At 37.7% G+C, this 288,358-nt stretch overlaps 4 protein-coding genes and 1 pseudogene across 4 annotated transcripts; 2 read left to right on the plus strand and 3 right to left on the minus strand.

Annotated features, from left to right (window-relative positions):
• Nucleotides 1-432: 432 nt before the first annotated feature.
• Nucleotides 433-20,948, minus strand: LOC140233959 (flavin-containing monooxygenase 5-like). The gene is made up of 9 exons (XM_072314047.1): nucleotides 20,834-20,948; nucleotides 17,867-18,130; nucleotides 16,079-16,279; nucleotides 15,161-15,216; nucleotides 10,694-10,924; nucleotides 9,205-9,370; nucleotides 8,542-8,786; nucleotides 6,940-7,214; nucleotides 433-529 (listed from the first exon to the last, which is right to left on the minus strand). The coding sequence occupies exons 1-9, from the start codon at nucleotides 20,946-20,948 to the stop codon at nucleotides 433-435; spliced, it is 1,650 nt and encodes a 549-aa protein (XP_072170148.1).
• Nucleotides 20,949-46,001: 25,053 nt separating this feature from the next.
• Nucleotides 46,002-68,470, plus strand: LOC140234031 (uncharacterized). The gene is made up of 8 exons (XM_072314112.1): nucleotides 46,002-46,077; nucleotides 48,471-48,611; nucleotides 49,719-49,951; nucleotides 50,524-50,590; nucleotides 51,327-51,578; nucleotides 65,412-65,514; nucleotides 66,749-66,876; nucleotides 68,247-68,470. Exons 1-8 carry the CDS (start codon nucleotides 46,002-46,004, stop codon nucleotides 68,468-68,470), a joined length of 1,224 nt encoding a protein of 407 aa, XP_072170213.1.
• Nucleotides 61,770-62,879, plus strand: LOC140234387 (heparan sulfate glucosamine 3-O-sulfotransferase 1-like). The gene has a single exon (XM_072314437.1). It carries the CDS (start codon nucleotides 61,770-61,772, stop codon nucleotides 62,877-62,879), a length of 1,110 nt encoding a protein of 369 aa, XP_072170538.1.
• A 6,137-nt stretch (nucleotides 68,471-74,607) lies between the features above and the next one.
• Nucleotides 74,608-217,906, minus strand: LOC140233960 (uncharacterized). Its single transcript, XM_072314048.1, has 71 exons — nucleotides 217,350-217,906; nucleotides 216,634-216,783; nucleotides 200,000-200,189; nucleotides 199,309-199,469; nucleotides 190,782-190,868; nucleotides 179,395-179,527; nucleotides 173,290-173,441; nucleotides 172,267-172,345; nucleotides 167,554-167,629; nucleotides 166,433-166,503; nucleotides 165,539-165,552; nucleotides 164,303-164,438; nucleotides 163,108-163,385; nucleotides 158,886-159,101; nucleotides 157,094-157,271; nucleotides 156,117-156,188; nucleotides 154,632-154,724; nucleotides 152,383-152,466; nucleotides 150,708-150,862; nucleotides 149,986-150,066; nucleotides 149,063-149,198; nucleotides 147,675-147,826; nucleotides 146,835-146,992; nucleotides 146,179-146,252; nucleotides 144,241-144,401; nucleotides 136,012-136,225; nucleotides 135,258-135,573; nucleotides 134,729-134,796; nucleotides 133,589-133,852; nucleotides 132,613-132,876; nucleotides 131,797-131,928; nucleotides 130,935-131,081; nucleotides 128,042-128,333; nucleotides 126,721-126,889; nucleotides 125,985-126,117; nucleotides 124,693-125,142; nucleotides 123,730-123,965; nucleotides 123,013-123,145; nucleotides 122,072-122,530; nucleotides 121,006-121,386; nucleotides 119,388-120,071; nucleotides 118,218-118,502; nucleotides 116,136-117,362; nucleotides 115,697-115,717; nucleotides 113,988-114,260; nucleotides 113,011-113,229; nucleotides 112,150-112,245; nucleotides 108,189-108,506; nucleotides 103,890-104,318; nucleotides 101,595-102,683; nucleotides 98,541-98,681; nucleotides 97,887-98,063; nucleotides 97,001-97,021; nucleotides 96,348-96,517; nucleotides 95,470-95,689; nucleotides 94,580-94,734; nucleotides 93,433-93,511; nucleotides 91,480-91,614; nucleotides 90,838-90,894; nucleotides 89,576-89,733; nucleotides 88,468-88,554; nucleotides 87,435-87,573; nucleotides 86,105-86,256; nucleotides 84,304-84,511; nucleotides 83,427-83,680; nucleotides 82,539-82,628; nucleotides 79,680-79,875; nucleotides 78,972-79,123; nucleotides 78,608-78,686; nucleotides 76,462-76,549; nucleotides 74,608-75,477 (listed from the first exon to the last, which is right to left on the minus strand). Exons 1-71 carry the CDS (start codon nucleotides 217,869-217,871, stop codon nucleotides 75,258-75,260), a joined length of 14,886 nt encoding a protein of 4,961 aa, XP_072170149.1. The 5' UTR covers nucleotides 217,872-217,906; the 3' UTR covers nucleotides 74,608-75,257.
• Nucleotides 217,907-254,316: 36,410 nt separating this feature from the next.
• Nucleotides 254,317-273,365, minus strand: LOC140233961 (uncharacterized; annotated as a pseudogene).
• Between the last annotated feature and the right edge of the window lie 14,993 nt (nucleotides 273,366-288,358).

Raw genomic sequence — 288,358 nt, forward strand, 5'->3', positions numbered from 1 at the left:
TCCAAGATGTATCCATCCAGTACCGACCACTATAAGTGAGACCGTTTATCACCTTCCAGGCGCTGCTCGGGGAGATTTTTACCCCACAGTCGCTGAGGCCCTGTCCTGTCGAGTAATTAAGCTGATCAAAGTCACAGGAGAACAACGCTTGAAAAGGGGAAAAAAAGGAAAGAAAGAAACAGGGATTAAATGCAACGAGTAAACAAATCCGAACAGAAAAAAAAACATTCAATTTTTATAAGAAACTTGTTATCTGTCTAAAGGAAAGAGTTCGGTAACGACAACACTGGGAGATTTAGACGAATCTACAATTGAAATGTTCCTCTTTTTTTGAAAATGTTAAGGAGGGGGGAAGAAGGAAGAGAAGGGAACAGAAAGAGAGGTGCTCGGCGGAATGGACTGGTCCTATACGGAAAGACAATAAGAATGACATCATGACAACTCGATACCTGTTTCAGCTACACCTGCGTGATAGTATGTCGTCTGCACCAAGACATAGAGGGCCACATTGAACTCCATGATGGACTCTCTGTCAAGTAGTTGTGGTTGATCAATCATTAACAGAGGAAAAACGTCCCCCAAAAGCTATCCAGACAGAAAGCTCAAATCACCAAAGACGGCAGGTCTGGACTTCAGCCGTGAATGTGCCAATCAAAGGCAGACTAACTTTCTGAAGGTTCAACTGGACTGAGTTCGCGGGCTCTATATCCCTCTTTGTCTCTTCAGAAATCCGTTTGGTTGAAAAAAAAAAAGTCGGAGGAACAATCGACGATGAGCGAAAGTGAGATTAAATTCTCCCTGTCTTCAAGTACATGCCATTATATTATACATCCTACAATGACTTCGATTCTTGGCCAGGCGTGCACACTCAAGGAAAATACTTGTGTACAAGTATGTCTTATGTGTCTTTCATCAATTTCTACACAGGACAGTGGGTATCCAAGTAGTTACTGGCTATACATTAGTTTAGGAAAATAGTGGTGATAGATCACTCTAGACGAGTTCCTGTAACTGTGATCACAATCCTAACCATCATTATTGGTAAAGTTCATCATCATTGTTATTTCTTTGATTGGCATCTCTCTAATCTTTCTTTAATCATCATCATCATAAGGTCTCCTTCATCAGGGTAACCCCTGCAGTGTTGTGACTGTTCTAGCAGAGGGTCCTGCCATTGTCATTACCCTAGCGTTTCCAGGTACCCATTACACCTGGGTCGAGAGGGACATCGTGGGTAAAAAAAAACAAAAAAAAAACATCTTATACAAGGACGTAAACACAGAGCGGGATTCGAACTCGGGTTCTCTGATTAGGGGGTCGAAAGTCTTATCCACTATGCCATAGCACCCCCATTATGTGACATCTTCACTATTCAATCACCATCCATTCAAAAATGGCATCTATGACCACATGAAGAGGAACTAATAGATCCAACCGAGATGTCGCAATGGTTGGGTCTAATGGGTGCAATGAGAGAGATATCTGCATTTCCTTTAGTATAAATTGTCAAATTCGAAGTAAATAACAAAAACAGACAAAAGGACCGGTAAGTCACAAATGTGTGAATAAGGGTGAGATTAGAGCCTTTAGCAAAGACTAGATTTTTTTTGTTGTTGTTGAAAAGACGACATGCGAATACCATGGGCAATGTTATCATCATTAACGTCGTTCAAGGAATCCTCTGCATATAAGAATATGAATGTAACGTCTAAGAGCCGATGTCATCGTAATGTTGCACTCGAACCATCACTCCTTACAGAATTTTGGGTTTAGTTTGGCATCCTTTGTATGGAAACATACGCACATCACGTACACCCACATACACACAAACAGGCACACACACACCTCCACGCACATTACACACATAAATAAGCAAACAACACTATAACCTATATTTTTGTTCAAGAGACAGAGATGATTATTGAATGTTAATATATATATATATATACTTGATATAATGAATACCCGAAGTATTCGAATATTTAATGGTGACGTCTGATTCAACAAGAACACACGTTCCACATAAACCCATTGTATATCATTCAAATAACTTGATCACAAACATGCTTTTCCATCTTCCCCTTATTTATTATCCAAAGTACATTCAAGAGGCAGATAAAACAACCCAAAAAAAACAACAACAAACAAACAAACAAACAAACACTCAGTGGTGTCATTATCAACTTCTCCTGAAACTTTCATCATAATTAACGGTTCGAGTTATTTTGCAAACAGACATAGCCAACTAACCCAGACAAGTCAACGCCGACAAACGCATAACTTCCTCGGCGGAAGTAATAATGTTCACGATAAGTTTATTTTTATACACACTCAAGACTGCCGAATGTATCTTCATTGTACGTAAACTTTAGACAATTGTGATGCAAATTTCTACTTACAGTTTCTGCGACCTATCTGATGGTTTCGAAAGCTGCTTTGCGTTTGTTTATATTGCTCTCTTCCATTTTTTCTTTTAGCAGCTTTCCCTCCCCGGGTTTTTTTTTTTTTTTTTTTTTTTTTGTTCATGTGGTTCAGGCAATAATCTTAAACGGGGAGATAGGGGAGATAGTAATTATGATAATTGTCATTATTCCTTGTAATGCATTTAGTTAGTCCCCACAAGGGTTCCCCAATAATCTTGCTAAATACTGTATGTCTCCCATACTGATATACAAAGTCTATCTCTATCTCTATTCCTCTATTTCTCTCTTTCTCTCTCTCTCTCTCTCTGTCTGGCTTGAATGTTTTTATCCCCTCTTATAATTTGATCCGTCTTGTTTATATGATAGCTCTTCAAAGCTCAAACGTCAAAGTTCAAATTCATTTTCATTTCCATTAAATACACAGATAAAATTATATAAAATGTATAAGCAGAACATATTTTTAATAATTGAAAAAAACCCCTTAAATTAACAAAATTCCTATGTGTGATAATGAGTAACCAAATGAAGAAAAGATAATTGTATTTTTTTATTTTTGAATAATAATAGTACAAATTAAGTAAGGATTGGAATGGAAATGGAGGATCCTACTAAAAAACAAAGCTTGTACGATATAATATGGGACCCTCACAAAAATACTTAAGAGAACGAATAATGAATTATTGAAACTACTAACAGATATCACACAAATCAAAGAAATCAATGTCAACTGACATGAGATCAAATCAGATCAAAGAAAAAAAAAGAGAATAGGAAACTACAACACGTGCCATCGTGGACACAAGCAGACGGGATTCCATGATGTAAGAGTAATGATAAAATACAACCTGGATTGAATATATCGCAAAGAATCATGTGCATATACCAGTAAGAATGCAGAAAGGTGGACTTAAAAGAAGGAGAGAATAGACACAGTGGTATATACGGTACAATTACAGGAACATCTGAAGAGATTATATTTCTCTAAAAAAAAAAGATTTATATGTAATTGTTTGATGTTTAAAGAAATTTGATTTTGATTTATATGATGAAACGAACCTAATTCGGTTTTTGTATAAGATTTCAATAAAAATAATTTTTATTAAATCTTGAAAGATCTGATATCATATTGTTATGAAGTGAGTTCCAATACTTTGGCCGATCGTAAATGAAGGTATTCTGAGCCACTTAAGTTCTCAAAAATGGTAAATTGAAGTCATTCCATCCCTTGTTGGATAATTGTGAATGGACTGATTTCTTCTATACTTTATTTCAAATATATGTGGAAGATTATTTTTATCATAATTATACATAGATTGTCCTAAGTTGAACACATACAGATCTTCAATTTTTCAACATTTTATGTTAAAAAAATAACGGGTTAGTACAACGTAGGAGACAGAAATGCAGTATGACATGATACAGAGTGACTTCTTTCGTAATAGAAATAATTTGTCTAAGAGTGATTGATATATATTTTCTCACAGTATCAATCTACACTATAGCACCAGAGAAAGACAAAGTATATCGAGCACCGGAGGGGATGTAACCAGAGCAGATCGAGAGTGCACTTAAAGCATGAAATATCTGCTTGAGTAGTGTTGAGGTTGAAATGTATACTTCGAAAACAAGGTGCTTGCTTTTTACCCTTTCTCTTTTCGCCCTTTCTATTATTGGTCATAAGTGGTATTTTTAATGTGTCTCAGTTTCTAGTAATCTCACAATAGATATATTGAATCAACATGCATTCAGCAGTCAGTCACCTCACAAGTCTCACTAAAGTCTCATTAAAATCTCATAGTAAAGTTCATACCACTTCTATGTATTTTCACTTCACAACAAATCAGTGTATTTTGTAGACGATTAGAGTTCTTTTCTTCATATGGTTATGGCCATATTAGTGCCTCCACTTTTTAATTTTCGAATATCATCTCTACATAAATGACTGCTTCACAGAGGCTGCAACTGTGTAAGCATCATGACTTCATAATCAATGGTTCAATCAATTACTGTACTACATGCTCAAGTAAGCGTATAATACACGAACAATCGTATTTGTATTAAAGTAGGATTTACTTATCGTCAATATAGCAACATTAGATTCATGAACAGTAGATATTTCCATTGTACAAACCACACAAATAAACATATAACTTTTATCTCCGCCTATACCTTGAAACCCTATAAGTGCTATTTGCTCTCCTTTTTACATCTTCATTTATACTGACGGTCATATTTTCACATTTCTATTCACCTATAATTAGAAATAGCAGCATAAGTTCATGAATTATATTTCCATTGTATTAACTACAGAGATAAATGTCTCACTTTTATTTCTGCATATTATTATGCCTTTTCCTTATTTACATGTATCACATGGCATTATACGTTACTAGTATATTATTATACAAAAGATATACATTTCATTGCGTAGTTTTTATGTATTCCGCTACACTCGAATTCAAAAGTCATGTGAGACACCTTTAAAGAAAACCTTGTTGATACATTTCTATATCACTTACTAAGCAAACATAATTGATCCATTCATTTATTTTCTCCATTTCCAAAAGAAACATATAAATATTTTACAGAAATTGAATACATAAACTACGTTGCAATACATAGTAAAAAAAAATACAGAAAGTTTTAAAGGTTTGTACGGAAAAGCTGAAAATAGGGAGGAACGCTAAAAAACAGTGCTTGTAGGGTGCATCCCCCTCCACACACGTATAATACAACAAATTATATGACTGATATAGTGTTAAACATGAAAAAGGAAATACAAGAAAAGCCAAGATATGGAAACCTAAATAACTGGAAACAATCATCCTGGACAAATCCTTACACTAAGTCGCTGTCATGCAGGAAGAAAAAGGAAATTGTGTGTGTGTGCGTGTGTGTGTGTGAGAGAGAGAAAGAGAGGGAGAGAGGGGGAGAGAGAGGAAGGAAAGAGGGAGAGAGGGAGAGTTAGGAACATTAATAGGCATCCATTTTGTTGATATTATAAGAATAATCCCTATTGATGAAAAGAATTCTGAAATTTAAATATGGCAGGAAGTAGATGTAATATCATTTCAATGAAGAAAAAAAAAGCATGGAAATGCCATGTGGCATTATTACATGCAATCTATCGTCGGGGGTTTCACGAACCGACGCTATTTCGTTTTTGAGCGAAAATGCAATTCGGAGAAAATCGCGTTTAAAGATCTCACAAGATTTAGACAACGTTTTCAATGACTTTTCCTGTCTTGTGTGTGAAAATTTTGACAGGGTGATGAGAGTGGAAGTTGTTCTTCCTATCCATAGTGTAATTTTAGTGTGAATTCAAAAAATCTACGATATTTCTGTCTTCAAACTCACTGCGTCGGTTCGTAAACCCATCGTTTCTTGCGCGCACCATAGGTTATGTACTTAAGCGCGGGTCTCACGAACCGACGTTTACTAGTTGTATACGCCGGTTCGTGAGACCCGCGCTGTAGGGCCTTTCCCTTTGGATTTGGTATTCCGAACCGATGCAGCATTGTTTTTTCAAATATCGACAATTTCGGGTACTGTCGGTTTTTTCTTTGATATTTAGCTTGATATTATTTTTTTTTTCATCTGAAATTTTGTGATTTGGTAGAGTTTTGAATGCACTTTCATTTGGTACCAATATCTCAATTTTGAAAAATTTGACCAAAATCGAAATAGCGTCGGTTCGTGAAACCCCCGACGCTATATTGTGTTATGCCCAAGGCCATATTATGTACTTAAACAAGTATAATTACAGAAGAAATAACAATAAAAAATAACATGAAGTTGTTCTAAGTTTTGTGTTTTTGTTCCCTTCCTTCGGATTCAATACATCATGTTCAATGACAAGTGCCAGAAAAGATGTAATATCGATATGATCAAAAGAAAACAAGAAAGCAGCTAGAAATCTAAATTCATATGGGTTCCTTGATTTTCAACGTTTTAGGATAGCAGTATAATGAAAGAACAGGATTTCAGTGGTATTGATTATAATGGAACACAGTACATCACATACTCTCATGAATAGATTCAATACAAATTTTAAGTTTTATAATACATACTTATTCTTTGATTTTATTCCACTCAACCCAAGTGAAATTTTCATAATTTCAATAGTTCCAATAAATGAATTAAAATGAATTGAAATGAATTGAAATTGAATTGAAATTGAACAGAAAAGCGGCTGTCAACCTGACTTTATGATATCAAGATGAATTCAATTAACTTTACAAACGGAGTGATGGTAGTTACTGTATAACGATGGAACAAGAACACGTTCGTAACGACTTGTAATGCGATTGGCTGTTGCCAAGATTGTACCATTGACACCACAATATTTCAATGTTGTTTAACCTCTATCGCTGAGGAAAAGTCCCAGATATTATGGGTTAATCACTGCAATCAAACGTAATTCTTTAATGCTCTCCATTCCATTGAAACGAGATTTCAAAAGGAGATTGCACAGTACAGCCAAAATAGCAAACTGCACACGAACAAGAATCCCAACAACATTTGCGATGTAGGTTTGTCGGCATCCGGGCTTTTGTCATCGACGGATTTCGTGCGTGCCACGACCTTGGCGCGAGGTTCGTCGCGCGCTTGCAAAATGGCTGTGTGCGCACCAGACCATGCATTGGGTCCCACGAGTCGGTAGTACATGGGGTAGCAGGGGCCAAAAAGGTACTTGAACGGAAATCGGGGGTCGATTTTGAACAGATCGAGAAGGCGTGGTCGGCAGCCTACCTTTTCTGCCAGCATGTCCATGTACGGGATCGGGGGAAACTGCAGGTGAATCAAATCAGATAGAGAGAGACGATGAAATGAATAGAGAGACACTGAGAGAGAAGAAAAGAGAGAGATTGAAAGATAGATAGATAGATAGATAGATAGATGGGTGGATAGGTATATAGGTATATAGATAGATAGATAGATAGATAAGTATATAGATAGATATATAGGTATGATACACACATACATACATACATACATACATAGAGAGGAAGTGTGTGTACCAGCTCCTGAAGTGATATGAAGATTATTATGTAGGCGTACCCACGCAGAATGTCATGGAACTATGCAATACAAATGCATATTGACTTGTGTTGAGTCATGATACCCTCAACAGGACAGATAATGTGACCAAAGTTATAATTATATTGATATTAGCCATTGATTTTGTAATATTTTCAAACTATTTTTCTTTAGATTACTTGGATACTTGTTACTAATATGATTTACAACATACATTGCAGGGAAATATGCAAGTTATGCTCATTCTAAGGGAGGTTGATACATTCAAGTGTATTTTGTAAATGATTATTAGTGGTTGACAGAAGATGTCACTGACAGAATATTTTGCCAGGAAATGTTTTGTGGGCGTATCAAAGTAGTCTGGAGAAAAATAGTAGAAAACTTTATAAAAATTATGTATAGTACACATTTTAGACATTCTTTTGACCGCATAGATAAGTGGTGATCAGCAAGGGTATTTTGAACCAATACGAGCTAATATGCCTTTTCATTGCAGAGGTCCCTTTAACAATGTTTAAGACATAATGTTTAATTCGAGTGGAATATTCTTATGGGTAAAATCTGTGTACGGAAGCTCTCAATGAATTGTAGTGTATTTGCGCGATATGAGATGACTGCTATACAAGTGTATATGCACACACCTACATCGTGGGAGCATTTCAAGCGTTTTGTCAGATATTTTTATTGACAAAGTGTTATAAGCTACTAAAATCCTTGCATCTGCTTGGCTGAGAGGAAAATTTTGTTCGAAAAATTTGTCGGACAAAACGCTTCATGGAATGTCCCCACCCCCACATACTGCGAAATAATCCTCAACTCGCATAGCTGTATCACGTGACTGCTACATAAAGTGCTAAGTGCAAATTATGATAAAGTGGCGTACATTCAGTATGGTTGCTCGAGTCATCCCTACTTTGCAGACGTCAGAATCCATTCCATGCACACAGACAAATACACACACATACACACACATACACACACACACACACACACAACACACACACACACACACACCCATGTCCATCCATTCATGTGGTACTGAGTATTCAAATTATAAATATATCCCACTATAACTTACGAAGATTTTGTGCTTGCCAAAGAGCTTGAAGTACATCATTTTCCTCTTCGACACGTCCGCCAACATCTCCTCAGTCTTGGGTAGACTGATCAGCCCCTTGAAAACCCGGGTGGCCAGTCTTGCTTGCAACTCGTAGACCGGAGGCTGCGGCCCAAAGGCGATGACGTTGCCGATCAGGCCGATGGTGTGGTGGGCGAGACGAGGCGGAAAAATGTGCCAGTAAAGCTCCATGTTCTCATCGTCGTCTGCGTAGAGAGAGATAAAGGACGATCTTTCTCCTTTACATTATGTATATGAAGAGCTTGCTTCCAAAAGGCGCTAAATCCGTTCAGAATGATAGATCTACCATCTTTTGGAATATATATATATATATTATATATATATATATATATATATATATATATATATATATATATGTGCGTGTGTGTATTTGTGTGTGTATGTATTCATGATATAATCACCAACCTCGCCAAGGTCAAATCGAAAGGGAACAGGAAATATTCTTCGACCTACGCACTTGTAACTTAACATGTTGTAGCCATCCATTGTAGATATTTTTTTTTTCTTTGACAACGCCAATTGATCGACATGGTGGGAGGTTGACTTAGCCGAGATTGCAGTGAAATTTGACATAAACGAACTCAGATATATTTATAATCATACCATTAACGATGAATTTCTCCAAGAACGGGAATTTGACTTCAAACCCGGTTGCAAAGACAACAGCATCGACGTTGTCGACTTCGGAACCATCCGTGAAAACGACACCGGTCTCTGTAAACCGTGCCACGTTTGGTTTGGCCTTGAGAGCATCGCACCATATGCGAACCTGAAATTAGACACAGAAAAAGGGGAGATTCGTGCACATGAAACGGAAATGTACCAACCACGCCCACAGAAGGCTGCTCTGCGCATATTAGACGGTCGCCGATTCTATTCTACTGGCAGCACCAGACCTGCAGGGTTATTCAATAGGAAAAACACGTAATTCACGATATTGTCTCTTCCTTTGGAGGGGACTTGTCATCTTTTGTATCGTTAGCGTGTTTTAGCTGGCATTCAGTCCAGCTGACTTCCAATTATTGTGACTATGGCTCGATATTGAAAAAAAAATGTCACTGTATTATATAATATTTGACTGTTCACTAGAAGACCTTCTTAACAGGTATGGTTCAATCAGTGACCTTCGTCATACTTTTCTTTTACATGTATGTGTGTATTTCAACCCTCCGTTCAAGATCGTCTTAGAGCAAAAGCAGAAAACCAAACAAAAAAGTAAATTGCCCTGACATTTCTTTCTTGAATACAAGAGCCAGATGACCTTGCAATGACGTACGTGAGTTGCGGGTAGGATTTTCATTTTGATCATTATCATTATTATTACCCTTATTGTTTCTACTGATGAATGAAAACCGGCACGCCCATCGAAGCTTAAGAATGTCTTCGTGACAATTTGCTTTTTCGGCCGGTATCTGGCAAATAATGTGAGCTTTCTGCTGACACTGTGCCAAGTCTAATTTAAAAAAAAAAAAAAAAAAAAAAAGATTACATGGGAGGGCGGAGGGCTATTATTTTTTCAAAGAAATTATCATTTCTGTTTCTCATCTCCACAGTCTTTGTTAGCTGCCATACTACTCGCAAAACGATTCGTACTTTAGCCCCGCCCATTAAGGACCACATTTTGCACAAACAAGATGTCAATAGCAATGGTAAAGACAATATGACACATTCTTTATTTCATAAAAGTGCCGTTTCCTGTTGTAAGAGTTTGAGACATACGAGTGCAAGCGAGTTTGCTGGTTTCATTTGTCCATCTGAGAGAATGCCTGGGTGGCCAATAATTATATAGCTGCACTAACTGGTCTTCCTTGGGGCTCAGGTTGTACGCGAGGCCTGACCGCTTCACCGGGTCATGCACCCTGTACTTATGGATTAACGAACGAAGAGTTTTTTTTCTTCTTCTTCTTCTTTTTTTCGTGCGAGATGAGTAGTGACTCTATCACACTAGGGACCTCGGTTTTATATCTTATCCGAGGGATAGAATGGCAAATAGGGCGCCAAGATCAGCTGCGATCAGTAATGCGTAAAAAAAAAAAAAATAAAAGCATGAAAAAAAAAATAACACGGAAGAGCAAAAGCGGGTCAGCTTTACCCCTATCTCGTCGTTGATCATGACGTTTGTCGACTGGAAGAGCGGTCTCTCCGACTGCAGTCCGAGGCTCTTGAAGTTCAGTCTCTGTCGGAGCACTGTCCCAATGATCATTCGGCGGACACTCACAGGCAGCAGCCCCCAGACGCGGCGGGTCAGGAAGGCGTCGATCGGGGTGCTTCCTGGACCCTGGCGCGGAAATACCCATGTACCACCCCTCATAGCCAGGAATGTCTGCAAGGAGCGAGTGGATATAGACTGTTGGTGACTAGACACAAATACGCACTCATTTACAAACGGAAGTAAGCCTAACTTTGTCTCGCACCCAGACTTAAGCCCCGTTTTAACAGAGCCTTTCAAACTAAAGTTACCGCGATAACATCCGTGTGACGTCCGGAAAATCTCTCCTTTTTTTCTTCTTCTTTTTTTTTTCTTTTACCCAGCATGCCTGTCAAAACAATCCCCGCAAAATGTTGGACGTTGTCGCGGTAACAAATTCTGCCCTGGCCAGGCTACGGTAACTACCCCGACATTATACCCTGACATCACCACAACATTATCCCGACAACCTTTCTACTAGAAGGCACTAGCGCTAACATTCCTTTGATACACTAAACACGCATGTGCGACATTGCAGACAGAGAGAGATTGACACGTCACGCGCCTATCACTTGCATGGATCGTAGCCATGCACTGATCTCTATGTAGTTCAGATTGGTGATTGTAACCACGTTTTTGTTTGTTTGTTTGTTTGTTTGTTTTTGTTTATGATACAGACATGATTGCTTACCTATATACAGTAGATGCGCACAATCTAGCAAAATAGGTGGCGCTGGCCGGTGGGCGGGGTTGTCGCATCGTTGGACCAACCCTGACCCTCCCATCCCCCCGTCCCCCAAAACACACACACACACACCCCATCGCCGACTCATTTTGGTGTTTGTCTATTGAAATGGTACCCCTTGCCCGAGGCAAGGAATGTTGTTCTCCGGACGGTTGTCGCGACGTTGTCGTGGTAAGGTCCGTTAAAACAGGGCTCTGGAGAGCGTGGGCGACAAAATGGTAGGGAGTATCAGTTTTATTAATTTTGGTTTGGTAATACTCGGGGGTCCCGGACCTTTTTGTTTGGTTGGTTGGTTTTGTTGTTGTTTTTGTTTCTTTTCCAAGGTGAGGTTTCTGCAGGTCATTCTTGGTACCCTTATGAGCGCTCCCCCCCCCCCCTCCTGTTCCATGGAACCTATTTGTATCTTCCCTTTCCCAGACAGAGTAACAAATAGATGCTAATTAAGTACTAAGAAGGAAAGTCCAAAATACAAAATGATCCAGGAATTGATGGAACTCGTTTCGTCTATATAGATGTAGTTCATCGACTTTGCTGCTGTCGTATCCTTACCTCCATGTAGTTGACTTGCCAATCTTGCCTATTTAATTTGCGATTTTCGAATTGTTATGATATAAGCCTCCTTGGAGGTGTGTGTGTGTGTGTGTGTATGTGTGTGTTGTTATTGCTCCTGTTGTTGTTGTTGTAACAGCGAGCTTGTGTGTCACCATGTTCCGTCCTGGGCCAGTCGCTTTCAGAGATTTAACAACCTAACTTCTCTTCCTTAGGATGTGTATTGGCTTCATGAATTTAAATGACTCGTCTATTCATCTTCTCATTCTAAAAGTTATATCAGTGAGTTCGGACATCACTTTACTAAATCACTACCAAGCAGAATGTAACTGCCTAACTGCAGGTACAGATAGCTAAATACTTAACAGTGATCGGGGGGGGGGGGGCGCACCGGGCGCGCGCCCTCTTATTTTTTTCCTAAAACAAAAGAAATCAAAAGAAATAAAATGGATGAGGCGCGTTCGTCCCCGTCGAATTTCGTAAAGGCGCCCCCTCCTCCCACCCTAAAGGGAACCAAAATCCAAATAGCGATGTGGATTGAGTGAAAGCAGCAATATTAGTAGAACACATTAGTGAAAGTTTGAGGAAAATTGGACAATCGATGAAAAAGTTATGAATTTTTAAAGTTTTGGTGTTGGAACCGCTGGATGAGGAGACTACTAGAGGTTATTATGACGTATGAGTGGACAACCAAATAAAGAGAATATAAAGGGAATTCCACAAAAATTCATTTTTCATGAAAATTACAAATTCCATCAACTTGATACTGACATATGTTAAGGGTAGCAATTATTCCCCCTGCTTTCTAAAAGCGGTTAGTCAAGTGCTCATTCATAATGCTAGAAAAGTGAATTTTTGTGGAATTTTGTTTATATTTTCTTTATATTGTTGTCCACTCATACGTCATAACCTCTGGTAGTCTCCTCATCCAGCGGTTCCAACACCAAAACTTTAGATATTCAATTCAGTTTTTTTCAATTCAATTGCAATTTATTTTCATATTTCTCGATGAAAAAATACATCAAATATAACAAAATTAAATGAAGTACATGATATGAAGCTGGAGACATACATAAAATATTGCAAATATATAAAACATATAGTGGTCGATCTATGAGGTTTGGAATCTGTGAAAAAATGCTAAAGAAATATGAAGGAACCTACTTAAAAGCGAGCTTGTTGAGCGTAGGTCCCAATTAAAATCGAGTTAAAGATTAAGATGGGGAGCACGGATACATCAATGACCGAAACATAGAGAAAAAAAAAAGTACAATTATACAGTTATATAGCAAATTCTTCTCAAATGCAGATTTGGGGTCGGATAAGCCACATGCTGTAGGCTGATGAACCATTGTCGTTCTGGCAATAATAACAATATGACTCAATATATAATAACAATGATACGGTTTAGAAAGTATTAGAAATTTATACGTTGCGTGTATTAAGGAGGGAACACATGCATCTGCAAATTCCCCCCCCCCCAAAAAAAAAAGACATTCAACAACCAGTTACAAGGCAGGGAAAATTGAAATACCAGCTGTTACCTCGCCCAACTGTCTTAAAGAAGGAAGAATATACAATAGGTCATAAACACAGTGACAGAATTTGAGGGCACAAACAGCTGGTTTACCATGACAACTACTCTGGAGTACAGTACAGCTGGATAGTCCTGTACAGCACAAAACAGATTTCAATGAGCTGAATTAATGTAATTATTCAATAAATACTGTCTTAATTTGCATTTAAAGGATGATAGTGAAAAACAACCTGTGAGTTCAGAGGGGAGATCGTTCCAATATTTCGGTCCCGCATACATAATTGTTTTCATTGCGAAAATTGTTCGAGTACGTGGAAGGTGATAAGCGTCCCGTTGGCGGGTGGGATAATTGTGAACTGAGTAGTTTCTTTTGAACATGTGAAGAAAAACATCAGGAAGATCATTCGTGGAGTATTTATACATAAAAATACCTAGGTTGTAATCAAACGAGTCAGTTAATTTCAAAATTCTATTCTTGTGAAAAAAATTCATTAGTATGAGATAGATATCCGGCGTTATTGATAATTCTGATGGCGCGTTTTTGGAGAAGAAAAAGCGAATCAAGCAAAAATCTGGACGAATTTCCCCATGCGAGAATTCCATAGTTGAGGTAAGGGGAAATCATTCTTGAGTATATAATTTGTAATATATGTATGGGGACAAATATTTCAGCTTATTTAGAATTCCTATGTTTCTGGACAAAATTTTACTTAAATAATTAATATGGGTTTTCCAGGATAGATCACTATCAATGTAAAGTCCTGGAAACTTGATACTATCTACCTGGTTTAAATTGATGCCATTGATCTTAACATAATCAGAAACAGAGTGCAGAGAATTGCTGAACAGCATATAATGCGTCTTATCAATCCTTAATGACAACTTATTTGCGTAGATCCAGGACTGAACAAGTTTCAGTTCATTGTTTAACATTATGTATAAGCGTGTTAGAGTTATGATGTGAAAGAAATAAATTTGTGTCATCAGCAAAGCATATGAAAGAATCGTTTATGTACAAAATAAATAATAATGGGCCAAGTAGGGAACCCTAGGGGACACCACAAGAAGTTGTTTTCAAGAGACTCATGACCGTTTAAATAAACATATTGCTTTCTATTAGTAAGGTAGTCTTTAAACCAATCTAGAGCTGTCCCATGAATGCCGTAATGGCTTAACTTATAAAGCAAAATATCATGGTCTATCGTATCGAACGCTTTCGAGAAGTCGAGAAAAACACCAATGGTATGGGAAGCGTCGTCTAAGGCATTCATATTCATAACTTTTGCATCGATTGTTCAATTTTCCTCAAACTTTCACTAATGTGTTCTACTAATATTGCTGCTTTCACTCAATCCACATTGCTCTTTGGGTTTTGGTTCCAGACACACTCATACAATGGTCATTAATGCATCCCGGATGATAGAAGGCTGTCATGCGGAACTTCTCAATTCTCAATTGAGAAATATCGTGTGATGCTATACATGATGTTTGACCAGTATATCATTCAGCATCATCGATCATTTATATAATATATTCTTACCCTCTTTGCATATCTACTGACGTCAACAGCAACGTCACCAGCCGAATGGGAGCCCCCTTGTATGAGAAAACAAAACAAAACGAAAAAACAAGGAAATGAAAGAATAATTGTAATGTACAAAAGTCGGGACGGAAAGTTGTTAGACAAATTTGAAAACTTTTAGGGAATGAAGAAGTACTCATTTGTGGCTGGTGTCAACAGAGGGGGCTGTATCGCCCAGTGCAATTCTACCAGATTAGGTAGTAGGAGAGTGGATCATATTCACCGGTCGCTTATTTTTTGTCGCTCTGAATTCCGTACTCAGAGGATGACATTTTTGTTCAAAATATCACCAGATATTCACAGAGTCCAGACAATTTCAAATTTTGCAGACTTATGTAAATTATTCACTCCGATTTTTGGAAAATAGAATTGAATTCAACCCTTCTACAAAAAGTTATCTTTTAACGCGATGTAAAATCGCATTATTTTTCCGGACATGATGTTCGTAATGGAATAATGACGTCTTTCACATCTTATTCATGCATCAGAATCACAATTCATACCCACGACTCACCGCATACACTTTGTACCGAGCGGAAGACAAAAAAAAAATAATAATAAAAAAAAATCGGCATATGGCATATGAGGCTCAAATGTCGTATTTTACGGTAAAAGGTCTAACATGAACATTTCGAACAATGCGCGCCATAAAATCTTCTTCTGAATATGAGGTGAAATGTGAATTTCACTGCAATAAAATGATTTCCATGAAATCACTTTTACTATACTACAGGGTTTTAATGCTACTTCCACTTCTAAATTCTGAATTTAATGACCACCCTAAAGATAATGATGCTTCATAAATGTCGAACAAAAATATACAAAGAAAGAAAAAACAACAAGATGACCGGATATACTGTCACGAAGACGGCTTACCAATGACTACCACTGTCTTTCCGGCAAATTTCTGGCCATTCTTGAAATCGCCGCTGTGCTCGATCTCCCCACGGTAGTCTGAGAGTCCCGGAAAGTGTGGGATATGACAGTGTGTGTGCCTCCCCGAGCAGACTAGTACAGCGCTGAACACTTCATCCTGTGGGTCACTACCCACCCGTTGACTTGTAACTTTCCATTGGCCTGACGAGACACAAACATAATCATTCTATATTACACACATATATATATAGACACAAATATATTACATATTTAATTCATACGTATAAAAAATTATGTACCGTGTATACGCATATTTATATTAACTGTATATTTGTAGCTTCAAGTGTGAAAACCATTTTATTACAAATTGCTGGTATTGTATGGTGGGTACAAAGAGTTCAGCTAAGAGTGAGGTTGACCTATATGGTACAGCGGAAAGAGTAATAGATATTAAAATTGTTTATTATTCTTTCCGCTGAATAGAAAAAGAATACATAAACTTGTTGTTTTTATTGGTATGTTGTTGTTTTTTGATCTGTCATAGGAGGGCGATTTTTTTTTATTCATTTTAACAGACAATAAAGGACATGTGTCCTGTCCTAGTATCTATTTTATTACTTTTTAGTGGACGGTAATGTCAGGTGAAAGTCGTGATAGGTGAAAATTCTTGAACCTATCACAGCCTCCAAAAGAGTTATAGCGACCGCAGTGATTTGATTGACAGAAACTATTGCTACCAGCAGAGTTTTACTTCATGCCTATCAAAATGGCATGCCAACCTGAGCAAACGTATACAGTGATATTTCTATTATCATTCGGGGGATCAGTTCAAATATAAACATATCTATATCCCAGTGTACGATGCAGGGTAGATTTAGTGAAAAGAAAAAACCCAAAAACACAGATTCCATTCCTCACCTGAATTAAAACGATAGAAACTGTCCTCCTAGAAAAAAAAAAAAATCTGTATTGATTTGCGATTAACAGCCTATTATACAATCATTATTGTCTTTCTCATTGTTTGTACATCACTTACTGAATATTTATTTACATTCCAGTTTGTGATTTTCGTCAAAATTCATTTGTTTTCTTGAAATTATTCAAGACCTTTGTCCGCCATGTAACTCTTTCAGATTTGCCACAGAATTAAAAAAAAAAACAAGAAAACAAACGAACCAAATCATTTTGATGAAAAGTAGCACATTTCTGTCATGAGAAATGGTTTCATTCTCCAATCTAGCATTTGTTCAAGAGAAAAATATATAGTATCATTATATATACTTCAGCTGAAGCTCCATAAAGAGCAAAACTGCGCAGGTAAATCTATGATACTTAGTGGGCGTATTTAAATTTCAGTGCTTTTAAAGATTCTTGTCTGCACAGTCAATTACGATACTCTCTAAAGCAACAAACAAACCAAAAATGAGGAGGCCCTGTTTATGGGAATAGGAACGTAAATTCATTTTAAAGATTACGGGGTAAAGACATCTCTGAGGACAGTTACTATTTGTCTTGTGCCCCCACCCCCCCCCCCCCCCCCGAAAGAGATTTAAGTTTTTCTGGTGCTGACAAACAAAAAAGAAAAAAAAAAACATAACACTTTTCTGGTGCCACTTCCGTTGTTAATTGACTGAAAAGAAAGAAAAAAACAACAACAACCTAAACAAACAAGCAAAACAAAATAACTAACTAGCTAACTAACAAAGCCTCTGGGGTAAGAAAAAAATGTGGGGCACTATTAAAGAGGGAGGGGGCAGGCTCTGAGGAGGGTGATGTTGTTTGACTCACCAGTGACTTCGAAGTCAGCAGTCGGTTCCACACGGAGCACTGAAGTGTTCAGTCGGATGTGCGGCTCGAGCCCGAAATTCTTGGCGTACCGCTGGTAGTACGACCAAACATCTCTTCCCTGGAGATACGTAGATCGCTCTCCGTCGAATGGGAAATCGCTGAAACACATCATGTGTTTGCAGGAGTTGGTGAGTAGGCAGTCGTAGACAGTAGCCGCCGGCCGGGCCGCAGTGGAGGTCTCGTCTCTCATTACCCACACACCCCCTGCAATTGTTCAAAATCAATCAGAAATGAAGACTTTCACCACAAAGCGGGTTTAGCGATATTTTAAAACATTCTTAAAGGACAAGTTCACCTTCATAGACATGTGGGTTGAGTGAATGCAGCAATATTAGTAAAACACATCAGTGAAAGTTTGAGGAAAATCGGATAATCCGTTCAAAAGCTATGAATTTTTGAAGTTTCTGCTCAGTCATGGCGGGATGAGAAGACTGCTATAGCTTGTGATGTCACATGTTTACACCGACATACAGAAAGAATAAAGAAAATTCAACATATTTCCATTTTTCTTGCATAACAAAACAATACTCGACTTATCTCTTTCAGAAGGCAGGGGGAATAATATTACCCTTAACATATGTCAGTAACAAGTCGAAGAAGTGTGCACTTTATTCAAAAAGTGAAGTTTTGTGAAATTCTCTTTCTATTTTCCTTATATTGTTGTACGCATGTGACATCACACACTTGCGTTACATTGTTGCTAGCATTATAATACCTTTCGCAGCAAGATCTTGACATTCATTTATCTCTGCCAGGAATTTCAGAGAGGAAGAGAGAGAGCCAACTTGCCAGTGAGTAATGACAATTGCCAGGTTTAAAGGGATGGATAGTATAGTGTTGGTTGAGACCTAATTTCAGGTTTCTAACATTTTTTTTTTTTGTTGGTGAGATAATGAGAAATCTAAGAGCGTGTAATTCTACGAGGAATTCAACGTTTATTTGATGAAAATTGGTTTTGAAATGGGTGAGATATCCAACAAAGAGCAATTCTAATAAAGTGTTGGACCTACACTTTATTACGATCGCTTTGTTTTACTTTGTTTTTGGATGTTTCAGTCATTCCAAACCCGATTTTCATCAAATAAACTTTGAATTCCTCTTAAAGTGGTATGCTCTGTACTATTTCATAAGTGTTTTCTTGGTATCTCGCAAAAAGTTAAAAGCCCAATTCTCATCTCCGCCAATACTGTACCATCCCTTTAACAAAATACCATCAACTCCATTGCCGGGAAAACAAACAAACAAACAAACAAACGAAGAAACAAATGGTGTTCTTCTTTGCCCAATATGGATATCATCATATGTATTTTTGCCACTGTATAAATATGCCAATCTCATAGTATTCATGGTATTGGTTCATTTCATCAAATTCTGATACCTTACTGGCAATATTTGTTAATATTTCTTTTCCCATTTTCCTCATTTGAGGTACATGTACATTGTATGCCATTAAGCTTTACATGTTTACAATTGAAGAGTTTGTTTGCAAAAACCGATAAGTCCATTTTTGAAGATTTTGAAGTACGGTCTCTCTAATAAAGTACAAAATAATACCTTTTAAATGATACATTGGTCACTACATATAAAGGTACATTTTTGAAGTTATGGTCAAAAGAAGCAAAAGTTTTCTTATTATTCTCTTTATTTTTCTGGACCTTTAATCGCAAATATCTCCATTTGGCAAATATGGACTTATCGGTTTTTGCAAACAAACCCTTCAATTGCTCAAAATCGACATCGGGATGTACCAAATACGTGCAACATGATTATTTTGACCAAAAAAAGAAAAAAAAAAGAAAAGAGAACATGAAAGGCACATACCAACCGAAAGCTACGCATTCTTTTAAATCCATTAATAATACTGTAATAGTTATCATCATTTTTTCGACCAGGTAAAGAGCATAGGATGGGTATCACAAACATGACAAAGATGAAACCAGTATTAGATAAGAGTTAGCATTTCAAAGAAAAATTGTATTCAGTAGACAAGGATATACTACTAAACTGGAATTCATGTGGATTGAAAAGCAGGCAAATAAGATCCACAGTTCTAATTCTGAACATAAAAGAATAATTGATTGTCTGTGTTTATACATGAAATATATATATATATATATATATATATATATATATATATATATATATAAGTAACAAAACTGGAACAAAGTTCATGCTGTATCACCAACGGTTTATTTCTGCACAGAAATAAACCGTTGGTGATACAGCATGAACTTTGTTCCAGTTTGCTACTTATCTTTTTATCTTGCCAACACGTGGATTACCTAATCAACATAATCTATATATATATATATATATATATATATATATATATATATATATATATATATATATATATAGCACAATGGGCGTTCCTCCGGAATATAACATTATACTCCACGAGTCTGTTATACATCTTAACAGCGTGAAACAACAGTTTAAAGGGGGTGGCTATAGCAACGGATCAGTGGGAATCAGTGGGAATGCTGTGGGATGATTGTTTCAATCCTTGAGGGATTCATTTAAGGGTACATCATACATCTATTGTTGTGTGAAAATTATTTGCTTCAGAATCGTGTCATATTCAAGTAATGTGCGGTTTAATCGCCCCGTCACTGTGCAGGCATGCTAACCTGGAAACATTAAACTCCACAATACTTGAATATGAATATGATTGTTCCAATCCTTGTGGGATTCATTTAAGAGTACATTATATATCTATTGTTGTGTGAAAATTATTTGCTTCATAATGGTGTCATATTCAAGTGAATTCAAATGAATCCCACAAGGATTGGAAAAATCATCCCCCAGCATTCCCACTGATTCACACTGATCAGTTACTACCCATCCATTTTAACTAACATCACGGGTAAGAAATCAAAATCAAAATCGAAATGATACGACGCTCACCATATTGGTCCGACTGCTCGAAACATACTGGTTCCAGCCCTTCTTCCAGACACGTCTTGGTACTCACTAAACCGCTGACGCCACCACCAATGATGGCAACTCGTGTAACAGGCATGTTGAACCTCAAGAAAACCGTGCTGACTGACAAAATCGCATTGCCAAATCGCGGCTCATTGCCGTCTATTTAAAGGCTGGCGAGCAATAAGACGATCCCAACGGAATTTGCATATTTAAATTACAAGGAACCAATTAACCCGTGTTTCGGTAATATCTCATTTTGCGCGTGCGTTCTCGGCCCTATACGCCACGGTTTTTTTTTTTTTTTTTTTCAATATTCGTTGTAGGACCTACACGTCTACTATGTCTAAATGTATGATCGTATGCAATAATTGTTAGCCCAAGGTAAAGCACTGAAATGGTAATAAAAATCATGCTTCAAAGGACTATATTAAATGGGTTAGTCAAATAGGGCCTACCGGTTAGTGATTGGCTAAACACAGTCACGTGATGGAGGCACATTCGTTATATTCGGCCATGGCGCACATTTTTGTAATGTTCTCACATGGGAAAACATTTTCACGTAACAAATGACAAGGTGTAGGACTGCGCGCGCACAGTGAATTTGGCTCTGCAACACGCGAGCGAGCGATCGAGTGCGTTGTGCTGGTGGCATGACGTTGTAATCAATGTATTTGACGTATTTGACTAACCCATGTAATATAACAGATGATGAATTTTGTTGTACCAAACGTTCCACCCTCAGGGTTTGAAATGCTATTTCGGGAGGCCATTAGTCCCTTGACTTCGTCTCGGGACTTATAACCTCCCTCAATAGCATTTCAAACCCTTCGGGTGGAACATTCGGTATGTTCCCTCCCCCGCCAGTCACCATCTATATAATGCAGTTCAAACGCCTTGTTTACGCGTATTCATTCATAACACTCTGAATATCACTGAGGTCTTAAATGTGTGTTAAATTATTATGTTACAACAGTTTTGTCCTGTATTTCTCCAGGTTAATTGGATACGCCCACAAAAACGCAACAAGAGCACTTCCAAGCCAAGATTCTGTCAGTGATATCATATCTATATTATCAATCACCCGTAAAGTACTTGCCTAATTCACGCAAGGATTGAAATGCTACCTCCCCTAGACTGAGGATAACTTGCATGCTTTCCTGCAATGTCTTTTCTATGTCATACAAACGTGGAAACAGCCATTTTCTGACAAAAAGTATAGAAAATAGGTCGCATAAAAAGGAATATTCTTGAAGATATGATTAAGAAAATTCCTTGATTAATAGTTTCTTACAAATTTGGTTGATTTGCAGCATCTTTGATAGGAAATATCTCAAACTAACTCTCTTTGCAATCAAAGTCTTTAATTCTCTATTATAAAGCGTCACACTCCTCAAGAACGCTTGGAAATCACCGTCCTCCTATAATATCCTTCGCCCTTGACATCATTCTGTAGAATCCCAGCATGCGTGCATGTTGGACCATGTTCTGATATGTGTCCTGTTGTGTCAGCTCTTTTCCTGTAATATTGTTTACAGTCCTTCTGTCTCTTCATACGACATTCCTCGTTCTTTTTGTATGTTTGTTTTTCCCTTCTCTCGTATCCATTTTCATTCCTGCTTCCACGCACTGTCTGTACCTTTTTGCTGCGTATACCTGGTCCTGAAAAACAAAAAAAAAAACAAAAAAAAAAAAACAAAACAAAACAACTAGCCCTAAAAATGAGTATCTGAATATAAGAACGACCCATTTCTGGTGGTCACTGACCAGGGACGCTAACCTGGAAGCATTAAACTGCACATTACTTGAATATGAGACCATTCTGAAGCAAATCATTTTCACACAACAATAGATATACAATGAACTCTTAAATGAATCCCATAAGGATTGGAACAATCATCTCCCAGCATTTCCACTGATTCCCACTGATCAGTTACTAGCCTTCCCCTTTAACATTCACCTCGATTACGATTCAATTACTGCTCCCAAATTTCTCCGAAATAATGTAGCAAAGAAGGACAAAACGCCGTCAAAAGGAAACAAACAAAATGCAAAAGATGAACCTCTGAACCAGTACACTCCAAAGCATTTGCCATACTCGGAAAATAGCTTTATGAATACTGCACGTAATTAGCTTCTTTCTTTTTTTTTTCAGGTAGTTTATAGGAGATAGATTGTCTACCAGACATCAGGCATTTGAAAATTTATGTACATGCCTCTCCTAGTGTGTGGTTGTGGCAGTTGTGCGGGCCTGCAGGTGGACTAGGAAAGAAGGGAAGGGATTCCCCCTTAGCAAACACCAGTTGACGCCCGTAATTAACCCCAGTGACTCACCTTCACTGCTATCGAGCTACGACGCAAAGATTGAGACTGCACCTATACACTATGAAAATATAATTCATTATTAGAAATAATTAATACCAGTAAGTATTCTTCAAATTAGAAAAAAAAGAAGAAGTTGCTTTAAAGGTTTATTATAAACGACTGATACCATTTCCGTTTGGGGTCAATGGCACGCAAAATGTTTCCTTTTTCAGGAATGATAAAAGATATGACGGAGACTCATTCGTACTTGAAAAAAGAGAGGGAGAAGATCATTGAGAAGGTTGCAGTAAAAAAAAAAGTAATAATAATTCTTTGGAAAGTTCGTTGGAACGGTACTCTGTAAAACCAGGAAAAAGAAACAAAACAAAACAAAACAAAACAAAACGAAAAACACCGACACTCCCTGGTCATACAGCCCACGAGCTACACATTATACGTGAGCCCATGAGCTCGGCTTAAAGTAAGATAGACCCACAAGCTATATAGAGTCCATCAGCTCGACATTTGTCAAATAAGGCCAAGTTAGCTCGACACTTGGCAAATTAGGCCCACGAGTTGGACACTAGGCAAAGAAAAAGAAAGCCCATTGGCTGGACACCAGGTTAAAAGACCCACGTACTTTACACTAGGCAAATTAGGCGAATTAGTCGAACGCTCGACTAGATTCCTGCTGGAATGAACACAATGCCCCACAGTGTAAAACAAAATTTGAACACATTGTAACCAAGGTGTGAAAGCCCATTCTCTTCACATTGTTAAATTCGACCGTTTGATCAAGATTTTATAGGTCTTTGAATTACGGACACATTGGGAATCATCAATTCACAGTGTGAAACAGAACATTACTATGTAAACACTGTAAAAACCGCACCACAGTGTGAAATCTCCTCCACACTTTTAAATTTAAGAGTATCTAAATAGTAAACAAACTCTAGACACTGTGTTTTTTCCAGCAGGCTGAACAGCGCCATCTATACGATAAATACGTATTTCTTTAGAGTGTTGCAAGAATAAAATAAGGGGAAAAAATCATTGATTGGAGGGCAGTTTCGTCATGCTATGGACGGGAGAACGTTATGAATTAATAATTTTATTTTCCTATAATATTTTGCTTTTCATGAACCTTTTCCCCCCTCTTGTCACTCCCCCACCTTAAAAAAAAAAAGATGGACAATTGCAAATTGCAAATACATATATAATATATAATGATAATAATAATAATAATGATAGTAATAACAGTAATAATGATAATAATAATAATAATAATAATAATAATAATAATAATAATAATAATATAATAATAATAATAATAATAATAATAATAATAATAATAACAATAACACAGTGCTTATATAGCGTACATCACTACCATCCATCAATGGACCGCACGGAATGAAACGGCCACGTCCAATCCTAGTCAGGTTTGTTTCATACAGGACCAGGCAATTAGTCATCTCAAATCGCCGTCGATATTGAAAGGCTCTGGTGTCGTCATACAAGAACATCCGACGAAAGTGAACCGCGAACTCCTCGGCAATGTACAAAAATACCCGAAAGTGGAAACTGCTTGGACAAGCGATGGTCGAGAGTGATTGTGAAGGTCAAAGCGACAAACAATAGAACTATAAACAGAATGATTTGCAACGCATCTTTTCTTCCCTCTAAAGCTTTCATGATTTGTATCCATGTGCTGACTTCATGTCGATTTCCCCCTCCAAATACGTCTGCTGTCCTTTTTTATTATCATATACTCGATGTCCTTTTGTAATAATTTTCTGCTTTTTCACATTTAGATGGTTCTTTTGTAGATATTGTATTTGTTTTTACATTCATACAAGGCATGCCCGTAAAATTTCCATGTGTTGTTTGTAGAAAATCGGTAAAAAATAATCAAAACGCTATGAGATGTGTGTATTGCGATAACTTATTCAGCATAATACAGAATTGGAAATGATTATTATCGAAATTAAACAAAATAAGAGCAAACCCATTTTTGTTATCAATTGGTACCGCCCTCCTAATTCTAAAGCCGAGGTATTTAATGATTTTAAAATTGTTATTAATAATATTGATAATCTAAATGTGGATTATCTTTTACTTGGAGATCTGAATTGTGATGCATTGAGTGACAGAAAGTCATGGCAAACTACCAGATTATTTGATATAATGGATTCGTTTAATTGTACTCAGTTAATTTCGCAACATACAAGGGTAACTGCGACCTCCACTACTGCAGTAGATTTGATATTTACTAATTGTCCGGATAAATGCTCTTCTAGCGGAGTCATTGAAATATCACTGTCAGATCATTACATGATATATTGTATTATTGGTAAAACAACCAGTGACTCCCAAGACAACCATCGATATAAGATAAATCGAGATTTTAGACGTTTTAGCCCTGAAGCATTTATTAGTGATGTAGATGATATTTGTTGGAACTCTGTGTATGAATGTAATTGCCCTCAGGAAGCATATGACATTTTTATATCTTTGTTGATAGAAGTCATTGATAAGCATGCACCAGCGCACAAGCGGAGGGTAAGAACAAAAGAATTACCTTGGATGACGAAAGATATTCTAACTTCGATTCGCTCCCGGGATCGCCTTAAAGCTAAAGCCAAAAAGAGTAATTCTACGCATGACTGGGATATTTACAAAAGGGCACGCAATGATGTAACTGAGGACGTTCGGAAAGCTAAACGGGATTTTATAACCAAGAAGATTAACTCAGTTAAACACAGTTCCAAAAAATATGGAACTCGCTGAAGTATTTAACGCCAAATAAGAAAAATAGTCGGCCTATAAATAGCATTATGATTAATAATGTGCCTACTCACGGCAAAGAGCTGGCGAATGTTTTTAATGAGTTCTTCATAAACATAGGTACTCTCGATGCAGGAGTAGGCAGATGACATCATTTCCGGAACCCTGTCCCCTTTCCTTCCGATGTATATATATCATTGTAAATATAAAAATAAATGTAATTAGGTTTTTTGTAAATAATTTAAAGTAGTTTAGGTTTTTATAATTAATTCAAGGCATATCTGAATAATTATATTTTTTTTTTGAGCAAATTGCCCACCCGGCAGAGAGCTCCACAATCCAAAAGAACAACAACAACATAGGTACTAGTTTCAGAACGGAAGTCAAAAATCAAATGCAGCTGATCATTTTGGAAAAGTAACATCAAATGTTGCTTTTAATACCGTTTCAGTTATTGATGTTATGAAACTTTTGACCGCTCTGCCATGTGATAAGGCGACCGGACCCGATGGTGTACCAGCAAAAGTTATCCCTCCCATAGCACATATTATTGTGTCATCTCTTACTCATGTTATAAATCGTTTGTGCCGAAAGGGTGTGTTGGGTGGTGGCGCGTCGCGTTGACTGGAACCCCACCCTTCGTCCAAAGCCCCCCCCCCCCCCCCCCCCCCGGTTTTGCCGAAAGGGTGCGTTGGTACTTTTTCTCATGTAATATTAAAAGACGAGTTTTGAATTTATATTTAACCTTCAAACAACCATTTCAAAGAGGCTATCGTCCGGATCGGTTTACACTCTATTAGCACTTGGTCTACAGCCAGTTGGTCTAATAGACTGTTTAATATCAGTTGGTCTAATAACCAGTTGGTCTAGTCATCATTTCGTCAGCAATACCGATTCTCTTCTGTATTTGAAATTCAGTGTCACATGCCCTTATTAGGTGATCCGAGTATCCTCTCGGATCACCTTCTGTATCTGTACGGATTCTTTGTTGGTTCTTCTTCTTCTTCTTCTTCTTCTTTATTTCTGGACAAAATTTGTGTAGAGGTTAGCTCAGAAAGTCCTCTTCCTATCAATTTCAAAATTATACCATATATGTATCATGTCCCAAAGACGACAGATCTAATGTATAATAGTGATCAGTCGACCGTGACGTCACTGTGACGTCATTATATGAAAACACATTCTCAATCATATCTCACTAATGGAATAGAGTTTTTCAATGAAATTTACGTCACATATATTTCAAGTTATGCGCATTCTACTCATATTCTCAAAATTCATATTTTCTCTTAAAACGTGCGCGTACGCGCGCGTTGAAATATTTGTATCCTCAAATCGAGCTCAAAATTTTTCTGCACACGTTTCAGACCATTTGGAGCATTTTTTGAAAAATTGAAAAAATCGGACGGACGCGTACGCGCGCGCACATATACGCACGCACAGCTCATATGCAATGAAAATTTCCCGTTTTTTCACTTTGATCGGATGTCTGAAATGTCAAGGAATATTTCTACCAAGTTTCAAGTCAATCCCACTCAAAATGACGTCATACGGGCCCGTCAAAGTTGAAATTCCGCGCGCGCGTCAATGGCGATATACAGTACAACAATGCCAAAAAACCGCCAATTTTAAATCCGATTTTACTCGTCAGGATGGACGGTGACCCCCCATTTTCTTTACATATTCTGAAAGCTGATGAGTTGTACATGTCATTTCATGGGTTGGCAATGCTGGAAAAATGATGAAAAGATACCAAATTTCTTAATAAATCAAAACAAGTCAATTTTCAAAATGACGTCATCAAATTTCAAGTTTACTCGAGCGTATCTCACTTATCCTTAGTCAATTTCCACCCAGATTTCAGTATGCTGTAGCTTATTTAATACTCTATCAGTTATGTAATAACACAATTTTGATTGAAAGACAGCATGACCTCATAAAAATGAATTGAAAGTAACCTTGTCGAATTTGACCAGTTTACGTGTTATCTCTATGGGAGTGCAGTTTTTCTGGAAATGAAAATTGACATGACTGTCTTTTTCGAGCACTAGCTCACTTATGCTTCGGTGAATTTCTCCCAGATTTTAATATGTTGTAGCTGAGACCTTGGGCTATCGTTAATGTGCATTTTGTTTTTTCATACGATGTCGGGATCACGTCAATAAACGTGGTTGAAATTAAAGCTTATATTCGTTGTATTGAAATATTTCTTTCTTTCTGCAACTTTCTTTGCAATAACTCAAGAAAAACATACCCTATCAACACCATATTTTGTACATGCTTAGTTCATGTCACGTTCATTATTTCATAAAATAACAACTACTTGATCAGATGCCATCTTGGTTATGTAAAGTAGGGTCAAAGGTCATAAATGTTTCATCCTGTATCTTGGTGAATACATCTCCTATCTTTCCCATATTTTGCACACGTAAAGACCATGTGACAAGGATCATATCACAAAATAACCACTTTTTGCTCAGATGACATCTTGTCTTTGCAAAGTGGGGTCAAAGGTCATATGTACTTCTTTCTTTATCGTCATTATGACGTGTTATCTCTATGGGAGGGATTTTTTCTAGATGTGAAAATTGACATGATTGTCTTTATCGAGCACTAGCTCACTCACCCTTCGATGAATTTCTCCCAGATTTTAATATGTTGTAGCTGAGACTTTGCGCTATCGTAATGTGTCCTCCGTTTTTTCATACGACGACAAAAGCACGTCGAAAAACTCGGCTTAAGTAATCAAAGCTTAGCTTCATTAGGTGATCCGAGTATCCTCTCGGATCACCTTCTGTATCTGTACGGATTCTTTGTTGGTTCTTCTTCTTCTTCTTCTTCTTCTTTATTTCTGGACAAAATTTGTGTAGAGGTTAGCTCAGAAAGTCCTCTTCCTATCAATTTCAAAATTATACCATATATGTATCATGTCCCAAAGACGACAGATCTAATGTATAATAGTGATCAGTCGACCGTGACGTCACTGTGACGTCATTATATGAAAACACATTCTCAATCATATCTCACTAATGGAATAGAGTTTTTCAATGAAATTTACGTCACATATATTTCAAGTTATGCGCATTCTACTCATATTCTCAAAATTCATATTTTCTCTTAAAACGTGCGCGTACGCGCGCGTTGAAATATTTGTATCCTCAAATCGAGCTCAAAATTTTTCTGCACACGTTTCAGACCATTTGGAGCATTTTTTGAAAAATTGAAAAAATCGGACGGACGCGTACGCGCGCGCACATATACGCACGCACAGCTCATATGCAATGAAAATTTCCCGTTTTTTCACTTTGATCGGATGTCTGAAATGTCAAGGAATATTTCTACCAAGTTTCAAGTCAATCCCACTCAAAATGACGTCATACGGGCCCGTCAAAGTTGAAATTCCGCGCGCGCGTCAATGGCGATATACAGTACAACAATGCCAAAAAACCGCCAATTTTAAATCCGATTTTACTCGTCAGGATGGACGGTGACCCCCCATTTTCTTTACATATTCTGAAAGCTGATGAGTTGTACATGTCATTTCATGGGTTGGCAATGCTGGAAAAATGATGAAAAGATACCAAATTTCTTAATAAATCAAAACAAGTCAATTTTCAAAATGACGTCATCAAATTTCAAGTTTACTCGAGCGTATCTCACTTATCCTTAGTCAATTTCCACCCAGATTTCAGTATGCTGTAGCTTATTTAATACTCTATCAGTTTTAATCAATCCAAAATTTCGCTGGAGGAAGTCTTCACCTCGTAAAAATAGATTGAATGTAACCTTGTCAAATTTGATCCATTTGCGAGTTATCTCTATAGGAGTGCAGTTTTTCTTGAAATGAAAATCAACATGACTGTCTTTATCGAGCACTATCTAACTTATCTTACGGTGAATTTCTCCCAGATTTTAATGTGTTAGCTGAGACTTTGCGCTATCGGTAATGTGTCCTCCGTTTTTTTTTTCATACGACGTCGAAATCACGTCGTACCGAAAAACTTTGCTTAAATTAAAGCTTAGCTTCGATGTATTTTCATATTTCTTTCTTTTTGCACATTTCTTTGCAATAACACATGAAAGACATTCCCTAGTACCCCCATATTTTGAACATGTTTAGTTCATGTGACGTACATTATTTTATAAGGTCACAACTACTTGATCGAACACCATCTTGGGTAGGTAAATTAGGGTCAAAGGTCATAAATTTATCATCCTGTATCTTGGTGAATACATGTCCTATCTTTCCAATATTTCGCACACACAAAGACCACGGTACAAAGATCATTTCACAAAATATCCAGTTTTTTCTTAGATGCCATTTTAGCTGTGCAAAGTGGGGTCAATGGTCAAATATACTTCATTATGTATCTTCGTTATAGTGTATACCGACTTTGGTACCAAAGATGACAGACCTGACTCTCTTTTCTGAATGAGAATCCAAATATCACATGGCCAATGTCCATAACCACAGATGAAACCTTTACGGTCATGCCTATTGGGATCAGGACTCAAATCATTGATTTTTCGAAAAGAGTACTAGCTCACTTACCCTTCGGTGAATTTCTCCCAGATTTTAATATGTTGTAGCTGAGACTTTGCGCTATCGTACGTGTCCCCTTTGTTTTTCATACGGTGTCGGGATCACGTCCGAAAACGTGGTTAAAATTAAAGGTTATCTTCGATGTATTTTCATATTTTTTTCTTTCTCCAATTTTCTTTGCAATAACTCAAGAAGAATAGCCCCTATCACCCCCATATTTTGCACATGTTTAGTTCATGGTACGTACATTATTTCATAAAATAACAACTACTTGATCAGACACCGTCTTGACATGTAAATAAGGGTCAAAGATCATAAATGTTTCATCCTGTATTTTAGTCAATACATGTCCTATCTCTTCCCTATGTTGCACACGCAAAGACCACGTCACATCGATCATTTCACAAAGTAATCACTTTTTGTTCAGATGCCATCTTGGCTGTGCAAAGTGGGCTCAATGATCAAATATACTTCATTCTGTATCCTCGTTATAGTGTGAACGGAATTTGGTACCAAAGGTGGCAGACCTGACTCTCTTTTCTAAATGAGAATTAAAACATCACACGGTCAATGTCATTAAACACAGATGAAACCTGTGCGGTCATGCCTATTGCGATCAGGACTCGAATCATCGACTAAAAAAAAATCGGATCACCTAATTTGTCAGTGTTGACAAATTCCAAGTCTAGTGTTAAACTTCCCGTTGTCACAAAAAAGTTCTTTCTCCTCAAATGTTGTGTAGAGGTTAGCTCAGAAAGTCCTCATCCTATCAATGTCAAAATTGTACTATATATGTATCATGTCCCAAAGACGACAGATCTAATAAAATCATAGTGATCAGTCAACCGTGACGTTACTATGACGTCATTATATGAAAACACATTCTCATTCATATCTCATTAATGGAATGGAATTTTTCAATGAAATTCACGTCACATATATCTCAAGTCAAGCGCATTCTACTCATATTCTCAAAATTCATATTAACGCTTAAGACGCGCACGTACGCGCGCGTTGAAATATTTGTATGCTCCAATCGAGCTCAAAATTTTTTTGCATACGTTTCAGACCAATTGGGGCATTTTTTGAAAAATTGAAAAAATTGGACGGACGCGTACGCGCGCGCACATATACGCATGCACAGGTCATATGCAATAGAAATTTCCCGTTTTTTCACTTGGATCGGATGTCTGAAATGGCAAGGAATATTTCTACCAAGTTTCAAGTCGATTCGACTCAATATGACGTCATAAGGGTCCGTCAAAGTTGAAATTCCGCGCGCGCGTCAATGGCGATATACAGTGCAACTATGCCAAAAAACCGCCAATTTTAAATCCGATTTTACTCGTCAGGATGGACGGTGACCCCCCATTTTCTTTACATATTCTGAAAGTTGATGAGTTGTACATGTCATTTCATGGGGTGGCGATGCTGAAAAAATGATTAAAAGATATCAAATTTCTTGATAAAATAAAGAGAGTTAATTTTCAAAATGACGTCATCAAATTTCAAGGTCACTCGAGCGTATTTCACTAATCCTTTGCCAATTTTGACTCAAATTTCAGTATGTTGTAGCTTATTAAATGCTCTTTCCAAATTATATTTACAAAATTTTGATTAGATGACGGCATCACATTGTAAAAATGAATTCAGTGTAACGTTGTCAAATCTGGCCAGTTTACGTGTTATCTCTATGGGAGTGCAGTTTTTCTGGAAATGGAAATTGACATGACTATCTTTATCGAGCACTAGCTCACTTACCCTTTGGTGAATTTCTCCCAGATTTTAATATGTTGTAGCTGAGACTTTGGGCTATCGTAATGTGCCCTTTGTTTCTTCATACGGTTTCGGGATCACGTCAAAAAACTTGGTTGAAATTAAAGCTTATCTTCGATGTATTGAGATATTTCTTTCTTTCTGCAACTTTCTTTGCAATAACTCAAGAAAAACAGACCCAATCACCCCCATATTTTGCACCTGTTTAGATCATGTCACATACATTATTTCATAAAATAACAACTACTTGATTACACGCCATCTTGGGTATATAAATTAGGGTCAAAGCTCATAAATGTTTTATCCTGTATCTTGGTGAATACATGTCCTATCTTTCCCATATTTTGCACACGTAAAGACCATATTACAGGGATCATTTCACAAAATAACCACGTTTTGCTCAGATGCCATCTTGTCTGTGCAAAGTGGGGTCAAAGATCAAATATACTTTATTCTGTATCTTAGTGTATACGGAATTGTGTACCATAGATGGCAGGTCTGACTCCCTTTTCTAAATGAGAATCTAAACATCACACGGTCAATGTCCTTATTAACACAGATGAAACCTGTTTGGTCATACCTATTGGGATCGGGACTAAAATCATTGATTTCCGAAGAGATCGGATCACCTAATTTGTCAGTCTTGACAAATTCCAAGTCTAGTGTTAAACTTCCCGTTGTCACAAAAAGTTCTTTCTCCTCAAATGTTGTGTAGAGGTTAGCTCAGAAAGTCCTCATCCTATCAATGCCAAATCTATACCATATATGTATCATGTCCAAAAGACGACAAATCTAATAAAACCATAGTGATCAGTCGACCATGACGTCACTATGACGTCATTATATGAAAACACATTCTCACTAATATCTAATTAATGGAATGCAATTTTTCAATGAAATTTACGTCACGTAAAGCTCAAATCAAGCTGATTCTACTCATGTTCTCAAAATTCATCTGTACCCTTAAACCGTGCGCGTACGCGCGCGTTGAAATATTTGTATGCTCCAATCGAGCTCAAAATTTTTTTGCACACGTTTCAGACCATTTAGAGCATTTTTTGAAAAATTGAAAAAATCGGACGGACGCGTACGCGCGCGCACATACACACACGCACATCTCATATGCAATAGAAATTTCCCGTTTTTTCACACAGATCGGATGTCTGAAATGTCAAGGAATATTTCTACCAAATTTCAAGTAAATCCAACTCAATATGACGTCATACGGGCCCGTCAAAGTTGCAATTCCGCGCGCGCGTCAAAGGCGATATACAGTGCAACTATACCAAAAAAACCGCCAATTTCAAATCCGATTTTACTCGTCAGCATGGACGGTGACCCCCCATTTTCTTTACATATTCTGAAAGCTGATGAGTTGTACATGTCATTTCATGGGGTGGCGATGCTGAAAAAATGATTAAAAGATATGAAATTTCTTGATAAAATAAAAAGAGTAAATTTTCAAAATGACGTCATCATATTTCAAGGTCATTCGAGCGTATCTCACTTATCCTTTGCCAATTTTGACCCAAATTTCACTATGATGTAGCTTATTAAATGCTCTTTCATAAATATATTTACACAATTTTGATTAGATGACGGCATCATTTCGTAAAAATGAATTGAATGTAACCTTGTCAAATTTGGCCAGTTTACGTGTTATCTCTATGGGAGTACAGTTTTTCTGGAAATGAAGATTGATATGACTATCTTTATCGAGCACTAGCTCACTTACCCTTCGGTGAATTTTTCCCAGATTTTAATATGTTGTAGCTGAGACTTTGCGCTATCGTAAATGTGCCCTATGTTTCTTCATACGGTATCGGGATCACGTCAAAAGACTTGGTTGAAATTAAAGCTTATCTTCGATGTATTGAGATATTTCTTTCTTTCTGCAACTTTCTTTGCAATAACTCAAGAAAAACATGCCCAATCACCCCCATATTTTGCACATGTTTAGTTCATGTCACGTACATTATTTCATAAAATAACAACTACTTGATCAGACGCCATCTTGGGTATGTAAATTAATGTCAAAGGTCATAAATGGTTCATCCTGTATCTTGGTGAATACATGTCCTTTCTTTCCCATATTTTGCACACGTAAAGACCATATTACAGGGATCATTTCACAAAATAACCACTTTTTGCTCAGATGCTGTCTTGTCTGTGCAAAGTGGGGTCAAAGATCAAATATACTTCATTCTGTATCTTAGTGTTGTGTACCTTCGATAGCAGGTCTGACTCCCGTTTCAAAATGAAAATCCAAACATCACACGGCCAATGTCCCTATTCACACAGATGAAACCTGTTTCGTCATGCCTATTGGGATCGGGACTAAAATCATTGATTTCCGAAGAGATCGGATCACCTAATTTGTCAGTGTTGACAAATTCCAAGTCTAGTTAGGTGATCCGAGAATCCTCTCGGATCACCTTCTGTATCTGTACGGATTCTTTGTTGGTTCTTCTTCTTCTTCTTCTTCTTCTTCTTCTTTATTTCTGGACAAAATTTGTGTAGAGGTTAGCTCAGAAAGTCCTCTTCCTATCAATTTCAAAATTATACCATATATGTATCATGTCCCAAAGACGACAGATCTAATGTAAAATAGTGATCAGTCGACCGTGACGTCACTGTGACGTCATTATATGAAAACACATTCTCAATCATATCTCACTAATGGAATAGAGTTTTTCAATGAAATTTACGTCACATATATTTCAAGTTATGCGCATTCTACTCATATTCTCAAAATTCATATTTTCTCTTAAAACGTGCTAGTACGCGCGCGTTGAAATATTTGTATGCTCAAATCGAGCTCAATTTTTTTTTGCACACGTTTCAGACCATTTGCAGCATTTTTTGAAAAATTGAAAAAATTGGACGGACGCGTACGCGCGCGCACATATACGCACGTACAGCTCATATGCAGCAGAAATTTCCCGATTTTTTACATTTATCGGATGTCTGAAAAGTCAAGGAACATTTCTAGCAAGTTTCAAGTCAATCCGACTCAATATGACGTCATACGGGACTGTCAAAGTTGAAATTCCGCGCGCGCGTCAATGGCGATATACAGTACAACAATGCCCAAAAACCGCCAATTTTAAATCCGATTTTACTCGTCAGGATGGACGGTGACCCCCCATTTTCTTTACATATTCTGAAAGCTGATGAGTTGTACATGTCAGTTTATGGGTTGGCGATACTGAAAAAGTGATGAAAAGATATCAAATTTCTTAATAAAGTAAAAAAAGTAAATTTTCAAAATGACGTCATCAATTTTCAAGTTTACTTGGGCGTATCTCACTTATCCTCTGCCAATTTTCACTCAGATTTCAGTATGTTGTAGCTTATTAAATGTTCTTTCATTAATGTAATAACAACATTTTGATTGGATGGCGGCATCACCTCGTAAAAATGGATTAAAAGTAATCTTGTCAAATTTGACCAGTTTACGTGTTATCTCTATGGGAGAGCAGTTTTTCTGGCAGTGAAAATTGACATGACTATCTTTTTCGAGCATTAGCTCACTTATGCTTCGGTGAATTTTTCCCAGATTTTAGTATGTTGTAGCTGAGACTTTGGGCTATCGTAAGTGTGCCCTCCATTTTTTCATACGAGGCCGGCATCACGTCGAAAAACTTGGTTGAAAATGGCACGTGGCTTCGATGCAGCGTCATTTTGCTTAATACACAGGGCCTATGGAGCATGAAATAGGTCATTGCATAGCGCATCCGACTCGTAATCCTAAGGTCCCTGGTTCGAGCCTCACCCTTGCCAATATTTTTTTATTTTTTTTTCCAAACTCTTTTTTCTTCTTTTTCTTTATTTAATCTTAATCTCCCTTCCTAACTTTATCTTTTTCTGATTTTTTAATGCTTCTCCTTCAAATTTCTATAAAATAACATAATTTTTTCTTTATTTTTCTTTCTTTCTACTACATTCTGTGCAATAGATGAAGAACAACAATGGTTATCAATCCCATATTTTGCACATGTTTAGTTCATGTCACGTACATTATTTCATAAAATAACAACTTCTTGATCGGACACCATCTTGGGTATGTAAATTAGGGTCAAAGGTCATAAATGTTTCATCCTGTATCTTGGTGAATACATGTCCTATCTTTACCATATTTTACACACGTAAAGACCATGTTACAAGGATCATTTCACAAAATAACCACTTTTTGCTCAGATGCCATCTTGGCTGTGCAAAGTGGGGTCAAAGGTCATATGTACTTCTTCCTGTATCTTCGTTATGACGTGTTATCTGTATGGGAGGGAATTTTTCTAGATGTGAAAATTGACATGATTGTCTTTATCGACGACTAGCTCACTTACCCTTCGGTGAATTTCTTCCAGATTTTAGTATGTTGTAGCCAATTTAATACTCTTTAAGTTTTGTTCATCAAAATTTTAATCGGATGATGTCTTCACCTCGTGAAAATGGATATAATGTAACCTTGTCAAATTTAACCAGTTTACGTGTTATCTCTATGGGAGGGAATTTTTCTGGAAATGAAAATTGACATGACGGTCTTTATCGAGCACTAGCTCACTTACTCCTCGGTGAATTTCTCCCAGATTTCAATAGGTTGTAGCTGAGACTTTGGGCTATCGTCGGTATTCGCTCCATCTTTTCATACGACGCCGAGATCACGTCAAAAAACTTGGTTGAAATCAAACTTATCTTCGATGTATTGAGATATTTCTTTCTTTCTGCAACTTTCTTTGCAATAACTCTAGAAAAACAGCCCCTATCACCCCCATATTTTGCACATGTTTAGTTTATGTCACGTACATTATTTCATAAAATAACAACTACTTGATCAGACACCATCTTGGGTATGTAAATTAGGGTCAAAGGTCATAAATGTTTCAACCTGTATCTTGGTGAATACATGTCCTATCTTTCCAATATTTTGCACACGCAAAGACCATGTTACAAGAATCATTTCACAAAATAACCACTTTTTGCTCAGATGCCATCTTGGCTGTGCAAAGTTGGGTCAATGGTCAAATGTACTTCATTCTGTATCTTCGTTATAGTTTATACCAGGGAGGTACCTCCCTGGTTTATACCGAATTTGGTACCAAAGATGGTAGACCTGACTCTCTTTTGTAAATGAGAATCCAAATATCACACGGCCAATGTCTCTAAACACAGATGAAACCTATATGGTCATGCCTATTGCGATCAGGACTCGAATCATTGATTAAAAAAAAAAAAAAAAATCGGATCACCTAATTTGTCAGTCTTGACAAATTCCGAGTCTAGTTTTTTGTTTGTTTTTTTATGTCGTAATCTAAGGCCTTGTTGATAACTTTTTCTTTCCCTTTTCTTCTTTTGTGTCTGAAACAAGCTATCATGGTGCTTATACCTTGTTTCTTGCTCTTTGCATATTATGTGATGTATATCCTTGTCATACTGTATGTATAATGTTTGTATTTTTTACCTGTATGTGTGGACCCCTTTGGCTGACGAGGGTGTTCCACCCCATGAGTGGAAAATAAAAATTGAATGGAATTGAATTGACTACCGTAGTATTTCTATGCGCTTTAAGGGAGAGGGATGAAAATAGAAAGAGGATATGTAGTGTACAATGTATGTACCATAGATGCAAAACCAAACTCACTCATAATACTTTTTAAACAGAAATGTCTTGAGAGCAGTTTTAAACTTTAGCCCTGTGGGAGCTTCTTTTATATAACATGGAACAGCGTTCCACAGTGTGGGAGCAGCATGAGCAAAAGATCGCTTACCATAAAACTTTGTTGTGATAGCAGGACATTGGATAAGATTTTTCTGAGTTGATCTTAGATTACGAGAGGGAGCATACCTTACCAAAAACTTACTGAGGTATTCTGGTGCCATTGAGTGCCGGCACTGATAAGTCAGTAACAGTATCTTAAAAGCTATATGTGACTGAACAGGGAGCCAATGTAGCTGCTTCAAAATGGGGGTTATATGGGAATTCTTCTTTGTGCGGGTGATTAATCTTGCAGCTGCATTATGAATTGCCTGGAGTTTATGTAGCTGTGAATCTGAGATATTATACAACAAACTGTTACAGTATAGTCTAAATGACATATGACATATAATAAAAGCATGGACAAGCTTTTTAGTGGTCTTTGCATCCAAAAACTGACGAACTTTTCCAAGTTTATGATAATCGAAGGATGCCGATTTACATTTCTCTGAAACAAATTTATCCATAACCATATGCTGATCGAATATCACACCAAGGTTTTTGGCTGATGTACCAGGTACAATGGAAGTACTGTCAGTCTTTATCGTAGGAAGTTCCATTCTTCTGCGAAATCGAGATGTAAGGTGTAAGATCTCAGTTTTTTCATCATCCAGTTTGAGACCATTTTCGATTGACCATAGCTTTATCTCTTTGACACAACATTCTACTTGAGAGATTGCATCCTGCAGGTTACAAGGTTGAAATGAAATATATATCTGAGTGTCATCAGCATAACACACACACACACACACACACACACACACACATATATATATATATATATATATATATATATATATATATATATAATAATAATTATATATATATATATATATATATATATATATATATATATATATATATTATACAAAGTATAGTGCCTTCTTGGTTTAAACTCCAGTCCGTTACATTTTGCATTAGTACATCTGCAAGTGTATAAGTCCAAATCAGTGCGAGATAAATTTTGCATAGTTTTGAATAGATTGACGGTGTTTCAGTGACATTTCTTTCCACTTTCACTTATAAACACGCCACAAAATTAACACACTCAAGTTTGGTACAGAACTGGCAATGATTATACACTTATTACTGTTCTAAAGGAAAAAGAAGTACAATAGATAGAAAATGCTGGCTTTCAAGTAAACAAACGCAACCTACTGGATGCAATCCGTTTCATATGACAGATTCACAACAGTCCATAATATGCGCTTTGATACCATGTTTGATGCCGCCACTCAAAAGCATTTAAAGCAGTTGTCAAACTGGATCTACAGCAGAGAACATGATAGGCATGCAATGGATTCATGTCTCACTAATTGTATTCCTGATTACTTAGTTGGAAATGCAATAGATCAACTTGAACTTAAACGCTGCATAATGACCAGCCACTCTCTGAAAAGGGTATGTCCTTTTGATGGTAATTACCTTTCGCCGTCCATTTTCATAAAAGATGAGCGGTAGATAAAGAATAAGGGGATTCGGGAATAGAATTTGCGCAGATATTGAAAAAAAAAATCACTCGACTTTGAGGTAATGCCATAATGAAAATGACAACAGAAAGAATCCCACCAATTGCCAATTAATCTTTACAAAAGACGTAGACATGCCCGAAAAACGTAAATACAAGTATATTTATATGAACCTGTTATCTTCTATGAAACGAAAATCACCGGAGGCAATTGATTTGCGTAGTTTCCGCTCCCTCGCTGCAAGGACCAGTGCTTGGTATTTCATGCACGCACGTTGACCAGTACTTCAAGGTGGAGGCGAAATTGCCTCGGAAAGTTTTGGAGCTCGGGTTCAGCAACCGTACTGACACTTTTAGTGAAGTAACATGTGTTGAATCACCCCCCCCCCAAAAAAAAAAAGAAAAGAAAAGAAAAGAGAAAAACATTATTTCATGAAAGATCCAATGTTGTTGTTGTTGTTTTTTAATCCAATTACCGGCCATATTCACTGCAAAATTGAGACCGTCAAGTTGTGCGTTAAAACACTTCTTCGCTTTAAGGTACCAGCACTTGTTTGTTACTGGTACTCCTCCTTCTTCCATGAACTTGGTTGCCATTTAGATTTAAGAAAAAAAAATCTACTGGAATATTGACTTTTTTAAACAAGAAAGTGCCAGTTCATAACAATCTTTGCTGTTTTTTTCTTTCTTTCCTGGAGAAAACCAAGAGAACAATCCAAAAATAACAAAGAAAAACGTTTCGTCCCAAGCTGTTTAAGTACAAAGTCGCCATCATTTCCCTATAGAATACTAAGTAACGGACATGCACCTGAATTAACATAATGTAATATCTCACAAGTGACGTGTGATGACAAATGTTACTTGGTTTCTTTGCTCTTTTTTTTCTACATTATTGCCATCATCTCCCTGTGTCTTTCCTAATTATCATCACCACTGATTGTACGTGATACAACATTTCTTTCATTGAGCATTTCATTTCTTTCATTGTCAACTGATTGACAAATTGCCCTACATCGACGTAAATAAGCGTTTACGTCAATGTAGGGCAATTTGTCAATCAGTTGCAATGAAAACATCTCGACGGAAGAATTTCATGAATTTGAATAATTACGCAATTACCCACTACATATAATATACCATAAGGATTAGAACCAACACTTGCTGTCGGGCGAAAGCTCGGTGGTCTAGTGGAGATGACGCCTGTCCGGAGATCGGGACCCCATTTCATAAAAAGTGGATATGATAGCAACTCTTGCTGGAATGACAATTATCATGGCAACGACAAGAATCCAGCTTCCTGATTGGCTGTTGCTATGGGAAGTTGCCATTCTAGCACGAGTTGCTATCATATCAACTTTTATGAAATGGGGTCCAGGAGGCCGTAGGTTCGAATCCTGCTCGAGTATGTACGCCCATGATTTTTATCATGGCTACTGCTAAAACACTGATCAATTCAATGCTTTAATACGTCGATGTGAGGCAATTTGTCAATCAGTTGCAATGAAAACATCTTGATGGAAGAATTTCATGAATTTGAAAAACATTTTTTCCTCTTTCCCTCTCCTCCTCTCTCTCTCTCTCCTGTCTTTCCCTCTCTTTCCCTCTCTTTCCCTCTCTTTCTGTCTCTTTCTCTCTCTTTCTGTCTCTGTCTCTGTCTCTCCTTCCCCTCCCCATCTCTCTCGTTCTCTCTTGTTATGTTGAGCGTTACTCTCTTCTCCCTCTTTTCTTTTTTTTTCAAATGTTTATAGCTGTATATTGCATTCCCATTATAATGACCGTGGTATTACAACAAAGAAAAAATCCCAATTCATGAAATTCTTCCATAGAGATGTTTTCATTGCAACTGATTGACAAATTGCCCTACATCGACGTAAATAAGCACTGAATTGATCAGTGTTTTAGTAGTAGCCATGATAAAAAAATCATGGGCGTACATACTCGAGCAGGATTCGAACCTACGACTTCCTGATCACCGGACAGGCGTCATCTCCACTAGACCACCGAGCTAGTGGAGATTTACGTCGATGTAGGGCACTTTGTCAATCAGTTAAAAGAAAAAAAATCTGTTCCAAAGTCATTCCATGTACTTACCTCTATCTTCGGCTCTAAGACCAAAAAAAAAAAAAAAAAAAAAAAATGATAAAAAAAAAACTGCCTGTATCGAGGACTTCATGATAACGGGAGTCGCCTGTATTCAGGGGCGTGGGACACCCTGGCTACTTTTTCTTCTTCTTTTTGTTCTTTCCCTTCTTTCTTTCTTTCTTTCTTTCCTTTCCTTTTTAGGTGATCCGAGTATCCTCTCGGATCACCTTCTGTTTCTGTACGGATTCTTTCTTCTTCTTTTTCTTATTTCTCCCCAAAAGTTGTGCATCGATTAGCTCAGAAAGTCCTCTTTCTATCAATTTCAAACTTATACCATATATGTATCGTCTCCCAAAGACGGCAATCGAACTAAAATCAAAGTGATCAGTCGACCGTGACGTCACTATGACGTCATTATATGAAAACACATTTTCAATCATATCTCATTAATGGAATGGAATTTTTCAATGAAATTTACGTCACATATAGTTCAAGTCAAGCGCATTCTACTCATATTCTCAAAATTCATCTATACCTTAAAACGTGCGCGTACGCGCGCGTTGAAATATTTGTATGCTCAAATCGAGCTCAAATTTTTTTTGCACACGTTTCAGACCATTTAGAGCATTTTTTGAAAAATTGAAAAAATTTTACGAACGCGTACGCGCGCGCGCATATACGCACGCACAGCTCATATGCAATACAAATTTCCCGTTTTTTCACACTTATCGCCTGCCTGAAATGTCAGGGAATATGTCTACCAAGTTTCAAGTCAATCTGACTCAATATGACGTCATACGGGTTCGTCAAAGTTGAAATTCCGCGCGCGCGTCAATGGCGATATACAGTGCAACAATGCCAAAAAACCGCCAATTTTAAATCCGATTTTGCTCGTCAGGATGGACGGTGACCCCCCATTTTCTTTACATATTCTGAAAGCTGATGAGTTGTACATGTCATTTTATGGGTTGGCAATGCTGGGAAAATGATTAAAAGATATCAAATTTCTTAATAAAATAAAAAGAGTAAATTTTCAAAATGACGTCATCAAATTACAAGTTCACTCGAGCGTATCTCACTTATCCTTTGCCCATTTTCACCCAGATTTCAGTATGTTGTAGCTTACTAAATACTCTTTCATTAATATGATAACAACATTTTGATTAGATGACGGCATCACCTCGTAATATTGGATTGAAAGTAATCTTGTCAAATTTGACCAGTTTACGTGTTATCTCTATGGGAGTGCAGTTTTTCTGGAAATGAAAATTGACATGACTATCTTTTTCGAGCACTAGCTCACTTATGCTTCGATGAATTTCTCCCAGATTTTAATATGTTGTAGATGAGACTTTGGGCTATCGTAAGTGTGCTTTCATTTTTTTCATACGGTATCGGGATCACGTCCAAAAACTTGGTTGAAATCAAAGCCTATCTTCGATATACTTTCATATTTCTTTCTTTTTCCAACTTTCTTTGCAATAACTCAAGAAAAACATACTGTATCACCACCATATTTTGCACATGTTTAGTTCATGTCACGTACATTATTTCATAAAATAACAACTACTTCATCAGACGCCATCTTGGGTATGTAAATTAGGGTCAAAGGTCATAAATGTTTCATCCTGTATCTTGGTGAATACATGTTCTATCTTCCCCATATTTTGCACACGTAAAGACCGTGTTACAAGGATCATTTCACAAAATAACCACTCTTTGTTCAGATGCCATCTTGTCTGTGCAGATCGGGGCCAAAGGTCATATGTACTTCTTTCTTTATCTTCGTTATGACGTGTTATCTCTATGGGAGGGAATTTTTCTAGATGTGAAAATTGACATGATTGTCTTTATTGAGCACTAGCTCACTTACCCTTCGGTGAATTTCTCCAAGATTTTAATATGTTGTAGCTGAGACTTTGCGCTATCGTACGTGTTCCCATTGTTTTTCAAATGGTGTCGGGATCACGTCCAAAAACGTGGTTAAAATTAAAGGTTATCTTCGATGTATTTTCATATTTCTTTCTTTTTCCAATTTTCTTTGCAATAACACAAGAAAAATAGCCCCTATCAACCCCATATTTTGCACATGTTTAGTTAATGTTACGTACATTATTTCATAAAATAACAACTACTTGATCAGACACCATCTTGGGTATGTAAATTAGGGTCAAAGGTCATAAATGTTTCATCCTGTATGTTGGTGAATACATGTCTTATCTTTCCCATATTTTGCACACGCAAAGACCATGTTACAAGAATCATTTCACAAAATAATCACTTTTTGCTCAGATGCCATCTTGGGGGTGCAAAGTGGGGTCAAAGGTCAAACATACTTCATTCTGCATCTTTGATAGTGTATACGAAATTCGGTACCCAAGATGGCAGGTCTGACTCCCTTTTCAAAATGAGAATCCAAACATCACACGACCAATGTCCCTAATCTCAGGTGAAAACTCGAGTCATTGATTAAAAAAAAATCGGATCACCTAATTTGTCAGTCTTGACAAATTCCGAGTCTAGTTTTTTTTTTTTTTTTTTTTTTTTTTTGCTGTGCATAGATCAGAGCTGTTCACTATTTCTCATGGCGACCTATACTGCTGCCATAAGATGGTTATTCCTTTGTCATGTATTTACGACGCGCACCATTTCGCAATGAGCTAGTTTAAGCGTTTGTTGATTGAGTTCTAGTCATTTATCTCCTGGGCATGTATAGATACTGTCGATATTTAACTCTATTTTGCTACTTTACGTAGAAATAGCATGAATAGGAGAATGCGACAGTTATTTAGACGTGAAAATCGTCCGAAAATATAATCAATACCTGCACAACGGGGATCAATATTATATAAACTCCTACTCTGTAATTACAGCTTAATTGGCAATATTTACAATATTTGTAGATGAAACAAAAACCCAGCATTTAGTGCATCAAAATACATAGTTCTAAAATGTGAGTCAGGGATGGAAACAACAAATAATGTAAAAATGTTGATTAGTAAAATCAGTGTTAAATATTGTTAAATATACAAAATGTGAACATAGTTACTTTTTTTTTTATAGAATAAACCGTCTACAGTTATGGTTTATTGAAAAAAATAGTGATATTTCTTTTTAGGTTTTATTGCGAAATTTTCATAATCTTATGGTAGGATGTTTTGTGACACAACTGACCTACTATTGCATCAAAAGTGATAGCTCGAACATTTTTGAAATCACTACAAGTTCACCTTCATATACATCAGCTGTACATGTGGACTAAGAGAATGCAGCAATATCGGTAGAACACATCAGTGCAAGTTTGATGAAAATCGGACAAACCGTTCAAAAGTTATCAAGACTTGAAGTTTTCTCCAACTTTTTGTGATGTTCTTATCAACATTGCTGCATTTTCTAAGTTCGCATGTATGTTAAGGTGAACTTGTCCTTTAAGACGGAAAAATTCCAGGGAATTTGTCCATTTTGTTGCAAAGCAGACACTGAGAGAACACAACCCGCGTAAACATGCATCATAAGTCGTATGCATTCTGTGTGCCTTTGTTGTGTTCTTTTCGTGCCACCCCCCCCCCCCCCCATTCTAGTTCCCATTCACACTTTCATTTTCATCTCCACTTCTACAATATGTATACCTGACACGCTGGCTTCCTCCCAGGAAAAAGTGGATATTCTTCCTCCAACTTAAAGGACAAGTTCACCTTCATAAACATAAGGATTGAGAGAATGCAGCAATATTAGTAGAACACATCAGTGAAAGTTTGAGGAAAATTGGACAATCGATGCAAAAGTTATGAATTTTTAGAATTTTTGTGTTGGAACCGCTGAATGAGGAGACTACTAAGGCTCGTGATGTCATATGAGTACAACAGTATAAAGAAAATGTAAAGAAAATTCAACATATTTTCACTTTTTTTCGCATAATAAAAGAGCACCTGACTTGTCTCTTTCTAAAGGCAATGGGAATAATATCACCCATAACATATGTCAGTAATGAGTCGGGGGAATGTGTACTTTTTTCAAAAGATGAAATTTTGTGAAATTCTCTTTACATTTTCCTTATATTGTTGTACGCATGTGACATCATACACTGCAGTAGTCTTCTCATCCAGCGGTGACTGCACAAAAACTTCAAAAATTCATAACTTTTGAACTCAAACTTTCAATGATGTGTTCTACTAATATTGCTACATTCTCTCAATCCGTATTATAATGAAGGTGAACTTGTCCTTTAAAGTGGTGTCGGATTTCCACCACCGTTCTCATGATTCCCACTTCGTTGAGAAAACACGCCTGACTGGAGTCATTCTCATTTTGGCTCGCTTTTCGCTTTGGGCCTTGTAGGCAATGCCCCTGACGTTGGATTTTATACTGCAGTTCCAAACAAGCCTCCACATTTCATCTACGCATTAGGGGCTGCGAAATTTGCAGATCAGAAATCATGGACATGGTACGATTATACATCATTTTCTTTCAGACTGCTTGTTTCTTTGTTGTAAGTCAATCAACTGTCCCTGGTGAGTAGACATTGTCTTTCTGATTGTGGTTATTTCACATTGTGTTGCTGCATCATTTGATGAATGGAATTGAATTGAATTGAATTTTATTTGTTCACCATAAAAAAAAATCATGACAAAACACAGAGTAAAGACAGATCTGTGTAATACATAATATAATTATGATAAGCTGAAGGGAAACAGAATCTACTATGACGTGCTTTTTTGAAAGTTTTTGCTCCATTGTCAGAGAATAAATGAATGTGAGAGAAACAATGGAGAAATATTGAAGTCGATGTGAAACACGTTTGAAGGAAAAAGTAGACAAATCCACACATTATTTTTAAGGGTCCATTCAATACTGCTATAATTGAGCTTTGATGGTATTATGATTTCCACTAAACTGACGAGTTTTGCAGTTTCCATGTAAGGGCCTCGAGAAGTGGATATGATAGAGTACTACTTTCAATAACCGCAGTTGAGGAAATCCAGCAACGATGGGAATTGCACGAGAATGATCAAAATAGGAGGAAGTTGCTAGCACGGTTATTCCAGCAGTGCCAGCTAAGTTCTCAAACTGTGGGAAATCCTTCGAGATTCTTACCATTAACTCAAGTTAAAATCGAATTTAGTTGAGCCTTGTGGATTCAGCGAATACATCGATGTTACTAGTAGGATCTTCAAATTCAATATTAAGGTTTGAAGAATTGGTTTAGACCATGCATTTTTATACCCTGTTGGAAAGAACACAGTGTGAACACATTGTGAACACAGTGTGAAATCTCTTCACACTGTTAAATTCGAGGGTTTTAACAATGTGAACACATTGTAGATGATCAATTCATATTGTGAATCATTAATTCACATTGTGAAACAGAACATTACTTTGTGAACTCTCCATGAAAAACCAAACCACAGTGTGAAATCATCTTCACACTGTTAAATGCAAGCGTTTTCACGTAGTCAACTATGTAAGTACATTGGGAAACACTGTGGGACCCTGTGTTCTTTCAAGCAGAGTAGTTTTGAATCTCTTTTGGCAACATCTATGCCCCTTCATCCCTGGAAAGAATACTGCAACAGTTCGTGACGTCACAGTTGATCAACAATACAAATAATAATAATGATAATGAATAAAAAACAAGGAGAATTTCAGTAAATTCCTTCTTTTTTTTTTTCTAATTGAAAGTGCACATTCTTTCGAGATGTAAGTAAGATGTAAGTAAGATGTAAGTAAGTATCATTATTTTTTGCCTCCTGGAAGATGTAGGCCTACATCGAGTGCAGCTCTTTCATTATGCGATAGAGAATTATACAAAAACAAAACATTTGGAATTTTCCTTATAGTTTCATTATACTATTGCAATGTACTAAAATCACAGGTTGTTATTTTCTTCTTATCCAGCGTTAATAACATATCGATTTAACAGAAAAAAGGAAAAGAAAAGAAGATTCATAACTTTCACTTTTTCCAAATTTTCCTCGATCTTTACTCGTGTCTACAACTAACACATCTGTGTTCATGGAATCTACGTATTATGTTTGGGGTTAAATTTCTCTTTAATGACTATCTATTTTGGCAATATGACTATTATATAATTATGACAAGTTATCCTATACATAACTATGTGAATTCAATAAACGCAGAAACGTAAGTAGTACACACGAGAGAAGTCCGAGGAAAAGTCTAACAACAACATTGGAACCCATGGAAGACTACCACCAGTTCGGTATTATGAGCTGTCCAGCGAGCATGCCTTGCACAGATGGAAAATGAAAACAAACAAACAAACAAACAATTAACAGACAAACAATGACTGATGAGGTAGCTACAAACCCCGGAGTTAGATGTACAGAAAAAGAGGAGAAGTCTCCCCAAATATTATCGTTGTGGATTCCGCACGTGCAGAAAGATTCGTGAAAAACCAAGTGCAAGTTTTAGGAAATACGAACGACAGTGTTATATGTTGTGATTTCATAGAAATATAAATCCTCCATTAGTATTATTACAAAATTGTTCATACCATGAACTTACATTGAAATAGAGAAGTTAGTGTAGGGAAAATATAGGACATTGATGACACATATGATAATCAAGAAGAGATATCCTTTATTCCTTTTTATCTATTCCATAGTTTTCCAATCATGGGAACAGTGTATTATGCCATAATGATTGGTCATTTTTGTTTATTATGAAACCTTTGCTTATTCCCACAATAGGAATTTAGTGGGTTTTATTGGTATTTGACGTGTGTGATATTCACATGTATAGTTTGGAAATGAAAATGAAAAAAGAGTGAGCGAAAGAAAGAAAGAAAGAAAGAAAGAATGAATGAATGAATGAATGAATGAATGAATGAACAACAGCAATTTGAATATCATTGAAGCAAGTAATCCTTGGTTTTGTTCTCTAGAATTTTCCTGCGATTTCGGGAGGAGAAAATGGCTCTTTGGGTTCAATAATGACTTGGAAACTTGTAGTATTCAATCCGAGGAGTGGATAGTGGCAAGTGGATACGGACCTCATGGAAGACAGCGCAATGATGAAAAAGGAGGTAAGATTTGGTTGAAGTCCCCTTTTTTTCAATATGTGTATGATATTATACATAAGCATAGTAAGATGCCAGCAGGGTAAAAGAGCAAAAAGGAAGAGGAGGAGAAGGAGGAGGGAGATGGGATTGCATTCTAGTGCACTTTAATTTCATTTCATTTCACGTCATTTCATTTATCAACTTCCCACACAAATTATACAGTGTTGCATTTGCAACATACATCCATGACAATGTAAAGTAACGCATAAATTATGAGTTCAGTTCATAAAGACTGTAACATTCACATGACACAAAATCAATGCAAATCAATCTCAAGACCAGTAATAAATTCGGTCTTGCGAATTGTGTTGTTTTATCGGCATTCGGTTTACATTGGTTTTATGTCAAACTTAAAAAAAAAAAAAAAATGTTTGCAGCGGTTCTGAAAAGATAATGCAACACAAGCTGAAAAGAGGTGTATATCGCATATATACATGAGATATACATGCTGTGTAGCACATTTAATCAGCAGCTCATTATCCTATAATATCAGTTTTAAGTCCCGACATCGCTCATTCCTCGAACTTCAAATGAATGCTCACTATATATACCGTCAATACTAAATATTCTATACTTCATGTTGAATTTGTAAAGATGAATAAAAACCAAATCGTGTAGCAATGAAAGCCCCGGCACCGATTTAGGGAAACATAAACCGTAATAAAAGATTACGTCCGAGTCCACTGTGTCTAATGCTGGAATGATAATATCAGTGCATGGGCCTACGTAAAGAAATGAAGGCGGGGTACTGAACAATAAAATGCACGGCCCTGTGTAGGAAAAACCAGACTTGAGTTCCGGGTGTTTTTTACAATTACATTTTATGTTTCTTTCTTTCTTTCCTCTTCTTCTTCTTCCTATTCTTCTTCTTCTTTTAATCGTTGTTGTTGTTGTTATTCTTATTTTTTATTATTATTGTTATTATTATTATTATTATTATCATTATTATTACTATTATTACTATTACTATTATTATTATTATTATTATTATTATTATTATTATTATTACCATAATAGTCGTATCTATCTGTAACGTCCTTACCTCGCGGTTGCCTGTAAATCGCTTTGCAGGGGGTTATTTCATTGCTGGAGCCAGGGGCACGGCCAACGGGGCTCAGTTTCAAATTCCGCAGTCGCCATTGGTGGGACTTTCGGCGGGAAGATTGTCATTTGACCTCAAGATTTGGCAGCCCAACCCGAGCACCCTGACAGTAACTGTGTGCGGGAGACCACGTATCATTAGGAGACGTAACTCGCGATGGACTGGATCCCAGGAAATCAATTTCTACTGCTCAACACCTAGGGTTAGCCACGCACTTTTTTTAATCTCATTAAGGGGAATTCTTCTCATTAAGGGTCATGTTGACTCTAATCACACTCTCATAGAGATGAAGATGCAAACTCACAGCCCATAAACACATATTGTAAGAATTATCCTACATTCAAGTTTATTAATTCAGGATCAGCATCGTCATCTTCCCATATCTTATAAAACGTTGTTAGCAAACACGTAATTTTGGTTGGTTCATTCCCTTAAATCGTGTTATTTGATTTCCCATATCTGGTGTCAATGCCATAACTTTAAAAGAAAAAGAAAAAGAGAGAGAGCTCTTAGAAGTTACACTCTTACAGTTCTCGAGACCCCATTTATTTGCATGTGTTGCAACTTCACCTAGGAAATATTATTCTACGACTTCAAAAAGCTCCCCGTTAGACCCGACTCCATGTGTGTGTGTATATCCTGGTTGTTCTGTGAAAAAAAAAAAAAAAAAACAATGGGAAATCCCCCCCGCACTTTCCTCTTTCGTTTTGCACGAAGCAAAACAATCAAAGTTGACTTTACACTGATCATTTTACGTGTATTTCCCTGTTTCAGATTACTTTCACAGCGAAAGGGACTGGAATGATAGCCGTGGATGATGTGACGATTATACAAATTCAAGGTAAATGCAAAACTTCAGGGTGTCACATTGGCAAGTCCATCTGATTTTGGTTAAAATTCGCCTGCTAAGACGAATCGCTCCAATATTCACCCATCCATGAATAAAAAAGAACAGGTACACCCTACAAACATATATAATTATATATATATATATACATATATATATATATATATATATATATATATACCAACAAAATTTGATTATAAAATAAGCTTTGGTGTTCTTGTCTTTTACGTGTCACCTGTGGTATATCAAACTTGTAACTTCATGCGATACAGCTGTACTGTAAAACATGATAATTTCGCGGCATGACATTTTTGAAAATTTGAGCCTATGGCTGTCTCCGACATTCAATGCACGATGTGGTCGTAATGCTGACAAGAACTTTAATTCCCGTGCATTTTCATTTCGTCAATCTTGCGGAATCAAGATTGAACATTCTTCATTCACGCGAACATTCCTCATTTTACAGTATATTGTAATTAGAAATTAAATTTGTTTCCAAACGTCTTTCTATCCTGAACCAAACACACACACACACACACACACACACACACTCACGCACACACACACACACACACACACACACTCACAAACACACACACACACACACACACACACACACACACACACACTCACACACTTACGCCCACACACGTCTACATTAACCAACGTGACACTAACACACACACTGACACTAACACACACGCTAACACAAAATCCACACTCGTTGCAGGCACATCGGCACCTACGACAACCAAACGGCAGCGACAGACCACTATGATTCCAAGGAAGATGGCTACGGTCACGGAGACTAGAGATGTGAGACACTCCACACAGTCGACAACCCCTCATTCCCGGGCAACCGCGGCCAATGGTGGTACGAGCGGAAGGCCTGTCAGTACTAAAACCACTGGAAGTGCGCCGGAAGTGACGTCGAGAACAGGAACCAACCAAGGGACGACGTCTGCAGACATACGACTTTTGGGTAGGTCAGGAATGCAATGCGTGCATCTTGTTTACACTTATATTTTTCGAGTATATGCTAATTATATAATGTAAACACACAAGCAAAAACACAAAATGCATAAGGTGTATGTATAGGACTACGATTATGTATATATCTAATATAAAATCTGATTTTGTCACTTTTTTATGCATTTGTGTTTTTGCTTCTGTATTACATTTCTACAAATATCATAGATTATACATATCATATAAATACAATATATCATATATCATACATCTATATAAGTACACATATGTTACATATATGAATATATATATATATATATATATATATATATATATATTCTACAGATTATTGTATATATGCGCAAATATAGGTGTGAGAGTGTAGATTTCAAATGTGGAGATATTGAAGGAAATGCGAGAATTTCAAGTTCATTACAAAATCAAATATTTGATTGACATCTTATATAGATGAGTAGTCTATGGCTGTTTCTGAAGGTGAAACGTGAGAAGTTTTTGATGAAGCATGTTGCAAAGAAAATGTTTTACTTTTATTCGTTTATACGTTGGAATGACCAAACCCGTGTACGCGTTACTGTGTGCACGCGAATGCAACTAATACCGTCCTTGACTGCTCATTTATTAATATTATAAAATCAGGTTTGTGTATTGATTTGATTTGATTTAATTTATTGATTCCTGTATAATCGTTGTATATGAACATACATTGTACATGTATATATATATATATATATATACATAGGCCTACATTGTTGGAGCCATACATATATATAAACATCAGCTGTTAACAAAATATCTTTCTTCATTGCCTTTACACAATGTACAGCAGAAACGTGTCAGCAATACAACCGTAAACAAGGGCTACAGCTTAAAAGCGTGGCTTGATTTGCGTACAGCCCGCTCGTACATTAAGACACATAAAACGTTTATGCATGGAAAGAGGGTCCCGATCAGGCCGGACGGTGTTGTTTTATTTGCAATGTCATTTCTTGTCATTTTTAATATTCACGTAATCTTGTATACATCATCTTCCCTTGGTGTGGTGTCAATGTTTTCATTGAATACCATAAAGGCGACAGATTACAATGCAGCAAATGATATAATTCGTCAGTTCAATACAAGGTTCTCCATTTGGCAGATATGGACTTATCGGTTTTTGCGAACAAACTCTTCATATATATACACATACATTTTGTATAAGCTTTTTTTCACAAAGATTTTCATATGCTTGTTTTATGTTGTTTTTGTTTTGTTTTGCTTTGTTTTGTGTTGTTTTGTGTTTTTTGCTTTGTGTTTTGCTGCAATGTTGGATCCACTCACCGCCTCCACCAATTCGTCCCAACTAGTCCACGTAAACAGGCACAATGATGAATATTTTCTTTGGCAATCGTGCATTTCCTGGTTTCAGTATGGGATACAAATAGCACAGAGAGCATATTCTGGCCTGATTAATGAGGAATAAGAAAAAATAATGATAAAAATGATGGACTCAGTGTAAACAATTCACTTTCTCTTATAACCGCAAGCACGTTAAGTTATTGTTTGACAAAACATACTACCTCTTTGATGACAACACAGAGCTCTTTTCCGAATTGTCAGCGATCTATTTTCATGTTGTTTATTAGAGAGTTTCTATCTGCCTTCTAAGTATCTGTAATAAAAAACTGTAAAAGAGGACGTTCCCTCATTTCAAATTTCATTTGATAAATGTGAACTTACATCGGGTTTTAAAACGGATCACTCTGCTATATCTCTCAATTTCAATGTAGTGCATGAAATCAGAAGACGTGGATTCTGAAAGTTTAACACATTCCTTTTACATGGCTGAAATTATATTGATTTGTTTCGAAATGACATTCAAGAAGGCATTTTTCTTTCTCTGCAATTTGAGGTCTAAACAGTTTTTGTTTTTTTTTAAATGTCAAGTGCGATCAATTACTCGTGACATAATATTCAGAATGCAAAACGGAACAGATTAAACGAAAAAGGTATTTTAATGCCTCCGCCACGAAGTGGTGCCGGAGGCATTATGTTTTCGGGTTGTCCGTCCGTCCGTACTTCCGTCCGTCCGTAATGAATTTTGTGGACAAGGTAACTATCAAAACCTGTTGAGGTATCCTAATGAAACTTGGCATGTATGTGTATTAGGGGGTGAAGTTGTGCCTGTCAACTTTTGGGTGCACATGCTCAAGGTCAAAGGTCAAAAGAACAAGGTCAAATACATAAAATTTCACTATTTCCACCATATCTATGCAATGCCTGAAGATATTTTCTTGAAACTTAGTGTATACATGTATTACCCAATTAAGATTCTCTGGTGAAAGTTTGGGTCATGAGGTCAAAGGTCAAAGGTCAGAAGGTCAAGTAAAAACATTAAAACTTCTTTTTTTTTTCTCCGTACCTTGGAAAATTGTTCAAGGTATCTTCATGGAACATAGTATATACATGTACTGACTGGCAGTGATTATCTAGAGAATGTAGGGTTCTTGGGGTCAAAGGTTAGGTCAGAGGTCAAGTGCAACACTTCAAAATTTTACTATTTCCCTCATGTTTATGCAATGCCAGCAGGATTTTATATATATACATATATATATATATATTTTTTTTTTTTTTTTTTTACACTTGGAGTATGCATATGCAACCTAATAGAAATTCTCTGGAAAGTTTTTTTTTTTTCTTTCTCTTTTTTTTTTTTGCCTAAAAGGTCAAAAGGTCAAAGATCAAGTGAACGTGCTGAACTAACTTTTTCCTCCATATCTCGGAAGTGGCTCAAGTTATCTTGAAACTTACTACATATTTATGCATGTTCTACCTGAAAGTGATTATCTTATGAATTTTAGGGTCAAAGGCCAGATGAAGATGGTAACGATTTACTATTCAATACAGAAATTGCACTTTTTCTCCATACCGGTACCTTGAAAATTACTCGATGCATAAATGTATGAATGGGTCAAAGTCAAGTTAAAGTCCTTAAATCCCCAAATACATGCTCTCCTATTCATCTAATTAAACCTAGGTCAAGGAAGGTGAACATTCAACACATTTGTGACAAACTTGTTATTTTAATATTTTTGCCAATTTTGTGAAAATGTAGTCACACATTGTCCACATGTACTATCTAGACCTATTAGGAGAATCGGGCATTATGGCGGATGCATACCTGTCGCCATAGCGACATTTCTAGTATATTCTGATTCTCTTTTCCAGGGTACTTGTATTAAACTCTGCAGAGATGAATTATTAGATGCTTTATTTCAGAAAAATAAAACAAAAAACAAACGTATTGTGTCATGGTTAGATCCGGAGCTTGGTGAGAAGAACACGGCATCTTTCATTTGGAAAAGAGTTATCAAGACAAAAACTTCATTCCAAATTTTGCAATGAAGATGGTTATTTTTTTTTTTGTCCACTAAAGATATTTTGAATACTGTTAAATATTATTCTAAATTGATATATACCTGTTGAGAACCCCTTCACACACACACACACACAAACAGAGTTTGGAAATTCGTTACCAAATAATGTCAAGGATGTTAAAGTGTATCAGAATGAAAAAGGAAAATGTGAAGGTTGGATGACACTCAATGAGTGTTCAGATAATCCTAAAATTATGAAAAATAATAAAACTCTCCGAACTGGTTGTTTTCCCTGTGAATTTTACATTCTTTTCAGAGATCTAGGAGAAGTGCTACTGCAAAGATTTAACATTTCTCTTTGTGCTGTCAAATATATGCTCTTACCAAGTAAAAAAGCAACCTATCATCTGAATATTCCTCCAAAAAATCATGACCTATTATTTTTGAGGAATTAGCCACCGATTTCAAGTCTTAACACGAATCATAAACTTTTGGCTTATTGCCTTACTCAAAAGCTGAAGAAAGTTTTGACTGAGATAATTAGTTCTGATCAGACCGGTTTTCTGAAGTGGCGTTTAATTGGTGAAAACATTAGATTGGCATTACAAATGATTTGACTCTGAGGCTGCGGGGTTTATGCTTCTAGCAGACGCAGAAATGACATTTGATAAACTGGAATGTTCCTTTATATGTTTCAAACTCTAAATATTTCAATTTGGGGATTGCAACTTTTCTGAGATACAGATCATGTATACCGATATTTCTTCGTGTGTTTTAAACAATCGTCATGCCCCGAGTGTTTTTTTTTTAATGTTACGCTAGGCATGTGCCAAGGATGCGCCCTTAGCCTGCTGCTGTTTGTAATCCGTCAAGAGATAAAGAGTTTATGGATCAAGAGAGCTAATAATGTTAAGGGCATCACACTCAATGATGTTGAAATTAAGATAAGCATCTAGGCTGCAGACACAACTTTTAATGTAAAAAAATACAAACTCTCTTACGAGAAGCATGTAAGTAATTGATGTACTGATTTTTTAATGTATAAAATCGCAAGAAAAGATATCATAGACATAGGATGTTACAAATACAATCTTCCAGATGTTTCATTTGCTTGATTTACATATTCGACAAGGTACTATAATAGGCAAAATTACTCTTGTCAAATCACAAGGTATATCTCAATCTATATTCGTATTTTCAGCACTTCCTAAAATTCCACATGCTTTTATAGAATAGATCAAACGTGTGACATATTCCATTATATGGTGCAAGAAACCTGATGATAAAATAAGTCGTAATTATTGTGGGGGTTATAGTGAAGGAGGGTTGCGAATGTTACATATACAATCAATGATTTCGAGTCTGAAAATAGTATGGGTTAAACTGAATCCCGACAGTAGAGGCAGCTGGATATGTGTCCTTGCTTTAGTAGTAGTAGTAGTAGTAGGAGTAGTAGAAGTAGTATTAGTAGTAGTAGTAGTAATAATACTAATAATAATGATAATAATAATAATAATAATGATAATAATAATAATAGTGGCTACTTGTATAGCGTACATGTCAACCGTTCAGTGCTTATCATGCTCATGGCGCTTCAGAAATGAAAAGACAGATATACACATGCAATAAATGAAAATATATATAATGAAAGATCTTGGTGGAGATTTATTTCTGGTTTGAAATTTATAGATTCCAAAGATATACGAAATGTCAGTAATGTATTTATAAGATAATTATATTCTCGTTTGCTGGAGCAAATTAGTCTTCTCCTTGAACCCCCCCCCCCCCCTTAATGTTATATCCACAGCCAGGTTATTTGGATTGATTCTTGTATCAGGATCAATGGAGATGTTATTGTTAAACATACTTAGATCAATAGAGATACTGTGGGAATTCATCATCTGTTAAACGAATATTAAACATTCTTAATTCATAAACATTTTATTCAATGCACTTATTTTGGGATTATTTTTCTGTTATATCTGCAGTAAAACGCAGTATAAAAACTATCAAGAGGAGCTTTTAGATATTAAAACAAAAAGATTTCACTAACAGGTGTAGATTTTTTGATAAAACATGTGCTGATGAACTTCTTCAAGTTCCAAAACCGCAAGAGAAACGGAATCTAACTTTATCAAAACCAATGAACGACGGGGAAAAATGTATGTACACATATGCCTGTGTAAAAATATATATATATTGAGTAAGTAGTCCATGCGTTAGTGCAATGACATTAAAAAAAAGAAAAGAGAAACCAGTTCAATTCAATTCAATTCAATTCAAGTCAAGTCAATTCATTTATTGCCATTCTCATTTTTTTTTCTTCTAACTACACATAACACAGAATAAATCAGGAATCGTATCATAAATATACATGAGAATGTGTAAAAGAAAAACGATAATTAACAAACAGAGACATACATACATTCCGGCAAATTACTTAGTTATGTTTAGAGGGGAAAACGAGAACTGAGAGGTCCGCTAAAAAGCGATGCTTGTATATTGTGAACCACTCAAGTGTTACTTTAAAGACACTTGCTATAATTACAAATACTAAACACAGTCGTGACAGAAATAGTTAAGACAGAATGGAACGAAACAGCAGAAACACAACAACATGACATGACTAAACTGAGGGAGAGACGATTGGAAGGAATGGGGCAAAAAGGAAATTAAAGGAAGAAAGGAAAGAAATAAAGAGAAAGAATACCTACACGCTGAACAAGAGAAACGGAAGAGGGGATTGAGGAGGTGCTTCGGACAGCAGGTGACTGCATGCAGCAGCTGTGCAAATAATGCAAATAAGATTTCATTGCGTAGTGATGCCGTTTTCACTGCGTAATGATGAATTCAATGACTGAAAATGAACCTTATGTTTGCTGTAACCTATATAAGTAACGGAAATAAATGAAGAGTTTGTTTGCAAAAACCGATAAGTCCATATTTGCCAAATGGAGATATTTATATAAAGGTCAAGAAAAATAAAGAGAATGATAAGAAAAATTTTACTTCTTTTGACCATAACTTTAAAAATGTACCTTTATATGTAGTGACCGATATATCATTTGAAAGGTATTACTTTGTACTTTATGACAGAGACATTACTTCAAAATCTTCAAAAATGGACTTATCGGTTTTTGCGAACAAACTCTTCAAATATCTCGACAAGAATTTAGCCAAAAATTCAAATTACGCATAAAAGAGTATAAAGATGGAGAATTTTTCATTTCACAACTCAATGAATTCCAAAATTTAGGGCCGGTATATATATAAACATATTCTGAGCTAATAAGTTTCTAAAGAGAGGGAAATGAAAGTCACTAGGCCGCCCCATTGGGAAATCATGAAAAGATTGATTTCATGGAAACATTAACATTCGTGTTGTAATTGTACATAAACTGACCAAATTGAAAGAAAAACAAATCTTTAATAAACCATGTATTTTTCTTTAATACTCAGTATTACCTTATCTATTATACGGAATTTTAGCATGGGGTAGCGCCCGTCAAACTTTATAAGATAAATCATTGTTATCAAAAGAAAAAGTACTTCGAATTGTTGTTGGAAGTTTTGCCACGTTCCTATTCAGATCCACTCTTAACTAAATATCATGTTCATTTTTTTTAACTTATATTTTTCGGTGTTAATTTAATACTGTGAAGAAGAAAAATCGTTTGTCTGACTTTAACCTGTGCACTTCATGTTCACTCTCTCTTCGGATTTGTTTCGTCCTTCGCCCTTCACACTCGGCGTTTTTTTCTTTGTGTTTTTTTGTTTTGTTTTGTTTTGTTTTGTTTTGACATTTCCAGCGATTCGATTTGAAGGATGAGGTTGCTCTAACACAATATAGGTTCGTATTTGACATTCCAAATGACTATTTCAGTACAGTGAATTCTATATTGTCTTTATATACACCAACTATTATATATTTACTACCAGACGTAAAGATGGAAAATCTTCTTTACCGTCGTTACAGAAAGTTGTGAAACGTTATTATGAAATTGAACAATTATTTATGATATATTTAAGATATAGCAAGGTACAGAGTAGAAATCATCGCATATGGACCTGCTATTTTAATTTCGAGAACGGTTTCACGTCTTATCATGAACGCTTCCTCAGCAGTCGTCTCGTTTGGAGAGCTCTGTACACGTATAATTCCTCGACGACTGACTCCGAGCAATAACGTCGGTAAGGGCGCTGAAATAGCTCAGTTGGAACTTAAAGCGAGTCTGTCTCACGATCCAAAGGATCGACCCGGATTTGATTCCCGAGTCCCACTGAGTAATGTTGTGTGTAATCATACCATCCCCTCTTGTAAGAGACAAAACACTCCGTCTCTGGGATAGGAAGTAAAATGGAGGTCCCGTGTGTGAAAAATGTAATGAGAATTTAGGTAGGATGTCAGACATCTGTGGAGAGCAAGAAGACCTATCTCCACGTGCGACCTCGCAGATCCGGGCTCAGTGGTGGGAATCAGCAAGTACGTGTGTGTGCGTCTGTGTGTGCATTTATAGGTGTCGTTTAATAGCTCTTCCGCTATGTCAGGAAATGACCCGGATTCAATTCCCGAATCCCAGTGAGAAATGTTCTGTGTAATCATACCATCCCCTCTTGTAAGAGACAAAACACTCAGTGTTTCGGATAGAAAGTAATATGGAGGTACCGTGTGTGAGAGAAGCACAACTCACGGACGTAAAAGATCCCACATCACCCATTCATCGCAAAGAGCAGGGTGCTTAATTACCCCGGTGAACATAGTGGTGTTCCCGCGTAACATCCAACTAGACCCCATGGAAAACCAGCTATTGCAGCCTAATAATCACGAGGTATCGAGTCATCTTCTCAGATGGAACTAAAACAGACAAACAAATAAACTTCGGCAATGCGTCGTCGGCGCTGATGATCGGCAACGACGTTTTCCCGCCACCAAATCAGGCGAGCTGATTAAGCGTCCATCACAGGACGCAAAACCGTTCTCGGAATCGAAACAGTGAGTCCAGAATCCATCCAAGGTTCTTGCTGCTTGAGAGTTCTCTTTCATATGTTGTGTACATGACATGCAATTTTGTACTCCGCTCCTATCTGACAGTGGTGCTGTGTTTTGAGGTTTGTTTAACCTACCCATGGAAACAGGTTGTCGCCTCCACACTCTCACGTAGCCAGCTGGGTGCCTATGGAAGACGTTACACGGGTAGTTCGTCATCCTGTTGGTCTTCTTGCCTAAAGTGGCGCCAAAAAGTCACCTATGAATTTGAACAATTACGTCACTGTGTTCGGGGGGGGGGGGGGGGCATTTCATGAAGCGTTTTGGTCGTATATTTTTCTGTGTTACAAGCTACTAAAATCCTTGCATCTGATTGGCTGAGAGCAAATTTGTCCGACAACTTTGTCGGACAAAATGCTTCATGAAATGTCCCCGAGTCTTCATGGGCCCATTTATCCCATTCCTTACGGGAACCTGGTAAAACCGGGTTCCCGTACACCCTCATCGCATAGACTCATGTATATTATAGAGTGTCTGCATTCATGACCCAAATTCATGTTTGCGAGTATTGCGATCACGATAAGTTGAAAAATTACTCCAGTGAAAGGATTTGAGCTTTCGCTATCGATATCTGCATAGCATAGCCTTATTCTCAGACTATAATTAATTTCTCCTTACGTTACCAACATCATATGAATTCGGAGACTTAATATTTATTATGTGAAATAATCATTGTGTTTCTAATCTTTTTCAAAGGATTACAACTCTTTCCATCTTCCAAACGGAACACTTTTACTCAATGAATAATATCAGCAATCAAAAGCTTTCCTCCACTTTGACACTGGATATACAAAAACTACATAACAAAATACAAATAATATGACAACTTACAGTTCATGAAGGGGTGCGTCAAGCTGGGGAAATTGGGGCTTCCCCTAGCTGGCCTGTGCTGCCAAAAGTTGCGATGAATATGAGGCTTGTCCTGGCCTGTGCCGCCAGTAGTCACCCTGCCTGCAATGCTCTGGTTCTACCAGCCATGCAAAACCAACCTACAAGTTTGCACGTGTGCCTCGATCAGCCTCAGTGCCTCCAAATTCCCTGTGACACACACATACACATACAGAGGAGCCTATTGCAGCTCCTCAGCCTCACATCCTTCAGGGAGAAGCTCTGCATCTGCCCACTCTCACATTCCCTCTCTCAACTCTGGACACTCTCCTACAAACACAAAAGATTTTGCATCCTACACAAAACACATCTGTACGAAGTACAGGTGTATGCCCAAACCCTGGGTTTGTGTTGTTGTCTTGCTGGGCGAGACTGGTAACCTATCCCGTTCCTTATAATAATCCCACTCTGCTGAGTTCAAATTAAAACTTAAATGTGGGCGTCATCCTCAATGCTAATGAAAGAAAGGGGGAGCGAGGTAAACCGGTCACATTGTGGCACTACGCACTCATGCCCGATCGATATTGACTGCGGAAAGTGAATAAAGTAAGCTGGCTGCTTCACTGCTTTCGCACAGGCGGCCGGATTACCAACTTCTGTGTTCTTTTAATATCGACAGTCAAAAAGAATAGCATACAGCGTATGGCCAGGGAGCATCAAAGTTCTCGGAGAACTGCAGGAGGAACGTTATGTTTTGAGAGGTTATTGTCGTGAGCCTTCGGAAACGCTAATAGCTCCGCGCGAGTAACACTCCACAGCGAGGCGCGAGAAACACATCTGATACTTCACTTATCTTATCAAACTCATGCTGATCGAGTAGACATTTTGGAACACTCAGTGGGATGGCGCACTTCCGTTCTTACACTGTGACGTGTGTCTTTTAGGTAGCTGGAGCATGTCAACCTTTTCCAGAATTGGTAGATGTCAGTTTTCTATCATCGTGATCTTGTGTGTGGCTATCTTCACCCTTCTCACTTACTCATACTCGCGCACATCAAAAAGCTTCCAAGATACAGTGCTATTAAGGCCCCCTATCGTCAACAGAGATCGTGATGTGCATGGCCTCATTATTACTCCATCAAGAGCAGCCGACATTAAGCAGTGCTACATATACAAACCTTCCTTCAAGCGACCGCTGCCGGAAGCGCTCCGGGCTGTGAAGCAATGCAAACGTAGGATCCCGGGTGCTATGGTAGTTGGCTACAAGAAATGCGGCACGGAGACACTCACCCAATTCCTCGACCTCCATCCAGCGATCTCCATATCTCACGAACTGAAATTTCCCGCCGATGATGTCGATAATGCGTCCGTCAACAAATGGGTGAGTAAGATGCCTTTCTCCAGTCAGTTTCAACTCCCCATGACGAGAAGCATCGGGTTCCTGACTGGACACAGAACGATCTTCCTCGCCCTGAAACCTGTACTACCCAAAGACGCCAAGTTCCTCGTCATTCTTCGAGACCCTGTACAACGAGCAGTCTCGGACTACATACACATTCTCGCACGTTCAGGGGCACCAACGAATACCATTGGGCCATTTGAACACATGTTTAAAGGCGAGATATTCCGGAATACGTTTGAAAGGACAGTTTTCAACCCTGATACCCACCAACTTGAAAGTGAAAAAACTATTATTAGACTGGGTAAATACATTGAGACTATCCGATCTGTGCTCAATCAATGTATCTATCAGCGCAAACAGTTTCATTTCATTGACGGGAATTCCTTTGCAGAGGATCCGTTTCCTATCATGCGAGATATTGAGCGCTTCTTGGATTTGCCATCATTTTACAGGCGCTCACATTTTATCCAGGAAGCAGAACTCGGTTTCTTCTGCGCCAACGTGACAGAAAGGCCAGATTTTCGATGCATGCATCCAGGAAAAGGGCGCCCTCACCCGAACATCTCAGAAGATGCCCTGAACAAATTGTACGATTTCTATAGACCATACAACCACGCCTTAGCCGAGGAAATGGGGCTCCACTTTCCCTGGCTGAACAGTTAGCAGCACTTGTTGAATAATGATTCAGTAATTTCATTTGCATGATCCAAAAACAATGATGACTGTGAACTCTATCAGACACACCGGATCTAATTTCAAACTCTCTTCCTAGTAATATTTGAAGTTCACATGTATTCTGTTGAGAAAGTCATAAAGAGAACGTAGCTCTCTAGATAACAGAGACTTTGTTCTTGGAAATGTACTGTACATGAAATTCCTTCATGGAAATATCGCCACCCTTAAAATCATTTACGTAACCATGGGTCCTTTTTCATGAAGTCATCGCATGATTTATGTCTTTACATAAATCTCAGAATGGCCAAAGTCGCTCATACGTAGCTATGTAAAGAAGTAAAAACCTTACTTGAGGTCTCTCATACGTGTATCTTTTATGAGCAAAAAAAAATCTCTCGTAAGACTTTCATGTAATGGACCCAATGTAACCGAACATGACCTGTTATACAAAGCTACTCATCTCCACATGGCTGACAAAGTATTTTGTTATGCCTTGCTGATCAGTGATCCAGGTGATATAACCTTGTGTAAACCTACTACGTAAAGGCAAACAAACTTCTCCTTTCTTTTTTCCTCCTTTCTTCCATCCTGTATATTTTACTTTTTCCTATAAAAAGGGGCTGCAGACATAAACAAGCTACGCTTAAGATGTTCCCGGCCCTTGTGTATTATTCATTATCATTATACGTTTTGTTACACATTGTAAATCCAGTGCATGGAGAAAAATTTACTTTGTAAACAACTTTTGTCATAATATTTATGTATGATACCAACAATATGTTATACATAATAGTGTTCATTTACAACAATAATGCAGGAACCAATAAATCAAATCAAATTAAATCAAATCAACGTCGGCCTCATGCCAAAAGGGCCCTAACAGTGTACAAAGTCTATGGTGTTAAGGCCTTTCTGGCATGAGGCCGACGTCAAATCAAATAACAAGGTAATGCGCGTGCGCCTAAGTTAAAATTCCGTTCCTTCGTTTTCCCCGTCCCTGTGCAAATTTATAGTGGAAAACATATCTTTCTTTATTCCGGCATAACTTGTCAACGGCTTATCTCTTGTTCTTTCTCATTATCTTCCATCAAAGCTATCCCTTCCTTCTTTTTTCTTAGCATCACCTGCGTAGATCATTGATGTTTTGTTGTGTGAAATACTGTGCTAGCCGCAGTTAGATACGTCGATCGCATGTTAAAACTTTATTTCTTTGCGTATTTGATGAGGCCCCAAATATTACGCTCGGCTTTGAATACTGGGGATCCTCCAATACGGTCATGATGGTATTTTGATTTTATTTGTCCTTTCATCATCTCTGTGTTTTCCTTCACAATGATTTCCTTGCATTTCATGTGCAAAGTTATCCATGATTAATGATGAATCAACGTCTATGTTTTCGAATGTGATTCATTGATTAATTGATGAAATAAATAAATAAGTGAAATGCAATGAAAAAATGATCAATGACAATTTTACATGTATAGAGTTGAATCCCGCTTTGATGTAAAGCAAAAAAAAAAAAAAAAAAAGGCATTATGTGTTTGCTGTTTTCCATGTTGAATGTAGTTTGCTTCATATACATAAGATGCAATAACATAAAATCAGGAAATTTGGATTTGAGCTCTTTTATTTCACTGATTTTACGTTATTGCATCTTACGCAGGTGTGTGTGGGGATGGGGTAAACGTGTGTGTATGTCACTTCTAAAATGTGGGAAAGTGAACGGTTGCAGAAAAAATGAAATGACAAAACATCACAACATGAAAAGATATGAGATGAATAAGTGAAGGAAATAAATTAAATGACGAAAATGATCGCTGAAGGATAAAAATTGCTTTCGCTGTTATGTGTGCAGCGAATGTGACGGACGAATTTGAATTGTAAATGACGAAAATGTCTGACAAAGGACTAGATTGACTAGACTTTGTTGGAAAATGATCGACAAAAGACAAGAAACTATAGGATTCCAGATACATAGTACCCGCTGCATCTACAAGGATTAGAACCAGCACTGGCTGTGGGGGGGGGGGGGGGAGGAACTCGGTGGGCTAGTGGATAACAGGGGCGGATCCAGGAATTCAATAAAAGGGGACACCTTTACAACAGGCACAACCCCCCTTTTTTATTTCTTTTGTTTTAACAAAGTTTAAAGAGCCGCCTGGATCCGCCACGGCATATGGCACCCGTCCTCGATCAGGAGGTCGTAGGTTCGAATCCTGCCCGAGCAAGCCTATGTGTAACCATGATTTCTTTTGTCATGATGGTCACTGCTAAAACACTGATCAATACAGTGCTTATTTATGTCGATCTATAGGGCAATATCTCGACAGAAGAATTCCATGAATTTGAAATAGAGGACTCCACTCTCTCTCTCTAAACCCCTAGCAACATTACAGCATGAAATGATAATAGCGTGTCGAGATGGTAATATGACTTCGAGAAAGTATTTTTTTTTTTTTTTTTTTTGTCGTAAACGATTACTCTTGGTTATATCTTCTGTCATCTTACCAATATTGTCAGGACGGAAGGGAGGTGCCGAGTCTTCGGCCATCATCGCGACAAGTCTCTTCCTCACCGTCATAATCTTCATCATCGTCCTGCTAGCTTTACATCGTAGATATAGGTAAGAAATCCCACCATCCAGGAGTACAGACGACGATTGAATAATAACAATACAATGTTTTTGATAACTTTGTCTGCCAGATGCTCAATTAATTTGCCCGCATTTGTGGTTTTCGCCCCGATATAGGACCTACATATTATGCAGCAGTGCAAATGCATGGCACCTTGTATTGATTTATGATACTTTCACCATCACTCATGTGGCCCAGTGAATATCTGAATGCGTGTCATTTATTATATATATATATATATATATATATATATATATATATATATATATATATATATATATATATATATTACTATTTCTTCTTAGATTATTTGGATATTATACGCCTAAAGAAATGAAATAAGTCCTACATCAAGATTTTTTTCCATGTTACCATCGTCAATCACCACAAAAAGACTAATATGATTTAAAAAAAAGAAGATTATTTGATAAAAAAAAAGACATTGGAATGCATCATCTCCTTGAGTAAGCATAACTTGTATATTTCAATGTTAAATGAGACAACGAACAAAACACATTGCATGAAAACAATCAAGTCATGTTGCTGAAACTCAGCAACATGCTCAGTCTAAAGAGAGGTGCATTTCGATGTCTTTCGTCAATCATATTATACGTATTTTTGCAGTGATTGACAGATGGTGTCCCTGGCAGAATCTTAGTTTGGAAGGTTGTGTGTGTGCGTGTGTGTGTGTGTGTGTGTGTGTGTGTGTGTGTGTGTGTGTGAATATCCAAGCAATCTGAAGAAAAATATAGGAAAATATTTGATATATGGCATGAATTTATAATTATGACTATGATTATGATTAATATCATTGTTACTATTGCTATTAATAGTAGTATTAGTATTATTATCATCATCATCGTTGTTGTTGTTTTTATTATTATCATTATAGAAATAAACCGCAACTGAAATATCGTAGTCTTGTTGACTCTGAAATGAAACGAAATGAAATGAAATGAAATTTATTTACCAAACCAAACATCGTCAACATAGTCACAACAATCAATAGTTGAAGTACAGTTTTGGCAAAAAAGAACCCTGGCAATAGCGTGCAGGCTAGTCGAGGACAGTCCTTTCAATGATATAGATTATAATATAACGTATTCACAATATTCACAGAAGCAATATGTACATATTTGAAGGTTTTCATAGGGGATCATGATTTATACATCACTTGGTAAGAGATACTTGCGACTCTATTCATGCCATTGCGCTCTTTCTTAGGGCTGCAAAGCTAAGAGGAGAAGTTACTTCCTTGTCGAATTTGTCCAACATCGGATCACCATTCCGTGTCATCAGAAACGCCTATGCCAACTGGTTACACAGGAATGACGCAAACAGCACCTCACCGGGTAGGTATCATCTACGGACGGGATAGAGGCACTTCCCGCGGGCTATAAAAATATTTCCGCCCCTTGATCTCCTTCTCCTTCTCTCTTCCTCTCTCCCTCTCTCTCTCCCTCCCTCCCTCTCCCCTCCCCCTTGTCTTTCTCTCTCCCCTCTGTCTCTCTACTTTTCTCTATCTATACACTACCGGGTATCTATCTGCTTTTGCTTCCTGTATCTACCTGATCTCCAGGGTACATTTTATTGTTTTCCTTGCTTAATATACGTTGTAAGTAATTTGATGAGTCTTTTTGGTCCCTTGTGGCAATAAAAACCAGTCGTAATCGAAAGTAATTGTGGTATATAAGCAGCATTGGGATACAGTTGTATGAATACATGCCTTGATATCTATACATTAGTTTTACTCCTTCTCGTTTTCTGCTCTAAATTTCTCCACCTCCTTTTCTTCCATTTCTTTTTTTTTTTTTTTTTTTTGGATAATCAGCGTCATCGTCTTATTCTGTTTCTTCTATTACATCTCACTTTTCTCTCTTCATGGAATTCATTTCTTAGATATCCTACTTCCTTTCTTCCCACAGGATTTCTTCATCCCCCTCTTCTCTTCTTCTTCTTCTTCTTCTTCTTCTTCTTTTCTTCTTCTTCTTCTTCTTCTTCTTCTTCTTCTTCTTCTTCTTCTTCTTCTTCTTCTTCTTCTTCTTCTTCTTCTTCATAACAATCTTATTCTTTCGTTTATTATTAGTTATCATTTTGTCACACAAGGTTAATGATGCAGATGGGCTCACCTCCATACCACGTACTTTCCCTTTAATATCTGAATCATTTTGTATGCCCAATATGAAATAAGGGTAAAACAGTTTTGAAGCATTAAAACAAAATAATAACTATTCAAATTAGTGAAATTCTTCCGTCGAGATGTCATTTACGTCGATGTAGGGCAATTTGTCAATCAGTTGCAATGGAAATAACATCTCGACGGAAGAATTTCACTAATTTGAATAATAAAAGCAGTACCCGCTGCATGCTATAAGGATTAGAACTAACACTTGCTGTCGGGCGAAAGCTCGGTGGTCTAGTGGTAGATGACGCCTGTCCGGTGATCAGGAGGTCGTAGGTTCGAATCCTGCTCGAGTATGTACGCCCATGATTTTTTTATCATGGTTACTATATACAAAAACACTGATCAATTCAGTGCTTATTTACGTCGATGTAGGGCAATTTGTCAATCAGTTGCAATGAAAATATTAACCGATGTTCAGACTATACAAGCATAATACCATCACATTCATCATGGTTATCTACATTTTTTCATTTTCACCCTGAATGATTATTTTGTCTTGCGTTCAATCCTGTCTTTGTTTTGTTTCTAAATTGAAAGGAGGTGCTAGGCAGACTGCACCAACATCTAATGGTACAAAGTCCCCGCCTCCACGTGCCAGCCAACTGTACGCTAACGTGCGCAAGGCTCCGGACTGGAGGCTGGAACTTCATCCCGACAGCGAGCGACCGGGCCAGCAGCGTTGTAACGGAAGAGACAGCACCCGTTCGGCTGAAGTAGAAATGGTTGAAAACGAACTGTACAAATCATATGCGTATTACTGACTCCTCTGCTTTTAATTTGTTTATTTTTTTGCATGTTTTTGTTTTCTCTCTCTCTCTCTCACGTCTACAAGGCAGGGCTCGACACTATTTTTTTTTTCTCTCTCTCTCTGGTGGCCCGTTCATTTCACGTAGGCCCGTTTGAATACACATGATTACATAAAGTCAGTATAGCATAAATTGGTATAAGGAAACTGGATGTTGTGACTTTTGTGAAAGTTCCGAATCAACATTGTTGGAAATGGAGGGGACTGCTAAAATAGCAGCATGTCGTTTGCAGTCTCCCTGTAGTTTGCAGCCACTCTAGGCCTGCTGTACCTTTAAAGTTCACACTGTGGTGGCCCTAATTAATATGCAAAGAACCATAATTATTACCAATCCATTTCGAATCTTAGTAGCCCGATCGGACCACAAAAAGATAATCTGTTTGGAAATTTGGTGGCCCGATATCAATTTTTGGTGGCCCCGGACCATCGCCAGTGTTGACCCCTTGGTTAAGAGATGTGTGGAGGCGCCTACTATTTTACATTGAATAGACTTAAATGAAAGTTCACCGAGTTATCCAGATGAAGGCAGTCTTTCCCGACGGCCTACTTATCAACTGTTCAAAGCGTCTGATTTTATCAAAAATGCTCATTACATCGTTTTAGAGTCTGTCTTCCATGGAATAGTTCTTGTAATGTCGGGTAAGGTCTGTGGTTGGCAGGAACAACCTCTTTATAAGCAGAGCTTATAAGTTTTTATGATACTTTACGCGTTTCTGTAAGAAACAGTAGCCTACGGTACGTATATTTGTGAATTCTTATACATGTACATTGAAAAACAAAAGAAGGCAGAGAAAAAGAAAGACAGGCAGGCAAAAAGAAAGAAAGAAAGAAAGAAAGAAAGAAAGAAAGAAAGAAAGAAAGAAAGGAAGGAAGGAAATGAAAACCTGTGTACACACAATAACGTGCACGGATTATTCAACTGGATGTACAGAATGTATATCCAATCAATATACCCTTGCACTCTATTACGTATGGTGGTCACTTCGAGAAAGAAGTATGGAAAAAAAAATAAAAACAAACCTAAATGACAAGGAGAATAAGGTATAGATTATGTGACTATTCGCAGACAAATTTGAATCAATAAGTACATCAGTCCACTACGTACACAAAGATACAAACACGCGCATACCAACACATCTGACACACACAAAGTTGCTGTGATGACTAAACTGATAAAAGTACATCAGGCGTATTTCCTTCTTATTGCATTTAGTGTGTAAAACAAACACACATCCACACACACATAACAACAAAGTCACAGAACGCTCGCAAAATTATGCAAAGACAAACTTGTATTCACGTCTGACCATCGTGTGAAATTTTAATAACATTCAAGGTGAGATTTTTTCTCAAAACAGAACACTTTACTTGAAGTAATTATCAACACAATTGATCATAAAGAGATGTTAACATGGTGTATTTCTATGACACAAGGAGAGAGCTAAGCTGTGACGGTTATGTCCAAATCAAAATAGCAAATTGTGCCATCTTTGGTGGACTAAAAAAACAAAAGTGCGACAAAGTGAGTTACAGGTCCAAGTTTTTAATTGGCTCATCAGGTCCAACGGTTCGTGGGCGCGTCTTCATCAAAGTCGACCGTCTATGTTACTCAACACAGACTGCAATTCAGGACACATAAATATTGTGTCATTTCAATTTAAGGCTGGAGAGCGAATATTTGTATAATCTGGGGCGATAAATCGCCTACATGATTCACCGAGTGACATATCAAGTAAAACAAATTAAACAACTGCTGGACAAAACGATAACCACATGTAATATCGGGAATTGTAAAACTTTACGGCGGTAAAGGTTCAGTCCACATTTCCCATTCATACAATATCTGTATTCTCAGTCTTGATGGACACATGGTCATGATGGTGGCTGGTGAAGAGTGCGGATACGACAAAAGCCTAGAATCACCTTCCTATCATGGCAGCATCACGTGAGTGAGCGCTAGAAAGTTTTGCAGATCTTGTACGCCTATCAAATGACACCATGATTAATACCTAACTGTAGGAATGCCAATGAAAGTGCGACAATGAAAAGCAGTACATTCTTCAGCTCCAAAATATTTGCAAAACCTTGTTTCAGAATACGTCCCTGGCAGAAATCTCCGTTCATGTAATAGAAAACAATTAACAGTTAAAAGAACAATCTCGACTCTCGGAGAAAAAGCCTTTGTTTCTGCAGCCCCATCTCTCTGGAACGCTCTTCCACTGAGGATCCGATCAGCAGAGACCACTGAAACATTTAAAAAGCTTCTGAAATCACATATGTTCGCATCTTGTTTTGATTGAACTTTCAACGAATTGTTTATTGGGGTATATCTCTATCTATCTCTTTCTCTTTTTCAACCTTCTTATGTACACGCTACGATGTATGCTATTCTTTTTATAATTACGTCCCTCTGCGCCTCAGAATAGGATACTAGATCGAAGGCGCATTACAAATGCTGTACTTATTATTATTAAAGTGGGACAGATCAATTTGATAAAAATATATCGGCCAGATTTGTGAAATGCAATGAAGATCCCCGTTTGTGTCAGTGGCCTGGAATATCCAGATCTGTCTGTAAAACTTTTAATATCTGTGGCTTTGTTGAATATAGTAATTATGAAAATGTAAGAACATGACAGATTATTACATGGAATGTGAGCGTATCATGATGTACAATGAGTGTCAATTTAAGATGTATCTTGCTAATGTTTTTCGCTCAGTTTCAGTGGATTTTGGAAACACGCCATATCCTTGCTTTCTTCATTGTAGTTGTCTCTAGAAACAATATTTTATCACATCTATTAGAAAAGTCCGTCTGTTCGGAGGAGTTACATATAATTTCTTCTTTTTTTTTTTGTAAACCTTGACAGTTTTCCTCCGAGAGGGCTTTCGTGAAGCCAGACGTAGCCAATCTCCACGGAGCATATCCCCCGACGATAAATACACATCTTTCGGTCTACAAATCTGTGTGCTTCGAGTTCAGTATCTATCACATGTTATTGATGCTGAAACTCGGTTGATATACACACATATATTTTTGTATTGGCAGCGTACGGAATCTCACACACTAGATTCAATTGCATGTCTCTGAAGATAAAAATAGCATTCCCTCCCATCATGCATCATTCAAGTTCCTGGTGGTAGTGCATTATGAAGCCATAATGGACATTATCTATAAAACACGTTGTTCCTTTTGTTCCTACACATACTTTGATGTAAATTTAATGTGTAATGCATATTCTAAGCCTTTCATTTTTCAAGATTTCATTAAACCGTATTTTGCTCACTGTATATGCACTCTTTATAATAAAAGTAATTTGAGTCTGTATTCAATTGTGCACCGTTTTGACTGTTGTGGGCCTACACTGTATTCTTTTATACTTGTTTCACAAACCCATACATAGAAACAAACATTGTTTTGTGCAAGATTTGTTAACATGACTCATATGCAATGATGCTCTTACATGTGCCTTTAAAGCTCTAATAGACAACTTGTGTAACTTTCTGTTCTGACATGCACACATGAATATGCGCCTTAAACGACATTGCATCAATTGATGCATTTCTTACGGTAACGTATAAGGAGCTTAGATTACACGGTTTTCATTGACTGCGCCATGATAGGATACATCCATCTTCAAAACTATTTGAGGCATTTGATGTGACGCGTGTTCTTCTCCCCCGATATACATGAGCCATCACAAGATATTTTGTAGTACATGTACATTGTATGTTGCAAAAAATAAGCATCTACATATACTACGTCGAAGATCTATCATGATACAATAATAGCTGCTCTGATCTACAGCCTTTTTTTTATAACTTTTATTTCTAAAATATAAATCATTTCTGTTTATTTTTTATACATACATTTTACAACATTATCAAAATCTCATATACAGAACAAAAACACATGTACACAACTGTCTGGGGATTTTAATAATAATAAGAGTACTTATTAACAAAACATCAAGGTGGTGCAAGCATAAGTGTACATAATATATACATCAAGTGTAAGTGCAATGTGATTTTCTATTGTAGGCAAAGTTGAACTTGCGGTATGAAGTCATCCGGAGATTTCTACCACCTTTGTTCTGCCTCAAGTTACAAATCCGAGTTTTTGCGCACACCCCACAAAACGACTAACAGACAGTCTGAGGCACAGTGTGTACATATACGTCAATTCATTACAAGCATTTCTCTCTCTTGAAAAAGTGAGCGATTGAAAATTCAAGAAAATTTAATTATCAAATACAGAACTTCCCTGTCGGAATGCGCAAACTCTGACAAGGCCGCGAGATTTGTTCGTTCAAAGGAAGGCTGCGAGTGGCGTGCAAACGTGAAAATCTTCGTCTCTCAAGTGGAAGCTACATGATGTGTGTACAGATATTTAACACACACACATACCTTAATTCTCCTATATTATATACAAAAGACTTGTGCTGCACATTCTTCATAAATCATATTGCACACAGATAGAATGGTGATTAAGTCAAGCAATAATCTCTTGATATATCTACTGTACATGAAACTTTCCAGCTCCTCATTACAGCGACAAAACAAAGAAGATTTAAAGGCTGTGTGATGCTGATGTACAATGTATTTACAAATGCAACAGCTTTATGATTTCATTCTTTACAACATTCCAACAAGAACATAAGTACAATATCAGAAAAAACAAAAACAAAAAAACATACCGCTTCCCATCTTGTAAGTCAACTGTTTGCACCTTGGCGAGTACTGCTTACATTAATCTGTCAAATCTGATGCAGGTGTGAACAATTTCAATGCCCTCCATTAAAGCCTAGGTTTACAAATTTGTTCATTAAACATTTGTGTTGTACACTGTGTGCCAGAGCAAACCTGGATCCTAAAATGTCCTTTTTGTCCACAATTCAAAGAGTAAATCCAAAACGACGATGATGATTCTCTAAAGCACAAAACACACACACAATACACACACATCGATTGTCACTCAGCACGATGTCACTCACATCGTTGTTTTGAAGAATTGCACAGTGCATGATCATTGTGCATCTAATACCACTGACACATATTCAAACAAACTGCTTCAGTTTAATGTACATGTATGTCACCTGATCTTTGTTAGGAGGAGAAGGTCTCAGGAAAATATATAACACTATTAAAGGGCTGACAATGAAAGCTTTTCTGCTAAAGTAAACCTAAATATCCATTACCTTCTTTTGGTTTCCAATATGGTAAGGTTTAGTGTTACGGGGGATTTCAGACTCGACACAATCTATACTGTATCTTTTGAAGGCATGGCATAAGAAATCAACATCAGAGTTCAATGGTGTATTCATTCGACTTCTAGAAGTTTTATTCTGTACATATAATTTTTTTTTTTTTTTGAAGATCATACAACTCAGATTGGTTTTACTAGCAAAAGACTCCAAAATCCTTGTGAATCATTATTTTATGCCCCTGAAAATGATGCATCCTACATCATGTAAGACTTCAATGTCTTACTGGCAGACACTGATGGTACATGTAATAGAATATATATGGGAATGACTGAAGTTGATACAAGTCTCACATGGCTATAGAACAAGAGCAAATCATAATTATGATCACATCACAGTCATACAACCATTCAATGCACAATTAATACATTTGACATTGGCCAACATTCACAAAACAATTTTAGCAGGTAAACATAATTTGCACAAGAGACACCCGTTTGAACATACATTGTACCCCTTCTCGTTTGGTCACACGTCCTCCAAAATACTGTACAATGAGATGCAATAGAGCCATCTACAAAAATACATCTTTCAAAACGAAAATACCCTATGACAACATGTATGTCGATACCCTAGTAAACATTACTTCACAGTCGTGAGATTGCATTCTATGTACCACACTACACGTATGTTGGTTGAGGAAATGGATTACCGGTATGAAAGTAGCACATAATATCTTGGCAGCTGCTGCAGCTGACATTGCAACAGCATCGTTTGACCACCAAGTTACTTCAGCCTTCTTTTGGTACTGGCTGGTGCTTAGCCATGTTCTTTGCCCTCACTGGGGACCATCTCCAGCTACAAGTTGTACTTGTACTTTCATATGCATTCTTACTCTAACATTTTCAGTGAAACTGGGATTACAAACAAATTGTCTGTCTTCTTACCAACAAGTTCTTCATCCGGGGACTGTTGCATAAAACGTTTAACCCGAGAAAAACTCTGGTACGAACTGAAAACTCAGGTTAGCATGATTCCCCTATTGACTTTACACAGGAAAACTTCTGTTTAATATCAACCCGAGTTTTTCTCAGGTAAAAAGCTCTTTGCTATAGGTCCCTGGTATCACACATATCCACTGCGTAATGAATGTTGAGTATAGAGAGTAAATGAATATTCATCACAATGGTTTAGTCTCAATTCAATACCTCATGTCTTGTTGCTGCTGTTTTTGTGAGTGTGTGTCTGTTTATCTGTTCTATGCTGGACTGCCAGTGAGGACTAGCCCATTGTCTACAAAGCCAGTGAGAACAGACACATGGGAATTACAACATGACATGAAATGGATGGGACCAAGGCAAAATGATACCAGTGTGTCTTCCTCAGCATGTAAACCCACACAAGGATACACAGTCCCTCAAGTTAACCCATTGAGGATGGGCTGATTTTCCTATAACACACATTTCCCATTGACACCTGCCTGAGAATACTCGTGACTAGTCTTCAACGGGTAAATATCCAGGGGTGTGCTCACTCCAACTATTCTGCTCCGCTGTTTGGAGTCTCTCCATTGTCCGCATTGGCAGGGGGCGTGTCCGCATTGCCGGGTGGAGTGTCCTCTTTGGACCCTTCTTCTGGGTTGCCGGGTGGTTCCTCTGAGTTGCCGGGCGGTTCCTGCGCTGCCCCTCCATCTCCTTTGGGTGTGTCCGCCTCCAGCGTTACCTCTGTCTTGTTGTCTCCCTGGTCTACAGCTAGCCACCTGTTGGAGCAAAAGTGGGGGATATTTATAAGCTGATTTGTAGATCCACTTTGTGAATGAGCAGAAAAAGGTAATTTGTCATACAAGGCAATTATTTTTTCTTTTCTAATCCCCCGAGTTAAGTACGCCCATCTGTGATATAATCATTATTCATGCAATCCTTACAAACAGTGCTTGCCAACACATCCATCTGACAGCAGCAGTGTTCAATAAAAGCCTAGTATTTGAAGATAAAAGAGACAAATTGCCAATGCATTCCCAGCAAAACACTGAAATGTGTATGCTTCCCCAATTATTAACTGATGGGCCATTCTGATCATTCTGAGTTAAAATTGATTATAAAGTTGATTTCAACTGTAAGCCTGTGTAGTAAGGAAATTTAAAATCGATTTTATCTTTTGATAAAATGGGGCCCTGGTATATGCAGCCAAGTTCATTCTTTCTTTCCCAATGAATTCCATAAATTGTTCTGTCAGGCAAGCTCATGCATTATGTTGCTTTGAAAACAAGTGGAGTTTCTAACCAACTCATAAAAAAAGGAAGGTCACTGGGGAAATGTGTACATGATTCAATTACAAACTGGTTTATTTCTGCCCACTATATCTACTGTACATGTACATGCAGTATAGCCTATACTCATGTACAATTGTAAATCATTGATGTAAAAATCACAAACTGGCAACTTTACCTATTGGGGGTGGGGGCAGGGTGTTGCTAAGCAACAATGGATAGGCCCTACAGTACCCACACTAACCTTTACAATGGACGTACCTTGCATGAAAAAAATACTTTGCACAGCCACAATATACATGTACATGTAAATTACACATGTACATGTACGTACGCACTGTAAGTAAAACCGTGCTTTTAGTGATGCCTGCTACATTATACCACATCTGCAAATGTTATGTGTATGGTGGTAGTGAGAAAGAAAAAGAAGGAGAAGGAAAAAAAAAGGCCAACAACACTCCTAAGTGTACTTACTGGTTACATCCAAAACTGAAAGTCTTCTCATCCACACCATTTGATGGCATTTCCGTGACGATCACTTTCTCCAGGTACCAGCCAGATTCTGGAAGACATCAAAGTGACATTCATGTAGGAAAAGGATTATGAGATACGTAAGTATCGGGACAAACAGAAATTCATTCATCAACCAAATCGTCCAAAATTTTGCCTTTGCCAGCCACAATACACAAGTTCACAGGATACTCTTTGTTTGGTTTTGGGCAGGTTCTAAAAGAGCAGACTCTACGCTTCAAAATGATGTTCATGCATGTACAAAGGGATTTTCCTTACCTACTAAATGTATCTTAGTAATGAAAAGAAAGTAAACATTCTGGAAAACTGTTAATGATTATCGAGGCTCTGCAGTTCAGAGTCTATTCCAAGTGCTTAATCTCACCAAGCTGTGCTCTGGGAAAGTAATGGGACAAAAAACAGGAATGTAAAACTCTGCAGCAACCACAATAAAGAGAAATGAAAGGGAAATTGACATTTTCCACACCTATTAAGCACATTCTTTTCCTCACTTAATACTAACTTTAAATGCAGTAGCACCATCCTTTTAAAAGCCTTTAGAGTTGAAAGTGAGGAGTGTGTAAAGCATTTTTTTTTTTTTTTAGAAATGAAAAGGGGTCTCTAAACATACCTAATCGCACCATTCTCTAAAGAAAAAAATTTAAAACTTGCAAGAAACACAATTTCCCATTTGTTTCATGTTTCCAATATGTATAATAATGTCGAACAAGAATTGCTCTTTCAGAAAATATAAAAACTGAAGATACACGTGTAGACTAGCATGACTCATTTCACCTATTTTGAGTCGTCACGCAAAATCAGAGGGAACGACTTTTTGTTGGCTTTGTGATGCACGGTCACATGATCAATTGGAATTCATTGCTTCTTGGACTGAGAAATTGTCCAATCCGATGTTACAGTATTTGAAACCAAACAAGCATGGTTCTAACAGGGTTTAGGTTGGTACACTGTATGTGAGCAGTTAGCAATGTATAGGGCCTACTACAGTGTACCTGTTGAGTGTAGTGGGGTTTAATAGGGGTATAACAATGCACACAGGGGAACCTCTTAACCCTTACTGTACTGGGCTATTTGGCTCCCCCCCCCCCCCCCACTGATCTCGGAAACGCAATGTCCGATGAACTTGAAAATTTGCATGCTGATAGATCTTCGCGTGCTGAATCTGATGGTGTAATTTATTTTAATCAATTATGCAAATTTTTTGCATAATTAGCTAATTAATTATTCATAATGCATATTTTATGCATTTGGGGATATTTTCATAATTTCAGCCTAAGGATAAGAGTTATTTGAATCATCTATGTGGATAAAAACTCAATTTCACCCTCAGAGAGAGAAAAAAAAAGAGAGAAAAAAAAAACAACTTTTTTGTTATGTTTTGTATTGTTTTTATTTCTTATGTTTTCTATTGTTTTATATGCCTTATGTATATCATTGTTTCTAAACTTTGCACAATTTATTTCAGAAAAATATAGAAGCATGAACCAAGTGGAAAACCAATTCCTGAGCAAAATTTATAAAGTAATGCAAGCCATGGTCTATTGACAGTATGTAACTGTACACAAATATATGCAGCGATTAGCCGTTTTAATGACATGCGCATACTAATTGGCCCATAGCACCCCCTAGGTAGGTCCGATATGGACAAATGTGGTATCAAAATGTGCGCAAGACTTCAGGGGGAAAAGTCATGAAGCGAGAATCCGAAATTCCCAGCGGTCGCGATGCAATCGCCAAAAGTATGGAGGAGGCCTCCCAGCCCCCCCCCCCCCCCAGTGCAGTTAGGGTTTTAACTCGTTGAAGACTAGTTCAGAGTATACAAACTTGTACTTGGGCAGGTGTCTATGGAAAATGTGTGCTATATATCAATTCGTCCTCAACAGGTTAAGAGTGAGCTGCTTGGCACCCCTGTAATTTCCTCATTATATCAGAGATAAAAGAAACGGTTAAAAACACAAATGGGACCTGCAATATGTCCTCTTTACATCAGGTGTCTCATTATATCTAACCTGGCTATAATGAGGTTCCAGGGTATCATGACAGTATGTACAGTACATAAACTCTGTGGGCCATGGCCATTGAACTTTACCTGGCGTGGATCCATCATGTCCCACAATGCATTGCATGATGTCCCCGACAGACACGCTCTCTATGGTGAAAGCATCGACCTGCAAGTTTGAGAAGAGGAAAATGACGATCCTACGCTACAGAGTATCCAATCAGAACACATCATGTAAATCTATATCATACACTATGAAATACATGGTAGGATATTAATTTCATTTTTGTGTTTATCTGAGACTGTTCAGAGTCTGAGCAGATACTCTTTGCAACACATTCCACTACGGCACAATTGATATATAATATACACAAGCAATTTATGATATACTGTACATGTATATAGCAGTAGCAGCATTATTTTTTCTGTAACTCTGTATTTAAATCACACTTACCGCTCCTTTCTCAAAGACTTTCTTGTCCTCGCCCCAGACGAGCTGCCTCTTGCCCGTGTCGCCATGGTTACCGACCAGCATGACATACGCCTGACTCGAGGTTTCTCCGTTCTCCTCGTTACCGGTGTGAATTTCAACCTTGTAATGCATAACTGGGAAGGGTTGATGGGTTGATAACAACGGAATGACATCCATTAGACCAGAAAAGTGAAGCTCGAATGCATCATTTAGCAACAAGGAGTTTTAAGTAGAGTCACATACTGCAATTTCTTATCGGCAACAACAGAAAAAGAGAAACAATCATTCTAATACCTATTCGTAATTTCCAATCTACAAAAGAATGATAGAGCTTGTCAATCAGTGAAATGCAGAGCACAATTACTTCTAAATGTACTACACATTGTAGGGTTCACTGACGGTATGCTCTTGTTGAAAGCTTTTAGGAACATCTGACTTTATAATATTTTAATAAACAAAAAAACAGATACAACTTGAGTCACTCCCAAATGGCAGAAGTTTATATTCTCCTCATGAAGACATATCATGATGATACATAATAAGCTTTATATATCTGGTAAAATGGTGTTCAGTAAAATTACAATAGTAGGTATCAAATTTATCAACTACATTTGTATCCTGATGTAGCACAACATTTACTGACATACAGAACAATGTATTCAAATCATGAAAATACACATTGTACGATACCTTTCTCTGGAGGAATGTCAGGCCTTATTGTAGGGAGTTCAAGGACAGGACTGTCCACCTCCTCATCTTTCTCCTCCCTCCCTTCTGTCTCTCCACTCTTCTCACCGCCCTCTCTCCAGACGTTGGAAGACCATTTCAGCCAACGCTCGACGAAAAAGTGGAATTCCTGCATAGTGTCTTTATCCTTCATTTTTATCTGGGAGGTAGAGGAGGAGGAGCAGATTAAAGAATGATTATTTCTTACACATATTGCACATGAAAATAGGGAAATGGTGTACCAGCAAAAAGTGAGTCTGAAGAGAATGGGTAATATTGACAAGCACAGCTGTAAAACTTTGACAAAAATTGAATAAGAATTTAAAGAGATGTCATGAGCTTTTGAAGAAAAAAAATGAGTTTTCATCAGTTGTTGTTGTTGTTGTTTTTTTTTTGTACAGGATCATTGGAACATGCCGATTTCATGACACTGTTATTATGTGTCATCAACTCAGCCATATTTGCACATTGTATCATCTATTTAATAGTAGCAGAACATCACAATATCATAACTTCCCTCATTTGTATCTGATTTTCATCAAATGTTCACTGTTGTGCTTGTAAAATTGTACTTTTACTTTTCAAATTGATTTTTAAGTGGTCCAAAATTACCCTGAGGGTATTCATGATATTTCCTTTGTATTGGTATAACAAAGTAGCAACTTGTTTCTGTCATTTAATTCTTTGTTTTGCATTTGTATGTTCTACATCTTTGTAGCCCATAAGAAGTTTGTTAGCTCACGCACAATGATGCCCACATACAATGTATGAAGTATATAGTCAATGAAGACCTGACACTGACACTTATTCAACATGCTCATACTATTTCATTGCATGCGATGTGTATACCGTATGTCCCAAAAAAATTACAACGGGACCCTTCGCAATGATATCTTTAAAAATAGTGAATCAATCCAAATACAAATTCAGGGTATGAAACTACAACTTATTGCCCATATCCTACAGAAAACCCCATTCGATTTGCTTCAGTGGCCAAAGAGAAATGAAGAATTTTGTAGAGCATGTCAAGAATCTCTTCACTCCAAGTTCTGTCTATTGTATTCACACACAAAAGCATAGAAGTGCTAAACTTGGAAGAATCAGACTCATGACATGCTTTACAACTTTTCACATTTCTCTGTGACCACTTAACCGAATTGAATGGGGTTTTCTGCAAAATAGAGCTAAGATGTTATATCTTAAGACCCTGAAGTAGCATTTAGACAGTTTAATCATATTGGGTGTTATCAATGCGAAAATTTGATTGTAATTCTTTTTGGGACATACATTTGTACTGTACAGTGGAATGGTGAGACATACAGTGTACAGTAGAGACATCTCCATTTTTAGTTTATGATTACCTTCCGCTATAAGGTTGCCAATGCTCAAGAAGGTTTTGGAGCGCAAATCAAGGAGGTGCTTGCAAGTTACGTGCAGGTCAATAGGCAAAAAAAAAGGGGGGAAAAAAAAGAGAAAAACTAGAAATGTCGCTATGGCGACTGATGCCTCCGCCATAATGTATGATTCTCCCAATAGGTGTAGTGGTACAATGTCTTCACAATGTGTTATGACAGCTTCACAAAACTGACAAAATATTGAAATGACAGGTTTGTCAGAAATATCTTGAATGTTCACTTTCCTTGAACTAGGTTTACTATAATTGTCTAAGAGTGCAGGTACCTGTATTTGGGGAATTGAGAACTTTTACTTGACTTGAGTGTAATTACAGTATAAAATATATATATACATTTGCATTTAAACCTGACCTTTGACCCTTAACCTTTGACCTTCTGGCTGGAAATTTCTCAGAGAATCTCCATTAGGCAATACATGTATATATCAAGTTTTAGTTTTAAAAATAATAATGTAAGCATTGCATATACTAGTATATGAGGGAAATAGTAAAATTTTGAGGAGTTGACCTTGACCTTTGACCCCCTGACTAGTGACCCATGACCCCTACATTCCCTAGAAAATCCCTGCCAGTCAGTACATGTGTATGTACCAAGTTCCATGAAGATACATTAAACCATTTGCAAGAAAAGTGAAATTGTAACATATTCACCTAACCTTTGACCTTTTGACCTTTGACCTTATGACATGAAACTCTCTCTGGAGAATCTTTATGCAGTAGTAGATGTCTATAATAAGTTTCAAGATAATACCTTCGGGCATTGCATGGATATGGGGGAAATAGCAACGTTTTTAGCATTTGACCTTGACCTTATGACCTTTGACCTCTTGCCAATGTCACTAAAATCTACTCAACTAATTGCCCCATCATACATCATCCTTGGACCAAGTTTGGTGAAAGCTGCTTCATCCAGCTTAGAGTTATCACGTAAACAGATAAATTTTAGGATTTGACCTTGATCTTTGACCTTTGACCTCTGTCCAATTTCACTCAAAACCTAATCAAGTAATTGTCCCATCATACATCATCCTCAGACAAATTTTGGTGAAATTTGCTGAATTCAGTCTTGAGTTATCGCGTAAACAGATACAATTTAATGATTTGACCTTGACCTTTGACCTTTGACCTTTGGCCGATTTCACCCAAAATCTAATCAATCACTTGCCCCATCATACTTTATACTTGGACCAAGTTTGGTAAAATTCCAGTCAATATTACTCAAGTTATCGCGTAAACGAATGCGGACGGACGTACGTACGGACGTACGGACGTACAGACGTACGGACGTACGGACGTACGGACGGACGGACGGACGGACAACCCGAAAACATAATGCCTCCGGCACCACTTCGTGGCGGAGGCATAAAAAAGAAAAATCCAAGTATTAAAAGCGATGACACCAGTCCTACCTTCTTCAGGAACATCTGGGGTGGATTTGTATCGTCTTCATCCAGGGAGATGCGGATCTTGTAGATGGGTCCAATCTCTCCGACATCAATCTACAGGGAGCAAAGTATGATGACGATAACGGTGATGATGACTTGATTTGAAAAAGACATCTGGCAGCATTTGGCTCATAATTCAAGGTAACACAAATGTGAATCAGTTTGTGTGATATTATAATGAAAAACAAATTAAACATGTAAAGTCTGCATCTTTGCAGTGGTGTAACTTTATTTCTTTCAGGCTCAGTTCAATATTGTAGACAGACACATGCATCCACACACAGAAATCCATACACACACTACACATCAGAACAAAACACTCGTCCATGGATTTAAACATGGAAGAAGATTTTAACCTTTTTAAAAATGCATCACAGGAAAGACCTTTTAATCTGAAGGCTGCAATCTTAAAAGATGATACAGTTGACCATATGTGCATTCTGGTTATGTATGCTGGTGTTTCTTGGCAGATACAGCTACTAGTTTTAAAATGAGATCTTTAGATCTGTTGTTTTTGATCATTAACCAAGGCAATCAAAAGATAATTATGGCCGGTATACCCCTTGATGTCCACTACATTGAGATGTCAAGGTTTGTGAACTTGTACAATTAAGTACAACTATTTCCTCAAAAGAAAAAGTAGAAACAAATGCACAACAAAACTCACTGCTTATAGCCATGGTGAGGTACAACACTGGGGAGTTCCCCGGCAGAATTATGATGTGTGAAAATTCCACACATTATCTATGCCTATCTAAGGACTCAGAATCAGAGGGACTGTAATGGTCTAAAATTTCTGAACATAATATACAGACTAAATATCACTGAAATGGTCTGCAACGGTATGCTCACATCGAATTTCTTGGTCACTCCTGGTGGATACAACATTGCATCGCCTCCCCCTCCTCCATCATCGCCTGCTCCCTCGGCCTCCCCGTTCTCCAATGGAACAGTCCTGCTGGTGCCCTGACTTCCATAGGCTGTCACGTGCAGCTTGGAGTTGCAGCCCATTCCATCATCAGATCCGGGGGTGAGCCATAACGCCCAAGACCCCTTCGACCCTGACTCCTCCTCATCTCCCTCTTTTGCAGTCGACTTGCCCTGACCTGGAAGGAGAAAAAAGAGGAAAACATGAAGGAGTTGGGATGGAGCGGCCTTACTGTAATAAATGGAAATCCTAATTTCATTTCACCATCATCATCTTCAAAGAACCTCTAAAAACTCACTTGTTTCATTAACTTAAATGTTTCATAACAATCCAACAGTAAAGCACATTTGAACATGTACGTTTATGGAAAATGCGCTGTGCAAATGTATTATTATAATTATTGTATTACTTATGGCATATAAAAATGACAAAGACAAGAGAAAAGTTACCAATTCATAGGTCATATAAACTTTGTGTGTAAGCTCAAATTCAAATATATAAAATATATCCATGACATTCATAGTTTTAAAAATGTATGTGTATTCCTCCTGCAACCTCCATTGCATAAAATATACACAACATGAGGAAATTTCAGATGTGAATGTGCAGTGCCAAACTGTGGCCCATTATCACTAACACCTGTCAATAATTAGAGAATTGGAAGTTCTTGCAGAGTTGTAGAACATATATCATAAAGTTTCTCTGCAGTGGAGATTGATATATCATTATTGTTGTTGTCATTATTGTCATTCTCTGCAGTAAACTGTTCATCTGTTGTGTTCTCATCTTTTCATCTCTCACCTTCCACGACCAGTTCTCTCTCCGGGCTCGCATCTTCCGTCATGCCGACCCACTCGTTGCAGGGGAGGACGTACGACTCCTTCGAGTTGGTGGGGGACACGGTGATCGTCTCCGGCAGCCACGCGTCGTCTGCTTCGTCCGATTCCACCGCAATGAGCGCCCTCTCTAGCTTGCCGATGTCCACAGCTTCCAGCACAAACACATCCTCCTGGGAGTAAAATATTACATGTACATCAATTGCTGTCATGAACATATGGCTGGAAATGACATGAGTGAAAAATACAGCCTTGCAAATCAATACAATAAGTTGATGTTGCATCTAATATACTTCTTTTTTTTTTAAGCCTAGCCTCTATCCTTATATATAAAAAATTGTAATATCAGTTAAACTCGCCTAAGTCGACGTCGCATATGTCGAATAATCGCGTAAGTCGATGATTTCAAAAAGTCCCGATTTTTCCCCATTCACATACGTGTATTAATTCACTCACAAGTCGAATTTTGTAAGTCGAATACTCGCCTAAGTCGATGAAATTCCACGAACACTTTCAAGGAAAAACCATTGAATTCACTGTGCCTAAGTCGAATAAGATTTTATTGTGTAATAAATCACTGTCATTTATTATTCATTATTTATTACTCATCATTATTTTGTTTGTCAGATGAGTTTGAGGTGACCAAAAAAAAAAATGATCTAAAATCAAAATTCAAAGCGATCGCATGGGATCGTTTAACTCTCTTCGTATTTGGAGGTCCGCTGGTACAGCCCTGTCAGCTGTCGCGCTACGTACGTACAGCGTTCGTACAGTACACATGCGTTCATTTACATGTACAGTATTGAGCTTGCAGTGTACATGTAGCTTGCCATTTGCAGCGCTGTGCAGTGGAGTGGTATAATGGATGAAGCTGCTGAGTTTTCAAAGCGGAAAGTAGGGGGAAAGTTACGGGCACGGGTAAATCGGAATTGCACCTCTACACGCATTTCAAGCCATGGTATGGTAAACTGGAATCAATCACTGCTCAAATATGGTTCATATTCACTTCCCCCGAGGTTTAACAAGGGTGTAAAGTAATCGGACCTGTGCCAATACTAATGCACTGTCCATGCAAAGTTAGCCGCGGCCCTGCTGGGCGACCCGTGCTGCGGCACACCGCTCCAGCTCTCGGCTCCAGAGTAGACAACATACATGTACATTAAACATACATATATATGTACCTGTGGTGAAACTGTAAGTCGATTTTTTTCGACTTACGCACAAGTCGAAAATCGCCTAAGTCGATGTGTTTTGCTCAGTCCCGAGAAGATCGACTTATGCGAGTTTAACTGTATCTCCCTTTAACTTTTTAATCCCACTTTATTACTGTTTCTAAACATGTACACAGTGCAAACAGAACATCTTTCAATCTCACTTTTACGTCCATCTGTTTGTATCGGGCAACTTCTTTTTTTTCTCTCTCTTTCTTTCTTTTGCTCTAACCCCCTCCCTCTGGAGGATATACATGTACATTTGTACAATAATTCTTTCATGTCCTGACAAAAAAAGAGGCATCTGTCATATAGGAATGAACGATGCAACACTGAAATGTTATTTGACGTTAAACTGTTAACAGTCCTGACACATCATAAAAATTTTCTTTTGTGTGTGTGTGTGAGGAATTGAGAAATATGCCAGAGTTAAGAGCAGGACAAATTACTGCTACAAAGTCCATGGCCTCATCAACGAAATAAGATTAACTTGATTTTATATCCATAAGAGAACCAAGCACAAGGAAAGCACAAGATTAAAGATTCATTTCTAACCTGTCCCTGCTGGAAGGCTGTCTCAAGGTCCGCCTTCCACAGGTGTCGTCTACCGGTGTCTCCGGCATCGCCGATGAGTTTGATGAACACGTTGGCATTGCTCCAGGATCCAGTTTCATCCTTGGTCGTGGTCTTGACTTCATACTCCACAACTGTCAAAATATCACAGGGTATCAGAGATCACCAGAGCAATGTCCAATCAAGACAACAACAGAAGATGGCACACACACAAAAAGCACAAAAATTGGTATATTTTCAGACATTTACTTGAAAACTGTGTAAGGAATAACAACAGAACATCTAGGACAAAGTCTAGAACTACCCATCTCCTTGGAATTATGAAACAATAGTCAGTGTACTGTGATATTTATATTCCTTTTATGAGTTCTAGACATTGCAATGCACAAAAGACATTTCATGCACTTCTGATTACAGAACAAACCACAGAAATCTTCTCTGAACTTCACTGTGGAGTTCCAAAAGACATCTTTAGTAGTGCTGCCTGTTCAAGATTTCTTTAGGAGGGAAAACTTAAAATTTGTGTTATCTTATACACACGCTAGATGATTTGACTACACCGGTAATATTTGACAAGTAAGCTTACAATCCTGCTATTCACTGCCTTTACTTTCCTACTCGTTTTTTAGAAACATTTGTTTGTTTACTCATTTTCAACTATCTACATGTATTCATTCATTCATTCATTCATTCATTCATTCATTCATGTATTCATTCATGTATTCATTCATGTATTCATTCATTCATTCATGTATTCATTCATGTATTCATTCATTCATTCACTCATTCATTCATTCATTCATTCATTCACTCATTCATTCACGTATTCATTCATTCATTCACTCATTCATTCATTCATTCATTCATTCATTCACTCATTCATTCATTCATTCATTCATCCATCCATTCATCCATTCATCCATTCATCCATTCATCCATTCATCCATCCATCATCCATCTGTCAAGCCAGAAATCAATTCCTCCATACATACTGTACTATTATCAGCATTCAATCATTCATTCAATCATTCACTCATTCATTCATTCAATCAATCAATCAATCAATCAATCAATCAATCAATCAATCAATCAATCAATCATTCATTTATTCACTCATTCATTCATTCATGCATCCATTCTCCCATTTACTGATTCATCCATACACCCATCTATATTTCTACAATGTATTCATTCATTATTTTCCATTCTTCCATCCTTTGAACCCATTCTAATATCCATTCCAATTCAATAATTCCTTCATTCATGCACAATATACTTATTTGACAGACTGGTGACCAAATCTCTGACCCACCTGGCAGAGGCTGCTGACCATCCTTCAGTGTGGGCACCTCCTTGGCCAGTGATGTGGCACCACTTTTCTCGCTCTCCCCAAGGCGACACTCTGGCCGGTAGACAAGCTCCTCCTTAGTGTCTTGGTCAACTAGCCGGACCTGAGAACGAAAGATAAATGGATATTCTTAAGATATTACCCGATCATGCATCAACTGTCCATGCAAAGGATTAGTGTTATGTTGTATAGGAATTAGATTGAAAAAATATCTATATCTAGAACAATAACAATTCTGCTTGTACTACTACAAAAAGGATAATGATGATGAAAATGGTAAAAAAGAAAAATGACATTATCAATAATCATATTATTGAAGAACAGCGAAATTGTAGAGGCATTTTTTCATGATGCATCAACCTGTTTGATATATGCTCAACAGAACTACATTTGTATGTATATTCAAGAACAATGATTATGGACACCAACAGATATACATATTGTATATACCAATATTAATACACTTTTACTACTTCTAAAACTGATAATGATCAGTAGTATGAGAGTGTGAGTAACAGTAATCATAACTTTTACAGTGATAGAAGTTCTCTGTTTTCAACTTTCTTGAATATTTCAGCAATATAATACAAATGTGTAAATCAAACACAGTAATATTTAATACAGTCACAAGACATGAACAAGATAAGAAATATTTAATAGTTAATAACACCAATGATCCTACAACACACAAACACGCATTATATGACAATAATGATATCACTAATACATTAATGATAAAAATAACAATCATCATCATTATCATCATCATCAGACTATCAGAATCATCATCATTATCACCATAGCGATAACCACTACCTGCATTAATATGCACAAAATATACCACAGAAAAGGATTATGCGCCACTATTCAGTATAGAAAAACATTACCAGTTATAAGTACATTGTATACTGTATCCCTGATTCATTACAGTATGAAACCACAGGATACATAACAGTCAAACATGAAAACCACAACAATGAAAAGGGGAAAACCCTACCGTGTCTACATGGATGACTTGGTTTCCTCCTGAGTTGTTGTGGTCAAGTCTGATCTTCGTGATGGCTGCAATTCCCTCTACTTTAATCTATCATTAGAGATGAAGCATAACACACAGGAACATTTTTACAAGTGTATCTCACGTACAACAGGCACAGAGCAGCAGAATGGATGTTGCAAAACTTTTCAATGGTGTATTGTGAATGTGATAAGATAATGCTGCAAGAAATCATGAAAGAAAAGTGTAATCTACTAATCTTAAAATCAAGAAAAAAAAATCCCTTTTGGCATTCTAATAAGATTATACAGTCAATAGACTGTTACAGGAAGCACTACATGTATCTATTTTTACTGTATGTTGATACATGTTTGTGCAAGTACAAGTTGTATTACCACTCTTTTGCCATTATGATTTGCTTTACAGGGCCACTGAGCAAGTAACAAATGATTGTGAAGAGCAAAAAATGATGGGACTGGTAGCTCTTTGTCCCCTATGTAGAACTAGGCAAGGAGAATAAAGTACATCTGTACCTTGCCCAGGGACTTAACTGTTGATGATGGGGACTTGAAGCAGGGACCCAATGACTGAGTGCCTGTGGTCTTATCCATTGAGCTATTGTACAACCACTTGAAATAGTCAAGAGATTCATTACGCACCATGAATGCATTAGTGAATGACATACAGTAACATCGCTAGGCTCACAAGACCTTTTTATCTAAAAAATGTCACATGTTCAGGAGAGCAAAAAACATGAAAGGCAAAGCACTACACTTGTACCTCAAACAGCCTTTCTTTTGACATGCTGTGGTGGCTTCATTATTGGGGTAAGACATCTACATGTAGGATTTGGACAGGACATCACTTAACTGAATATCTGTCCATTAATCCAAGAAAGTAATTTTCATCAAAATTTGAGATACAAGGTCTTGTCACCCTAGCAACGATTTACACTTGTACAGTGTACATGTATGACTGAAGGTTAACATATCATGAGCATGAATGTAAATATACAGTACAATGCATTTCACAATGTTGCTCTTACTTGTACATGCACATGTACATGTATTTGTTCCTGCTTAGCTGTTATGATACGACAAAAAACCCCAACCTTGCATTCTGTTTCCTGGCCCGGCTGGAAGCCATCCTCCGGTGCCAGATGATGCGGTCCCGATGAAGTCTTGCCATCACAGACGGTGAGATGTAGATTGGCGGTGAACGATGATGGTGAGTTCTCCGCCGTCTTGACGAACACTGCCCAGTCTCCCTCTAAAATGGAAAGAAAAGAAGAGGAATCACAAAACAATTATTTTTCCCCTTTTCTTTTAATACAGATGACAGATTAAAACAACTGCACAAGGAAATATTATGTTCAGAACCAATAATACAGCTGCTCAGTAATACTATGTTAACCTTTTGTGCCAGTTTCTTTCTTTATGTAAAACATCATATCTTACACTGCAAATGTTACATGGAATGCATTTTTTAAGTATGTACATATCGTCGCTGGGGTGACAAGACCTTGTACCTCAAATTTTGGTGAAAATGACTTTTTTGCATTAGTGGTCAAATAATCGGTTAAGTGATGTCCTGTCCAAATCCCAGCTGTCTTACCCCAAAAATGAAGCCACCACGGCACGTCAAAGGAACGGCTATCCCATTCAGTATAGTGCTTTGGCCGCCATGTTTTTTGGCTCTCCTGAACATTTGACATTTTTGAGATACGAGGTCTTGTCGCCCCAGCGACGATATGTATCTCATCTTGCATGGTGACCTAAAATTTGAGGGAGTTTTTAATGCAAATGCATATGGATAAATTACCGGGAAGTAAAACTGTAGAAAACAGAAATTTGAGCCAGATTCAAGGAAAGGAAAACAAAAAGCCTCCATAATGTATTCCATGGATCTTTGAAAATGCCACTTGCTTGGCTCTGGTATGCCATTATACAGTGTACAGGTACCTGCAGATACATATTGTTTAAAGGTGATGGCTAGTAACTGATCAGTGGGAATCAGTGGGAATGCTGGGGGATGATTGTTCCAATCCTTGTGGGATCCATTTAAGAGTACATTATATGTCTATTGTTGCGTGAAAATTATTTGCTTCAGAACTGTCTCATATATTCAAGTAATGTGCAGTTTAATGCCCATCACTGTACAGGCATGCCAACCAGGAAACATTAAACTGCACATTACTTGAATATGAGACCATTCTGAAGCAAACAATTTTCACACAATAGATATATAATGTACTCTTGAATGAATCCCACAAGGATTGGAACAATCATCCCCCAGCATTCCCACTGATTCCCACTGATCAGTTACTAGCCACCCCCTGTAAATGATCCTTGTATGAACTGGCATCTGACTTACTTGATTCTGGTTTCTGTTCATCCGCTGGTTCTTCAACAGCCTCCGTGGATCGCTTTCCTATTATGTAGTGTAATTAGATCAGAACAAAACCATTCATCTGCAGCTGCTCTTCACAATATGATACATTTGTCATTGATCACACGCTACCGATGCAGACACTGTATCTACACGAATGTATAAACATTGTGCCGAAAACACAGACTACTAGTATCCGAAAACATATTGAAGTATGACGTATGTATTTCGTGCACACGAGAAACATGTAAAGAAACACCTGGAGTAACATTTTAAACATTTGATCATCCAAACAGCTGTGATGATGCAAAGTTTCCAGCTCTTATTCACATAGTTTTAACACATGAATAACCTTTCAACATACACTGTACATTGTATACAACTGTACACTGTACGTGGGCGTCTTATGAAATGAACACTACACAACGAATTTGGAGCCTTAAACCAGTTTAAGCGAGCACCATATTTCAATTGCAAATACACTTACTTTGTATGTTCACAATCTATGCACTTGCATCATTAACGATATAAAGGGGAAGTACATACTGACTGCCTGCACTGTCAGGCAAGATGCACTCATTTTGCACAAAATTTCTCGCAAAATCAGGTATGACGCAAGCAGTTTACCGATGAGTTTGAGTTGTCTGTGCGTCTTCTTGTCGCCCACGTGGTCATCTAGCCAGTTGTTGGCAGGGAAGAGGTACTCCTCCTCCGCATCCTCTGCCCCCTTCACAGTCACATTCTCCAGGTACACCCCGGCACCTGTTGCAAAAAAGAGATTCACATTAACCCTGCATGTGCCCAGGCATTTTGATGAACCTGCTGAAGATGAGCTGAATTGCTGAATTTGCTATTATACTCATTTCCCATAGACACCTACCCGAGTTAGTTCATGTACAGGGGTACTCAAGACTAACGTTAGGCTTCAACTGTTTAACACTTGAAGAGTTTGTTTGCAAAAACCGATAAGTCCATATTTGTCAAATGGAGATATTTGCGATTAAAGGTCAAGAAAAATAAAGAGAATAATAAGAAAATTTTGGCTTCTTTTGACCATAACTTCAAAAATATACCTTTATATGTAATGACCAATATATCGTTTAAAAGGTATTATTTTGTACTTTATGACAGAGACCGTACTTTAAAATCTTCAAAAATGGACTTATCGGTTTTTGCAAACAAACTCTTCACGTAGTGCGCTTTATTTGCAAATGGTAGTGGGAGTGCTTTTTGCACTGATGACACAGACTTCTGGAAACAAACTGCTATAGAATGGAGCTGACCATAAACCCATAATCCCTATTGCGTCACCATGGCCTTCCTGTTTAGATTAAAGGGATCGTATAGTTTTGGTTGAGACCTAATTTCAGGTTTCTAACATTTTTTGGTGAGATGATGAGAAACCTCTTATGGAATATGACAGAGCATGTAATTCCAAGAGGATTTCAACGTTTATTTGATGAAAATTTGTTTTAAAATGGCCGAGATATCCAAAACAGAGCGATTCTAATAAGTGTGGGACCCACACTTTACTACGATTGCTTTGTTTTACTTTGTTTTTGGATGTTTCAGTCATTCCAAACCTGATTTTCATCAGATAAACTTTGAATTCCTCTTAAAATGGTATGCTCTGTACTATTTCATAAGTGTTTTCTTGGTATCTCGCAAAAAGTTAAAAGTCCAATTCTCATCTCCACCAGTACTGTACCACCCCTTTAAGGCACCTTGCTGCACCCAAGTGGCCTTGCCAATCAACATCTGGGTCAAGTTTGGATGGATTACTCAATGCCAGTGAAAAAAGTGCAACAAGGTCAGCTAAGTGCCTGCCCACATTACGGGATAACTTGCCTCTCTCTTTCACCAACGTTCAGTTAATCACTCCAAATTTGACCTAGCCATAGGTTAACAAGCCCACTATCATCTGTTGAAAATTAATTTCCAGACATCTGTGCAATTAAATCGGAGAAGTACAGTGTAGTAGGTACTCCAGCATGTGTGCCAGTGTCAATTGGCGGACAAAGTACACGGTGGGTTAAGTTGAATATCTCAGGGAATGCTGTGATATTAAAGTGCTCTTTTATTGAAAATAATCAAATCAATGACCCTCAGCCTATCAAGTAGTATGGACATTTTGCAGTCAGGAATAATCTTAGCATATTATCTCAGTACATACAGTACCTCAAATTTTTAATCAGTTATCCTACTATGCATTGTATATGCTCACGGGGTACAACTTAAGAATACAACAAATAAATGTATATCTTATGAGTACCAAAAGGGCAATCTAAAACATTTGACAAGCCACTGAACTCGGCTATACCTCGGTATACTACTTTTGTTTCTGTCCAGCAAAAACGGAAAGAGTGCATTACTAGACTTCAGTAAACACACGTGTTGCGCTCTGTCCCAGTCCCACACTATGTAAGGCAAAAGTGAGACAATAAGGATTGCCCGGACTGAGTGATCCTTGTTCACTGGTGGACAGTTTGGGGGGCATCCCTGTCCATTGGCAAGGAAAGAGTGCCAGAGGATATGCAGATTGGAGAAGAAAAGTGTGGTGAGAGTTAAAGACGTTCTCACCATATCCCTTGCTGTCGTGTCCAATCTCCACCATGGTAAGTTCACCCAGAGACACCGCCTCCAACTTGAACGTGTCCAGCTGTGGAGAAATATATAAAACAGACATTCTAATATTAAGCTGTTGGTTAATTTTTATCATCCGATCACAGGTAACAATGCCTGTGCAAAAATTTGTTTTCACTCATTTTCATTCCTATAGATGCAACTTCAACAGAAACTTGTTTTCACTGTTCACTGTGCGCTGCCAATAATACATGTATTTGAAGCTGACTCAATGAATGGCTCTGGAGACGACCGCTAAATTGGAGGCTCAGGTGTTGCCAGCCAAATTCAGATTTGTAGACAAATATTGATGTTTGCAAGTCTGTACAAGAAATAAAGGATGTTGAGTAAAGTGTGCACACATGAAACAGTGTATATGAACGCATTCTCCCCTACTGCAATCTAGGGCACTGCCAATATGCAGATGCCTCCCAGCCAGCCCTGTTTCAGATGCATTGTGGGATGGCTCATTAGCAAAGTTGGTTCCATCTCATTTGCCAGACCGGTGTGTGAACAGTGCTCCTAATGTGTTGTAGTCGCTGGGGCGACAATACCTCGTATCTACAAAATGTCAAATATTCATGAGAGCAAAAAAAAAAAACACAAACAAAAACATGGCAGTCAAAGCACTGTATCACATGGGAGAGCTTTTCCTTTGGCATGCCATGGTGGCTTCATTTTGGGGGAAAGACAGCTAGGATTTGGACATGACATCACTTAACTGATTATCGGACCATTAATCAAAAAAAAGTCATTTCCACCAAAATCTGTATGAGGTCTTGTCACCCCAGCGACGATTATGTGACCAGGAAGAATTTGTTTACAATCACGTGACCAGCATAATGCAGTGTCACAGTGAGGACCTGTTTGACTTCAATGGCTGCAAATCAATTAAAGTGAAAACCTGTAAACACTTTTCATAATATTCGGATTTGAACTGGAAAAAAAAAAGTAGGAGTGAATGAAATGCATGCATTGCTTGTGGACGAAGACAAATAAAAGGGACAATTCAACGGGGCTATCCCACAGTGCATCTGTGACAAGGCTTTGGGTATTAGCAGTACCCCAAAATGTCTTACACTGAGGAGTAGGAAGGCAACCAAACCTGATTTCTGAGGAATTTGGTGTTGTTGCCCAGCGAGTGGTAGAGGACTCTCTTCCCCGAGTCGCCATTCTCACCGTGGAGGACGACCCAGAGGGCCGCGTCCGTGTTCGCCGCCCAGCGGTCACCCGTGCGCACCGACACGAAGTAGACTTGCACTGTGGGAGTAAGAAGAAACCCAAGATTGTACATTGTACAGTGTAAGTTAGAATTCACTTCAGGCAAATGTACATTCAGCAAGATATTTTGTAGGCTTTGTGATGCATACATACAGCATCACACTGCTAGAAGACACCATTACAAAATACATGTACAACATCAATTCATAAACATAGCAATGTATGAAAAATAACATATTCATATGATTTAAAGGTTACAAACTGTACAACATTTTTCAAATTCATTGCACTGGTACTCCATATTCATTCTAAATACACTTCATTATGAAATGAGATTATTGCTAGTGATGCTTTTGCAATACTCTGTGGGAAATACATTCTAAAACATTCTACTTTGAAATAGGTAAAGGTATGAAAACATATTTTACTCAAATTTGTATCTGAACCACATGCATGTTCTTACACTCACGGTACAAGCACACTGTAGGCCCTACTCTGGTACTAATTACTTTCATGACAGTTGTTACATGTAGCTCTGACCAGTTATGAGTCTCTGACATTTTCAGAAAGAAATCCTTGGTTTTGATTGGCTGAAACGCTCTGGTTACTGACTGTTACCATGGTCATTGTCAGAGACTGACAGCTTGTTAGGGCTGACAACTTTCATGAAACGGTGCCAAGGGCAAAAACAAGACAGACAAAAAGAATGGTTAAGGAGCTGGAAGGAGAAAAAAAATACAATAGGGAAGAGGGAAGAGGGGCACTTCCACCAACCTGGCAGTGGTTCCTCGCCCTCTCGCTTGACCGGTAACTCCCGGTACAGGTCCATGTCATCCAGACCCCTGCCCATCCAGCGGTCAAAGCTGAACTCCAGCTGCTCCCTCGTGTGCTTGTCCTCCATCCGCACCTCTTGGAGATGCCAGCCTTCCCACGATGCACCATCTTCGTAGCCGATCCTGATCTTGTACAGGTCGCCGATCAGCCCGACTTGAATCTTTATACAACAATTGACAGCATACATTTGCACAGTGATGCACATAAATGTCATTACTTTACATTAAATGGTCTACATATTAAATACTGTTGGGTGATTGGTCATTATGCAAGCCTGCAACCAATGCAGCAAGAGTAGAAATTATCATATTACAAGCAGTGACAGGTAATTATTCATATCCACGAGACTACCAAGTTCCTACCCCATAGCAAGTGATAGTTCTGATCCCTCATAGCAGCGGGTATTGCATTTTCAATCAAATTAATGAATCTTGCATTGAGTTGTTTTTATTGCCACTGATTGACAAATAGCCTTTCAATGATGTACTTACATGTACTTGTATAAACACTGATTATTCAGTGCTGTGAGCAATAGCCATCATGATTAAAATCATGAGCATACATAAGGGATTAGATGAGGGGTCAAACCATCACTGGCTATTGGTCAGAAGCACAGAAGTCTACTGGATATGATGACTGTCTAGCAATCAGGAGGTCCTGAGTTCAAATCCTGATTTAAAAAAAAAAAGAAAAAAAAAAGAAGAGGCAAGCATCATTAATATGAACAAAAAATACATTAAAGATCATCAAAGAAAAGATCATGCACTTCTGCATACTACCCTAGTCGACTGTGAACTTCAAAAGCCAAAGAGACTCACATCAAATTCCTCCGTCTTTCCCGGCTCAAAGCAGCCTTCCTCTCTCCTGTCCTTGTTGAGGATGATTGGGTCAGACTTTCCGTCCTTCCCGTAGACGACCATCTCCACCAGGGCATTGTGGGAAGGCTTGGAGTCTTCGTGGGTCACCACGGTAACCTTCCACTCACCCTCTGTAAACATAATTTGACAGAATGATGAAATGTATGACATCATTGAATAATTTGCATGTTTAAGATTATTACAGTGTACACACTAAAATTCTGTAAGTTTTTGAAGAAAACAAAAAATCTCAGATTCAAATTTGTAACTGGGCACATTCGGTGCATGGGATATGCCGCAAGCTCTACGCTTTCAATGATTTGCTTACTTACTAATGGAAAAGCAATGACAGATAAATTTTGTAATGTGACATTATGATGCGAGATGTGTTGGAAATAAATTTGAGCCTTGCTATTAAAGATGTTTTGAATTTCATTCCACTATTGTGCTATTAAAGTACATTTGTACTGGGATGCTCAAGATATAACTTCAGAATATTGATCATACTCAGTAATAAACTGCACTTTTTGTTTGAATGACATGTGTTATTGCTAGGCACTGCATGTCATTGTCATAATCACAGTTTACGGAGCGTTGATACACAATGTACTTACCAGTTTCACGAAGATCTGGTTCTGTATTTGTGAAGAAGGGAAACAAAAAAATTAAATAAATAAAAAATAAGAGAGGAATTCAAGTTCATGAAGCAAGTGACCTAGTGGAAAGCGACATTGCATCTCAAAGAGAGCCAATACATGTACATACTGTATAGAACATACAAAATGTAGATCACTTGCCTCTCAAACCAGCAAAAAACAAAGCCCCCCCCCCCCAAAAAAAAAAAAAAAAAAAACCAAAACAAAACACACACACACACACACATAGATACATACACAAACACAAAGATTTGTCAACCCTCTTTCCATAAATGTTGAAGTACATTGCATTCACTGAAGTTATAATGCATGTCTTAGAAAACACACTGTTCAATTCTCTATACTTTCATGCTTTTATGATTACAGTGTGGTTTATAAAGACCGGTCTCACTGAAGCTCAAACATAGGACCCTCTTGTGTGTGAGATGTATGCTGCTATTCAAACTAGCTAGTCATTGCAAAAGTGGACATTTCTGAAGAATCAAAATAAAATATGATAAATATAGTAAAGGAGTATTGCATAAAACAAGCCAAACAATTGCTTGGTTATATTTTCGCACTACACTGTAGTTTCATACCACACGAATAAATCACACATAATTTCCACTTTTACGGTAATTCACAACATGACCTACATACAACCGGTCATGAACTTTCTAGGATAGAACAATTGTATTCACGCAAGTGAAAGCTTTTACGAAATTTGAGTTTTTCATAATGTGGCCAGCGACGATCATAAACTACAACACTACAAACTGTAATATGATATAAAACTGTAAAACTGTAAAACTGTAAAACTGAAAAATGATTATTCACTATGACAAGGTTTCTTCTTATCCCTTACTAGTTTTGTCTTCCAGAGTTACAGGGGTACTCTTGGCACTGTCCAGCAATGACCAGATCTTGACCACATAGTCTTTCTCTGGCTGCAGGTCAAAGAACTTTGCCTTGAGAATGTCAGCCTTCACTTCCTTAGTGGCCACCGGCTGATCTCCAGCCGACTCGTCCGTTTGGTCCTTGTCTGTGAGTTAGGCACAGATGAAACAGAATGCAACTGATTATACAGTGTAAACAATGACAAAAACAATATCATATAAAGAGCTTTCCAAACTGTCCAAACTTCCTATAAGCCACAATTGTATTAAGCAAAGAGAAAATTGATATGTTTTCTGATCACATTTTTAATTAAAATTTTGTCTTCCGGTTCTTTCTTTTTTTCTTTTTTTTTTTCTTTTTTTTTACTTTTTTTCCATTAAAAAGTAAAAATTTACAAAGAAACACACGGCACAGAAATGTTTCACATTTTTTAGACCCACAGGCAAAAGAGAAAACTAAAATATAACCTTGACACATTTTAATTCAACATCATAAAGTGTGTACAGCTGTACATGTAGTTTCTTTCCCAGCACCCCCCCCCACCTAAAAAACAAACAAACAAACATCAGAGCAGAAAACATGTTCATGTATACTGTACATGTAATTATATTCAAGTCCTGACCTTTGACCTCCTGGTCCTCTTCATCCTGTTTCAGCTGGCATGTGATCCTGTAGCCAGTCACCTTGCCCTCCGGAGTCTCCCAGGTTGCTGTGATGGTCGTTGCCTCACACTCCAGCTTGGCCTCTACCACAGGGTTGGGGCCTGATGGGTCAAAGGTCAAAGGTCAAAATCATATCATTTCCACACCATCATTGTTAATCATAAAGAGGTACAAGCTTGCATGTACATAGTGTTGTAATGTACATGCACCATACAGGTATAACAAAGTTTGCTAACAAGATATAATTATCCATTCACATGTAATCTATACATGTAAATGCAAATATTTTCACATTCATTTATTTGTTGTTGTTTTTTTTCACTGGTCCTTTCCCTAAAGTTGATTGTCAGTTTAACACCAATACCAATTGTACTTTGTTTTAATGTATTCAAATGTATGGTGCATTCACACAATCTGATGGTCATCTCTGTTACGAGCAATGTTTTGCCATAAATCATAATTAGTTTTGACAGGGTATCCCTGTATGAATTCACCTGCCATACGTACTTAAAACGCTAGCATAACTGAATTAAAACATGTAGTTAGTACATACAAGTCATTAAGACTTTGGTTTTCAAGTAGCACATATGATTAATGATTTCAGGACAGTAATATTTTGCTAAATTGCAATGTAGATTGACAAGACAGTGTTCACTCGTTAAAAATACTAAATGACACCACATAAGACATATTTTCATTGTACACAAAACAGATACACAAAAAACCCCAATTTTTGTGTGTTTGCAACTAGAAAATGTATGTCGTGATAATATCAAAGTGACCTTCAACTAAAGCACATTACAATATGTTAAATGGTTATTATCATTGAAAACAATTTACAAAAATTGAATGAAATGTTACAACAGCAGTGTCAGAAGTGTGGACAATTACTACAGTTGTAAATAACTACAGAGTGGCATATGAGCCAAACAAACAAACAAAAACAAACAGACTGACAGTGATGCAGTGCAGATAAAAGAATGAAAGAAATGTGCTAGTGTTGAATACACATCAAATCACTCTGAATAAATCATCAGTAGTAATAAAGGAGGTGACAATAGGAGAGAATGCTTGTTTACAAAGTACGGCAAATTGATGAAGGTGGAACAACTGAAAGTATTACAACAAAGTATCAAAGATATTTCAGATACATGTTTCATGATGTCATGAAGCAAACCTGGAAGATTTAAAAGGGGAATAAAAAGTGGAAAGGATAAACAAACAAACAGCACAGTCTGAAGATGCACGAATATTCTGCAAAATTGGTGGATCATATAGAAAAATGAAAGATGTTGAATGATAAATTTCCTGATTTCTACGTAGTGAGAGGGAATGGAAAACATGACATCAGTGAGTTTCAGCAAATTGTTTCCATGGAAACCATTGCAGAGGAGACTTGAGTAAAACCGACACAGAATGAAAAGTATCTGGCAACATGCGTCTAAAATGAGAAGATAATGAGAAATCTCTGAAAAGATAATAAGAGAAATTGAGCATCTGCAAAGTCAAAGGTATGAGAGAGAACAAGAGATGGAGAGATGGTGAGCATGTGTTTGAAAAAATACATGCATAATACAGAATCTGATGAATCTTTCTTTCATGAGTCACCCCTACAGTATGATTTATTCACATACAGTATTACAGGTACAGTAGGTATACCCCCATTCCACAAAGATTCTTTCTCATTGGTCACTCAGTGGAAGGAAAGATTGTTGCTTCTGGCTACCCATGGAAGTGTATTGGATTGCAGCCTCGATGAATCTGACTTGGTTGGTCGAGTATCAGGCGAGTGTCAGACACGTCATACGTGATCTTCATCAGACAATCTTGCCTCATCGGATCATCACCACCCGACATGTCTGACACTGACACTGACCTGATAGTCGACCAACACAAGTTGGATTCATCGGACTGCCATCCGATACACTTCAGTGGGTGGCCGGAAGCGATAGACTTACAAGTATAGTGTAGCTTCCAATGAGTGACCGATGAGAGAAAATCTCAGTGGAACAGGGGTATCTTTGAACTGCATTACTTGAACTCAGTGTCCACAAGACTTGAAGAACTACAGACGAGCAGCATGCATTTTAGCTATAAAAAAGTACATTTCAATTGATTCGAATAGTTCTCATGAAAATTTTGTAATTGGCATTGTTAAACGGAATCTTGAAGATAAGTGTCACTTTTGCTGTAGAACAATGTACTTGTTTCATATTGTACTTTTTCTCTGAAACTTGTGTTGTAATAGTCGCAATACACTTCTTGCTGGACTGTTAAAACACTAAAGGTTTTCTGAAATTTGCAATGACTTAAATCAATCACAAAGTCAACCTTCACTGAGAAAACATACCCTTTACCACAATATACAGCAAGCACATCAGACCGAATGATCTATTCTACTCGCATAGTAATTGACAAGAACGGCATACCATGGAAAATGAAACATAGTCACCAATGTAGCCAAAGATACTCATGTGTGTCCACTTCCAGTACACCTACAACTAAATGCATGAACTGCAATCATTGCTCCATTTGAGTCTGTCTACAGGTTGTATCAGAAATATGAACTTTCACATAAAATTTCACTTAAAACATTATGCACAATAATGAGGGGGAATGTTTGCATTACATTGTATTAGTATTAGTATTAGTATTTTTTCTGCATATTGTTTTACTTTTTTTCTGAGTCTTTTTTTGTTCTTTTTTTTTTTTGGGGGGGGGGGCATATTTGGTCAAGTGTATACAACCTAGCAATATTTTGAATTCATCTATCACATTGTAGTTATGAGTTTGGTTATCATTTTTTTTTTTCAAGTTAGAAGTCCATCCATGTTGGGTTCGTCATTAGAAATGCACTGGAAATGAACACAAAGAAAGAATGCATGGAATCTCTGACACACACACACAAGGCTAATGATGCAATACGACAGACTGCTGACTTCAAAGTGGAGAGGATCAGGCAGAGAATGAGAGGCTTCAACAACTCTGCATGCAACGGCGATGCCACAACTCACACTCCAGTTCCTCCGTTTCCGCCTCCACACTGGCCGCTTCACTCTCCAGTTGACCGTTCAGGGTGACCACTGTCACGGTGTAGCCGGTCCTTGGCCGCAGGCCCGAGATGGTCAGACTGGTCCTGTCCCCGTCTACGATCCTGATCTCCTCCTCGTCCTCGACATCTGACCCTTGACCTTTCTCATCTGCCGCGGATTTGTCTGCGTCGACGTTGGACTGATCCTTGGGATCCGTTTCTGCCTTTGCCTCTGTGTCAGCGTTATTTTCCTTGCCAGAGTCTGTATTCCCATCATCCGCCCCACTCTTTTCATCCCCTCCTGCTGCGTCACCTGACTCTTTCTGCTGATCACCTGACTTGTCCCCGTTCTCGTGCGAAGAGGCATCCGGGCTTTCGTCCTCTTTCCCCTCCTCCTTGGAAGCATTCTCTGGTTTGTCATCTTTCTCCTTCTCATCATCCTTGTCAGGTGACTTGTCAACTGACTTCTCAGCTTGATCATGTGACTGATCAGCTGCCTCTTCCTGGTCAGGTGCTTTTTCATCTGGCTTGTCCTTCTCGGGGTCATCCGACTTCTCAGCTTGGTCAGGTGACTTCTCAGCTTGATCAGGTGACTGATCAGGTGATTTGTCGTCTGACTTGTCCTTCTCCGGGTCATCCGTCTTCTCAGTCTGATCACTCTCCGCATTATTTCCAGTCTCGGGTGATTCGTCCTTGTTATCTCCCTCTTCAGCTTTGTTGTCAGCCTGCTGGTCATGTGACTCGTCAGCCTGGTCACCTGATGCATCACCCTTTGAATCACCTGACTCCTTCTCCTCGCCGCTCTTCTCGCCTGTCTCAGTCTTCTTCCCTTCTTCCTCTCCCTCTGTCGGGTCGCTTTCCCTCGTTACGTTCTCCGGGTTTGAATCACCTGACTGGTCTTGTGACTCGTCAGCTGACTTCCCTCCCGGGTCAGGTGATGCCTCGTTGGTCTGTGGCTTGTTTGGCTTGCAAGTCACCTTGTAGCCGGTTACAGCACCCTCGGGCTTGGTCCACGTGATGGTGAGGGACTCGGCACTGGCTGCTGCGCTGAGGTCGATAACCGGCTTGGGGTCTGAAACATGGAGAAATGTCAAACAAAACAATCACAATGTAAACTGCAAAGTGTATGAAGGAACAGTGACAATATTGGCCTTTTTGTATTGAGTACACATTGCAACAGGTACAGGAGACACATTAAAATCAACAAAGACAATATAGGCAAGGAAGTGCCAAGTTACAGTTGTAGTATTTAAAAATTGCTTGCATTATACTTTCATTCATTCAGTCACATCATTTGATAACGCTAACTATGCAGTATTAAAAAAAAATGTAATGAGTTAGAAGTCAGGATGCAGCTTAACACTGTAGATTACATATTGAGCCCATATATTCCACAATAACTTTAAAAACCCCAAACAAAGTTCTGGTACGCCTGCAAAAGTTGTCAAATTTTGTTCCAAAATGTGAACGTACATGTATGCCTAGGAAATGTGCGGAATTACGCTAAATAAAGCTCAAAGCAGGCACATTTTTTGTGTAAATATTCTTTTGAGTGTCCTTAGCAAATGAAAGAGAAAAAAATTGTGCAATCAAAAAAAAAATTCTTAAGTATTTTATTGTTTTTTTTGAATTTCTTATGTATTTCTTTGTTTTTTCGACTTTATGTTTTTCATTGTTTTTTCAATGAAATTTGTCCGCGACATTGTTGTGAACAAGAAAATATGTTATTAATTGATTTTAATCAATAAAACCCCCAGATAATCATGCTTTTATGAAATGCCTGAAAACTCAATTTGCATTGAAATTGTACACGAATTCACGTTTTTGAGCAATTTTTGGTCTGACATGCACGTACATATCTGTATGTGCAACTTCAAAACCGCGCGCCCAGGCATTGCAAATTTGGTGTCAAAAGATGCGGGAGACTCGAAAGAAAAAAGTCATGAAACGTTGCGGCGATAGCTTTTCGCGTTAGCGATACATCGCGCGGAACGTCGAGGGGGGGGCCTTGGAGCCCCCCCGGTCTAGTTAGGGTTAAGCACAGATAGCAAAATCCTACTGAGGTACAGGATTTCTTACTTTTTCATTTTTTTCTGCTGGGGTCTTTATCATTTTTTTTCCCAATAGCTGAGTAGTAATTTCTGCGATAAGCTTATGATCACGAGGATACAAAGGCATGATATAGTAAAATATCTTTCAACCACCATGTCAATTTTTCCAGCCAGTGTAGAAGCATAAGGACAGTCAAAAGCTACAATTCATCTTTGGTTCCACTTACACTCTAATGTTGTGGTCCGTTCCTGAACGGAGACCCCTTCACTCTCGCTCTGCCCATTAAGAGTCACAACGGTGGCCTTGTACTCCACATCCGACTCGAGTCCGGAGAAAGTGACACCAGTCTGGTCGGCGTCGACCACTCTTTCCTCCCTGTCGTCGGCCTCCTCTGGTGGGGATTCCCCTTCCGGTGGGGATTCCCCTTCTGGTGGGGATTCCCCTTCTTGGGATTTCCCCTCCTGGGAGGTCCCCTCTTGGGAGGTCCCCTCTGGGGGTCCCTCCTCCTGGGATTTTCCCTCTGAGGGTTCCCCCTCCGCCACTACCTTGGACAGCTTGATCCGGTAGCCGGTCCTTGGTCCGTCGGGGTGTTGCCATGACAGCTGCACGGCATCGTGGGAAGGCACCATCTTAAGATCCTCGGCTGGACTAGGCACTGCATTGTTAGTATACATCATCAGGTTATGAAGAGCCGACAATTCATGAATATTCATTACAGGCCCTGTACAATACACTGTACATTTAGCTACATGATAACTGGATTAGCTTTAATACAAACTGGTAGAATAGTAGGCCTACTTCACTGCCATTGTACCTGTCATAATGAAATAAAAACAAGCAAACAAACAAACAAAAAATGAGGGACAAACTGTATAAACATAAATATCCATACAAACTGTAATGCAAAATGCTACATCTTGTCCAAAATAAAAGATGAACAGCAAACAGATCACATCAGTCAACTCCAGGCAATCCGTCACAGATTGTCACCAGTATGGTAGAACAGAATATAACATTACTTGATCATTTAAAGAAAGAAAAATCCATGAGTGTTCTATACAACTCATGTATTAAAGCAAATCAAGAGTGAGACTACAAGTTTGTACATAGTGCACATGTGCATGCAGATGATACAATCCTATAGCCATTGTACATGAGTACAATATGTAGGTCTTCTTGTGTGATCCAAGACGAAACTACGTGTAGAAGAAAAACTGAAAATCACAAAGATGCAATGATGAGATGAAATGTCACATTGAACATGCGTGATGCAATCATTCATGCCAGCCTGTATGAAAAGTTATTAAAAAAAAAAAAAAAGGAGAAGAAAATCAAAATTAATGGAAACAGGCAATGAAGCTACAATTGTAGGTTTCCAATCTCTGCGAATCTGAAGAAAGTCGTTAACATGTTTTAATGCTATAGGGCATGCACTGATAAATAACACAAAACATACAGAGGATAATTTTCTGCCATATCTTCAGCATGGAGGCAACAGTCCATCAAGAAATTTGACACAGGATATTGTCCAGTCTTTGAACCTTGATTCAAATTTTTAAGGACGATAACTCCCATTTATTCTTTTGGTTACAGTAATCAATTCTGGCTTCTGTAAAAAAAAGAAAAAAATATATATATAATAATTAAAATAAATAAGTGAAAAAACAAGATGTTGCCTCAATTCATTGTCTCCATTTTAGAATATCAAAGTGTTTCCCCTGTACCTTTTATAGGGTAAAAGGCTTGTACTGCAAGAGTAACACAATAGTAGATAGATAAATGATGATGAAATACATTTATCACACGGATGTTACAATGTACATGTATTTCACTGCAGAAACATACAACAGGAGCACCAGTCAAAAAAAAAAAAAAAAAAAAAGTAAACAAATGTCAAGTATTGAGGTTACATGAAGTGGTGAACATGAACATTTTGCAACAATGACACAGAACACTCGTCATAATATTTTCAATAATCATGTTAGACATAATTTTGGAGTATCAATCTTTGAACGAATACATGTACTGACAATATGAATACACACACATGGAGAGAAATGTATGTACACTGTACAGTGGAGAAGTAATCATTTGTTATAGACAAGTCATATTAATGGAACATGGCTGTACTAAATCAATACATTCAAATGGGCATGTATGTGCTGCACGTTCACTCTAAAACTGTGCATCAAACAGTGACAATAGCATCCCAGTATCCAACTTGAGATGACTGCAAAACAAATGCATTCATTTTCAGAGCATGAAGACAGGTTATTGATACAAACATTTACAACTAAAAAAAAAAGAAGAAAACAAAACAAAAGAAAAAACAAAAATGACCGACTAAACAAACAAATATTAAAGAAACAAGTGATAAATTGATGAATGAGTGTTTAAAGAACAGCAAAATGTTTCCAAGATATCAACAACAAATATCCATACATTGCTTCAAAGGCACGATGGCATACAGGTTGTATCCATACAATACATCTTTAAACATGATACACTGGTTAGCATCTGAATGACACACAAAAATCATAAGTGAGGTGGTGGCAATTTGAAGAGATATCAAAGCACGTGTCTATAAAAAAATAATGGATTTCAATTCTACAGGTCACACTTGGAATAGGGGTCTACACTGTGTACAACTTATATCAGAAAAATGTTTGAATCATCTGTGATGTTTATACACTGCATATAGGGCTCAACAGTGCAGTAATCTGGTGGCCCAGTGGCCTGAAGCCACTAAAAATTGATGTTGAGCCACCAAATTTTGCAAACGGCATGATCTTTTTGGCCTGATTGGGCAACTAAAATTGAAAATGCACCGTTATATTTGTTTTTGTTTTGGGCCACCAAAATTTTAGGTTTCAAGATTTTAGTGGCCTTAATGAGTCATCAAAAAAAGAAAAGAAAATAGTGTCGTGCCCCATACATACACAGTGTGAGAAGCATATTGTACATTCATGTACAATCGTGTATAAATGAGGAACAGGGCCTATATGAGTCTTTAGCGTGCACTGAACATCATGATAGAGAGGTTATGGCACATTAAAAGGGTGTGTACAGTTCTGGTCGAGGTGAATATTTAGCTTTTAACATTTTGCGAGATATTCCAAAACCACTCTATGAGATGTCTAAGAGCATGCACTTCTAAGGGATATCAACAGGTTATTTGATGAAAATCAATATTGAAATGGCTGAGATATCCAGAAACAAGGTGAAACAAAGAGATTCTAATAAAGTTGTGGCATGTCGCCTTTTATTATTAGCATTTTTTGGATATCTCAGCGATTTGAAAACCAATTTTCATCAAATAAACGTTGAATCCTTCTTAAAATTACATGTTCTTTCACATTACATAAGAGGCTTTTCATTATCTTACTTAGGAATGTTCAAAACATGAATCCCCACCTCAACCAGTACTGTACAGTCCCTTTAAGCAGTATGTGTGCAAAATACGATTGTACATTGTATAATGCTTTGGTATTCAGCAAACCAATGTGTTCTGCACACCTCACACCAGTCTCTTCAAAAACTGTATTGAGTGCAAAAATACATGTATCATCAGATATGAGTATCTTAATAGAAAAAAAAAATCTGAACAAAGAAAAAGGAAATGAGACCAACACTATACAAAAAGATACACACTGATGACGCTAGTGATGTTGGTTATATGAACACAAAATTTACAAATGAGTTGTTAATTCAAACAAGAGAAAAAAAAAATCATGGCTATCACACTTTGGATGAGAGTGGTTTCAAAACATAAGACTATGGGAACAGCATCCGTGCATGTTATGTAATGATGCCCAACCTGTCTTCTTCTTTTTGGCCCTGAACTTTTTGTAGTTCTTTTGGATAGTCTTAGCCGCCTGGTCCTTCTTTGCCAGGCGCTGGCGGTATTTGACCTGAATCTTTGTCGCAGCTTTGTCCCTGTCCATGGTCTGCTTTGGGGGAGCTTGGGAAGGGTGTGGACACAAACAGTGACTTGTTTCTCCCAGACGTCAAAGGGTTAAACCACGTTTGAACCTCCTTAAGAATTATGCAGCTACAATATAAAATGACTATACACCGAGTGTCTATTTCAAAACTAATATTAAGTGTCTGAGCTTTAAGTGAGTGTCTCTTTTTTAAAGTGATTTTCATTCATGACTATACAATGCATTAGTTGTAGATGTTTAATAGTTGATACTATTAAAGTCTGTGCAGTAAGTACCCATGTACAATTTGTGTAACATAGCCAAATGAAAGATTAACAACTGTTTGTTTAAGACACCACAGAGTTCAGGGGTATCAAAACCTGTGGTGGCAAGAACACCATCTGAAAATATTTCATGACATACATATACAGTACAATACTTGAAAAACAGCTCCTTGTTATACAATCGCATAAGTTGAGTGTATGCAACATTATCATTCTTTCTATATAAGTAGGGGTACTGGATGTAATGCTCACATGTTACCCCTTCTTTTGGATTAGTGATATGATAGAGAGGTTTTCAAGGTGAGACTGGAGACTTACATGTTTGGGCATCAACTGCAGAGGGCTCACTCCTCTCTGGACCAGCCAACGTGAAAATGGTAACCTCATAGAGATGACCAGCTTTCAGACCGGTCACTTCCAGGCTGGTCTCATCTGGGCCAATCTCCTTGAACTGGTCTTGGTCCTTGTCCTGGTCCTGGTCTTGGTCCTCCTCCTTCTTTTCCTTCTTCTTCTTCTTGGACTTATCACCGGACTTGTCCTTGGAGTCCTTACGGGACTTGGTCTTCTTGGATTTAGAATTATCGCCGCCATCTTCCTCCTTCTTAGAGTCCTCTTCCGTTGACTTCTCCTTCTCATCTGCGGGGAGAAAGACAGGTATGGGTAATTTCTGTGTCACAGCAGGCAGGCTTCGCAACTGTTTATCACCATGGAACCAAAGGTACACTGTACTGTGACATGATGCAGAATGTTTAAACCCTCTTGTCTGTCTGTTGGGACGAACAGATCTCTCTTGTCAATTTCATGTACAGGAATGGATGTTTGTGACTTTTTAAAATCATTAGCCCTTTAAGTGCTCAGGCATTTAGTTTTATTTGCTACAAATTTTTGTCAGCATTCAGTAATCCCTCCAAACTGGACCCACTTGTATACGACCTGCACTGTAGTTGTAAAGTTGTGAAACAAAGCAGAGTAAAATTTAATCTCAAAAAAAAAATGTTCATCACATAAAATGTTGCAGACAATGAGAACCATATTTTTAGGCATTACTACTTGACACATCCATGATACACTGTATTCCGAATATTGATCATTCAAAATGTACCGATATGTACATGCCGGGTACTCTAGTATACAAGCATGTATCTTAAGTTTAATGTTTCATGTATTCATATCTTTAACTTGCATACAAATATACTTTGCATCTTATACTCTCAAGTTTGTTTAATACATAACAGTGAATTATATTGCATTAAATGCAAGTTCATACCTAGCCGTCTGCATTCAGTCAATAAAATGTTAGCGTTCTATATTTTTTCACATACAGGCATGTACGTTGTACTTTGCACAATAGCTACAGACTACACTGTATACACTGGAGGTACACTGTTTTTTTTTTCACTTTGCAGGCTCAATACAAAGTACAGTACAAATGATCTGTAAAAGAGATGACATGCTGATGGTTACTACTGTCGCAAGATACGTGTACATACAAAGTAATTTACAATATATACAATTAGCGTCTGCACTTGGAAGGTGAAGCTACATGATTTGGGGGGGGGGGTAAAATGCAAGGAAGAACAGACTCTGAGAGAGAATATTGGGGATAAATATTTACCTACCAAAACAAAGATCTGAAACAAGTTGTATGTGAAATTTACTACTACTACTATGAGATGATATGGATGAGAATTCTCACATACAACTTGTATTGTACTACACTGTACATGCATGTATATTGTACATACAATGTATACTACACATGATGGCCAAATCTATACTCAGAATGCACTGTAAAGATTATGATGAAGCCATCAAACAGAAATCAAGACAATATGGAGGAGAGCCACAGGTAGATAAATGACAGGCACTATGACATATATCACTGATTAATGGTACAGTACCCATCACACTACATTAGCTGCATTAACTTTATCTAGACATTAATGAGTATATTATGTACAGAAAAATGTACATGTACAAACAATTTAAAGGCGATGGCTAGTACCTGATCAGTGAGAATCAGTGGGAATGCTGGGGGGATGATTGTTCCAATCCTTGTGGGATTCATTTAAGAGTAAATTATATATCTATTGTTGTGTGAAAATTATTTGATTCAGAATGGTCTCTGTAATTATTCAAGTAATGTGCAATTTAATGTTTCCAGGTTAGCATGCCTGTACAGTGACGGGGCATTAAACTGCACATTACTTGAATATGAGACCGTTCTGAAGCGAATAATTTTCACACAACAATAGATATACAATGTACTCGTAAATGAATTCCACAAGAACTGGAACAATCATCCCCCAGCTTTCCCACTGATTCCCACTGTTCAGTTACTAGCCATCCCCTTTAATGTATCTGTCCGCATTTTACGAAATAAACATGGGCCTGTTCAATATGAGAAGTGCCGTCCATACATGAATTCATGATCACATTTTATGATTTTTATTTGGTGTGTACACTACACTGCTTGGTTTGAAATTTGAAGCAATATCTATTTTGTTTGATAATGTGTACGTGGTCTCGCAATCTCATTTACGCGCTCACACAATCTCACTTTACTTCAAGTTCTTCTCATTTGGCTCCATTGACTCACACTGCATTCTTTCAATGTAAGTGTAAGCTACGCACATCTACACATCCTGAAATCCGGTATTCAGTTAAAGGGATGGTATATGATTGGACAGGTGGAGATGAGGATTGGGCTTTTAACTTTTTGCGAGATACCAAGAAACCACTTATGAAATAGTACAGACCATACCATTCGAAGAGGGAATCAAAGTTTATTTGATGAAAATCAGCTTTGGAATGGCTGAGATATCCTAAAAACAATTCATGTAAAACAAAGCTACGTGTATCATAATGAAAGGTGGGTCCCACTTTTTATCAGGATTGCCCTGTTTTGGATATCTCAGCCATTTCAAAACCAATTTTCATCAAATACACATTGAATTCCTCTTAGAATTACATGCTTTTTCATATTATATAAGAGGTTTCTCATTATCTCACCAGAAAATGTTAGAAACCTGAAGTTCTGTCTCAACCAAAACTATACCTTCCCTTTAAAAAAAGATTATAATAAGTAAAAAAAAAAAAATTGTGTATGTATTTTCAGACTTAGGCAAGCTTTGTGTCTTTCAGATAGCATAGAATAAGTCGTACACATTCTAATGACATGTGACTTCTTGAAACTCAAATGTATGCACTTCAAACATTCTGGGGGGCACTAGACAAACAAGATACAGAGTAGTTATTAATGGAAAGACAAACATGCACAGTATATTATTTAAAAAATGGGAAATTACAGTGTATGAAATAATTGGGAACTCGAAAACAACTGCAATAAGTATTGCGCTGTGGCAATAATATTTCACTCACTTAATTGAACGCCAAAAAGGATTCTATTCACTCACCAAAAATAAATTGTTTACCAGTGACTTGTTCAACAGAATCATGAGCAGGTAAAACATACGGTATCCTCAGCTTCATTGTATTTCACTCATGACTTGCTACCTTGCACTTTCTAGTATGTGGGCAAAGTACATTGTTGGATATTTTCTGCAATTTCTGATTTTTATGCTAGGTCGTAGAAAATAACAGCAATAAAATTTGGAAACATTTTCTACTCATGTGTTGCTATAACATTTGCACTTACGTGAGTATTTTCTTCAATTTCTTAGTTATATTTCAGGATAAAAAAAAACCAACAACACACACACGACAATGAATCGCTAACATTCCGACACATGGACTGCAAAAGTGTAACTAAATGTGATTTTGGAAGGTACGCCAAAAGCTAGTTGACCATCTAGTAGTTTTCACTCCAGGCAGCGTTCTACTGGGAGGATTATTTGTACTTGATTGAGCAAACTCTTGATATGTCTGAATAATTGGGAAATGTGTGGGTTGCAAACACAACAAACTACAAGGAAACTTTGGGTATTAGATGAGCACAACAAACAAAAGAAAACAAGCTCTAGATGTGTACTCACAAATACAAGAAGGGTATAAACCAATTGTACCTGGTCTTGAAAGACCAAATACAACTGTATAGCTATAAGTCTAATGTCTCTATGCAATATTTTGTTTTAAGTAGGGAAGTTCATATTTTAGCAGACACGGGACAAGACAAACAATCAAAATGTTACATGTTATTCACGTAAAATTCACCTATGCATTATACGGTTACTCAAATTTTAATAAAGGACTGTTAGCACAACACACTGTCAGAGAGGTGGCACTACCAAACCAACACTCTGTGTTCTACACACTATACCTTTCTTCTTCTTCTTTTTAAACTTCTTAAACTGCTTCTGTATCGCGAGGGCGGCCTTCTCCGTCTCGGGATCCTCCAGGTCGATATCAATCTCTTCTGATCATGTTGCCGTGGAAATACATATTCAACCATTTTGAAGTGAGGCATACAGTGTACAACCAATAGGAACCCTATACGTCACCTTGCACTCTCATATAACAGCATGTTACACAAATCAACTCTGTATTGATGTACAAATATGTGTGATGAATCTTTTGAAATTAAAAAGAAAAGCTTCAACATGGGCAATATTAGACTGGCAGATGTAATTGACATACATGTATGTTCACAATGTATCACAATTTGGATTGAAAACTTACTTCAATTTCTGCAAAATATCAAAGCTTGCCTATGCAACTTTAAATACTGCAGAGTTACAATGTAACTATACTAGTCTTGAAGTACAGGTACAGTGCACCGTTCCAAATTGTACCTTTTACACTGTACCTCAATTACAAAATACACTCTGTCATACATTATAGTGTAAAGCTACTCACTTGCATTCATAAAAAACATTAAAGTTTAACAGTTCAAACTCAGTTTTGTTTGAAAGTGACATTAACTGCTAATGTGAATATTACAGTGTCATGTTAAGTTTTTATAGTGCAAATTGCCAAAGGCACTCTATTGTGAAAACTACAAGCATGTTCAAATTTTCTTACTTGCTTTCATGCCAAAATCAAGGGTGACTATGATTATATTTGATTTTAATTTCGTCATTCAATATACTCAAAATGTCTCACACAAATATACTGCAGGCATTGAGATGCATTTATCCTGTTCTAGTGAGTAAAGAGAAGAAAGTTATCTACACCTTCTCACCTTCTTCCTCTTTCTTCTCATCTTTCTTTTCTCTTTCTTCCTTTTCTGCATCTTTCTTTTCTTCCCCCTCCTTTCCATCCTTCTCTTCGCTGCTCCCTTCCTTGGTCTTCCACTCTACCCTGTAGCCAGTCAGCTCTCCCTCAGAGGGCCGGGACCAGCAAACCTGCAGCTTGGTGGAGCCGACGTTCTCGACCTTTGGTTCCACGACAGGGTGGGGCTCTGTGGGTGAATGTATAATAGAAACAACACCATCAGCATTCACGTTGAGAAATAGCTGTTTTGTAATAATAATAATAATAATAATAATGATAATAATAATAATAATAATAATAATAATAATAATGATAATAATAATAATAATAATAATAACAATGATGATGATAATAATAATAATAATAATAATAATAATAATAATAATAATAATAATAATAATAATAATAATAATAATAATAATAATAATAATAGAGAAACTCTCATAAAGTGTTCATTCTACTTAAAAAGATGTATATCCACGGAAAGTATTGTACAAGCCTAGGGCATGTCCAATCTGTATCACAATAAGCCATGTGAAAAAGAAGGAACCAGCCTGCACAAAAAATGATGATGACACCATTAACATCTTTAATCAAGAAAATGTTGTTACAGTCATTTTAATAGTTGAGTACATACTTTCAAGGGTAGCCATTTTTTTTTAACTGCAAGCACGCTGACAGAACAATATAATAGCTTTCACCACCGTTAAGCACACGATAAATCGATGCTCAGGCGTACAAGAGTGTAGTACAGATTGTACACTGTATGTGGGCTAACGCATGATGTATGGCGGACTTCCAATAATAAATGATCGCATTAGCTCACCAGAGCCCAGGCTCTGGCACACATGAGCTAGAAACAAACTACTTAGTATGTAACAAAACCTAAAAAAAAAACACCCCAAAAACAACAAAACAACAACAACAACAACAACAAAAACTCACTGGTATATTTGCTGACTGTGACAGCCTTGGACTCCACCTCCCCATTGATGGCATAGATCTGAATCTCATGCTCTCTGCCCGCCACCAGGTCACTCAGCTCACACTTTGTCTCGTCTCCTCCTTCCACCTTGACCTCTGACCTCTCGCCGTCACCCTTGGGCGAGCAGACGACCTTGTAGCCGGTGACCTCGCCATCCGGCTTCTCCCAGGTCAGCTGGATGGTGTCCAGGGTTGATTCAGCCGAGGGATTCTTGACCTGATTACTCTCAGAATCTAGAAGACGAAATGAGATAATGGTTGGATTTTAAACATTAACAAAATTCTTACAAACTACACAATATATTGCATCATATTTATATCCTCATGATTTATATACAACTGTAGCATGTACATGTATTCCAATATATGTTTGTACATCTTTTGCTGAAACAACTTACTGAATATAATGCATTACCACATATTACATATCATGAATGATATAAAGATGTAGAATACATTTCATATATTATGTACAGTGTATCATAATTGTACTACACACATCTTACACATGAAGTCCAATTATAATTGTTATTTTAGAAAATAAAAAATCACAAACTTTAAGGTTTGAACTAAAGTGTTATTTATCATTAACTTCTGAACATGTATTGGTGTTAGATGTGACAACACCAACAAGTATGAACATTCATACAAAATCTTTAATGTCGTGTTACTTCATTGCAGTACAAATCACATTTGTTGGACAGCAGCAAAACACTGGTTAATATTATTTTTTAATACAGCTCTTCTCCCTCCAGTAACTGGTCCACACAAAACTTGTCCCCTATACTGGGTTGTCAACATTTGTACCCTAGTTTGAACAACTCGTAATAATAAGGGCAAATGCCTTGAGTTTCTCTACTGTAAATAATGTGGAGGAATACACAAATTATAATCATTTTGTTTCATGGCAACCAGTGCACAGAGATTTGTGACATTAATAACCAAGCTGGGCAACATCTGAAAGTTATAAAATGTTAATCAAAGTGCTACCTACAGACTGTAACACAAACTTCAAGGCATGTGAACTCACAAACCAAACTCTCAGGAAGTCCAGCTATTAACATCAAGTTATCACACACAACGTTTCTTGACAGTTATACAAAACAAGGAACATATTGTGCTAAAGAAGAGAATAACAGCAAACAACACATCTTGGTATCTCCTCTTGTTCTAATACCCACATAAAGCATTGTGCAAGAACATGAAAAGAATAGTACAGATTTTCATCTCCCTTCTTTCATTCATTGTACACTCCATGTATAGTAGACAGTTGTATTTCATCTTGTGTCTTTCCTCACTGCACAGTGAAACAGCACACCCATACAAGCTTTTGAAAGCCTTACATAATGCAACTGCTGTCTCAAACACAGTTTACGTGATGCCACAACAGCATCATGATCTCAAGATCTTGTTCATAATTCACATTAAGTTACACAAAACATGTACTCCATTTCCTTAGTTACACTCGAAATAATAAAAAAAAATACTACAGTACATGTTGTACATACATGTACATCATTATTAATTGTGCGAGTTGTACACTGCATGATCGTGGATACCACAATCTCTCCTTGGGTTAGTAATGTGCTGAGAAGGCATTTTTTACAGGTGCATTGTGCTCTGTCAGAATCCACTTCAATCTCTGCATCCAACTGAACTCAAGTTTATACCTCCTTCATCATCATTGGGCACTGTGGATTTACAAGAAGAAGAAGAGATACATTGATTAGTTTAGAATATAACCTAACTACTGCGACTACAGTGAGACCTACATGTAAGATGACGTCAGTCACCTTTCTTCTTACTCATACACGCATGTCAACAGCAACATTGACAAAAATTAAATTCTATCAAGATTTCAGTAAAAATGAATACACTTCCTCAACAAATTGATTTCAGCACAACAGTTCACAAAGTCTACACAGAAAATATACAAACCTACTTCGCAATTGCACTTTGTCACAACATCTACAGTAAAATGTATAATGTGCAATATTTCAGCAAAGAGAAAATGCACAGTTCTTTTACACATGCATTCAAAATTCTACGTCTTGCCCAGAATTATTGTTTCATATTTCTTTTTGTCAGCAGCAAGTTCAAGTCAGTAGAAAGCAAAGCAGTATTTGTTGTTGTACTCACAGGTTTTGGCATTGAGTTTAACTCGTTCGCTCTTCTTTTCCCCATTGAGAGCATAGATCTTGATGATGTAAGCCTGATCCGGAAGGAGACCGTCCACTGTAACTTTTGTGTTGCTGGGATCATCTATCTTGATGTCTTTAACGTCTGCATCTTCCTTTGATTTGCTCTTCTTTTCCTTCTTCTCTTTCTTCTTGTTTTTCTCATCTTTCTGGGATTCATCTGGTGTTTCCGCTTTGGCGACATCATCACCATCATCCTTTTCACCATCATCTTTTGATTTGCTCTTCTTTTCTTTCTTCTCCTTCTTTTTGCTCTTTTCATCCTTGGGAGATTCTTCTGTTATGCCTTCCTTCGCATCATCCCCGTCATCTTTTTCAGCTTCGTCGATATCCGTGGCAAATGCCACTGATTTCCTCTTGGTTTTCTTCTTCTTCTTGGATTCTTCATCTTTCTCACCATCATCCTCATCATCGCCTTCCGCTTCTTCTTTCGCCTCTGCCTCATCTTTCTTCTTTTTCTTCTTCTTCTTTTTCTCCTTCTTCTCTTTCTTGTCAGAATTCTCATCACCTCCCAGATCCTCCTCTGCATTCTCTTGCTCAGGACCTTCAAGAGTCGCTCCTTCCAACTTCTCTCCGTCCCCCTCCTCCTTGGTTTCATCTTCTCTTCCAACCAGTCCTTCGTCACCTTCGTCTTCTTTCTCTTTCTTTTTCTTTTTCTTCTTCTTTTTCTTTTTCTTCTCCTTGCCTTCTTCACCATCATTGTCCTCCTCAATATCAGCATCTTCCTTTTCACTTTCTTCATTACCATCCTCTAATGCTTTCTCTTTCTTTTTCTTCTTTTTCTCCTTTTTCTCCTTGTCCTTCTTCGCATCCTTGGAAACGGTGGCTGCTTCATCATCATCATCAACCTTGTTAACATCATCATCCTTATTGTCAGCCTCTTCTTGCTCTTCATCCCCTTCTTTGCTCTTCTTTTTGCTCTTCTCTTTTTTGTCTTTCTTTTTGTCTTTCTTCTCCTTGCTCTTCCCTTCCTCTACTTTTTCCTTCTTTCCATCTGTAGAACAAGTCACCAGGTATCCGGTAAGATCCCCTTGTGGCCGTTGCCAGGACAACACCAGGGATGTTGTGTTCGTCTCTTCAACTACTGCATCGGTAACAGGAGATACTTTGTCTGAACTGGCAGGTGTCTCTTCTGATCCTAAGAAGTACATTGTATAATCAAAAAGAAAGACAACAGAAAAATATATATTTCATAAATCTTGCATACACAGCATATACTGCTGTAAAACAGTAATTAATTTTCTGATACAACGAAGCGTGATAACATTTTACTTGGTAAGATGCATCAAAATCTTGATACTGATACACGTATGCTTCATGTTTAAGCATCACAGTGCTCTGTTCGCCCAATGGCACTCAATCTGGAGTGCTTCCCCATACCAGTTAGCACAGATTTCTGAAAACTAATCGTCAATGAGCAGGATTAACTATTAATCTCCTTTAACCCTTTTGTGTCACTGTGAGCTTCCTGTTGGACTGAGGCATAGCACCTGAGTGGGCTTGCTGAAACTTTAAAACAAGGTCAAAACACTGATCAATTCAGTGCTCATTTCTGTCGATGTAGGCCAATATGTCAATCAGTTGCAATGAAAACATCTCGACAGAAGAATTTCATCATGAATATGAATAAGTTCAAGTTCAGATGGATAAAGAACACTGTGCAAGGAAAGAAAAGCTTGTACATTGTAAGTAACCAAGGCATGTTAAGGTTTACAGCCTTTTTTTATTATTAACAGTATACTGGGTGTCATAATTGCTACACTTACATGTACATTGTACAAACGTTGTACCTACTTTATGCCAGAAAAAAAGTCCACTCTACTTTGTTATATGCAATACCTCATGGCACAGCTTATTATAAACAAACAATCACTTTTTTTTCGCAATCCCTAGGGCTTAATGTTGTACATGGCTGCATACTGCATTCAGCACTCTATTTATTACATATAATGTGTGACAAAAAAAAAGTATAGCTATAATCTCCAATACTTACCCGTAGTGGCTGATAGCGAAACCTTTTCACTCTCTCCTTCCTCATATCTGGCGAAGATCTCCAACTTGTACTTTTGCCCACTTGACAGGTCAGTGAACTCTGCCACCAGGGTGCTGGGGTCATCGACCTTGACCTCTGACATGGGGTCAGCATCACGACCTTTGGCCTTGCAGGTCACACGATAGCCGGTTACAGCGCCCTCTGGTCTGTCCCAGGTCAGACTGATGGTGGAGGGAGTGGTCTTAGCTTGAGGGTTAGATACTGGCTTCAGAGCTACAACAGGTCCTGTGGAAAAACAGCACGTATAATGTAAAAATATAAACTAGATTGTGAATAACAATGTACCATGTATAATGTGTGGCAGTGGTACTTTTGTTACATGGTGGTGTCGAGGTGGTGGTTGTGATTGTGGTAAGGTGGTGGTGGTGCTGGTGGTAGTGGTGATGGTAATGGTGGTGGGGGTAATGGTGATGGTGATGGGGGTGGTGATAGTGGTGATAGTAGTAATGGTGGTGGTAATGGTGATGGTGTGAGTGATTGTGGTGGTGGTGATGGTGATGGTGGTAGTGGTGGTGGTAATGGTGATGGTCATAGTGGTGGTGTGGTGGCAGTGGTACATTGTAGTGGTGATGAAGGTGATAGTGATAGTGGTGGTATGGTGATGATAGTGGTGATGGTGGTGATGGTGGTGGTAGTGGTGGTATGGTGGTGGTAGGGGTGACAGTCACAGTGGTAGTGGTGGTGATGGTAATGGTGTGATGGTAGGGATGACGGTCATAGTGGTGGTGGTGATGATGGTGGTGGTGGTGGTGATGATGGTGGTGGTGGTGGTGATGATGGTGGTGGTGGTGGTGATGGTATTGGTGATGTGGTGGTGGAAGTCCTGTGGGCTGTGTGGTCATGTGGAATATGAAGTAAAAATTAATCAAATCTTTTTGCCCTGTACAAACATGCATGCAAGGTATTGACACTGATAGCATAACACTAATGGAGTATTGAAATGCAATGTAATTGAGCGTTTGGAAACAAAACCTACACTCCATCACTGATATCAAATTAATTTCAAATATTACACAGACACAAATTGCAGACATTTATCTTTGTCTGATTTTTTTATTTGTTTTTTTTTGTATTTTGTTGTTGTTGTTGTTGTAGGGAAAGTCAACATACCAGGTTTTCCTGTCAGTGTAACAGCTTCACTCTTAGTCTCCCCATCGAGGCTGAAGATTGAAATCACATACTCCTCATCAAGTTCGAGGTCTTCAAATGTCGCTTTGGTGACGGTTGGGTCTTGGAGTCTAATTTCCTTATTATCATCATCATCATCATCATCATCATCTCTCTTTGATGCTTTGTCCTTTTTCTCTTTACCCTCCCCTTCTTCTTCTTTGGCTTTCTTGTCTTTTTTGTCCTTCTTTTTCTTCTTCGTCTTAATCTTGTCACTCTCTCCATCCTTCTTAGCATCATCTTCTCCTCTAGGTTCATCCTCTTCCTTTTCAGTTTCTCCTTCCTTCTCTCCATCCTTGGTATTCTCCTCTTCTCCATCCTCCTCCTTCTTATCTTCACTCTTCCTTCTCTTCTTGTCACTCTTCTTCTTCTTCGCCTCCTTCTCTCCCTTGCCGTCTTCGCCTTCTTCGGTTGCTTTCTCCTCGCCCTCCACCTCGGCATCCTCTGCCTTTTTCTTGTCTTTCTTCTTTTTGTCCTTTTTCTTCCCGTCCTTGCCGGCCTTTCCCGTGGAGCATGTGATCAGGTAACCTTTGACCTCGTCGCCGGGTCTCTTCCAGGACACCTTGAGTGATCCGGGGCCAGGTTCCAGTTTGGCCTTCTTGACGGGAGGCAAGGTAGGCAATTCCCCTGCAAGAAAAGAGATGGACAGTGATGAATTCAACATCTGGAAAAAAACAATTCTCAAAAATGTCTTCTTATAGTGTAGTTCCGTAAAGCTTCGTGTCAAGGACTTCACTGTAGCTTTAGGAAAAAATTAGAGTGTCAGTGAGAGTAGACAGTGACTTTGAGAGTGGGCTTCCCTCATTCACTCCAAGGCCAAGGGGAAGGCTAAGGGGAAATGACTGTGATGCTTGAAACTACTTATGTGCTTTGTTGACCCATTAGCGCAGGTGTGTGCAAACTAGGCTGTCAATGAATAGAGATTACCTAATCCCCTTAATCCTTACTGTGTCAGCATGGCCCTCCTGTTGGACCTACAGTGTATACAATGGACGCACATTGCTACACCTGAATGGGCTTGCTCCTCTACAACTAGGTCAAGTTTGAAGGGATTACTGAATGGGCTGCTGAACTGACACTCATTGTTATACACCTGAATGTGCTGGCTATAAACCTACAACATTGTACAATGCTGTGAAGTTTGGAAGATTTAACTGATACACAAACACCTTCAAAGAAAGTCTAACTGCTTGGTGGGCACGTAAAGGGTTATTTGGACAGTTGGGCAGTTATTAACCCAATGAGGACGAGTCCCAAGTATACTTGGTCAAGTGTCTATGGGAAATGCGTGTTGTGGTAGCAAAATCAGCCCTTCCTCTATGGGTTAAAACAGCAGTATGCATGCTGAGCACATACAGCTGTACAGTTGTGCAATGTACATGTAAGTAAAACAATCTCTGACTTACTGTATCATTGGCTTTGATATATTGTACCCATTGTAGTTATCCTCAGGATGGTACTCTCTATTTTGGAATGTGCTGTTCATGTCACATTTGGTCATATGCAAAATTGCCAAACTAATGATGCAAGAAGTCAGATTCATGAGGCACTGTGTACTTACTGGCTTTTACCGTCACTGAAGACTTTTCTTCCTTTTCTTCCCCGTTCACTGCGCAGACATGAATCTCATACGTCACGCCCTCATCGAGGTCGGCAAAGGTCGCAGAGGTCGTGCCGGGGTCGTCAACCTTGACCTCCCTAAGAGCTGGGTCCCCCTCGGCGAGGTCAGATCCTTCAGGCTGGCAGGTGATGGAGTAACCTGTCATTGCGCCCTCTGTTGGTTGCTTCCAGGTAGCCAGGATGCTGGTGTCTTTCCACTGGGCGGATAGGTCTTTGATTTTAGGAATGGGTTTGCTCTCCTCCGCCTTTTCTTCTTCTTCCTTCTTCTCTTCTTCTTTTTCCTTCCCTCCCTCTTCCTGTTCAGTTGGCACATCTTCTTTCACTGCAAATATATCAATTAAAATGGCAAAGTTACTCATGGGACTCAGCATAGTCACAGTTTGGTCAAAGTTTTTCCTTTTTTAATTGTATTTTAGTGTGATCACTGAATCAACTACAATATGTTGCAAGATGGCTATGTACAGAACAATAAAGATGATAAAACTACATAGGATATCTCTGCAATGAAAAAGCACATCATATCATAAATCTGGCAAAACTACATTTGTAGCATTGTAAATCACTTTGGGTGCGTTCAAGCGCTCTAAAGCGAACCAAAGCGAATTGAACTAAAACGTACCATGCTAAACTGCGGCAAATTTGGAGCATTTGAGCACTCTGTTGAGAAAGCATTCCTCTTGAGTTATTTTTAGATGGGATTACACATTTCGTAGTGAAAGGGTCATTCAACTGGCGAGCTTGAACTAATTACAGATGTCCCCAACAAAGAAAATAAACCCTTTTCATCGTGATGTACCTATATGTATGTATGTGCATGTCACATGCAACTATTGGTACGCTTTTGGTGCCCTTTGGAGCACATTAGGAAGTGGTCCACATTTGGCTCGGTACAGTATGGTACGATACATTTTTGGAGTGTTCGAACGCTCCTCTGGCGTGGGTACGGTACAGTACGGTTCGCTTTAAGAGAGCGCTCAAATGCACCCTTTGATGCACACTGCTCTTACTTGTCTTGGCTTTGAGTTGCACTTTTTTACTCTTTGTCTCTCCGGCCAGAGTGTAGATTTTGATTACATAGTCTTCATCCGGTTTGAGGTCTTCAAACGTCGCCCTCGTCTCATCAGGATCGGAAATTTCCACCTGTCTCTCTTCTCCTTTCTCTTCCTCTCTGTCTTTTGAATCCTCCTTCTCTCCATCCTCATCCCCTTCTTTCTTCTCCTCAGATTCATCTTTCTTTCCCTTCTTCTTTTTCTTGTCTTTCTTCCTGGACTTCTTGTCCCTGGGGGTGCTGGATGAGGAGGCTACAGGCCGACAGGTGACCAAATAGCCAGTGACATCTCCAGCCGGCTTCTCCCACACTATGCTCAAAGATGTGGTACCAGTCTGTGACACCGCAGCCTTTTCTACCTTGTTGACTTGGACAGCTTCTTCTTCCTGGTTGACTTCGACAGCTTCACTGGGAGAACCTGTAAAGTGAGGCCGAACAGCGAACGTTGATTTCTCAGGTGAATCAACAACAGAAGTATAGGGCATTGGGTATGGTATTACTTCTTCATAAAACGGTGAGAACATGTTCTATAACCTAAAGATTCATTGACATACAGTGTCTCAGTACGGAGAAGAAATCTGATCAAATCATATCAATGTTATGCAATATTCATACACATACAAAATACACACAATAAGCAAGGCCCCTCTGGTTTCAATTGCCACGACTATAGTACATTTCCATAAAATACATCAAACAAAAACTGTTTCATGGACACATACAAATACTTGTACTTATTAACTCTCGGTATGCTTAGAGCGTTGATTGGCACAGAAAACCTACAGCATTATACATACTGTCTAAAGTCCATGGTGCAGAACTGGTTGAGATATTCAAGCATCTAGCCTGTCAGTACACATACATCATGTCCTGCCACTGCAGACACAGTGGTGTACTTACCAGTCTCTGCTGTGACGGAGATGGGAGCACTTCGGACTTCGGTTCCCACAGCAACGATGCACACCATGTACTCCGTCTTTGGTTCCAGGCCTTCAAATGAAGTCTTCTCAACATCTGGGTCTTCCAGTATCACCTTCAAGGTTTCAAAACGTGACATAGACATAGACAGTGATAGCAAAAAAGACTCAATGGAAGAAAAGGGCCATTTCCTTTCTTAGTATCTGTTTGTGTGGCAATATGTTCATAGATTGATAGTGTAACAGTTGGCAAATTGCACCAAACTGAAATGACATACATGTATGACTGTAGTTTGCACAGTATTCATATCACAATAGCAAAACAGTATGATTCACTCATCGGTTTCCACTTACAAATTGAAAGCATCACTGAAAGCAGAAATCATGAAACTTTATTGGCAGACTATCATAACTTAACACGTTGAGGATGAGTACTGAGTATACTCAGGCAAGGGTCTATGGGAAATGAGTGTTGTACCAAAATTAGCTCGTCCTCAACGGGTTAAAGACATACCCAAAACTGGAGTATAATACATGTAGGTAATGCAACAAGCAGTTGCATCAGTTGAAAATGTTCAAATTCACAGAGAGCTTTGTGGAATTTGGTCTACAGAACACTCTGAACTTACATAATGTATTACAAGAGGTTTACATACTCTAACTGCTTGAACATGAAAGGAAAAAAAAATCAAAGACCTACCTCCTTGATGAGTGTCTCAGGATCGTTCTTTAGCACACAGATGAGATGGTACCCTGTAATAGGACCCTCAGGTTTTTTCCATGTGACTGTGATTTCGTTGACGGCAGCCTTGGCCTCAACATCAGTGACGGGAGGGACGTCCTCTGAAGACTCGCTGGGCTGGGCATCCAGGAGCTCCCCGATTTCCAGCAGCTGCTCGATTCCGGCGTTGATGTCCATGTCGATGTCTGCGGAAGCTGGGTAATAAGAAGAATTGGTGTAGCATCACAGTTTTGGAATAACATGAGTTTTTTTCTCTCCCTCTGTCTGCTCATTACAGGGAGAAGCTCTCATTTACAAAAGAATAGAAATAGAAACACATGGCACACATATTCAGCTACAATAAATTTTTGACTATGGAAAATTTGCCTAATGACAATGACTTTCCGATTTCAGGTCACTGACAGACACCTCTAATATCTAAAAGAAAAAAAAAAAATCCATAGATATTGATATATTCTCTGTATTTACCATCAAAACTTAGGGTGATGTTTCACACTATTTCTTTCCTACAGACCAAAAACTGTAATGGAAACCAATAAGTCCTGCACAGACAGAGCACTACAAAACACATTCTGGCATTAGGGGCAGTTTCTGAAATCTAGCCAACAGTTGTGTAAGATTTTTGTTTTCCCCTGGAATACAGACGCATTTGCCTCCATCATCACACAATATCATGATTGTTTGAACTGGTTCCATGACATTTGCTGCTGCGACGATTCCTCCCATGAAATATCTGTAAGCTAAGCCGGACATAAATTCTACCCACAAACATAATCCTCTCCCTATCCCAATCCTTACATCAAACTAAACCTAAAACCATAACACAACCCTAACCCTCAGACCTTGGAATAATGTACATTGTAGTATTTAGAGTAGAGCGATTGTCACAGGAGCAAATGTTCTGTCAATTTTGGAACTCACTTGTCTTTCCAGTCAGCTTCACCCTGTCACTCTTCTTATCTCCGACCAATGTGTAGATCTTGATCACGTACTCCTCCTCGGATTTGAGGTCCACGAACAAGGCTCTCGTCTCCCCGGGGTCTTCGATTCTTATTTTCCTCTCTTCCACAACTTTCTCCTCCTCCTCCTCCGCTTCCTCATCCTCTCCATCCTTCTCATCACCATCACCATCTTCTTCTCCTTCTGTTGCCTCATCCATCTCCTTTTTGCTCTTCTTTTTCTTCTTCTTCTCCTTCTTCTTGTCCTTCTTCTTGGACTTCTTCTCCCTCGGCGTGTTGGCCGAGGCTGCCGGCAGACAGGTGACCAAATATCCGGTCAGGTCTCCCTCGGGTCGCTCCCAGGCTATGGAGAGAGATGTGGCTCCAGTCTCGGATATCACAGCATTCTGGACCTTGGGGATTTTCAGTTTCTCTGTGAGAGAGAAGCATCAAGAGCAGGTAGAAGCACATGATCATGAGAACCAAGAAAGTTTTAACCCTTAATGTCCTTTGTTCCCTGATTAGCACACAGGCTGGAGTGCTTGCTTCATCAATGGACACAGTTGTCTGGAAACTAAATGTCAATGAATAGAGATTACCTAATTCCCCTAATCCCTTTCATGTCATCATGGTCTGCTCCTGGTCAGACTATGGCACATTGCTACACCTGAGTGGGCTTGCTACTCTACAACTTGGTACAGATGGGATGGGTTTTCACTGAATGCTGAGTACAGCATATAACCTGATCACAAGAGCTATTAAATGGGAATCATATATCAGTGCTTGTCACGTCCCAGAATATAACCATTCAAAAAAAAAAAAAAAAAAAGCTTTGGGTACATACAAGTATATATTGTAGGTTCACACTAGGGTAAAAGGTTTATAGCTGAAGATACTCAAATTTGACAATTTCAAATGCTGCTGTGAAGATACATCTGGGACAACTCAAAACGAACCTGTGTCTGCACTAAAAGGATATTCCTTACAAACTGTAATTGTAACTGTTGTAAATTATTCATTCATAACAAGAACAATCACAGAGTGGAACACACTGCCATTAACAGTCACTGACATTAAAAACAAATATATTTTCAAAACAGCAGTTCTCTACAGCATAGAAGAGCAAAGCAATCAACTTCCAAACTTCTCTACCTCTGCGCTATCTACACTGGCGCACCCTCGTCCAGTTGGCCCATGCACTGGGATGCTCGATAGCACCCAAGAAGAAACTACAGGACGTACGAAGAAAATAGTCAGATGATGATTTAAACTTACTGGTTTCCGCGGTGACAGTGGCAGCTTCACTTTTGGCTGACCCGTAGAGAGCCACTACACTGACCAGGTACTCTGTCTCCTCATCAAGGTTCTCAAGTGTGGCTGACTTGTGGTCTGGGCTGTCAAGAGAAATCTGAAGATAAATACAAAGAAAATGGATTATTTGGAGCCAAGAGAGTAACATACAGTTTGTCACATCTATTCAGGGAATATATTATGGAAGACCTCCTTCAAGTAAAGAAAGAAATGCACACAGTATTATACATGTGTTGTGACTATCTAAATAGGTTCAATATTGGAAGCTAGAAATGTTATTATATTCTTTATTCGCTTCTTACAAAGCACATATATATACAGTAAAATATTCCTAAAAACATGCAGATACAATGTGTAGACATGGATACAGAAATGAAAAAAAAAAAAATTAAACAGACACACACATAGGTCTAAAAATGCCCTCAGGGAGATCCAACAGACATCCACATAATATTTTCGCCCATCAACCCTCCCAATGGTCAGACTGCTACTAAAGTGACATATGTATTCACAATGTTGATGTTGGTTATAATGAGAGATCAACTATGCATCAGGAAAAGATTGCTATAACACGCATTTCCCACAGACACCTGCCCGAGTATTCTTGGGGGTCATTTTCAACAGGTTAAAGGTACATTTTGAAGCTGAACTTTATGAAGTGTGCCTGGCACTGAAGATACAGTTGTATGACTTCTCTCACCTCAGCAACCGTCGAATCGGGATCGGCTTTGGGGACACATGTGACATGGTATCCTGTGATGTCTCCCTCTGGAGGCTTCCAGGAGACAGTCAGTGAGTTGGATGTGGGTGTTGCAGTGACCTTCTTTACTGGTGGGGTGTGGTCTGCTTTAGGGGAATTCTCTTCTTCACTCTTCTTCTCTGGGTCAGGCACATCACCTGAAAGTAAACACATGGTTTTATTTGTACAAGTACAGCAGTCTACAAAGTATACACCATACACACATTTGTATGACACATGTACATGTATCTTTACGCTTTGGCCAATAACCTTCTTCTACACTGTACAAGTTCATACTGCACTAGCAGTACTATATTTGTGTACACATTTTGTACATGTACAACTCTACATGTATTACTTTTCTTATTCGGGTGATTCGTCTTCTTTTACAAATTGTTTGAAGTGTCTAGTGTACATGTACCTCTAATTATCACTACAACAATGTTAATGAAGACTTTGTACAAAATTGTAGGTGCACCAAGATTTAGAATATGCAATAAAAAAACTGTTTGATCAGAGAACATTTTGTACGGTGTACCTATGTGCATACACACACTCCAAGCACAAAGACTTAATACACATCAAAGTCAAGAATCAAACTGCAAGGAAGTAGGTAGTGATGTTAATCCACAGCAAACAAACTTGAGTTAAAGGAGACTTATTTTTTTTTTTCTACTGTACATAGAGAAGTCCACGCCCTGTCTGCAACTACTGAAAATGTATCCTACAATTCTACTTCACGCGAAGATGCTGTTGTATGGCTAAATTACTGACATATACAATCGGTCATCTAAAAATATTTGTTAGGATGTACAATAAAATACAGTAGTTGTATAATCTCACCCAAGGCTGATTATAGTGAGGTGTTCTATGTACAGTATGACTGTCACATTAGATACTTAGCTATGGCTAGATACGACTACAAAAAGTATGGAGGCAATTGCATAATATCAAAGTGCACTAGGGTGCTACACAACACTTACATGTACCCTTTATTATGTATGATGAAGAGCCAGGTATAAAATGCATTAATTGTATAAAGGGGGACTGCCTCATCTAAAAGTTACAAGTAATAGGTTAAACACAGTGTACCTGTTATGGTGCAAGAGAAAAAGACAGTACATTGTGGGTAATATCATTAGCCATTTACATTGTAACATATGATAATTTAATACAGTATAAGCAATTGTAACGGTTCACCTCTTCAAAAGTAGATAGTGCAAAATAACTGCAAACACATCAAACTTCAGTGCTGCCAGAGGATTCAAAACAGATGGCATACTTACTCGTCTTTCCTTCAACTTTAACTCCGCTGCTTTCACGCCCGTCGCCAGAGACGGCGTATATCTTTGCCACGTACTCCGTGCCGGGGGCCAGCCCCGAAAACGTGGCTTTTACTTCCGCGGGATCGTCAATTCTGACGTCCTCAATCTCGGAACCCTTTCCACCAGATTTCGGGGAGCAGCTCACGCGGTAACCCGCGATGTCCCCATCTGGTTTCTTCCAAGAGACGACAAGCGAGTCGCCCTCCCCAACAATGGAGGCTTTCCGAACTTTACTAACTTTAACATCCTCTGAGGGTCACACAGTCAATGGAAATTATTTGTTTTTGTTTTTTTGTTTTTTCATTCAAAATTGGTTCATTTAGGTTGTTTTTTTTTTTTTTTGGGGGGGGGGGGAGGAGGGTCCACATCATGTAAGGAATGCATTAAGAGTAAATGGAATGCAAGCAAAAGAAAAGTAGACAATAGTCAATATCAAATCTTCACACAGGTTGCATGTGAAAGACCGGGTATTACAAAAAACAGCGCCGTTAGATACGAAGTCAGAAACCATTTTTCAGTTATATGCTACTTTGATTTTTCTTTTAGTTATTTTTCTCCAACTGTAATTCAAGCTACGCATGTACATGTTGAATGCACCTATATAATATATCCTTGTAGGCAACTCACACATACACCACACTGCTAAATGTATATTTGTATGTCTACTTCTCTCCCTCTTTCAACCGTAAAGAAATACATCAAGGCTATAATGGCGTATTGAATGTCTTTTTTATACATAAATCTATACTGTAACATACAAATTTACAAATGTACATACATATAGGTACATCAACACAAAAATCCAAATAAAATCACATACAGTAAATACAATTTACTGTACACGTACAATATGTAAAAGGGCAAGTCCAAGCTATTTGATCACACAAGACTGAAAATTCAAAATGGGTCAATCTACATAAACTTGTTATCATTTTAAAGCTAAGAAGTTAAAATACATGAATTTCAAAAAGAAAAAGTAAAAATCCTTCCGCATAACTAGCAATAAATTAATTAATCTGCATAAATTAAAATTTAGAGTAACGCGTGGGACATTCAAAAATTCTGCATTTTAAAATATATCTTTTAATTTTTACAAGTTTTTATGAAAATAAGTATGGTGACCTTAAGTCTGACTAACAAGTTATCATGACTGTGATTTTCAGTTTCTCAACTGATTAAATATGCAAATGAGGGATGGGCCAAAATTAGCATGTCCCACGCGTTACTTTTTTAGGTCATTATTTCTCATTTGCATAAAAGTGAATGATTTAATTGACCTGAAACTTTCAAAAGACCAAATTCACAATGGACCTAATCATATCCAAGAGATAAAAAGTTAGTCTGATAAATCTCATACTTGCAATTTGCAATTAGATTTAGTAACGCGTGGGACATTTTAGTAACGCGTGGGACGATTTGTGTACAAGTCAATGGAAGTGTACTAAATCTTAGTCTTCTATGGGAAATGTGTACATTATTGAGGGATTTTTTGTAATTTTCTGAATTCTGACTTGAAATTTGGTGAAAAACTCCACTTTGGATAAATAATTCACAAAAGATCATTACATGCTATTTTCAAGGTCACATTCAATGTCAAATGTCAAAAAATAAAGGATAACACAGGCATTTCATATTCTTTATTATATCTATTGTTTTGGTGGGTCTAAATCATTTGAATTTGCAAGAATTTTCAGAAATACATCTATTTAGATAATTAGTACCCCATATTAAAGTTTCTCTGAGCATATGTGCAATTCACATCACAATATTCATAGTGACAAAAATGTCCCACGCGTTACTTGTCCCACGCGTTACTATACCTATTTTTCTATAATTGACCTTGAGAGAAAACAGTTTCATGATTTTTTCTGAAATGTTTTGTTTCAGGTACAGTAATTGTTGTAGGAAAAGATGTTTGTAATGATTTTATAGTATACCAAGTATTTTCACAATAATTGAGATAAAAGTAAAAGAAGAAAAAAAGGACAATTTTTATGGTCCCACACGTTACTGGAGAATAAATTTGCATAAATTAAATACTGAACGCGTGATTCTCATTATTTCTATTGTTTTGAATGAAGATACCTACTAGCTATCAAAAGCAACCCAACATATGAAGTTTCAATCTTAACAGTGCAATATAGGGCTAAATCTTCTTATGATGTCCCACACGTTACTGGTGCAAAATAGCTTGGACTTGCCCAAAAGTAATCTAAATGAATCCATTGGATGATGTTATCAAATTCTAGACTGAAAAAAAGAATGGCATGTTTTAAAAATCTCAAGATCTTCTCTCTCTCTCTCTCTCTTCTTCTTCTATTTCATTTGGGTAATGTTTTCTCTTCATACATGTAAGTTTTGTGCTTTCTGAAATGATATTACATGTATTATTATTATCATTATGACTATTATATTGTGTGAAATATTCATTGTAACAAGTTTTCCCTCTTCCTCTCTCATTCACTTGCTACAAATTGTGCTTCTGATACCAACTTAATGTACATTGTACACACTTCACTCATGATTCTAGTATGAACTTAAACTGGATTATAATAGAGAGACTACCATCATACATCATACATCATACATGTACATGCATTCTATTTATCATTGTAATCTGGGGGCTTTACGCCTTTTCAAGCAACCGCTTTTTGTAGTCCCCGTTCTCCTCATCAATACTTCTTCTTTTTTTGTTTACTACGTTGATCTCACAATGTATTTGTTTTATGATGATTGAGAGGAATAAACGAATTGAATTGAATTGAATTGAATTGAATTTTTCAATTTTTTTTTTCAACCATTTACTGTATATCATTCCACATAATGTCAACTGTCAAGAAAAGACCTTACCTGTTCTAGCAGAGATAGTGACTTTCTCGCTGCCCTTGTCTCCGTACATGGCGACGACATCTACCATGTACTCTTTACCGGATGAGAGACCGGTGAACTTTGCACTGGTCTTGTCAGCATCATCTAGTATTAGCTCTGGTTCATCACCTGAAAGAAATAATATATAAACTCAAATGAATAAAAGACTGAATGAAAAAATAGCTAGCTAGCAATTTAGCTAGATAGATAGATGGACGGACAAACAGATAGATACCAATGTACATAATTTAGAAAAATAGATCTTACATCTGGAGATAGCGTAGATAAACAGACATTAGATAAAAAGGGAGATAGATAGATAGACAGATAGATAGATACATACATACAGTTTACATACATACATACATACATACATGTGTACATACATCACATGCTGTAGATAGATAGGTTGACACATAAACATGTTCAAAGGATTGCTTTCTTCACTGATTGGCACAGCTGGCTGGAAACTACATAACTGTTAATGAATAGAGATTACTGATTCCAGGTAATCCCTATTGTGTCAACATGGCCGCCCTGTTGGACTGAGGCACATTGTTACACTTGTCTAAGCTTGCTAAACTTTACAACCAGGGGGGTGTTTCATCAACGCTTGTCATATATAGCGCTGACAACTTGAATCACCATAGCAACAGTCAGTGACCAGAGCATCTCAGCCAATCAAAACCAAGGATTTTGCTGAAATTGGTCAGCACCAACAGTTGTCAGCGCTGACAAGCGTTGATGAAACACCCCCAGGTCAAGTTTGGATGGATTGCTGAATGCTGATTAGGCCTGGGCATACAAAGGGTTAATTGATATTGAAGAGCGCCCCCACACTCACCATCAGCTGGCTGGAGTATGGCCCGGTATCCGGTCACCTCACCCTCTGGTCTCTTCCAGGAGACCTCGATGTGATCCGTCCCTGACTTGGTGGAGTGATTCAGGACCGGTAGGAGATTCAGCTCAGGTGTTTCTGGAGGAGGAAAGCAAGCCAATGAAACATAATGTACATGCAGGCAGTGTTTATGCACAGAAAAATGCATACGCTATGCTGGGCAAGTACATGCACATAATGTATACATATACAAGCTGTAAGTAGAGACAAAAGCCATGACAAAGAAACCACGAATACCAGAAATAGAACACTTTGTGGCATCTTGAAACATGAGGACCAACAAATCTCTTTGTCTATTTGTTGTTGTTTTTTTGTGCCTTGAGCAATCCTGATAGTACTGATTCATTTTGCTAGGTGATTTTATCATGTACATGTATGTACGTGTACATGTATTGAGTCATACACAGTGCTTATTTAGCCAACCTCGGGCAATCATTAAATATCTACACGGATGCACAATCACTTTGTGTTCGAGTCAAACTTCAAACACGACATATTCTACAAGCACATGTACATAGCAAAGCTGTCAAAACCACAAGATTTCTGCTCAATGGTTTTACCATTCATGTAACCATGCACACACTACACTGTAGCTGTAAGTTGCCAAGCTTCAATCGTGTACTTCAAGGAAAATACATTGGAGGACACTTGAGACAATCACTTTGTAATCATTGACTGACATCTTAATTTGTCAATCTTCAGTAATCAAGGCCTTATTATGGTTGATAGTTTTGATTTTATAAAATTTTTGTTTGAACTCACTCGTCTTTTCTTCCAGGGTAACCTTCTCACTCTCTGTCTCCCTGCTGACTGCGATGATCTGGACTTTGTAGTCCTTTGCTGGGTTCAGGCCGGTAAACTCGGCCGTCGTCGTGGCGACGTCGGAGATCTTCAGGGACGACTTCCGGGCGTCAGAGGGCGAGAGCTTGACCTTGTAGCCGGTCAGCTGGCCTTGAGGTGTCTCCCAGTCGACCTTGACCGAGGTCACCGTGCTCTCGATCTTTGCGCCCTCGACCTTGTTTGGTTCTGAAAAGTTGGAAGAAAATTTTGGGACTGTCATTTGTGGGCCACAGTAGACCATGCAACACTTGGGACATTGAATATTTACACTACATTGTATATGCAAAGTACGAAGCACATACCATTTTTATACACTATACAATGTACTTGAAAGACAAAGCCCTCTTTTTTGTAGCCAATTCATATCTACAGAGAATAGAAATAATTGTGAAGTCCAGACTATACTAGTGATTATCATTCAAAAATATCTGACTCCATTGAAAAACAACATAAGGTGTAAAGCAAACAAGTGTATGGACCACAAACACCACACAGAGTCAGAGGAGGGTTTGGGTACAGAACAAAGAAAACATTTAGGGTAGGTTTGAAGTCAAAGGCAGGGAGCCAAACAGGTACAAAAGGAGGATTAAAGCAAGGGGGCAAGCAGACAAAGGGATGGGTAGACTGGTGATAATCCCAAGGATCATAGGGGGCAACCTGTGAGGGATAAAGATGAATAGGGAGGCAACATCAAACAGGATAAGGAACAGCATAAGGGTAAAGAATACAAAAAGAGTGAAATAGCAACAGCATGAGAAAAGTGAAATTTTGTGGAATTCTCTTTAGCCCATTGAGGACAAGTCCCCAGTATACGCGGGCAAGTGTCTTTGGGAAATGTGTGTTGTAGCAAAATCAGCCTGTCCTCAACGGGTTAAAGCACCAGGCTTGCATCACTCACTGGTCGTGGCTTTGAGAGTGACTTTCTCCCCTTCAAGCTTCTTGTTGATGGCAATGATGCCAAACGTGTACTCCTTGCCAGGTGTGAGGTCAGCAAACATGACCTCCGTGGCCTTGGGGTCAGTCAGGGTCACCTGGGATTCCTTGGGGTCGGGCGGGTCGCAAGTCAGGCGGTAGGAGGTGACGGGCGTCGAGGGCGCTTTCCACGACAGGGTGATGCTGTCCGTGGTTGCCGTGGCAGCCTCTGATGTTACTGTGTTTGGAGCTGGGAAGGGTATTATCCATTGGAAACAAATTAAGAGCTTCACTGCAAAACGAATTAACTCCATTGTCGTTAATTTGAGATATTTGGCATTAGAGCTGTTGAAAAACAAAGAACATAAGGGATACAACTGATTTCTTATAATAACTTTCCATATTCCTTGATATGCAACAAGTAACGTGTAGGTACAACCCTATCACTGGAAAGGTTTTACTTTCTATATCTGATTATGGACTTACCTGTACATTTGTACTCTGAAATGTCTACAAAATGGTACTTCACCTGTTTTGTAATGAATCTCTTCAAACATCTACAGGTGTATTTTTTACCTCTGATTTGTCCTTTGACCCCTAAATATCATCATCAGAGAAGCAAATGGACATGCCATCTTAAGATGTTAAAGGTATGCTTCATTCTTGTAACATTGTTCACATAGTACTTTGTACTGTACTGTACCTTGTCTAATAGTTAGAGTTGCTTCAAATTCAGGTTACACAAATTAAAAGGATGGTGTGTATCGAGATTCAATCACAGTAAAGAATAGCAAATACATGCAAAAACAAAAAGAAAAGAAAAAGAAAGGAATTACAGTATTGTGTCAATTCCACAGTGAATGGTAATAAGTAACACACCTGCTTGTCTTGTACAATTGTACCTTTGCATACACAAGACAGAAGGGTATTGAATAATTTTGGCAGGACAGTTAAAAGCAAGGATAACTTAATCCTTTGATCATGCATAAAATGATATTATTAAAAGTGTTAATACTCAGTGTGTACTCAGTGTGTACTCAGAATTAGCCATAAGTGTTACTACAGTGCTTGCATACAAACTAATTCAGGCACTGTTTGCACATAACTTCTGTCACACTTGTGTTACCTGCAGCTGCTTTTCCAGGCACAAGAGTTCGCTCGATCTTCTTGTCTTCTTTTCCTGAGTCAAACCATCTAAAAGAGGAAATAGAGAATTGTTAGGTTAGTGTCACAGAAAGGGAAAAAAAATTAAACAAAACTGTTTTTTAGCAAAACTATCGAATGATGGCATCATGTCGAAATATATGAAATGTGTTCATACAGTGCAAATGCAGTGTTTTTATCAACAACATTAGTACAATTATGACTATTAAAATCTATGTGCTATGATTGGTAAATACAGATTTGCGTGCATTCAAGAAACAGCTTGTACATCAACTTGATTTACCAAACATCCTACATACACTGTACGTATGCAAAATGAACTATTACATTCAGAAAAAGCTACTTAACCCGTTGAGGGCGAGTCCCGAGAAGACCCGGGCAGGTGTCTATGGGAAATGTTGCAGCAAAATTAGCCCCTCCTCAGCAGCTTAAGCTGGCCCAACAATTCACAATTCAAAATTCTTTTTACCATGACTATGATACTGACTTACTTTTCGCACGGGAAGCAGACTTCCTGCTTGGCGTTCTTCGAGTCCTTCACGACAACCTTCTCCACGTACCAGCCCCGCCCCGCCTCCTCCGCGTCGTGACCCAGAACGACTTTTGACAGCTTACCGAGGAAGACTGCCTCCACCTCGAAGGCATCCATCTGGCCGGCCTGGAACGGTGCCTCGTTGGACGTCTTCGGCCTGACCAGACGGCGCTTGCCCGAGTCGTGGTTCTTCCCGACGAGGGCGATGTGCACGTTGGCATCGGTGGAGGCGTCGGACTCCGATCCAGTGAAGATTTGGACGTAGTATCGTGTTACTGGGTAAAAAAATGCATTTCACACATGAAGGAACATTTTAATCTTGGGAGGAGAGTTGCAAAGAAAATAAAAAATTAACATATTATATTTATGTGTACATCACTAACTTGTATAATGGCTATGCTGCACTGCACATGCTTCGTATAGGCCTACAGTGCAATCATATTTGCAGCGTTACGGTGAATAAAACTTGTATGAGCATTGTGTGTGACAGATTTCATACACGCATGTACCTGAAAAACACAGTGCAAAGGATGTAATATCCTTGGACACCTCATTAAAAGTCCTTCTCGTACCACTTTAATATCTGAACCACAGACAGAACCACATGCACGCCCGCCCCCCCCCCCCCCCCCCCCCCCGCCCCCAAAAACACACACACACACACAAATGACCAATGGCAATTCAATATGGTGGGAAAAAAATGCTCTACTAACCCGGAGTGGTCCTTTGGCCTGGCCAGACAGCAGCCATCTCCCTCCAGACGTCTCTGTCATCGTGCGTCCGCGACATCCACCGGTCCACATCAAAGACTTGCTCATCAGACGAGTTCAGGTTAATCATCCGCAGCGTCTTCAGGTACCAGCTACTGTCCTCACTCTCATGACCAGCGCGGACTTTCACCAGCTTGCCAATATCCCCCACGTTTATCTAGTCATCATAAAAAAAGAATAAAAACTTCTTTTCATATAAGTGATCCCCTTGAACCTTCACCAGTTTGCCAATATCACCCCAGTTTATATACTCATCGTAAAAAAGAATTAAACTTCTTTTCATATAAAGTGATCCCCTTGGAGCTTCACCAAATTGCCAATATCACCCAGGTTTATCTAGTCATTGTAAACAAGAACTAAAATTTCATATCATAAAATTGGTCCTCAGCATCTTGATGCTTTTATATTTTTTTTTTCTATTCTCCTTTCTTGGATAATCTTTATGCATGTATGTATCCATTGACATAAAAAGGATGAAAAATCTAAATGAAAAAAAAAATAGCAGATACAAGTCTTTTTCATTTTTAACCCGTTTAGGACGGTTTGCTTTGGCGAGCGAACACCCCCACAGACGGACAGGTTTTCCAAAATCGAGCCCGAACCGAGGGTTACTAAGGGGGTGTGACTTACGGTCCCGCTTTACCCAATCATCAAATTGCCGTGTATGCGGTGTAGGAATCCGCTTTCTGATTGGATGAATAACGACCGCTCATGAATAATAATGTCGCTTCCCTTCGTTATCTGGGTTCGCGCGCGCCGTTTGAACTTCACGTACTGAACGATCGTCAATTTACGTTCCCTCGTCAACTCAAATGAATAGCGTCTTTTATTATTGGGCACCAGGCTATGTCGAGGGTGTCGCAAATTTCTACTACATAATTGTCTTGAATTTACTGATTCATGGAGGCAATCTTTTATGGAAACTGTAATCCGTTGATCACAAGCCTTCAAAGTCTTTCAATGAAAAGCGATCGATCGGAGGATTGTGTACAGGCTTGCGTATTTCCATTTACACGACTGTAAGACACGCCAAGTAAATCTCGTATTGTGGCGATATCAAAGGCACACGAACCCACTCTTGACTTCCTGTTGTTCACAAAATTCCTTACCATAGCTAGTCAATGAATTTTGGGAACAGAAGGAAGTTTATTCATTGTATACAACATTTGAAAATCTGTTACACCTTGTTTGTCCCCGCTACTTGTATCCAAATACAAAGCTCGCGTGTCTGTAACAGAAGCACGTGGCTTTATTTCAACACTAGGCAAACCATCAACGATGTAATATTACAAGTAGAATTGGTGATACTGATTTATCAAAGTCGAATTTCGTAATAGAATAACGTCCACTTGAGTTTATTTCTTGGTTCTGTTTCAGTAATTCCCAGAAAATTGACAAGAGCCTGGAATATGTTCAATATTCAAACAAATCTTTGCATCTTTCTAACTTTCTTTGAGACGAATAAAAATGCATAATCCACGCTTGCGCGATACCTGCCATCCCCTGAAGAAGTCTGTATAAAGAAGTTTGCTTCCTGAAATTATCAATCGTGACTACCTACAAATTTCGATCATGCGACTTATAATAGGTTTTCATTGGATGCATACAAGATATCACCGAGTGGATTTGTGAGTTTATTATCGGGGTTTGATGCTGCTATTTTTCTGTGCGATCTTACAATTCCTTTACAACTTCGACGTAATGTCGGGAAGATAATGATTATTCACTATGTATCAAGTGAAATGAGATTTCACACAGTGATACAAGACATATATTTGATTATTATAAAAAGTAATCACCAACCTAAAATATCGTTATTTCTTACATAGAAAAAAAAACTAAGAATAAAACACCGGTCCTGTTTTAGCCAGTTGACAGAACATGTATGAGCTCTTCAGATGAAACAGGGGAGTCTATACGATGAGAAGAGAAAAAGGAGAGAAAAAATAGGCTGGTCATCTAAATTTTGTTTGATTGACGGTAGATAATCTGAAAAGATTTTTCAAACGTAATGTAAAATTATACAAGATGAGGTTTGCCTACAACCTGTGTTTTGGTAATATCTTTCTACGTTTTATATAATACATATGTAATGTGTATATATATATATATATATATATATATATATATATATATATAGATATATTATATATATATATACATATATAAATTTTATGGGCAGAGTATCGTGGAGACGCGATCATCACCATCAATGATAATATTCAATCTACACGTTTGTATATATGGGAATGAAGAAGGGGATAGCTGGAAAGGAAAGTGATGAGATGTAATGAGATAAGATGAAGGAACACTAATTGAGACAAATGTATTACAAAGGAAGAGCAAAACGGCAAAAAAGGACAAAAGGGTACAACATTATGCAAATATTTTGCAGTCATTTTTTTTGTGTACGTTTGCCTTCCAATTTCGTAGTTACGTAATTCAAAATAGCCAACAAAAAAAAAGAAAAAAAGATAGCGCCATGAAGATGTTCATTCAACCTCGTTTGCCTTTCACTATGTCCTATCACTTCAAAAAATGTAGCATAAGCACAATTCAAATTAGAATTCCCATCGAGAATTCAGATTCGCATCAATGTAAGAGAGCAGGTGAGCATTTCCGAGTTCGTCGGAGAAGTTCATTCATATTAGAAACAAAAAGGTTGACCACCCGCCAGCTGATAGAAGAAGACTACATGACCATGGGAGAACGGCGAGCACATGTCACACAAGCTTGAAGGTCTAAAATCATTACATCACTTCAGAAAATAACGAAAAGATGATATGTTTGTTGAAATAAACGACATTTCTCCCGACATTCTTCGATCGCTCATAACAGACGGTTAATTTTGCTGAAATGATCTTCTCTTATGTCATGAGTGTAAATCAATATTATTTTGTTTTATTGTGTATACCAGTCATCGCCCGGTAAAAGACAGAAAATTAAGTACTATTCTCATTCAATAAGCATAATGTATAAAGGAAACGAGCATTTGCTGCAATCGTTTATGAATATGAAAATGCTTCAATGCGATTTCACGAAGTCTAAAGGAATGAATGCAAGTAGGTCTACGTAACTACAGAGATGTATAATGCAATTATTATAAAAAATACGCAGCCACGATAAGTGCATAAACCACTTCAATAGCAGCATGAAAACATTTGATCACATCAATATATGAGATGGGCAAGAACATTGCATGCTTTTATTGCTCGAAATTCCTTGCTCCTAAACAAAGTAGAATGTTCAATTGAAGCGACGGGTTATCACATCTCCGTCTCTCGCAAAACTGAATCATCACTTCGCAAATTTGGAGTGCTTTCTACAAATGTACATAAAAAAGTTTTTTTTTTTTTGTTTTTTTGTTTTTTTTGTTTGTTTATAGGCATGAGTTACCATATTCTACTGATTATAAATCGATTGAGCTACAAAACGGTAGTGTGTTGCTAAAACCATTACAACTCAATGATCGCGAAATCATTTGACTTGTGAACTTCTGAAAGAGATGGACTGAAAAACCCAGACTTCTAAACGTATAGATAATTGACAGAGCGACTATAGCCGAAAATTAGCATATTATGAAGAATTCATACAAAACTAGAACCAAAAAAGACTAAACAGTCAGCATCACCATTGTCGGTATCGTCGTAATATGGGATGTAATTTTATTTTGACTGCCTCTTTGAAATGCTGCAAACATCAAATACTGAACATCATAGTTTTTATTTGTGAATTCTAAGCGTATGAGAGAGAGAGAAAAAAAAAGACAACTTCTGCCGTATGTCTTGTTTCTCGCTTTATTGCAGCGTATGTCATTGTCGAAGTTTAAATTCTGTAATACATGTTCGTATCAAGTACATGAGAACTTGCACATTGGATTTTCAACAACCATAAAATCGTTGGGGTCCGTAAAAGTGGTTACGTAATACATACGAAGCACATCACTATAATGCATTTTATGGACCGGTGCAGAATAAAGAGACTGTCTGTAATCGGCCTTTGAACTTCTCTATTATGCTCATAATCCCCGACTTTTCGGATGGCGTCTACGAGTGCGTCTTAGGAATGTTTTTGTATCAACATCCTGTCTATTCAAAGAGGTACAATGTAACCTGATACTCTGGCCACCTGGTCTATTCAAAGTGTTCTTGCCTATAACACACGCACATGTTACGCTGTGTTTCACCATGATGAATATAATTGTAAGACCCCATAGTGGCAATATCGGCTCTTGCATTGTATGAAAATGATGACTATTATACAGTATATCCTCTATTTGGTTCGTTGGCCGAGTAGATTTTTTGAACGATCTTATAACATAATCACGCTGTCATTCATAAGTATGAGAGAGCGAAAAAAAAAAAAAAGCTTCAAGCAACATCGAAGTTGAGTTTCTCAAACCAATCTTCCATTTGAGTTTGTTTCTTGGTTTTGTTTCAACAATTTTCATAATGTTGACAAGAGCCTGATGGGATGTTCAATATTCAGATAAATCGTTGCATCTTTCTTGCAATCTTTGACAGCTAATGAAGACTAAACATGCGAACTCCATGCATTTTTGTATAAAGACGTTTGCTTTGTGAAATTATCCATCATGACTGCCTCCAGATTTCGACCATAATTAAATTTATATGACTTACGTTTCCATGACATGAATAAAGGAGATCAACGAGCGCATTTGTAAGTTTACTGTCGGGTTGTATGTTGCAAATTTTATGTGCAATCATGATTCCCTTACAACTCTACCGTAATGGCGGGAAGGTATTGTACACTGCACATCACTTGAAATTAAATGTCACACAGTGATATGATAATCATCAGCAAACGGGATAGATTATTGTATATATATATATATATATATATATATATATATATATATATATATATATATTTATACATATAACACCTATTCAAGTCAGTTGATGGAGCATTTATGAGCTCTTCCGGTCTGCAAACGAAACATCGGAGTCTATGCGATAAGAAGAAAGATTGAGAGATAAAGAGATAAAAAATAGGCTGGTCTTCTAAATTTAGTTCCATAGACGGTAATCTGAACACGCTTTTGCAAACGAAATGAAATATTACACACGCCTAGGTTTGCCTATAATCTGTGTTATGGTGATATCTTATGAGATTATATATAATAATACGGGCAAAATATCTTGGAAAGGTGATCGCCACCATCAATGGGGATATTCAATCTAAACGATTACTTGTAGATGATGGGAATGAAGAAGTGGATAGCTGGAAAGGAAAGTAATGAGATGCAATGAGATAAATCGAAGCAGCACTAATCGAGGCAAATGTATTTCAAAGGAAGAGCAAAACGGCATATTCGAGTGTTCAAAATGGTTCAACATTATGCAAAGATTTTGCAGTCATTTGTGTGTGTGTGTATGTGTACGTTTGTCTTCTAATTTCACAGTTAGGTAATTCAAAATCGCCTAAAAGAAAAAAGATCGCGCAATGAAGATGTTCATTCAATCTCAGTTTCCTTTCACTATATCCTATCACTTCAAATTACGTAGCCTTAACACAATTCAAATTAGAATGCCATTGAGAATTCAAATTCGTCTCAATATGAGAGAGCGTCTTTTCAAACAGGGTCGCAGGTGAGCATTCCCGAGCTCGACGGAGAAATTCATTCAATTTAGCAACAAAAAAGGTTGGCCATCCGGCAGCTGTAGAAGAAGCCGACATGATCATGGAAGTATGGCAAGTACAAGCCACACAGGCTTGAAGACCTACAATTATTACATCACTTCAGAAAATAAGGAAAAGACGATATTTTTGTTGAAATAAACGACATTTCTCCGGGCATTCTTTGATATCTCATAACAGGCGGCTAATTTTGCTGAAATGATCTTCTCTTGTGTCATGAGTGTAAATCAATATTTTTTTTTATTGTGTATACCAGTCATCCCCCGATAAAAGACAAAAACAAAAATGAAGTACTAACAATCTCATTCAATAAGCATAATGTATAAAGGAAACGAGCATTTGCTGCAATCGTTTATGAATATGAAAATGCTTCAATGCGATTTCACGAAGTCTAATGGAATGAATGAATGTAGGCATACCTAAATGCAGAGATATACGTAGACATAAAAAAAATACACAGGCACGATAAGTGCATAAATTACTTCAATAGCAACATGAAAAAAAAATTGATTACATCGATAAACATGAGATAAGACAAGAACATTAATTTCATGTTTTTATTGCCCGAAATACCTTGCTCCTAAACAAAGTGTTCAATTGAAGCGATGTGGTTATCACATCTCAGTCTCTCGCAAAATTGAATCACCACTTCGCAAATTTGGAGCGCTCTCTACAAAGAAAAAAAAAAGAAAAGTCTTTTTTTTCGGTATAAGTTGTCATATTTGACTGATTATAAATGGATTGAACTCAATGATCGGAAAAAAAAATTGACTCGTGAACTTACGAAAGAGATGGACTGAAAACACCTCAGACTTCTAAATGTATAAGTAATTGACAGAGCGACTATAGCCGAATATTAGCATATTATGAGGAATTCATACAGAACTAGAACAAAAAAGACTAGTAAACAGTCGACATCACCATCGTCGGTATCATCGAAATATGGGATATTATTTCATTTTGACTACTTCTTTGAAATGCTGCAAACATCAAATACCGAACATCATAATTATATCTACTATTTTTTGGCGAATGCTAAGCGTATGAGAGAAAAAATGCCATATGTCTTGTTTACTCGCTTTATTGCAGCGTATTTCGTTGTCGAAGTTTAAATTCTATACATATATGTTGGTTACAACCACATGAGAACTTGCACATTCGTTTCCCAACAACCATAAAATCATTGGGGTCCGTAAAAGTGGTTACGTAATACATACGAAGCACGTCACTATAATGCATTCTATGGACCGGTGCAGAAAAAAAGAGACTGTCTGTAATCGGCCTTTGAACTTCTCTATTATGCTCATAATCCCCGACTTTTCAGATGGCGTCTACGAGTGCGTCTTAGGAATGTTTTTGTATCAACATCCTGTCTATTCAAGGAGGTACAATGTAACCTGATACTCTGGCCACCTGGTCTATTCAATTTATATGAATTTACGACTTCGAGGAAGTAGCACAATCGACTGCGTTGTTTGTATGCAGTACATCCCCTACTCGGTTTGTTCTTGGCCAAGTGTTTTTTTTTAAACGATTTTATAGCATAATCAGAATATTATTCATGACGGTAAAACTCTTCAAACAACTACAAGTAACATCGCTGTCATGATAACAAACAGACACAAAAACATTCACACACATCACATGCATGCAGGGACACGCAAAAGATTTACTTTTGAATTTATTCAATTCGCCGAGTTTTGGCAAATCCCAGGACTCGGCAGCGGAAGAAGAAGGCCAACATTTCATGCCAATAATGGTAAGCAGGTTGTCATGCCGAGGTGGCTTTCATAGAAGATCCATAAGTACGACATTGCATTCCTGATATAACACGAAGTAGTATGCTACAATACTTTATCATGTAAATGTGTGCTAATAAGGTAGGTGCGTGCACGCAACGGTCTTGACCGCCGCACGCACGCTTTTCACTTGAGTGTGACAATTTGCATACCGATGCAAATGAGATCGCCAGAGCGTGCGGCTGGTCGCTCGTCATTGGTCAGTTTCCCGACCGTTGCGAAGGTCTGAATGTCGTGAAAATTGCACTCATGTTTGTCAATATTTTGCTTGTTTATAGACATAAGATATGACCAATCATCACAAAATGTTCACAGATGGCAACTTTGATGTATGTAGTCCCACAAAATATAAATCATTTTCAACATAGGCATCGTATTGTTGGTGAAATTCTAAGTTTAAAAATGCGTGTTCATTTCACTCTCTCAGCCCGAGTATACTCGGGACCAGTCCACAGCCTGGAAAACGTCAGCCCGAGTATACTCGGGACACGTCCTAAACGGGTTAAAATTAAAAGTAAGTTTATTATCAAACAGAGATGACAATCACTCGTTATATCACATGAAATATTTTTAAAGATATTGTTGAAATTGTCACAATATTACATAATATACTACATGTATGCAAGCATCATGCAAATAAAGAACTATTTTGAAAAGTCAATGAAATACTACTTCTTTGATCTTCTCCTTCTCTCCCTCGTCTTTATCTTACCCTGAATTTTTCACAGCTGCCTGGCTGGAATCCGTTTCCATGTGACGGCTCGAGCGTGATGTCAGTCTTGTCGTTCTCCCCGTACACTACGAGATGTACCGGCGACGAGAGAGAGGAGGCATCTTCACTTCCAGTCACTACGTACACCTGCCAGTCGTGAGCTGTCAGAAATAATTGACACATGCATTGTACATGTAGGTACTCTCATTTACTACCAAGAGGACAGATTAAAATCCAACATTTTCTACAGTTGTTTCAACCTCCAGATAAACTTCCAGTTTAACATCTGCATATCAAATATTCCGAAACTAAGATTATGTAGCACACCCTGATTCAACACACATGTAACTTTGCATAGTGTACTGTACATGCAAATACTACAAGTCTTCCCAGAAGAAAGTGTGAAGTCAATTCAACAGACCAATTACATTGCACACATTGGACTTAGTATATGACAAAGGCTGTTACTCGCGCAGTGCATAGGTCTGTTCAATTGCGAAAAGATGCTGCTCAAGCGGAGCTGACAAGCCATTAGAATACCACCCTTGGTCATTCTTGACCAATGGAGGCCCCATCTTATCACTAGTAACCCTTGTTTCAGTGATTGCAGCCATAACAGGTATCACAATTTTGTCTCATGATAATATGGATTCTTTACAAGAGGTTTTTAATAAGGAATTGCAATATGTTACAAGTTGGCTGCGAATGAACAAATTATTAATCAATATAACAAAAACTAATTTTATGATATTTACAAAGAAAAAATTAACATTGATACTGTATCTATTAATATGTGTGGTTCTCAAATCATGCAAGTTTCCTCACTGAAATTTCTTGGAGTTTTTGTAGACACTAAGTTGAATTGGTCAAATCATATTAATTATATTTGTAATAAATTATCAAAAAATATTGGTGTAATGTACAAACTTAGTTTTCTCCCGAATTCTGTTTTGAAATCAATTTATAGTGCTATAATTTTACCTTATTTGTATTATGGAATAATTGTTTGGGGTAATGCTCATGAATGTCATATTCAAAGACTATTACTACTTCAAAAACGTGCAATACGAATCATTGCCCATGCCTCTTATCTTGCCCATACCCCACCACTCTTTCTATCCCTGAAAATATTGCAATTGAATGATATGTATAAATACCAAGTGGGGATTTTTATGTATTTATGTAAGAACTTTATATACCAAAAACTCTTTTGGACTTTTTCACATACAATAATCAAATTCATAATTACAATACGCGAACCGCGAGTGATTTTCACCTACCTCTATCTCGTACATCTTTTTATCAACGATCTATTCTTTACAGTGGTCCTATTCTGTAAAATTCTCTCCCCTTTGAAATACGCAATGCTAACTCATTGAATATATTTAAGTCTGGTTATAAAAAAATTCTCTTCAATAATTACAACCAAATTCATTTAAGTTAGAGTATCAGTTTTTACCCTTTACGTTTTGAGACATCAGGTGTTTGTTATTGTCTTTGTGTGTTGATTGTTATGTCTTAGTCTTGTCTTGTTCTTATGTTTTACTAGTCTTGCTTCGAACACATTGGTAACAGAAATTTAACGAGTGTTTTTAGGTCAGCCGAAAATAAGGGACATTTCCTTTCTGGCTGCTGCCTACCACAGCAATTCCTTTTACACTGTTTAACTGATATTTTGTAATTGTATTCTAATGTTGTTGTATGTGTTTGTTTGTTTTTATATCTTCTTTGCTTGGTGAAATAAAGAAACTTGAAAAAACAATTGAACAGCTCTCCATTTCATGAGCAATTACTTCATTTGTGACAACATGGACCAACATGACTCTCCCTGCCATGTATCTATTTCGTAACACTCTAACTCATGCTACACGTATATAGTCCAACAGGAATCTTTTGATCAGTGCCAAATGTACCATACTGTGCAGATTTTCAACTTACGCTGAATTGTCCTTGTTTCAGTGAGCTTGAGTTCTCGCTCAATCTTGTTGTCATCTTCGCCGGCATCTAACCATCTGCAAAGAAATGAAAAACATCTCATGAACATGACACTAAAAACCTTCAAGTCTGGCTTGAATCAAACAAGCACACTGCACACACACACAAACAAATTGGATTGCATAAAATGTATTCATTACACTGAAACAAACATGTCAAACAGGTACAAAAATCTCTGAGTTGAAACCAAGATCATCGTTCCTGCAGAGTGTAGTACTGATAAGTCCATGATTAATTGTAATTTTGGCATGAGCATGCTTAACACTTTAAAGTCATGTGCAGGTAATGGTTGGCACTCAAGTCAGAGAAGACAATTATATAGACATGTAGCTCTTTGTAATAGCTGGAGGTGCAAACTATCTGGTTAAATACAGTACTGTACATTGCATCTAAGCAGCACCTGGGTCATCAACGGCATTGAAACGTCTTATTCTACAATGGGAGCTCTTAGTGGGCGCAAACCTAGGATCTGTTGTTGAAGTGCCAAAAGCATAAACCACTAGACACCATAGCTTCTGCACATATCTCTTAGGGGGAAAATCATATCATAGGTGGTACCATGCCAGCAACACATGAGACAATGGTGGAGGAATACTAACCTCTCGCAGTTGAAGACATACTCCATCTTGGAGTCTTTCTTCTCCTTGACGATGACCTCGTCCAAGTACCACCCCTCCCCGGGGTCGTCGCCGTCATGACTGACAACGACCTTGGTGGGCTTCTTGACGGACACTGCCTCCAGCTCGAAGCAGTCCACCTTTGAAAAATAAAACAAAATTGTTGTCAATTTAACTCTTCCTGTGCCAGGGACTTTTAACAGTGTATGCAAAGCAATAGGATTTACTCATGGCAATCGGCAGTCGAAACACACAAAGAGGTACACTACTGGTAGGTTATCTTCTTTATGCAGTGTACGGTGGTTAGCCTCATAGTAGGCCTACAATTTACACTTCAATAGCAGATGTCATTATCAATAATATCAACACAATTCTGCATGCTTGTCAAGAATATTTAATGCAAGCACATTTCTTTCTGCCTTCACACTGAATGACATTGATCAAGTCAACATAAATGTATGAAAAAAATGTGTACGTGATATACAACACCTGGTACTGTGTACCCATGTCAGTAACCAGGAAAATTTATGCTGAAAAAAACAAAAAAAAACAGAAACATAAAGAAGAGAAGGGGTACTTTTTTAAAGGCAGAAGATATTTTGCATTTTCAGATGATTATAATTATGCCAACTCCATCGCACGACACAGCACTGTACAAGACAAATTCACATAAATCCATTTTCAATCTCTCGTGGGGGTGCTACACGTACTCTCACAATCCTTTTGAATGCATACACCGTATCTACCAGTAGTTTTACAACACGGCCCACATACACACAAACACACAGGTACAATGCATACACAGCCTTCATAGATTCGTACCTGTCCGGCTCGAAACAGATCATCGTTGTTGGACCTGTGGAGCAGCCGCTTCCCCGTGTCGCCCTTCTCACCAAAGAGATTGAGTGAGACGCTGGAGTCTGTGGCCGCATTGGGCTTGGTTCCCGTCACGACCTGGATGTAGTACTTCAGGACTGTAGGCAAGGAATGATTCAAAACAATGATACAATTGTACATACTGAAAGCAGAAACCCATCCTCACATACATTCAGGCTCTATACTGCAAAATCACTGTGATAAAAATGCTGGTCTGAAGAAAGCATAATGACACAGTTTGATAGATACAATGTGACTTTGATATTTAAAATCTAAATCTTCGTTGTATGTACACATGTAGACAGAGGTACATGTAACATACTATATCTACATGTACACTGTAGGCAGTCAAAGTCACAACATATCCACTGTACATGAAGGGCTACAAACATTCATATGTCATGGGAAGAATTGAAACACACTTTTGGGAGAATACTTGCACACATACATTTTATATTGTACATGTACAATGTATGTTCCATGCACTTCAATGATTGATAATAATTCCATACTCAAGATTTTCTCTCTTTTGCCAAAATATAAAGATATAGAACTGTAGTTACTTCATCAAAGAGCCTTTTCCAGAAACAGGGAAACTTGGAAGTTCTGTAGACATACAATGTATTTTGGAAAACAGCACCAACTAAAAAGCATTTCCATCTAGCATCGAATGGAAGCCCAGACTCTTTGGGATATCAAATTGTACATGTGACATCATTTTTAGGAATGCTGTAGAAATCCTGGGTTAAGGCTGAAAGGGCATTTTACAAATGAAAAAAAAAAACAACCAACAACCCCCCCAAAAAACAAGTAAAATATACATGCATACTGTATACGCCAAATATTTCGCGAGGTTTTTATTTTCGCGAATTTTGCGAGTCGAGTGCTATTCGCGAAATTAAAGACACACGAAAATATTGACTCTGATCCCGATGTTATATGTGACGTACGCGTATACACTTCTCCATTCAGTACAGGACTCCAGCGATCGCGAATTTAACCACTCGTGAAATCGTCGGGAATTCCCGATTCGCGAAAATTTAGACTAGCAAAATATATGGCGTATACAGTATATGATAAACTATAAAGGTTTGACAGCTTCATATCTAAGGAAGATAGAGTGTACAGATGTGTAATGTTGACTCTCACTACTTTTAAGACAGAAAAATATTTGTCAATTCTAAGAGCACTTACATTTTGTACTTGTTCATGAACATTACATGTATTTATATTTAGATCAATGTACACATTTATTTATATTTAGATCAATGTACACATTTATTTATATTTGGGAGATCAGAGAGGAGGAGAGAAAAGGAGAAAGATTGCCTCACCTGGCAAAGTTTTCTTCCCAGGTGTGGAGACGGGAAGTTCCCTCCACACATCGCCATCATCCTCCTTCACTGACAGCCAGCGATTCTTGAACTTACAGACGTGTTGGTCGCCACTCTCGGGGTCTATCAGCTTCACCTGTTACCATGGCGATGATTGGGAAAGTCCATGTAAGTCACAAACATGAACCTCCCTGCATGCAGGACTTACAAGTTACACATGCAGAGTACCTGGGCAACATTCAAAAAGCCTACAGATCCGTGTTCCCAAAGTACAATATACAAAGTTGTAGTCACAAGGTTCTTCTATACACTGTAAGACCTGAATCGTTAGTGAGATTTCGCTTCAGTGCCAAAACAAATCTTCTCTTTTACTTGGTTTGCGCGAAGTCTAAAAACTGATTTCCTACTAATTTCTTTTAATTTCAATAAGTACAGTTTGGCCCATTTCTGCTTTTGATTTGCTTTGTTTTGGTGTGGTTTGTTACATTTACTGTATCTCTTTTTTTTTTTTTTATTGTTTCCACCGATGTTAAATACCGTATAACAATTAGAATGCAACAAAGATATGGGAAGAGAATGCAATGATGGATTTAGTGAAGAATTAATAAGGCTCCTTCAGAGAATAAACACTTCTTGGCTTGACGACTGCAACTAGGAAATGTAACAAACACAGCAAAATGCAATTAGACAAATTTATTTGTCACAGGTTATCTGTGTATTCTAAATGTCTAGCATTGTAAGTTGGATTGTAATTTTTTTACTCTGAGTGTTTTGTTATAAAGGAAAGAAAAATCCAATTCATACTTATCCTCCATTTCTGTTCAAAAAATTATCAATAAGTGATAGATGAAAAATGCACTCTCCTTGAAAAACAAGAACAAAAAATAAAGTTTCTAGTTTGATTATCTTGTTGTCATGCCAACCGTATCAAGTCTCCAGGATGCCCTGTAGGAGTCCAATCCAATCCGGATCTTGTATATGTTGCCGATACCCTTCAGATTAACCTGTAGGCAAACAAAATAAGAATATGATTACTATATTAACCTGCTGAAGATTACAAATCTGTACATGTATTCTTGAGTATATATGAAGAGTTTGTTTGCAAAAACCGATAAGTCCATATTTGCCAAATGGAGATATTTGCGATTTGAGGTCAAGAAAAATAAAGAGAATAATAAGAATTTTTTTACTTCTTTAGACCATAAGTTCAAAAATGTACCTCTAAATGTAGTGACCAATATATCATTTAAAAGGTATTATTTTGTACTTTATGACACATATCTTACTTCAAAATCTTCAAAAATGGACTTATCGGTTTTTGCAAACAAACTCTTCATATGTACAGTTGTACTTGACAAGAGTCCATAGAAAATACTCTTAGTAAAATCAGCTCGTCCCCAATGGGTTAAAAAGACAAAATTGCCCTTCTCATTACACTGTACCAGGTACATTCTGAATGGTAATTCAAAGATTCAGCGATTTATTCAAGTACATAGAATCAACAAGATATGCAGTTATCCAGGCATATACATGTATGACATTGCATGGTACACGGACTGTATGCCATCCTCCAAGGAGACACAAAATACAAGAAGCTCAGCAATCCTGTGACAAGAGACTGGTGCACAATCCCATCTGAGCTCACCTTGAATGACTCCTCGCTGCTGGGGCTGAACAGCTTGGGGCCACCTTTGCCCAGAGTGAAGGGTTCTGACACCTTCTTCTGTCCATAGACAACCAGTATCACGCTTCCCTTGGTTGACAGGGATCCTGTTTTCACCACACACTTCCACTCGCCATCTACAGAGTAGATGTAAAAGTCACAACAATAAAAAAAAAATAAGCATGGATAAAAACAAGCAAAATATGTGACGTTGAGGTGGCAAATGTGTGAGCAAGACTTGATATTGGTAATCAGGTGTGACTTTTCATCTTTCTTTTCTCCCCCCCCCCCCCAATTTGCTTTAATTTGTCTTGTTGCAGCTGTTATTGCTACTGTTGTTGCTGTAGATGTTGTGCATATAATTGTCATTGCTGTTGTGTCTTGCATCTGTCCTACATGTACGTGTCTCATTTGAAAAAGAAAAAGGATGCTAGGATAGCAAATTTTTTTTTCTCATATTGGAACTTCTTGTCGGAGCAGCCAATCAAGAGGCAGGATTCTTGTCATTACCATGATGACACTTGCCACTGAAGCAGGAGTTGTTACCATAGCAACCATTTTATTTTTTCTATAAAATAGAACCCTGGTTATCACTCACTGATGATTGCTTGCATTTATGGTTTCACCTTGGACAGCATACTGTATTTTAAGGGGACTGTACAGTTCTGGTTGAGTTGAGGATTTAGCTTTTAAAGGACAAGTTCACCTTCATAAACATAAGGATTGAGAGAATGCAGCAATATTAGTAGAACCCATCAGTGAAAGTTTGAGGAGAATTGGACAATCGATGCAAAAGTTATGAATTTTTAAAATTTTTGTGTTGGAAATGCTGGACGAGGAGACTGCTACAGCTTGTGATGTCATATGAGTACAACGGTATAAAGAAAATGTAAAGAAAATTCAACATATTTTCATTTTTTTCGCATAATAAAAGAGCATTTGACTTCCCTCTTTCTAAAGGCAGGGGGAATAATATTACCCATAACATATACTGGTAACAAGTTAAGGGAATGTGTGCTTTTTTCAAAAGATGAAATTTTGTGAAATTCTCTTTATATTTTCCTTATATTGTTGTACGCATGTGACATCATACACTGCAGTAGTCTTCTCATCCAGCGGTTGCTGCACAAAAACTTCAAAAATTCATAACTTTTGAACGGATTGTCCGATTTTCCTCAAACTTTCAATGAAGTGTTCTACTAATATTGCTACATTTCTCAATCCTTATGTTTATGAAGGTGAACTTGTCCTTTAACATTTTGCGAGATATTCAGAAACCACTCTGTGAGATGTTAAAGAGCATGCAATTCTAAGGGGAATCAAAACTTTATTTGATGAAAATCGGTTTTGAAATGGCTGAGATATCCAAAAACAAGGTGAAACAAAGAGTTTCTAATGAAAGACGTGGCCTGTCGCCTTTTATTATTATCACTTTTTTGGATATCAAATAAACGTTGAATCCTTCTTAAAATTACATGCTCTTTCATATTTCATAAGAGGTTTCTCATTATTTCACATAGGAATGTTATAAACCTGAATCGTCACCTCAACCAGTACTGTACTGTCCCTTTAATCCTCTCATTTTCTGCTTTTCTTCCTGAAGTGATCAAACTGCAGACTCACTGACGACGACTGCCAGGTATTCATTTTACTGTACCTTCATACTGAGTTTTCTCTTTCTCATCCATCAACACAGGGGCAGCTGCTGGTGCCGCTTCTTTTACTTGCTTCAGCTTGGGACCTGGAACGAATTGAAAGGAGTCAGGGATTAGAAACATCACCAAGTACACACAGTAGGCCTATAATCTCATTATAAGAGGCCTTTATACAACACAATGATTTTGCAGGTCCCAATTCTTCAAATTTCTTTATTTTTGCACTCAGATATTATGAGAATCCTGATATAACAAGGTAATTGTTGTAGTTTTTCAGATTCTTGTTATAACAAGGTTCCCCCGTAGCATGAAAGGCAAGACAAGTTGTACCTTATGCCTTTTTTGTTAAAAATCAGGTGAAAATGCATCAGGTATTTGTTTTCATTTCAGTCATTTGCTACCAACCTCCCATTATGAGATTTGGCTATCTTTAACGGTACCACAGTTGCAAAATTTTATAAAGTAATTACTGTTGAATCCAACCACACTCACCTTGATGATAAATTCTTCAGACATCAAATGAGTATAGAATATCAATCATAATCATGTAAGCATAATAATGTCAGTGACGGGTTGTAGGAAAAATACATATAACACTACGCTAATAAATAAACAAACAATTATTTTTTTTTCTTCAATATGATGGAATTCTGTACAAGCACATTTCATGGCCCTTCATGCTACAGCAGCAAAGACCTGAAGTGTTAGTAGGGTGCATTGGTATTAGGTTTGTTTAAACTGCGCAGGCATCTTATTCCACGTTTGTTCTCTTATTGTCGATTTTTGTTTTTCACATCCTTGTAAATTGTACTTCAGCTAAAAAGTGATGTGTTCTACTATGAATCAAAGAAAAAAAACAATAACAATATTTTTTCTGCACTTGCATTGAATATGTAGTCCCCTGCAGTATGTGTAACTTCAAAATATACGCATAACTTCTTCTGACATGCAGTTGTGACATTAAATCAACTTGCCTCCAAAGAAAAACAAAATGCTCTTTTAACTACAAAAATAAAGGTATTGTGGTTTGTAACCTCACCATGACTGTTCTATAACGAATATTGAAGATGTATGCTGGTGACACTGTTTCACTTTTTCACTTTTTCCTTTTTTGCTACCACTACTTGTGAAACAAAATTTCTTTATTACACACCTCGAATCACATACATGTACATGTACATGTATTTTTAGAAACTTGTTTTTCTTTGTGTATGTGTGTGGGTTTTGTAATCTTTCAGCGTCACTTCATGTGAGAGTGGAAGGAGGGGATTCAAGCCATTTTACACACTTTGCATTGCTCTTACTTCCTACAGCCTGTAGCTTTTTTACAAAGCAAATGTCAGTGCATTTGCTCTAACTTGCTGTTGTACACATGCTGCCTAAATATTGAATAAATATTACATCGTGCACAAAAAAAAAGAAAACCAGACAACACACAGAGTGAACATTATCCACTCTACACTCAACATTGCTGTTATGCTATACAGGTTTCAAAACACACTGTTATTAGTCACAAGTGTTCTGGCTTTATTGCAAAATTGCAATGAGCTAAAAATATGATATATTTTCAAATTAAAATTGTATTCAATAATTGGATGATGTGAGCCTTTCATAGAGCCAGGCACAGCTGGCAACCTCCTGCTCATCACACTGTGGAGATATTAGATTGCTGAAAAGATTCATCTCATTGGAATATTAACTGATTAGAAGTTCATTTTGTCACAATCAGCTGCAAATTACTTGCACCTAGTTGGAAAACTCTGTCACAGCGTTCAATCTGAAGAAGCCTACAGATCCAGTAGGCGAAAGTCTCATCAAGAACAGGTAATTTGAAACTGATTGTGACATAATAAACTTTTATCCAGTGGAGATATTACATTGCAGTTTTATTAGCAAATGTATCACATGAAGAAATAAGATAAAGGATAAAATAAAACAACAGGGGAATAGTTAGTGCGGAGAGGATATGGTGAAAAGGGTCACACACTATGTAAAGCCATAGCAGGGCAGCGGATAAGACCAGGGATTCTCAATAATGAGGTTCTTGGTTCAAGTCCATTGACAGCAGGAGCTGTGCCCCTTAGGCAAGGCAAACTATCCAACTGCCTGGTCTTTTCCACGGGGACTGAAAAAGACGTTCCCCTGGTTGTTCACCCTTGAAGGATTAAAGTGCTTTTGTCAGTGGCCGCATATTAAAATATACTGTAAGGCCAAACGCACAACACACAACAATTTGAGAGGATGTTTTTACCAGTAGGGCCCGGCTTTCCTTGAGTTTTTCTTGGAGCTTTGGCAGGAATGCCAGGAACAATGTTATCTTGACTTTTCCGCTTTTTCATGGGTGCTTTTTTTTAGGGGACAGGTGATGAGTGAAACATAACATGACATGATATGAATTTGAAGAAATGAAATATTAATAATAAAACTACTTGCTCTCGCATCTGCACAAGAATTCTGCTTTATTCGTACATGCAAACAGAAACACACAGATACTGTATACGCCGTTATTTTCGCGAATGACGAGGTCATAGACATTTTCGCGAGATGTTGTTTTCGCGAATTGACGCGGACGCTTACGTTAATGCTCTATTAACAAAGCGCATGGCGACAATTTTGCGTGTTGTTGAATTTGCTATCCAACTGCAGTTTGCAAAATTCGCAAAAATTAAACCCTCGCGAAAATAACAGCGTATACAGTAGATGCCAAAATAAAAAGGCTTTAATAGTCCATATTCATGAAAGAGCTATACAGTGTGCACATCACACCCTTCAAAAAACCTCCAAGATACATTGTACAGTTAACTCATCATGCATGAAACACACACACACACACACATTTGTCTCTTTCTAAAGAAATACGTAACATTCTAAATAGAAACATTCTCAGTCAAATTCATGGAATTCTTGCCTGAAGTTGTTGTTGTATTTTATTGCAACAAATTAACTGATTGTCAATCAGCTGCAATAAGAAAGGAACATTCTCATTCCAGGCACTTACTGTACATACAGAGTGTAACAACAGTGTATCCCCTGGAAATTCTCTACAAGTTCACATTTTTCAGTTGGTTCTAGTACAGTAAAATGTGCACAGCACCATCTGAACAGATGTAATAGCCTGCTACTGTAAAACAAGAAATGTTCACGCGCATTTTAATTTTGCAAATTTCGCGAGCGCCAAGATTTGTGAAATTAAAATGCGTGCGAAAGTTCTTGTCTACACTACATGTATATGCATTGAATGCCAGTGGCAGTTCACGAAAATTTAATGCCGCAAAAAAGGCGGTCGGCTCCAATTCGCGAAAAAATTCATGCCGCGAATATATCGTGTTTTACAGTATTTAAAGTCAATGTGTCATTTCTGAGCACTTCTCCAAACCCCATTTCAAAACAGTCCCTGTAAAGATGATATAACATCGTTTGCAAGACGGTATAGATTCTGAAATGTTGCAGCTAAATGAGAATCTTACGCTGGCATGAGTTTGACTTATCATGTAAAAACAAAACAACACATATTCAACAATAGATTATAATCATTTAACGATGATTGAACTTTTGATTACATGAATGCTTTCCCAGCTGTTGGTGAACATGGATAGGTATGGTGTTGTTTTATATATTACACTGATCAGTTACAACAGAAGCAACCACAAATACCAAAATGCACAGCATGTACAAAGCAACTCAAGATTGCCCACGAAAGTACCCAAAGAGGTGTTAAGTTGGGGGGAATACTTACGTTTCTTGTGCACCTTGTTGGGTTTCGGTGTCGTGGGTGGGGTTGGCGTTGTGATCTTCTTTTTGATTCCAACTGGGGGGATAAAATCAAATATTGCTTGAGTCTCTGTGACAATGAGTGCACCATCTTCACAAAATCAAGGGGCTTTATGGATAACTAAAATTGATGATCAATCAACTAATTGATAATTAGCTGTGTAAAGCAGGGCTACCAAGCTCTGGAATTGCAGAAGACATACTCATAGTGCATTCATCACATTTCCAATACAGCAGAACTGCACATACTTGTAGTAGGCATGCTGAAGAAAACTTTCAGAAGACAAAAGTTTCAACACAAAGACACATTTTCTAATTTGAATGACAAAGATAAAAACACATTTTATTACATGAGGAAAACATACAACTGTACAAGTCAGCTGCCCAATGTATAAAGTTATTTTCTTACTGACAATAGTCTTGGGGACATGTCATACTATTGCACTTATGGAACATCCTAGATGGTATTTCTAATTTTTGTCATCATGAAAAAATGATAATGCATAATACATGCAAGAATTTTGGCAGAATCAATTTTTTTTTTTTTTGTGCTCAGCCGGATAAGGTAAATTTCATATGTTTAGACTTCACAGACAGTCCCTACCACTGACTGAGCACTTCAAACAGCTCCCCGTTGCCATGGCAATCAAAAGGCTTCGGCAGCATCATACAATAATTCTGTAAAAGGTAACTGTGAACATTAAAAAAAAAGAAATAAAAAAAATAACAATTATACCCCTCAAATACACCTAGCATGTGGTGTGATACTTACATGTACATGTACACAAACCCGTACATGCAGAATTTCACGACAAACTTAGTGCATCAGCAAAACTAAAAAGCAAAAAATTTGGGAGAAAATTAGAACACCGAAAAAAATTCCACTTTTGCAGTAAGTGGTATAAATGCTGCTGCAAGATGCGTTTCCATGACAACACTCACACTCAATAACTTCTGGATAGAGTCTGACGTTGGGTTCCCCCGAGTCGATGGTCGGCCGGACGGCACCGTCGGGTAGGAAGCCCACAGAGAGGTTGCGGCTGGCCTGGGACTGCAGGGTGACATACCCCTTGTCCTTCATCTTGTTCACTATGAAGTGGCAGGCCTCGTCTCCGGTGCCCTGGGAGATCGTTGACCACCGTTGATAGTCATCGTGGACGATAGTCAGACAGGGAGAGAGGGGAAGAAGGGATGAGGGGAAAGAAGAGTGAGAAAGCAAAATGTGAACTTACAGTTGGTACAAGGGGGTAAAGAAAGTGTAACTATACTGTATGTGAAATCTGCAGAACAAAGATTCGAAGTTGGCACTGACCAGTTCAATTGCGTTGCATGGTAGCAACACAGTATTACATAAGCAAACTTTGGGCTCAAGCAATAATGCTTTAATCCTGTGTGTCTGTAAGCAAGTGTGCATACAGCCTACAACTTGTACATGTGCAACAGGGTACAGCTTATTTCCCTCAAAATGAGTAAGAATTAACATACTAGGAACTGTAAACTACAACCTACACACGGGTTGTATTCCACATTAAAAGGAAAGAATAAATATGTGACCCGCTACAACAAAAGGATCCGAAAGTCGGGGGAGGACAATTTTCGGAAAATGGCATGACATTACTCCCTTACTCTTCTACTTTAATTTCATATATAGCACAACTCATAAAAGTACTCGGTTGCGGAGATATCAATGATTTTACTAACGCATGTCAAGTCGTTGAGGAAATCAGAGTTTCGAGAAAAGCGCCTTCAAAATTTTCCTTCTGACAAGGGGAGGCGAGACAGTTTTCACCGCTTGACAATAAAAGGCACGCTCCCAGCGATGTTTATTCAAGCAGAGCGCCAGCGGTCTACGCACGACCAATCAGTAATCAGGATGCCACGCACTGACCAATAAGATCACTCCCTCGTTGCTAGGGGAGGAGTCTAGCTGCGGCGCTAAATCCAAATCTTCGGACACCTTTCTGTTACTTTGAAAGTCGGAAAATCATGGCCCAGAAAAACGCTGATTTCTTGCCTTTCCTTTGATCATTTAGCTTCGAAATTTCGGGAGATGATAAACAAAACATTAGACTACAAAATTATGCCAAAAGCAGAAATCAAGATTGTTTTGACCAATTTTGATGATGTGACTTCAAACTCGATTTTCTCGGCTCAGCCGTCAGCAACTTTAGGATCCTTTTGTTGCAGTGGGTCACATATAACGTTGCATAGCTCATTTCAATGGAATCAAATGTTCTAGAGAAAGTTTACCAATATCGTGACAACACAAAATATATAAAGTTACACGTAGTAGCATCTTTCTAAGGTACCACAACCCCCCCCCCCTCCGAAAAGCATATTAATCTTTCACATACAAAAGCACTGCCATCTGAAATTTACTTTTAAATACTTTAATAAACAAATTACAAATACTTTAATAGCAACCTACTTATTTTGTAGGTTGTTAATTTTGTTGTAATTGTTGCAATATTTTGTAGATTCTCTCAATAATGTTTCTACATACTAGACAACACCACACCAGGAAAAAAATAAGATGGAAAAATGTCTTTCCACAAAAACAGATGAAAGAACAAAAATAGAGGAATAAAGAAATTACCCACCGAGGGATGTAAATAAGATATTAATCAATCAATGCACCCATTACTCTCTAAGTTTAATTCAAGAAAAAACAAACAGATAGACAGACAAACAAATACGCTTGCAATTTTTATTCACAATCTCCACAAGAACTAACCTTGGCATCACACTTGCCATCCTTGATTTGGAGGTACTGGTCTGGCCTGGTCAAACTCTCAAACATCCTAGTCTTCTTCCCAGACACTCTCCTGACTCGCCAGTAGGCACTCTCCGTCCTCTGGCCCGTGGCGGTCAGTGACCCCGAGCTGTCCACACTGAAGGTCTGCGTCCGTGACGTGTAGAAGACTAGAAGACAGTTGTCACTGAAGGTACCCTGAAAGATGCCATGAATGTGAAGATGTAATCCATTAATACAATGGGCTCTGATCTAGAAATGTAAAAGTGTCAATATTTGAAATACTTTTGACCAATATATGAAGAGTTTGTTTGCAAAAACCGATAAGTCCATATTTGCCAAACGGAGATATTTGCGATTTAAAGGTCAAGAAAAATAAAGAGATTAATAAGAAAATGTTTGCTTCTTTTGACCATAACTTCAAAAATATACCTTTATATGTAGTGACCAATATACCATTTAAAAGGTATTATTTTGTACTTTATGACAGAGATCATGCTTCAAAATCTTCAAAAATGGACTTATCGGTTTTTGCAAACAAACCCTTCATATATTCTTTTTTACATCTACATGTATGCCAATAAGGGAAAGGCAAAGGGTACATGATTAAAGCAACAATATGTTGCTTTGATATGGCAACATGATTGGTGAGACTTCATTATTCATTAATAGATCAGACACGATCAAATAGTGTCTTTAAATGGAGTAAAGAGTTTATCACTTCAGTAGAAACTCTCGTTAAAATTGTGTGTAAATTGTAATCATAATTATAGTCCACTGTTTAGATAAAAATTGTAATTCTGTAGATATGGATGAAACTATTTGCAGATTGAAGATATAACTGAAATTATAATATGAAACCATCAAGGAAGACAGACTGCAAAAGATTATGCGAGATAATGCTCTGACTTCTGTCATATAACTTCGATCCCCTTCTAAACAGCTGCTATTAAAACTCAAAACGGTAGTTTTCTAGACAACCACAAACTAAAACAAATTTCAAGACTACTGTAGAATTCTTGATTTCGTAAGAGGATGAACTTTGCCTAGTAAAACTAGAAAAGCACTCAGAGAGTGCAGACCTCCATCAATCAGCAACAGGTTGTACTCAGTATATGCACTTTCCACCAACGATCTTGCTCTTCCATAGAGATCAGTGATTTCTCTCCATACATATGCATGCTGAAAAATCACCTGATTTCCCAATATAAAAGCCTTTGTTACATGTACAGTGTACCTCATAAACCCTCAGCTGCACGGTGCGCCTCGCCCTAGAAGAAGCTAGAGCAAAATCATTCATAAAATCCATAAAAATTTCCGGATCACTACCAAAATTTAATCATATGTTTGTTCGGCCGTAATCTGGCAGAACTCCCTAAGTCGATTTTGGTCAATTTTCAGGTTTTAAGTGTTTTGTGTGTTTTTTCTCATGCTCTTTCACGTGGGCCAAAAAATAAGTTGTGATTCGGTACAGAAAGTTATTTTTAGAAAGTAATTTTGGCAAAATTCCTGAGGAGAGAGGGCGATTAATCTGGCAGAACTGCGTAAGGCGAGATACGAAATGAATTTTCCGATGTTAATCAGGCAGAACTGCGTAAGTCGACTTACGACAACACTTGGACCAAGGTGTTCCTGCATCCCGCACGGACATGGCATATCTTAACACACGCGTGCGCGACCTTGGTAGTGACGAACGCGCTGCGCGTTCAAGCTAGCAGTGCCTAGCTACATTGTAGCTAGCTAGACACGTCGTACGGCTACTTGTATTGTACACGACGACAGTCACGCTAAAGCAATAACCCTCGTTACTCTTGGGGGAAATTGCCACTTTCTTTCCCTTCATAGACTGGCAGGCTTCAAAACAGGTCGATATGCGGTATGCCTTACTATTAAGTTTTGCTACAATCTAGTGTTTTTTAAGCCTAGAGCATTTCTAGATCTAACAAACGTTATAGTTTGCATCTTGTCTGACATCACGCTCCAGTCAACATTAGGCCTACTTAGTACTGCTGCAGCACTTGTCCATTGTTAGTGTACGTGAAATCAATGTACTGTGCGGTAGCGTAGGTCACGCGAACAACAATATCTGTAATCTATTGACCATAGCTTCTTATTTTGTTTTTCATTGTAATAAGCGGTTAGTGGGATTGGATCTATGGGATTGATCTCGAGAAGTTTAATGAATATCTAGGATACCGTCCATAATGATGGCATTTTCGATCCAATCCAACAGACGTCAGAAATTGACCATCTACTAACACTTTTACAGTTTACTTTTTAATACCGGTACCGTACCGACTCCCAGTAGAGTTGTGCAGTAGGGGCCTACTAGACTACTGGGGCCTACCGTTATTTAACTTAGGCTGAATCGCCGGTTATTCTGTCTTTACTCAGTTTTCTATTTTTCTAGATTTGATTCGGCTAGACATTCTTGAAGTCTGTAATAATCTACAGGTTAAACGCTAAATTATAACCATTTAGCCCTAGAAATAGATCTGAAACTTAGTAGTTAGATTTAGATCTGTGATCCGTTAGTCATAAGATAGGCAGGTTAGGCTTTACGTCAAACTTGTTCTTAGATCTACTATAACATTAGTACTAGGCCTAGATCCCCAATAGACAGTCTAGCTGTAGATTTAGCCCCTACCTGGATATAGAGTCTAGATCTAGTCTACACTAGAAAATCTAGAAACTAATTTTCATTGATCTAGTTCTACTAGTCTGTTATAATGACGCCCCAAAATAGACGTCTGGATGTTACATAGACCTAGTCCTAGACAATCGAGTAGAAAGAGTTCGAGAGCTCTCGTACGTTTTACTAGGCCTGCGTAGATAGTAAAGGTTAGAACACTAATACCCTAACGTTAGTACTGTAGTGACAAATTGGCCTACAATAGGAGTCGATACAAACGAGATCTAGGGTCTATTTTTTTTTTCTAATAAAGCTGTAAATAAACTTTTAGTCAGGCCTAGCTCCTAGTATTCTTTAGTTTAAATAGAGTTTAGGCCTTCAGCCAAAAGGGTCTAGGCATACTCTTACTTTGGGCATAGAGTAGGATAATGATGAGATTAGTAGGCCTGTCGTATGCAGATTCCTACGTACCACTCTACTAGTCTCTAGATGTCTAGTGTATCGTTAGGCCTGAATAGACTACGGTCTAGACGGTCTACAGTGTAGTACCTGTAGTCTTGATGAACAACATACTGTAGCTTAACATCTAGAACATAGTCTAATATTATTCTTAATCCAAATGCAATGCTTCATGAGATCGACAATAACCCAAGCAGCAGCCAGGCTTTTGATGTAGCAGTACTTCTTGTGCCGCTAAATAATACTGAAACATGAACACAGACTGACAACATTTGGGGAAAGCAAGTTATTTTCCACATACAAATGAATTGATAAAAAGAAATTAAATGTGAATCAATAATGATGACTTTATACAATACAAATATTTCAAAAAAATTGTACTCGATCTAAAATATTCATTGTTTTTACACTGCATCCGCTGAATAGTAAGGGGGTGGATGGTAAAATCCGATAGGCAACCCGCTGAAAATAGACCGAGATACGTAGTTCTGGCTGATAAGCACGTGGTTGACGACGAAAAGAGATACGTAGTTCTGCCCGATGAAACACATGCTTATCAGGCAGAACTGCGTATCTCCTACAGATACGCAGTTCTGCCTGAAAAACCCCCCACATGGCCAAAAACTTAGGCAGTTCTGGCTGATCAACCCGGGCACGTGACCAGAGATACGCAGTTCTGCCAGATTACTATCGCAAAAATTTGGCGACGATTAATCTGGCAGAACTGCGTAAGTTTTTTAAATTGGTCATTTTTACTACTTAAAAAAGTCAAATTGTCATTTTTTTGCTGGAAATAAATTCTTTAGACCAATTATGACCAAGAAAAGAGGAAAAATGCAACTCATCGTATCTCAGTTTAGAAAGGTGTAACATTGAATCTTTAAACCCGATTTCTGGCGTAATGTGTTAAAGGAGATACGCAGTTCTGCCAGATTACGGCCGTGTTGCGTCATTCTCAAGCTTTCCTGCAAGTTTCAGCCAAATCCGTGCACAGCTTTTTGACTTTGTTTTTTTTTTTTGCAAACGAACAAACAAACTAACAAACAAACCAACACAGATGAAAACATAACCACCTCCCTTGGTGGAGATAAAAAGCCAACTACACTTCCTCACCTTGACGTAGCAAAAGAAAAGCTTCTGCGGCCCAACTCCCGACCCTCTCGTGTCGTGGGGACGCCCACTCTGCACGAACGTCAGCATCTGATTGGGCCACTTGACCGACTCCAAGGCGACAGAGCGGTCCAACTGGACCTTGAGCTTCAGCTCGCTCTGCAGGCCTGCCTTCTTGGCCCCGCCCACTTTGTTGTTGTCAATGGCGAGAAACAGTTCGGGCTTGCCCTGCGTCTTGAACATGCGGACGTTGGCGCGGACTTTCTCCACGTGGAATATTGCTATCGAACAGATTGCAGGCATGTTTCGTAAGATAGTTTAATTAGAAAACATCAGGATCATTTCTATCTACGATTACATTGTGCGTATGGTAGACGGCAAATTACAATGCAGTGCCTTAAACACGAGTCATGCTATGTACATATGGTGCTTGAAGCAGTTGAAACATGAAAACATTTTGATAGGAAGAATCTTGAAACAAAAGACAAGTTACCAAAGTGGTCAATGGGAAAGATTTTTTTTTTTTTCTGGCATGAAATAATGCTTGATTTCATAATGTAAATATAAAGGCAAAAATGTGATGAAATCTATGAGGAAATTGTTAGGATCCTGTCAAATTGCACTCAGTCTGGTTTAGTTAGACATGATATAGTCAGTCAGAGATAACAATTACTGACTATTCAGTTTCTGAAAATACATTGTATCTAACAGTTAGAAAATAAGTAACTACAAATACGTAGAGTGTGATATATACTGCAGGAAATTACGCAGATTGTGATACACTGTATTGCAGGAATATATCATGAATTCATGTGCAAAGTACAATGTACCACATCTTTACCAGAGTTGGTAAACCACAGTTCAATTCAACATGTATTCATGCATCTCTGATCATCTGCTAAACACACTTTTTACTGTGGATTTTTCCCAACACTGTGGCAACAGTTCCCTATGTGTGTATAAAAAGTAGGCCATATCACATCAATAGTCTTACATATTGGATTTCTACTAACAAGGCAAACGAGTTTGTGTGTTTTGTGCCACAGATTTTCATTTTATTGATCATTCAAAGGATAGGTCAATCATACAAATTCTTCAATTTACATATCAATGTCCTCTTGTTTGAAACAAGAATGATGATATTCCTAAACATTTCATAATTATCCGCAGATCCACAGCGGATCAGGTGACGTCTCACCATTTTTGCCGGCACTCTCGGGATCGCCGCACGCATCCACTGAGTTGTCGGGGGTGACCTGGACAGCCCGGCCGCTGACCTTTGACACAAAGGTCACCTGATTTCCTGCCTCGTACTTCCACTTCTCCTGGTCCCACTACAATGAGAGAATAATGGGACTGATTGCTTCTACTTCAACATCCATGCAAGATAAATCTTAAGTATCATCGCAGGTCTGTATGCCATCAAATATCCATGTGAAAATAGAATTGGTTTTAAAAAGAGTAAACTGTATTTGGGAAATGTTAGCTCAAAGCTGGGCAGTGAAAACTTGAGCAGTGAAAACTTCAGCCTTATCTTTAATCACCTTTCTAGAAACTTCTAGTTTGTTGTTTGTTTGCTACAATGTAGTTGTTATCTATGGGTGATTACAGATTCTTTAAAAGCACTGTACTAAAATTATCTAGATTGCTCCACCCTACAATTGTAATATGCTATACATTATCTCCATGAAAATTACTCAGGTACTTTGCAAGATCTTTGAAACAAGGAAAATTTCACTATTACATTCAAAAATTAACTACAGGCTCATAAGAATCACATTTATCACGCATTGTCGTTGCTTATTCGTTGATGTTTTATTAATTATCAAATAATATTTCCATTACTTGATTCATTGTAATATTCGAAGTCATCTATTTTTCTTTTCTTTTTCTCGGAGACAGGCTTTAATATAAGGCTGTGCCTTCCTGCTTGTTTCCCACCACTATCCAATTTCTTTGTTTTTGCATATTTCTCATGAATGTTGTCATGAATCTAATGCTTATAGCAGAGACTCCAACTCTCCCGCTTTCGACCGGAGATCTCCCGCCGAAAGCCCATTTTTGCAAAATCTCCTGTTCTCTAACTTGAGATTTAATTTCTCCCGCCCTGGCTCTGTGTCTCCCGCTGGAAATGATTTCTTACTTAGTGTCATCGTATGTTTAAAAATAAGCCTTTATACTGCGAAAGAGCATCTAGAGCCCTAGAGGTTCCACTTTAGACCCCGGCCGCAAGGAACTTCGCGCTTTGCGCTTGTGATGTGTGCGAGCCAAGTTGGAGTCTCCCGTTTGCTAGGGGTTTCAGGCGGAAGAATCTCCCGATCAGAAGGTGCTTGAGGTTTGAGTCTCTGTTATAGTTTGTAATGCTGTCGATTTCTGTTTTATGCATATTTTATTGAAAGTGTTAGATAAACCTCAATCAATCAATCAGACTTACCATCTCCTTTTCGACTGTAGAGCCGTTGACAAGAGGAAAAGAGTGAAAAGAAATCAGACGTCAGATTCTCAACAAATTTGTACAGCAATTTCTCTGCTACAACGTACATCAAATACATAGAGTACCATTTTACAATGACAAAATCAAGCATTAGGCACCTACTGTTACTATTAGTATTCTGTAAAGTACATGTTGCAACATATTTAGTAACAAGCTAGGATCACACAGTTGTTCATGTATGAAGTACATTGCATTGAGCAGTTCACAAAATCCATTTCTTTCTTTTCTTTTCTTTTTTTTTTTCTTTTCTGGGATGATTACATGTATACACACATTCTAGTAGTCCATAAAACCATTCAAAGGAAATGCTTCCTTGTTCTATATCAGTCTTTATGTATCAGCCCAATTTCATATGTTTAGTGATCTTTAATAGCACAACTAAACATAAGTTTCATATAAGTTAACATGTAAATGCAATCAATGCATACATTGCAACATCAGTGAAGATTATGTGTGCATGCCCAACCTGACACTGGAGTAGCATGGAAAAATAACTTTTCACCACTTACACTGCTGTACACTTTCTTAGAACAGACTACCACTATGTAGAAAAGAGACTAAGCATTATATATCCAGGTTAGCCTGTACCCCACTTGATTTTCCTTTTTTGTTCTTTCCTCATAAATGTTTGGAGTATCTTCTTTTCAATTCTGGTAGTGCAATGGCACTGCAACATGTGCATGAATCCCTGATTTGTTCCTGGATACTGGTGCACGGGTGATACAGCGCTGAGTTGAAACTACATGACTGCGCATAATGGATTGTTCTTAAATGTGACATTGTATCGCGTGTGTGTGTGTGCGTGTGTACATTTGGCAGTGTTTCGATACTCACAGCTGACGGACTTGTTGTTGACGTAGAGTTCTCTCACCGTGTTCCCGTCATCCTCACCGGAATCTAACCACCTGAAAAACGAAATACAAAGACGGATAATGGATACATGTATGTTTTTTAAATGAATCGCTTTCGAAGAACTATCTTGAAATGAAATAAGAAAATGTATGCAATGGCACAAAATAGCTATCTAGTGTGATATCTCTCTTTCTCTCTCTCTGTCTATCATCTATGCATCTAGCTACAACTGTATCTATATATATATCTACCTATCTATCTACCTATCTATATATCTATCTATCTATCTATCTATCTACCTATCTATCTACCTACCTATCTATCTATCTATCTATCTATCTATCTATCTATCTACCTACCTACCTATCTATCTATCTATCTATCTATCTATCTACCTATCTATCTACATTTGTATCTATCTATCTATCTATCTATCTACCCACCTATCTATCTATCTATTTATCTATCTATCTTCAGTGTATCTATCCTTCTCCATCTCATTTTTTTTCCTAATATTGTTTTGTGCACATGGGAAAGTTAAAGGTTGTAGAATGTAACTCGTTAAAAAAAAGAAATCAACAACAACAACAACAAATGTTACAATTGTTGACATGCCTTACGATGAATATAAGAAACTTAACATGCTACAGTGTAGTATCACTGATATACATTGTATTCAAGGTTTTGGCATTTCCGGAGTCATTGACTTCAACCATCATTATCATCAGCTGGACTGTAAGCATTCTCATTGAAACTGTAATTGAACCTACACATGTACAGATATCAAAATGATTATCATATCATGTACAGAAAGCTGTAGAAATTATCTACCGGGAATAACATCCATTGTGCTTGTAATAATATAAACTGAAATAAACAAAAGTTACTCAAAACCTGTAGTCTCGGCTCACCAAAGTAAATGTTCCCAATTCAGCAGGCTACAAAATCATATACATTGTATAAAATCATCTCACTTGCCTCACAATATTATATTTTTGTTTGTGTTTTCTTTCCTTTGTTGGGGGAGGGGGGCACTGCCAAATCATTCATGTAACCACTACAAGTAATTGATTTTTTTTTTCCACTCTTTTTCTTCTTCTCACCTGAAGCATGGAAAGGTCGCTTCCTGTCCGCTCTCCGTCTCCTTGACAACCACTTTGTCCAAAAACCATCCTTTGCCTGTGGCAGACAACAATGGCAGTAAGAGAATGAATTGTCTTATGCATAATAAATAATGGCTCCTCATACGTTGAAACAGATTGATGCTGATTGGCAACGTACATTGTGGGCCAAACAGTTTGCTTAACTCGTTGAGGACGAGTCCCGAGTATACTCGGGCAGGTGTCTATGGGAAATGCGTGTTGTAGCAAAATCAGTCCGTCCTCAATGGGTTAATGCCCACAAGCAACCGTCCATGGAAGCAAAAGGGATGATTTGCCATACACGCGTGTCACCGTGAACCAGATCATATGGAAGGATACTGTTTCCAAGCACGTATTGTTTAATCTGCTTGAATGTGAAGGTGTACAATGTATGAATGCAAATTGATTTAGAACCGACAACAATATGTGATGCTAACGGCACAAAACTTTTCATTTAAAAATATTTGGAGGAGGGAAATCATGTTGTTCGCTATTACTCATTTTGTTGCAACATGGCAGTATCCTCTTACTTCTCACGAAAACACCATTATCCCATTGCTTTTACAGTTGAACCTCTCGTATCCGGACAAGTCGGGACCGGGGCTCATCCGGATAAGGGAGTTGGCCGGATACGGGAGACTCAATGCTTTATACATGTACATATACCAGGGCTCGACCTTAGCGGGAGCCCGGGGACCATTGGCTCCCCAGAATCGCTACGGGCTCCCCAGAAATGTATGAAAAAAGCCCGGCTGGCTCCTTAAGTTTTTTTGCCGTAGAGCCTCACGTTTCAAGACAGAATCAAAGTTTATGTACACACTCACACTATCGACGAGCGCGAGCGGCCCCGGCGCGCGCAGCGAGCCCTGACTCTCGAAGTTATTATCCCTGAAATTGCAATATAAACTACACGCTGAACATGTTTCATTCTCCAGCCGGCCCACGTTGCCCGCATGTGTGTGTGTGTGTGTGTGTGTGTGTGTGTGTGTGTACCCGACGTGTGTGTGTTCGTATCTTCTATTATAGAATAGTGTGCGCACATGCAATTCGCTGCTTGCGTACTGTGGACACCGAACGGAACTCCGCGCGCCTGAATCCCTGTCGCCTACGGGCCCTGGATGTTTACATCGATCGCCGTGGTATCCCCATGTGTGGCCGGCTGGGGAGCGTGAGTATAATACTAGTAGCTAAGCTACACACTGTAGCCAGCTGCCACTATAAACAGTACACCATTTCGTTTTTAGTCGGGGTAGAAGCGCTCCGTTGTGCAATGTCTGCTTCATTTTCTCTACTTCTTCCGCTTTTCCCTTGCCTCCCAAGTACGAAATGATTTTTAGAATGTTGTGTGTGTGTTTTGTAACGTTATTGCATCATTTTTCTGCAAGGAAGAGGTGAGTTTCTGTTCGTGTATTGATGAGCACTGCAGTAAATGTGCAGGTGAAAAGCGTTCGAGCTTTCTTTCCCGAGTATCGTGGAAACTCGATGTATTTCTAGGCCTATGAAAGGAGATCTCATATAACAGAATACTTAATTATAACAAACTATTTTCCGGTCAAAATGAATTAATTTCCTTTGTTTTGTATCGTTTATTGACGATCCCAAGGATCTCGTCGCAATACAGAGTTTCCAATGTGTATTAATTTTCGCGTAGCTTTCGGTGCTGCAAACTTTTGCTAGGGCCTAATCCTACTACTAAACTTATCGTTCTATTTCTGTCATTTCTCACACCTCGTTTGGTACGATTTCTTCCATTTTATATCACTTTATCCGTTCCCTTTATACTTTGAAATATTTAAACAATTCTTTCAAGTGTCTCGCACTGTTATTTTCGTAACAGCGATTTCTCCGCTTTGCTGCAATACTTTTTCGAATCGAAGCGACGTGTGTTGTCTTTTCTAAATATTTGTGTTGGTAGGTGTTGATACTTTGTATTTGTTATTTATTTTCCTCGGTTTTTATCTCGAGGGACTGTGCGTGTTTCTTAATGTTGATAGGAAAAGGCTAAAATGATCTGAGTGATGTCTGATGGTGATGAAAACTATGCTGGTATAAAAAGACGGCTTACTGCAAATGCTGAGCGTACGTGCCGTTCGTTTTATTTCACTTTCCCTCTTATTCTTCTTCCCCCTTACTCTTCTTTCCCCTCCAAAGAATGATAAAAAAAAAAGAAATTACATACACCTCACAACAAAAAGATCCACGATCTACCAACCTTCGTAAAGTTAAATCTAAATGTTCAATATCAGCACAGAATAAGGAGAAAGCATGTCATGAATTACAATAAATTAGAGCGAAGAGATTGTGAAATACTGAATACGTGCGCGCAGTCTCTTCGGCTCGAAGAAACTTGACACCCACCCCTCTCCCCGCCCCTTGTGGAAATTTCCACGAAAGCAGGTGCCACACCCAGGTGCGTGCCAGACGAAAGAATGCGCGCACTGGAATAAACAGCGTGTAAATATCCTGAAAATATCGATCTCGAGAAGAACCAGCTCAGTTGAATTAAAGGAATCATTGCAAAGATACCGTGATTCTACAATTTTATAGCCTTTCTTTTGGCGCATAGCAGGAAACATCAGTCGAATATGGTGTACTTAATCGAATATCTTATGTTCCTTGAACAATAAAAAAGGATCGATTAATCAGTCAATTAAAAAGGCAATCACAGAAATACTTAAAAGGTCTCGTATGCCCAGACAAATTCACTATGAAGTAGGTCCAATGAGATGCAGTCATCGCATGGTTAGACAGCAAAATCATGACAATTAATTTCAGTTCATGCTCATCATAACTGCTTATTACTTTTCAAAGTTTTGGCTATCAACATTCGTTCGTAGGTGGTTTTTTTTTTTTTTGTATGTTTTTCCTCGTGAAAGACGTAATGACTTCTTCGTATCGAATGTAAACTGCATGTTAAATACCGTAAACAAGCCATCAGCTCAGCTACTATGGCACATTCGATCCATCGAACTTGCAGTAACCTCTTAATAGGCAGGAGCACATGGCGCATTCCTTTAAACTTGAAAGTGGGGTACAACCACGTGTTTGCACATTGGCGCAACCACACACAGCGCGGCATTTTGCGATCATCGTTATAGCAGACTTTCCGATTCCAGTCAGGGTAAAAGAAATTGGAATACCGGTACTTTCGGAAAATACTGATGTTTAAAATCCAGTAAAATTAAAAAGCCTGAAAACAGCGCATGATTATGTTTTATAGTAAACAATAGTTGGAAACACCGAACAGAGTTTTGCATTCACTCACACAGAAGCTTTCTTGAGAAGATGAAAGCATCCCCCTTCCCTGCTAGATAGTGGAAGCTTCCATAACCAGCCCAGCAAGTTTCTGGAGGTACATACATGCACTTGTAGTCTTGTACACATGCATTGAGAGAAAGCAATCAATCAACGCTGAACATTGCGTAGTTTGGATTCTTTATCGTGCTAGTGACCAGCTCGATACTTCGGTATGTGTCGTAATGTTATGTTAAAGAGCTTGTAGGCCTTATAAGTCGACAAGTTTAATTCAAAATGGCAAAAAAGAGGGAGATGGAAAAAAATACAGATTCTGGTGGAAAATACGGATTTTGGAGCTGCTGAGTATACGGATTTGTGCTTCCAAAAAGGTTGGCAGCTCTGCTGATCAATCAACATGTGGCGTTACATAATTGTTTCTAACCCACACCTTGCAGCTAAAAAAAGAAGAACCGATAAAGAAAGACAATAATTATGAACAGACCAGGGTAAGAAATTACACAAGGGAATGGGAGAAGGACCACACAAAACACCTACACACACACACGCAGGTGCACGGCAGGCTCAGGCACACACACACACACACACACACACACACACTGTGACTGTGCTAAAACCCGTTAGATACTGAGAACCAGGTATCTCCGGCTTGTGTCTGGAGAAATGCATGTTATATCTAAACGAAATCTTCTCCACCAGGTTAATACATGTACATGTAATAGACCTCTACTGCTGATTGTGACTGAGGGAAACGTGGCTCTCTAAAACTCAATTTGGCTCCCTAAAAAGGTCCCCGAGGAGCCCGGCTGGCTTCCTAGAAAAAAAGTTAAGGTCGAGCCCTGTATACATACACATGTACTGATGTAGCCCATTGTAGTACCACATGTAGTAATGTGTATACTGCAACCTTTTCATTGTTACACTCAGTAACAGACCCCAAAATAGAGGTGTATGTTGATGTTGGAAGTAATATGTAATTCATGTGTGTTTGTGTAGGAGTTCTCAAGGAGTTGGGAATCCCCCTTTCCTTCCGTAATTATAAAAAAAAAAATAAAAAAATCACGGCGAGATTGCGTCCGTATAATAGAGAGATCCAGATAAAGGGAGGTCGGATAAGAGAGGTTCAACTGTACTTACTATATGAGGCCATACAAGAGCACATACGTATGCAGACACTGCATGTCCCCAATATTTTGCATTTGTGAAAATTCATGAAAATAATGCATCAACAGTATCTTTATTTTCAAATGTTTGTCATATATTTGTTTTCTAATTCTATACTGGTGACGTCTTTGTGCGTCAGATTGTCGGTGGACAAAAATAACGAGGCAACGAAGTTGCGACTGCGTGGGCGGACGTCTTACTAATCTTTCTCTTTGTTTCAAGGTGATCATTAGGGAGAAACGACGGAGAACGTACCTTGTTCAGACGTGTCGTGGCCGATAACGATCTTGCTGACGGCGCCCAAGGAGACGGCCTCCACTGTGAAGACATCGGACTAAGATGGCCGGGGATAGAGAAAAAGAAGAAAAGATAGGAATCAATCAGAAATCTACAAAATAAGAAACAACCAACCTTAAAAAATGAGAAATTAATTCACCCCGAGGAGCGAAGTTCCACTCTTGTTAACTTTTACGGCCTCCAGGTGAGAAAAATTCTGCAGATCCATATCAAAACCATCTTGATGTTGGGCTGCACAAGGAATTCTATTCAAGATGTACATAGAACTGCACAAAAAATGCAGAATGGCAGATGTGTACCTGTGTTTTTTGAGTTACAAATCTTTGTGATCTGAGCAACGATATTCACAATGACATTCGAACGTATTATAGGTGTATGTATGTTTGAGGCATAAATTTCTCGTAAACACAAACACCGTGGATAGTTTGGTAATGCAATCTAATACCAGAAAGAACAGACATGTTCCATCAAGTCCCATGCATGCAAATCTATGTGTATGTTTGGTGGAGACAGCTTTAGGTAATCATAGTAGTTGATGAATAATTCTCTTCATTAGCCCTTCCATCTTCATATTCTTTATTACTATTTTTTTTTTTTGTAGTTGTAGAATTTTCAGAAGCTTCTTCACGGCTACAGTTGTTATTGATTACTTATAAGTGGCAGCACATACAGTGTAGCAGATTAAAGCTTCCGTTGCTTTCTCAGATAGGCATATTTTTTCTTAAACAAATTTCTTATTTGATTTTCTCAAATCTATATATATGCAGATTCAAATACATTAAGCCAGACTTTATGTCAAATCTTTCTCTGGTGTAAAGCTATGTAGTAAAATTCAAAAGTTTTAATCAAGATGACAAACTAAGGTATATAATTTTGGTGGTAACATTCCCAAAGGATTAAATGGGTTGATTTTACTTGATATTCAGCTGCTGAAATACAATTTATCAACACCCGTTTGCAAACAAAAGATGTCATTCTAACCTTTCCCTTCTCGAACTTTCGTTTCCTCCTCGATCTGTGTAGCAGGCGCGGCCCCGTGTCCCCTCTCTCCCCGTACAAAGTGATGTAGACATCAGCTTCCGTGGCCGCATTCCAGTAGTTTCCTGTTGTCACGGTAACCTGGTAGATGAGAACTGGATGGAGAGAGAAGGAGGAGGAGGATAGTGAAGGATGAAGTAACTCTGTATGCATGGCTGCTCATGTGCGTGCACTGATTAACCTAATTGATTCCGATATTCAGGAATGCTACATGTAACAAACGCAAACACAAACACATCCCTCACAGTCCGCACATACAGTTGTACACACGCATGCATGCACAAACACACAATCACTTTTATTACCGTCTCCACTGTAATGGACATGTTGATCTATTTCTCCCAAAACCTTTCATGGTAACATCACTTCAATCTATTTCAGATGCATAAAAAGAGTGTGTTTGCAAACTTTGAGTGTGTTTGCAAACTTTGAGTCCCCCTGTTCCTCTCCCCACCTTCACCCCAACTCCCACCCCCCCCCAAGAAAAAAAAAAAAAAACCTCTCTGCATGCCTTATAAAGTAAAAGGAACAAATTTAAATTTTCTAATATCATGAACAATAGTCATTTACACAACTGGTTCAATATCATAGGTATCAAAAAAATGACTGAGATGATTTATCCAGGAACAGATGATATGCTCTATTAAGAAAAACCAAACACCCCTACACATTTGTCAAGACTTATATTTTTTTCCTCTCTGTCTTCATCAATCTTTATACCACATATGCCAAAAGAAAGAAAATGTGGTTCAGTGTAAAGCTTTTCACAACAAATCAAAGACAAAACCTCACAAGAATAAAGTAGATTCCTGAAAATAAAGAAAGACAGAAGAAAAAAAAAAGGAACGAGCAAGTGACATTGCACAACTGCTCACTTGATCATGGATGAAACAGCAAAATCAGAAGCCACATTATTATTTCCTCCATCTTAATGGCCCGAATTCACGAAGGTGGTACAAATGAAACCATGGTTTAAACCATGGACAAAAACCATGGAACGCCAAGTGTTGCATGGAATATTTCGTTACGAAATTGGTCATTTTGTCGACAAAATGACTGTTTCATTAACGAAATTATCGTTTCGCTAACGAAATTATCATTTCGTTGACGAAATGTCCATTTAGTAACAAAATGTTGTCATTTCGTTACAAAAAATAATTTCATCGACGAAATGACTGATTTCGTAACGAAATATTCCATGCGACACTTGGCGCTCCATGGTTTTTGTCCATGGTTTAAACCATGGTTTCATTTGTACCACCTTCGTGAATTTGGGCCAATAAGTGTATGTGTGCATACATCTACATGCACATATGTGCGCACAGACGTTGCTGTGGGTAGACTTATTAATAGAAAAGGACAATTTGAATAGCGCTGACCTAATTACAATTTTAAGCAAACCAGACAGATAAATGCATCTGGGTCAAACAAATTAGTCCTTCTTCTCTCCTTCTCCTTCTGTCATCTCTCTCTCTCCCTCCATATATTTCTCTTTCTCTCACTCCATATATCTCTCTCTCTCTCCCTCCATATATTTCTCTTTCTCTCACTCCATCTCTCTCTCTCTCTCTCCCTCCATATATTTCTCTTTCTCTCACTCCATATCTCTCTCTCTCTCCCTCCATATATTTCCCTTTCTCTCACTCCATATATCTCTCTCTCTCTCCCTCCATATATTTCTCATTCTCTCACTCCATATATCTCTCTCTCTCTCTCCCTCCATATATTTCTCTTTCTCTCACTCCATCTCTCCCTCTCTCACACCCCCTCCATCTCTTTCTTACTATCTCTTTCTCTCTCTCTATCTCTTTCCATTTTGATGCACACTGTTAAGTCATGCTCTTTGAGGGGACCAAACAGAAATCAGACAATTGCTCTTCCATTCACAATTTCATATGGAGATGATAAGCGGTCCTATTTCTTTCAGAGCACTCCTTTTGTACAAATGTGTCAAAGCATGTTTCCAGGTTACCAGAAATAGTTCTTGTGTGCTCTGCAGGTAAACTAGAACTGTGCTTCTTCCATTACCATAATTTTAACATCCTTGATCATGTTTGGCAATCACGGTAGAGAGGGACTTGGTAATGTGATGATAGAGATGCTAAGATGTAAAATGTCAAAATCGGTTGTACAATGTCATGTACATACAACTGTAGGCAATAGAATAATGACTGTTAATTAATTAAATATGTATCATGGCATACATTTTTGTAGGTCCTAGAGAAAGATGTAATATCCTGGCAGCACAATCAAATGTGTTCTATATATTTTGAGAAGAATAATAAAGAAATGTCTTATCAATTAAAAAAAAAAAAAAAAGATTTCTCACATTTCACATACTGATACGGGAGAAGGGAATATACAAGCAATGATGAAGAGTTCTTATACAAGTCATGAGGCAATAAGGGTGACTTTAACAACATACAGGTGGTGGCATTCCCAGAATTTGTCATATCTACAGTAAAAGAATCAATGATTAGTTGTATTTGTTTCACTGCCCATACCAGCTATATTTGCTCTTTCTCCCAAGAAGAAAAAAGTAGCATTTATAAATTGCTAAGTCCAAGTAATGTAATTGGCCCTCGCTTTACAAGCTATTTGATTTCTTCTCTTCCCTGTAATTAGATATAAAAGCAAAGCCCCATAACACTTTCTGTGCCAGAGACTGTGGAATTGAACAGTATGTACAATATGTTTTGTTTTCGTGTTGTTGTTTGTTTGTTTGTTTTTTCTCTGCAAATCAGCACTCAAAGCACCTACAGGGTATAAACTGTTAAGCAACATCTTAAGCTTTAAGATTTGGAGCTCGCAGTGATGTGTCAGGAATTCGGAAGGATCGCCATCAATTGTGGAGTCAGTTGTTATTCCCAGACACCCGTGGCTCAATGGCAGGGAGATCATGGCGGGTGATAATGAAGCTGTCATTAACTTTTATCGGCTTAAAGCCATCCTCACCTCTACATGGAGTGTAGAGGGACAATACGACCTTCAAGAAGGTTTGAAAAAAACTAGCATGCATTACCAATGACAAGCACTAGGTGTATGTACTCATGACAAAGCCAAAACATGCCATTCACCTCTACAGGGATATGCATCTCCTACCCCCCTCCCCCCTCCTCCCCCCCCCCCCCCCTCCACCATCCCCCCTTCATCTCCAACGCAACCTTCATCAATTTGTGTAATTGAATGAGGATCCTGGCGCAGAGTTGACGGTGTCTGCCTCTCGGTGGCAAGAAATGTGATTACGCGTCCACAGACAAGGGCCCGTCTCCTTCAAGCTTCGCAGCACTTTCATTAAAAACCAAACTAATTTGAGGTAAAGGAGGAAGAGGAGGAGGAGGAAGATGCTAATGGTTACAATACTGTGGATGCAGCATACAAGGATCACGGTTGATGCATCTAGTAGCTAGCAAACACTCTTAACTGAGAGATGTATATAGACAGACACAATAAAATCTTGTAGGGTGTGTGCTGTGTGCATACCATTGAGATACAGCACAGCAGCATCTATTCACTTTCATGACTACATGAAATATCATAAAACTAATTTTCAGGAGTCATAACAATACTGGGTGTAGTCTTAAATTCATTACTATTCTAGCCATTATCCTCATTAATTCAATTGCCATTACATTAATGTAATTATTGCTTATCATTTTTTGTTCATTATGATTATTATTAACAAATTATCATTCAATCACTATTATCTTCCATCCTTGAACTGCAATACCATTGCAATCATCATAATTAATCATGTTCGTTATTATCAGCAGAACTATTATTGCTACTCATTTCTAACTACTTCAAAGCTACCTATGACTACAATGCAATACTGCTAAACATGACTACCAGAGAAAGAGGAAGAGCAAATAGAAGGTGTAGCTTGAAGGGATCGTATAGTTTTGGTTGAGACCTAACTTCTCTTTTCTAACATTTTTTGATGAGACAATGAAAAACTTCTTATGAAACATGAAAGAGCATTAATTCCATGAGAAATTCAACTTTTATTTGATGAAAATTGGTTTAGAAATGGCTGAGATATCCACAACAGAGCAATCATAATGAAAGGTAGGACCTATCTTTTCTTACTATCGCTTTGTTTTGCTTTGTTTTTGGATGTCTCAGCCTCTTAGAATGGTATGCTCATGCTTCATAGATGTGGTTTCTTGGTATCTCACAAAATGTTAGAAGCCCAATCCTCACCTCCACCAATACTATACTATCCCATTAAAGATACTGTTTACCATTGGGATCAGTGATTTGAAAAAAAAAAAATTGTTGGAGACATCACTGTTTTTGTCAATAAACCATAACTGTAGACAATATAGTCTCGAAACATTTTTATTAATGGTCACATTTTACATATCTATTAAACAATAATTGACATTAATTATACAGATTCAAATCTTTGCATTGGTTGTTTCTATCCCTAACTCACATTTTAGAACTATTTTGCAGCACTAAAGCTGGGCTTCTGTTTCATCTGCAAACGGTAAATTATGCCTTTAAGTGATGTCAAAATACAGATTTCATCATCATACAAGTAGCGTCAACATCTCCGCCACCCGCAATGCCATCAAATGCTTCTTTTTCTGTCAACCATGTTTGGTTCAGGGTCAGAATCAACAATAGACAACACAGACATTCAACAAGAATGCCATGATTATGGCAATATCCCCCCAAAAATGCAGCTTTGACTTTGTATCAAGTTACGAACATTCAATTCAATCGCATTACACGCACTCACTTCCACATAATGCATTTCAAAGAGGTTTGCCTCGTATGTCAAAGAAGGTAATGTACACTCATTGCTAGAAGTCACTGATCATGTTTGCATTCAAACGCAAGCACATTGCCAACTGTGAGTAATTGATTACCCACTGGGAATTTCAATGTACTCGGGAAATGCAGCTACAAAACCCTTACATCACTTCCACGTTATCTCCTCTTATCCCTCAATTTTTTTTTCTCTCTTTCTATTTGCTTTTTTTTCTGTCACTTTTAATAGTATCTGAAGCACATTATATTCGATGAATAATGAAATGTTGCATCTTTGAACATTCTTGTAACTAGTTTTTAGGGATTTTAAATTTAATCCATCTATGAGTTTCCCTCCCAGTCTTTACCTTCACAATCCCTTATCAAATCTCTCTTTATCTCTCCAAATTTTTCTTCTAATTTCACAGTCCTACACCCTGTTCCTTCTCCGCTCCCTCTCTCCCCTCCCTTCTTTCCTTCTGTCTTTCCAATTTGCTTTTCCTTCTTTCATGTTCTTCACTGTTCACATTCCTCTGCTCTCCTCCTTTTCCCATCTATTCCCCCATCCCTCACTCCACTCTGAGCTACGATCCTTCCTCTTCTCCCCCTGTATATTCTTCCTTTTTTTCGTATCCTTTCCCTCTTATCTACTTTCCATTTCTCTCTTTTCTCTCTCTCTCCCACTTGTTTTCTCTCCTATACTTTCCTTTTTATTTGTTAACTTTCCTCCATTTTCTATCTCTTGCTCTCCCACTCTTCTTCCTTCTTTATCTCTCTTCTTTCCTTTTCTTCTATTAATTTTCCACCCTCTGTATTTTTTTGGGTTACACCCCTCCACTCTCCTCCCTATCCCATCTCTCTTATCCTTCCTTCCTACAACATTGTACCTTCTTTTCTTCTCTTCTTTCCTTCTCCTTCTCTTCTATCAAAATTTCCTCCATCTACCTATCTCTTTTCTCTCATCCTCTCCTCATCCATCTCCCGCAATACTCTCTTCTTTCTCTCCCTCTCTCCCCTGTTTTTCCTCCAACTCTTTTTTTCTCTGTCTCTATCTCTTTCACCCTTTGCTTCTTCCTTCTTTTCATCTCTTCCTCCTTCCTTTTTTTTTCTCCTATCAATTTTCCTTCCTCTACCTTCATCTTCTCATCTCTCTTCCACTCTCCCCTCTCTTCTCTCCAACTCTCTCTTCCTTTCTCTATCCCTCTCTCTCCACCCCTCCCCCCCCCCCTCCTCTCTTTTTTTTTTTAGGGTTACAGCAAGCTACGAGTCAATGACACCGAGTCTTCTCACCTGGGTAGACGGGGTCGCCGTCTCTCCTCACTGGGAGCTCTCTCCACGTCTCGCCGTCCTCCTCCTCCCGTGACATCCACCGTTGGCATGGAAACGCCAGCTCTTCACCGGTGTGGACATCCTGAAGGCGAACCTGGTGGGAACAACAACAAAAGAACCCAAATTGTACAGCCAGCCAGACATGAAAACAAATATCAAAAAAAAAAAATGAAAATGACAGTTACGAGGAAAATGACGAATGTTCAGAACTAGGGGAAGGTAAACTGAATCTACTAACAGTAATTCCTGGAAATGTTGTCTCCACATGTATCCGTTTTCACAATATCCTGCTTTTGTCCAAGTAGGCAGTCTGAAGTGGTAAGACCTTATATACTACATAATATGTTAACCCATAGTTTCTTGATGATTTGGTGCATAGAAGAAGCATAAAAACAATGAACACGGTGTGGTATGACAGATTTATGCTCAGATAAGCTCTGGTGGAAAAAAAAAAGAAGACAGATAATGAAGCCTTGCAAATGCCAATTTACCTCATACTGAGAGCAACCCTATAGATACATACTTTATTTCATCAAAAAACTGTAGACAAAACATGAATTTAGTTGTAGCTGCCACTATCACTAAATTCTTCCACCACAACTTAGCCAAATGCAATTCAACAATCAAAGAAAACCAGTAAATCTCACATTTCATTTTAATATGAAAGATATCGCTTATACACTTTTGATTCAAGTAAACCTACGCAGATATTCCTCCCTCTTCTGCCCCCCCCCCCCCACCCACCTTGGCATTGGTATTAAGACTGATTGCCAAGTTCCCCCCCCCCTGCTTTCTTTATCATTTGGCACATACATGTATGTCTGTATGGTTTTGAAATGGCAGAGATATCCAAATACACAGAGGCTCCCCATAAAGGTGCGTGGGTCCCATCTTTCATTAGGACCACTTTGTTCTAATTTGTTTTACGATATCTCGGCCATTTCAAAACCGATTTTCATCAAATAAACTCTGAATTGCTCTTAGATTCATATGCTCTTTAGCATTTTATATAAGTGGTTTCTAATCATCTCACAGAAGTTAAATCCTGAATCCCCATCTCAACATAAACTACAGTGTATACCATCTTTTCAAGATCAACTATAATGCTACATGTAGGCACATAATGTGATGCTCGTTTACCACATAACACACTGTTTAATATTATTATTATACGCCTTACATCTCAATGAAATGCAAGTACAATCATCTGGGCCCCGTTTCATAAAAAGTTGATATGATAACAACTCTTGCTGGAATGGCAATTGTCATAGTAACGACAAGAATCTAGCTTCCCGATTGGCTGTTGCTATTGGAAGTTGCCATTCCAGCAGGAGTTGACATCCTAGCATCTTTTATGAAACGGGGCCCTGGTGTGCAGTCACTCAAATATTTGTGAGTATCAATAGCTGTATGGAGTGGCTGGGGAAGCAGCAAAATGGGGGGGGGGGGGGCTTGGAACAATCTCTGACGACTTCCAGGCATACAATTCATTGTAGCCATAAGCTGCTTGATACAGTGAGCCAGTCAGCATGCATATTATTTCCCTTAAAGTGTGTGCATCTCTTATGAACCTTGCTGACCCTTTAAAGGATTGTGATCTGCTCAAGGACCAACACTGTGCAAAAAAAAAAAAAAAAGTAAATATGGCAAAGCACTTGGAGAGTACAGACCTCTGTCAAGCAGCTCATTTCCACCAATATATGCATGCTGAATATTACCTAATATCCCAATGATAAAAAAAACAACTTCATTTACCTCAGTTTTCCTTATGCTGCGCAGTGCCTCAAGCAGAGCAGGTGCTTCAGTGCGCATGAATGAATAGGTATAACCTCAAGTATGTGCAGCTTGAACTCTCAAGTTCATTGACCTTATTTGCCAAAAGATTACAAATCTGTCAAAAATTCATAAAAATTTTCAGAATACCAAAATTTGATTATTTGTTCCTTGTGCCATAATCAACTTTTCCTGCAAGTTTTATCAAAATCCACTCACAACCTTTTGAGTTATTTTGCAGACAGACAAACAAACTGACTCCAATAAAAATATTCTCTTCTTCCTTGGCAAAGGTACATTTGTAATAATTAAATAGAAAACAAAAATCATATGTTAAGGATACCGTCACAAGAGTGGTATTCCAAGATACAATTGTATCTCCAACACATCATCTTTTCATTCATATCTCAGGATGCTTGTAACTGTGGGGCATGTTCATATTAACCCGTATTAACCCGTTGAAGATGTGTCCCGAGTATACTCGAGCAGGAATCTACGGGAAATGCGTGTTGTAGCAAAATGAATCCGTCCTCAAAGGGTTTAAGTACCTACTACATGTGCATGTACTGTATACATTATAAAAGTATGACCCCTGTTTAATCATTGAAGAAATCGCTGAGTATATATGGTATCGCCAAGCAAGAACCTTGATTTTGCTATAGATCTATAATTGCAAACAATGCATACAGAATTCATAAGCTTCTGTCACAACTGCAACGTATATTTCGTTAAAAAACTTCATATTGATTGATTTATCAACTCTGTCGTGAGTCACTTGGGAGGCCTTGTTACTGCATAGCTTCTTGTTTTACTATTTTTATCGTTTTCATATGGAATGTATAATTATGTCATTTGAAAAAGGTCAAAGGTCACCAAAAGTATATATCAAAACTTTTTCTGTGACACACAAGTCTCTCAGTAAAGTCTTAACAGGCTTTCAAATAAACATAACTTACAATAGACAAAAATAAACATGAAGTGATCCGTTTTGCATAATTTTGAAACTTGTCAAAATGATAGTAATATTGCTGTACCTTCCAGGGAACAATAGACCATTGTGTACAGAATCTTCAGTTGCTAGAGGGTTAATTCTGTGCCAGAAGTGAGTTGATAAACGCAGCCACATACACCTACATGTATAAATGCATTGAGGCTGGCTTCTGCATAAACATCTTTTTCAAGCTGTAAGGTTTTTTCTTCACTATTGAATAGCTAATGGCGAGCTCGTCGAAAAAGTTCCGTTCACACGGGCCACAGACTGTGATGATAAATTGGGGCATCCTTTTTCATCAAAGCTTTCATTGCAGTAAGAAATCTTGTGGAAGTAAAAGGAAACAGTTTTATAAGCTATGAAAGGTAACTCTATTTGAAATTTAAAGAAATATGACAATCTTCACAGACACAATCAACTTATGGTTTGCCTCCCTTGGGGTTCAACAATCATAAGTCTCATACGTGTAAGTCTCATAACCTCTGCGTCAACTCTACATGAACCTGACTGTATGACATGAAATATTTTGGGATTTCACTTTGAAACAAGGGATTCATAATACCTGCACTCTTTTTATAGTGTGCTTCTCAGTACAACAGCATCTTCTGCTTTGAAATGCGTCAGCAGCAATGATTTCCCACAGGGATCTTTGAAAAGTATTTCCATTCACGACTGCACACACACAGGGAATTATTTCGTGAACGCATTTTTGATGCACATTCATTTGAAGTGGTAATAAGAACGTCAAACTGGAGACATGAAAGTGCAAAATATAATCTTTGAATGCAGTTTAAACATCCGTGAACAGTCCACCTGGAAAGTGATTCCATTTGGAAAAAGCATTCATTGATTTCATACTATTTTGTGCAAAGAGATAGATGTCGCCCTTTCAAGCACAGTTGCGTATGTTGTTACTTCTTCTTCTTCTTCTTCTTCTTCTTCTGCTTCCTCTTTCTCTCATCCTCTTCTTCCTTCTTTTACTTCTCCTTCTCTTCCTCCTCCTTTATCACCATCACATCATCATTAACACCACCTTCTTCTTCTTCTTCTTCTTTTTCTTCTCCTCAGTAATAGAGTAATATGTGATATATAACCTTGCCATTACAGAGAAGTGAGATTATAGACAATTTTTTCTCCTTTTCTTTCATCTGAATATTCATTGAATTGCTCATCGGGTATATATTTCTATCTCTTTCTTCTTCTCCAACCTTCTTATGTACAACTATGATTATAATGCATGTTATTCTCTTTATAATTATGTCCCTCTGCGCCTCAGAATAGGCTACTAGATCGATGGCGCATTACAAATGCTGTACTTATTATTATTATTTTTATCTGTTCTTTTGTTCTCCATTATTATGACCTGCTTGTATTCCCATTGTTTCTGCAATCCCTTCCCTATATATATAAAACAATATTCGAAGATACAAGATATTTTCTAATAATTCCTCCATTTCTCCTTTAAACATTATCATGCATTATACAACACCTAAAAAGGGTGTAAAAGCTCTGTCCAATCGGTTGATTGCCCATCTATTCAAGTGACATGCAATTAAAACATTATCACACACTGTCTCCGTCAGTCCTGCAATTTTGTGCAAGCAAAAATGGATCTCGCATAGCTGACGTCACCAATGTCCATTTAATCCCATGTTACACTCACGACTGCCTCAAAGTTCTTGTTGTGCATATTGCACGGCTCTGATGTCAGAATAAACAAACATTTGTCGCGCGCACTCAACAATTACAAGTAAGTGATTGGTTTTGCATCTAGTCTACAATGTACACTGTAGTACACGGCTGACTGTGAATGTGCTACTCAGTTGCCTTGCAAGGAAAATGGTTGCCATTTCTGTGCTAGATTCAAGGATCTGTGTGGACCACATCTGTTGACATTCAAGGTGTTTTATAAAACAAATAATGTACGTTACTCGTACAATGGAACAAGACTTCACTCTCATTACCATTCATTGTACCGTATGTCAAAAAAAAAAAAAATTTACAACGGGACCCTCCGCAATGATATCTTTAAAAATGGTGAATCAATCTAAATACAAATTCAGGGTATGAAACTACATGTATAACTCATTGCCCACATCTTACAGAAAACCCCATTCAATTTGCTTCAGTGGTCAAAGAGAAATGAGGAGTTTTGTAGAGGATGTCAGAAATCTCTTTTCTCCAAGTCCTGTCTATTGTATTCACACACAAGAGCATCGAAGTGCTAAACTTGGAAGAATCAGACTCATGACATGCTTTACAACAATCCACATTTCTCTGTGACCGCTAACCATATTGAATGGGGTTTTCTGCAAAATAGAGCTAAGATGTTATATTTTAAGACTCTGAAGTAGCAGTTAGACAGTTTAATCATATTGGGTGTTATCAATACGAAAATCTGATTGTAATTTTTTTGGGGACATACTGTATACTGGCTCCTCATTTTATGTATTCATCACACACTGCATGGTTCGTCATCTAGGCCGTGTTTCTGCTTCCCCTTTTTGGGCCAGAATCAGCGTTTTGAAACGTGATTAGTGCAAAACGCTGTTGCGTTCATGCTCACTTTGATAGAAACGCTGATTCAAAACGCCGATCCAAAACGCACAAAAAAGGTGCGTTTACAATCGGCGTTTCTGACTAATCACGTTTGACGGGGAAGCATAAACGCAACAGCGTTTCTAAACGCATTTAGAGTGACGTCATCTAAATGCCTTTCCGGTTCACGTAAAAAAGCGCGCGCCCAGCCAGCCAGCTACCCTTGCCTGTGCAGTTTTCCCATGTACTGTGCATACGCATGTCTTTCCCAGCTGCTCTCCCAGGCCAGGCCACCGATCGCAGCGCGCGCCCCAATTTGACCTGCCTCTGCTGAGGTCAGCGAAGCAATCGCAAACGCTCTTTCCAAGACTCGAAGAAAGTGAGCATAAACAGTGCTCCCGTGAACGGCATTTTGAATCAGCACTTTGAATCAGCGTTTCAAAACGCTGATTCTGCCTTCGCAAATTGAACATACAGTGAGCACACCCCTAGATCCTTTGCACTGGAAAGATAACGCTGGACCTGAGGGAGAACAACTCCACACGTCTCATTGCCCATAAAGACATTAATATGTGATATGAGAGATTTTTAATTTTCTTGCTCTTCTCCTGACATATTATCACCTCCTTTCACATTTATATTGCTTTTAAACCGCTTAGGTTTGTAAGCCTCTATAAGGCATGCATTCTTCACCTTCTTAGTGTTATTCACAGTTGAATCATCAGCCTCAATACCAAATGGCTTACCACTGTATCCCCCCCCCCCACACACACACACGCAGTATACAGAAAATAAGATATTAATAGGCTTGTGTTGTGTTGTGTTGTATATACTGTAAGTTGTATTCTGCCCTTCAAACTACTTTTTTAAAAAAAAGGAAGATAATGCTCTTGCCAGCACAGACCTCCTCATTTAAAGCAAATAAAGGGCAAAGTCGCCCACATGAATCCCCGTGCGGAAATAAGTTACCTATGGCACCTTTTAAGAGATTACAATGTTATTCCACACACAACCACAAAAGCCAGCTACTTTATTCATTCATCTTTTTTTTTTTCTTTTTTTATTCATGCACTTTTTCTCAACACCCCTCTGGGAGATTTCATCGTAACTCTTGGTGCCAAGACAACAGCTTCATACAACCTTGCAGTATAAACAAGTTGCAAGCAAATGCAACATTGACATTTTGGTGAATCAATTCCTTAGCTTCGCAAATTATACCCCCCCCCCCCCAAAAAAAAAAAAAAAAAGACTTTAAACGAAGAATTGCACCTTGAGGCACAAATGAATACCTCATAATTATGGTGATACAGCTTTTCCCTGAAAGGTGTTTTGAGGAGGAGTAAAGCAAATCAGTTTAAACCTAGCCAATCTGCCGCCTTCGAGGTGTACTGTACGAGCTGAAATTTTCGCGTACAGATATTTTCGCGAATTGCTACTGGGAGGACATTTGCGCGTGTTGTTAATTTCGCGGTTGCGACGGTCTAACTGAACGTAGCTATTCGCGTGTTGTTAATTTCGCGGTTCAAAGGCGACTCGCGAAATTCACGAAAATAAAACCACCGCGAAAATTTCAGCTCGTACAGTATGTGGTGCTTCCATTTTTGAAAGTCTTTGAACTCTTAATATGAATATTAGTCCATAAGGAATACATGTATGCACTCTAAACAAACATATACATTGTATCTAAGTGAGCAAAACCATAGCCTGCATAATATCATAGCACACATAAAAGCCATGACAATAATGCCACATCATTCTATTTTTGTTTTGCATGCAGCATCTGTTCCTTCAGTTCCTTCAAAATTCACTACTTTCTATCAAATGCAGTGAAAATGATCGTATGCCCTGTTGATCCTAAGAGCTCATACAGTGTGGCACTACATCGATTAAAAGATTTCATACAAACTTTTGTTGTTGATTTTTTTTTTTAATAAGCTGCTGAAATCTCTTTCAATATCCGCAAGCACTGGGCAAGTTGAGTAAATATTGGTCATTTTGCCTCTGATGAAGATTTTGCAGTATCAAATGAAATCAGTGCAGTAATCTCACGTACATGTACTCATCCCAGAACTTTACTTGAACCTTCAAAATCTTTTGGTTTTATCTACACTGTATTTGTCTAGTAAGCTTGCTCCATTCAGGATTTTAAATAACAAAAAGAAAATCTGCCTTCAAAGCAATCAATATTAAAAGGCAACCTTTAGTAAATGCCTAAAAATACCATATCAATAAAACTCAACTGGTGGTTTAAGGCCATGCAGAATGTCTTTGGTGTTTGCTTACAATATCATAATCACCATCTTGATAGAAAGTAATGTATGCATGTACATCCTTGTTTGCTTGTTGTTATTTTTTTCTAGGTTCACAGTAAGAATGGTGATAGTGCCAAATAAAATCAATACAGTCTGTGACGTTCTACATTCAAAGCGACAATGTGTACACAAAACAACATGTACATGTACTCAGCATACTACGTTCAGTATGTATGTACAATATCACAAGTCCTCGCATGTAAAGAGGGAATCACATGTAATTCAAAAGAACCCTCTTTTCACCTTCAGAACAAGCACGCAGGGAAGAAAAAAAGGAAAGGAGTGCAAAAAATCAATGGCTTCGACAAAAGAGGTTCTTGTTTGAGCCGTGGTTTGGCGTGTTCTGTTGACAGGTTCCCCGATATCGGCTTTTAAGAGACTGTAACAGCTCTGAACACTCAGATTCAAGGGAAAACAGAAACTACAGAGGTGTAGGCAGGTGTAGAATGGAAAAGAGGCATGCCACATTAGAGATGGAAGCCGGGGGAAAGGGGTTAGATGCAGCGTGAACGCGATGATCTGTCAAACTACTGACACGGAAGTATCCAATCCCACAAATTATAAAGAAATCCGTTATAGCAGCTCTTTATGTGCTTTCCACAAATTTACCTACAAAAGTACAGTTGAAGCTAAACAAGCAACTCCTCATTAAAACATTTGGCTTTTGTTCTATCTTGACTCAAGTCAATGATATCAAGACAGTAGCATGCAAAGACTTTTTTTCTGCTTTTAGAAAAGTAATGTCATTCCTGAGCACTGCTCCATCTTCCAACAAAAAAAAAAGGAAGGAAGACATGTTTGAAAAGTTTTCATCAAATCAAATTTCAATTGCACCCATCATGATTATTCATTTATTTTCAGCTCATTTATTATGATCAGATGGTGAAATCAAGAATGCTAAAAGCAAACCCTTTAAAAAGCACAAAAGGCTCATTTAACAGATCTACAAAACAAGTTAGGTATCTGCTTCAACTAAAAAGTTTAATAGGCAAAGGTCTCCTGTAATATCCTTTGTGCTTGTGGAGACGACTGCAGTAAACTTAAAAAAGAAACGGTAATGTGATTGGGGGACAAACGATGACACAAGCATACATTAGATTTAATCTTGAGAACGGAATAAAACCAGTTCTAAGTGAATTGGCAATAAGGCCCTCAAAAAGACAAATTCGATGTGCAAAAATTAAATGAACAAAAGGAACTTAATGTATGAAGAAAAGGAAAGAATCAGAAGGGGAGAGAGGGGGAGAAGAATGCAGCACTCACATTTAGAATAAGAAGCAGGACAAGAATAGCACTAGGAAGAAAAAAGCGTATGACATTTTCAAGTTCAGATATGATCTAGCGTTGGTAAGAACAGGAAACACCTGCAAATAGGCATCAATTTTATCTGCTTTTGTCAGTTTGGCTGATGAAAAGCGTGAGGAAGGTGCTTTCTGACAGCATTTTACAACAGGATAAAAACTGACCTGACCTGGTTTTAAATATCATAGAGAAATATAATGGATTTGATAGGAAAGAAGTGTTAAAGTCAACACATGCACACCAATGCTGAAAAGTATTTTTAAAGTTGAATTAAAGTGGCCTGCAGTTTTAAGTAAGATTATATTAAACATAATGAGAAAAGATGTTCTAAAATACATACAAATCAGTATCTGTATATACTGTTTTATTTCATATTATATTCTGATATTGCTTTCACATACATTTCTCACAGACACCATCCCGAGTATACTCGGGACTAACCTTTAACAGGATACTCTAAGCAAATATTTTTATGCAAAGCCCTGTCATCGCATAGCTCCTACAAATATTGCAATCTATGATCCATTTGGTTTCATTGAGGTCTCTTTTTTTCATGGCATCACTTTCATTTCATATTTTCCTCGGGTAAATGTATGTTCCTGGCCAATACAATGTATGTTCCATCTTATCGCAGAAGCCGTACCATCACTCTTCGCTTCCAAATACGGAGAGTTTTCCCAGCTGCAGACTCTCACATGGGCACACACTGTAAGGTACACAAACATCGCTGACGCTTCCGATCGCTTGCAATGCTGCAGAAGCACACTCATACCAATATCAACCTACAATGTACTACAGATATCAAAGGTATATAAGGGGCCCGTTTCATAAAACTTGTCATCAGTGACAACTGCCACATTTCTAGGACAAATTTGCTCTCAGCCAATCAGATGCAATGATTTCAGTAGCTTGTCACAGCTATGACAACTTGTTACTGATGACAAGTTTTATGAAACGGGCCCCTGGACTTGACAATACTAGTAACTGTTCTCTGGTAATTCTCTGGTGGCCCCTCTGGGCCAATGACTTATTTCAACCCGTTCCATTCTGAGTTCTGAAATGCCCATAGACTTAATACGCAGACCACCAGGTTCCAGTATGGAATGGGTATAATTTCAATGAATTTTTGGTGGCCTGAAAAATATAGTGTATTGGCCCTACTAAAATAAAAAAAGATACAAAACAATGTATTTTGAATCCAATGAACAATGTTTGTATTTTCATAATCAGGCCATCAAAAGATAGATCTAACCATGTTGGAAATTTGGTGGCCCGACATCAATTTCTGGTGTCCCCGTGCCATCGCTAATGCTAAGCCCTGTATCAAGTCATACATCCTTATTAACAAAGTGCGTCAGATGATCTTATGATTATTATGCATAGATTTGCAAAATAAAACACCATAACAATACATGTACACATAGCATTACATGAAAGTATTTTTTTTTTCTAAGATCTTTCTGTGGTGACTGAAAATTGATGTCATAACCCAACTTTCAGACTGACAAATTCAGCTTTAATACTTCTTGACTATAAAGGATTCTTAAATTTGTTTATAAAGAAAAATGTACTAAAAATTAGGAAATCATACATACAATATATGTATATATGTGTTCAGAAAGAGATACCTAAATGCAGTCCCACAAATCAATTTTCATGTTAGAAGGAATCCAAAGGAGGACTGTGGTCAAAATTGTTGTTGTTGCTTTTGGGGGAATTCTTGTTAACCCCTTTACTTGATAATTTTGTTTGTTTGGTTGTCTTTTGTCACATTGTCATGTTGTTCACATTATTGTCACATTTTCGTGTATGCAGGTTTTCTTGAGGGAAAACATGAATTTTTTGGTGTAAAGCGTAATTCATTTTTGGCAGTTTGAAAATTCCCCTTGTGTCTCATTTGGAAGGCTTACACATGTTAAATGTATTATTGCATTATGCATCATTATCAGTGAATGACCACAAAGTAATTAATCTGATGGGTCTCCCATCATATAAAAAATATGCAATGAATCATAATGAGACATCTCTTCTGAAATATGAAAGAACATATAATTCTAAAAGGGATTCAAAGTTTATTTGATGAAAATTGGTTTTGAAAATGGCTGAGATATAAATAAAGTGGTCCCACCCTTTATTAGGGTCCACCTTTTTTTTTTATAAGGACCCACCTTTTATTATACGATCGCTTTGTTTTACTTTGTTTTTGTATATCTCGGCCATCTCAGAACTGATTTTCACCAAATAAACTTTGAATCCCTCTTAGAATTTGAATTTGAATTCCTCTTTGACTTGTATGCTCTTTAACATTTCATGAAGCAGTTTCTCAGTATCTTGCAAAAAGTTAGAAGCTGAATTCTCACCTCAACCCATACTATTACCATCCCTTTAAATAGCTAGGCAAACTCTGGCTCCAATTGCAGCCCTCTACTTACCTCGTCGCATAACCATCCTGCAAAGTCGGTCTGGTTGTCGTGCCCGATTCTAATCTTGTAGATTTCGCCAATGTTGCCAACTTGCAGCTGTTCAAAAAGAGGAGAATATGGGGATTAACATTAAGCAACAGTTCACTCAAGATGGTTGAAAAAAGTTGTAATGACAATAAAATGAATCTCATTAAAATGAATTTTGTTTCAACAATTCAGTCAGAAACAAACTTCTGTGATTCCTGCGTGGAATTTGTTGGGTTTTTTTTTTCCAAAATACAGTTGTACAAACAAAATTAATTCTGATTCTAAAAAGGTGCTTTTGATACCTCAACAATTAAAACATAATATATATATTCTTAAACATTTTGAAATGGAGGGAAATGCACCCTACATTAAACATGTATGTAAATGTTTCATGATTGTTTTAAAATGGTAAGTATGATCCTGTACAAGCCTTGTATTCACTGTTTTCTCAGTTGTGTCTTGGGCTCTTTTTCTGTTTTTCTTTTTTTGTGGATTTGCTCGAACCTTTGTTAAATTTCAGTATTCAGTATCAAAGGGATGAAATATAATTTTGATGCTTGGGAGTAACGGATGTTCATAAAATAGTCATGAATCTGGGTTTATCCCCTTCTCAATTTGTAGGTCACAGGATATTATTGATGAGTGCAATGAATAAAAAAAAAAAACACATAAATTTCTCTTTGTTTTGCTTCATGCTTGCCTAATGCTTGTTACCTTTTTTGAAGCAAGACTTTCATCTTCACTGTACATGCCCAATGTGCACTATCGTAGATCTCCCTGGTACATTGCATTCCCATAAACATTTCAAGCCTTGCTCAAGTTTCAAGTTGTTGTAATGCTTCATCTATGACCGTCTTGGGCACAAGGAAAACAAATTCAATACATATGGCAAAATTACTGAATATACACACAAATTAAATAAAGTTTACAGTGCAATTTGTTGCTTTAATCTGTATTCCAAAAGGCTATTGCACATTGTGTGCATATCAGTCCACCATTTTTTGTTCTTTTATTTTCAATATACAGATATGGCATCTTCTTTCTCTCTCTTTGCCAATTTTTTTTCTCTCTCTTTGTGGGGAAAACGCCCCTTTGGTAAACTCAAATTCTCACAATTACGTTGGGTTTGTGTAATTTCTTCCGGGTTTTTTGTCATCTCTGTACGCGCTAAAACAATTTCAGTACATCAAACGCGTGAATGAGGAAACACTATTAGATTACGGCGCTACCGCACAGACACAGCCAGACATGAAACAAATGCATTAGGCGTAAAGATTGTCAGGTTCTCAACTCTCCCATGATGCAAATTTGACATTGATCGGGGACAAAATACATGGAATTGCTGGCTCATGTTGGCTGGCAGGTGGCGCGGCGCCGTGTTCAATTTTGCACGCCATGCGTCGCATTGAGGTGCTACATCATCTGACAGTGGGATAGCAAGACTTCATATCATTATTAAAGAAAGAAACCTAGACTCGGGGTCTAGCCATGGCTGACTTCATACAAGAATGACAACATCACCGGTACATCAATACACCCTGTGACTGCACCAAGTACCACGCTCCAATGCACAATTACAGTGTCTCTATCTATAATCACTACACAAAGTGACAGATCATGTTGTGATCTATACTCGCCTAGGATTGAATCCTGTAGATTCTTCCACTCCAAATGATAATAATCGTAATAATAATCGTAATAATAATAATAATAATAATAATAACAATAATAATAACAATAACAATGATAATGACATGAATAAAACTAATACGAGTTTGTTGTAGTGTCTATGAAAAAAAAAGATAACATATATTCACACTTCAAATCTTGCATTTACCATAATGAGGCAGTGGTCCACTGACATTGACTAACAAGCACCCAAGCACCCCCCCCCCCCCCATTTTGTTCTTCTTGTTGCTGCTGCTTCTGTTGTTGCTGTTGCTGTTGCTGTTTTTTGTTGTTGTTGTGGTTGTGGTTTGATCATTTGCCAAGTCATATTGTTTTGCAAATTATGCAGAATAGATAATAATGACAATGATTTAATACGAGCGTACAGTGGTTGCAGGGTGGCGGCAAGATCCGGATTCTTCTTCACTTAAAAAAAAACATAGAAATGAAGAACAGAAAACACCTGTTTCTGTTACCCCTCAGAATGTGGGTAGAAAATTTGGAAAAAAAAAAAAAAAAAACTTTTTGCAATTGTTTTATTTTTCTTTTGTCCCTCAACGGATAGAAGTCAATTCCTTCCACACTTAAAGCAGAATGCCATGATGGCTCATTTCTGCTAGATTTTTTAACCTGCTGAGGACGGTTTGATTCTGCTATAACACACATTTCCCATAGACCCCTGCCCGAGTATACTTGGGACTCGTCTTCAACAGGTTTGACTGTCACAAGAAGAGGGTGCTTTATCATGTTTGTTACACAATAGATGAACCTGGAAACAGGCTACTTCCCAACTAAACCCTTTCTGTATCAATTACATGTAATCTAATGTACACATTTTTTTTTTTTTTTTTAATTCATACAACTTACGGATGGGAAATTAATGCGGAAAGCAGGGGATTAATGACAACTATATTAACCTGTTGAGGATGAGTCACGAGTATAGCCGGGTAAGTGTCGAGATGGGAAATGTGTGTTGTAGCAACATCAGCCCGTCCTCAATGGGTTAACAGGAGTGGTAGTTCTCTGACTTTTTAATTGGTTAGATGATTTTTAGGTAAAGCTCCACTTTGTGATGAAAATCCAGAAATATACATCTGCAACCTCCTTTCTTTCTCTCTTTCTTTATTTACTTACCCTGAATTTATTTTGTAATCAAAACTACAAATGTTGCTATGGCGACTGGTATGCCTCCCCCATACTGCATGGTTCTCCCAACAGGTCTACAGCATGTTTTGACAATGTGAGATGACAGTTTCACATAAATGGCAAATAACTGAAATGACATGTTTGTCACAGTGTCAAGTTTTTACTTTTCTTGAACTAGGTTTTGTTTGGATGGATGGCTAAACTGTTCTAGAGAGCAAGTATTGGGGAATTTGAGCATTTTTAATTCACCTCTGACCCTTGCCCTTTGACCCCATGGCCCACAAAATATCTTCAAATAATCACTTTACTGGTAACATCTATTTTCATGACAGACACTTCCATCAGTGGTTTGAATGCAATCTGGTATGCGGTGGTTTGTCACAGAAATGCACACCATGATGAGGTTTGTGAGCTAGACTACACCTGAGCGGCAAACCCAGGTATAATCAGTAATTTGCCATGCATACAGTAAAACAAGGAGGTTTTTGCAATCAATTTTCACTCCCACGTCCACCCCCCCCCCAACTTTCCACATCAATCCCATTTACCATACCAAGCTGTCAAATCAGACAATAGTGAGATGCCTGGCATCAATCATGACCTCCATCACGAGGCAAACGGCATCCCGCGATTAATGAGCGATCACGTCTTCCCTTCCCGTTGTCAATGTCAACCAATACTTGCCAGCTGGTAAACAGCAAGAAACATATCTCCCCTCTGGGCCTTCCCATGAAAATAACACCCGACAAATTGTACACCGGGCATATTGAAATTTTTTGATGAGCAGGTTTTAATCACACCTCATGTCCATGCATGAAACCATAGATCTTCCGTTTTGGATCACAGTCGATTTCCTCGGCAAATGTTAGAGGGCGATCATATTTCTAGTTCAATACGCCTAATCTCCATCATTAACGTGATAATGAATTCATGTCGCAGTCAAGCGCTCAAGCCTGTCCGGAGATGCGCCCTCACGTAGAAAGCTTTACTTGTGGCATTATATTGGATGTCAGTGGTGTTCAATGCAAAAAAAAAAAAAAAAAAAATTAACTGTTTAAAGGGACTGTACAGTACTGGTTGAGGTAGGGATTCATGTTTTGAACATTCCTAAGTGAGATAATGAAAAGCCTCTTATGAAATATGAAAGAGCATGTAATTTTAAGAAGGATTCAACGTTTATTTGATGAAAATTGGTTTTCAAATGGCTGAGATATCCAAAAAAGTGCTAATAATAAAAGGCGACATGCCCCAACTTTATTGGTATCTCTTTGTTTCACCTTGTTTTTGGATATCTCAGCCATTTCAAAACCGATTTTCATCGAATAAACTTTTGATACCCCTTAGAACCACATGCTCTGTGACATCTCATAGAGTGGTTTCTGAATATCACACAAAACGTTAAAAGCTAAATCTTCACCTCGACCAGAACTGTACACACCCTTTAAGCTTTCATGATAATAGACATTTTCTATCATAAGCTAAATTGTATTCAGTAAAATTTGCATTTAAAGAACTTTGGTCTGAAATAAATAACAAATCAAGCATCATATATAAAACTACATATTGCCATTTTACTGTGACTGATTATCAGCTGTCTCAGTATGCATTACAAGAGAAGAGAAATATCCAACACAAACTTTGTGTTATTGCAATATGTTGATTCATACGTGTATTGCAAAAACTTTTGGTTCACATTTGAACTACTGTTAGTACTGATACAGTGTAATTCTCTGTGCTCAACCAGGTGCAATGCATTTTGCATGTTTTTGATAATGCTGAATATAAAATAGTCGAGCAATCATTACATACAAAACAAGCAACAACAACAAAAATCTGTGGGCTTTAGTGTTTGATTGCACTGGTTTCATGTCCACAATGCCAAAATTCAACTCTTTTAGTAGTCACATTTGGCTTTGACTGCTGTCTTTTTTTTTCCCCTTATGCAACAAGAATATCATGCATAAAATGAAATGTACACACAGATGACAACTGTGTAAATGTGAATCAACGTTGCCACAAGAAAATAAGGGGGAAATTTAAACTGTATGAGCTTTCTATAGCTCAATTGGTAGAGCACTGGGCTAGCAATCTGGAGGTCTTGGATTCAAATCCCAATGGAATGCCATTTTGTTTGCTCATTTTTCCACTGTACATATAGACATTGGCGAGTTTACTGACCAGTGTAAAAACATCTATTGAAAAGAACACACAAAAAAAAAAAAAATCTTATATTGAGTCTAGGAATTACAGTGTAGCTATTTCATCCACAGCTGTGTCCATACTCACTGCATGTCAATGTACCTTGTATACTGTACTTTAATAAACATGAACATACCAGTTGCCGCTACACGCATTTATCAGACAAGACGATTGTAATTAATGCTTCTGGATATTAGAAAGGATTTTTGTTTTAAATGAACAACAAATTTTAACGACAGTATGAAATACCAGACAGATGCCAATGAAATTTGTGTCTTCCATAACATAGAGCATTGTACATGTATCTGCTGGTCTCTGATATGAGTGGTAGATAATGTTAAAAAGAGACTCAGTGTAGTTATAGTTTATCATAAAGGTAAAATGCTCTGCAGGACTACAGATTAGTCTTTAAAGGTGCATAGTCCCGGTGGTGAAGAGGGCGCTGTTGATGATACTGCCGATCACCATTAGCATTGAAACGAAGATTACCGAAGTTGAGCTGTCATCAAGAGTAAAGTGCATAGGTGTTGCTAAGTAACGTTGCCTTCGTTGTCTTCTCTGCGCATCGCGCAGTCTGTAGTAATGCCAGGGTGCGTGTATGTGCTTCTTATTATGACATCACAAAAGAAGTTTGCTAAAGCTGTCATCTCCTCAGCCGAATCATGAGCCGAACTGTGAACGGACCACTGACTACAGATCACTGACTACAGTGGATCGGACTTCTTCGGACACGGAGAAGTGGGTCACAGCGTAAGCGCTAAAGAGGAGTCTACAGCGTACAATGTACTTAGGTCTCTGTAGGAAACTTGCGTCGTGCACCCGTGTACGCATTTGACTAAACCATCGGGACCATGTGCCTTTAACAAACAAGTGGCCTTATACATACAGTATACACAGATGCTCTATGAAATCAGCTTCAAATGTATCAAGAGAAATATTGGGATGACATTTTTTTTTACACTAGACATCCACATAAAAAAAAAGGTGTAGTTTCTCTGTCTGGCCAGTACATGTACTATGCGTTGTACGATTACTTTATTCACCATCTATTAACCTGTTTCCTACGGTAACCTAGTGGCCTGTGTATTAAGTCTATGGGCCTTTCAGAATTCAGTATGGAACAAGTTAAAAGAAAAAAATAAAGGAGAGAAAATTTGTCATACTCAATAAAAATGTAATCATTTGAAATATTCTTGCAGAGCATTTAATAGCCAACTCACTTTTATCATGTCTAATTTTCATTTCTTTTTTTTTAACATTCACACACACATCGATTTCATGGATGATTTTCTTTTCCTAGATGCCACTGAAAGTAGGGCAAAATTTTGTTAAATCTCCTGCTGAAATCAAAATCTACAGTCCCTTTTTTTTTTCTTTCTGTCATTTCCTATTTATTACATGTACATTCAGGCTAAAAGATGTATTATATCATAAATGCCTTTATTCCGGTCGCCAAACGACAACACACAGAAAACTGATTCTTTAGATATAGCGCAGGCAAGTTTCCCGCCAGTAATTGCTTGACGAAAATAGGCAGAGAGGAAAAAAATGCAGAAATGAATGTCTCTCCAGCGATGCTCTCATTTTTAGTCTGTGGCATTTGACTTCAATCAGGTTCTGCCACAGGCTCATACAAATTGCAGGAATAACTACATACATATAAAATGTAAAGATAAACCCCTCCCCCCTCTCCCCCCCCCCCCCCCACACACACACACACCAACACACTGCTCAACAATTGCACAATATTTAGATGGCAAAGTTGGTCAGTGGAAAACAACATGTTGCTTCAAACATTTCTTAAAGGAGCAGAACATGAGATATTGTACTACACATCAGTTGCGGAAAACTAGTTCGTGATGAGATGGCAAAACAGAAGAAATCAAAGTCCTTGCCACGAAATGATTCTGACCTTTAAAAAAAAAGAAACATTTTGTGTGTGATTTCACCTGGGAGATTTAACAACTCCCTCTGCAATTAGTGACATATATGTACCATTTGAGGGTAAAAAGAGGGCTACACGTACCTTTTATTTCAGAAATTGACTACAAAGTAATGATCGTATGCCCACACTTTTCTGTGTCTCTACAGAATGAAAGAGAAATTCCTCTTTTTTCCCCATTCTCTTCTACATGTAGTTCTATATTTAGTAATGTGGTGGGCTCGTAACTTTCTTTTGCTCTTCATTTTTAGTGCTTGGTCAAATGCGACTATAATCTTCTATACTCTGGCCAGATGAAAGGGAAAAGATATAATTACATAAAACTCTCCAAATCTACTTACAAACATGTGTTGTGTTAACCATTAGAATTCTCCTGAGAATTATATCAACTCTGTCAATGTAAAAACACACTCATCTCTTGCTAACTTCATTCTTCTTTTCTCCTCCTCAATCTCTTCCTCCTCTTCTTCTTCTCTCCATCCTTTGTCACCTCCTTCTATCTATCTTAATTTTCGTCTTTTCATAAGTCCACTGTATCATACATCTACATTGTATCTTTACTTCTCTGCATCAGCTTGTCTGTGCATATATCTGTGTGTGTGTGTGTCTGTCTGTCTGTATGTATGTCTCCTCTCTCTCTCTCTCTCATTGGAGAATGTTTGCGGGCGCTGCTTTGTGCTCGGACAAAAGTTGTTGTGATCTTTAAAACACCCTCCGCATGGACAGGAAAGCGGGTTGCAAGGACAACCTCCAAGGCCTTCTATTCATGTTCCATGTCATCATATCACTACACACTCAAGTACATGTTTTTATTTGGACAATAAACAAAGCTACTAGATGCCTCTCAAAGGAATTCATAAAAGCTGTGCTGCATTAACCTGTTCCTTCCGCAATTCTCCGAGAACCTTCAATGCTTGAAAACAAGATTCTTTGTGCTGGTCGGCAAAGAATGGACAGGTTTATAACAGGCCTGTGCAAAAGCAGTCAAGCAGTACTTGATGTACAGTGTATGTATCCCCTTTCTATGGTCAACTGCATGTGGCATTGAACATTGCAAAATATTGATCAGACATGGGATATGAATGGAGCTTGCACACGGCTCACAAACCCTTTAATTTATACACTAAAAGGGCGTACATGTCGGATCAGTGAAAGCCACAATCTTGTAAGCGCAGCCTTTATTGCTACGCACATCCTCATATAAGCTTTACTGCAAAATCAATCACATTTTTACATTATGACAATGCAAATTACACCAAAAAAGCATGCAGTTTTGATACTGAAAAAAAAATTGAAATTGATAGAAGAAAGTGTAGGTTTTATGTACAGTACATCAAAGTCATGTTTTTCTGGTAAGCATTCATACCACAAACAAACATGAATTTTAGACCACAGATGCAGACACTCCTGTCTACATTTTGGGGAACCTCATACCAGATTCAAGTATACATTGTATGAGTTGACACTACAGCAACCTAGTATAGCAGGTTCCTGTAAGGAACAGGTTATTACAAAACAAAAAGAGAGAGAGAGAGAGAGGGAAATAATACTCACGTTAAACTCATCCTCATTTCCTGCCTCAAATCGTCCATCCCCGCTGCCCAGCACAATATCCTCCGACTTTCCTTTGTCGCCGTAAACGGTGATGGAAACTGTGGCATCAGTGCCTGCCGCTGGGTTGTCATCGGTAACCACCCAGGCACGCCACTTGCCACCTGAGAAATCATACAAGAAATACCAGATACATGTATGAGCAGAACACACTTCTACTTGAAATGAAGTTATGAAAATCACATGTATATCCAGAAGATAGTAATCCACTGCAATTGTACTCTGCACAATCTTCTTGCAGTGAATTTATCAATTTATGTTCCATGCTGTGCATAAGCTACACCTGTATACATTGAACACTGGTTAGTTTTATTTAAACCATTTTTGTAACTTTGTACATAAAACTATACATGGGCCTGAGGTACTTGACTATGAGTTGGCATGTAATTTCACAAGCATTCCGGCATAATCTTTTTCCGTCTAAAAGGTACATGTATGAATAAATATCTTGGAAATTAATAAATGAATAGAAAATCAATCAATCAATATAATAATTAATCATGCAACTGTTAAAGAAATCAACACAGGGGAAATAAAAGTGACAGACCCAAATAAACGAAATTATGAAAAGAAGGAAAAGAAAGGGCTCAACGGCTGTCATGTATGTAGAAATCAAATCAAATCATTTTCTCACGAGATTTCTTGACGATCTTCTGCGGCGGTTGTCCGGCCACATCCTCAGACTTTCGCCGGGTTGACTGGCGCGTCCCCGCCGCGCCCTTGAACGGGGAGCTGTCCTGGTAGGGGGCGGGCTTGAAGGAACCAGTGGCGGGGAGGGCGACAAACAGATCGGGGCCCTGGAAAACCGCGGACAAGCTCGGAACCTGTGATCAAAAATGAAGCAATGACAAAGAGGATGCATCAAATTTACTATATTGATTTTACAAAAAAGCATATTTATTGTCCAAAAACAAAAGGAAAAAAACGAAAATCATGGGCGAGAGGGGAAGAGAAAGGGACACAAGGGCATTAAAAATGCAAAATTAGTGAAAACTACAATATCATTCACTGCAGATATGTCTTCCAAATAGGAAATGGTATTGAATGCATGACGTATCGAAGTGATGTGACCATAACTGCTTACTAAAGCATTGTCGTAACACATTTTTTGTGTAGGATAATGAGTTCATATCTACTGCAGCTAGTTTGGCCTGCAAGGAAAGAACAAAGTATTTGAGTATTGTAAAGCAAAATATTTTTGAGGCATGACATTTTCACGAATTGCCACTGGCAGTCAATGCACATAGAGTATTATTTATTCATTTATTCACATTTTCTTCAAAAATACAGGATAAGTCTCGTTCAAGCCAGAGGCCTGCTTTTCAAGAGAGCCCTGTAATTGTACAGATGCATTTTGCATATCACGATAAAATTATACAATGAAATAGAAGATAATACAACAAATGACAATTCAAAATACAAAAGATTAAAGAAACAGACATAGTCAAAACCTTACACAAGACAAGAATTTTCCCATGCAATTCAAATTTGGTAATCCTGGCTCTCGTGAAATTCTCAAAAATTAAAATGCACACGAACATTTCTGGTGTTACATTGTACAGTTCAATGTAAGTGTGTGCCATTGTAATAAGAAGTCATGTTCCTGGATTGTCACACATTTCACACTTCATTTGAAACCCACATGACAAAACACAGTTTGAATGGGGAAAAAAAGCAGGGAGAAATACAAAAAGTGAGTAGAAAAGTGGCTACAAATATTCAGGGATAAAATGTGACCCGCTACAACAAAAGGATCCTAAAGTCGCTGACGGGTGAGCCGAGAAAATCGAGTTTGAAGTCAGATCACCAAAATCTGTCAAAAACGTTCGGACTTCTGTTTTTAACATAATTTTGTAGTCTAATGTATCTTCTATCATCTGCCAAAATTGCTCAGGGTTTGTTTGTTTGTTTGTTTGTTTGTTTGTTTGTTTGTTTGTTTGCTTGTTTGTTTGTTTGTTTTTAACCAATAAGACATGATCCCTAAATTTCTAAATGTGTGAATTAATTAGTGATATATGAAATTACATTGTTAGCCAGTTTGGATGTATTTTTCTTTCAACAAAAATGGGTATGATTTAAACATAAATTGACAACAAATATAATTTTCCTCTTGACTACACTTCCAAATTTATGTTCTCATTTCATTTTGCAGTGTAAGTTTGATCAAAAGATGCTTTTCTTTTACGTCAATAATTCTACCAATAATATTTATATTTTGGTTGAATGTCTCCTTTCTTCAAGCTCTTGAAGTTTCAATCAATAAGAATGACAATGACAATAATGTAAGATTAATTGAATACTCTCTCATTTGCATCGCAGAGGAAAAGTTTTTATGTGGCTCAGCCAAGAATCTGCTTTAACTTGATATTTGTTTTGTCAGGAAATCCAGCAAAAAGCAGCTGTAATTGAGCATTGGTGGAGGCCACCAGATGTTGAAATGTGATTTCATAAACCATCAAACACTCTGCACTGTCAAATATTCAAATCATCAATCATGTACACACCCACTATTCTAGGAATAGGATCCCTGGAGAAATTCTACTGTCCAACACAAAGGTGCATTGTGTATCATGTAACAAAGGTGTATTGCATAATTGATGCAATGCAGTTCTACAAAATATGATGGCTTATTTCCAGCAGCAATTTGCAGTATACTATTGTATGCCACTTTAGGGTAATGACACTGTCATGCAATGTATATTTCATTTGCTTGCAGTTTTTTTGTTTTCTATTTTTTTTTTCTTTGTTGAAAGTCACATCCTGCTAATTACATTTAATTCTACTTTTAAAGCATGACCAGTGGGATGTAACCAAGAATAACCCATATTTGTGCACCAAGCAAAGCTGTGTGTCTATTACCAGTATATTGGCTATTGATATGCCAGGCCCCTATAAAAAGTATCCTACTGGAGAAGAACTTTTCGTAGTGGAGTTGTGTAAGCAACCATTATTTTTTTTAATCAATGTCAGTAAACTAATAAATAAATGAGTGAATAAATATGCAAAACACACTGTAGTGTCAACACACAAGTGATGAAAACAAAATAAATATATATTTTTAGCAGACATTATATCACTCAACTATTCAATCATTACAACAACATCAACAAAAAATAAAACAAGAGGTACAAATTGTCTGTATGGGGTACCACCCACACCCAAAGACGGAGGCATGTAGCAAATTGATTTATGAAGTGCAAGAGCTGAATCGGCATCAAAGCTGTCTTTTCAAAGTGGTCACTCGTGACTTGAGGGTATAAACTATTGATTTCAAGCATACGTCCGCTTCATTCACTTACATGCAGGGAGATGAACAAAACAACAACAACACAAGGTATTCATTGCAGCCTGTTACACATTTCTGTCATATTGCATAAATATGTACATACACGTACATACTGTATAACAAATTCCGGACTGATTAAGTTTTATCAAAAGTAGGAGCTGCTAGTTTTGAATGGCACACAATAGCTAAAAATTGCATGCAAGTGGGGCAAATATGTTGGGCCTACAGGCATTCCTGTTTCAGACATTTTCTCTCTCTCGTGCACACACACCTATACTGAGTATACACACAATAAACACACACAAAAATACACACCTCAACACCCTCTATCTCTCATTCTCTCCCTTCCAGCACTATCTAAACTCCTCAAAAAAAAAGGTTCTGCAAGTCCAATTTGATATATCATATTTCTCTTAAAACTACATCATTTCATTCAAATGTGACATCATAAGAAAGCCTCATTAATTTTCTTTACAACGACAACTCTCTTGTTTACATTATGTATTCCTGGAATGTGCAGTATGACTAAGTATGGGGAAAGGTCAAATGTGAAATGTTGCAAAATGGAGCAAACATGTTACAATGTATGTCAAACAGTGTAGTTCCCATCTGCTTTGTCGTTTCAGGGAAGGAATGTGCTTGAAAAGAATGCATTGTGACATTATCATTAGATTCCAGGCTTCATCCATGAATTAAAAACTGTAGTAGTATCTGCAGATTAAAATTAAATATAAAGGATGACCCAAAAAATCATCTAATGTCTACGAAATGGGAGTTTTTGAATGTGCTCTCATTTCAGCATTGCTTATTCCTGTGGCCTTTTTTCATCATAACTGTACATTATCAATAGCAGAATTTGATCTGTCCCCATACTCAGCTGTTTTGCACATTCCAAGAACACCCAATCATACCAAGTGAGATGTCATTTTAAAGATAATTATACAGGCTTTCTTATGATGTCATATTTCATGAAGATAATGCAGGTATAAGAGAAATATATCAAACTTAAATTGCAGAACTTATTTTGAGGAGTTAATCTCTCCCTATCCTTCTCTTTCATTCCTATCACCCTCTTGCTGTCCTTTGCACTCTTGTTTTCTCAAAATACTGTACGAGCTGAAATTTTCGCAGTGGTTTTATTTTCGTGAATTTCGCAAATTGCCTTTGAACTGCAAAAATAAAAACACGTGAAAATAACAACCCGCAAAAACAAAACATGTAATGTATCCCATCCTGTGCTGCGCCTAGCTAGCCTTCAACTTGTTGACTGTGCACATACGTCGCACAGTACAGCTAGCTATGGCTGTTTAAAGTGCGTTCAGTCTACTCTTGCAGCTGCATTCTTGGTGTTCGCCTGTCAATGTCCGGCACAAATTTTGAAAGTCCTTGTAAAGTATTTTTTTTGTTAATATTTGTTTTACTCTGAAATTGAGAAAGTACTAGTACTAAATACACGAGTAAGGTACTTTTAGTTTAGACAACTATAGTTTCTTCGTGAGAGTTCGAGTAAGTTCAGTTAGACCTTCGCAACCGCGAAATGAACAACACGCGAAAATGTCCTCCAAGTAGCAATTCGCAAAAATGTCTGTACGTGAAAATTTCAGCTTGTACAGTATATCTCTTTCAAATCCGCTTTCAACTGTAAAGCCATTCTAAAGCCATTCATCTAGACACTTAATTGTTGTCATATTTCTCATTGAAATTAATTTAATGTTGGATTTGACTGGATTTTATTGATTCCCTTTGAGATCTTAATATGTTTATCTGTCAGTTTATGTCATTTTACAGTTGAACCTCTCGTATCCGGACAAGTCGGGACCGGGGCACATCCGGATAAGGGATTTGGCCGGATACGGGAGACTCAATGCTTTATACATGTACATATAAACGAATACACATGTACTGATGTAGCCCATTGTAGTACCACATGTAGTAATGTGTATACTGCAACCTTTTCATTGTTACATTTGGGGATGTTTGGGGATGTTAAAATGTCTGAAGGTAAGCAATTTGGAAGGAAATTTGATGAAATGTATGTTAATCATGTTGGAAGTAATATGTAATTCATGTGTGTTTGTTTAGGAGTTCTCAAGGAGTTGGGAATCCCCCTTTCCTCCCGTAATTATTAAAAAAAAAAAAAAAAAAAATCACGGCGAGATTGCGTCCGTATAATAGAGAGATCCGGATAAAGGGAGGCCGGATAAGAGAGGTTCAACTGTATTTCAAATCATATTCAGTACCCTCTTCTTTTAAATGTTCAGGTGCCCAGACACTATTAGCTTCCCTTGCCAAGTTTCTTTTATCAACATTATTCAGTAATCTCTCCAAACTTCACCATGTTGTAGACTAGCAAGCCCACTTCAGTGTAGCAATGTGCCCCAGTTGAACCAGAAGGTCATGGCAAAACAATAATGATATAGGGGGATTATTAGCTATTGAAAGTAAAGCTCTATAAAATCAGAATTTGTTTCCACACATTTGTTTCAACTGGCAAAGAAAACCCTCCAGCATGTGAGCCAATTGACCGACAAAACAGAGCAAGGGTAATAAATGATTTTTACTCGTGCTTTTCCCATAAAACGGTCAATGATGTGTGTACTCTCCTAGGTAATTATCTTCAGAGGGATATGTTGTCCGTAAATGTCCAATCCCAGCGTATTATGACCTGTTTAATGCTTTTCTGAAAAGCTTTAATCTCTCGCAATCTCTTGCAATAACCATAAGTCTGTTTGTCTCTTTATACATGTTTTATAGAACATACAGCTCTGTATATCTTCCTCTCGAAATGTCTTTTATTTCTTTTTCGATGTCATACACGTACCTTTGTACAATCTCTTTTATCCTCCTCTACTTATTGCTTCCATGTCTAGGGGGAAAAAATGGTCCAGCATCATCCAGAATCTTGTCCAAAACAATCAGCTATTACAGCTCAGTTATTTTGTTACTATGGCAACCCTGGATGAGGAGGATGCACATGTCAGAGTACAACGAGGACCCACCCAACGGAGGCCCCTAATGGGTCTTTGGAGTCCATTGTACATAGTCCCTGATAATGATGATTTGAGCTGTGGCAAGAATTATGGCAAGGCCGCTACTTTTGTATACCGTTCATACAATATACATTTATCAGCCGACAGCTCCCCTTGAGAAAATGGCAGAAATATCATGTAGTCATTAAAGTACAGTTGAACCTCTATTATCCGGCCTCCCTTTATCCGGATCTCTCTATTATACGGACGCAATCTCGCCGTGATTTTTTTTAATAATTAAGGGAGGAAAGGGGGATTCCCATCTCAATCTAACAATGGCGACCTACAGTCGACTTTGCCGAGTACGTTATTTTCAAGATCTACTTGATACATTTCTTAATAATTATTTAGGTAAATCATTCCAAGAATTTATAAAAGAAAATAATTTCATTCTTGCAAACACGAACCTCTATTTTGGGGTCTGTTACTGAGTGTAACAATGAAAAGGTTGCAGTATACACATTACTACATGTGGTACTACAATGGGCTACATCAGTACTGTATGTACAAAGCATTGAGTCTCCCGTATCCGGCCAAATCCCTTATCCGGATGAGCCCCGGTCCCGACTTGTCCGGATACGAGAGGTTCAACTGTAATATCAAAGATGATAAATGGTGATATAATTGTGAAGTGGTTATATCAGCTGACGAGGACTGAAAAAGATGATGATAATGAAATTAAACTGTTGATAATGATGATGACCATCCAGGAGAAAGATCACAAAGATAAATTGATGTGAATATAAGTCAATAATCCAATTCAAAAGTAGAAACATTCACTGAAATGTCGTTTCCAAAGGAGCCTCTGATATTTTTACATGTGCCAGGCTATGCTTATTCAGTTCTAATCTACCTAGTTGCAAGTCTTATGGCTGAATTTCATGCTGACTGCACAAATTTCCTGAGCCCATCATATATCACATGCAGAGTAATATCAAAATATCAATGTCTGCAATACTGACCTGTTAAAAATTCCGCAAACAAGTGCATTATTAGAAGAAAGCCATTCCAGAGAAAGTTTGATACAGATTAATGTACTTGCATTAATCCCTTATACCAAACAGATATTCATCACAACCTTTTTTTTTTCTTTTTTTCTTCTTTTTTTTTAGTATTATGCCTTCATTAAAGACCTTTTTAAGCATGAAGACTTCCATTTCATTTTAAACACATCATGCCATTTTTCCAGGCATTGAGTTTAGACATCGACTGCATCTGTGCAATGCAATGTCATTTCTCAGAGAACAGTGTCCACTTGGAATAGATACCATGATCTGACTGCCAACTGTAATTTTGAAGAAATCTACAACTACAGACGTTACAAAGTGTCCAGTTCCCCCTGTACAGTTGCATCTCAACGTTCCTACTCGAGTACTACAAAATCTGCCTTCACTACCACGCCAATCCTCACGTAATACCTGCTCTGCCTTTAAATTCTACGATCGAGTCAACCAGATAATGCTTAAGATTCTTCTGTGTGTGTTGCATTCATATTCTGTCTCAATTTCCTACGTCCATAAAGTAATGCATATAATATGGCCTTTAATACCCACAGATGCGTGATGCAATTCTCTCTTGTCCATACTTGCTCCCCCCCCCCCCCCCGATATGATGAAGATTTCTACTTTATTTTATTTCTTTTATCTTGAGTGGATGCATATTCTGCTTTTAATTTCTATCCTTGAGTGCTAGGTTGCAGTGATTCCCATTAAAATCGAGTGAAGCTCCTTGTTCAAATCTTTACATAACTCTATTAAAGGGACTGTACGGTACTGGTTGAGGTGGGGATTCATGTTTTGAACATTCCTAAGTGAGATAATGAGAAACCTCTTATGAAATATGAAAGAGCATGTAATTTTAAGAAGGATTCAATGTTTATTTGATGAAAATTGGTTTTCAAATGGCTGAGATATCCAAAAAAAGTAAAAATAATAAAAGGCGACAGGCCACGCCTTTTATTAGGAACTCTTTGTTTCACCTTGTTTTTGGATATCCCAGCCATTTCAAAACCGATTTTCATCAAATAAACTTTTGACACCCCTTAGAATTGTATGCTCTTTGACATCTCATAGAGTGGTTTCTGAATATCTCGCAAAACGTTAAAAACTAAATCCTCACCTCAACCAGAATTATACTGAAGACATTATGCACGGCTTTAAAGGGATGGAATAGTTTTGGTTAAGATGGGGCTTTAGATTTCGAACGTTTTGTGAGACAATGAGGAACGTCTTATGAAATATGAAAGAGCATAGTCATAATTCTGAAAAAAAAAAAAAAAATCAGTGAAAATTGATGTAGAAATGGCTGAGATATTTAGATCAAAGCCATCCTAACAAGAACACCCAGCTTTTATTAGGATCACTTTGTTTTACTTAGTTTTTGGATATCTCAGCCATTCTAAAGTCGATTTTCATAAAATAAAGTTTGAATTCCTCAAGAATTGTATGCTCTTCAACATTTCAGAGAGTGGTTCCCAAGTGTCTCTCACAAAGTTAAAAGCCGAATCCACATCTCAACCAATACTATACCACCCCTGTACATAATAATAGTCACTGTTGCAGTGAGGTTTTATGGTTGCACTGCAGTACAGACAGAGTTATGTCATCGGCATTTTAACACACTGAAACTCTTCATATTATGCTTTGTCATTCTGGCTAGCAAGTCCCCCGGGCATCCATTTCACAAAAGTCTATAATGAGAGACATCTTGCTCCTTATAAGACACACTCAGGATTTTCCTTCTCTTTGAAAGTCTCTCATAGCTACATATGAGTGACTTTGGCCATTCTGAGAGTTATGTAAAGATTTGTATGCAATGACTTCATATAAAACGGACCCCTCAAGTGCTTCCTTCATGCTTGTCACAGTTGCCTGGGAATGTAACTGTTCGCAAAAATAGTGATTAACATGTTGAGGATGGACTGATTTTGCTACAACACACATTTCCCACAGACACCTGTGTAGACTTATCTGTTTTCTGAAGAAAGTGAAAATTCAAGAGCTTTTTTTTTATTTGTTTTGATCCTGTGAACTATTCAATTCTACTCTAGCCAGATACTACACATTCACTGAGCCTAAAAAAAAATAAATAAATAAAAATATAAAAAATCATACAAAATACTATCTTTAAAGGGTAATAAAGGCATGCATTATTTCACAGGTACTAGTCTGTACCATAATGCAGATTTATGACATTTGTAGGTCATTTCATCTTAATAGAACAATGACATTACAGTATGATGCACACTAATTTTGGAGTCATTTGTTTTCTTTCTAGTGTACATGTAACTTAAGAACTACAATGTACATTTCTTTCTTCTCTACAGTGTTACTTTGTGTCAATCGATCACAACACTTGTACATCTTGTAAATCGTCACTATAGTTAGAAGTGTGTAATTCTAAAGTTGCAGCAATAAATTCAATTTGAATTTCTGTTTTAACTGTAAGATTATGCATCACCCTGTACATCTTCTCTCAACAAGTCATGAGGACTTTTAAATTGAAGAGGAAAGAAATTGGTGCAGTTCATTTGTTGTACAATACCGACAAAGAGGTAGAAGCAAAATAATGAATTAAAATAAAACATCAAGGAGCACTGAACTACAGTAACTTCTTCTTATTAGATCAAATTTTTTTCTTTCAGTCATTTCACCTTAATGTAATGAAGTCGATACAATAATGAGATCACCATCACCCAGCGAAGGATCGCATCACACTCACAACCGAGGATGGCGCACAACAGACAAAAAACAAACAAACAAACAAAACTGTTAAGAATTGGAATGGGTACAGATACATTGTACAACAAATGTCAAATGTACAATATTTCTTCTACTTTCCACAACTTGCCCAGAACTCCAAACACCTGGAATTTGAGGAATTAAAATAAACTTTAGATCTTATTTCTGAAAGTTTCTTAGCTAAAATGAAACCTAAAACTGAGCAAATAACGGGGAAAAAAAATGATCATCAAATCTTGTGTTCTCCTTAAAAACAAACAACACACAGACATATACATACCAAAAAAAAATAATAAAATGAGTCTGAAGAGATTCCTTTTGTGGCAATTTATGCAAGTTGCACAGCTTGTGGTTGAGGCAAAATCCACTGTTGGGGAAAATGCTAGCTGTTCTTTATTGAAACTCTGAGCTTTGGTAAATGAATAAACACAGGTTTGTTTAATGTGACACACAGACCTTCATGTTGTCAGTTTTGAGAAAGAGCGGTTGGAAGAAGAGAGCAGGCCCAGAGAAGGAATGCACTTTTAACTTAAAAACATGGTAGCAAACATCAAGTACTTATTACAACCTATTTTGCAACAAATTGAAATCTCTCAAATCATTTTGCCAGGCTACAACAAATGGATCCAGTGTCGAGGAGGGTCAATTTTCTGAAAATGACATGACATTATTTCCTCACTCTTCCGCTTTATAACATGACCCATAAGAGAAGACAGTTGCGGAGATATTGATGATTTTATGAGACCATGTCGTCGCTTGAGAATGATAAGGGCGTTAAGTTGTCACTAAACCCATAGTGTTCAAGACAACTTAACGCCCTTCTCATTCTCAACAGACGATGTGGAGCGGTGCAGGAAATCAGCGTTTCGAGAAAACCGCCTTCAAAGTTTTCTTTCCCACGCAATCGTGATCACGGGCACGCAAAACAGTTTTGACTGATTGACAATGAAAGGTTTGCTCAAAGCAACCTCCGCGATGTTCATTCAAGCTTAGCGCCAGCAGGCTACACACAATTTTTCTGCATTACAGACAGGAGCTGGGTTTCATTCCAGTGGACGCTTACCATATTTTAACAGCACTGCAGTTACTCTGAGAGCTGAAAAGGCATTTTTTTTTCAGAAAAAAAAACTGAATTTTTACTTTTCCTGCCCTAGACATGTGTAGTACCATTCTGGAATAACAGCATTTTCTATGAAACTCAGTATTTTTGGCAAAAAATAAAAAAATAAAAGAACAAAATACTACCAAAAAGTAACAGTTGGCATTTTTGCAAATACATGGCTTTATAAAACCACTTTGTAGTATAGTTACACAGATGGCCACGGTTAGAAAAAAGTTAGTAAACTTGCCTTCCACTCCCCTACTAAAAAAAAAAAAAAAAAAAAAAAAAGTAAAGTAGGTCTTCACATATTGCAGGTACCATACATGATTGATTTATGACCTGGAAATGCCTTTATGACCGTATCAAGGGGAAAGCTGTAATCTTCCCATATTCTTTGTCCTTGTCCTTTTGCACTTGCTCATAAAGGCTAGAAACTCTAGTAGCAGCACTTGTTTTTATCTATACATTATTTTCAACCTGCACAGGGTAAGTGTTATTCAAGTATTTAATATACTGCCATGAGGCTCTCTTTCCAAAAGAGATGGATATATATTTAAAGGGACTGTACAGTACTGGTTGAGGTAGAGATTCATATTTTGAACATTCCTAAGTGAGATAATGAAAAGCCTCTTATGAAATATGAAAGAGCATGTAATTTTAAGATGGATTCAACGTTTATTTGATGAAAATTGGCTTTCAAATGGCTGAGATATCCCAAAAAGTGCTAATAATAAAAGGCGACATGCCCCAACTTTATTAGCATCTCTTTGTTTCACTTTGTTTTTGGATATCTCAGCCATTTCAAAACCGATTTTCATCGAATAAACTTTTGATACCCTTTAGAACCGCATGCTCTTTGACATCTCATAGAGTGGTTTCTGAATATCTCACAAAACGCTAAGAGCTAAATCTTCACCTCGACCAGAACTGTACACACCCTTTAAAGTCGATTCTATCCGCTGACAATCTCACCCCCCCCCCCCCCCCACCATCTCCTCCTCCACCCTTTGCCTTCCCCTGCTCCCTAGATGATCCAAGGTTGTGCAGGTGTAGCAAATCTCTTTTTCACCCCAATTAGGGTAGCTGCTTCTTTCCCATTAGCAACCTAAATGGCCTCACATTCGGGTTGTTCACACACGCATAGTATATATCTTAGCCTCTCTACGAAGAGTTGCCCCATAATCCAAGATGTGGAAAGGAAGTCACGCTCCGCTAATATTTACCTGGACAGGCTGGAGTTTAAAGTGGCGAGAGAGAGCACGAGATGAGCTGTGTTTACCCATAAAAAAAAAGAAAAAAAGCTGAATCTCTCTGTTTTAGTGTCCCAGCATGGATGGGTGAGGTAAGGATTAATTGCACCCACCAATAAAGTATTCATTATGCATGGCCGAGTTTCAAAATGCTAATAGCAGCTAGGTTCACAATTGAATACAGGTTCACTATGTGTGAAACACACTGCACCTGTATTAAACCTGCTAGAATATTTCATGTTCTGAAAATCCCTCTCACAGTTACAAATATCCCATTACACTCCAATTGTGTTTCTGCTAATCTTATGAAGATGTGAAAACTTTACCCAAATTACACATGGTGCATTCTTTTGCCCTCCAAGTAAACAACAAAACAAATAGTATAGTATTGACTGTATCATTTGTATGTGCACGTGTGTGTGTATAATCATCTATGCATTTTCTTTCAGATTGATGTTATATGATTTTTATTACATTCATTTTACTTTTATTTACATTATTAATGCAAAATCAATCAACATAATGATAGAATGAAATATATAATTCCTTTACAATTATTGATTAGGACTGATTTTACAAAATTTCATTTGCTCAGGTTTATCAATCACTTGCACAGTGTGTGACGGTGCAGTATGGTTTGTGAAAGTCAAAGTCACACACACTCATTTGGTTGAGCAAATTTGTGGTTTTAGCAAATTCATACATGCTTGCTATTTTATTAAACTCCTATTCTTCCATTTTAAACTGGCTACATCTGAATCTAAATGATTTTATATTTAACAAAGTGAGATTTTAACTACTAGACACAAAGGAATTCATTAATTATTTTACTTTGTAACTCTCTGATTGGTTCATTGTACTTGTACGCTGATTTCCTGGAAACTGAGAGTTTAATGTAGATGCAGTGTCCACACAAAAGTCAAGTCCTGTTTAAGCCTCTAAAGCACTTATGATTAGAATGTGTCAAAAATTGGAATGAGCATTCCTGATGAAATGATGAAGTACACCATACAATGGAAATGAATACTCTTGAGAATATTGTTTCACTATAAACAGAAATATAAGCATTTAGTGTCACTATACAAATTAAAACTATAGACTGGCTTTGTATATTTTCTATAGCAGCATATTAATAGTACCTCCTCCACCCCCATCCCCCCCCCCCCATCAATTCCTCCATCCTTCCTTCACACTCCAATTTGATTTGATACAACATGCATGGTACTCCGGATATTTCATGGTCACACAACATCTTGGTTTTTCCTTAGTTTTTCCTTAGTCCCACTAATTGCCTCTCTTTATTCAGTGATATCTCATTAAAGATAAAATAACAACACCTTACACCGCAGCTCAGAATTTGTCAGTTTTTTCCCTTTTTTGTATAAGGGATTATTAGCAGAAAGCTTGCGAATCCCTCAAGGACAAATTCATTAGCAGCATCGTCAGCAGTCAGGAATAGATGCCTCTTGATATTGTTGCAGGGAGATATCAAAAAGGCAAGTAGTAAGGGGAAACAAAGAGCGATATGTACAATATATTTTTATGTGTGTAGGACTAGGGGAGTAAGTTGAACAATGTGTGGGTCAGGCGTGACATAATGACTTTAAAGATTGCAGCTAGTCTTGACAATGGGACCTTGGGGTGACAGGAACTACTGAATAATTTGCTCTGAATAATGATTAAAATGGATATGTAGTGAATTTAACCTTCCATTCATGGGCTCCAGCAGTAATTACAGTAATTCTCACCATGCTAATTTTCATGACCAGTTTATAGTACATAATCCATCCAATTCAAGGCTAAAGTTTTTCAATTTGCATGAATTTCTCTTCCTTCTTTCTATTATGTTTGCCTCAAAATAGTCGTGATCCATCCTCATTTTTCTGAATCAAGGCAAATGATCATTTAGAAGAAAAAATGGCAAATCAGCATAGGCAAACGGAGCTTTGAAGCAAATTTCTCTGGAAGAGATTCCAATTTAACACATCACCTGACATAGCCTTTAAGAGCTACAAGAGTTAATGAGGATGCCGGAGGTAGAATAATGAGGGAAACTGAGAAAATAGGGTCTGCTTCACGTGGGGAAGAGGCAGATTGACAGGAAATTATGCTGCATCCAATGCCATTAAGAAACAAAACAAAAAAAGACACAAGAATATGTACAGTCTGGCAGACATCAGCAATAACTCGAAAATTGTGTCAAAGAATGTACACTGACAGTGATCCTTATCACGTTTTTCATTCGCATTTTCAAAAGAAAACATTGAAGTACGAATTATCAAGAGGATCAATAACGCTTTAACATAAACACTGAGACAGTTCCATCTTCAAAAGCCTAAGGGTACAAGTACTTATATACTCATGCATGGATCTGTATGGCATGTCTGTGTGACAAGAAATAATTCTTTTTTTGTGTGTGTATGTGTGTGTGTGTATGTGTGTGCGTGACGAGCTGAAGAAGCCTCATCATGAATCTTCTAATTGTAGACAAATCCATTGAGTTTGGATTGCGTGGGCATGTATGAAAATTATCTGCACTAGATATAATCACAATAGCCTAGCAGCAGTTTACCAAGTCAAATATACAATGTAAATAGTATGCTGTTAGAAATACTATAATAACTATTATTGATCCTAATCTGTATGTCTGTTCTAGGTCTGGAGTTATACATGTGTACCTTGCTCTCTTAAAAAATAATCATACTACAGTTCGACCTCTATTATCCGGCCATGTCGGGACCGGCGCTCATGCGGATAAGCAAATTGGCCGGATAGGATATGGGAGACACAATTTTAATGTATATACATGTAGCTGCCGTCCAAGCTGCCGTCCCAGTGCACTGGCAGCTAGGCAGGTAGTGTACCCCGCAACGGTGGTGTAATCTATGCTAGCCCGCGCAAAATTGTAGTCCCTTCTTCACAAAAATAACTATGTGAAAATCATAATGTTTTACCTCATTAGATATTGAGAAACCTATCATGCACATCTTATGAAATTAGTGAAATAGATCCATGAAAGTCACTGTTTTTTCTCAATTTTTGGATGAAAAAAAAGTCCTTCACTGCGTGAACGCGTATGGATAATAGAGATTTCCGGATAAAAGGAAGCCAGATAATTGAGGTCGAACTGTAATAACAAAAATCCAATGGAAGTATGGTTGACAAATATGTTTTCATCTTTTGTCTTTGATGTGCTCAAGCACTGAAACCATACTGCCTGATTAACTTCATGGATACTAACTAATGAGTGCTGACTATGAAAAAGATCACAACGGATAAGCAAAATAGTTCTATATTTTGTTACGACCAAAATCACTCTGAGAATGATCGCACAAAAGAAACAATCAACTAATGTTCAGGCGGTTTATTAACAGTGATATTGTGGGTACAGACTCGTAATCGGTTTTCACATCAGTACAATAATGATCAATAAAACAATTATAAATCGGTAGTGAAATCACTTACAGCCAAATTTGAAAGCAAGTAATCCTTTGACAGTGTCCAGATACGATGTTCGATGCACCGATGAATGATCCTTGACGCACCGATGAATGGTTCCTCCGACGTAACTCCAAAGGCACTGGGTGCAATAATCCACTTTATAAATCCAGGGTAAAGTCCACGATAAACAAGGTGTACGTCCACGGCGAAACGTGCAAAATCCAAACGTTATGACGACCCCGTCCAGTTGATGCGTTGAATGATGATTCACTTTATAATGTCCAGCAAGGAATCCAGCCCGTCACAGCTTTGCCGTAATAATGTCCGTTGACACTAAAATATGGAGTCTCTCTCCAATGTAGGCAAATTAATTCTCTGCAGGCAAAATGTCTCCCAGGCCTTATCTCCACAAACACAGTTTGTATAGCAGGTCAGCAGGTAACACAGGACTGACTATAACAAGTCGCTTCAGAGCCAGAAGTGACGTAACTCTCAGAGCAGAGGTGTTGGGTACTCTGCCTACTTCAGAATTTCTCCAGCTTATATATTCATTCACCCCTTTCTAGTACATTCCGTAATTTTCTCCAACCTGGGGCTACATACCTGAACATACTAGCAAGTCCAAATTCCAGGAATCCTGGATGACTCACTGCCTAATATGTGCATAACATCATTGCCAAAATTAACTACCAATCACATTGGGCTACAAGGGCAGTGCCTCATTCAGCCAGCACTTCCTAGAATTTTCTGGAATGGGTTAAATCATTCTAGATTGAGTGAGCTATAATGTATTTCCTGTCACATGCATACATGTACTGTAGCTCTACATTGTATACCATGTAGAAAATTCTCCACTGATCTGGTCAGCCTGTATGTACTATATCTATTTCATATAGAATGTTCTCCATTAATCTGGTCACCCTGTGTACATACACATTAAACAACCATGCATACATCCTTGATACATGTACATAACTACTTGTGTGTACATTTGTGACAGGTTATTACTGGCTTCATCTACCTCATATAAAAGTATTAAAGTACCTGGTAGTAAAAGTATCGACAATATGAGCTCCCTCGTGGAGACTTGGTACATATACATATATATTTAATAATCTTGTTTATATTTTTCTAAGATTTATAATGTCTGTTTTATGTTTAGTGCTGTCTGGGGCAAATTATTTGTATAGGGCCCCATTTTTCTCTCTCTTCTTTCTTTCTATAAAACAACAACAATATTTGCTTTAGGCAGGTCTGCTCATCCTACCATGTATCATCTTGTTACTTCTCACAAAACACAAATATGAAAAGAACTGTAAGAACAGACCTGAAATCTGAAATGTCTTCACATCAAGTTCATTAACATGTCCTAAGAAGAGGCATTTAGGATCAGACACAGAAATGAATGTATGGGACTGACCTTTCTGCCATCTGCTGTACACAGCTTCTTGATGGGAACCCTGAAAGTTTCACTGATGTCGGCCAGGATGTCTTCGAAACTTTGCGCTGTCCGTCGATTCAGCAGCATCATATGTTTTGTCTGTGGGTCGCCATTCATCATCACTATGATCTGATGGTTTAACAATAAAATGAACATGAAATGGCAAACATCAATCAGGGAAAAGAGACACAATTCCTTTGGCTTTAATAGCATAGTTTACAAACTCCTGTTCATACATGTAAACCAATACAGACTGTACATCTTCAAAAATCTCAAGTAGGTTCTCATTCTTTATGGTAGTAGTTGAACACAATATTTATGGAATTCAAAGTACATTGTTATGCTGTACATTGCAACAGCCACATACATTGTATACCACGGTAAACAAAAAAAAAGTGGATAATTGATAAAGTTCATAATGTGAAAACAATCACATAGACAGCTTAAAAAATTGTAGAAATGAACTCATTTTAGCATAGTGATTTTCTTTATGAATAAAAGATGACAATATCTTTTTAAAACTTTGTAAAGACCATAACTTCCTCATTTGGGGGTAGCATTCTACAATTGTACTCCAACCTGCTCATTACATTATCAGCGAAGATATACAGAGCAATTCTTTCTAGCAAACTGATTTTTTTTTTAGAATATCACCTGTGCCTCATTTCTTCATGACACTTTTAACTTGTACCCACCTTCTTTGGTGTATTTGGAACGCGCTGGGTTGCATTGCCTCCATTCATCATAGGGGGCGTTCCATTCACTTGTGGGGGTGACACCGAGGAGCTGCCATTGGCCTTGATGGGAGGGAGGCCGTTTTGGTGGTAACTCATGGATGCAGCCACCAGCTTCGCTTCATGCTTGGAGGGGAGCTTTGCATTGCGCCAGGCCCTCGGTTTATGTACCTTGTCAAGATTTAGGGGTTTCTTCTTGCGGTCGGAGACGACGTAAGACCGCCCGTCCTCCAGGTCAGTGATGTCCTTGACATCGTGGACACCCCCGGGCGTGTAGACGTTGCGGGCGCCAAACGGGAGGGCGACCTTCGTGGTCAATTCTTGGAGGAGGGCATCGAAGCTGGGATAACGGCGTTTGGTCACTGCCAAGCGCAGCCCGCTGAAATTTGTATCGTTCTTATAGAAGGTGATCACCTTGGCCTTGGCCGCAGCTGCACGGGCCTTCGCCTCTGCAGCTGCCCCAGGGCCCTTCTGGGGATTCATGACTGTCCTGTGCTATCCTCTGGTCTCACAGTTTTTGCACTTGATCTCAATATTAACACGGCCATCCTTCCTGATTGCACGCTGATATTACAATGTCCATGTCCCTGTAGAATAACTTGACACAGAAACAAAACAAAATTCATTCACCTTTGAAAGAACCTATTGGTGTCATTTTGCAGTATAATACTCAATGTACATAAACCATTATGGATAATTATTTGAAATAAAACCAAAGAAATCAGTCTTTGAATTTAAAAAAAAAAAGAAAAAAATATATATATACAAGTCATATAGGTATATATTTTTTTTTACAGGGATTGTGGTTTTATCTGAAGCATGCAAAAAAAAAATCATAATCAGACAAAAAAAAAAAACACATACTCACTTGTGCTTATGTAAACTATTTCTACCATTAAACCAAATCATTAAAATTTCTTTGCAGGAAAAAAGGCAATTATCATCTTGTAGATTAGAATCACTACAAATTTCCTCATTTTGGATAAAAAGATAGGGGCCTCTTTTACAGACATGGTAATAAAGGTAGTGCACCTCATAAAAGCACACAATCTTTAAAGAAGTCAGAACAATGTGTCCCAGTGATATCAGAAGATTTTCATAACATACTGACTTTTTTCTAAAACAAAGTGCGATAATTTCAATCTTAAAAACTTTACAGAGTGTGATGCAGCAGTACAAATGGCTAAAGATTCACGAAACTACATACAATGTAGAACCAAATAAAATTAGAACAGAAATTCGGCAGTTCTCAACATTCATGCATTCTCACAAAACAGCGATACTAGTCCTGAACCACATACAATGTACCATACATGCCATACAGACTGTATTTAGCAAGTCTAATTTTTCGTGAATTGGGACCTCCTGACAATTTCGCGAGTGGTTAAATTTGTGATTATGGAGTACAGTACTGAACGGAAAAATGTATGCGCCTCACATTCCTACCTAAGTCTGATCTATGCGTTTCTGCTTTGATTTCTACCCTACATCATATCACAGTCAACTTTAACACTCAGCACATGTTACTGCACTTTCAGAGTCAATTTCGTGGAGTCGTCAGTCACTGCGATACATTTTGACACAGAACACGACAATCTTCCGGAGAAATTCAAGCCAAGAAAGCTGGCGAGTTGATGAGTTGGCAAGACAAGAAAGAATTCAATCACTCACAGCACGGATCCAACAAAGTGATGATAACTGAGAGCAGAGAACTTTTTTTCCCCCTTTAAAAAAATGTAAAAACAAATCTTACTGCATTTATCATGAAGACCATTTCACCGCCCCTGTCATTTCACAATCAATTTAGTTAGGAGCAAACATGCGCATACAAAGTACAAGAGTGTACTCAGCCACAGAGATGAGAAATCGGACAAATACTGTAGTTTTCCACCAAACAGTTAAAGGTAGGCATCCGGGAGAAACTGCGATGCTAAGTGTTCAAGTTACTATGAATACAACACTGTTATTTGGCGGTGCTCGACTCAGGTTTCAGCCGGTACATGTAGTTTAGGCGCCAGACAAAACACCTCAAAATGTCATTCCCGTTCCGGTCACACCGAAGTATAAAAAGCCAACAAAAGCGAACAAAACAAATAAACCGAGCACTGTGTGTCCCCACAACTTTTGCTCCCACCGCACCCACTGCCCTGTCATCCCTCTCCTCCTTCCGTCTGTTCAATAAATGTATGTCGATGAAGGAGATTGTCGCCGCGGTAACCAACAGGATACCATTTCTCCCATCTCATCTGACTGAGACAGCCAGTGAATGCATTGAGGCAGCTCCTCGGTTTGGGTGACGTTCCCAATCGCCATGGATACCTCAAAAATATAGAGGATCTCTTGGCGTGCTAATTGGAGGAGACAGAACGACTTTCCGAATTGCCATGGCAATAAAGGAAACATTTATATGCCTGAAATCCTCATTCATGATCTCGGAAGCAGTTTGAGAGTTTTTCTCTGAGACATAACATCAAGTAATTAACATCATATCACTCACAGGTAAATTTCAAGTTGCCATCGAGCCAAGGCTTGAATCTATTTGGTTTGTAGATTGCATGGCACAATTTGTTATAAACTATAACTTAATGTCTAGCACTTTTAATAAGCAACTGCAATTTGCTACCAGATATTTTCCCCTTCCTTTATGTCCTTGTCAGATTGATCCATAATAAGCAGTGATGTCATGACAAGGTAGATGTAGATAGAGCCATACATAAGACAGCCATTTATTTTTATCAAACACACTGAAAAAAAGAAAGGAACATGTTGTCTACTATTCACTGTGCTACAAACTGTTTCTCATATTAAAATTTCAGAAAACAAAAATTGATTTTTTGCAAAACAAAAAAAAAAATCACAGAAATTAGTGGTACATCTTCCATAATGATGATAACAAAAGTGAAGATGCTTAACTCATGGAATAATCAACCAACAAGTATAAAATGTAACAGAAATGTTATTCCCTAACATAAACAATTAACAATGCAAGCAATAGGGCAAGTCCAAGATAATGTCCCCTCAGATGCTCAAAATTCATCTTGATTTTATCAAAAAGTTATTGATATCATCTTGTAGCCAAAGAGTTAAATCATATGTTTCCAGCAAAGAAAATATTGAATTATGCAAATTTATGCAAGAAATATGGCCTTGATTTGCATAAATCAAAAACAAACCTTACGTATGGGACAAATTATAAATATTCATCTAAAATCAGTTGAATTTGTCCTTGACCTAGTTCCTTTATGGACATGACCCCTGTATGAGTTAGTATAATCTGCAATTGGTAAGACAAGGTCAGCACATTAATTATGCAAATTATGCACTTTCCCAGAACATAGTGTCCCATACGTAAGGATTTGAGTATGTTTTTTTAAGTTTTTTCTGAAGATTTGTAACATTGACCAATCATACTTTAGGAAGTTCTAATTTATTCATTTCAACTCCAGATTAGCAAAACTAAATGAGGAAATTTAATTAGTCCTTCATCTTATAACTAATTAAAGTTTGCTTACGTATGGGACAAATGCCTTACGTATGGGACATTACATGCAAAGTGAATGGGAAAACCGCCTTTTGACATGGATGCTATATGTCCTTACATTTGTTTGGTTAATGGTTATCTTTGCACCTACTCTGAAGAATATGTCTATATATCTGCCTCTCCTACTCAGATGACCTCAGGGAGAGTGTAAGAACAGCATTATTGAGTCATTCTATGATTAAGAAAGGAAAATAAAGAATATTCATTTATACTTGTAATTTCTTATTTTCATTACAGGCTGTGCAGCTGGTCTTGAATTAACATTCCCCGTTAACATTTTGATATTGGACATTTTCTTAATTCAGTTATCATTTTCAACTTTACCTCTCTACAAAATGACTTTGTCCAAGAATGGGATTCTCTGAGTGTCATTTTAGGTGCAGTACACTGTTCAGCATGTACCACAGGTTGTACAGCCTCAAAAGCGAAATCAAAACAATTGTGCTTATGGCGCGCATCAATGACAACATTATAGGTCTTACTGAAAAGAAAAATCACTTAAGGTGTGAGCAGGTAACTTTGTCATTACTTGAGTTGATAGCAAAGGAAAAACCCTATGAGAGTACACTTGTACTTTTTATTTTGATATGATTGTTAATATTTCAACTGTTCACCCTCAGAATATGTCATGACTTATCAAGGTCATGAACATGATTTCTGAAAATCCTGTAAAATGAAGACTATAGTTTACATTTGCTATAAACCACAATATCAATACTGGTTCTGTGGTTGGAGTGCTAAAAACACAAATTACACAAACAAATAGGAAATTCAATTTTCTTTTCTATTTTGTGTTTGAAGAGACAGATGTGCTCTGAGACACCTTCATCAACTCATACTTACTTTGTACCCCACATCTACACAATTATCAACATACACTGCAATCTGGTAGTGTATGATCAAATGAGGTTATTAGAATTTATTCAAAATTGTAATTTGCAGATCAGTGAGTTACTTAAGTGTTTCAAATCTAGATTTGAATGTGCAAATGATAATCTTTCCTGTATCACTACACAAGCATGTATGTATGTACAAAGTAGCACAAATTTTGTCGTCTTTGGTTTCATAGACACGAAGCCAAGCAATTTGAAAAAAAAAAACAGAAACAGCATTGGTACATACATTCTTCTATCTCCTTAAAATCTAAAACTTTCATTAAAATTTGATTGATATTGCAGTTCAGCTAAAATTCACATGGCAAAACATGATGATTACAGAGCAAAATGAAGTACTCTTGTTGTTGTGTTTTGTGCTGCATTTCAAACAATTATAAAGCTTTATAAAAACTTAGACAACTTGCAAGGTAAGCCTAGAGCTACTGAAAGTACCCACTTCAAACTGTATCTGCAAATACATTGTACATGACATTTGATTCTAAAGTTGAAATTATCAAGACTACAAATTAGTTATTGTACATGTACATGTATGCTATATCAAGGTCACAAGCTAGAATTTGCTCATTTTTTTTTTCATTTGATGAAAAAATATTGACTAGAGTAATTACAAATGGGCTAGAAATAGAGTGTCAGTATACTATATCTGCATGTGTAGACATCATGAGGACAGTGTTAATGCATGACGGAATCCAAACTAAGACATTTAATTGTAAATTGATAATTACTTTTATTTGTTTTATTATAGCTTTTGCTGGGTACCTGAACCGGGAAAGTACCCACTTAGAAGTCTATTTCATTTGTTACATGTTGTAGCATGATTTGTGGAACTAAATATGACACTATGGGGAAATTTAAAGTCATTCCCATGAATGCATTTGTGCACTAAAGACAAATGTCCCATACGTAAGTTGAGCCATGTCCCATACGTAAGGTGTACTTTCGTTAATTAAACCAACTTCATGAAAATATGCTTTATTCTTTTGCAGTGAAACTTTGCTGAAAGATACTTCAGTATTGTACCTTTCTTCACTTCCAAACAGAACTTGATCAGTAAGGTACTTTCAGAGAATTTTCAGTTCAAACTTTATTTTGAAAAATCCAGTTTTTCTCTGGTCCCATACGTAAGTTGGCATATTTTTCTTAATAAAATAATCAACCCAAGGTCAAATGACACCAAACTTAAACACAATATTCTTCTCAAGGATACCAGTCCTCCTGATGATAAACAATAAAATCCAAGTGCTCCTTCATTACTTTTCAGAGGTTTGAAATCTCTGAATGTCCCATACGTAAGGTGCGCGATATCTTGGACTTGCCCAATAGCAATTTAACTTAACAGAAACATGTACACTCAAATGCAGAGCTCTTACTAGCAATAAACACTTTCAAGACAAAAATTAGCATATATTGGTAACTGTGAATACAGTTCACACAAACACTTCTTCTCTCGATATACATTGTACATGTAATGGAAAATTTCAATAGCAATATTGTGATGTGGACCACAAATTTAGCATCCTCTAAGTGTGAAATGCACTATCTAAAGAATTTACTACAAATTGTACATATTGATGGTACAGCCAAGCTTTTAAGTTTATAAAACTCTCTTGAGATAAAATGTGTCTAATGGATCTCTCCAATAGCACAGGATATTTGTGTAACAAGGAGAAAAAGGAAGCAGCTCTAGTAAGGGAAAAAATGGAATACACTAAAAATTGGTTAAAAAAAAAAGCTGAGGAAATGGAGAATCGGGTATGGAAAAATATTCAACATCAATTTCTGAGATAGTGGACTTCAACTTCTCTTTTCCACAAACCATGCCATCATAATTTGCAGCAAATGCGATTTCACAGGCAGAACACGCCAAGGATGCAGTATGGAAATTGCCACCAATTCTGCTTGCATTGAGGCATTGCTCAATGCCAGCAGTGAGTGCGTGTGTGTGTGTGTTGCCAGTGTGTGTGGGGGTGGGGGGGGGGTGGGGTAGGGGTGGAGTGCATCATAGGAGAAAGAATCATTCAAGGTTGTATTGGAAGATGCATGATGGGATATCAGGAAGATGTCCAGGGAGTAATATTGCAGTTTCATTCCACTGACAGCCAAACATGGAATAACATTGCAAAAGACAAGTAAGAGCTCTGTAATACTCTAAGAGAGGGAGGGTGTTCAGCACCGGCGTTTTTTGGATTGAGCAAACCTCCGTGTCTGACATATAAGATGCTTTTTTTTTATGCAACAAACTGGGACTTTATCATTCTCTTCTCAGAGGAATTCTTCATCATTTTTTCTCATGTGACATTGCTAAACTCAAAGCATGTACTTTGGGGTTGAGGTGTTGGAGAGTCAAGATAGACACTGAAGATCCTCAGGAATATAAAAAAAAAAAAAAAAAAAAAATCTCACATAATGTTGGGCTGAAAACCAGGTGAAGTGGTAAATGAAACTTGCTGCTAGGAACAACTAATCCATCTCATCTTCTTACAATCTACAGTGTGTATGTGCTATTAAATGTACAGAGTGCCACCTGACTCTGCACAATTATAAATACACTGCAGTGACTTCTTTAAATGCACATTTTTAGTGCAAAGGTGAAAGAAAAAAAAAAAACTCCTTTGGACAAAATGATTAAATTGAAAAAAATGCACTTGATACATTTATCAAAAAAGTTTAGTCTTACATAATTCGCAAATATCTCGGTGTGAAACACACCTATCATACATAATGAACACATCTCTCTTTTGATTTTATACAACAGTCCAAATTCAAACTGTAACTAAATTATTTCACAAAGCAATAGGCAACATTCTGCAATTTGTCAAGTTTGTGAGGTTTGTGGTAACACCATGTGTATACATGATGTACATACATAAAGTCCTAGGAAGGGCTGTTGGTTTGCAATAAGAAGACCCAAGAAAGAGAAGAGTGAAAAAGGAAGTGACGTAGCCGGAGAGAGTGTAAGGAAGGCAATAGTGATAGTGGAAGGGCTGCGGTGGGCTGGAAGTTGAGGTTGCACTGAGGGAGATGGGAGAATGGGAGAGAGGGATGGTTGTAATAAGGAAGAATAGAGTGAGAGTAAACAGGTTTGGAAGTTGGTAGGAGGAAAAAGATGGAGCAGAAAAGATGGAAGACAGGGAGAAAGAGAAGGTTGGCATGTCATGCAGATATATTTACAAAGAGAGAGAAGTAGCAAATATGTGAATTTTTGAAAGATGTTTAATGAAACAAAACAAGAGAAGAAAGTTGGTACTGCACTGTAAAAGTGGACATTCACAGTGTGGAAATTTTCGCGCATTTCACTCAATGTGCAACTAGTGTAAAGAATAAAAGCATGCAAATATTTTGTTTGCTACACATTACTTCAACTGTAGCTAACGTCTTCATCCATTCTATTAAAGTAACCCATTGAGGACGAGTCCCCAGGATACTCGGGCAGGGGTCTATGGGAAATGCATGTTGCAGCAAAATCAGCCCATCCTCAATGGGTAGAACATGTGAGATTATCTTTACCTAACCAAGCTTGAAAACCTACTCACACAAAAAATTCCACTTTTTCAGTTAAAAACGGTAGTGAATGGCAAAATGGAACACAGAATTCAAAAATAAAATAAAAAGGGTGGTTAGTCAAGTCGTCGCCGGTCACACGAACCGACGAATCCCTCAGGTTTGCGTAAGAATGACAATTCGAGAAAATCGCGTTTGAAGTTAACCCATTTTTGACTTATGGTTGCTACACTTTCATGTCTATAATTTCCAATTATTTTTGTAGTACATCAGACTTCAATTCTTGCTCTAACTTGTGAAGTTTTTATCGAATTGTATTGTTAACAAATAAGCGGGAAATCGTCAAAGAGCTGCATGCACATATTTTCGGTCTGCAAAGAACGTTGTCATTTTCCATGTGTGTCCATATGTACATACAATGTACATGTACATTGAGCGTTGTCATTGTCAACGCATGTATTACATAGTACGCCCACTGTGCGCGCGGTCAATGAACTGTTGAATCTCAAAAACTACACGCAAGTCAATGCGCACTGATTCGTCGGTTCGGTGACCGCGCGTACTAGTATGCGCGGTCACCGAACCGTCGAATCGCCTGATTGTTTAACACACGCGTCTATGGGGAAAACAAATAATTTTCACAAATGGAATTACATACTTCTACAAAAGTGATAACTACGTAAAAATTACACCAAATTACACACTGAGAATTTCAGAATATGTAGTATGGAATGTCTACTATCGAAAAGATTGAAAATCTCAAAATCGAAAATTTGACCCAAAATCAAGTGATTCGTCGGTTCGTGTGACCGGTGACGAAGTGAAGGGCTCTTGTAAGAGCTGTGGGAAAGATTGAAACCAATGATTAAAAGTGTACTCTTTGAAATGGACTAATGTGGTAAGAGGAACACAGGAGATATCAAAGCAATACTATGTAAAGGGCAGCCCTGAAATGGGAGAGTAGAAATAAGAAAATGGTGTTATGCTGGGAGGGTATGACATACAGTAAGAGTGTCAATAAAGTGTGAACTGGCATTTATAATGAAATTTAAAAGAGGTTTTGCAATAAAAGACTCTTCAGCTTGGGTCAGATTTTGACAGAAGATATCATAGGCCTATTAAACCTACAACTACCTCATGAAAAGTGGGCATGCAAACCAGCTGAAAAAAAAAGCAACAGATAATCTAACCACCAGGAAAGTCCACATGAGAGAAAATGCACTAAAATCAAGGGGATGTGGTAACACCATCACTCACTATATGTTTCTACAATGTTCATACTTTGTGAAAATACAAAAATATTTATAATATCATCATAAAAGTGGAATGTGTAAAAGTGGGATTTCATGAATTTAAGATCTACTTTGGAAGGTCCAAAGCAATTAGACTAAGTGCATCCAATTCAATCAAAATAGGTCTGTATCATGAGTACATGTACATTTTTTTTCCTTTTTTCAGAAAATAAAGTCAGTTCAAATTAGGTCAATGTCTCAATCAGTGGTCCAAATCACAACAAACCTGCAAACTTCACAGAGCCCCTTCCCCCCCCCCCCCCCCCCCCTGCTGATGACATGAGACTCCCTCTTGTCCTTATGGATCACCCCAGGCAGCTGATAAATACTAAGATTTAACATTCTAAACAAATAAACAACAAACAAGATCACTTCCTCAAATTTATGAAATTCTTGCATCGAGATGTTTTCATTGCAACTGATCACTTCCTACTACTCTTTTTATTCCAGCTTCCATAACTAACACTGACACTGTAAGAATTGAAAAATTTGCATTAATCATTTTCCAACTAGATTTGAAGAGTTTGAACCTAGAATAGGTTAAGCACTATTTTCAAATGTTCTTTTTACAGTAAAGTCAATCATCAGATATCTAGAGCAAAATACAACCTTTCCATTGATCAATACCAGTTGCATTTGTTGCACAGAAGGGAATTTTTTAAAAGTTATGATTAGCATTTTCTTCTTTTTCGCAGGTTTAATAATTCTCACTTCCCTCACTTCAAGAATTCACTCCCTTCTTGTCAAACACCTTTGACAAGAAGGGAGTGAACCCATTTTGTCTGCGCATATAGACTATACAGTATTAAAAGAAAATAGACCATTCTGTAACATTAGAACTAGATGTACATACATGTAGGACGTCAAATTGTCTTTACATCATGGGATTACTGTCATCCCTGATTTTTTTTTTTTTTTTTAATTCCCAACAGCTCAATTTGTCTTTATGAAATTTGGCATTGATCCTCCAGTCACTGTTGAGTGGATGTATTAAATGTCAACTTCCCTTTCTCTGTCTAGCATGCCACTATTGCCAGTTTGTTTGGGTTTCATTTCATTTGGTATGAAAGCAGGAACTTCTATTCCACAAAATCTAATGTATGAATTATATGTCATTGTCCTGTCAAAGCTGTTGACAGAATTGATAGCTACTGTTATGTATAAATTATGTATAAAAATATAAAATTCAAGGTGATATCATGTTTGATGATGTTGGATGGAGGAAGAGGGTTATACCATTACAAGTTGACCAGTAGGAATTTCAGTATTTTGTAATTTAAAGGAAGACAAAACAGCAAGGCATCATTTTCCCACTTTGAGTTGCCAAAGAAGTGAATGTTTACATGTATTGTGCAATCTATATTCATATCCCATACATGTATTTTATATGAGTATGAATATTTTGTATACTGGGACTTGTTAGACAACTTTGTCAGTACAACAAGTGTAGGTGAATTCAGGATTCAGAAGCACAATAAAGAAATGAGCAGTGACACTTCTAAGTTCTATTAAATGTAATCTGTACACAAAAGTTGGTGTAACACTGCATGCAATATATGGAAAATACAGTCACGGTGGCTACTGCAAATTATGGGAAGTCTAAAAGTACAGAGCTGCTGTGAATCTGATACCTTTTGTACATTAAATTTTGTATACCCTATAATAGCTGCAAGCTGTGAAATTAATGTCAAAATTCACAGTCTACATGTAGGTCTACAACCACTGTAGAAGCCTGGAAGTTTCGCTTAGAAACCATTGTACAAATGTATCACCACCCACGAGACTGCATTATCTGTTACACAAGCTAGGTAATTGCTTTGCAAACATTGTACATTTGTAACCTTTTAACCATACCAGTGTCCATCATGTTATTGAATTCAAAGTGGGTATAATCATAAACAAATAATCACAGGCGACACTGTTGTACAATCTAAAAGCCTTCAGCAGGGCAGTAGAATTATTTAAAATGGAGAGAAAGAAAGAAAGATGGTGTACATTTAAAGGGGCGTCCACATTGAAAAATTAGTTTGTAAACACAGAGAAAGAGAAGAATTTGAGGAACTGGACAGTGGGAGTCTGAACAAATTCAGATCAAAACTAAGAAAGTTTTAATATATATTTCTTGATGTTGTGATCAATCAGTCAAACACAAATTGGTCTTTCCATGATGTCACACTCGAACTCATCATATTAAAATCTCTTTCCCCATCAAATACAATTTCCAATAATTTGTACATATTATTATTATGCACCCTTGATACAATTTCTGTCATATCTCTCTATAACCCCTGTACACATTAAAGGCATAATTTACCATTTGCAGATGAAACAAAAACCCAGCATTCATGCTTTAAAATTACTTTCTTAAGTGTGAGTTAGGGATAGAAACAACCACTGTAAAAAAAAATGGATCAGTAAAATCAATGTGAAGTATTGTTAATGTAAATTTACACTATGTGAACAATAGTTATAATGAAAATGCTTCCAGACTAAAACCATTTACAATTACGGTTTAATGAGAAAAATACAGATATCTTCATGTATTTTAGGCTTTATCACGAAAATTATATGATAGGATGTTTTGTGGTACAACAGACCTACACATGTAATGCATTAAATGTCATATCTTGAAAATTTTTTAAATCACTGTTCCCAAAGGTAAACAGGATCTTTAATAATACACCGTATGGATATTCAGTCACAAATAATGAAAAAAGGAGAGATTTCACAAAACTGTTATTCACAGCAAATGTCTTGGAACAATTTTCTAAACCTCACATGCTTCAACACAGAGGACACATACAGTGTGTATTTCTGCAAAATACATTTGTAATTGTTTTTTACTTTTTAATTCTTTTATAAGAATTTGGTCAAACTTTCACTATGCTGCAAAGATTTTTATGCCGTAGTGCATGACAATAAACAATCTGAATCTGAATCTGAATTGTAATCTGACATTCCTCTCACTTTTTTTTTTATTCAACCCAAGCAAACTTACAAAATATGTTAGGGTTGACTTTCCCTTCAAGCCTTTAACAGGGCATGGAGGGGGGGGGGGGGAGGGAGGGGGAGATGTCCAAACTCTGTGAGAGTTGCTACCAGCGTCAAACTGTTCGAATACACAGTACATCAATGGCCAGAGGGTTTGATAATCACATCGTTACCATGGTGATGACAAACATTTCAAGAGATTAGACACTAACCACACATTGGCAGATTTCATATTATGCTAATGTACTGTATCATGTACTAATAAAAATGTTTACTTTAATAAATGCATACAACTGTACTCCATTTTAGCCTGTTGGCAGTCATTCAGAAATTCTTCAAACACTGGCCAACCAGTGCTATTAGTAGCCCATGTTAGGCTATTAGGTAATCACAAGTAAAGCATGTTCGTAAAATTTTCCCCAATGTTTACACAGTCCCACGACCAGTGTCTCATACGGTGTATTAAAGACTTCTCTGCCATTTCAAGCCAGTAGACAGCATGTACACTGTCGACACTGTTAAACATAAACTGTCATGTGGAGAACGCAGACACTCAATCTATTAGTGTGCTGATAACAAATACACTGTACATTATATGTACAATGTACAGATATTCTATCAAGGGCCTATAAAAGTGTTTAACCCACTGAAGACTAGTACCGAGAATACTCGAGCAGGTGTCTATGGGAAATGTGTGGTATGGCAAAATTAGTCCATCCCGAACAGGTTAATGGAAGGGACAAAAATTTCTCACAGTCGTGTTCATTTTTCCAGGTGTTACTGATCAGTCATTAGTACAGCATACAAGATTCACTATCAAACCTACAAACTACATTTATGAATATTACAACGGAAACATTAATTGCAGTGCCTGGAACCAATGCAGATAAAATTGATTAACATCGCATTTCAACAAGCCAACTGAAGGTCATTCTGTCCCTTTGGACATTAAAAAGCAATTTGTTTTTATGTGTGCACTCAGAACAAGATTATTGAGTACCCCACGCATACAGTGTAAGCTAATCTTACTTGAATACATCCAAGGTCTCAAAAAGTTAACATGATGAATACATTTTGGAATGAATTATTCAAAGATTGTCTGTCAGCTCTCCCCCCCCCCCAAAAAAAAAAAAAAAAAAATGTTTGAAAAACAAAGCCCATTGTAATATTATCATATCCAGTTTGAGTATTTAAAATAATCTATTTGATCAATTCCAACAATTTTTTTCACACTGTTCTGAAAGTGAATTTTACCTAGGGAAAGTTTTCATCAGATTATGTGGACTATTGAGTGACAATAATGCATCAATATTTTTACAGCAGAACACAAACAGTGACATTTGAGGAAATCCAACACTCTAGTCAAAAGAGGACTTTATGAATCTTTACAGTTTTGGTGACATCATTACTGAATAAGATGGATACAGCAGTTCATGATGTCACTATGGAACGTTTAATGATAATCCACAAGAAATAAAGAGAATGCCAGGAAATATAATTTTTCATGAAGTACACACATTCCTTTGACTTCTTACAGACATAGAAATCTGTATGTCAAGAGTGCTATTATTTTCCAGCTGCTTTCTGAAAGAGGCAAGTGAACTGCTTTTTCAATAGTACTGAAAGAAAAAAGAGAAAGACCTTTAAATGTTGGCATTCTTTTACTTTGTTTACATTGTACTATTCTACTTGCTGCATTCACTCAATCTACAACGTACACGTATACTTGAGGAATCTTTCCCTTTCCAAACTGCCAAGTTTTTGTATATCAGAAGGGATTGACATGAGAATCATGGCTTTCACGCATTTGAATTAAAATTTGGAAAAAAAAAAAAGAACAATAAATTCTGCTGCAGCACACTTGAGAGTCTACTACAAGTATGGTGCCACAGCTGTCTTTCAAAATCACATGACTGCAATGACCTTTTGTTTATTTAAAATACTTACATTTTGTATACTTTTGATGATGGTCACTGATTTTAAACATTGATAATGAAGCTTGACCTTTATTGACCCTGTTGCCATCCATACAATGTACATGTATCCACTGAACGGTTGCAGAGGGAGCAGTTCATATGTAGCAAATATATTGATATGATATCAATACACCTAGCTCCTTCAACTCTGACTTCTTCAGTACCAGTATTGCTTATGATGACAGCTGGAGTTATAAAAGGGATCATATAGTTTTGGTTGAGACTTGACTTCAGGTTCTTAACATTTTTTGGTGAGATAGTGAGAATCCTCTTATGAAATAGGAAGGGGCATGTAATTCCATGAGGATTTCAACATTCATTTTATGAAAATTGATTTTGAAATGGCTGAGACATATCCAAAACATAGCGATCCTAATAAAGTGTGGGACCCACACTTTATTATGATCTTTTTTAATACCTTGTTTTTAGATGTTTCAGCTACTCCAAACCCGATTTTCATCAAATAAACTTTGAATTCGTCTTAAAATGTTATGCTCTGTACATACTATTTCCTAAGTGTTTTATTGGTATCTCGAAAAAAAAGATGAAGCCCAATTTTCATCTCCACCAATACGGTACCATCCCTTTAAAAATGTTGCTTTTATTACTTAGTATGAATTTCTTCCAGTTTATGCCTCATAAGAATCTCGGGAAAAAAAAAAAGCCTGGAACAATATGCTTAAATTCATATCAAATGCTATAGACAGGAAATGACATTGCACACGATTGGCTCTTTAATGTCATTATCACAGTTATCTACTTACAGTAATACCGGAGTGTAAAATTCATTTCAATATAACTAACTGCAGCATCATGCCACTAGATGCTACAAGATCTGTCTTATAATTGCTTTAATAGTTGCTTTTGTTTACATCTTCAATACACATTTCAAAAAGGTACAGTGCACGTCACAACACTTTTTAAATATTGAAGAAGTAGTTTCTAGATGTTGGACCTTAATCCTCATAAAATTTAGTGTTCTTTCAAAGGCCTAAATACTGTTAGAACTGGCAGACAAAAAGAGCCTGCAGATGTCAGCCCAAAGGACTGTAAATGTGATTATTATAGTGCATTTCATTCAATCTACTTCCCATTTCCAGCAGTTTATCCATTCATGAGCTGGCACAAAACCTAACCTTTGGAACACCCAGCATAATAAATAATTCGGCAATCTAAGACTGCATCTATAAATTATGTAAAAGTGGATATTTTCGGGTGACTGGTTTTTCGTGCTCAGCCGCGCAAGATGAGTTTCACATGTTTTTAATTCTGCGGAATCAAGACATCAACCACTGAAACGTATGGCAAGCAAAAATATTTGCGTGCTTTTATTTTCACGCTACTTTCTATAAACTGCGGGAAAATTTCAACACCGCAAAAAAATTTCCACTTTTACAGTAAAAGTCAGCTAGTCTTGCTGCAGCCTATAGAATTGCTCTTTATATACCATCATTGTGTATAGGCTGGACCATCAGCCCATCAGAGTAAAAATTGCATTAAAAAATGCACGAAATTATGCATGAGCTCCTCCAAACAGAGCTGTTAGTGCTGATTGGATGTGATTTTTCACTGCCAAACCCGCTCTGGGGCTTGACTCTTGCTTTAGTTCAACTGTCTCACATGACTGTCCTCAGTTCACTTTCCTTGCAAGATTCATGACAGGAAGAGGGCCTTTGAAAAAGACTACCATACACATTAATACAAACTGTCGGACTACAATGTACAATGTATTTTGCAGTATCAATTTGATAGAGCTCTGGATTCATAGATATCTTTTTTAACCTTGGTTAACAAGAACAGTAAAAAAAAAAAAAAAGGTTCAAGATTTTTGTGCAGCTGTGTAGTTAGTATCATATTAAAAGGTAGCCTTTGTGCTGCATGACAACCATTAAAATAGGGCCCAGAACATACGTTTTTTAACCCGTTGAGGATGAGTTCAAAGTATACTCTGGCAAGTGTCTATGGGAAATGTGTGTTGTGATAGCAAAATCGGCCAGTCCTCAACTTGTTAATCTCTGTCTCTGTGTTGATTCCTTCTCGTAGTATATTACTTCTACTGTTCTTTGATAGCTGTATTGCAGAGTGCACAGCCAAGTTATCAATCCTTACCCAACTGCAGTTGAAATTCATCTGCCATTCATCCCTTTCCTGATGATTCTTGCTCCATGCTGAATTAATTCACATCATTCCTGTAAAGAAAAAAAAAAGACCATTTGACCAAACCAATGTCAATTCAAGTAGAAATGTAAGGAAAATGACACACACAAAAAAAAAAAAAAAAATTCATGAAAGCAGTCAGTAAAATTGCATCAACTGCAGACAAAAAAAAAAAAAAAAAAAAAAACACAACTTGTTGCCAAGTGTACAACCACAACCTTTAATAGATGTTGTAGCAGACACTATGAATATACCACCATAATTATGAAGTGCTCATCATTGAACAATGTATACAGTTCGTACAGATTGAATAGATATCAATAGAATAAAGTCTGTATCCATGTCATTCCAATATGCTGGAGTACACCGTAGTAGTTCCTTAGTGTCCATACTGAGAAAAGGTATCGGCAATACATGTACATAAGAATATGATGCATTGAAGTATGTTTGGACAAATGATGGGAATACCATCAGATCCAATCTAGAATTAGAAGTGTCCACTTAGATAAAATTTGTAATGATTATTTCACAAATTACACACAAAATCACTCTTTGTAAATTACAGAAATGATGAAAAAAATATAAAAAAGCAGCACAAAAAGAGATACTATATAGCAAATGACCTTTGATGTTTTAAGTGCACTTTCTCAAGATAATTTAAAACAATGTAATGCGATAAAGCCCCATTTTCCTACCCATTATTTCTAACATCAATTTTAAAGTACAATACAAAAGCTAAATCTGCACTTGGTGGCAGAAATCAATACCTTGCTGAATATCTACTGGAATTAACATAGATTATAGCAGCATCAACAGGAATATAAATATTCTTCTGAAATGAGTGCTCAGTTGTAGATTGATAATAAATTGTGTAAAACAGATTCAGCATTTACTCTATTGAAAAGGTTCACAAATTCAGCGCTATGGACATTTAATACAACTTTGTCCACTTCCCAATATTTATACTTCACCCGTTGAGGACGAGTCCCGAGTATACTCGGGCAGGTGTCTAGGGGAAATGCGTGTTGTAGCAAAATCAAACCGTCCTCAACGGGTTAACACAGTTGTCAAATCTAAAGGCAAGTCTAATATCAGTGTATTATTTTCTTCTCTATTCTTAACCATAAACCAGGGTGGTCCATAAGGGGTTTTAGCTTGTCGCTGCGACATGCTAAAATTCTTGTGCAACATCCTCAAAAGCTAGTAACTATTGCTATGCAACATCCTATTCAAAGAATTTGCAACAAGCTCAATATAAAATGTATTCAAACATCTGAAAAACATCTGCAAAACATGATAAGAAACATCAAACTACCTGGTACATGTACTAAGATATTTGTGGGCAAAACATGAGAGAGAACATTGAATGAAAGCAGCACAAAGAGAGATACGCTGCAAAATATTGTATACTATACTATGTGCTCGTGATGTGCGCTCCGCTTTGCAATATTCTCTGATTCTGAGCTTCCAACATGCTCAAATTTCAAGTTGCGGACCATCCTGCATAAACTACTTTGAAATAAATGCTGAAGAGTTGATGAATGTGGTATGAGAGTCAAAGATTGTATGGTTTTTTACAGAAAAATATCAAAATACTGCCCCATTTTTAAAAAGAAAAGAATACCTGAATGTACTTCAATTGAATGAAAGAACTTGACAAGTTCTAGCATTTGATACTAAATTTGTCCATGTAGCTCATATATTTTAGATAATGATTTTAAGGAAAAGTTTTTCGTGGAATTGCCCCTCTGGTATATTTATCCCCTGACAGTTTTATTTCACCATTACCTTTGTTCTTTTCTCTTTTTTTCCTTCCTGCAAAATTACCCACAGTGGCATCCTAAACCCCTAATAAAATCTTTAAAGGGATGGTACAGTATTGGTGGAGATGAGAATTGGGCTTTTAACTTTTTGCGAAGTACCAAGAAAACACTTACAGAGCATGCCATTTTATGAGGAATTCAAAATTTATTTGATGAAAATCGGGTTTGGAATGACTGAAACATCCAAAAACAAAGTAAAACAAAGCGATCGTAATAAAGTGTGGGTCCCACACTTTAGTAAAATCGCTCTTTTTTTTATATACTCAGCCATTTCAAAACCAATTTTCATCAAATAAACGTTGAATTCCTCATAGAATTACATGCTCTTTCATATTTCATAGGAGGTTTCTCATTATCTTTCCTAAAAATGTTATAAACCTTAGATTAGGTCTCAACCAAAACTGTACAATCCCTTTAATTCTGGCAATATTTCAGCTGGTACTTTTAACTCCAAGATGAATTTACTGCTATCATACCTCCACACATTTTTACTGACAGCACTACATTTTACCTCTAGTGTAATGTACCTTGTTGTTGCTGCAGTTGTTCTTGTTGCATTGTGCTGTGTTTCACTACCAACCTAAAACACCAGTGACGGTTGCATCTGATTGTGATATGGACTGATGATATTTGAATAAACCCTACAATCCAAGACAACTGCATTTTACAATAAAATTGTGTTCAGTCACTAGCTGCTCTTGATAAAAATGTGGAATATGCAGCCTTTTGATTTTTGCAGGGTTTTTTTTTTTTATTATTATTTATACACAATCCTGACTTTTTGCTTCTCAACAAGTACACAAGAAAATCAAGCCATAAGTTGTTTGTGGCCACCCCTAGATACATTATGATAGATTACTGGTTTCTTTTTCTTTCTTTGTTTTTTGGTTTGTTTTTTTCTGTCAAACAAGTCATGCAGTGACTTGGAGCTGAATGAATTGATCACAAAAGTTGAACTTTGAGACCTACAAAATGTAATTGTACGTTTTTAGAAATGCATTCTGTTTAGTTGGTGCATCATGCTATTCAAGTTTCTTGATCTTTTGTAGTCCATATCCTTTCAAGTGGAACAAAATTCACCACAATTGTACTCATTTTGAAAAGAACACCACAGAGAATATGAATGAGACTGGCAAATGAAAAAGGAATTTACACCACTTGCTTTCAATAAACATACACCGAAAAAATGCTCATGCACAATACATTTTCAAGACTTCTGTTACATTTCAAACAAGCAGGGTTGAGCACTGCTCTCCACTCTTGTAAGCGCACTGCACATGTGTATTTGATTTGTTTGCCGTTGCCCTGTGCTACCAGGCTATGTGCAAACAGCAGAAGGTGAAGGGCAGGCAGGCATGCATGCAATATTGCTGGACGGTTGTCAGCTCAAGTTCGTGATCGCCACTTGACTGCAAATAAAGTGCAGGACACTTGTTTACCTTGTACTACTATCTTACATCCATAATGTTCATGATAATTATCATTCAATGCTTGATTATAAAGCTCTACCTATGTTTACTTTGATTGCTAATCTTAAATTTTCTCCCCTCCTTTCTCAGTATCTCAGCCATATCAGCTTTAAAAAATACTCTTGGAGTACAAAAAAAATATGTGTGGCTCACCGAACATTGAACAAACCTTTTGACCTTGGTTCTGTTGGACTTTTCTTCTGATTCATTAGAACCTTTATTTTTGCATGACTGTTTGTGAAGACTACATACCCTGCCACATACACAATAAACTAATTTTCATAATTTTCAATGGAAATTAAGATCATTCAAACAACATCAATGAAAACTCTGGGTAATATTGATGATCAAGAATACTTGTGTACTGATAATGATGATATTTGATATTGACCATCATTTAAGTCTTATTATTATTGACACAGTACATAATTTGTATCTTGAGTATAACTAAGAATCAAAACAATACTGATTCTTCCCACATATAGTGAAAATAGTGTAAACTATAACAACTGTTGTTTATAATGTAAATAACGTTTTATGTGTACAAACGAATACCACACAATACAATGTACATAGAGGGTGAACAAAAAATGACATTTTTTAGAAAAACAGCAACCATTAGGGGACAAATGGTTTGTATTATAATTAGCAGATACTATGAAAAAAAAAATAAGGAACAAGCTGAGCACCCATATAATTTTGGTTAAAGGCTGACCTGTTGCTGTTTTTTTAATCCTAACACAGAGTAGGTTTCTTATTCACTCGGTGTTGTACCACTGTTTTTGAACCTGAGAATGTCACAAAATCTGGAAAAAAAAAGACAGACTACATTTTATTGTACTTCCATGCAAGCCAATACCTCATATTCTGTGATTTACCAAACTGCTTCAAAAGTAATGCAACAATTTAATGTTTTCAAGATACAAATGTAAAAAGGTTACCTGAATTTGAATGACATTAGTGTCAGCTTCCACTATAAAATGTTAAACCATTGATGGGCTGATTTTGCTGCAACATGGATTTCCCATCTACACACTTGCCCGAGTATACTCAGTCAGTGGGGTAATAGGCGGTCACAGTCCCTTAGATAGGACATACAATGTAGTTGATAAAATCAAGGTCATGTGTGGGAGAGAGTAACAATAATCACATTGTACAATATTAAATGGGTTAGTCAAATACTGATTTAATAGTGACTGGTTAAACACAGTCACGTGATGGAGGAACATTGGTAATGTTCGCCCATGGGAGAAAATTTTCGTCATGTTCTCCCATGGGAAAACATTTTCACGTAACAAATGACAGAAGGACCCGGACGCGCACAGTGAATTTGGCTCTGCGCAAGCGATCGAGTACGTTGTGCTGGTGGTTGACGTTGACGTCTATGATGTATTTGATGTATTTGACTAACCCATATACTATGATGACTTTTGTTGTCGGGAACATGTACCAAACGTTTGACCCTCAGGGTTTGAAATGCTATTTCGGGAGGCTATAAGTCCCTCGACAAACTAACCTCCCTCAATAGCATTTCAAACCCTTCAGGTGGAACATTTGGTATGTTCCCTCCCCCGCCAGTCATCTACATATTGTATGTAATGTACATGTATGTAAAAGATCCCGCTTCCAAAATCCAGTGAAGTGGTCCATCCCAAATATTGACCGATTCGGGTTCGTTGAGGGCAGCAGACATTTTACGGCACAGGGCGCAGCCATAGTGGGTGTATCAGCCGACCCCCCCCCCCCCCCCCCCCCCCGGGCAACATGTTTACACGCACTTGTAACAAAGGTTCGCGCACTGCACTAAGCAAGCATTCGCGCACTCAGTACGAGACGCCTATTGGCTAAAGCAGTTTTTCATTCTGCGCGCGTGCTAACGTAGGGAGAGGGGTGGGGGAGTGCGGAGGGGGGGTCGGCTGATACACCCACTATGGCTGCGCCCATGCCAAAAATACACATAGCGCGTCACAGAATCGGTCAATACTCAGGAAAATGTTAACAGACCAGTCAATCAGTATAATTTTTTTTTTTTTTTTTTTTTTAAATACTGTACAGGATTAGCTGTACATGTACAAGATTAGCTGTACAAATTGCACTTCAAGTGGAAGAAAAACATGGAAGTAAAAATGCACTTGTTAACAAAGGATGCCAACAGTAGGATAAGTGATGACATATTATATAATAGAAAACTCCATGCGGTCTGTGTGATTACTTATAAAAACATATTGGAAAGCATTCAGTGCATATGCAGTATGGTCTGGCTGAACTTGGAACATTTGCTTGGATAAATAACTTTGTTACAGTTTATTATAGCATATGAAGATCAGACCGTAACATCCACTTTAATTTTAGGTTCACACCACTTTCCATCCACAGTGCTGGAGATAAATAATCGGACTATCCTCATGCAAAATGGCAACTAATAATTGGATTTCAAACAGACACAAGGTGAGTAGTTCAACACTATATAAAAAAAAAGAAAAAAAAAACTCACGATGGGGAAGAAACATCAGAGCACACTGCATTGTATTGTTGTCTAACTCTAAAACAAAGCCAAGGGAAAAACAATGACTCTAACGTTAGTAGTCTTGTCTTGGTTAATACACTGTAAATGTCTGTCGGTACCACTAAATGTACTTGTACCAATTAAAGCTTTCATAGTATACCGGTAATTCAAGACAGGGTTAAAAATTTTAAAGGCATCTTACATATCATGGATTTTTAAAAGCTCATGATGTTACAATTAACGTCACTAATCGCCGACTTAATTGAACTGCACAAATTGTAATGAAAAAGTGTAAAGTGGTACCCTTCTCGTGTGTTGAGGGCGCGGGTAAACTCAATTTAATACTCACAAATTGTGTTCCCATAGATAAATCCACGTACATTATCCATACTACATCTTCCGCTGCGCTGTCCGGTCCTACAACTGCATCATCTTTTGACATGTTTGTCTGTAGCTTGCATGAAATAGGTGCAACATTTACACTGGCACTTCTTTTGGCAATAGGCCTATCAATAAATCGAGTGGTTAAACTAGAGAATTATGAACAGAATCTACTTCACTCAGTTCGTGCGGTTGCAGTCAGCAGTATGCGCTCTGGCATCTGCTACCTCCGGTCGCTATCGGATAGGTATGGGGTCACGGAGCGCTAGGAAACGACAATGAAGGTCTGCTTCTACGCTCCGCAGCGTGACCAGACTGTGAGCTGTGTAATCTCTCCCTATTTTCCTTCCATGAAATTTCGTGTCATGATCAACACAAGCAGTCATCCAATGAAGAGAAGTGAATAGATACTTACCGTTTGATTTTGCATGTCTAAAGCTTTCGGGACATCAGTCAATAATTCAATCGATTTTCCTCCTTCGTCAGACCTTCCACCGGTCAGCCCTTCGTAGCAGAAGGTTTTGAGCCGTAGCTATGAAAACGTGCGTACGTACGCGTACTACTAGTACGTAACTGGTCTAACAGTTAGATATTGCAGCTTGCATGCATGCTAAATACATGTAGAATCCCTATCAACACAACGCACACGAGTACGTAAGCCATATTAGACTTATTACAGTCGTTTCATATAGCAAATAAGTTTGTCGGTTTGTTTTTCACTTTTGAAGTTGTAAAATAAACCAAACATTTTGACAAATCATGAATTTCGAAGTTTATATTAAGAAATTAGATTATATTTCCATTTCATCACTATATATACCACGGAGTAATGTCATGTTATGATGTCATGTACCTGCCATTTCGTGTGCATGCGTTATCATTTTCTTATTAAAAATTCGGGGTTTTTTATTTTTTATTTTTAGATCATTAAAACTACTGAAGGTGTATTGCTACATTTCCAATTTATAACATGGGTGTGTTGTGAAATAGGTATAATTACATATTTGCTATTTTAATAAAAATCGCGAGATAAACGCTGAGTTTTATAATCCATGATAAAAAAAATTAAAAAAATGAGCCTAATATTGCGATAGAATTTAAGGCATTATTCAAGGTTGATATTATCTTGATATCATGACATTCATGTCGACCAAATAAGGAAAATAAGAATTTCAGGTAATGAAGTTTCGAAGACAACTTGAATATTTACCATACTATATTTGTATGTGTTCCTAAATCGTTGCAATATATCCTGCTTCATATTTTTTCCAGAAAGAATTAGTTTTCTTTTTCAGATAGTAAGATTGCGCTACTCACATATTTTTTTTTTCATTCCGGACATTTATTATAGGTAAAATGAAGGAGTTGAATAAACCCACCTAGTTAGCAGTTGAGAAAATCGATTATTCAAATACTTTTTACATGAAAAGTCATAGAAGTGTCCTCTTCAATAACCATAAGAATAATTATGACATTGATTATGATTATAAAAATATGATAATCATCATCATCACCAATCATAATCATAATGAGACAATAATAATGATATTATTATTACTATTATTATCATCATTATTGTGATTATCATTAATATCATTATTATTATCATTACTATTGTTGCTAGTATCACTAGTATCATATTAATCATCATCATTTTCATAACCTTTACCTCAGTCATGATCTAAATCGAGATTGAGACAGCTTTGCTGAAGGAGAGTGTTCCGATAACATTATTCAAGTTCCTGACAAGATACATGAAGTTTTTTGGTGCCCCTAGTATAGGTGCTCGGAACAATGTATCAAACTTGCTTGAAGGCTGCCGTTAGCTCTGAACACTGAAAGCATTTGACCAAAAAATTAAAAATAAAAAAATAAAAAATCGGCGTATATTTTGCTATAGGATTTTGTTTCGTTTTTACACGTTCCGGGTTGGCTTTTGTTGTTGTTGTTTTTATGCAGGTATAATAATATACAGTACCCTCACATCCATGGTTTTACGTGCGCTCACTTGGCGGTACCTATAAAACGGCGGGGCAGAAAGCCTATCCAACTGTGGTGCAGAGCTGCATGCACTGGAGATCAGTGGCTGCATGCCCATCTTTGTTGAGTGTTTTGTTTGTGTATTTGTGCTTGTTGTCAGTTACGGAGCTTTTAAGTATTGTAAGCACCCTGCCCGTCTCTCGCCAGCCGCTTGGTCCGTAGCGACCGAACGAGGTCGCGAAATAAAGGACAGGTATAGATGGTCTATAAGCTATCGTTTTGCTGAGGATTGTTTAAGTATGTTCACAGCAAGCTATCACGAGGGGCTTCCTTTCTACTTGTTACTGACATAATAGGTCTACACTGGTAATATTTATATTGTAGATTTCGTCAGAAAAGCACCATTGTAAGGTTTCGCTATAAAGCCTTAGTGATAGACAAAAGTTGTGCCTCAAGCCCTCAATATTCGACGGGGACTATCAATAGGCCCTGTTTGACTTATCAAACAGATTTCTAAAGGATATAGGGGAAATAATGATTTGACATACATGGCGGCTATCACTGTTACAAACAAATATTTTGACATGAAAGAGAAGAAAAAAGTGAATCCCGACTTTATGTTTTAATTTACATTTCATATAGGGCGTATACATTTAAAATTCACAATCGTGTCATTACAAAATTTTGTCAAAATTCATGAAACTAGCATCCTGAAACAAGAACAACAGTAGGCCTGTTATAATAGCTGACTATGAATAAAGAAAAAATATGTATCTTACAAAGCGATTCAGGAACGCTGGAAAGTACAATATTTGAATCATAGAGGTTCTTAGTAACTATAAGAGGAACGAAACAAGGAAAAGAGAAAGAAATGGAAAAAACGAAAGATGATAGGACTATAATCCATTTCTTAACAGGTGATGGAGCTGTAGAAAAAAAAATGATTGAACAGAGAAGAGAGGGAGAGAGAGACAGAGAGAGGGGGAAAATAGCCATTTTTGTGTTTTCTTCCTGCATGGTCTCGCTGTCAAAGATTTACTTCAGCTATGTTGAAACCCATGCTCTTTGTAATTCTTTATCACAAAAATGTTCTGGGACTAAAGTATTCATCTTGCAGGTTTTTGCGTCAGAGTTTTGATATAATTAGAGCCAAGCAATCATTTGCCATAAGCTTCTCCTTTTCTTTTTTTTTTTTTTGCAATTGATTATTATGATTACAAAAAAAAATACTGTCATGATTATTATTGGGAGTGGCTCTGGTTTGTCCAGTGACATTGTTATCATCAAACTACGATAATGATGTGACTATTGGGATCACCAGTTGTTTGCCATTGTTATCACCGCGTGCAATAGTGATGTCACTTTCATCATTATTCATTCTAATCATAAATATACAGGAACGATATTATCAATATTAGCCAAATATTATCGAGACAGTCTAAATGCATATATAGGTTGGTCTAAAGGCATGGATATTGACAAATGGAAAGCTATAGATGTTGATATATGATAGTGAGATGTTTAGTGGTTGATCGATAGATTGATTGATTGATTTGTTTTAAAAGATATCTTATTCTTCATCAATGGGAAATAAGATATACAAACAAATTTATACAAAAATCTTTACATCAGTTTCGTAATCATTTTCATCAATGGAAACAAAATTATATAAACCAATTTATCAATTTCGTAATCTTTACACTCTGATGCATTTTTTCACCAAACATAAAACACAATCCATATGCATCAATACCTCTTTTTTACTATTTTGTTTCACTACTAAACAAGCATTCTCTTTTTAATTATAATTATTCCTTCATATACATTACGAATTGTATTATCTTAAAAAAATAGCACAAAAAACTTTCTTTTCAAAATTCATTCTAACCACCTTTAAATATCAATATCCATTGATTGAAGTTTATTCCCATAAAAAAGCACCCAGATCACCTTTACCCCAGTCAATTCTCCCCACAACTAGAAAATGTATGTCCTGACATACTGTCATGGAATGATACAATACTATGAGTCTCAAAATTAGGGTCTGAATTATAGACTGTTAGCAAAGAGTTCCGGTCAGTCGTTCCACAAGAGCAGCAGTTTGCTCAGCAGTTGGCTACAGCAGTTTGCTTATGGTTTGGGTTTCTTGGACAATCTGATGAAGTCCAACAATCCAAGGAACCACTCATTCCAACACAGTTTCCTGGTAGATGTGCAATAGGCCCTACTCTATAAAACAAAAGCAAAACATTTTCTCAAATCTTTTTCCAGTTTTCCCGCTTTTGCAAAGCTATTGAAAATGTATCACGTATAATTGCTACCTTTTCTTCTTCTAACTTATCTTGTTCTACGAAACTTTTAAAAATAATCCGTTGAGGGCGTGTTATTTTTCCTTCCTAAAAAAGCAATTTCTTCACCAAAATTATAACGTGATTAACAGTTCTGGTTGAGGTGAAGATTTAGCTTTTAACGTTTTGTGAGATATTCAGAAACCACTCTATGAGATATCAAAGAGCATGCAGTTCTAAGGGGTATCAAAAGTTTATTCGATGAAAATCGGTTTTGAAATGGCTGAGATATCCAAAAACAAGGTGAAACAAAGAGATACTAATAAAGTTGGGGCATGTCGCCTTTTATTATTAGCACTTTTTTGGATATCTCAGCCATTTGAAAACCAATTTTCATCAAATAAACGTTGAATCCTTCTTCAAATTATATGCTCTTTCATATTTCATAAGAGGCTTTTCATTATCTCACTTAGGAATGTTCAAAACATGAATCCCTACCTCAACCAGTACTGTCACTGAAAAGAATTTGAAGGGGGTAAGTCTTGCATACAGAAATAAATTCATTTCGTAGATTGATTGAGTGATGACCAAATATAACTTATAGCTTTCATTAATCAGCCAGATTATATGATATTGAAATGACTGCTCGGTCTATATTGATGTTTGTGACTGGTTGCCATGGACACGATGGAAATATACACAGAGTATGAGATCTCGTTTCACCACCTAATGACATGCAAACAAGAGAGAGGTATTTTGTATTAATGTCGGCCATCAATCGAAGCGTGATGTATTTTGTGATATATGCACTTGAGATTCGGCCTGCGAGCAAAATCATCGTATACAAGGTCTATGCAGTGTGAATGAATGAGTTGGTCTCATGTGCAATCATGCTTAATGTTTGCAGAGCAGAATTTAAAGAGAGCAGCATTTAAATGAAACCATATGAACAGAACACCGATTAAGACTCGAGCTATTGGTTGCGAAGTATTACAACCGCTTAAGAGGAAATCGAGCGAGTTATGTTTATGCAGTGTGGTTACATTTATGCCTCCAAAGATGTTTTGCTAATTATATTGTTTTTTAAAACTATTTTGAAACTATTTTGGTCATCGTTGAGTCCTGGAATAAGCTTGCCAATATCACTTTAAGTGATACTAGTTTTCATTATCTAAGATAACAATCTGTTCTTGTCATATGCATAGATGTATAATTATCATTCCAGACAAAACTGGAGAGGCCATTGCCTTATACAATTCTCCAGCTGCACGTTGTCACCAATCTCTTTTTCTTTTTCTTTTTTTACATTTTAAAAGCAAACAAAAGAAGCAAACTAAATCTTATACCCAGGCCCAGTGATTTATTGCTATGCTGCAATAACCCTTACAAAATGAATTTCATGAAGGGAGGGGTTGCGGTTGCTATTATATTATCTACAGATTATGAGCGAAATTCATGATTTGTCTATAATATGAGGCTTCTGTTTACAAACTATACCAGGATAATGAGTGCATGGATGACAACATAATCGCATTCAATTTCCGTGCGGTGGTGTGGTTATAACCGGTTTCATTGTACATACAGGGAGGATATAATTCTAAAAATGTTTATAACTTTCTTATTGTAGGGTCAATTTCAAAGAAACCTCAACCAGTTCATTTGCCTGATTTCACCCTCTTTATCAAAAATAATTTGGATGATTATGAAGTGACTTCATAGACGTAGATTACACTAGTAGGACGCGCGGATAATGGAAGACGTAATTCAAGCCAGCAATAGGTAAACTTTTGCCTGCAGTTTCCTGTGAATATATGCGAATATATGCGAAGTAACCAGTATCATGTAGATGGTTAAACCTCATAATGTATAGACAAGCTTATCAATGTAAACTAGATATAAAGATATAGAATGGCAGATAGAAACACGGACAAACATGCGGATCGATCATTCTGTATGATTATGCAAATGTCTAAAGAGTATGAATACATAAATATATATGAATAGATAGATAAATAGATAGATAGATAGATAGATAGATAGATAGATAGATAGATAGAAAGATAGAAAGATACATACATACATACATACATACACACATACATACATACATATATACATACATAAATACATACATACGTAGAGATAGATAGACAGATACTGTAGATAGAGATATTCATATAGACAGATAGATTGAGATAGATAGATAGATAGATAGATAGATAGATAGATAGATAGATAGATAGATAGAATGATAGATAGATAGATAGACAGATAGATAGACAGATAGATAGATAGATAGATAGAGATAATAGATGGAAGAAACACCACATGTTCATTTTTCCTCATGCTCCAAAGCAATATACATGAGTAGTTAAGACTCGCGCGGGAATGATAACCTATAAACTTATCTATCGTAACTATAATCTTCTGACTGCTGATCAGCGTGAAAGGTGTAAAACCATTATACACATCGTACAAACAAAAGTGTTTTTTTTTTATATCCATATATGATATTATGTTTTGTGTGCAGGCTTGGGAGTAATATTTGTGACAATGATTGGCAGAATGTGAAATAATTGGGTCGTTACTATGGAGTGCTCATGGAGGAATACTACTAGCAATGCCCAATGTTATTATCAATGGAAAATCTTTCATGAACATGTTAGTAACTTTTCTACGCTAATCAATGTCCTCGTATGAAAGCCTCTGTAAGATCCTAATGAGTTATATCTGACGCTGGAAATTGATGTGTGACGTCCTTGGCTGTTCTGTTGCACTATTATATTTCTTATTAATCCTATCAAAGAGCAAAGGATGTTTAATTCCTGGCTTTAAAAAAACGTGGGGATCTCAACATTAATTCCACGTTCGCATGCTCGTCAAATGAATGGGCATTGTTCGTGCATTCTGAAAGTTTGCTTATAACGTAGGCCCCATGTTGTAAAGGTATGTCCAGGAGTTGTTCATTACTCTTCAATAATTTAATCCACATACCTTGAACTGTAAATACATGATAAAATTTTTCATAATGATTATAATAGTCTCTCAATATGCTTTCACGTCGCCTCTCTCGTTCAGATACACATCATCCGGGGCCGTCTCTTTAGAGAATGCCCACAAGAATTCAATTACTTTAAGTAATGACTGCAATTGCTTAATTTGGCGGCAACAAAGTCAAATGCTTTCACCTTTCTGCTTGTGTTATTGAACCTTAACATCTGCAAAATATAGCAGGTCATTGCCAACCTCTTTGAGTAATATAGCAAATAGTACAAGAGTGAGAGAGGACGCACACCTTTGAAATAATGGATCAGCCCAAAACATGAACATCGCTCAATCGTATATAATCAACGACACATAGGGTGTGCTTGGGGGGGGGGGGGGGGGACTGCTAAAGTATTATTATACACCAGCACAAGATCTTAAAAATGCACTTGATTTGCTAATAATAATAAGGAAGGTGAAAACCGTCACAGAATGCACTTGATTTGGAGGTTGGAAAAGCTGTCTTTTAAATTCAAAGACTGTTATTTCTTTTCCCTTTCTTTTCCCCGAATTCTCTTGATGATGTAAAAGGAATAAATGAGATTTTTATCATTTAGTAAAAAAAAAAAACAACAACAACAAACAAACAAACGCAAAAACAAACAAACAAACAAGAAAAAAACAAGTGCAAAAAATGGAGATAGAATCGAAAATAGTTTGTGTGTATCTATTTGAATATGAAACACAACAGGCATTGAATCTTTTCGTGTGTTAAAATGGAATCATACTTTTATTCTAACGAGTGTGGTTGATTTGATTTGATTTAATTTGATTTATTATCTGTATGCCATTTTTTTTTAAATACACCAATTTTCTGTAACTTCATTAATATGGTACATTTAAGAAGAATGTCCTCATGAAAGCGTCAGTGGCGGATCCATGGGGGTAGCCCCTGGTGCCCCCCCCCCCCATCCCCCACCCACCCCTTATTTTTCGTGGAAAATCGAAGAAAGAATGAAAGAGGGTGAGTGCGCCCCCCCCCCCCGCCCCTTTATTTCTTTTTTTTTCACCGAAACCTGGAAGTGGCACCAGAAATATTTTTGACCCCCCCCCCCTTACGGAATTCCTGGATCCGCCACTGAGTGTGAGTCAAACCAAAGAATACAACGTACACTATTGGTGAGAGACCTAGCCAAAAAAGACAAGAGATTTCTGTGGTAAGAATATTGAAACACCGCCCTCATGCGTTCTTTTCCAGAAATGATAACTGGCCTCTTCCTTCGTTCTGCACGACACGACCGTGTCGTGTACGCTGCGTTCAATAAGTTAAAAAAGGTCCCCTTGTACCACTCAATTACAAAAAGAGAATTAAAGGTACGTATTCGAAAAGTATTTCAACATAAACTGCTCTCAGTTAGCGTGTGATGGACATCAAACACACTTTAACGAGATGCCTGCTTCTCCATGGTCTGACGTTGTGTCCAGCTATAAGAAACAAGAAAGAAAGAAAGACTGAAAGAAAACAAGATAGGGTTGGAACTAAATGTCAATACTTCTAATCGTGAAAATCTGTGATCGACGTTAGTTACGATGCTCATTTTTTTTTCATGCTGGTTAAAGACAGCATAGGGTAAGAATAAACTATTTAGTATGATAAGCAGTTGATTAGGATGGTTAGGCATATGGATGTTCACGGATCTCTTAATACATGTATCTATTATTATAGTGAGAAAAGAAAATTCTGCAGCATTCGACAGTTTTTGATATCAAGCCGCCATAATGGCTAACGGTTCCTATGATGGTATACAAGGTTTTGTTTTTGCTTTTCACTCTGCCTCATTCAACCTCACTGGAGAAAGTGTTGATAATAGACCCTATATTTTGATCACACATCGTTCATTTAAAAGATATGAGACTGGTAGATGGTGAATGAATGAAGATAAGAATATTAAATGAAAAAAAAAATGAAAGGAGCAGGAATCTGTCTCTACTTACCCTTAGCCCCCCCCCCATCTCTCTCTCTCCGTACTACTGTATGTATTTGTGTGTGTGTGTGTGTGTGTGTGAGTGTGTGTGTGTGTGTGTGTGTGCATTATGTCTGTCTGTGAGTCTGTCGACCTGTCCGCCTTTGCGGACGTGGGTGTTTCTGTGTAGATAAAGGTAGATCACCAAACAAATAAATTCACATAAACGCATGCACATAAATACATGCATCTTACATGTACCATAAATAGTATTACAAAAGAACTATAGAATGAAGTCTTATTTGTTTGTTTGTTTGTTTGTTTGTTTGTTTGTTTGTTTGTTTGTTTGTTTTTGTTTTTGTTATATAGTTTACACTAGGCCGTGCTTACTTTCGTGTTTTGAAGTATCTCCCTTGTCATTCATTTAGAAGGGACCTATAAAATTCACAGTGCAACTTACCGGCATTCAATCCTGATAAAGAGTAAGATCTACAAGACTCGATATATGTCAGGGGGTTTTTTTACAAACTGCAAAGTACTTTGCTACCTTCCGCCTAATACACTTTAATCGATCCAGCACTTTGCATGTTTGGTATAGAGTTGAAAGCACGGTTTTGCCAAACCGAGTGGAAGTTTGAGGGACGAGCGCCGCCTGTCGTCAATAACCACACAGGCGTGTCTGTTAAAGTCGGCAGAACCCACAACCCACATTTACTGCTGTTGGCGATGGTTGGATAAATTATTGTTCTTGAAGATACATTATTTCTTGTGCGCTATTTTTCCTGATGATAGAATGATGTCTGGTTACATGACTACTGCATGCGAATCATGTAATAAAAAGAAAGAAAAGAAAAAGAAAAGATGAATTAAACTCCCAGGAACAAACGACTGTAACATGACAAAGTAACGGAAAGGCAACAAAATACCAATCGATTTCGTCTGTACTGATGTGATAATGATGAAGACGCAATAGGAAGTAGGCAATGTGAGCACGTTCCATCAACCCATTGTCAACGTGAACCTAGTGTCCCGAGTTAAACCTTGAATATTTTCTTCTTCATTCGCATGGAGATGTTATTGTGTTATAATGGACATTGAATTCACCCCCCCCCCCCAATAGACGCAAAACTACTTATTTTTCGTATGTGTTTGTATGTGTTTTGAGGTAGTGCAATCGCAAACACAGTGTGAATTTTGTATTACAAGTAAGCGATCGTGCAAGTGTGCAAGCGTGTGAGCGTATTGGAGTTATCATCATTACCACCACCACCATCATCATCATCATCATCATCATCATCATCATCATCCTCATCATCATTCTCATCATCATCACCATCATCATCATCATCATCATCATCTACATCGTCACTCTATATGGTTACCACCGATACCGCTCACATCCAAAGCGTTATAGGTCGTCACATTCATCACCACCAATTTAAGCTCATCATAGCCGCCGTTGTCATCAGTAATCCTCTCTGTGTGCCACGTTTACTTGCTGTTGCTGTCCATTGGTATGTGTGTGTGTGTATGTGTGTGTGTGTGTGTGTGTGTGTGTGTGTGTGTGAGTGTGTGTGTGTGTGTGTGTGTGTGTGTGTGTGTGTATGTGTGTGAAAGTTGTACACATTATAGAGTCATTAGCACAGAAAGGGGTAAGCAGTCGTTACTGACACCGTCAACACTTCTTGGTTGTCATCATCTCCTTATAACCTACACCATGCAGGTGGGAAGTGGTTGGGCCATACTGAAAAGACTCAGAATTACCATTTCGCGGAATCTCCAGACAATCTGGGAGATTACTCAACTACAAAAAAAAAAAAAAAAAAAAAAATATTCTTTTTTATTCTTGCAGGGGGTAATTATAATTAGATGCATAAATTTGTTTATTTATTTATCTATTTATTTATTTATTCATTTGTTTATTTATTCATTTATTTATTTATTCATTTATTTATTTATTTATTTATTTATTTATTTATTCATTCATTCATTTATTCATTCATTTGTTTATTTATCTATTTATTCATTCATTCATTTATTCATTAGATTACTTCTTTTGCATTTTAAGATGCAAAAAAAAAAAACTTCCTTCATGCTTTCCTCCTCCTCCTCCTCCTTCTTCTTCTTCTTCTTCTTCTTCTTCTTCTTCTTCTTCTTCTTCTTTTCTGGCTCGGTGAATCAAGTTCCCTCAGCTCCACACCAGCGATACCTCTGCAATAAACTACATTGGGTGTATCGACCATTAAGCACGACATAAGCTCATATTAAACTCGCAGCCAAGAATAATAACACTCGCCAGACACACGTGCTAGCCCCAAGAAAAGTGGTCCTGAAAAGGTATAGGGAAAAAAAAAATAGAGTTTGTACATAACGCCCTCAACGACAGGCCTGAATAAAAACATTATGAACAGTTTGCAAAACAAACAAAACACCATCCTTATCAACTTGGGCCATTTGCGAGTATAGATGAAAAACAATTTTTTTTTTTCAAGATTATTACTTGTTATAATACAAGTGAGGTATTACTGAAAAGGTTTGTTCTGTTGATGGACTTATTTCATACAGAAAACATTATTCCCTTCGCTTATTCATCAAGTAAGAAGAATCTATTCAAAATTATCATGAGTAGAAGTCTGGCCACTGCAAATACTTTAAAAAGTGGTCTACGTTTGAAAAAAAAAATATATCCCTTAGTTACAAGTCAACGAGTACAATGTCATTAAACAATGGCTTTCGACACATTTTATTTACTCTTTTTATTTGGTAGACAATACAGGTCTGATCATTTTCTAATAAGTAAGTTCTCAACAATATGTATTAATGTGGACAATTTTGGCAATATCTACTTTTCTTCTCATGATTAATTCCTGGAGCGACGTTAGAAGTAAACAGTTTTAGAACCGGGAATAAATATTGCATACACGTTGCATTCCAGACGAATAAGTAAAATGACTGGTAAATGTAAATGTTACAGCACAAAACTAACTCTATAATTATAAGACTGTATAATTGATAATCATCATTTGTCAATAAAATATTATGGAACTGAATGTTTTTGCTAAAAGAATATACAAAAAATATCATGACAATAATATACTGTGAGGGGTTATGATTATGAATTCACTGTGATTTATACTTATTCTATCAAATGAACATGATAAACATAACAAAATAAAAATACAATATTTGGAAAGCATTCAGTATTGTTCTCATTCATCACCAGAACATTTCCTTAAACGGGTGTATCTTCCTGAACACAAATATGAGCGTCTCTGTCATGTTTTGAGGTTTAACGTACCTTTGAGAGGGAAAGAGGTCAACTTCAATGTTATGACTCTACTACGGGGTTAAGGAACAAAATAGACATGATTCAAACTCGGGAACTCTGATTCCTTAGACTCTTGACTCTTATTCAGATGTCCTGTGTTCGAATCCCGTCCAGAGCCCAGTTCCTAATCGGACATGATGTTTGAGTCAACCATGTCCCTCGACCCAGGCGGTATAAATGGGTATCTGGCAACGCTATAATGATAATGATTATTGGATGACCCTACTGAAGAGCGGTGGATATACTCAAGAGGATACCCTGAATATAGAATTCTCAGACCATTTTTCTTATCGGTGGATCAGCCGACGTCGTCACTCTAAAGCGGGAATCGTCATTTACAAACAATCGAAAGAATTGTGAGTATGATGACTCTCTTCGCACAATATTGAAATCACAGATGCGATGGACATCATCATACACTATAGTCTTTTCAATTTAATTTCCTTTACGAGTAACAAACTATCCATAAAGTCTGTTTTATCCTTGCAGAGGCCTGATGCTTGAGCGCATAGAACAAATAAGTTTTGGGGAGCCGGAAGCCATGTGCTGTAATAACGTTACAAAAATATAGCAATATCGAAGGTAAATCATGATAAACTAAACTCATACATGTATTTAAAACTCACACAATTAAGACCACAATCTAATGTGGAGGGGGAGGGATTGGCACTGCTTCTTCAAGAGGATGAAAACCCTGAATTAAAAAAAAATGAAAAGTTTAAAGAAAAAGCAAAGATACTGTAACGTACTGTGTATACTGCATTCTTTTAAGAATTAAAAAAAGCATAGTGAAAAGGCATGGCCGGTCAAAGAAAGAATGGGGGGGGGGGGAGGGGGAGGGGCAACTGGAAGATACGGACAAAAACATGAAAAATAGATTAATAGGTAGCCAGGTCGCTAAGCAGATTGATGTACAGTTCTATAAACAGATAAGTAAAAGGGACGAACAGAAGCAAACCTGATCTGAATGAGGTATAAAATATATATAGTATATATATATATATATATATATATATATATATATATATATATATATAGTATATATATATATATATATATATATATATATATATATATATATATACGATATAAGCACAAAAAAAAAAACCAGAGAGAAAGAGAAAAGCGTAGAGTTTTACGGTTGTACTGCACGTCACTGTTCATAAATTATTCAGACATTGTCGTTGTTACTGTTTCGTACAATTGATAAAAATCAGTAAACACGTAATAAATAACATCACCCTTTTAATAGCACCAGCATTTAGTGGTGGATCGCTCCTTAAAGTTATTGGAAGAGTCTATGTTCATGATATGGGGGAATCCGGAGGAAGAGAGGGACGCCTCGGGTGAACAAATTCCTGATTTGCTCTGGGCGTCATGTTCCCGCGGCCCACGTTAACATACCCATGATTTAATGGAGAAGTCACGGGCGACAAGGGACTCGTGACCCCCGGATAACTGTTTCCACCTATCGACGACCGAACTTCACTCAAGGACGCGTACTGCGGTGACTCCGGGCCGGGAACATTTTTTTGACAGTTCATGGGCATGTACTGGTTCTCGCCATTCGAGGACGTGTCTATTGTCAGTGGGGGGAGGTCGATTCTCATCACCTTCCACGGTCGATTCCGAAATTAGCCGGCGTTTGAGATCGGGCGGTAACGGTTTGGGTTTCCCAAGAGTGTCATACAATGAGGTACCGCGCGATGCTGGCTTGCCTTGATCTTCAGACCCAGCCGAGGTATCGCGTGGTGGTTCTGGCGTCCCGTTAACTTCGGATCCACTTTGTGCGTTTGGGTCTTTACTAGCGTCATCTATCTCTGGCTTAGAAGGGGATAGGTTTGGATCGCCTATGCTAGCGTAGAGCGGGATTTGTCCCTGGGGTCCTCTCCACGTGACGTATCCCCTTCCTGATGAATATCGACCTCAAGCGGCGACAGATGAATGGACTGAGACTTAATAACATCATCCACTCCTCCAGATTGGTGGGGTGAAGCTTCATCTACCGCTCCGTCCGCAATTGACCCATTAACAGATGGATCTTCCGGCTGAGGGTTGGATAGATCCATAGAGTCTTGTTTCGCCAGAGGACTTACTGCGTGTACGACGGCTCGCTCCGTGATGGGCGAATCTTTCGCCATCGAACCCATTGACGGTGACGATCTCGCAGATGATTCGACGTCGTCGAAACCGAGGTTCACTCTCCCATCGTATTCCATCATGAGTGCGTCCAGCATCTCGTTGCTCTCGCTCGTACTTAGTCCACCGTCCCCGGCACGTCCATCGCTCCCTGCATCAGGCTTGAACACGTCGTCATCGTTGTCGAACGACGGAGCCGTCGAAAGCACCGATTCCTTTTACCCGATAGACTGGGACGACTCGCATTGTTCACGTTGTCATACTTCCCTCGCAATACGTTCGAATTTGCTCGCACTTCCCGAGGACTGTCGTAGATCCCTTCGAGCGCTTCCGAAGAGACGGGCTGGGATGAGGATCTCTTCGGATTCTTCTTCGGCGGAAGATCAGGACGGTTTCGGCTGAGTGTCACGCGCTTGACGAACTCTCGCTTTATTGAACTGAGGGAATTGGATAGAGTGGCTCTCTTAGATGCATCGGATCCCCCTTCCAGGTTATTTGTAGCATCGGCATCCAAGTTCCTGTTGCGTCTGAGTGTTCCACCGAACGTCCCAGTTTCTTAATGTAACCAAGAACAACTTGGGGTACGTCGTTTTCCTCCTCCTTTCGCTTCCTGTGTAGGGTGGGACATCGGTACATTGGTTAGGCAAAACAATATAACTTTTAGTTGTTTTATTCAACATACAATTATCATCTGTGCTTGAATAATTTTCTCCTTTTTCAATTACCAAGTGGCTTAAAGCAACAACAAACAACAAACAGCAAACAACAACAACACCGGAAGGGCACACAAACACACACATCAACCTATTTCAAGATGATTACAATTATCCCACCCGATTTCCCACCCTCTCCCCTACCCCCACCCCCAAACAAAAGACAAAGCAACTAGAACGGCAACAACAAATATACAACAACAACAACAACAACAACAAAAAACGTTATCCTAAAGATCTGTCTTCGCCAGGTGACGAACGCTAAAACCTCATGTAATTACGGCAGTTTCCCTGACAACCCAAACTGTCACTCACCTGTAACAGATGCAAGCAATGACGAGGACGATGATCAGGACAAGTGGAATGACGACCGCGACGGCGATGATCCATCCTGGAAGTGAACAAAGCATGAAACTAGAGATTAGTCGAAGGGGACGACCAAGGTCTAATTTCCATGCAGACGAAATGGTTGGTGAAGTGGGCCCTAGGAGTCTGTACCTCAGATAGAAACAATGTCTTGCGCAGACATTGTTGAATTGCATTGACAAGCTAACTTGTCAAGTTTGACATCTTTGATGAAAATTAGTTATGGAGTTTTCAAGAAGAAGCTAAAAATTTGGCCCCAATGCGGCCCGCCCCGCCCCATATCGAATTGAATTGAACAGTATCATAATAATATGTTACTACAAATAAATTTATGTACCTCATGCCAATCTTTTCATTCAACATACATCTCAAAACTTATTTAATGTTTATTAATTAGGATTTAGATCCGTTTCGCCCCTCCCCTCTCAATTTTTTCTTCTTCTAAAAAAAAAATAATAAGGGCAGATACATATGAATCGAGAATGAGGGAAAGAAAATACATGTAGAAATGTCATTCTTTGCTGGATTAAAGAGTTGGCACTTTATCCAGGTGAAGGAAAAGGGAAAAGGAAATGTGGTTATGACCTAATTCTAGTTCGGAAGGTAAGCAGATAGTCGCGCCAGTCTTTAACCTCTGGGTCATTCATCACCACTCCCGGAAGTATCATTCCACAAATAATATATATTGATATTTCCGCTCGAAATAGAGTAGAGTTTCCTCTCTAAGAAATCATCGCAATAAGCTGACTTGCTCTCAGCAATCATTTCTCTTGCCCCCCCCCCCCTCTCTCTCTCTCCTTTAAACACAGCTAATCACCAAATGGCTGCGTTTCCTGTGGTGCACTGTGAAGCGAGTTGCTTGTTTACCGGTCACCATAGAAACCGGTCGATGATGCATCGAGGGAAATTTTCGCCAAACTCTGTTTGCATCCTTTTCGTGGGCGGGTCATGTTGAATGACGTAAATAGACTATTCATATGATTGCACGCTTGTTTTGGGTGCATTGGTGAGAAGGAAACAGCTATTCTTGGCCACTAAAGAGAGTGACATTTCGGTTATAGCTGACTTTATGGTCCTTGTTTTGGTATACTTTCCCTTTAAAAAACAAGTTCACCTTCATGAACAGAAGGATTGAGAGAATGCAGCAATATTAGTAGAACACATCAGTGAAAGTTTGAGGAAAATTGGACAATCGATGCAAAAGTTATGAATTTTTAAAACTTTTGTGTTGGAACCGCTGGATGAGGAGACTACTAAGGTTCGTGATGTCATATGATTACAACAGCATAAAGAATATGTAAAGAAAATTCGACATATTTTCACTTTTTTCGCATAATAAAACAGCACTTGACTTGCCTCTTTCTAAAGGCAATGGAAATAATATTACCCATAACATGTCAGTAACGAGTCAAGGGAATGTGTACTTTTTTTCAAAAGATGAAATTTTGTGAAATTCTCTTTATATTTTCCTTATATTGTTGTACGCATGTGACACCATACACTGTAGTAGTCTTCTCATCCAGCGGTGACTGCACAAAAACTTCAAAAATTCATAACTTTTGAACGGATTGTCCGATTTTCCTCAAACTTTCAATGATGTGTTCTACTAATATTGCTACATTCTCTCAATCCTTATGCTAATGAAGGTGAACTTGTCTTTTAACCGGTGATATTACGCACAAAGATTCATCCATCCCATTAACATACTATATTGATTCTCCTTGTATGTTAACGATTTGCTGACTGTATAATCAGCAATACAATCTTACTTTGTTTACTTACTTTAACTTCTAAACGCCATACGAAACAGACGTTTGGCATTGAAATGAAAAAATAAATCAAAGCAATCTACCCTGTTTCACACAATGCATACACTGTATCTTTAAATCAATTCAGATCAAATGTATAGGTGTTTTGCCAATCAATCGGCGTCAAAAAGATTCAATCAGTTCACTGTTATGAACATTTTATTTGAGTTGAAGAGGGGAGACAAAGGTCTTAACGACGTTGAAAATGATGCGTCATAACGGTGGCTCTCTATAAGGGTATCAGCGCTTTTCGCGAGCACAGACCGTTTATCTCAGTCCTGCAGACTATAATTCTAAAACAGGAAACTGTCAAACGGTACACCATACGCTCACCTGCACTGCCTCTTGCCTGGCCGTCTGTGTCACCGGGGACTCCGAGGGCAGTGGTGGTTCCGGCTGGCACCGTGACCTTTGATATCGTGCGGGGATCCACGGGGGACATCGGGGAGGTGACAGTCGACGCTCCCCCACTGGACGCGGTTGGAGTCGATTGCGTCGTATCTGTATGAAGGATGAGTAAGTTCATAATAGGTGTGATTCATCCGACGTATAGATGAATTGTCAGTCTGCCTTCGACAGCAGGTGGACCAATGTATAACGATAACGATATCTATGACAGTTGTTCTCACTTTAATACTCATTAAGTCGTCTTTATTCTGCTCTTTCTCAATCATTGAATTCTGCATGTGCATGTTACCACTAGGAAACAATTTTAATTTGGGACAAGATGGATACTGTGGTTAAAATGGTTTATGCAATGATAACACTAGAATAGTGTTGGCCAGGATTCAGATTCGGGATCTGTTTGCTGAGAGTAGAGCCTCTTCCTCTGCAACATACACATAATTATGCTTGTTCCAGATTCTAAGAGATACCCCCTTTACTGAAGGAAACGGGTTAGGATTTTGACCCCGTATAAAAGGCTTTTGGAAGGGGAGCCATCAAAATTACCCACTGTTGTTAGGGTTTTAGCAGGGAGGCCAGCAGAATTGCCCCCGTTTACAAGATCTTTGAAGGGAACTAACAAAATTACCAACTAAATGAAGGAAAAGTGCTGAGGTGAAGAGTGTCCACAATTTCAGCACCTGCACTGAAAGGAATTATTTAGAGACGTTCTCATGCTGAATGTACCAGAGAAGATGTACTTCCTACAGCACTTTTCCTTCACTCAGGGTCCGGGGGGGGGGGGGGGGAGGGGCATTTCATGAAGGAACTTGTCGGATGAAATGTCCGACAAGCCAATTACATCCGACAAGTTCAGAGAAATCAGCCAATCAATCTTGTCGGATATAATTGACTTGTCAGATATTTTATCCGACAAGTTCCTTCGTGAAATGTCCCCCAGGTTGGAATTTCTACAGATGAACAGGTCTGGAACATGTTGGGAAAGATTTGTAAACTACCCCTAATTAGAAATAATGATAAAAGACCCCCTCTATTAAGGAATTTTGGGAATTGTTTTCCCCCAATCTGAGCCCCCAAAATATATCCCGTTCCCGAAAAATCGGGAACGCGTGGGGGGGGGGCAGGACAACGGAATAGACTGGGGAATGATGAATGGTGAGGCGAGAGAAAACAAAAGTAAGAGATATACAGATTAAGATGATCATGAAGAAGAAGAAGAACGAAAAAGAGAAGAATGAATAAGGAGAAAAGTAGACGGAAGAATGCACACAATATAAGAGAGGAGAGGGGAAGGGGAATCGGATGAAAATGACAGATACGATTCTATGAGCTATGATATGATTCTATGAGCTACGATTCTATGAGCATGTTGTTGACGAATATGATGCTGATAACGGTGATGAAAGAGGATGATTATGATAAAGATGAAGATGATGACGGATGATATCGACGAGTATCGCCATCATCATCACCACCTTCTTCATCGTCATTATAATCACCACCTCCATTGTTATTATTATTATCATCATCATCATCATCATCGGATTCTCGTATACTTTTGTGATGATGATCATGACGAACAATGATGACTGATGGTGACGACGATCATCATCATCATCATCATCATCATCATCATCATCATCATCTCAGTCATCATCGAATTATCGAAATGGACTTCGGTAATGATAATACTCGTGCACACTTACTGGGACATGCTATTCCAGAGATATTCCAGCTACCGTCATCTCCGCAGGCAATTGGGAAACTCAGTGCTGCGTCGTCACACACGAAGTTCAGGAACACACCAACGGGGTAATGTTGTCTCGTGGCGGAAGCATCGAGTGCGCCACCAATCGGCAATGTCGGCGAAGGATCCGGGCACGTCACTGGGCAATCGATTGGTAGCTCCCACAATCCCACACTGGTACACTCTGCCTGAAAGGTTGTCAGGTTTCCCGTGCACAGGAAGGTCTCCGTTTCGCCGATCCCATAGCTGTCGTTGGTCCCATATGCGAAGTACACGTATGGCATCATGTCCGGACGGGAGCAGCGAATTTCGCAGGACGGTGGCGCCGCTGACCACGCACTGCCGTTACAGGAGATCGTTGATGAGCCCGCAGCCAAGACACTGGGAGCTCGGCAGATCGTCGCATAGTCCAGGACATCATTCACGGCAAATTCTGTCCGCCCCAGAGGGGGGTAATGGTCCTCTCTGATGTTTAAATATCCCGGATGGAAGCAATCGGAAGTAGACTCTAGGAGCATACGGAAGTAAGATGAGGGGAAATGAGACCGAATTGAACACACTAGATAGGTACAATGATGTTATGGGAACACAAAACTACGAGTAGTAAAAACGGCAGGACAGTTTGAATCATTGACTTTTTCTGGTTGCTGCCTTTAATTATTTCAGGGTTAAAGAGTAAATACAAAGGGCGATTGCTTCCTTGAATTCAGTGCATTCATTCATAAAAGCGGACATGACAGGTGAAAAAAAGTTTCAGTACAGATAACTATAGACAATAGAGCAATAATGTATTACGAAGATTGCTATTCATATAGTCCGTGTATTGATGATACAGATGTACTTCAATACATAGTAAAGCGCGAAATGTCGCTGAATATAATTCTGGACGATTGCGCTCCTGACGCGAAGGCAGCCCGTTCATTCCTGCGTGTGAAGACACCTTGTTTGGGACTGAGCGGTTCCGCGCCATAACGTCTAATGGAGTAGCTCGTCAAAACGGGCAAGCTAACCAATTTTAGGGCCTCTGTGAACAATTTATATGGTGAATTGACGGGGTAGTCACGGTCTTTAATCTTGGGAAGTTGGGAAGAAAAATTGTTAAAATGATGGAACTTTAACCCCTCATCAGCGAATAAATCATCGAAGGAATTATTGTTCAATGAACATTTGACATTCCATTTATTTCAGTAATGCTATGCTATCTCACACTACTGTTTCTGTTTATTTGTATATTAATGAAAGTTTATCATGCCTGATATAATAGTTGTTTATGACATAAAGCGCTTTGTACCCCTTAGAAATAATGACACAATAATGCAGTGCAGGTAAATCAAGCAAAGCTTTTGATGCCTTTCTGTAAATCACGTGGCAGCTCCAAGCACGAAAAACAAACAAACAAAAAGCCTCACCTATCAATTCATGATATCTTTGCATTTTATCATTTGTTGTTTTATCACACTCGCTGGATACTTTTCCTGAATGATAATACTTTAGCTTAAAATAGCCCTGTGTACTTGCTGCAAGGCATTTTCCCCTTCTTCTTATCCTATATACAGAATCATGCACAGGACAGAGTGTATCCGTGAGAATAATATTGAACTGTTAACATGTAAACCCACGAGCGCAGTGGGTTTGTATAAGAATGTTTCCAAAGTTAAACGAGAGCATCCATATCTCACCGCTCCACGAAATATTCGTTTTATAAAATTAATGAAATTCAACCTTTACCCCATCATGCGTCCGGTACACCAACAACACTAAACAAGGCTTGAGCCATGCGCTCGGATTTTGCCGGACGCATGGCTCAGTGTGTGTCAGTAAAGTCAATGCATGATAATTGACCAATCAGATTGTAGAGGTTCTAAAGCCCATTTATCATTTTCAGTACAAGCACTCCACCATCTTGTTCGTCACAATCGTTGCATCATTACTCGTTTAGCTATCGCTGGGATTGGCCGTCAAACCACAGAAGAGTCAACAAAATCATAAAACAAACAAAAACAAACGAACAACAAACAATCATACACAATCACTTTTGATTATTGACTTTACCTTGGATTTCATACACACGCAGGGTGAAGCTGCCGCCACACTTCTGGGACGCGTTGCCCGTGCACGGCTTCTCGCACGCGCCCCCCAATCGTAGGCGTCCCTAGGGCGTCGTAGCGCGCGAACGCGCCCCCGCACAGACACTGGCTCCCGTCCTGAAGACCGAAGTAGCGCGCGTTCTGACGGGCGCAGATGTCGTAACACAACTCCACTGTCATATTACCGGATTGGCAATACGGGTACTTGGGGCTGCAGGCACTGCATGACTGATAGATGTCGTTGCCCGCGCAGTTGACGAGGTCGGGTAGGACATCGTAGTTGGGGTTGTCGTAGAAGCAGCCCGTGAATGTATAGAGACCTGTAAAAGTGAGTGACAACATTGTATCAGATAAAATAAGTTTATTAGTGAAAAATAGCAAAGACAATTTGGTTTGCGTTTGATAAATAAACTCATAGGCCTACACTTTTGATGCCAAATGCAAAAAAAAAAAAAAAAAAAATGCAAAAAAAAATGTGCAAAGCACTATACTGAACATGCTGAAACGACAATAACAAATACATTTGTATACCTGTATACGTTGTATAGACCTATATTGTATATAATTGACGGTTCTTCATTTCGAATTAAGTTATTAAACATAAATGTTGTGCACTGCTCTCTGGAAGTCATTGGCGATTCGCAAAATATCTTTGACTGTTCATCATTTCTGCAGTCCGACGGGAACTGAATTTAATAAGCCTACATTCACACACCACTGCTCTGCAGTAGAAATTGATTCTAATAGAACTCTTCTCTCTGTGTGTTCTGGCGAAAGTCAGTTTAAAATCTGAGTTACTTTCCAGCCAGCCAAATCTAAGCCAGAACTAGAAACATTCTATGTATTTAGCTCATTAAAGTACCAGAAGTTATATCTCTAAATTGTCGAATTGTTTTTTTTATAGAATGTATAGCATTTATTGTTAATGTTTCATAATACATTAAACGAAGAGTACATGATTCTTTGTAATCTTAGCCCTTCATTGTTCGTATGTATTTCTGTTTGTTTTTGTTGCAGAAGTTTCGAAAGCCCCTTAAAGGACAAGTTCACCTTCATTAACATAAGGATTGAGAGAATGTTAATAGCAATATTAGTAGAACACATCATTGAAAGTTTGAGGAAAATCGGACAATCTGTTCAAAAGTTATGAATTTTTGAAATTTTTGTGCAGTTACAGCTGGATGAGAAGACTACTGCAGTGTATGATGTCACATGCGTACAACAATATAAGGAAAATATAAAGAGAATTTCACAAAATTTCATCTTTTGAAAAAAGTACACATTCCCTTTACTCGTTACTGACATATGTTATGGGTAATATTATTTCCATTGCCTTTAGAAAGAGGCAAGTCAAGTGTTCTTTTATTATGCGAAAAAAAGTGAAAATATGTTAAATTTTCTTTACATTTTCTTTATACTGTTGTACTCATATGACATCACGTGCCTTAGTAGTCTCTTCATCCAGCGGTTCCAACACAAAAATTTTACAAATTCATAACTTTTGCATCGATTGTCCAATTTTCCTCAAACTTTCACTGATGTGTTCTCAATACTAATATTGCTGCATTCTCTCAATCCTTATGTTTATGAAGGTGAACTTGTCCTTTAATTTCGGGAGCAGCATGATCAGTATCATTAATTCTAAGACGGGAGCCTTTTATAGAAGAATGAAGTTCCTTTTTGAAATGTATGAAATTGACAAATTTCTGTAAACTCCTTTCTGAATTTGTGCGGACTTACAGGATCAAACCAGTTATACATCTAAGTCATTCCCCCCCCCACCCCCATATAGGATTATCGGTGAAGTGTAGTGGTGCTAATTCAGTGGTCCCAAGTTGATCATTTTTGAAGCAAATTTCCCAGGGAATTATTGGGTTAACAATTAGGAGCCTACGCAAGAGATCAGAAGGGGAAAAAAAATCAGTAATTCCTCACAGGTCGACACACCCTTGGACATGCCCCCGTATAATACACCTGACAATGGGATCCGTTACCTCTGAACCATGTGCGTTCGTGCGCAATCAAAGGCGGAGAGGTGTGAGCATTGTTGGATAATAATTATTTCCTTATAAAAGATTGCGTGAGTTATAGTTATGGCTCTATATTTCCGATGAAAGGATCGACATCCGGGCGATGGTATTTCGCTGTATAGCTGCAGTTTACTCACTTTTCTGGTGGGCGATTACAATACAAAGCATTTCTCATTTCACCGTATGGAGGTTGTTGTATTTTTAGTGTTCATGACACGGAACACAGTTTCCTCGACCGTAGGCACTGCTAACTGTCAGAGTTAACTATTAGCTTTTGCTGTGCACTGTGTACAGAAATGCAGAAATGAACGAAATAGTTGTATTGAGTGGGTTCAGCGAAGCGTTGTGCATTTTGTGTGCATGTACACAGTGAGCGTAGTCTGCTTAGTATGATGTGTCACTGCAGGGAATTTGTCAAGATACACTGCAACAACAGACAACAGATTTGTGTATACCTACACACATACCTGGAAGTACAATACAAAATTAAGTGCTGTAAATATAGTCGACTGTCGATTTGTGATGTCATTTAAAATTTCACCCCTACTAATGACTTGAACATATTCAAAAGGGTGCCAGGCAGTTTAAGAGACAAAGTGTTAATCTAAAGTCGAACAAGTCGATTCGTAAATTGATGCAGATGTCGATAATGATTCCTAAATATGAGGTATTTTATAAATGGAAAGTGGGTATATATTCAAAATTTATGTTGTGAATTGTCCATTTTCTAGGCTGAATGGTTCCCAAAAAATTCACAGGATGCATGCACGACATATCAAGGTACGGGATGTGAACGAAGGACCACATAAAGCGCTGCTCGCTGATTTCTCAGCGAAAGGAAGTTAGGGACTGCTCTATTTGCAGACCTCCCCCACTCGAGTGCATTAAACGATTTGTGTGTGTTTGATCCCTTCACCTGGATCTCTCCCTGTTTTCTTTACAAGAGAAGTGAACTGGGTTCCTTGCAATGGCACGCATAAGTATGACAATCTTACTCAAGGGATAGACATGCGGCTTTCTTCAAGCAGTCACATCCTAAAGACTATTTAAGCTAACGCCGCCGCGCCTGCGCCACGTTTTTAAAAGTGTGTGTGTGTGTGGGGGGGGGGGGGGAGTTTATATTTTTGGTGCCACTTCCGGGTTTCATTAGTTAAAAGCATGATTTACTATTTGCAGAAGAAACAAACACCTAGCATTAGTGCTTTAAAATAGTTCTAAAATGTGGGTTAGGGATAGAAACAGCCACTGTAAATATTTGAGACCGTATAAACAATGTTAAGTATTGTTAAATACACAAAAAGTAAACAATATTTATTATATAAATGTTTCCAGACTATATAAACCGTCTACAGTTACGGTTTAATGAGAATAATACTTATTTCTCCTCATGTTAATAATAATAAATAATAATACATTACATTTGTAATGCGCTTAATACAATGTTTCTAAGCGCAAGTGTTTCAGGCTTTATTGCAAAAAAAATTTATACGGTAGGATGTTTTGTAATACAGACCTACACATATGCATCAGATGTGATATTTTGAGCATTTTTAACATCACTGTTCCCAACAGTAAACATAACCTTTAACAAGACAGTGAAAAAAAAAATTCTGTTGTCACTTCCGGGATTCTTCACCTATACAAGCACGCACGATATTAAACCAGCGTTTCTTCTAACACTTCAAGGTTTCATCTTCGAATCGGATTTTCAGTCTGACATTTGCATGTCCAACGAAAAACAAAACAAAACAAAACAAAACTCTGACTCAGTTTACACACCATTAATAGCCACTGATGCATTTATGCGGTTGAACTGAAACGACTAGGCTTGGAATCCTCTTTTAGTTAATATGGCCTTCCTTCAGCGATTACAAGGTATTCAAACTGTACGGTCTTTTATTCATGCCCAGACGCTATAATGGCAGTATAGGCCTTCACATTATAACTACATATAAAGGTGCACTTGTTAGGATATATTTGAATAAGATACCTCTGCCATTCACGACATCAGCTAGCTATGGAGAATGTTATTAGAGGCTATTCACAGAGAGAATGGTTGTTAAAGATTGAAAGACATAATAGAAATATAGATGTAGAAAGGTAGATAAATAGATGATTAAATAGATATAGATATAGATATAGATAGATAGATAGATAGATAGATAGATACATACATACATACATAGATAAATAGATAGATAGATAGATAGATAGATAGATAGATAGATAGATAGATAGATATATAGATAGATAGAGACAAATAGATAGATGGACAAATTGAAATATATACATAGATAGACATAATATGGACAGAGATGAACAGATAGGGAGAGAGAGAGAGATGAGAGGGAGATGAATATTATTATTTAGTCCTTTGTGAGTCATTTCATGTAACCCATTTGACATCTTTGAGACTGCAATGTTTCCAGAAGTATACTAGTACTTAGTGAAGTTGAAGCTCCTTTCATTCCACTGCACTCTCGAAATAAAATGGTAAATCAACATTTTAAATGTTGTCACGTCTCTAACATTTTAAATGTTGTCACGTCTCTAATATTTTGTCTGTAACCATTTTGTCTCTAACCTCAAAATATTAAATGTTAGTCCTTTTATTTATATTCAACACTCAAAATGTTGAACTATCATTTCAGAATTGATAAATCTAACATTCTGAGTGTTAGGTAAATTTGACATTTAATTATAAAAAGGTTTTTTCAATTCAATTCAATTCAATTCAATCATAGTTTATTTCCAATCAACGAAAATCCAAAAAAGAAAAAAAAGAAAAAAAAAACATAGTACAAAGTATACATGTGATGAAATATTGTTCAAACGTTTGCAAAAGATTCATGTAATATATAATTATACGAGACAAGTTATAGAACAACATATAACATGTACAATATTTAGGAAAACACTGTATAAATACTTCGTGGGAGAGCGGAAAATGAATTCGATTATGGAAAATAGTGATCCACTAAAAAGCATAGCTTGTCGGACGTGGATCGCTAGACAAATAATGAGTAAATTATATACTATTCTATAACAATTACATGTAATTATTTTGAGATACACCGGTTGGGAAAAAAATATAGAATACCAATGCTAGTGCCCGGACAGGTTGGAGGAGTTCCATTGCATATTTTAGGTGTAGATACATGTATATGTAACCAACGTCGTTATAATGATATCATAATTATATGGTATATTGCCCACCCATCCACCGTCATATGATTAATATACTAGTATATGATCTGCATTGCATTTTGGTTTCTTCACGCAAGAGGCCTCCGCAAAGCGGGCGTGTATTGCGCATGCGTGATTGTATTAGTTTGAACGCGTCGATAACAAAGGCGTACCAAGGCCCTGTGGAAGCTGAACGTTTATTTGTCCACACTTTATTTGTATTTCCTGAAGAAGGTGAGAAAAGGCAGTGTTTGTTATAAGGTTAGACAAATCTGTGACTTATTGAAATTCGTTTCAAGTACTTTCAAGTGTCTCAGTCCAGTGCCACAGGAATGTCTACGATCGACGAGGTGACCATGCATGCAGTGCATTAAAAAATGTTAATTTATTTTCGTGAGAAATGCGACATTGAACACAATTTGGGGTATTATTTTGACAGTTATCTCAATCTAAATCTGCAAAGACTCCTCTACTCTACAGTATCTGGCAATAAAAAAAACTTGTTGTCACTTTCTCGTTTACTTCATTTAAACCCCTTTCTTATCTCTTTGTTGCTGCAGAGATGAGTTCAGACATTTCAAATTGAAAACTTACACACGGAATTGAAAGAACAACAATTTAAAGGGTAGTCACTTGAATTAGAATTCCCAACTGATAAGAAAGAAAATCCCAGCTTTTGCGAACAAGGACACGCAACCGTCCGTTCGTAAGTTATCTAAAGTGACTTTCTATACATATGAAAGATTTTCTTTTCACAAGTCTACGTCACGTGAATCTGCTTTCATGACCGTAACTCCCTGCATATACAGTGAAAAAAGAAAAACAAGGAATGAATGAATGAATGAATGAATGAATGAATGAATGAATGAATGAATGAATGAATGAATGGATGAATGAATGAATGAATGAATGACATGACATGACGAAATAGATATTTTAGTACGGAAATAAAAAAGAATGGAAAGAAAAGCAGAAATAAAGACAACTTTAATGTCTCTGCTCCAATGTTTCCTATTTCTCATGTCAATTCCAAACAGAAATATATACACCTGGGACTGATGTGAAATATTCAAAGTTGGCAGATGGAATATAATTATATTTCGGTTTGAGATATAACATAACAGACTCTAAGTCAGTTTTAAATTTATAATAATTTTATTCTTAAAATGTCCATAAATTTGCAGTCTCGTCTTTTATATTGGTGAGTCTAATTCTAATAAAACTTTTTATTGTTCTGTTTGTTTAACTTAACTTTTCTCGTTAAAGTCAACAAGACTACAAAATGTAGTTTCCTTATGATAGGGAAGTTTTATGATGAAGCAGAAAATAGGTCAGGATATTCTATTTTCGATAGCACAATAATTCATGGTGATATAATATGGCCTTCTTTGTTTTCGGCGGGAGACTGAAAGATACATCACATGAAACAGAAAAACAAAAGTATTCGGAGAATGTTTTGTATATTCATATCGCCATATCTGAAAGATGTGGTTTGACTGAACAAGAAATAAAACTTTACTGACGTCAATGCCACTTACTTCCTGATTTTTCGATTGCACCGTTCAGAGACAGAAACTCGCTTGCTGCAACTTTTCATGAAGTGTTGGAGAGTGAGCTGCAATGAATTTCACGCGCTATTTCCCATGATTATACCGAAATTGTAAGTGGCTATCCCAGCATGACATACAAACAAACAGTGCTGACACATAAACTGCAACATCCATCTTGGCACCAATTCTGTCAGTGTCTTCAGGGACGAGATATAATTGTTGTAATATCACTGGATATATCCCACATATTTTCGTTAATGCTTATGTTTTCATTTGTCTGTTTTAGATTTTTTTCCCATCTGCGCATTGTGCAAAGACTACAGTTGATATTTGATTTTCAATACCACTGAAAATAAGATAAAAGCTTTCCTGTGTACGCATTTCGCTTGACGGAATCAGAACAATTGAGAAAATATGTTCCTGGTGCAATAATACTGTACAGTGGGGATGATGCGCACTGTATAGATAAATCAGATATATCCCCTCCACTCAGTGAAATATGTTTGTGTATATCAAAAGCACTGCTGTAAACAGGAGAAGCTGTGGTTAAAATGAAATCGGACACGGCAGGTAATTGTTGTCTGCGGGGCCTGGGCAAAGTTATTTCATGAAGATTGAAAATTCAATTTCGGGGGGCAGGGAGGATTTCCTGTGAGTGATATCGTGGTCAGAATTCATAAGTGATTCCTTTCTAAGATGTCTCAAACATCCTATGACATCACGACATCTCCCCCCCCCCCCCGCTTTCTTTCCCTCCGTCCTAATATCCACCTCTTTTATACCCCACTATGATCCCCACGAATATCTCAACCTCGACTATAATGGTGGCTCAAAGAGATACTCTGCACGGTGTAATTTGTTGTGACCGGTGTCAACGCACTACGCATGGACTATTAAAACTGCCATTTTCTCTTTTTTATGGTATAACCGATGAAATATAAAATCATAAAGAATTGATGTTGATATAGTAACAATAAATGATAACAAGTGTATATACACGGAACTTGTGACAGACTCCATATTTTGATTACGGAATGACGTGTCGGGACCTTTTTTTTTATGGTCGTCTATCAAGTTGAACATTGTTTTTATACACCATTTTTGCTTTCATTACACGACGTCTGCATATAAAGATTGGCAATATCCCATCACGCTTTTGTTAAGTTTTCTGCTGTTTGTGAAATAAATGGAGACTTTGTGAAAAAATCAACAGCTGTAAGGCTTTCATTGGTTATTTCTCCGAAATAGATGTGAATAAAACCTGTCAACTTTAAATGGTTTTGAGCACCGAAAATTGTGTGGTAGTCTTATCATGACGACATTTTGATGAGAATAATGTTTGTTTCTCCATTCAGCTATTGATTCTTGAATTCATCTATTTTTTTCTCCGTTTGATGTTTTATGAATTCCTCCTATCATTCGAATTACTATGTTTTCCTTCCGTGTAGTTGAAGAAGCCACAAATATGTGCAAACATCCGTGCACATGGAGAGATATGGACACGATCATCATAATGTATCTACACTGTCAGTACTAAAAACAAAACAGCCTGATGGGCATGCGCCTTCCGCCGGTTGGTGAAAAATATACTATGAGACCATATTTCTTTCTCAGTGTTCTTTTTGCGTCGAAGCCAATAAGGTACCAAGTCCCCGTCCCCCTTTGGTGTCGTGATAAAATGTTTGTGATAGGGTGGACAAGTGGAACTTTCCATTCTAAAACAACTTAACCCGACCCCTACGACATTCCCAAATCTCAATGTGTGCTATATATAAATATAAACAATCAGATTCCCTCGCTTTCAAGGACGTGGTAAGAACGCCTATATGTCAACATATTGAGTTGTCTTTTCACCAGGGAGAGTGGTCATATTCTCTAAATTGTGGTATGACGTTCAGCCAAAATCATTTGGCACAAAATGTTTATTTACTGTTCTATTTTGGTATCAAATTGAGAAGACCGCTAAAGCTGCGCTGAAGGATACAGCTGACTCGTTATGATGTGACAACGCTTTCTTCTGTGACATTCAAAGTTGGCTATGTATGTTGGCTGAGTGATAAAGAATGTCTTGTTTGTTTTCATAATGGTTCATGATGCTTTTTTAAGTAAGATACCAATCTAAGAACCACAACCTAGTCACAGTTATAGCACTCTGTTCCGGAATAAAAGCGTCTTTCCTGTGCAGGAATTACTATGAAAATTATAAACCTTGGCAGAGTGACAAGGGAGTGACTTCGTAAAACTACAGAATATGATGCGACCACAGTTTGACCTTTCGTTGTGATTATGAGCAAAATCTTCTTGAATCCATCAAATACAGTTTAATTCTGCTGACAATGTCCGAGATTTTGAAATTTACTTCTCAGATATTGTGTATTGAAGGACTTGTGTGGCAAGCAGTAAGTTGCAATTTTCATTTGAAATCGCCATTATACGTTGCCCACTGAATTCCAGCATTTCAGGCGCAGAACTTTGCTTCAAGTGTGAAGAAAGGATAAAACTAAGAAATCATTAAAGGATGTCAACAACTTTACACGTACTGGATGGAACAGGACGGCTAAACTTTAACATGGATAAAACGTTTGTAAAATCTCAACTCAAGTATAATTATGTCATGCTAATTTCATTCACAGATGACATTTGGCCTAGTGACGTAATGAATCAAATCCATTGCTCAAGCAGCAAATATGTTTGTATGATTTGGTTTTTTTTTTTTTTTTTTCAAGCTTGTTTCTTTTCTCATAGATGCGATTCCAAAGGATATTGATGGGTCTGCCGGTGGGTTCACAAGTGGGGATTTTAGGTTTCATGAGTCACTGCGAATCGAGAACGAGTCCGGTTTTAACCTCAAGAATATTATTGGACATTACATCATGTATTACAACTTTTCAGGCTTCGAGGTCAGCATGGAGAGATGTATGGTGAATATCAGATACCATTGCAGGTTTAACACAGAGGTCCCAAACCAGAGAATAGGTTAAATCAATCAAATTGGAACAACGTGATTATCTTAATCGATATCGACATTATCAACACGCAGACACTTGTCTCCCAAGATGTGATGGAGACGTGATTGAACTAAAACGAGGGTTGATTGCACATTTCCACGCTTTGAGCCAAAATTAGACATACTTCTACCATTTCTAAAGCTGTACCATTTTCTTTTATGCCGAAATCAAAAACATACAATTGTGCCCTATTCTGAAAGCAAATAAAACAAAGGTCACAGTTGCGATTTATTTTTATACAAATCGTACATTTTCTTTCTTTTTTCTATCTTCTCTGTTCAGTGTAATGTAGGTTACTAGTAATCAGGCTTGGTCTACACATTTTATCCCCCGTCCTTGTTTTAAAACTACTGACTACTTGGGGTTTATTAACTGTTAAGCAAACTTGTTTTTAGGTAGGTCCCTTTATAATTATTTCTATGCTCTTTGTACAACCTTAAAAGTAATCTTAATATTGACCAAATACAATCATGATCATCATGTTTTCATCCGTATTTTTGTTTCTAATTGACAAAGGAAGGTGATTTGTGCTTATATTATTTGCAATATGAACTACTGTGAGAAATATGAAATTGAATTGAATTGAATATGAATATCTCACAAACAAATAACACTTGTATTTGATCGATGCTGTCTCTACATTATCGCAAACGGCATCTTCAACAAATACGTTTGTTGATACAATAATACACACAAACTGGTGGGAGGCACCACCGAAGTTTGGGAAAAATCGATCAATCCCAACAATGGTTATAATTTTTGTTTTCTTCAAATATTTGAATAAATCCATATGCGGTCATATCTGGATAAGAATGCTGCAATCTTTTGTTGTATCACATTGGTGAAACAACTTAAACGTAAAAAGAGATTGGCACATGTTTTTCATCTTTGTAGTCTGAGGAAATACTATGCCCCCTTCAGAAGGCAAGGGGGTGATAACAATCCTCAACATTCGTCAGAAACAGGTTTGAGGGAATGTGTATTTTCCATTTAAAAATGAAATCTGAAACTATGAAAAACTGCTGAGAACTATGCTGCCCTACTTTGGCAAAAGGAAGCAAGTGACATACCATCCAAATTTGAGTTATTGATGTTTTCATAATTCACATAATGAGCTCTTCTTCCAGGCCAAATTTCATGCAGAAACACTCATCCTACCAAGAGATATGTTAGATAAGACATCATGATAGTCCATTGACATCAGTGTAAATGACAGACACATTTTGCTCTTTTACGAGAAATGTCACTTTTGTCACTTGCTTCCTTTTGCCAAAGTAGAGCAGTATGTCCAAGAAAGGGAAAGCCTTATCTGGGAATTATGAGCTTCGCTTGACCATCGACTGAACGACTATTATGACACAATTACGTAGGCCTATATGTATAATTGTATAACCCCATGAAGTCAACGTATCCAATAAGGAGAAAGGTGTGGTAAGGTGCAGTTCTTTAGAGTTTTATCTATGCTCTTATTCACATCAACAAAAATAAAAGATGTGAATAAACATGTACAAGATTGTGTATCTCTTTACCCTTTACTTCAACCTAGGAGACATGGGAATCTCTACATGTAATCTGATGTAAGTTTTGCCCCCTCCCCCTTGTATCACTGTATACTCTTTACTTAGGCAATTCGCACAGAATTACGCCAACTGAGTTCTCCACTGATTTGTTTGGAGAATCCATGATAATCCACACACTAAACTTTGGAAGCACCACAGGGACAAAGGGGGCCCGTTATAAGTGTACTCGTGCATACTTACTTGTGTTGTTGTTAGGGGTGGCTTCCACGGCAGGTACCAATGCGTGGGTAAGGATGGTCGTAAGTGCAGCGACAAGGCAGGTACCCCAGCGGACAGGCATTGCTCAACTTTGCGTGTTAGTTTATGCAATCGCGTGAGAGAGAAATATATACCGGGTGAGATATGATCTTGTGGAAATATATTCCTTTCGCGCACTGCGGGAAACGTGTATTACACTTCAGGACGAGTGGCCGAAGTCCCTCCGTCATAATTGGTCCAAATAATCCGTCTGTGCGTGAGGGGGTGACCGGATCATGGGTGATTCAACGCCAGCTATGACGATGAAGTCGGATTACAGTTTAACCAGCGGATAATCTCGTTGTAGGTGCTTTTTTCCCTCACTGTGTTACACTCCGAAAATGAGGGAATCGGTGTACAGGCACATAGGACCCCTCACTTTATAGGGATTCGAGCCAGTGAACTTTCAAAACAACGTCTCCCTCGTACATAACAGAAGCTGGTAGCGGATTGTCGTGCGTAGCAGACGTCGGATTCATTATCACCCCGAGACTGCCGAACCTGCGGATGAATGAAACAGCGAAAAATCAAGATGACATTTTGATGTTGTGGTTGCCGTTGTTATTGTTGGTGATGTTGTATCCAACACTACCATCGATTGCAACTTTATGACTTTTCCATTTTCAAAACGTAAAATGTCATCTACGGTCAAAATAAACTCCCGGTACTAAGTTGGCCAAATCATGCTGCGATACTTTGCTCTCAGTGAAGAAAGTATCCTTCAGATGAATAACAATGTGAATATAATATCAGGAGAAAATAAAAAAACAACAACAGAAAGAAAACAAAACAGAAACAATGACAAACACAGCACAAAACAAGACAACAACAGTAAAAAAGCAAAAACAAATTAAACAAGTGTAAGAAAACGGTAGCAAACCCCCCAAACAACTTCGCAACAAAGCAATTCCATTTCCAAGATTAAGTTAATAGTCCTCCTTACACAATGGACATGAAGAACGTCAGTGTACAGCGATGAATCCGTTTGCCGTTATATGCAATTCACAATAACGCGTATGTATTCCTCAGAATATATCTTCCGCGTGGTAAGAAAATAGCTTACACTAAAGTCTACCCCCGGCTTGAGCTTCCCCAGCGAGAACGGAGAAACGAGATCAAAAAAGTTAATGAGTTGGAGCTCGGAGCTCGGAGCTCGGAGTGTGGATCATTCCAGCGAAAAAGAAACCATTTGCCCCTCAGCACAGTGCACGTACAGTCACTGGCTCCAATGGCGTTTTATCGGTTTCTCAACACCGCTCTCTCCACATAAAGCACTGGCTACACACTACAAGTCAAGAGTCACGTCACACAATTGACGCAACAGATTTTAGGGAAACAACCTTATCTCTCTCCCTCTCTCTCCCACTCTCTCCTTTTCTCTCTCTCTCTGTCTATCTATCTCTTTTTTTTTCACACAGCGTTAAGAAAAGAATTCTCGTCCGACATCCACAAGCACTCATCCGAGAACTCTACATTCACAACAGTACTGCCTCGCCTCCCTTTCTAGCACAAATACTACGCTATGCGGACATTAACCCACCCAAATCCTCGTTCCACTATACTGGCATGAGAGGCGCGAGAACTCCAGCTTGAAATAAGTTTATCGACTCAATTATAATGACAGTGACGATACTGCAAAAAAAGTTTACTTAGCTCCCTAGTGAGTAAGAAAAAAAAATCCATGTAGAAGTTGATAAAATCAGACTGGAGACTGCGGTGAAAATTACCAAAAACTTATAGTGAATTTGGTTGACAGTTAAAGGGCTAAGGGATAATATATATTTTCTTCTTTTTTCGGGCCAGTCGAGTTTCCGACTTCGGCATCCTGCCAAAATGGACATCGCTGATATCAGAGCGACCATGCCGACTATTTTTAGGGAAGTTTCGACCTCGGCTAGCGGCAGGCAACGGATGTTGATTATGTCATTCTGTATGGAAGCTGGAGAAGGGAACAGCTCTGGAATAACCACACGCATAATTAACCTAACTTGCGGTACGACGATTTTCGTTGGTAACACATTCTGTAGACTCAGAATTAATCTACACTCATGATGATACAGTTGCAATACCGAAATGAATATCATCGATGGACAAAATTTGGATTGTTCAGATGACCTTGTAACTCAGTAAATCAAAGCCGTCTGATAAAACTACTGTAAATCCTTTGTTACAATATTATTATATTATTAAACTTTGTTATTGTCAAAGTTGTAGTCATTATTATTATTTCAATTTGTTTAAGGCCCTGGATAGAAGACATTCGTAGAATTATAGAAACATCATTGCTGTCTAAAATTGTATAATATCGTACTGTCATCAATGCGCATAGTATCATGTCATGAATGTTATCATGGGACAAAGCCTGTAGCAATAATAATTGAATAGTAATGTTATACAGAACACTGTAAAAACATCGGTGTTAGATTGAAAACCATGGGTGTTAAATCTAACACCGATCTAACTTCAATAGAGGACCACACCCACAGGTGTAGAAAATGTATTGTGACGGTGTTAAAAAGTGTTCACCTTGCACTTCGTGGTGTTAATTTGACATTGTGGCTGGTGATATTTTTGACACTGCGCCAGAGTTAATTCAATAATGATACCGCATGGTGTTGATTTGATATTGGTGGTGTTAATTTCAATGGTATAACACCCGTCCAGCTTCAATAGGGGACCACACCAACTGGTGTTACTGTGGTGTAAATGTGTTGACACATTTTTTTTTTCAAAAATCAAGTACTTTATCGGAAAATTCTTTATTGTCTTGTTGAAGTTCAAAATTAACAAGAAGTGCAGTAACTAAGAAACTATTCAAAAAACAAATTTAAATTTTGAAATGACACCCGGAGGTGTTACTCTAACACCATAAATGAGTACCGGAAATTTAACACCAGCTCGGTGTTTCATATTTAACACCGGACTTTTTGCAGTGCAGAAGATGCTGATCCATGCATCTTGCAGACGTGTAAACGAAATGTATAATTATGTTCATCGGTGAAAAGTGGCGAAACGCCTTTGACAGAGAAAGAAAGACAAAAAGAAAAGTGGAAACAAAGTCAAACAAACGTACAAAAACATACTCTGGTGCTTGAATACACAAGTTATTTTGCTAACGCCGAGATAGTGTCGTTAGTTGTCCAAAAGTTCATAAAATTATGCTCTCATTCCCCTTGCCCCTGCAGTAAGCATATTGAGTCGCTTAGTGGTTGATAAACGATGAACTTTTAGAGGTATTGCTGAATCACCAGCCCTCAAGCTCACAAAAGCTCTCATCAAATATATTGTAGTTCGAACCAAAGGCATCGGAGCGTGGATAACCTACAACAAAAGAATCTCGCTGAAAACGAAAGAGCTCACAGGTGACCGGAATGGAATCTAGGAAATACGTCAAAAGAGGGTGAAAATAAAACAACAAACATGCAATATATGAACCCATCTATACCTCTAAAATCGACTGCGAAAAGTGCATGAAAAAGGAAGAAATATCATGAATATTGTTATGCCAACTCACCAAATATACGATTTCTCAGTGATGTTTTTTGTTCTTTTTCTTCTATTTTTAGATACTTTTGAATGGAAAATCTTTATACCTGGAACTTCTAACCATAAAACCGGATGAAACCATTTCCCCATAATGATGTGTATGACATCTCAATTGTCTTCATTGTTGAACAATGGGGCAACCTATTTTTAGAAACAGACACAATCTGATCTTTTTCCCCACTTGTGTTAAGGGCAGGGTAGTAGCAAAATATTATGACGGAATTGCGTTTGCCCTTATAGTTTTGTTTTATTTTGTTTTTGTTGTTGTCGTTATTCTTGTTGTTGATGTTGTTGTTGTTTTGTCATTCACCAATGATATATTGCGCACACTCAACGGTCAGAAAAAGAACATCTATAATATAGCATTATCATTACAATTCACCACTTTGCAGAACATCCCGTTCCAGCAATGAGAGGTCCAAACAATTGTTTTTAAAAATAGTATCATCAGATGGACAATACTGGAAACAAGTGCAAAGACTATTTCATGAGAAAACAAAAAACAAAATGGAAACAAAAAGAGTTTTTGGAACTGAAATTATCTGCAATGTCTCCTTGCTCTGACAAATCATGCAACCATTCGTGGTTGGCACACACACACACACACACACACACACACACACACACACACACACACACAAAAGTCGCCTTGTTAACACTGTCCAAAGTCTCCGGCAGAGAAAGGGATAAGGGTCATAATGACAAGTGTTACTATAGTACTCGAAACTTATTTGAAATTAGAAATACGCGCGGTTGCTAGATGGTACAAGCACCCGCAGCGCAGTCTGTCCACTTCTATAGGGAGGAACATTTAGGCTGGCTGTCTCTCTCTAAGGCGTACAGTACACCATGCTATGTCTTACCAGTCTAACTACCTTTGATCATGTTTAATGATGTTCAGCTCCCTATTCGGTGTACATTAATCTTATGTGTCTTTTGGCAGGTGCAGACGAGCACTGTAAATGAAATATTTTGCTTGGGGAGAACAGTGTCCTGGCAAAGATTTGAACCCGTGACCCTCTATTAAAAAAGGCAGTGCACTACCTACTTAACCGTAACATCTTGTTATTCAATCATCTTCTTTAGCACTGATCAGAAATACTAACTATCCGAGAGGATGATCAATATTTGAGTGTTTGAGCTCTCCGGCAATGTTGTGGTTTTCTGCACAACTTTTAAACTTGTTTGACCACGAGTTATTCATTGACCTTATGAGTAGTAATTGGGTCACGATATATATGTAAGGATAAATCAGATTATCAACAGCATTCTCAAATCTTTAAGGTTGTAAATATAGGCATGTGTATGCATGTAGGTATAAATGAATGAACGAATGGATGAATGAATGAACGAACGAATAAATGAACAAATGAATGAATGAATGAATGTTTGTGTAAAAATATCGGTATGTATGTACCTATATAATATGTATGTATATTTGTGAGTATGCATGTGTGCATAGGTGTAAGGGTGTATGTAGGCCCAAGTGTGTGCGTACGTACGTATGTAACTATCCGTGTGCATTGTATTTCGTAACTTTTTGTCTAGCTCCTTTACAAGTTATTTTGTTACCTTGACGATAAACTACATATATACACGAACGGTTTCAACATTTACATATTTTTAATATTCTATACTTTTCTTTAATTTTTTTTTTCGTTAAAGTAATCATGCCAAAATGAAAAACCCTCCGCCTTAAACAGGTGTCGGCACCAAGAGGGAATCAAACGGGTTTCCGTATACTATTCTGCGAATGTATACCATATTTACTCCAAGTTCACGGGCAGTGTTTGCACACGACGGGTTTGTAAGCTTAATTCAACAAGCCATGCTACAAATACCCGTCGCATACATCATCAAAGTCGTTCGACCGAAACTGACCGTGTACTTTTAAAAGTTCAATCTTTGAAAGCAAACATAATTTACATATCAACAGATTCAAATATGCCTGCAACTTCAAGGACATACGGGGAAAAACACAAAACTCAAAATGCCCTGAATACAATAGATGGAGATACACAACACAGGCACAGGGTGAATATGTGATCCTCGATTTTTACCCCCAAAAACAAAACAAAACAAAACAACCCCCCCCCACCCTCCCACACACAATCAGCATATTTTTGTGACTTGAACACTAAAAGCAGCTGCAGTGGAGGCTTGGGTCTTGATAAGCAGATTGGCTGAGAGTGGACACGTGACCGGCGTTAAGTTTCCAGTTTTTGTAGATATCCAGCAATTAGGCACAGACGTTTAATGTCACAATATATTCATTATAAGTATCGAGTGCTCTCCGGAAGAAGAGTTATTGTTTGATTTAATGACAGGTTCCATCATGCTGAATGATTATCTTCTTTACATCATGATCGGGTGAAAAAAAAAAATCCACGCCTTAACATACTGTTGCCAACGAAAAGGAAACAAACGCCCCTTAGAATATTATCATAGAAAGAGCTACTTTACTTAACCCCCCCAACACACACACACACACACACACACACACACACACACACACACACACACACACACACACACACACACACACACACACACACACACACACACACACACAAGGCACAGCACGCCAGCATCAATATGAGCATACCTTGACATCTAAAGACGCCAGAAAAGTCTGTGATTATTACACACACAATTTTGCCTTCAAAGGTACATAGAGTTATACTGTAACCTATGACCAAACTATTCACATAATATGCGTACTGATAATTGCTGATCAAGGCATAAAGCAAAAATATCCCTACTGGTAAGAACACAGTGTCCCACAGTGTGTTGACAGTGTGGTCCCATAGTCGATTATGTGAAAACGCTCGAATCTAACAGTGTGGGAATGATTTCACACTGGTTTTCACAGAGTGTTCACATGGTAATGTTCTGTGTCACACTGTGAAATGACGATTCACAATGTATTCACAATGTTAAAACGCTCGAATTTACCAGTGTTCACAATTTGTTCACATTGTATTCACACTGTGTTTCTCACACTGTGGGACATTGTGTTCTTTCCAGCAGGGATTCCTGACCTGTGTGGCCAGCTCTTTCGTCATTTTTGAGCAGAATTAGTCTTGATTGAGTGAGTTCGACTTAGCTAAGTTTGCGTTCCAAATTATTCGTTCATTTTCCCCTGCTTTTTTTTTTAACTGTAAAGTCGTGACACCTTAAACATGGCCGGCGGAACCGTGAGGGCCGTGGGGGCTCGGGCCCCCACACTTTTTGTGCACCAGACAAAGGAATACATAAGGTGTCATAACTTTAGGCCCCCATTTTTTTAACCCGAAAGCACGTAAGTGGCACTAAAAAGAAATAGATAGAGATTTCCAAGTGTTATCGCAGTAAGGTTATGTTTTTCCGCTGAAGACCCCATTTTTTTTTTCGCTTGTTAGCTCATCAAACCCGGAAGTGCCCCCCCCCCCCACTTTTGAAAACGCTCCTCCGGCCCTGTTAAATAGTATATCATTACAAGAACTAATGGAGCTGTGGTTATCTACAGGCACAAGCATGGATACGAATCTAAGCTACCGTACTCCTAAAGTCCTAAATCCTATACCTATTTCTACAACCTATTCCTTGGTAAAGTTTGCATGATAAGTTAGCCTTGTGTTAAGAAGATTCCCTTGAGATCGAAAGCGATGCACCACATGTGTAGGAGCTCAATACCATAAAAGGAAACCAAATGATTTATTAACACTGATACATTCAATGTACAATGATCTTTGCAAGAGAAGGTGGGGGATTCGTTCAGGTCTGGAATTTTTACTATATTCTCGCAATCCTGTAACTGTCATTAGGGGTTCAAGGACAAAAGTGCTTAACTATTGCAAGAAGTTTTGAATGTACATGCTTACATACCTGTAACAACGGAAATGTCGGCAAGGTGAATTGCTTTAGTTCAAGTTCAAGCCAAGTTCAAGTTTATTTTTTTTGTTTGTACTTTTCTCCATCTCAACAATAGTCACAATCGTTAAGATATACGCACAATGTACATGAAAGTAAATTTTATGTGAGTTAAGTTTATGGAATACAATTGTAGGAGGCATATGGAAAATAAAATGAAATAGAAGGAAGTAAAAGACAATGATAATGAATAACATTTATATAGCGCTTAATACTGATGTTTCTAAGCACATCAATCCGGAAAAAAATATAATATTGAGGTAAAATACAGCATAATGTACATAATTTATGATATAATGACAGCAACAGCAACAAAATTAAGACTGAGACAAGAGAGAGAGAGAGAGAGAGAGAGAGAGAGAGAGAGATATCGAACAGCTGCGTTGTTCCTATAGCGACTTTGACATATTGTGGGCCATTCATGATTTATTCGTCATCATATTCTTCGAAATCATTGACATGGATCAGTAAGAAATACATAAGGAAAAGACAAACATGAAAAGTGCACAATGAAATACTTAAGCAAGGCAAGCAGACATAAGCTATCTCTATATCAGATTCAATCAAAATATTTTCACATTCTGTGTGTACATTCATAATAAATCATTAATTGAAATGGGGTCTTCTTGATTAGTTTTACCATGTAAAATGATATGAAAATGTCGATTCTATTGCATGTTACTATAACGTAAAATATTGCTAATATCAATAACATATATAAAATAGTAATATTATGTTTGGATTCACAGTATAGGACTCGTCCTGGTGCTATATGGTGGGGTGGGGGTAGCGCAATGTGTGATTTGATTTGCTTTGTTTTTGTTTTGTTTTGTTATTTGTTATTTGTTTTGTTTGGTTTGTTTTGTTTCTTTATCCCAATCGTCGACAGCATGCACGTAATGACACTCCGCACCGTATCGGAAGTAGTGAAGAATAGACAGTGCCACCAAGAGACCAAAGTAGGCCAGTTTAAAGAGCAGACAGACTGCGTGCAGTTTACGGCAGGCAGTAGGAGAGAGAACAGAAAGATAGAGCAATGATTTTGAGGTTAGGGGGTCATTTTGATGAAAGGATGACTACGATTTCTAGACGTTGACGCAATCATAATCACTATAGATGAAGTTTAATGAGACTATTGACATGAGTTTGTCGGTGACAACGAACTTCTTTGAAGCAAGGCCATGAGTCAGCGTGTCTTTACCGAGAATGCGGGAAGCGAGCTTCACACGGGGACAATGGAACGCCACTTCCTGGGCGATTAATTTCTGGTTGCTGTAAGGAGATTTTTAACATTCGGCCGGAGAGTATTAAGAAGGGCTCTTCTTTTGTTCTGGCAGCAAAAATTGTTGAAGAAGAGGGAAAAAGAGGAGTAGAAGAAGAAATGAAACAAATAAACAACCAAACAAACCTTGGTCTTACAGCGCGATGATTTTGACACTACCGGACTACGCAGATACAAAGGGAGAAAACCAAACAGTGTGTGTGTTAGATTGAGTCGTACCAATTTCACAAAAGAAAAAAAAAATGTAAGAAATCACGGAAAAGAGACCATCAAGACCAAAAACGAATACCTCCATCTGTTATAGATTGAGAATGGATAGCTAGAAATATGCATAGGCCTAACATAATCGAGCGTAGTGTGTCCATGTGCATGTGTGTTTGTGTCTGTCTATGTGTATAATGTAGGTCTGTATTTGAGTTGAGGTTTTATGCGTGTTTGGGCGCGTCCATTCAAATCCCGCTGGGGTTCTAAGGGATTATAATCGCTATCACAAACACTTTTACATTTGCGTTAGCGCTAAACATTCCTATAATAGAACCACATTCAAACACATGTATGTATATAACCCGTCGTGTGCAAACACTGCCCATGAACTTGGAGTGAATATGGTATACATTCTCGGAATAGTATACGGAAACCCGTTTGATTCCCTCTTGGTGCCGACACCTGTATGTATATATATATATATATATATATATATATATCCGGCATTTTCAGTTATTCGGCTTTATGAAGGTGTAAACAAAATATGTAATAAGAATAAAGGATATGTCAACTTTCTAAAGTAAAATCATAATACATTATGTGAACATCCAACACTGTCATAAAAGTAATAATTTTACACTACTCTGGTGGTATATCATTTTTTTTTCTTCTCAGACTTAAGCAAACAATTCATGTACAGTTGAGTGTAAAAAATCGGAAACATACATGTAGGAAGATACTGTAAAACGAATTTGTTTTGGCTGAAAAAGAAAGAGAAAAAGAGAAATTTCATTGGCCTGTAAGGTTGCGTAAAACAAACCAAATTTCTTGTCTCATTTATATATATATATATATATATATATATATATATATATATATATATATATATATATATATAGAGAGAGAGAGAGAGAGAGAGAGAGAGAGAGAGAGAGAGAAAGTAGGTTGGGATGTGATACAAAAATGCCAATACATAAAACAACTACTGTCAGTAATTACACTTAAACATTCAATGTGTGTTTCAAGTACTGCATATTTATTCTTTTTTTTTTACTTAATACAATATAAAAAGTGCATAAAAATGTATAGTGCATTATCTTGTCCTTTCACCTGATTGTTTGTATGCAATATACAACAATGGAATATACACGTGAAAGTACATACAAAAACCTTCACTTACATTGTCTGGAAAGTTAACATATTCATTATTTTTTGTCATGACAATGTTTACAAATTATTCATGAAGTTCAAAAACGGATGTTGCAAATTCTTTTATTAAGTGAGATATGTAAAGAATGGTCAAATCTGGTATATAAGCCTGTATACAATACACTACCTCCGCGTGCTAAAGATAAATATGGCCTAGTCTACTTTATAAGAAGGGTGATATATTGTGATGTGATTATTTCATCGAATTTACCTTTTTTGTTGTATATATGCTTGTGGCTTGATTTATATCTAAAGGAAGAGGACGGGTTGTTAATAACGTCAGATCGAGTCCGGTATGCTTCATTTATGTTGCTTAGTGCTATTATATCACTGTGTTATATGTTTTATGACAAATGTAGTTATTCATTGTTGGTATTCCACATGGTAGAATTAAAATGCCCCTTTCTTTTGAGCCCCATTTTGGTGATAGAACATTGTTAGTTTCAATTATGACATTATCGAAATCCATAAATTTGCTGTATCAATAACTAATCCTCAAATTGGCAACGCATTTTGGAAGATTACAGGTAATAATTTTGACTTAGGTGAGCAAATTCTTAGAGGTCTTTTTTCTGAATTTAAAAAGTTCCATGTCCTCCAATATGATGGGGACTATTCAAAGAATGTCTGAGGTATTCCTCTAGAAATGATATTTTGAAGACAAATTAACGATTTTTGCAGAATATTTCCCCAAGGACTTTATAAGTCATAGGATGAAACACAAAACATATCTGTATTTCGATGCCTCTTCGAGCAGGCTGAATCATACACAGCCATCACTGACCATGACAACCGACGATATAGGATTTCAGTAGTATATCGCATTCATTGACGCTACAGACGACAATAACAGCAAGCGACTAATAAGTCGAAAGTGACGTACATTCCACATGTTGGACAAGTTAAAAGTACGAAAAACAATTTTGGCCAGTTGGGCCAAAAACGCTGCTGCTACCAGATTTTCCCATTCTCTTTTAGGAAGACGGTATTCATAGCTTTATGTTGGCAAGTTCAATAATAATAATTTCCCGCATACACATGAATATTCGAAATATTGAAATACAACCTACTTCAACAGCCAGAATAATTGATATTCGTCTTGTGTAAAATCGATAAATACTCTGGGTAGCAAAGATGTTCAATAGGAAGTCATGCAACTAGAAAAACAGGTTCTTCCTTGGATAATACATTTTGTTTTATACGAATAAGTTACCATTAGTACTCTTTTTGTCATTTTAGCGAAATGTGTTATTTTGTTTCTTGTTATTTATTCTATGACGGCGCAATGCGCAAGATTGTCATATTTTTCGTAATTTTCAATGATCTTGCTTTCAAACGTGTTGGACTCCGCCAAACCAGATCCCTCGGAACAAAGAAAGTCGAGTGAGGTAAAGGAAATCTCGCAGAAGCCGCATGCTTTATAAGGGTAAAGAATTTCTGGCTGTTATTGCGAAGACTCTTATTGTCCTGATTTTCAGACAGAATACTTGAAATGATAAAAAAAAAAAAGACCAAATAAGTACATTTACATTGTTTAAATCATTTCTTGGCTGGTGAAGCATCTGGTTCTATATCGTGACGAGAACTCAAAAGACTGACGTCAGAGAAATATTCTGTTTACATGGTTTGAATAATCCTTACATGACTTTCACATGGAGTCGAAAATTAACTTCTGGCGAAGAGGAAAACACTTGACAGAATATACATGGAATCGTTATATGTGTGGTTCTGTGTATTTCGCACATCTCAATGCAAGCTTCATTCAGGAAGAAAAGGTAATAGCTTTATATTCTCTCTTAACATTATATCTCCCCTATACGCGATCCATGATTGGTTAATAGTTGCATACTCGCGGGGAATTCTGGGAAGAGTCAAACGCGTGTCGTGGGAACTGGCAAGTTTTCCTGTTAAAGAGAGATACAAACCCGAAGTCAAGATGTTATTTTAGTTGCTCTTTTGCTTGTCTGCCATCGAACTTCATGGTTGTATAGAATGAAAACAAATTCTCTCGTCAAGTATACGTATATAACTGATACGATTTTGCATTGGAAGCACCTAGTCCAACAACTCTCAAGTTGAAGACATATTATATATTCATCATTAATATATTCTTCATTGGTTACTGGTTATATTTATAAGCTGAATAACTATTATCGATTATATTATAATGTGAATACAAAATATAACGTACAGTTACAAAAGTTTGCGAGATAGCTATGTTATAAGTGAGTTCTATACTTTATCTGCTCACACTGTTAAAGAAATAAATAAGCTTCCCCAAGGTGTAAGCGAGAACATTTTCTAGACGTAGACTCACATAATTTCAGTTGTCATGGAAATATATTTACAAATCACATGAATAAAGTTAGGGTGGTATAACACCGAAAAAAAAAAACCACTGGTAGGACAAGTACATCCTTGACGTAACAGGTGATATCAATTACTTATCTCTCATTTTTTTTTCCTGTCTTGTCCTTTCCTTTCTTCTCTTCCCCTTGGCTGCATTGTATTAAGCACGTCATTATCTTCTTCTTTTTCTTCTTCTTCCTCTCCTTATTATTTTTTATTTTCCTCATTATCATCATCATCATTATCATCATCACATTTATGATTATTACTATTATTATCATTTTTAATTTTCATCATTACAATCGTCATCATATCCATCTTTATTACTATCATTATTAATATCATCATTATTATTGTTGATATCATCATTATTTTTGTTGTTTTTGTTGTAAATTCAAAAAATAGCAAAACAAAATGTTAATCATTAAGACAGAATGGTTTAATGGTAATTAAGTTCAACGCAGACAAAGAGTTAGACACTGTGCAATTCCTGATACAATATCAGAGTGCTTACTTGGTTCCAAAAGGCGCAAAATACAAACTTGAGAGAAATAACACAAGGGTCTCTTCTCACAGAATAGGCCTACCTCAAACTGCAATTGCAGTGCAGCAAAAGCTGCATCAGACGAGGGTTTAGCATACTAAATGACCTGCAAAATATGAATTGCTGTTATGTTGCAAGGTTAATAACCTGCATGAATTGATTCGACAGTTTAAAGACAATATTTTTGGAAATCAACAAAAAGAATTTAACGCCGTTTGGAGTCAAGGTTTTATAATTATGATATGTGTGACAGAGATATTGTAAGACATCGTTTAGTAGAGGACATCTTGTTTGGGCAGGACAGATGATGGCTGTTCCGCTTGTGCATCGTCCACCGGGTTCTGAGGAAAGAAATATTAGGAATTAGGATGTTAGTGGAAACCGGGGGTGTTGGACTGTGTTACGAGAAGTGCACAATATTACGAATGTTGTGATTTTAGACAAACGAAATGGATTTTACCTTCATCTCTTACATAAAGCACTCATGTGTTCTTTGACATCAAAACAACGAAACTGATACATGATGTATGAAGTTAGGCGATTGTGTGCCGGGTAATCAAAACAATGATACCAGTTTTTAGTCACAATTGAAAAAGTGTCCTTCGAAATAATCGAGATTCACCCGGGTTAATACTTCAACAATCACAGCGGAAGACCTGAGATATCTCCATAAATCTCAGAAAGGGAACTAGGAATTGATGTATGTAACTATATACACGGCTTGAATGTGTTTTATTCCTTGTTAAGAATGATTTGTAAGGACTTACTTGTTTTTTTTTTTTTTGAAACACTTATCGGGGATGTTTTTATGACGTGAATGCAAGGAAAAGATCACAGTAACTGACATTCAAACGAGAGATGATCAGAGGAAAATATATTACAATTTACTGATTTACAGTCATACCGGTCGGGGGAATAGCAAGTAACTGAATAATCATTTATATTAAAATTCACTATCCACAGGACGACTTATATAGTAGCCTTGATAAATGTTTCTCGGTGAATTCATAAGTAAAAAAAAAAAAAAAAAAAATCGTCATCGCTGAATTGAAAGAGAGTTGCGGATACAAGATTTGTTTATAATTTGTCCTTTTTAAAATAAATATGAGAGGAAAGTCAGATGAATGATAGGGGCTAGATAAATAATAAAGCAAAGCAACTGTCACTATTATGGGACTGACATGACAAAGCAGAACAACTTAGAACCATTTTGCCCCCACTTTTTTGCCTCTGTAAGTATTACGCATGACGAAATGAGAAAAGACATGAAAGACAGAGGTGCATGCATGCTACTCGTGTCAATTTACGCGACATTAAAGGGCAAGGCCACCTTCATATACATAAGGATTGAGAGAATACAGCAATATTAGTAGAACACATCAGTGAAGGTTTGAGGAAAATTGGACAATCCATTCAAAAGTTATGAATTTTTAAAGTATCTGCGCGGTCACTGCTGGATAAGAAGACTACTACAGTGTATGATGTCACATGCGTACAACAATATAAGGAAAATATAAAGAGAATTTCACAAAACTTTACTTTTTGAATAAAGTGCAAATTTCTTTGACTCGTTACTGACGTATGTTAAGGGTAATATTATTCCCTCTGCCTTCTGAAAGAGAGAAGTCGAGTGTTCTTTTGTTATGCGAGAAAAATGGAAATATGTTGAATTTTCTTTATTCTTTCTTTATAGTGTTGTACACATGTGACATCACAAGCTATAGTATTCTTTTCATCCAGCCGTGACTGAGCAGAAACTTCAAAAAGTCATAACTTTTGAACGGATTGTCCGATTTTCCTCAAACCCTCACTGGTGTGTTCTTCTAATATTACTGCATTCACTCAACCCACATGTCTATGAAGGTGAACTTGTCCTTTAATAGAAGGGAATTCTCACCAGTTAAAGAGCGCCTCATCGCACTGGTAAAGGGGGGAGAGGAGGGGGAGGAGGGGGAGGAGGAGGAGGTGGTGGTGGAGGTGATGAGGCGTT

This window comes from Diadema setosum, chromosome 10, assembly GCF_964275005.1.
Source record: "Diadema setosum chromosome 10, eeDiaSeto1, whole genome shotgun sequence".
NCBI lineage: Eukaryota > Metazoa > Echinodermata > Echinoidea > Diadematoida > Diadematidae > Diadema > Diadema setosum.

Excerpts from the sequence above, each read along its gene's own strand:
- LOC140233960 (XM_072314048.1), bottom strand. The coding sequence starts at position 217,871 with ATGAATCCCCAGAAGGGCCCTGGGGCAGCTGCAGAGGCGAAGGCCCGT. Across the intron at positions 149,199-149,985 it reads CATCCTGGAGACTTGATACG|GTGAAGCTGATAGACCCCGA; the intron begins GTTGGCATGACA and ends CCATGGTAACAG. Across the intron at positions 97,022-97,886 it reads AACTCTGGAAGACAAAACTA|AACCAGATCTTCGTGAAACT; the intron begins GTAAGGGATAAG and ends TCACAAATACAG.
- LOC140234031 (XM_072314112.1), top strand. The coding sequence starts at position 46,002 with ATGGACATGGTACGATTATACATCATTTTCTTTCAGACTGCTTGTTTC. Across the intron at positions 49,952-50,523 it reads TCTACTGCTCAACACCTAGG|ATTACTTTCACAGCGAAAGG; the intron begins GTTAGCCACGCA and ends TCCCTGTTTCAG. Across the intron at positions 65,515-66,748 it reads GCTTTACATCGTAGATATAG|GGCTGCAAAGCTAAGAGGAG; the intron begins GTAAGAAATCCC and ends GCTCTTTCTTAG.
- LOC140233959 (XM_072314047.1), bottom strand. The coding sequence starts at position 20,948 with ATGCCTGTTACACGAGTTGCCATCATTGGTGGTGGCGTCAGCGGTTTA. Across the intron at positions 18,131-20,833 it reads CGAGCAGTCGGACCAATATG|GGGGTGTGTGGGTAATGAGA; the intron begins GTGAGCGTCGTA and ends GAACAATTGCAG. Across the intron at positions 9,371-10,693 it reads TGATCAACGACGAGATAGGG|GTTCGCATATGGTGCGATGC; the intron begins GTAAAGCTGACC and ends GTCTAATTTCAG.
- LOC140234387 (XM_072314437.1), top strand. The coding sequence starts at position 61,770 with ATGTCAACCTTTTCCAGAATTGGTAGATGTCAGTTTTCTATCATCGTG.